The sequence below is a fragment of the Giraffa tippelskirchi genome, chromosome 9 (genome assembly GCF_054371585.1).
Source record: "Giraffa tippelskirchi isolate mGirTip1 chromosome 9, T2T-mGirTip1v1.2.pri, whole genome shotgun sequence".
Lineage (NCBI taxonomy): Eukaryota > Metazoa > Chordata > Mammalia > Artiodactyla > Giraffidae > Giraffa > Giraffa tippelskirchi.
The window spans coordinates 128867635-129155992 of record NC_137283.1 but is presented as its reverse complement, the minus strand read 5'-3'; the positions used below and the strand labels follow the sequence as shown (position 1 = coordinate 129155992).

General features: G+C 40.7%; 3 protein-coding genes, 1 long non-coding RNA gene, 1 other non-coding gene and 2 pseudogenes across 57 annotated transcripts in view; 4 read left to right on the top strand and 3 right to left on the bottom strand.

Moving 5' to 3' along the window:
• The first annotated feature begins 62850 nt into the window (after positions 1–62850).
• LOC145522085 (U6 spliceosomal RNA) lies at positions 62851–62955 on the top strand. Its single transcript, XR_014065902.1, has one exon. It is a non-coding gene; the product is annotated as a U6 spliceosomal RNA (small nuclear RNA).
• A 32642-nt stretch (positions 62956–95597) lies between these two features.
• On the top strand, positions 95598–95983 carry LOC145521917 (ribosomal protein eL22-like pseudogene; annotated as a pseudogene).
• Positions 95984–110261: 14278 nt separating this feature from the next.
• On the bottom strand, positions 110262–112441 carry LOC145521031 (heat shock protein HSP 90-beta pseudogene; annotated as a pseudogene).
• Positions 112442–123368: 10927 nt separating this feature from the next.
• Positions 123369–183359, top strand: NT5E (5'-nucleotidase ecto). Of its 2 annotated transcripts, XM_081528700.1 has the most exons (9): positions 123369–123760; positions 148958–149180; positions 152964–153152; positions 170231–170428; positions 171158–171312; positions 175171–175276; positions 176319–176468; positions 177778–177978; positions 181382–183359. In XM_081528700.1, exons 1-9 carry the CDS (start codon positions 123422–123424, stop codon positions 181543–181545), a joined length of 1725 nt encoding a protein of 574 aa, XP_081384826.1. In that variant the 5' UTR covers positions 123369–123421; the 3' UTR covers positions 181546–183359. The 2 variants fall into 2 exon arrangements, with proteins under 2 accessions (XP_081384826.1, XP_081384827.1); XM_081528701.1 differs by lacking the exon at positions 176319–176468.
• Positions 162721–274083, bottom strand: SNX14 (sorting nexin 14). Of its 41 annotated transcripts, none has more exons than XM_081528637.1 (30): positions 273570–273877; positions 252880–253000; positions 251660–251736; positions 251501–251579; positions 247590–247633; positions 245608–245695; positions 240972–241056; positions 236766–236922; positions 235369–235444; positions 234605–234649; positions 234422–234502; positions 234205–234319; positions 228849–229004; positions 228368–228492; positions 227815–227873; positions 223811–223837; positions 221819–221951; positions 219585–219786; positions 216896–216979; positions 215239–215339; positions 213406–213517; positions 200274–200314; positions 200020–200139; positions 197244–197367; positions 196812–196976; positions 195974–196069; positions 193629–193720; positions 191128–191184; positions 188742–188838; positions 165560–165827 (listed from the first exon to the last, which is right to left on the bottom strand). In XM_081528637.1, exons 1-29 carry the CDS (start codon positions 273707–273709, stop codon positions 188761–188763), a joined length of 2880 nt encoding a protein of 959 aa, XP_081384763.1. In that variant the 5' UTR covers positions 273710–273877; the 3' UTR covers positions 165560–165827; positions 188742–188760. The 41 variants fall into 41 exon arrangements, 37 of the variants coding, with proteins under 37 accessions (XP_081384783.1, XP_081384766.1, XP_081384784.1 ...); XM_081528639.1 differs by having other exon boundaries at positions 188799–188838; XM_081528674.1 differs by lacking the exons at positions 165560–165827; positions 188742–188838 and adding exons at positions 190012–190224; positions 273980–274083 and having other exon boundaries at positions 234209–234319; positions 273570–273729.
• Positions 273415–282990, top strand: LOC145521030 (uncharacterized). The gene is made up of 3 exons (XR_014065011.1): positions 273415–274348; positions 278291–278364; positions 282689–282990. It is a non-coding gene; the product is annotated as an uncharacterized LOC145521030 (long non-coding RNA).
• Positions 282991–287819: 4829 nt separating this feature from the next.
• Positions 287820–288358, bottom strand: part of SYNCRIP (synaptotagmin binding cytoplasmic RNA interacting protein) — a 30810-nt gene continuing 30271 nt past the window's right edge. For 9 of the 12 annotated variants that reach the window (XR_014064999.1, XR_014065002.1, XR_014065006.1 and 6 more), the window contains one exon: positions 287820–288017. The gene's annotated coding sequence lies outside the window, so the exon portion shown is untranslated. Of the gene's footprint in view, positions 288033–288358 lie in introns of all 12 variants that reach the window. The other 3 variants (XR_014065003.1, XR_014064998.1, XR_014065010.1) reach the window with 1 other exon arrangement.

Below are 288358 nucleotides of genomic sequence, written 5' to 3'. Positions count from 1 at the left end.
GGACCAGATGCGATGATCTTAGTTTTCTGAACGTTGAGCTTTAAGCCAACTTTTTCACTCTCCTCTTTCACCTTCATCAAGAGGCTCTTTAGTTCTTCTTCACTTTCTGCCATAAGGGTGGTGTCATCTGCACATCTGAGGTTATTGATATTTCTCCCGGCAATCTTGATTCCAGCTTGTGTTTCTTCCAGCCCTGCGTTTCTCATGATGTACTCTGCATATAAGTTAAATAAGCAGGGTGACAATATACAGCCTTGACGTACTCCTTTTCCTATTTGGAACCAGTCTGTTGTTCCATGTCCAGTTCTAACTGTTGCTCCCTGACCTGCATACAGGTTTCTCAAGAGACAGGTCAGATGGTCTGGTATTCCCATCTCTTTCAGAATGTTCCACAGTTTATTGTGATCCACACAGTCAAAGGCTTTGGCATAGTCAATAAGCAGAAATAGATGTTTTTCTGGAACTCTCTTGCTTTTTCGATGATCCAGCGGATATTGGCAATTTAATCTCTGGTTCCTCTGCCTTTTCTAAAACCAGCTTGAACATCTGGAAGTTCACGGTTCATGTATTGCTGAAGCCTGGCTTGGAGAATTTTGAGGATTACTTTACTAGCATGTAGATGAGTGCAATTGTGCGGTAGTTTGAGCATTCTTTGGCATTGCCTTTCTTTGGGATTGGAACGAAGACTGACCTCTTCCAGTCCTGTGGCCACTGCTGAGTTTTCCAGATTTGCTGGCATATCGAGTGCAGCACTTTCACAGCATCACCTTTGAGGATTTGAAATAGCTCAACTGGAATTCCATCACCTCCACTAGCTTTGTTCGTAGTGATGCTTTCTAAGGCATCTAAGTCATTCACTATTCAACAAAAATATCATTGTGTTCAACAAACATTTAGTGAGCACTGACAATCCCCTGGCACTGCATAGACATCAATGATATAATAGTGAACAAAAATAAATCAATAAAACCTGCTTGTTGTCCAGAATGAACATATTACAAACCATAGCAAAGGACACAGAGGAAAGGCATATGCTGTCACAGGGCATATAAAGTCTAGGAGAGTGGACACAGTGTCACTGAGGAAGTGACATTAGAACTGAGACCAGAAGAAAGAAGGGGAGTTACTGAAGGTTGAGGGGGAGCATTCCAGGCAGAGCAATGAGCCTATGAAAAGCAATGAACTGCCAGGCAGAGAGGGTCAAGTCATTGGATGTGAAACTGCCTTGGGTGTCCATGCCTTTATGACAGCGTTTCTATGAAACTGACTCCAAAAAATATTGTAAAAGCCAATAAATCTTTCCCAGCAGTTCACCAAATTCCTGCAGCAAATTGAGCCATTAGATTTTGTCTCCGGAAATGAGAGAATAGTGGCCATGCCTTCTACAAAATGGGCAGTCCTCTGGTCCTAAATTCTACCGGCTGGGAGTTCTGGATCTCACTGTTGTTGTCCCTGTACAAATAACAGACTCCGGATCTCTCTGCTTCCCAGACCCAGGCATTCTTCCTATACTTCATGGTGACTCCACACTACAAAGTCCCAGAATTTCATCCTAATCTTTGACAATGCCTTGGAAAGATTATTTTATTTCGGCTATTTTAACAAGTACTCGTTTACAACTTAATATGTGCCCGGTAGTGGTAAAGAACCTGCCTGCCAATTCAGGAGACATAAAAGACATGGTTTCAATCCCTGGGTCGGTAAGATCCCTTGGAGGAGGGCAAGGCAGCCCACTCCAGCATTCTTGCCTGGAGAATCCCACGGACAGAGGAGCCTGGTGGGCTACAGTCCGTAGGGTCACAAAGAGTCAGACGCGTCTGAAGGGACTGAGCACATGTGCCCAGTGAGTGCTGAGTGCTTCACACATAGTAACTCATTTAATCCTCATGATAATCCTATGAGGCAGTTACTAACATTATTCACACGTTACTAATGGAGAAACTGAGGCACCCAGATGAGAACCTTTTCTGAAGTCACTCAGTCAGTAGGCGGCAGAGACACAATTTGGCTTCTGGAAACCAAGCTCAAAACGATCACTCCAGGCAGCCTCCTCTTGTTAATAGTAAATCTGAAGAATCATTCAACCAACAGCCCTTTTTCACCTAGTTGTAAAGTCTATGTCTCAGAAGGATAGACTCTATCAATTCTACCTCCTAAATCTATCTCAAGTCCTTGTCTCCCTCCTGTTGGCTTTTGCAACAGCCCCGTTCCATTCTTCCTGGTGACCACCACAGCACCCTAGGTGCTTTCTGAGCTCTAGGTCTTCTTCCCTTCTCATTCACACCCCACACCATTCATAGCACTCTAGAAACAAATATTTGTTCTGGGTATAACCTTCGCTAGCCCACCACTGCCTACAGATGGAAGTTAACCCTCACCTCGGGTCCTCCACGAGTTGGTCCCAGCCTACTTCTGCTATCTCATTTCCCAAATCTCCACCCTACTCTCAGCCCCAGCTCACACTTGCTCCTCCAGTATCACTGGCCCACTGCCTTCCCCCAGGGGCTAGCACTTCCATGCTCTCCACGTGCTGGTCCTCCTCCTGGGAAGTCTTCCCATTCTCCTCTTTGAGGCTCAGGTAATAACTCCCTTGCCAGGCCTCCCCTGACACCCTGCAAGCTCCCTCCCCACCCCTCAAAGGGTCTTCCTTTCCTTTGTGATACCTCTAAACCTTGTGCATAAGGTGCTGGTGCCAGGCTGGGAGCTGGAGTGAGGAAAATGGGGCATCTGATGAAGGGCACACTTCAGGACATGTCAAAACACCCAGTAATTGAGATGAATAATGTTTTTATTGTGGGAGAATATACATAACATAAAATTTCCTGTTTTAATCATTTAAAGTGTAGAATTCAGTGGCATTAAGTCTATCTACAGTGTTATGCAACCATCACCACTTTCCATTTCCAGAATTATTCATCTTCCCAGCAGAACCTCTGCACCCATTAAACTCCCCTCTCGTTTCACTCTGCTGCTGCTGCTGCTGCTGCTAAGTCGCTTCAGTCGTGTCCGACTCTGTGTGACCCCATAGACAGCAGCCCACCAGGCTCCCCCGTCCCTGGGATTCTCCAGGCAAGAACACTGGAGTGGGTTGCCATTTCCTCCTCCAATGCATGAGAGTGAAAAGTGAAAGTGAAGTCGCTCAGTCGTCTCTGACTCCTAGCGACCCCATGGACTGCAGCCCCCCAGGCTCCTCCATCCATGGGATTTTCCAGACAAGAGGACTGGAGTGGGCTGCCATTGCTTTCTCTGCCTTTCACTCTAGCCTCTGGTAAAAACTATTCTACTTTCTGTCTCTAGGAATTTGCCTAGGCTGCGTACTGCATATAAGTGGAATCACACAGTATTTTACAACTGGCCTAACAAAATAAAGATAAATAACACTTAAATGCAATGGTTTTTGGGGGGTGGGCTTTGGGGGATTTTTTGGCCGCCCGCCAGAGGGCGTGCAGACTCTTAGCTTCCCCACCAGGGGTTGAACCCAAGCTCCATGCAGCGCAAGTGCTGAGTCTTAAAGAAGTTCCAATGCAATTCTTTTAATAATCAAAGTTAATGCAAACAATTCCAGAGGAATAAAGCATCAAAATTTTAGATAAAAATAGTATCAGTTCAGTTCAGCTCAGTTGCTCAGTCGTGTCTGAGTCTTTGTGACCCCATGAATCGCCGAAATCAGATTGATTATATTCTTTGCAGCCAAAGATGGAGAAGCTCTATACCGTCAGCAAAAACAAGACCGGGAGCAGACTGTGGCTCAGATCATGAACTCTTTATTGCCAAATTCAGACTGAAATTGAAGAAAGTAGGGAAAACCACTAGACCATTCAGGTATGACCTAAATCAAATCCCTTATGATTATACAGTGGAAGTGACAAATAGATTTAAGAGACTAGATCTGATAGACAGAGTGCCTGATGAACTATGGACAGAGGTTCATGACATTGTACAGGAGACAGGGATCAAGATCATCCCCATGGAAAAGAAATGCAGAAAAGCAAAATGGCTGTCTGAGGAGGCCTTACAGATAGCTGGGAAGAGAAGAGAAGCGAAAAACAAAGGAGAAAAGGAAAGATATTCCCATCTGAATGCAGAGTTCCAAAGAATAGCAAGGAGAGATAAGAAAGCCTTCCTCAATGATCAATGCAAAGAAATAGAGGAAAACAACAGAATGGGAAAGACTAGAGATCTCTTCAAGAAAATTAGACATAGCAAGGGAACATTTCATGCAAAGATGGGCTTGATAAAGGACAGAAATGGTATGGACCTAACAGAAGCAGAAGATATTAAGAAGAGGTGGCAAGAATACACAGAAGAACTGTACAAAAAAGATCTTCAAAGACCCAGATAATCATGATGGTGTGATCACTCACCTAGAGCCAGACATCCTCACGACCCAGATAATCACGATGGTGTGATCACTTACCTAGAGCCAGACATCCTGGAATGTGAAGTCAAGTGGGCCTTAGAAAGCATCACTATGAACAAAGCTAGTGGAGGTGATGGAATTCCAGTTGAGCTATTTCAAATCCTCAAAGATGTTGCTGTGAAAGTGCTGCACTCAATATGCCAGCAAATCTGGAAAAATAGGATCAGTATCACTGATTTTTCCTCTTGCTTGAGGATCCAATATGGCTCAGAACTGATCCTGTCTTTACTGAAATTTTTAATATTTTGTTAATCATGGATTTTTTGTATTAATTTTTATTTTTTTAAATTTTGCATTAAAATTTCATTTGTCTGGATTACTGATTTTTTTTTTTTGGCATTCCCCTATATGTTGCACTCAAGGCAAATACCTCACACATCTTACCCTAGATCCAGTTCTGCTGGTGCCAAAATCCATCCTCACACCACCCCAAATAAGCAAACAACCAGGGTAAGAAATAATATGCTTGTCTGCAAACTCAGCTTTAGGACAAGTCCTTCTGTAATCATCATTCCTCAGTGAGACTGCTGCCTGCAAGCCCTTCTTACATTCCAGATCCACACCAGGCACATAGCCCTGGACTGAAAATCAGGCCACACTGTGGTATCTGCCCTCCATCTGCCTTTCTAGTTTGTGAGCTCTTTGAGAGCAGAAATGGAGTCTTTTTCATCTCTGTACCCACAGTACATCATACAGAATTGGATTCATACAAGAAACTTAACAATTACTTGTTGATTGAAAGCCCCTCAGCTCTTTTTCCCATCATTAATAAGTATTTCAAGGTAATGCAATGAGACTTAGACTTTACCTAGTTTAGATACAATAATCCATATACAATTATTAAATATATTATGCATAATATAAATTTTGAGATTATTCCCATAACCCAGTGGTCCCCAACCTTTTGGGCACCAGGGACTGGTTTCATGAAAGACAATTTTTCCATGGACTGGGAGCGTGTGGTGGATGGTTTCAGGATGATCCTTATAAAGAAGCATGCAACCTAGATCTCTTGCATGCATAGTTCACGGTAGGCTTCATGCTCCTAGGAGAATCTAATGCCACCACTGATGTGACAAGAGGTGGAGTTCAGGAGTTAAAGTGACTGATGGGGAGCGGCTGTAAACACAGATGAAGCTTCATTAGCTTGACCCCGCTCACCACCTGCTCTGCGGCCCAGTTGCTAACAGGCCAGTAGCAGTCCATGGCCTGAGGGTTGGGGACTCGAGCCATAACCTATATAGATCCATATTAAAGCATTGGTGTTTTAGAAAGTCCTAACTTTGGCATGGATATTTCAGGGCTACTTGGTCTCCATTTTGTTTTTGAACCTCTAGACTAGGGACCACCTACTCTCATTTCCCCATGCTGCCTTCGCCCACTCAGCATCCCTTTGGGCACCTATGCCACAGAGGAGGGGCAAGCCTTGAGAATTGTCTGTTTCCCCCAGGCACTGATTCCACCTCTGTCTCTGCTTGACCAGAGTCCTGTCTGAATGCTACCCTGGTGCTCTTGGCTGTCTCACTCCTGGCTTACCAAACCGACTGTGCCTTCAGTAGGAATGTCTGCCCCTGTGCAGTTTCCTGGTCTTACTTCCTGTCTTGTGGCCACAGTCCTGACATTGGCTTGAAGTCTCCAACCACAGCCTATGGCCAGAGTCCTTGAGTTTCAGGTCCTGGCATTGTGATTTACAGACTTCTCACATTTGAAATTAGTTTGGACCCCACTGCCTCAATTGAGATTTTACTTCTTATTTGATGCCAAAAGAAAATGTGGTTTCCAAATTCTTAAGTGCTTAGAATTGTTCATCTGGTTTTACATCTAGAGCAAAACCAAACAACCCAACATCCAAAATCTTAGCTCCTGAATTTATCATCCACTTCAGAGTCAAATATCCCCACCCTAACGAAATTCACTTTGCCAATAACTAGAGTTTTGCTTGGATTGATTTCTTTATAGCTGTTGGACCACTTAACTTCATAGGAGGAAAATTTCTTCCTCTTCTTCAGGATGCCCTTTCTCTCTTGCCTCCATAAATAGTCTTCTATCAGTTTGCAGAATTAAAACCGACTGACATAAGAGGTGTGATCAACAAGGTATCCAAGAAGAATGAGATGGACAACAAGTGTCTTGTAGTTGCTGTATCACCTTTCACAATATTTTAAAACAAAGTCTGAGCTGAAACCAGACTGTTCTTTCCTATTTGATGGATGCCAACATTAACTAACAAACACAGACCAAAACTGGAAGAAATAAATGGGAGAGTTCAAGGAAGATGTAACACCAACATCTATGCTGAGAGGATGGGAGAACAGCCAATTCATGACTTTTAGTCAGGAAATAAATGCCCTTAAGCCTGCAGATGACACCACCCTTATGGCAGAAAGTGAAGAAGAACTAAAGAGCCTCTTGACGAAAGTGAAAGAGGAGAGTGAAAAAGTTGGCTTAAAGCTCCACATTCAGAAGACTAAGATCATGGCATCTGGTCCCATCACTTCATGGGAAATAGATGGGGAAACAGTGGAAACAGTGTCAGACTTCATTTTGGGGGGCTCCAAAATCACTGCTGATGGTGATTGCAGCCATGAAATTAAAAGACGCTTACTCCTTGGAAGGAAGGTTATGACCAACCTAGATAGCATATTGAAAAGCAGAGACATTACTCTGCCAACAAAGGTCCATCTAGTCAAGGCTATGGTTTTTCCAGTGGTCATGTATGGATGTGAGAGTTGGACGGTGAAGAAAGCTGAGTGCCGCAGAATTGATGCTTTTGAACTGTGGTGTTGGAGAACACTCTTGAGAGTCCCTTGGACTGCAAGGAGATCCAACCAGTCCATCCTAAAGGAAATCAGTCCTGGTTGTTCATTGGAAGGACTGATGTTGAAGCTGAAACTCCAATACTTTGGCCACCTCATGTGAAGAGTTGACTCATTGGAAAAGACCCTAATGCCGGGAAGGATTGGGGGCAGGAGGAGAAGGGGACGACAGAGGATGAGATGGTTGGATGGCATCACTGACTCAATGGACATGGGTTTGGGTAAACTCCGGGAGTTGGTGATGAACAGGGAGGCCTGGCGTGCTGCGATTCATGGGGTCGCAAAGAGTCAGACACGACTGAAAGACTGAACTGAACTGAACTGAAGCATTCAGAAAAATATAAAGGGAAGAATATTGTGGCTCCTCATGGCATAATTCAGTCATGTGAAGGTAAAAGTATTTCATGGCATCAATCCAGATCTCTTTCTTTATTTAGAGGGTGATTATAATCAATATGCAATGGTAAAGAATCTGCCTGCCAATGCAGGAGACTTAGGAGATGCAGGTTCAATCCCTGGGTCAGGAAGATTCCATGGAGGAGGAAATGGCAACCTGCTCCAGTATACTTGCCTGAAAAATCCCATGGATAGAGGAGCCTGGTGGGCTATAGTCCACGGAGTTGCAAAGTCAGACATGACTGAACATGCACACCACCTTATGATCAATAAAGCTAACTTTCATTTGTGCTTTGTGGAATTAGATTTTTAGTATACCCATCTTAGATAACTTGGCTAAATATGCAATGATAAAATTACTATGATGATATTATGTTTACATATATATACCATATTAGTTTAGTGGGCTTCCCAGGTGGCTCAGTGGTAAAGAACCTGCCTGCCAATGCAAGAGACATGGGTTCAATTCAATGCCTGGGTCAGGAAGATCCCCTGGAAAAGGAAATGGCAGCCCACTCTAATATTCTTGCCTGGGAAATCCCCTGGACAGAGGAGCCTGGTGGGCTACAGTCCATGGGTAGCAAAAGAGTTGGACACGACTTGGTGGCCAAACAATAACAACTGTGTTAGTTTTCTAGGGCTGCTGTAACAAAATGCCACAGACTGGGTAGCTTTAACAAGAGAAAGTTATTGTCTTACAGTTTGGAGGCTACAAGACCAAGAGAAAGGTATTGGCAACGTTGGTTCCTTCTGAAGACTGTAAGGTAGGGACCTGCTCCAGGTCCTTCTTCTTGGCTTGTAGATGACCTTCTCTCTATGTCTCTCAATGTCATTTTCCCTCTATGCTTGTCTGTCTCTGTGTCCAAATTTCCCCTTTTCCTAAGGACACCAGTCATTTTGGATTAGGGCCACTCAAGACCTAGTTTAACTTAATTAAGTCTGTTAAGATATTATCTCCAAATAAGGTCACATTATAAGGCACCATGGTTTGGGATTCCAAGATAACTTTTTTAGGGGAGTGTGGCACAATTCAATACATAACCTATACCATGTTTATATTTTTATACCTTATTTAACTTTAGAACAGATTTAAGATATCCATGTGTGCGTGCTAAGTTGCTTCAGTCATGTCTGACTCTGTGCAACCCTATGGACCGTGGCCCACCAGGCTCCTCTGTCCATGGGATTCTCCAGGCAAGAATACTCGAGTGGGTTGCCATGCCTTCCTCCAGGGAATCTTCCCGACCCAGGGATTGAACCTGTATCTTTTACATCTCCTGCATTGGCAGAGGGTTTCCCACCTGGGAAGCCCAAGACATCCGTATGTATAATTTAACATGAAAAGTAAATTTAGAAAATGTATTGACCGATGTATGCCAGTTTGTCCCACACTCATGGATGTTCCAGAAGAGATGCTTCTCCACAGCACCAGCCTTGTGGAGAACAAAGAAACAGGACTTCCTTAGTTTCTTCTGGGTCACGATTTTCTGATCTTAGGATGAATTTTATGTAATGGAGGGCTATGGAAAAGTTTTATTTTTTTAATATTTATTTTTACTTGTCTACTTACTTGGCTGCTCTAGGTCCTAGTTGCAGCACACGGGATCTTTAGTTGCAGCACGTGTAATCTAGTTCCCTGACCAGGCATCGAACCTGGGCCCCCTGCATTGGGAGCTCGGAGTCTTAACCACTGAACCATCAGGGAAGCCCCATGGAAAAGTTTTAACATAGATATGTTATTCTCAAATTCATTAAGTGCTAGGATTTTTTAAAAATTTTTTCTTCTACTTTTGGCTGTAGATAGAATGATTGTTTCCAAGGCAAACCATTCAATATCACAGTAATCCAAGTCTATGCCCTGACCAGTAACGCCAAAGAAGCTGAAGTTGAACGGTTCTATGAAGACCTACAAGACCTTCTAGAACTAACACCCAAAAAAGATGTCCTTTTCATTTTAGGGGACTGGAATGCAAAAGTAGGAAGTCAAGAAACACCTGGCGTAACAGGCAAATTTGGCCTTGGAGTACAGAATGAAGCAGGGCAAAGGCTAATAGAGTTTTGCCAAGAGAACGCACTGGTAATAGCAAACACCCTCTTCCAACAACACAAGAGAAGACTCTACACGTGGACATCACCAGATGGTCAACACCGAAATCAAATTGATTATATTCTTTGCAGCCAAAGATGGAGAAGCTCTATATAGTCAGCAAAAACAAACCGGAAGCAGACTATGGCTCAGATCATGAACTGCTTATTGCCAAATTCAGACTTAAATTGAAGAAAGTAGGGAAAACCACTAGTCCATTCGGGTATGACCTAGATCAAATCCCTTATGAGTATACAGTAGAAGTAACAAATAGATTTAAGGGACTAGATCTGATAGACAGAGTGCCTGATGAACTATGGACAGAGGTTCGTGACATTGTACAGGAGACAGGGATCAAGACCATCCCCAAGAAAAAGAAATGCAAAAAGGCAAAATGGCTGTCTGAGGAGGCCTTACAGATAGCTGGGAAGAGAAGAGAAGCGAAAAAGAAAGGAGAAAAGGAAAGATATTCCCATCTGAATGCAGAGTTCCAAAGAATAGCAAGGAGAGATAAGAAAGCCTTCCTCAGCGATCAGTGCAAAGAAATAGAGGAAAACAACAGATTGGGAAAGACTAGAGATCTCTTCAAGAAAATTAGACATAGCAAGGGAACATTTCATGCAAAGATAGGCTCAATAAAGGACAGAAATGGTATGGACCTAACAAAAGCAGAAGATATTAAGAAGAGGTGGCAAGAATACACAGAAGAACTGTACAAAAAAGATCTTCACGACCCAGATAATCATGATGGTGTGATCACTCACCTAGAGCCAGACATCCTGGAATGTGAAGTCAAGTGGGCCTTAGAAAGCATCACTATGAACAAAGCTAGTGGAGGTGATGGAATTCCAGTTGAGCTATTTCAAATCCTCAAAGGTGATGCTGTGAAAGTGCTGCACTCGATATGCCAGCAAATTTGGAAAACTCAGCAGTGGCCACAGGACTGGAAAAGGTCAGTGTTTGTTCCAATCCTAAAGAAAGGCGATGCCAAAGAATGCTCAAACTGCCGCACAATTGCACTCATCTCACATGCTAGTAAAGTAATCCTCAAAATTCTCCAAGCCAGGCTTCAGCAATACGTGAACCGTGAACTTCCAGATGTTCAAGCTGGTTTTAGAAAAGGCAGAGGAACCAGAGATCAAATTGCCAACATCTGATGGATCATCAAAAAAGCAAGAGAGTTCCAGAAAAACATCTATTTCTGCCTTATTGACTATGCCAAAGCCTTTGACTGTGTGGATCGCAATAAACTGTGGAACATTCTGAAAGAGATGGGAATACCAGACCATCTGACTTGTCTCTTGAGAAACCTGTATGCAGGTCAGGAAGCAATAGTTAGAACTGGACATGGAACAACAGACTGGTTCTAAATAGGAAAAGGAGTACGTCAAGGCTGTATATTGTCACCCTGCTTATTTAACTTATATGCAGAGTACATCATGAGAAACGCTGGGCTGGAAGAAACACAAGCTGGAATCAAGATTGCCGGGAGAAATATCAATAACCTCAGATATGCGGATGACACCACCCTTATGGCAGAAAGTAAAGAAGAACTAAAGAGCCTCTTGATGAAAGTGAAAAAGGAGAGTGAAAAAGTTGGCTTAAAGCTCAATGTTCAGAAAACTAAGATCATGGCATCTGGTCCCATCACTTCATGGGAAATAGATGGGGAAACAGTGTCAGACTTTATTTTTTTGGGCTCCAGAATCACTGCTGATGGTGACTGCAGCCATGAAATTAAAAGACGCTTACTCCTTGGAAGGAAGGTTATGGCCAACCTAGATAGCATATTTAAAAGCAGAGACGTTACTTTGCCAACTAAAGTCCGTCTAGTCAAGGCTATGGTTTTTCCAGTGGTCATGTATGGATGTGAGAGTTGGATGGTGAAGAAAGCTGAGCGCCAAAGAATTGATGCTTTTGAACTGTGGTGTTGGAGAACACTCTTGAGAGTCCCTTGGGCTGCAAGGAGATCCAATCAATCCATCCTAAAGGAGATCAATACTGGGTGTTCATTGGAAGGACTGATGTTGAAGCTGAAACTCCAATACTTGGGCCACCTCATGTGAAGAGTTGACTCATTGGAAAAGACCCTAAATCTGGGTAGGATTAGGGGCAGGAGGAGAAGGGGATGACAGAGGATGAGATGGTTGGATGGCATCACCGACTCGATGGACATGGGTTTGGGTAGACTCCGGGAGTTGGTGATGGACAGAGAGGCCTGGCGTGCTGCAATTCATGGGGTCGCAAAGAGTCAGACACAACTGAGCGACTGAACTGAACTGAACTTTTGGCTGTGCTGGGTCTTCATTGCCACACATGGTCCTCTCTAGTTGGGGCACACAGGGTAGAGCCCACAGGCTCAGTAGTTGCTGCTTGTGGGCTCAGTTGCCCCACTGCATGTGAAATACTTAGTTCCCTGACTAGGAATCGAACCTGTGTCCCCTGAATTGGAAGGCAGATTCTTAATCACTGGATCACCAGGGAAATCCCAAATTCTAGGATTTAAATATTGGGTCTTGTCATGATTGAAAGAACAATATACCCTACCTTTACCACAGCTGATTCTGATTTCTAATTCCTTCTCATTTCACCCAATCAGAACTGGCTACATCATTTGCAAGGCCCAGTGCAAAATGAAAATATGCGGCCCTTTGTTCAAAACTTAAGAATTTTAAGACAGCAATATCAGAGCTTAAAATTAAATGTGGGACCCTTCTAAGCACACTGGCCCCATCAACCGCATAGCCTGTGTGCCTGTGAAACCGACCCTGGGCGTGTGTATTTGAAGTGATCATACCAGTTACACATTTTACAGTGGTGAAAATATCATTAAATTATGTTGGTAAAAGTTTTAGTAGAGGGTACAGGGCACAGTAGACAGATCTCCCCAGTGATCTATGAAACAAGGAGACTGTACTAGTCAAGGTTCCATGAACACTTTGGGGTGATGGGGGGAGACTATATCTCAGAGGTTCACCCCAGGTCTATCTCTTGTTCATTTCACTGCTGGAGGCAAGTCAGGCAATAGTCCCCTGATGATTTACTCTGAGCATCTCTGGAGCTTCCATCTTCCAACTCTACCATCTTGGAGTTCTTTGCTTCTAGTCACAAGGAGGGGAAAAAGAGTAGAGGAAGCCCTTTGCTCATGTTTCCATTGACCAGAATTCAATCCAATATTCCCAGCCTACCTCATGGAACCTGAGAAATACCATTTTCTTGTATGCTCCCCCAAAAGCAAAGAATTGTGAACATCTAGCTTTGACTTTGAAATGGAAATATGGAAGCAAAATAAATTCATCAATTACATATTAACTAGTGTTGACTAAGGATTGTGCTGCTCTTTTAGAAGACATTAGAGAAAATATTAGTGTACCTTCTGTCCAAAGCCTAATGTTTCATTATGAATATAAGACACACAAACACTAAAAAGATTCATATCAAGGGAAGCTACTATATCAGTATAGCCTGAAGAGTTAGGCAATCTCCTTGCAGGAAATTACTTAAGAGCAAGGATAAATGCAGGCCATTCAAATGCGAACAAGCAAAGACTTTTTTAAATTAATTTTTTATTGAAATATAGTTGATTTACAATCTTGTGTTAATTTCTGCTGTATAGCAAAGTGATTCAGTTATACATATATAAACATTCTTTTATATATATTTTTTCCATTATGGTTTATCACAGGATATTTAATATACTGATATTTTTCTGAGCTATTCAGTAGGACCTTGTTGTTATCCATTCTGTATATACTAGTTTGCATCTGCCAGCACCCCTTCCCCACCCCACTTTGGCAACCACAAGTCAGTTCTCTATGTCTATGAATCTGTTCCTGTTTCATAGAAAGGTTTGTTTGTGTTATATTTTAGATTCCACATATGAAGATATCGTATGGTATCTGTCTTTCTCTTTCTGACTTACTTCACTTAGTATGATCATCTCTAGTTCCATTCATGTTCTGCAAATGGCATTATTTCATTCTTTTTTAGGAATGAGTAGTATCACATTGTATATATATACCACCTATTCTCTATTCATTCATCTGTTGATGGACATCTTTTTTTGTGAATTAAAACATTTTTGTTTATTTTTTTATTCAAAGCTAACTATAGCAAGAGAGTTAGCCACCATCACTTGCATTTGGCAGGGACTCAAAAGCAGGCAGAGAAGCAGGAAAGTTTCACTGTGGAAAAAAAGGAAGGCTTCATGTATGCTCTGGCTAGAGGCTACCAACCTAGGGAAGCTGTAGGTGAGAAAGGTGGACAAGGGACACTGGTTGGTTAGGGGTGTATATTTGACTTTCTCCAGTTGGCCCTAAGTTGGAAGTGAGGGGTGGGGGATGAAGAAAGTGGTCAGTTGTGAGTCAAGTCTTGGCAGTTTGGGCCATTGGTCACAGGGGTTTTGGCTTCCTAGACTGGCTGCAGGAGACAGAGAGCTTACCTCCTACAAGTCTGAGTTGTGGATAGTAAGTTAGTTTCCTGGGATGATTGCTACAGATTGTGGGTCAGAGTTCTATTTTTATACCTGGTCTGGGTATTGTCTGTTTGTATATTCAGTCTCTCAAGGAAATCTCAACCACAGGACTGAGCTATGTGGACCTTGGAGCCCAGGCCCAGTTTGAGAAAGCTTCAAGTGGGTGTTTATCTGGTTCTAGCTTAGCCCCATCAGGAAGTGGCCGTGTGTATCCCAGAAGAAAGTTAGCTTCAAGTTTGCAATTTAATTCTACCCCTGATGAGCTCTGTAACTTTCATAGCTGAGTCTACTGGTCTGGGTCTAGTTCCTTCATCAGTAGAAAGAGAGAAAACACACTTGATAAGGTTTTGAACAACTGAAAAGAAATTACTATTTAAAGTAACTGAAAGGGAAGACTTCCCTAGTAGTCCAGTGGTTAAGACTCTGTGCTCCCAATGCAGGGGGCCTGGTTCCATCCCTGATCAGAGAACTAGACCCCACATGCTACAATGAAGATTGAGGATCCCATGTACTGCTACTAAGACCCTACAGATCCAAATAAATAAATAGATATTTTTTAAGAAATAATAAAGTAACTGAGAGGGTACTGAGCACTTGCAGGATCTCAAGAATCCATGGTTCCTCTCCTTTTCCTGCCTCTTTGTTCATGTGCCACCATGAGGCGGTTCCAGTTCTGAGGACTTTTCTAGGTGGGAAAGGTCTTAGCAGATCTAATCCCATCTCAGGTCCAGCTCTGAGGAGTCTGTGACCCACAGTGACCTTGGGCTATTGAACACAAACTGTTTCCTTCTCCTGGGCTGATCTTCTCTTAAATATGCAACTCTGGATAAAACTCGCCCTCTGCAGGCCAGATAACATGGTGGATCCTGTGCCCAGAGTTTTAGAAACTTGTTTCCAGTCAGTCAGTTTCACTTGAGGAGAGAAAGACTTCATTAAAGGAGGCGGCCAGAGAACCAAGGAAGTCACTCGCTCCCCCAGTGCAAACACCTCAGCCCTCAAACCATTCTCCCTGGATCACCAGCCTTGGACACACACACAGCCAAATTCCCAGGGCCCCCGCCAAGGTCCAAAGTCACACCATGCCCTTTTGTACACTCACCCTTGAGTTCTCAGATTCACAATGAGATTATTACACCATCAGCTCCCTGGCATCCGCTGTTCTGATTCACAAATCTAGTTCCCTAACTTCCTTTGGAGCAGGGAGTCATGGTCCCTCACAAGAGCCTCTCAGAGCACACAAACCCCTATGCTCCCATGTTGCTCCACAGGTTCCTTGCTCCCTGCATTTCTGAGGCAGGAGACACAAGAGAGATCTTCCTCTTCTCTATAATACACTCCTTTCTCTCTTTCACACCCACCAAACACGGCTGGCAGCTCTGATGACCACCATGAGCACTGTGCAAAGAGAGAACCAAAGTGACTCGCTCCCCTGCAACTCAGCAGCCGACAGACCCTGAGACCCACTTCAGCATGTGCCTGTGATTTCTCAGTTGGAACTGGGATAAAGCCTCTTTATACAGTTGTGTAGATTGCACATTGGCATGAGGCTAAATCCACCAAGAAGAACATTAGATGTCTTTGCCTAATCTGCAGAGCTATGACAACTCTGAATGTCAAGTTACATGCATTCTACATTCTAAAGTATTAGAGCCAAAAGAAATCAACCTATTTGAAGGCATTCCAGGATGGTAAGTTGCCATCTCCACCAGTCATGCCAACACATGTCTGCATCAATCTGTATATCATTTCAGAATCCAGTGGCCTCATGTAATGTTGCTAGAAGGCAGGACTTGAAGTCAGCTGGACTGGGTTTGGCCCTTGGATCTTTACCTTCATTTATTCATTCAACAACTATTTATTGAGGACCTCTTCCTTGCCAAGAGTAGGGCAAAGTGTTAGGGACACAACAGCTAATAAAACACACAAAAATCCCAGCCTTCATGGTGTTTACAAACTATTTGAAGTAGACAGACAATAAATAAAATTAACAAGTGAAATATGTTAGAGGGTAGAAATTGTTGTGGGTAAAGTTAAAACGGGAAAGGGGATCAAGTGTCCTGGAGCAGAGGGCATTTGTATATGTGTGGTAGATAAATGGGGGAAGAGCATTCCAGGCAGAAAGAAGAGCAAAAACAAAGGCACAAAGCATGAGAACACTAGGCTTATTTGGGAGACAGCCAGGAGGCCACTGTGGCTGGAGCAGCGTGAGGAAGGGTTACCAAAAGTAGAAGACGCAGTTTAACTATGAGACTGTGAATTGTCTTGCAGCCCTTTTAAATCCTAGTTTCCTCCTCTGTAAAAAGGGACCAGGGATATCATTTCACAGGGAGTGATAAAGTATTGGAATACCTACGGGGGAACTTTGCACACAGTAAGAAACTGTACGGTATTTGTAAACTGAGACAGCCACTCTGCCCCCCTCCCAGCCTGCTGCCATTTCATCCCTCCTTCTCCGTGTCCCTACCCAGCCATAGGTACCACACAAAATGGAAATTTACCATCCCAAATTCTCCCAGAATGAGGTCTGGACATCACCATCCCCATCATATCCTGACTCTGTGGAACATAGAGCTCTCTCACATCCAGTGCTTGGCCAGTTTTAGAGAAGGAAGAAAGGGAAATACCCACCAGACACACTTAGCCACCCACCAGCTACTGCAAGAAGTCACTCATCTCTGCACAGTGCCTGGAATAGGGAAAAGACTCAAAAATGCCCAGTGAATTGGATTCAACTGAAAGAGTTTAAGGTGCAGATGAGAAGACAGAATGATAATAATATTCACAAAACAGAGGCAAAGAACTAGGGAAGGTCTCTACAGACACTGATAATTAGGATGAAATCTGTAGCTAAAACTATAAAATCTGGGTCTATCACAGAAACCCTTATTGCCCTGTCCAGCACATCAAGATACACCTTCATGTCAGATGGCTCCTGTGTGCATCTGCTCCCACACTGAGGATACATCTCTGCTGAGGTTGAGTAGACTTACAAAGGAGTTGGGAAATCACTGGAATGGAGAAAATCCTAGAACATCAAGGCTTCCACTCACATCCTTCTATAGAGCCAATCCGTGTTTATTGTCTCACCCTACAGGAAGGCTGGTTCCAGCATTTGACCCTCAGAGGGGCCAGTTCCCCACTCATGGTGGGGCAGTGGCTGAACCAGACCAGTTGTCAGCTAAGAGGGCTGTGGCAACCGCCAGGGGTGATCCACTCAACAAGGGAAAGGATGAGGCTATATCCACCAAGAAGACATTAGATTTCTTTGCCTAGTCTGCAGAGTTATGACTTCTCTGAATGTCAAGTTATATGCATTCTACATTCTAAAGACTCATCAGACCTCGGGGCGATCAAATTACAAACAGCAGATCCAGATGCAGGATCAGAACAGACGTGAGGAGCCAGGAGCTCACACCTGGCAAAAAGAAGACCAGAGCAAAAGAAGCTGCCCCGGGAAAAAGAAGCCCAAGTCACCTGGAGCATGAAATGAGCGTGGGTCAGTCACTGTGGCTTAAAGGGCAAGAAGCAGATTCCACATCAATTTAGGAAATGGGTATCCTTCTAGTCTTCCTCACTGCCAGTGCAGTGATACCCAGTGAGTCCACTCGAGCTCTCTCCTTTCCCCTAGTCACATTTACCCATGCCTATATTTTCATTTTTATCAAATAATAGAGAACAATACAGAGATTCCTTAAAAAGAAAGAAAAGAAAAAGAAAAAACTAGGAATAAAACTACCATATGACCCAGCAGTCCCACTACTGGCATATACGCTGAAAGTGAAAGTCACTCAGTCATGTTCAACTCTTTGCAATCCCATGGACTATAGAGTCCATGGAATTCTCCAGGCCAGAATACTGGAGTGGGCAGCCTTTCCCTTCTCCAGGGGATCTTCCCAACCCAGGGATCAAACCCAGGTCTCCAGCATTGCAGGCAGATTCTTTACCAGCTGAGCTACAAGGGAGGGAAGGCCATATTATTCTACAGGAAACCAGAATTGAAAAAGACACATGTACCCCAATATTCACTGCAGCACTATTTACAAAAGCTAGGACATGGAAGCAACCTAGATGTTCATCAGCAGACAAATGGACAAGGAAGTTGTTGTACATATATACACAATGGATATTGCTAAGTCACTTCAGTTGTGTCCGACTCTGTGCAACCCCATAGATGGCAGCCCACCAGGCTCCCCCGTCCCTGGGATTCTCCAGGCAAGAATATTGGAGTGGGTTGCCATTTCCTTCTCCAGTGGATATCTCCAATGGATATTACTTTATAGCTGAGTAATATCCATTGGAGATTAGTGGATATTACTAATCTCCAATGGATATTACTCAGCTATAAAAAGGAGCATATCTGAGTTAGTTCTAATGAGGTGGATGAACCTAAAGCCTATTATACAGAGTGAAGTAAGTCAGAAAGAAAAAGACAAATATTGTATATTAACACATATATATGGAATCTAGAAAGATAGTACAGATGATCCTACATGCAGGGCAGCAAAGGAGACACAGACATAAAGAACAGACTTTTGGACAAAGTGGAGGAAGGGGAGTGTGGGATGATTTAAGAAAATAGCATTGAAACATATACATTACCATATGTAAAATGGATGCCAGTAGGAGTGTATGTATGATGCAGGGAACACGAAGCCAGGGCTCTGTGACAACATAGAGGGGTGGGGTGGGGAGGGAGTTAAGAAGGGGGTTCAAGGGGGAGAAGACATATGTATACCTAGGGCTCATTCATGTTGATGTATGGCAAAAACCATCACAATATTGTTAAGTAATTATCCTCTAATTGAAAAATTTAAAAACTAGGAAAAAATAATATTAATTTCCCAAAAAGTCCTTTACACTTGCATGGGACTTTATATTTCACATCTATGTGACATGTACAGCTACACTGTAAGGTCAGCTCAGCAGGCAGCAGTAGTCCCATTATACAGATGTGAAAACAAATCCCAGTCACACAAGTCATCAGTGGAATTCTGACTGGCATCTGGGTCTCCCAGGCACATCTCACTCAACATGGGATTGCAGCTTAGAACTCCTGGACTTCATGCTTAACATGCTAAGAGAATCAAAACAAGGACTTCATTGCTCATGTATCAGCATTTTGCCTGTGCATTTGGTAGATGCTGGGTTATGCTAACAGAAAGCTGACCTCTGACCAGCCCCTGAAGTGCCAATACATCTGTACTGACTGACCAGGGAACAGTTAGTCAGAACGAGTCTCCACATATATGCATCAGCATGTGATATTTGTTTTTCTCTTTCTGATTTCACTCTGTATGACAGACTCTACGTCCATCCACATCTTTACAAATGACCCAATTTGATTCCTTTGAGTGGCTGAGTAATATTCCATAGTAAATACAGATGAACCTATTTCCAAGGCAGGAATAGAGAACAGACATGTGGACACAGCCAGGAAGGAGAGGGTGGGACGAATTGGGAGATTAGGTTTGACATATATACACTACCATGCGTAAAATAGAGAGCTAGTGGGAAGCTGCTGTAAAATACAGGGAGCTCAGTTCAGTGTTCTCTGATGACCTAGATGGGGTGGGATGCTGGGGGAGGTCCAAAAGAAAGGGGATATATGTACACATATAGCTGATTCACTTCACCGTACAGCAGAAACTAACACACCATTGTAAAGTAATTCTAATTTAAAAAGAGAGGAAAAAAAGAACTAGTCGTCACTCACCCTCCATCCTCACCAAACAGACAACAAAGGAAACATTTCATTTTAAAGACAAAGGATCCTATTTTTGTAAGAAATCTTGAGCCAAAAGCTTTCTGGCCTCCTATGAAAGCAGGCTACAAGGATTCCAACCAAAGGATGAAATATTTTCTCCCCAAATACTACCACACAAACTTAGGAAAAGGAAGTCATGCTTTCTTTCACTGAAGAAAGAAACATACAAAAACAGAAATATAAGCATAAGCACTCATGTGCTCCATAAAATCCAGCTGCCACCACCACCAAAACACACTTTCTAATTCAAGTCGTTCTTTGGGTGTTTTCTCTCCATCAACATTGCTTTATTGCTCATTAGACCTGATTCTGCCTCCACTAAGGTTGGGAATTTGGGAGGAAACTGATTTTTCCCAAGGTCTGCCCTCTCCGAAGAGGGGACAAAATCAATCAAACACATCTCTGTGGTTTCATCTGAAACATAGGTTCTTCCACCTGCCTTTTTCCGAGTCTGTTTAAGAAAATCAAAACATTGTCCTTAAATAATGCATGGCCCTGAAAAGGAGGGTGTTTGCTATGACCAGTGCCTTCTCTTGGCAAAACTCTATTAGCCTTTCCCCTGCTTCATTCTGTACCCCAAGGCCAAATTTGCCTGTTACGCCAGGTGTTTTCTGACTTTCTACTTTTGCATTCCAGTCCCCTATAATGAAAAGGACATCTTTTTTGGGTGTTAGTTCTAAAAGGTCTTGTAGGTCTTCATAGAACCGTTCAAGTTCAGCTTCTTCAGCGTTACTGGTCGGGGCATAGACTTGGATTACCGTGATATTGAATGGTTTGCCTTGGAAACGAACAGAGATCATTCTGTCGTTTTTGAGATTGCATCCAAGTACTGCATTTTGGACTCTTTTGTTGACCATAATGGCTACTCTATTTCTTCTAAGGGATTCTTGCCCACAGTAGTAGATATAATGGTCATCTGAGTTAAATTCACCCATTCCAGTCCATCTAGGTTCACTGATTCCTGGAATGTTGACGTTCACTCTTGCCATCTCCTGTTTGACCACTTCCAATTTGCCTTGATTCATGGACCTAACATTCCAGGTTCCTATGCAATATTGCTCTTTACAACATCAGACTTTGCTTCTATCACCAGTCACATCCACAGCTGGGTATTATTTTTGCTTTGGCTCCATCCCATCATGCTTTCTGGAGTTATTTCTCCACTGGTCTCCAGTAGCATATTGGGCACCTACCGACCTGGGGAGTTCATCTTTCAGTGTCCTATCTTTTTGCTTTTTCATACTGTTCATGGGGTTCTCAAGGCAAGAATACTGAAGTGGTTTGCCATGCCCTTCTCCTGTGGACCACAATCTGTCAGACCTCTCCACCATGACCCATCCGTCTTGGGTGGCCCCACACGGCATGGCTTAGTTTCATTGAGATAGACAAGGCTGTGGTCCGTGTGATCAGATTAGCTAGTTTTCTGTGATTATAGAATGGGGAAGACTAGAGATCTCTTCAAGAAAATTAGAGATACCATGCAAAGATGGGCTTGATAAAGGACAGAAATGGTATGGACCTAACAGAAGCAGAAGATATTAAGAAGAGGTGGCAAGAATACACAGAAGAACTGTACAAAAAAGATCTTCATGACCCAGATAACCACGATGGTGTGATCACTCACCTAGAGCCAGACATCCTGGAATGTGAAGTCAAGTGGGCCTTAGAAAGCATCACTATGAACAAAGCTAGTGGAGGTGATGGAATTCCAGTTGAGCTATTTCAAATCCTGAAAGATGATGCTGTGAATGTGCTGCACTCAATATGCCAGCAAATCTGGAAAACTCAGCAGTGGCCACAGGATTGGGAAAGGTCAGTTTTCATTCCAATCCTAAAGAAAGGCAATGCCAAAGAATGCTCGAACTACTGCACAATTGCACTCGTCTCACAGGCTAGTAAACTAATGCTCAAAATTCTCCAAGCCAGGCTTCAGCAATATGTGAACCGTGAACTTCCAGATGTTCAAGCTGGTTTTAGAAAAGGCAGAGGAACCAGAGATCAAATTGCCAACATCCGATGGATCATCGAAAAAGCAAGAGAGTTCCAAAAAAACATCTATTTTTGCTTTATTGACTATGCCAAAGCCTTTGACTGTGTGGATCACAATACACTGTGGAAAATTCTGAAAGAGATAGGAATACCAGACCACCTGACCTGCCTCTTGAGAAACCTGTATGCAGGTCAGGAAGCAACAGTTAGAACTGGAATGGAACAACAAACTGGTTCCAAATAGGAAAAGGAGTACAGTCAAGGCTGTATATTGTCACCCTGCTTATTTAACTTATATGCAGAGTACATCATGAGAAACGCTGGGCTGGAAGAAACAAAGCTGGACTCAAGATTGCCATGGGGAATATCAATAACCTCAGATATGCAGATGACACCACCCTTATGGCAGAAAGTGAAGAAGAACTAAAGAGCCTCTTGATGAAAGTGAAAGAGGAGAGTGAAAAAGTTGGCTTAAAGCTCAACATTCAGAAAACTAAGATCATGGCATCTGGTCCCATCACTTCATGGCAAATAGATGGGGAAACAGTGGAAACAATGTCAGACTTTATTTTTTTGGGCTCCAAAATCACTGCTGATGGTGATTGCAGCCATGAAATTAAAAGACGCTTACTCCTTGGAAGGAAGGTTATGACCAACCTAGATAGCATATTGAAAAGCAGAGACATTACTCTGCCAACAAAGGTCCATCTAGTCAAGGCTATGGTTTTTCCAGTGGTCATGTATGGATGTGAGAGTTGGACGGTGAAGAAAGCTGAGCGCCTCAGAATTGATGCTTTTGAACTGTGGTGTTGGAGAAGACTCTTGAGAGTCCCTTGGACTGCAAGAAGATCCAACCAGTCCATACTAAAGGAGATCAATACTGGGTGTTCATTGGAAGGACTGATGTTGAAGCTGAAACTCCAATACTTTGGCCACCTCATGCGAAGAGTTGACTCATTGGAAAAGACCCTGATACTGAGAAGGATTGGGGACAGGAGGAGAAGGGGCCGACAGAGGATGAGATGGCTAGATGGCATCACCGACTCGATGGACATAAGTTTGGGTAGACTCTGGGAGTTGGTGATGGACAGGGAGGCCTGGCGTGCTGCAGTTCATGGGGTCGCAAAGAGTCAGACACGACTGAGCGACTGAACTGAACTGAAAAGGATGGTTACGGTAGAACCAACAAATTCTTGACTTGAGGAAAGCTGGTAGAGAATGCTGTACATTTCTAAAGATATGATTCTGGACTGCCACAAGCCCCCTCTCTCCAGCAAGTGGTTTTTACAAGCACCTTGAATGTATACATTTAACACAAATTACTTGGTTCTTAATAAAATACTGACACATTTAGATTTCCATGGCACATTTTTGCCTTTATAAAGATTTTAATAACTTTTTCTCTGATACGAGTCCCGAGAACCTCTGGGTAAGTGGAGCTGGCACGGGACCATGACATGCTAGATGTCCAAAGTTAACAGCTATTGGAAATTTTTATTTACTTTCTTCTGTCTGAGTGAACTTAATGCTATTAAAGTTCTGTCTGGCACCAGAAAAGGGTATAAACTTGGCCACTTAAGAAAAGTGATTTGGCCATTTGTGACAACAGCTGCCTGATATTGCATTTGATTTAATTGGAAAAGGATGCAGGAAGTCTGTGGCGCATTAAAGAAACGCAGAGTTTCAAGATCATAGGAATTTTCTCCTCTATTTTCTTCTATAAAATTACCATTATTAAGTAATTTATTGAGTGTCAACAACATACTAGACACTTTTTAAATTATTTGAAATGGACTGATTGAGAAAAAAATAATGCAAACTGTTTAAGAAGGGCTCTCCTCAGACCTTGCAGGGCATGTGTTCAGCTGACAGGGTGACACTGTCATTAACACCATCCCCCATAGCTGTTGAGTCGAAGCCAAGACCCTAAGCAAGCACGTAAGGCTCTGCCTTCACCCTCTAGTCGGACACTGTCTCCATCCTCTGGCTCTGCCTGGCTCCAAACACTTCTCCACCATTTGGTCTTCCAACCACAGCAACTGTCTACTGCTCCCCAAGGCTCAGCTCCCTCTTATTTCCTAGCCTTTGTACCCACTCTTCTCCCTGCTTGGCAAACCCTTCTCAACTGGTCTGCCTAGTGAATTTCTTATCCATTAAAATACAGGCATCAGATCCAGCAATTCCCCTTCTGGATATATACCCAAAAAGAACTGAAAGTGGAAACTCCAAGAGTTATAGGCACACCCATATTCATAGCAGCACTATTCACAACAACCAAAATGTGGACACAGCCCAAGTGTCCATTAGCAGATGCCCACATAAAGAAATGGGGTGTGAATATAAAACAGATTATTATGTAGTCTTAAAAAGGAAGGAAATTCTGATATATGCTACAAAAATGGATAAACCTTGAGGACATTATGCTAAGTGAAATAAGCCAATCACAAAAAAATAAATATTGTATGATTCCATTTTAAGGAATCTAGAGTGGTCAAATCATAGAGGCAGAAAGTGGAGCTGCGGTTGCCAGGGGCTCGGGGAGGAGGGAATGAGAATTTATTGTTTATTGGGTGTGGAGTTTCAGTTTTGTGAGATGAAAGCTCTGTGGATGGATGGTGGGGATGGCATCACAGGAATGATAATGTATTTAGTGGCACTGTACATTTTAAAATAGTTAGGGTGGTAAATTTTATGTGTGTTTTACAATTTTTTAATTTAAAAACTGGAACATTAAAACTAATGTTTAATGTTTAAACCTCAAGTATTAACATCTCTGTGAAAATCTTTCCCACTTACAACACCAACAGAATTTGTCCTTCCTTGCTCTGAGCTCCTACTACACCTAGTACCTAATTAGAACTATTTGTCTCACAAATACCATATGATACCACTTATATATGGAATCTAAAACACAACACAAATGAACTTATCTATGAAACAGAAACAGATTCACAGACAGAGAACAGACTTGTGGTTGCTAAAGGGGAGGGAGGGTGGGAGTTTGGGATCAGCAGATGCAAACTGTTACACATTGGATAGATAAACAACATGGTCCTACTGTATAGCATGGGGAACTATATTCAATATCCTGTGATAAACCATAATGGAAAAGAATATAAAAAAGGATATATGTATAACTGAATCACTTTGCTGTATAGCAGAAATTAACACAATGTTGTAAATCAACTATACTTACATTTTTTAAAATATTAAAAATAAAATAAATTTTTTCATTAAAAAAATAAATAATTTGTCTTAGTGTTGTTCTTCCCTCCCTCCAACTGGGAACTCCTTCAAAGTCAGAACCATGTCTTTTTCATCTTTATATTCTGTGATTGTCACCAGGACAGTTAAATAATCCAAGTATCTCCTTCCCAATAGAATGGCTCTTCTCTATCATGAATTTCTTTGGCCAGTGAGTCAATGCGCATTTGCCACATGCTCTTTCCCCTCTGCCAGAGAGTAGCTACTCTCTCACCATACCCCAGGTAAAGACTAGATGACTCAGAGTGATCCCCAAGGGACACACAGTGAGAGCAAGAAATAAGCCATGTTGTTTAGACCACCAAGATTTTAGAATGCTTTGCCACCACAGCTTGGCTCCACCTATCATGATAGATAAATCCCTAAGGCTCAACATAATCCTTATAACATGGCCATTACCTGAAAAAAAAAAAGTCCTTTAAAGATATGAGTAACTGCATTAATAACTTAATGAATAATAAACTATCCCTACAGGATAAAGTCAAATATAGAGAGTTTAAATGTATTTTAATTCATTTAAACTTAGTTTGTAAATTGAGGTGACCACATTAGCAATCAAGAGAAATAATGTAATAATCTGCAATTCAATCTCCAGCCCTTTATACCATTATTTATTAATTATAACAATAAAAGCTACCATGTATTGAGTTCTGGTAGCTGTTAGAGACTGAATTATGAGTTTTACATGTATTTCATTTAATAATTGCAACAATTTTACAGATTGTAAGACTGAGAACTAAAAAAGTTAACTAACTTTCCCAAGACCACACAGCTAGGAATTAGTAGAGTCAGGACTTAAGATCTATCACTTTTTTCCAAAGCCCAGAAGAGTTCTTCTTGAGGACTTACAGATGAGAAAAACAAGTAAAATCAGCAAGGAGAAAACATCATTCATTCATCTGGCTGGCAAGAATAGAAAAGACTGATACCATCCAATGCTGGCAAGATTGTCAGAAACAGACCTTCTGATACTGTGGATCAGAGTGTGAAATGTGATCATGTTTCTGGAAAGTAAATTGGAAGTATTTATTAAGATACATATATTCTGTTGCCCAAGAATTCCACTTTGGGAAATGTTATGCTACAAAGAATATGCACAGATGTTATGCAAGAACATTTTTAGTGTCAAAAACCTGGAGGGGGAGCTAAGGATCCATTCATAAGGAAATGACTACATAAAGTTCAATAAGTCCTAATCCTTGAACAGAGCACACAAGATCCATAGTCATGTTGCCCAGAGAGATGTCCATGATATATGACTGAGCAAAAGCAAGTGTCACAAAATGTTTATAGCATAATTCATCTCTGTGAAAACAAGCCAAACGAGATCAACAGCAAGAACAACACGTGTGTCTCTACATGGAAGGAAAAGCACCAGCTATTGACTGATTAGTCACCCGGAGGGGATGAGAAAGGAGAGAACAAGGTCATACTTGTCACTTTTTCTTTATTCAGATTGAGCATGTTTAACGTGTGTTTGAGATCAAAACACTAATCTAGACTTTTTTAAGATATGGATGGCATTGATTTTTTAGATCTCAATCTATATAAAAAGGGAGAGTATATGAGGTCGTTCTTTTCTATTTCTTTCCTCCGTACCACGATGCTGGGTGACTAGCCCGGCTCCTCTCCTCACCTTCATGCCCAGTTCCTAGTACGAGACCAGCTAGAGCTCTGATGATGAGATTCACATCCTAGTCTGTACAATTGGACCCACTACCCAGTGCCCAGTCTCCTCCACTTGCCTCAGTCCCTTGAAACTAGGCCCTGGCCCCCTTTAGGTCTTCCAGATGAGGTCCTCAGACCACTGACTTATGCCCCTCATCCCGGAGACAGTGCAACGCTGGTTCCCAACAGGCCAACCTAAGAACAGTCAAAGGCACTGCAGCACTCTGCTGAAACTGCTTGGCTTTTAAAGATGAAGCATTAAGTGCTAGAGAGGGTGTGGGGAAAGGAAACCCTGTGGCACGGATGGTGGGAATGTGAACTGGTGCCGCCACTGTGGAAAACAGGATGGAGGTTCCTCAAAAACTAAAACTAGAAACTACCATGTGATCCCGCAATCCCACCCCTGAGCATATATCTGGAGAAAACACTAATTTAAAAAGATACATGTGCCCCAATGCTCAGAGCAGCAGTATTTAAAATAGCCAGGACATGGAAGCAACCTAAGTGTCCATCAAAAGATGAATGGATAAAGAAGATGTGATACATGTATACAATAGAATACAACTCACCCATATAAAGAGAATGCCATTTGCAGCTACATGGGTGGACATAGAGATTATTATACTAACCAAAGTAAGTCAGAGAAAGACAAATATCACACAATATCACTTATATGTGAAATTTTAAAAATAATCCAAATGAGCATATTTACAAAACAGATTTACAGACATAGAAAACAAACTTATGATTGCCAAAGGGGAAATGGAGCAGGAGGGATAAATTAGCAGTATGGAATTAGCAGATACAGGTTACTATGTGTAGAACAGATAAACAAAAAGGATTTACTATGTAAAGCACAGGAAACTATATTCAATATCTTATAATAACCTATGATGGAAAAGAATCTGAAAAAGAATATATATGTGTATGTATCCCTGGAGAAGGAAACGGCAAGCCCCTCCAGTATTCTTGCCTGGGAAATCCCATGGACAGAGGAGCCTAGCGGGCTATAGTCCATGAGGTTGCAAAAGAGTTGGACATGACTTAGCAACTAAACAATGTATGTGTATATATATATTTTGTATATATATTATATTTAAATATATATATGAATCACTTTGCTGTACACCTGAAACTGACCCAATATTGTAAATTAACAACAATTCAATTTTTAAATTAATTAATTTTTTTAAAAAGATGAAGCATTAAGGATTATTCCAACCTTTCAGTGGCTAGAAGTAAGCCAGGTAACAAATACCTAAGTATCCTCTTAAAAGGCTAATGTTCCTGATTTATAAGAAAGTCAAAAATTCATCCATTAGAACTAGAAGCAATCTGATTAATCACATCATAAAATATAAACAGCACAGGGAGTGAATTTTGTTTGCAAGGTGGGAGTGGGAATGGGTAGTGATGACAGGAATAATTTTAGAGCATAGCATCCTTTCTGGTGTCAGGCAGAGTTAGGGATAGGGTTAAAGCATGTGAAGGAGGAGGATGTTGACCAAACAATGCTTTAGAAAAATTAGGTCTGGTTGGTTCTAGTAATCTATTTGAAAAATGTAGGCTAAGTTCCAAATTTTGTTCAATTTGTTCAGTAGAAGACCTGCACTGAATGTAGTCAAAGAGTTGTAAGCTAAAGAATAATTTGGGAAGAAATACCAAGAAATAACATGCTCTGTGTTAGTTTCGTAGGGCTGCTCCAACAAATTACTACAAACGTGGTGGCTTAAAACGACAAAAAATTCATTCACTCACATATTGGAGGTTAAAAGGCTGAAAGCAAGGTGTCGGGGGGCCACACTCCCTCTGAAGGCTCTTCCAGCTTCTGGTCCCTCCCAGCAATCCGAGGCACTCTTTGGCTTTCAGCTGCTTCACTCCATCCTCTGCCTGTCTCTTCACACAGCCATCATCCCTGTGTCTCTTCTCCATCCAAATCCTCCTCTTCTTTCCTCTATAAAGACGCCAATTATTGGACTTAGGACCCATCCACCCTAAATCCAGGAAGACTTCATCTCAAGTTCATTAACTAATTTCATCTTCCAAGGCCCTATTTCCAAATAAGGACCATTCTGAGGTTATAGATGGACATGAATTTGGGAGAGACACTATTAACTCACTACAGCCTCCAATCATGAAGCCAGTAAACATGAATAGAGAAGTGAGATGAGTCACCTACAGGAGTACCCCACTGAGAATGAGATGCTTCCCACAGTTCATACAGGGAGAGGAGTATCTTCCAAATCTCTGTGAGGAAACCACAACATAAGCTGTATATTATCAACTATTTCTATGATTGAGATGTGTATCTACATAGAAAGATAGGGCTCGTTGATGCCAGAGGAGAGAGAGTCTATAAATCCCATGGTAATTTCTGGTGCTATCTTAGAAAGAGAAGGCTCTGATTACAATGACCATTATTTGTCACCAAGAACAGAATTTCTCAAATTTATTTTTAAGAAAAAATAAATCTATGGCATGTTAGTAGAATTAACTTCCAACACTCACACATTTGCATTTCAGGGGGAGCCAAGCTAAGCTTGTGGTGTTGGAGAAGACTCTTGAGAGTCCCTTGGACTGCAAGAAGATCAAACCAGTCAATCCTAAAGGAAATCAACCCTGAATATTCACTGGAAGGACTGATGCTGAAGCTGAAGCTCCAATACTTTGGCCACCTGATGTGAAGAACTGACTCCTTAGAAAAGACCCTGATGCTGGGAAAGACTGAAGGCAGGAGGAGAAGGGGATGACAGAGGATGAGATGGTTGGATGGTATCACCAATTCGATGGACAGGAATTTGAGCAAGCTCCAGGAGTTGCCTGGTGTACTGCAGTCCATGGGGTCGCAAAGAGTTGGACATGACTGAGCAAGTGAACTGAACTGAACTGAAGAGTCCAAATACTCCCAAACTTCAGAAAGTTACCCCCTAACTTGATACCTTCTAAGAATATGTGATAGCTGGTCTCTTGCTATTAAGCTAAGAATATTTTTAACCTCATACTCATGCAAATTCAAAAGACAGAGAACTACTCTTTCAGTGCTCTGGCCAAATATTTAACGGATTTCCAGGTCACAAAGCCAAGTGGGGATCTGGGGGTGTGTGATGCAGGACAGATTGCTTCAGCCTTTCTGGATCTCAGTCTCCTTACTATTAAGAGTAGGATTGACTGTAATGGATTAGAAAATTTTCTTAAATTATATTTTAAAGTATTTCTATACAGTGAAAATAAAAAATAGTATGACAATTATCATGTACCTAAAAAACCAAACTTCACAAATGTATTGGTAACCCTGTTACCTGGGATCATCAAAAAAGGCCTGGACTGCATATACCCTAAGAATACCATAACTTGTACCCCAATGTTCATTGCAGCACTATTTGCAATAGCTAGGACAAGGAAGCAACCTAGATGTCCATCAACAGATGAATGGATAAAAGAACTGTGGTACATATATACAATGGAATACTACTCAGCCATAAAAAGGAACGCATTTGAGTCAGTGCTAATGAGGTGGATGAATCTAGAGCCTATTATACAGAGTGAAGTAAGTCAAAAAGATAAAAATAAATTTCGTAGATCAAGGCATATATATGGAATCTAGAAAGATGGTACTGATAAACCTATTTGCAGGGCAGCAGTGGAGATGAAGGCATAGAGAACAGACTTATGAGCAGGGGGCAGGCGGGAGGAGATGGTGGGATGAATGGGGAGAGAAGCATGGAAACATACACACTACCATATGTTAAATAGATAACCAGCGGGAATTTGGCATATGACTCAGGGAACACAAACTGGGGCTCTGTGACAACCTAGAAGGGTGGGATGGGGTGGGAGGTGGGAGGGAGGCTTCAGAGGGAAGGGGCTTGTGTATATCTATGGCTGATCCAAGGCAAACCATTCAATATCACAGTAATCCAAGTCTATGCCCCAACCACTAACACTGAAGCTGAAGTTGAACAGTTCTATAAAGACTTACAAGACTGTCTAGAACTAACACCAAAAAAAAGATGTCCTTTTCATCTGGGCTGGAATGCAAAAGTAGGAAGTCAAGGGATACCTAAAGTAACAGGCAAGTGTGGCCTTTACAAAATGAAGCAGGGAAAAGGCTAACAGTTTTGCCAAGAGAATGCACTAGTCAGCAGACACCCTCTTCCAACAGCACAACGCATGCATGCATGCTAAGTCACTTTAGTCATGTCTGACTCTGTGTGACCCCATGGACAGCAGCCCACCAGGCCCGTCCATCCACAGGATTCTCCAGGCAAGAATACTGGAGTGGGTTGCCATTTCGTTCTCCAAAACTCTACATGGTTTAGTCACTAAGTCGTGTCCGACTCTTGTGACCCCATGGACAGTAGCCTGCCAGGCTCCTCTGTCCATGGGGTTCTCCAGGCAAAAATACTGGAGTGGGTTGCCATTTCCTTCTCCCCAACAACACAAGAGACGACTCTACACATGGACATCACCAGATGGTCAATACTGAAATCAGATTGATTATATTCTTTGTAGCCAAAGATTCTATGTAGCCAAAGCTCTATACAGTCAGCAAAAACAAGACCAGGAGCTGACTGTAGCTCAAATCATGAACTCCTTATTGCCAAATTCAGACTTAAATTGAAGCAAGAAAGGAAAACCACTAGACCATTCAGGTATGACCTAAATCAAATCCCTTACGATCATACAGTGGAGTGACAAATAGATTCAAGGGATCTGATAGACAGAGTGCCTGAAGAACTATGGACGTAAGTTCGTAACATTGTACAGGAGACAGTGATCAAAACCATCCCTAAGGGAAAAAATGCAAAAAGGCAAAATGGTTGTCTGAGGAGGCCTTACAAATACCTGAGAAAAGAAGAGAAGCTAAAGGCAAAGAAGAAAAGGAAAAATATACCCATCTGAATGCTGAGCTCCAAAGAATAGCAAGGAGAAATAAGAAAACCTTCCTCAGTGATCAATGCAAAGAAATAGAGGAAAACAATAGAATGGGAAAGACTAGAGATCTTTTCAAGAAAATTAGAGATACCAAGGGAACATTTCAAGCAAAGATGGGCACAATAAAGGACAGAAATGATATCGACCTAACAGAAGCAGAAGATATTAAGAAGAGGTGGCAAGGATACATAGAACTATACAAAAAAGATCTGCATGACTCAGATAACCACAATGGTGTGATCACTCACCTAGAGCCAGACATCCTGGAGTATGAAGTCAAGTGGCCCTTAGGAAGCATCACTATGAACCAAGCTAGTGGAGGTGATGGAATTCCAGTTGAGCTATTTCAAATCCTAAAAGATGATGCTGTGAAAATGCTAAACTCAATATGCCAGCAAATTTGGAAAACGGCAGTGACCACAGGACTGGAAACAGTCAGTTTTCTTTCCAATTCCAAACAAAGACAATGCCAAAGAATGTTCAAACTACTGCACAACTGCACTCATTTCACATGCTAGCAAAGTAGTGCTCAAAATTCTCCAAACTAGGCTTCAACAGTACATGAACTGAGAACTTCCAGATGTTCAAGCTGGATTTAGAAAAGGCAGAGGAGCCAGAGGTCAAATTGCCAACATCCGTTGGATCATTGAAAAAGAAAGAGAGTTCCAGAAAAACATTTGCTTCATTGACTATGCTAAAGCCTTTAACTGTGTGGATCACAACAAACTGTGGAAAATTCTTCAAGAGCTGGGAATACCAAACCACCTTACCTGCCACCTGAGAAACCTGTATGCAGGTCAAGAAGCAACAGTTAGAATCAGTCATGGAACAATGGCCTGGTTCAAAACTGAGAAAGAAGTATGTCAAGGCTATATATTGTCACCCTACTTATTTAACTTATATGCAGAGTACATCACACGAAATGTCAAGCTGGATAAAGCACAAGCTGAAATCAAGATTGCTGGGACAAATATCAATAACCTCAGATATGCAGATGACACCACACTTATGGCAGAAAGCGAGAGGAACAGAGAGCCTCTTGATGAAGGTGAAAGAGGAGAGTGAAAAAGCTGGCTTAAAACTCAACATTCAAAAAATGAAGATCATGGCATCCAGCCCCATCATTTCATGGAAAACAGATGGGGAAACAACAGAAACAGTCACAGACTTTATTTCCTTGGGCTCCAAAATCACTGCAAATGGTGACTGCCGCCATGAAATTAAAGGATGCTTGCTCCTTGGAAGAAAAGCTACGACAAACCTGTTCAGCGTATTAAAAAACAGAGACATTACTTTGCTGACAAAGGTCCATACAGTCAAAGCTATGGTTTTTCCAGTAGTCATGTATCGATGTGAGAGTTGGATCATAAAAAAGGCTGAGTGCTGAAGAATTGATACTTTTGAATTGTGGTGTTGGAGAAGACTCTTGAGAGTCCCTTGGGCTGCAAGGAGATCCAACCAGTCCATCTTAAAGGAAATCAGTCCTGCATATTCATTGGAAGGACTGATGCTGAAGCCAAAGCTCTGATACTCTGGCCACCTATTGTGAAGATCTGACTCCTTAGAAAAGATCCTGATGCTGGGAAAGATTGAAGGCAGGAGGAGAAGGAGATGACAGAGGATGAGATGGTTGGATGGCATCACCAACTCAATGGACATGAGTTTGAGCAAGCTCTGGGAGATAGGGAAGGACAGGGAAGCCTGGCGTGCTGCAGTCCATGGGATCGCAAAGAGTTGGATACTACTGAGCAACTGAACAACAACAATGGCTGATTCACATTGATATATGGCAGAAACCAACACAATATTGTAATCATCCTCCAATTAAAAATAAATAAATTAAGAAAAAAGGGCCCAGACTAATACTGGATTGGCCAAAAGGGCCATTTGGGTTTTTCCATAACATCTTGCAGAAAAATATGAACAAACTTTTAGGCCAATCCAATAAAGGTGGAATGGTGTGACAATAGCCCTGAAGAGCATGGAACTCATGTGCCTGTAGCTGGAAATTATAGATACAGGACTGTAGACGGAGATCTGCTGCTTGGACCTTGTGCTTGCACAAGCATCTGGCCAAGAAGTGACTGACTAAACAAATGTGTTCAAATAGGACTCTGGACTTCGGCTGAGAACACAAAATACTATGTGTCACCTTTTTTAAAAAGAGGTACAAGGTCATTGATGCGGGACTGACTGAGGGCATCCCAAAATATGTTCTGCCATTTAAGTCCATCAACCTCCAAGCTATGAAAGGAAGAGCTAAAGGTCCCTAAGATTGGCAGAGAAGAGCTCTAGTCAGAGAGATGTCAGAGGACTGAGCTTCCCCGGGACTCACACCAAGGGTGGGCTGGTCCAGCTTGCACAGAGAGCTTGCCTGAGCCCTGGAAGTCTAGGGGACACACCAGCAGGTTAAGGCAAGAGTGTGTGCTGCCCCAGTGGCCACCCAGTGGCCAAGCGAGGGGAGGAAACCTTGCTGAGAGCAGCTGACAGCAGGCAGTGTGTTTCTGGCTAGAAGGGACCCGTGAAAGAGAGTGGGACCCCAGCAGAAAGGCCCTGGGCCAGGAGAACTACCAGAAGGATGAGCAGAGGACAGCACCAGACAAAGGTGTGGAGGGAGGTTCCCTGATGGGGAGGATACTCCAAATAGCCCAGATGTGTCCCACATCATGTATACATCTGCTCAACCAGTGGGTATCAACACACACCACAAACTGAGCGAGTCAGATCCAATTTTTCTGTCTTCACCTTTCCTTCCCGCCTCTGCGTTGCATGTGTATGGGCATGTGTGTGTGTAAGAGTGTGTGCATGCATGTGTGTGTGCAGCTCTCCTTGTGCTCAAGGAACAGGAGACAGCAAGAGAGACGCTGAGCATGTAGGTCCAGGCACCAGACATGGCAGGGGGATGCTTGAAGGACATGTCAAAGCTTTTGTTTAAATCAGATTGAGCTTTTTGAGAACTTTTAAAGGTATTAAAATTTTTAATTTTATTATTGGAGTATAGTGGTGGATCTGACTGTAAAGAGTCTGCCTGCAATGCAGGAGACCCGGGTTCGATCCCTGGGTTGAGAAGATTCCCTGGAGAAGGGAATGGCAACCCACTCTGGTATTCTTGCCTGAAGAATCCCATGGACAGAGGGGACTGGCAGGCTATAGTCCATGGGGTCACAGAGTTGGACACAACTGAGAGACTAACAGATCAATAGTTGCTTTATAATGTTGTGTTAATTTCTGTTGTACAACAAAGCAAATCAGCTGTATCTATACATATATCCCCTCCCTCTTGAGCCCCCCTTCTGGTATTCAACTTTTAATGCCTAAAAGTGACAGCAAAAACTCTGGAATTTGCCCAAAGTATTATCCAGGGGTAGGAAAAGGAGATTTACACACACACATGAAAAAAAAGTGGTGTGAAAACATAAAAGCATCCTGTGAGATCTACCTCCACCAATCCCAGCTGCTACTAAATATTTTGTCATATTGTCCTCCAATTCTGTCCTCAGATCTTTCTATTCAATAAATAAAATTTAACAAAGTCCCCTCTTCAGTCCCCAGTGGCTCAGCGGGGAAAGAATTCACCTGCAGGAGACTCAGGAGACGTGGGCTTAGTCAGGAAGATTCCTTGAAAGTGGGTACGGCAACCCACTCCTGTATTCTTGCCTGGAGAATCCCATGGACAGAGGAGCCTTGTGGGCTACCGTGCATAGGGTTGCTCAGAGTTGGACATAACTGAAGAGACTTAGCACATACGCCTCTTCAGAATACCACTTACCTCTCTCCTTCCCCAGGAGCAACCTCCACCCTGAAGTTGACATGTGCTGTTTATGCCTTTTTAAAAAATATTCTCACAGTGTAATTATGTATTTGAAAGCAGTATATGGTATTTGTTGGAGATTTTTGGAATGCTAAGGTCTTCTGTAAACTGTAATTCTATACTATAGTTTAGCTTTTTTATTATAGTAATATAACAAGTGAAGGGACTGTTTAAATTCTGTCTCTTCACTTATGTCTTCTTAACCATGAACGAAATACTGCGGCTCACGACGTGAGAATACAAAGGAGTTCGGCCTGAGCAAGAGGCAACAAGGCCAAGGCTGCACTGGAAAGAAATCACGGTGCAGATACAGAAGGCATCCAGAAGAGGGCGACATCATCTAGTAAAAAGAGTACAGATGTCTGGGGAGGCTTTGGACAACTGGATCATTAGGAGAGGCCTCTGACAGAGATTTTACAGGCTAGAAGGTCAAAATCAGAAAACACAAACTTGATCATGTGGATTTTTGCCCAAGGTCACAAAGCTAGTTAATGTTTACCCTCTCTGACTTCCAGTTCAGCACTCTGGGAGGTCTGTTAGCAGCCCTGCACAGAGTACAGCAGACACAAGAAATCAGATTAGTCTAAATCGGTTCATGGGTGATATTTACACTAATGATCCCTTGGGCCAGTTGTAAGATATCATGTTCAACTGGATGCTTGGCTCATCATGAAGATGACGTTAAGGCTTGAGAAAAGAACCAGAGATGAAGAATTTACACACTGATAAAATTATAGAATTGGGCTGAAGCAGGGGTATTTTTAATCTCCCCTCCCCAAAAGAAACTTTCAGCTCTAATTCTTTACATTTTTTTTAGTGCATGCAGATAATGTTTGTGTGAAATTGCTGGAATGATGTCAAACGTACACTGTGTTGACCACCCAGTGGAGACAGAAGCATTAGACAGATCAGGATGGTTTGTGCTGACACCACAAGTACTGCAGAAGCCAACTCCATAAACCAGGGCTCAGCAAACAGGCCCAGAGTCTATTTGTGCAATGAGTCTTCATGGAACATAGCAACACCCACTTGTTTACACCTCATCTGCGGCTGCTTCTGAGCAGTTGACTCATTCCCACGGAGACACACAGTCGCTTCGATTTGGTCTCTTAACCTGCAAAGCCTAAGATACATATATTGCCAGGTCTTATATTGGAAACATTTGCCAACCCCTCCTATAAAGCAATGCCATCCAGTAAAACTCTCTATGATAATGAAAATGTTCTTTATCTACACTGTCCAGTATGGTAGTCACTGACCACATGTGGCCACTGATTCCCAGAACTTGAGGCTTATAGGAGTTCTGACACCCCTGTGACTGTTACCCGCTCCTTGAACATTCTGCCCAGACTCAAGCTTGGAGAAGCCAGGGTCACATCCTGTAAACCAACACAAATCACTCAGCAACTTCTGCAAGACTTCTTTAGGTTTTCCATCTGACTCCTAAAGTCCCAGAAAATACATTATAAAGCTTTCTAATTCCCAAAGTTTAATTTTCCTGGAAAACAACTGTTGGCTATGGATATTTTCCCGTGAGACTCAACTGTGTTTTAATTTTGAGCTATTAATACAAAAAATATGCCAATGAAAACTGTATCATTTTTGGAAACTGCTTTCCATTTTCAAATCTTATCTGTGTTATTTTAACAACTGTAAGTTTCAAATTCTTTATCTTATCTATAACATAAAATATTTACAGCCATGAAGTCTTAGGTACCATGATTTCTGGAATTCTTGGATTTCTCCCTTTTGAGCTTAGAACTTTGGGCAGAGTCCACATCACAGTGTAAATAGATACTCAAACTCCAAGTCTCAAACTGTCATTGACTGATGAGAGTGGATTCCCATAGGAATCTTCATAGAACTGAGCTCTACCTTTTAAATGGCTGTAGGCAACAGAAAAATGTACCACTGAAATTTGGAAGAGGAGGAGGTTGAACCTTGCTTAAAGTCCTGAAGAATCTGTATAAGAGCCAGAAAAATGATAAGAGACTAGGGAAAACAAAAAAGAGGCAGCGGAACTCTTCCCCAAAGTATTCACTCAGATGAAATGGGCTCTGATGCGGGAAACCAGAACTCCTAGACTGGTCAGATTGATCTTCTCCATCCACATCAGAACCTGACTGGAAGACTATCAAACACAGACTAAAGATATGGCTTGTTTCAGGTAACATGGGTCTTCTATCACTGCAGCTGAGTTTTCAAAGAGATTTCAATATGTACCTTACAAATGAAAACCTGAGCCCAACAGATATTCCAGTTAGTTTCACCACCCTAAAATTCCTGTGCTCTGCCTGTTAATTAGTACCAATCCTTGTCCCTCAAACTCTGATAGCATCAATCTTTTTACTGTCTCTATATTCTGCCTTTTTGAAAACTGCCATATAGTTTGAATCATACCCTATACCCTTTTAATATTGGCTTCTTTCACCTATTAACATCAGTTTCAGGGTCCTCTATGTCTTTTCATGGCCAGATGGCACGTTTCTTTTTAGCACTGAATAATATTCCACTGGTTGGGTGTACCACAGTTTGTTTATTTATTCACCTACTGAGGGACATCTTGATTGCTTCCAAGACTTGGCAATTATGAATAAAGCTGCTATCAGCACTATGTATAAGTGTTTTTTTGTTTCTGTGGCAGGGTTTGTTTTTGTTTTTGTCTGTTCTGGGTCTTCGCTGCTGTGCAGGTTTTTCTCTAGTTGAGGTGCACGACCTTCTCTTTATGGTGGCTTTTCTTACTGCGGAGCACAGGCTCTAGGGTGGTGGGCTCCAGCTATTGTGGCACGTGGGCTCAGTAGTTGCAACTCCCAGGTTTTAGAGCAGCACAGGCTCAATACTTGTGGCACATGGACTTAGTTGCTCCACGTCATGTGGGATTTTCCCGGACCAAGGATTGAAACTGTGTCTCCTGCACTGGCAGGCAGATTCTTACCACTGAGCCACCAGGGAAGTACTGTGTATAAGTTTTTGTATAGACTTAAGTTTTCAACTCATTTGGGTAAATACCAAGGAGTACCACTGTTGGATCATATGCTATGCTCCTGCTTTAATAGATATGGAAAGAGGTCAAAGGAACTTAGACTCCCTACTCCTCTGCTTCTCTTAACAACCACAGTCTTCATGATTCACCTGGAAATCACCGAGGTTCCGCTTGTTTTCTTTTTCTAATCAGCAGGCGCGGAGAGCTTTTGCTTTCATTTGTCTTTCATTTCATCCTGGGTGGTTAAACCTTATTTTCAACTTTTAGTTTAAATTCTCTGAAGGGTTTGCTCTGAGCCTTTGGTAACTGTGTGCTTACTTGATTCACTCACAGCTCCTGAGGGTCACAGCAAGACTCATAGGGTATTTGTATTTTTATCAAGAACAATTATTCAATCTTTCAGATCTTCAGACACATCCCTATTAGTATGAATCATTAAGCTCCTTGTTTGCTAAAAATGTACAATTATTGTAACTAGAAATGTACATTTGAAAGCATACAATTTAACTCTAATAAGACCAAACTGGAGTATAATTTTCTCTTTAAGAAAAAAAATAAGGTTGAAACCATTTTGTAAAAACTTCATGGCACTATTAGTAATTGCTAGAACTCTAAATTTTGTTCACCTCACTTTTACTGCACACATATCCCTTCCCTCCTCCAAGTAAAACCAAGGTGTATCTCAACTAGAAGAAAAGCACATCAGATGCCAAGTGCTATGATCTTTTTTAAGATTTCATTCCCCCTCCTATTATGAATGCATTGCTACCTGCTAACACGATGGCTTGTTTGATTGGACACCTGTATAGAGTCCTTTCCCTCAGGTGAGCACCGTGTCCCTGAGTTATAGACACCAAAAGTCCATTATCCAACCCCTGGATTTTTTTTAATTGAATATAGTTGCTTTACAATGTTTTGTTTATGCTCTATAGCAAAGTGAATCAGGTATAGATATACAGGCATACATGCTCAGTCACTTCAATCATGTCCAACTCTTTGCAATCCTATGGACTGTAGCCCTCCAGGCTCCTCTGTCCATGGGAATTCTCTAGGCAAGAATACTGGAGTGGGTTGCCATGCCCTCCTCCAGGGGATCTTCCTGACCTGGGGATTGAACCAGTGTCTCCTCTATCACAGGCAGATTCTTTATCCACTGAGCCACCATGAAGCCCATAGGTATTCATATACACATTCTTTTTTGGATTTCCTTACTATTTAGGTCACCACAGAGCACTGAGTAGAATTCCCTGTGCTATACAGTACGTTCTCATTAGTTTTATATATATATATATACATATATATCGTTAACATACTCTACGTAGAGAGTTACATATGTGTATGTGTATATATATTGTCTATACCTATATCAGACAAGGCAATGGCACCCCACTCCAGTACTCTTGCCTGGAAAATCCCATGGATGGAGGAGCCTGGTAGGCTGCAGTCCACGGGGTCGCTGAGAGTCGGACATGACTGAGCGACTTCACTTTCACTTTTCCCTTTCATGCACTGGAGAAGGAAATGGCAACCCACTCCAGTGTTCTTGCCTAGAGAATCCCAGGGACGGCAGAGCTTGGTGGGCTGCCGTCTATGGGGTCGCACAGAGTCGGAGACTACTGAAGCGACTTAGCAGCAGCAGCAGCATAGCTATATAGTGTATATGTCAATCCCAATCTACCAGTTCATCACACCCCCACATCCCCTTTTGGTATCCGTAAGTTTGTTCTCTACATCTGTGTCTGTATTTCTGTTTTGAAAGTTCATCTATACCATTATTCTAGATCTCACATGTAAGTGATATTATACGATACTTGTTTTTCTCTTTCAGACTTAACTTCACTCTGATGACAATCTCTAGGTCCATCCACATATCTGCAAATGGCACTATTTTGTTCCTTTTTATGGCTGAGTAATACAAACAATCAACAAGGGATTAATCTTCAAAATATACAACCCCTGGATTTTTTGACTGAAAGCTCATTAATATTCACTTGTTGCTCTTTACAAATAATCTCCATGCAGATTACTTTTAAAACTAGCATCAATGGGTAGAAATAACAAAATTTTGGTTCAGTAAAGGAAGTGCGTGAGTGCATGCTCAGTTGTGAGTGACTCTTTGTGATCCCATGAACTGTAGCCCACCAGGCTCCTCTGTCCATGGGACTTTTCAGGCAATGGTACTGGAGTGGGTTGCCGTTTCCTTTTCCAGGGGATCTCCCCAATCCAGGAATTAAACCCGCATCTCTTGTGTATCCTTCACTGGCAGGTGGGTTCTTTACTGCTGTGCCACCTGGGAAGACCCAATAAACGAAGAAAGTCTCAAAATTCAGAGCTGTTAAAAAATCAAATAGTCGTATTCATACACTATCAACTTGAGGGATATTCTACAAAACTCCTGGTCAGGGCTTTTCAAAAATGTCAATGTCGGGAAAGAAGAAAAAGTAATAAGCAGAGAATTTGTTTGTATTAAATGAAATTACATCAACTGGATTAACTACAGGCTAGATTAAAGGAAATACAATGCAAAATATTTTGTCGAATTTTGATTTGACCAAAAAGAAGCTACAGAGAACATTATTGGAAAAATTGGAGAAACAAGTATAGAAATACAGTTCACGTTAATAACAGAAGTGTATCCACGTTACATTTCCTAGGGGAGAGTACATTGGTTCCCCAAAGTCATAGGAGGGAGGTAGGGTTAAGGCAGAAAGAGAAAAGCAAATATTGTATATTAACACATATATGTGAAATCTAGAAAAATGGTACAGATGAACCTATTTCCAGGGCAGGAACAGAGATGCAAATGTACAGAATGGATGCATAGAAATGGGGTGGAAGGGATGAATTTGGAGATTGGGATTGATATATATATACTACCGTGGGTAAAATAGACAGCTAGTGGGAACCTGCTGTATAGCACAGGGAGCTCAGTGATGATCTAGAGAGGCGGGATGAGGCAGGGAGGTCTAAGAGGGACATACATGTATACAAATAGCTGATTCACTTTGTTGTACAGCAGAAACTAACACAATGTTGTAAAGCAACTATACCCCTCACCTCAAAAAAACTCAGCAGTCTGGCTCCAGAGCATCTTACAATGTTCCCATCATAAAGGTGTTTAAACAAACACTATCAATCACCGAAAGTAAAATTATCAATTCAACTCACCTACCCAGGGAATGCTTTGCTACACGCTTCCCAGTTGTAGTGACCCCATTTTATAAAGAATGTAAAGAAAGGAGTCTGCTTCATAGGCAGGGACAAATATGTATCAAGGATTCATTATGTGCCAGGCATTAACCCATGCACTTCCACACATCATCTCCTTAATCTCTCAGTAGAGAACTAAAAGGAATGGAAAACATATCCTATTAGGCAATATATTAGTGTGCTACAACCTAGAAAAGAAAATGATTGCTCATTGCAAAAGGGAAGGACTTCACAACGCCCAGAGGAGACAAGTCCCCTCACTCCCTGTGCACTCTCTACAATACTCATTCAGCTGTCAACTGCGATTCAGCAGCCTCACAGCTCCACTCCCGGGCTTCACTCTTGGGTTGTCTCAGTGGGCTTGTCATCTGAAGATGATACATCTTCCCTTTTTCCTCAGGCCTGTGGCTTGTCTCCAGACCACCTTACAAGCCTTAGACCACTGGCACTGAGCTCTGACGCTGCCCCCCACCGTCCATAGCACTGAATAGATGCCCTGATCCCAGTAGCTGCTCCACCCACACTTACTGAAAGAAATTGCAGTTCGAGGAAGTGAAAGGAACCGTCAGTGAAGAGGGATTCCCAGGAAAGCGCCTCACACAATTACCTCAGCTCTAATTGCTTAACTGGAGCAATGGTATTAAATAACTTAATTAAGCTATTCAAGTAGACTCCAGGAGGCACTACAGCCTCTTTCCTTGCTGCAAAGCTAAAATAATTTTTCATGAGTTCATTGAAAACATGTTCCTCAACTCAAGAGCTGCTTCGATACAGCTCCGCATCTAAATGCAACTCCTGAATTCTACCAGGGGTGCTCCTAGGCCTGTTGATTCTGCAGCTTAATCTTTCCAAAGGTTTGTGGAGCCTCCCGAGGATATTGTTATGCTTGTCCACGTTTTTATTCTGTGAGCTAGATCTGGACTAGTCCCTCTTCCCCTTGCTCTTACATTTCCTAGAGGGCCTTTAGCTGCAACCAACAATAGGTGGGGCTTCCCAGGTGGCGCTAGTGGTAAATAAGCTGCCTGCCAATGCGGGAGACACAATAGACTGCAGGTTTAATCCCTGGGAAGGGAAGATCCCCTGGAGGAAGGCATGGCAACACATTCCAGTATTCTTGCCTAGAGAATCCCATGGACAGAGGAGCCTGGTGGGCTACAAAGAGTTGGACACAACCGAAGCAACTTAGCATGCATGCAACAATAGGTTAGCCAGTGTGCAATTTCAGGGCGGGAAGCTGAAGACTGTTAGATTTGAATCATGTGTGATTTTCTCAAGCACTACAATTAAACCTATTTATAAAAATATGTTGATAATTCGATGTCACAACATACATACAAAAACACATAATGTCACAACATCTTCCAAGTCATCAAAGACTTAACTGTAATTCCATATGTGGACTTAGATTTACTGACACTGAGTTTTCTTTCTTTATCTTAGCATTTGACTTTTGTAATATTTCTTTTCCTAGGAATTATACGTGGAGGCAGGTAGGACTGTGATAACCTAAAACAGGTTGTTTCATGTCCCTGATCTCATGGAGCTTGGCAATGTTTGAACTGAAATCAAAAGGGGAAGAGGAAGTAACTGGGGGATGGGGTGGATTGGAAGGGACAAGAACAGCATTTCAGGGAATATGAACAATGTAAACTAGGGTCCCGAGGCACTTCCTTCAAGATGTCAGTTGATTAGATGCAGGAATCTCCAGAGTCATTCAAAATACAAAGGAAATAAAACATATATTACAATATCCAAGACATGGAAGCAACCTAAATGTCCATCAGGAGATGAATGGATAAAGAAGCTATACATACATATATATATTCATACACACACACACACATAATAGAATATACTACTCAGCCATAAAAAGGAAAACATTTGAGTCGATTCTAATGAGGTGGATGAACCTAGAGCCTATTATACAGAGTGAAGTAAATCAAAAAGAGGAAAACAAATATCATATATTAATGCATATATATAGAATCTAGAAAGATGGTACTGATGAGTGGAGAAGCAAACATAGAGAACGACTTATGGACATGGGTTGTGGGAGGAAGGAGAGGGTAAGACGAATGGAGAAAGTAGCATGGAAGCGTATATGCTACCATATGTAAAACAGTCAATGGAAATTTGCTGTACGACTCAGAGAACCCAAATTGGGTCTATTTCTGCTTTATTGACTATGCCAAAGCCTTTGACTGTGTGGATCACAATAAACTGTGGAACATTCTGAAAGAGATGGGAATACCAGACCATCTGACCTGTCTCTTGAGAAACCTGTATGCAGATCAGGAAGCAACAGTTAGAACTGGACATGGAACAACAGATTGGTTCCAAATAGGAAAAGGAGTACGTCAAGGCTGTATATTGTCACCCTGCTTATTTAACTTATATGCAGAGTACATCATGAGAAACGCTGGGCTGGAAGAAACACAAGCTGGAATCAAGATTGCCGGGAGAAATATCAATAACCTCAGATATGCGGATGACACCACCCTTATGGCAGAAAGTGAAGAAGAACTAAAGAGCCTCTTGATGAAAGTGAAAGAGGAGAGTGAAAAAGTTGGCTTAAAGCTCAACGTTCAGAAAACTAAGATCATCGCATCTGGTCCCATCACTTCATGGGAAATAGATGGGGAAACAGTGGAAACAGTGTCAGACGTTATTTTTTTGGGCTCCAAAATCACTGCTGATGGTGATTGCAGCCATGAAATTAAAAGAAGCTTACTCCTTGGAAGGAAGGTTATGACAAACCTAGATAGCATATTTAAAAGCAGAGACATTACTTTGCCAACAAAAGTCCGTCTAGTCAAGGCTATGGTTTTTCCAGTGGTCATGTATGGATGTGAGAGTTGGACAGTGAAGAAAGCTGAGCGCCTCAGAATTGATGCTTTTGAACTGTGGTGTTGGAGAAGACTCTTGAGAGTCCCTTGGACTGCAAGGAGATCCAATCAATCCATCCTAAAAGAGATCAGTCCTGGATGTTCATTGGAAGGACTGATGTTGAAGCTGAAACTCCAATACTTTGGCCACCTCATGTGAAGAGTTGACTCACTGGAAAAGACCCTAATGCTGGGTAGGATTGGGGGCAGGAGGAGAAGGGGACGACAGAGGATGAGATGGTTGGATGGCATAACCGACTCGATGGACATGGGTTTGGGTAGACTCCAGGAGTTGGTGATGGACAGAGAGGCCTGGCATGCTGCAATTCATGGGGTCGCAAAGAGTCGGACACGACTGAGTGACTGAACTGAACTGAACTGAACTGAACAACCTAGAGGGGTAGGAAAGAGTGGGAGGTGGGAGGGAGATTGAAGAAGGAGGAAACATATGTACACTTACGGCTAATTCACGTTGAAGTGAAAGTTAAAGTCACTCGGTCGTGTCCAACTCTTTGCAACCCCATGGATTACACAGTCCATGGAATTCTCCAGGCCAGAACAATGGATTGGGTAGCTGTTCCCTTCTCCAAGGGATCTTCCCAACCCAGGGATCGAACCCAGGTCTCCCATATTGTCGGCAGCTTCTTTACCAGCTGAGCCACCAGGGAAGCCCAAGAATACAAGAGTGGGTAGCTTATCCCTTCTCCAGAGAATCTTCCCGACCAAGGAATTGAACTGGGGTCTCCTGCATTGCAGGCAGATTCTTTATCCATTGAGCTACCAGGGAAGCCCAATTCATGTTGGTGCATGGCAGAAATGAAACCAGTAGTGTAAAGTAATTATCCTTCAATTTAAAATAAATTAAAAAATAAAAAAAGAAAGGAATGGTATTGGGTCATTTGTAGAGACATGGATGGACCTAGAGTCTGTTACACAAAGTGAAGTAAGTCAGAAAGAGAAAAACAAATATGGTATATTAACACATACGTGGAATCTAGAAAAATGGTACAAGAGAGGAATAGAAACACAGACATAGAGAATGGACGGGAGGATGGGAGGTGGGGCGGGGGGAGACTGACGCATGTGCACTGCCATATGTAAGACAGATAGCTAGTGGTAACCTGCTGCATAGCGCAGGGAGCTCAGCTTGGTGCTCTGTGGTGACCTAGATGGGTGGAATAGGTGAAGAGAGGGAGGTCCAACAAGGAGGGGATATATATATACATATAGCTGATTCACTTTGTTGTACAGCAGAAATTAACACAACATTGTAAAACAATTGTACCCCAATTAAAAACATACATAATATTACATAATATGTATATTATTGTTTGTTTCATGTTAAAGTCACAGCTGAGCTCAACAGAAAAGGACATCTTCATATGCCAGAAATGAAGAGGGAACACATAATTATTAAAGTATGCAGTTTTTAAAGCCACACAGTCCTTGGAAGAAAGTAGACCTGATATATAGCTTAAGGGATAGCAAGCTCATACCTTTGTGAGAAAGGAATTTAAGCCGCAGGCCTCACATATGTCAAAGAATAGGATGGGCATTCATTCTCTTAGCACTGATTTTCCAAGAATGCTGACAAGCTCAACAACATTACCTGAAATATCTCCTCCAGCATGACCAGGATTGCAGGAAGAAGTGAGCTGACTTTCTCAGGCTCTCAGAGACAGAGATTTCAACAGCCACTCCTACATACAGAGAGATTTCGAATGTTGAATCTACACCAGTACAGAACCAACCACCTTTCCATTACCAGTGCCACAGGGTGATCTGGAGCTCAGCACGTAGCGTCAAAGCTAGTTTGGAAGCAGTAGACTCAGTAGGACTTGAGCAAGAACAATGGTGAACCTTGTTATCAAGAGGACTCTCTAACCCAGGGCACGGGCAGCATTTTCCCTAAAGGTAACTCTTTCAGAAGATGAACTTATAGACATAAATTAACAGATGCATGAGGAAATACAAAGCAAAAAGAATGTCCAAAGACTCCAAAATAGAAGCATTAATAATGAGTATCATTATTGTACATTTACAAAGAGAGAAAAGAAAATGTAAGTATAACTTTTTTAAAGGAACAGAATAAACAAGAACAGGTTGACTTGAAAATGAACCAACTAGAAGCTTCTAAGTGTGAAAGATACAGCAGACAAAATAGAAAGACTCATTAAACTTGTTAAATAATAGACTAGACTCAGAGGAGAAAACAATTCATGAATTGGAATATGGATCTGGGGAAATCACCAAGAAAAGGGTAAATATAGAAAAAGAAGTGAAAGATAAGAAACAGAAGTTAGGAATATGGCAGGTAGAATGAAAAGTTCTAATCTATGTTTAATAGATGCTCTAGAATAAAGGACTAAAAAGACTTGGAAAGAGGAACATTTGAGATAACAGTGGAGAGTTTTCCAGATTTAAAACAAGGTATGAGATGTCGGATAAAAAAATACACAAAACCAAACAAAATAAATAAAAGCAAAGGTTTATTTACTGCCAAACCACCAAGATTAAACAGAAAATCTTGGAAGCTCCCAAAGAGAAAAGATAGGTTGCCTGAAAAGGAGCAACAAGAAGACAGAATGCTTTTCACCAGCAATTATATATGCTTGAGACAATGACTGAATATCTTAAGAATGATAAAGGAAGGGACTTCTCTGGTGGTCTGGTGGTTAGAATCTGTCTTCCAATGCAGAGGACATGGGTTCAATCCTTGGTGGAGGAACTAAGATCCCACACACTGAGGGGCAACTAAACTCATGTGCTGTAACTACTAAGCCCTCATGAAGCTAGAGAAGCCCATACACCACTACCAAGATCCATGTGCCACAGTTAAGACCTGATGCAGCCAAATAAGTAATTAATTTTTTAAAAGATGAAGGAAAATAATTGTCAGTCTATAATTCTATATCTGGCTTAATTATACTCTAGGAATTTAGAGGAAATCAAAGCATTTTTCAAACATACGAAGACAAGGAGATAACTTTCCCGAGACCTCACTGGAAAAGACTACCAAAGGATACACTCCCCAAAAATGGAAATGAGTAGGCTACACAAAGCCAAGGTGGAAGGAAGGAAGGAGGGTAGGAAGGGAGAGAGAGGAGCAGGGAGGAAAAGAAGGGAGTTATAAGTTGTTGGGAAATATCATTTAAAACAAAATCTTCTCCCAACCCAGAAAATCTCTCCACAGAGATAGGAAAGAAAGAAAAAAAATTTTTTAATTATCAAATAATCATTAAACAAGAGTATAATACTCATCACAGGCAAATTGCTAGAGGTTGCAAAGACAGAAGAAAATCTCACTTTTTTGTTTACCTAAGTAGATACAACCCATTATATTCATTTTTCAAGATGAAATTGTTCAGCTTACTTTGCTTTTATGATTAGAAAGGGGGGTTGCCATTTGGAGCCAGAGGACAACTGAAGTTAGACTCATTTTCTCCCGGGTTATTAGCACTGTGTTCCAGAGGCATTTTTATCTTTGAAGGCCTTTCCGTGACTTCAAAACCATATCTTGAAGTGATTAGCTTCTCCTCTTGCTCAAAAAGCAATTCACGCTTAAATGTTCAAATTTGTATGTTCAACTTAGGCGTTCAAAGCATTTTAGATTAGTAGTCAGGAGATTATCTTCTTTGTCTTGACTGTGCTATTAATGAGCTGTGAGAACTCGAGCAAGTCATTTCATCTCTCTGGCCTGAATGCAAAATGAGGGTTCGAGGCTGAATAATTCCCAGTCCCTCAGCTCTCAGTCTGTATGCCTCTGTTTAGGATACAGTTCAAATTGGCTGTGTGTGATGGACTCTTATTCCTGCTCCTGAAGAGCCTTAGAGCAGTTCCATCCTGGAGAACAGAGCTCCTTTCAGTCCAAATGCAAATAATACACATGAGAGTGAGACTCAATGAGCAGCTGCCATCTATTCAGCCCGTGGGTAGTGGCAAAGCATTGAGAAGGCAAAATCATAGACTCTGGTTTGATTCCAGAATAAGACTTTGATGTTTACATAGGAAAAAAAAAAAAATCATTAGTGCACCAAACCCTAAAAGTTAGTGTCTTAAAACAACAATCACTTTATTTGCCCGCAATTCTGTGAGTCTACATTTGGCCTAGATTCAGCTAGAAGTTTCATCTGCTGGTCTTGGCTGAAGTCACTCACTCAGCTACAGTCATCTGAGAGCTCACTTGAGCTGGATTGGTCTAAGACAGTATGAGTCTAATATCTGAAAGTTGGTATTGCTGGCCAGGGGATCTGCATGTCCCCAGCAGGTTGAGCAGAACTTACTCATTTAAAAAAAAAAAAAAAACCTATTTATTTGGCTGAGATGGGTATTAGTTGGGGCACACAGGATCTCCGATCTTTGTTGAGGCATTTAGGATCTTTAGTTGCAGCCCAGGAACTTAGTTGCGGCATGTGGGAGCTAGAGTCCTGACCAGGGATTGAACTCGAGACCCCAGCACTGGGAGCTCAGAGTCTTAGCCACTGGACCACCAAGTCCCTAGAGGACTTCCCTGGGGGCGCAGTGGATAGGAATCCGCCTGCCAGTGCAGGGAATGGGGATTTGATCCCTGGTCCAGGAATATTCCACATGCCATGGTCCAAATAAACCCATGCGCCACAACTACTGAACCCACACAATAGAGTCCACGAGCCACAACCACTCAACCTGAGTGCTGTAACTACCAAAGCCCACTTGTGCCTAGAGCCTGTGCTCCACAACAGAAGCACCACAGTGAGAAGCCCACACATTGCAGCGAAGAGTAGCCCTTCTCACCACAACTAGAGAAAGCCCTCGCACAGCAACCAAGTCCCAGCGCTGCCAAAAATAAAGAAAGAAAGGGGTAAAAAAGGAAGTCCCTAGAGCTTCCTCATTTGACAGCAACATTGCTAGAGGGTAAGAGCTCCTGGTCTGGACCTCTTGAGGCATAGTCTTGATTTTTGAATGTCGCACATTATTCCCCTGCCTTCTATGCCTCAAGCAAGACTCAAAGCCAACCAGATTCAAGGGAGAAGAGAAGTAGACTCCACCAATGGACAGAAGAGGCAGAGGCACATTGCAAGGGGGAGTGAGAGAGTGAGGGAGGGCTTGAGAGGTATTTTGCAAATCCTTTGTAAATAAGTAACCTCATTTATCACAGGCATCTTAATAATGATAATTATGTTTCCCTAAGAGAGATACCACAGGTGAGATTTGATTACCATAGATTCACTCATGGCAAATAATAATAATAATAAGTATTGTTCTCTATTTGCTGTACTATTCTTTTATCTTCATGAGGAAAAAAAATTATCAAAATCAATCAAATTCACCAGATAGGTAAGAACTTCCCTGGTGATCCAATGGTTAAATTCCAAGCTTCCAATGCAGGAGGCATAGATTCAATCCCTGGTTAGGAATTTAAGATCCCATATGCCACACGATTTGGCCAAAAAAAAGGGGGGGGGTGGTGGTTAATGAATGCCTCTTTAGAGCAGGAACATAGCACCTGGAAAAAAGATGACATGAAAAAAATGTGTGTGCCTCCTCGCCCATGCCTAGACTAGGTTTTGTTAGCTCTAGAGATACTAAAATGTTTTTATGTATGTAAAAATGAATGTTTCTTACTGTTCAAACTGTTGCAGCCTCAAGAAGTACATCTGCCAGGATAGTTTGCTCTAGCTACCTTTTCTTTCTGATTAAAAGTTCCTAGTAAGACTTAAACAACCACTTGCTTTGGTTGGGCAGTGGGAGTGGGGTGGGAGGGTAATCTGAATTCAGAAACACTATTCCTTTTTTAGAAGTTTCTTTCAGAAGTTTCATTTTATATCGGCATATAGTTGATTTACAATGTTGTGTTAGTTTCAGGTGTACAACAAAGTGATTCAGTTATACATATATCTATTCCTTTTCAGATTCTTCTCCCATATAGGTTATTACAGAGTACTGAGTAGAGTCCCCTGTGCAATACAGTAGGTCTTTGTTGATTATCTATTTTAGAAACAGTAGTATGTATATGTTAATGGTCCAAAGGTTGTGGGTTGTTGTTAAACTATTGCTTTTGAATGAAATGCCTTTGCCCTTTCTTCTGCTCAGCTCAGTGTTTCCTTCTCTGAACCCCCACCCTATCCCACCAAGTAGCTGGTCATTCATCTTCCAGGCTCTTCATTGCCCTCTGCATGGCTCCATTACACACCCATCACACCTACTGTACTATCAGTCTACATGGTCATCTCTTCCAGGACTTTGAGCTTCCTGAGAACAGATAGATTTTTTATTTATCTGTACAACTCAAGGCCGATAATAAATGTTTGATCAATGATTTAGGAAATGATTGAAAGAAGAAATGAACAGATAAGTTAAAGAGCAACAGGGAACCTTAACTAAACTTCTGAAGCTCCCAGCATGAGCTGACCTCTACTTCTCATCTCAAATCCACAGAACCCATTCCTTTTTGTTTCTGCTTCCTTCATATTTTCTTCCTCTAACACACCTGAAGCAAATTTTTAAATCTATAATCATTTTTTATGTTACCCTCAAGACAACACAGATGACTTGCTATGAAAAGTAAAATCTCTGTTCTTGACTTTGATTTTTTTTTTTTAACCAAGGGATTACATTTCACCTTTAAATGCCTAAATTATCTCCTATGTTGACAAGAGCTTTTGGGTTTACTTCACCAGAAATGGGGCATAATTTCACTGGAATCCAGAAAGCATTCTGGAGAGACTGGTTTTGTGTGTTGCTCAGTCGTGTCCAAGTCTTTGCAACCCTCTGGACTGTAGCCCAGCAGGCTCCTCAGTCCATGGGATTTCCCAGGCAAGAATACTGGAATGAGTTATCATTTCTTGCTCCAGGGGATCTTCTTGACCCAGGGGTCGAACCCGCATTTTCTGTGTCTCCTGCATTGTAGGCATATTCTTTACCACTGAGCTATTGGGGAAGCCGCCAGAGATTGGTTTTAATCAGATACAAAATCACCTCTAGGGAGGACTGTGTTTGTGCGCATGCATGCTAAGTTGCTTCAATCATGTCTGACTCTTTGCAACTCTACGGACAGAGGATTGTGCTTAGTAAACCTTTGAAATTTGCTAATTCATGGTTCTACCACCATGGCTACAGCTGTGCTGGGGACAAAGGAACTGGGGAACTCATGTCAGTCTCTCAAGGTGGCAGCTTCAAGGCACAGAACCTAGGAGGCCGATCCCTAGTTTAGTCATAGACTTACTAGTGAATGTGTCACCATAGCTGGGTAATAAAAGACCCCAGTCAAAACAACCCAAAACACAGTAATTCTCCAGTGATATGATTTTGTTTAATAAAATGGAAGCATTAGGAGATAATGTATTTGTTAATTTAACAAAGAAAGTTTCTAGATTTCTTGAGGGCAGACCTTACTCCACCCTTCTTTATGTCATCATCATCTACCATGACTGGCAGACACAGTGTAAATTAGATACCTAGTTGATACTTGTAGTTAAGATAGGAGTATAAGAGTCAGAAATTATTTGGAATATAAGTCCAATAGATGAAGCTAATTAAATCATAAAACTTGGACTGAAATTTGTTGGGTGCCTTAAGAGCTTCAGTTCAGTTTAGTTCAGTTCAGTTGCTCAGTCGTGTCCAACTCTGCAACCCCATGGACTGCAGCATACCAGGCTTCCCTGTCCATCACCAACTTCCGGAGCTTGCTCAAACTCATGTCCATTGAGTCGGTGATGCCATCCAACCATCTCAACCCCTGTTGTCCCTTTCTCCTCCTGCCTTCAATCCTTCCCAGTATCAGGGTCTTTTCTAATGAGTCAGTTCTTCACATCAGGTGGTCAGAGTATTGGAGTTTCAGCTTCAGCATCAGTCTTTCCAATGATTATTCAGGAATGATTTCCTTTAGGATGGACTGGTTGGATCTCCTTGCCATCCAAGGGACTCTCAAGAGTCTTCTCCAACACCACAGTTCAAAAGCATCAATTGTTCGGCACTCAACTTTCTCTATAGTCCAACTCTCACATCCATACATGACTACTGGAAAAACCATAGCTTTGATAGACGGATCTTTGTTGGCAAGTAATCTCTCTGCTTTTTAATATGCTGTCTAGGTTGGTTATCAATGAATTCACACAAAAATGAAAAGTAGTGAAGAAGACAGAAAAAAAACATGAAACCAAATGATAGAAAACAGCACACTTTGAGAGGAGTCCTCACCAGACTTGATCTTTCTAGCAAATAAACATGCCAGGAATTAGAATAGTGGTAGCGGTTCTCAAACCTGACTAACTGTCTGAATTGTGTGCTCAGTTGCATCTGACTCTTTGAGACCCCATGGACTGTAGCCCACCAGGCTTCTCTGTCCAGGGAATTTTCCAAGCAAGAATACTGGAGCGGGTTGCCATTTCCTACTCCAGGGGATCTTCTTGACCCAGGGATTGCACCCTCGTCTTGTGTCTCCTGCATCGGCATGTGGACTCCACCACTAGAGCCATCTGGGAAGCCCTAATTATCTGGGATTTTTTTTTTTAACGTACAGATTCCCGTTCCTGTTTCAGACCCACTGACTGATCTCTTGGAGACTGTGCAGGCATCTGTATATTTCAATCTCTCCAGGTAATTCTTTTATCAACCACTCCTAGCAGCATTACTTTAGACCAGTGATTTTTTTTTTTTTTAAAGACAAACTTGAAGGTGTACTGTGATGGGCTCAATTGTATTCTCCGAAATTCATATGTTGAAGTCTTAACCCCAGCACTTCACAATGTGACTGTATTTGGAGAAAAGGTCTTTAAAGAGGCAATTAAGTTAAATGAGGTCATTAGATTGGATCCTAATACAGTACAACTGGTGTCCTTATAAGACAAGAGAATTAGGACACAGAGAGGTATAGAGGGAAGACCACCTAAAAACAGGGAGAAGAGAGCCATCTCTGAGCCAAACAAAAAGACCTCAAAAGAAACAACCTTGCTGGCATCTCAATCACAGACTTGTACCTTCCAGAACTGTGAAAAAATAAATTTCTGTTGGTTAAGCTATCTAGTCTATGGTACTTTGTTATGGCAGCCCTGGCAACTAATACATGTACCTTCCACTGCTAATTTGTGAACTGGCAAATCTGAACGGCAAGAAGATACTGTAAAGGGTATCTTGTGTGAGAAAGAGACATTATATTTGAGGTGGATGAACCTATAGCCTGTTATACAGTGTGAAGTAAGTCAACAAGAGAAAAACAAATATTGTATACATGCTAAGTCGCTTCAATCATGTCCCACTCTTTGCCACCCCATGGACTGTAGCCCAGCAGGCTACTCTGTCCATGGGATTCTCCAAGTAAGAATATTGGAGTGGGTTGCCACACCTGTCTGCAGGGGATATTCCCAACACAGGTATGGAAGCTGCATCTTCTGCTGCTCCTACACTGCCGGCGGATTCTTTACCACTGAGCCACTAGGGAAGCCCAGATATTGTATATTAATGCATATATATGGAATCTATAAAAATGGTATTGATGAACCTATTTGCAGGGAGGGAATGGAGACGTAGATGTAGAGAATGGACTTGTGGACACAGTGAGGGAGGGAGAGAGTGGGACAAATGGAGAAAGTAGCATCGACATATATACTCTATCATGTGTAAAGTGGATGGCTGCTGAGAGGTTGCTGTACAACACAGGGAGCCCAGTCTGGAGCTCTGTGATGACCTAGAGGGGTGGGGTGGGGGAGGGGAGGAAGGCTCAAGAGGGAGGGGATATATGTGTAATTATGGCTGATTTGCATTGTTGTTCAATAGAAACCAACACTACATTGTAAAAATTTAAAAATAAAACAAAATTTAAGGAAACAGTAGTCCTACTCAAATAGTGACTAATTGTTAAGCTTTAGTATTGTTTCAGACTTTAGTACAGAGAGAAGTTGCTGTAGGAAAAGGGGAAGAGTGCAGGAGAGAAATGAATTCAAATAGAAAAGAAATAATGAAGAGCTGGTAAATGGGAGAAAGGAGGGACATTCCAGAATATGAAAGCCATAACCCTGAAGGATGCACTCTATTACAACGACAGTATTAGGAAACAGCCACCCCAGGTAGGAAACAATGAAACACGTGCCCACAAACACCTTGAAAGTACATAAAGAAGAACAAAGAGCTTTTCTTGCTCACCACTCAGTACTATTAAGAATTAAGTCATAACCTGCTGCAGTCACTGACCAACAGGGAACCCTGAGAGGAAATTAAGATGTTAACAGGATGTTATGTACTTTGGACAAGCAGCCTCCTTTGATAGTTAGATTAATGCCTCAGGAATAATTTTAATTATTTTTTAATTATTTAATTATAATTATTCTATGCATGGGAAGAGTCTTCCCAAAAGCCCTAAAATCATTACCTTGAGAGGTGTGTCCTGTGTGACTAGCAGTGATTTTTTACCAAGATGAAAGCTTGACTGTATATGTGTGTGTGTGTGTGACTGTACATATTCCCCAGCCAAAAATCACATATATACTGGCTTCTCCCACTCCCTCTTTGGAATAGCTCCTCAGAGTTACAGAGCAGCTGCCTCCCAGACCACAGTTCTCAATAAGGTCCCTGAATAAATTTAAACCCTCGACCCTTGATGTTGTGCATTTTTCTTTCAGTCGACAAAAGGTCATAATGATTTTTGCCTCTGCGTTTTTCCTGATCAGAGGGAAAGTTAATTTCTTTCATTCATTTAGTCAAAGACCATTTAGCCTACCTACTACATGTTAGAAACTCAGGTGTAGTCTGGCTATGTGAAGATGATTCACACAGGAGCCATTACATCTAAGAATGCCAGTCTATTAGGAAAGAGTTCTAGGCCTTCTTCAAGGCCCAATCAGAGGAAGACACGCTGATACTTTCTTTAGGGGATTTTAAATTCTACAGCCATTGATCTCTCTGTAGAGCTCCCATGTTTCCAGGCTGGGAACCCACAGGTAATTCCTGTCCCAGCAATTCAAGGTGCACGTGTATTTTCAATCACTGTGGCCCCAGTGGGTTGTGGTCAAGAACTATATGTCTCTGACATCCTGACTCTAGCACAGGGTCAGGCACAAAGTAGGTACTCAATAAATATTGAATAAATTAATTAATAGCTCAGACAATCAAATCTATCAATAAGAGAAGCCCTCCTAGTGAGTCTAGTACACATTACCCATCCCTTGCACCCCACGATCCTTTCCAGAAGCAATTTGCTTTATCAGACTCCCTAAGAAGAGGTCACATAAGGTATTGTTTGGGAAATATAGTTAAAAAATAAAATTTCCTTCCAACCTAGAAAACCTCGACACCAAGGTAAAAAAGAAAGAAAGCAATCTTATTACTGAATAAAACAAGAGGGGATACCACAGGTAATTCTCTAAAGGGATTGCAAAGACAGAGGAAAGTCTTTGATATAACTCAGTGGATACAATACCCTGCATTTATGTGTTCAGGATAAAATTGGTAATTTTATCATATCTTTATAGCTGGAGGTCAGATTTACCATTTGGAGTCAAAGGGACAGCTGAAATTAGGTCCATCTTCTCCCAGGAAGCTGGATGTAGGGCCTTACCTTCTTTGATGGTTATATTTCAAAGAGATGTGCACTCAGGTCCATAAGGGAACACACCTGAGCTGTAAGCTGGCAAGAGGTTCATCTAGCATTTGAACTTAGTAGCAAGGCAGCTCAGTTCTCCTGGAAGCCTCAGGACTGGCCTACTTACCTGTATACAAGCACCCCGGAGCAGCCCCAGGGACCACAAATGTTCTGTTAACCAGGTTTCCTAGTCATGGCCCTGGACACTAAGGCCAACTCTGAGGATAGAAAGCTGAAACTTCTTTCTGAAAAGCTACTTGATAGCCCATTAAGCACAAATTTTTTAATCTGACTTGCACTAAAAGCCATCATTTATGTTGTCTGATTTTGAGCTAACTGATGAGTCAATTTTTCCAAAACTCAATGTCCTTATCTATAAAATGGAGCTGATCCTTTCCGCAGAGAGCACATAAGAAGAGCTATTAAGTACTTTTGTCACTATATTTTTAATACTTATCTATTTATTTGATTGCACCAGGTCCTAGTTGAGGCACACGAGATCTTTCATTGAAGTGCACAGACTCTCTAGTATTGGTGCACGAGCTTCAGTTGCTCGGGCTTAGTTGCTCCACAGAATGTGGGATCCTAGTTTCTGACCAGGGATCAAACACGTGTCCCTAACATTGCAAGGCAGATTCTTAACCACTGGACCACCACGGAAGATCCCTATTATTACTATTATTGAAGCAAGAGAGTATAGAGGCTTAAAGCACACACTCTGAACCTGCCTGGCTTTCATTCCAGACTCACTTTATTGAAAATCACTGATGGTATTCCTCAGTTGTTTCATAAGTAAAGTATTTAGAAGACTGGAGAGCCCATGTAAGAATGTAATCAATGTTAGCTATTATTTTTTTATTCTCATTAGTGCTCCCAAGACACTAAAGTAAACCTTCCATCTCACTCTTTCCTCTTTCCTCCTTCTATTTCTCTCCTCACCTTCACCTCCCTTTTGCCCATGGGGATAGAGAAAGAGTCTTACAATTATATTCTGCCATGCTTTCAAGTTGTTTCTTTCATTTTTAATTAGATAGAAACCCCTTGAATTGAAATATCTCTAGACAGATTATTATCCAGATTAAAGTCACCTCAAAGCAAATGGACATAATTTGAAAACCTAAAGAAGCACGAAATTTCAAAATTGCACCTTTTTTATTCTTGGCAGTTTCTGAACTAAAAGAGAAAAGCTTAGCTTTTCATGGCTATTTCACACCGATTAATAATTGACAACACTTTTAACAGAGCCAACTATATCCCCAGACAGAGAATGATCACTAATTGTTCTTCAAATATATAACAGCAATCATTCAAGATGAGTGACTGCCACCAAAGATGATGTTCATTATTTATCCCCACTCTAAAGTTCTGGCTTCTTATATGGCCAAATCAAACTTAATAGACAATTTTAATCATGATTACTCAACAAATGAAGGCTTAAGACCTGGGAGTTAACACTATCGGCTCCAGGACACAGCATAAATTTTTTGATGGAGAGACACTTAATTCCCATCTCCACAGACACTATGAAAGATATTAGGGCTTTGATTTATATTTGGTTTCAACTAGAATAAATGGCTTGCATCTGGTCAACTAATAGAGATGTTTAAAAATATTCCTTATCTAATACTCTAGTTTGTCGGTGGACCTGATTAGGGTTATTGTTTAGCTGAACGTTGCCCCCACAGCTGGTCTTCTGGGTTCCTCAGCAAGAAACCCTGAGGCAGGGACTTCCCTGGTGATCCAGTAGCCAAGGCTCCGTGCTCCCAATACAGGGGCCCAGGTTCAATCCCTGGTCAGGGAACTAGGTCCCACATGCTGCAACTAAGAGTTCACAGCTGGCAACTAAAATTCCTGCATGCCACAATGAAGATCAAAGATCCCATGTGCCTCAACTAAGACCCAGCAAAGCCAAATAGATCAATAAAAGTATTTCTTCAGTGCTAAAAAAAAAAGAAGAAGAAGAAGAAGAAAGAAACCATGAGACAATCCTGATTTAGGTAGTTTATTGGGAAGATGATCCCAAGAAACACAAGTGGGGAAAGCAAGGCAGGGCTGGGAGGAATGACAAGGACGTGTGTTTCCACAGTAACAAACTGAAAGATAAAAACCATATGATTATCTCAACAGATGTAGAAAAAGCCTTTGACAAAATTCAACATCCGTTTATGATAAAAACCCTACAGAAAGCAGGCATAAAAGGAACATACCTCAACATAATAAAAGCCATATATGATAAACCCACAGCAAACATTATCCTCAATGGTGAAAAATTGAAAGCATTTCTCCTAAAGTCAGGAACAAGACAAGGGTGCCCCCTCTCACCACTACTATTCAACATAGTTTTGGAAGTTTTAGCCACAGCAATCAAAGAAGAAAAAGAGATAAAAGGAATCCAGACTGGAAAAGAAGTAAAACTCTCACTGTTTGCAGATGACATGATCCTCTACATAGAAAACCCTGAAGACTCCACCAGAAAATTACTACAGCTAATCAATGAATATAGTAAAGTTTCAGGATATAAAATTAACACACAGAAATCCCTTCCATTCCTATACACTAACAATGAGAAAACAGAAAGAGAAATTAGGAACAATTCCATTCACCATTGCAACAAAAAGAATAAAATACTTAGGAATAAATCTACCTAAAGAAACAAAAGACCTATATATAGAAAACAGTGTTTTATAAAACACTGATGAAAGAAATCAAAGATAACACAACTAGATGGAGAAATATACCATGTTTATGGATTGGAAGAATCAATATAGTGAAAATGAGTATACCACCCAAAGTAATCTATAGATTCAATGCAATCCCTATCAAGCTACCAACAGTATTTTTCAGAGAACTAGAACAAATAACTTCACAATTTGTATGGAAATACAAAAAAACCTCAAATGGCCAAAGCAATCTTGAGAAAGAAGAATGGAACTGGAGGAATCAACCTGCCTGACTTCAGACTATACTACAAAGCTACAGTCATTAAGACAGTATGGTACTGGCACAAAGACAGAAACATAGATCAATGGAACAAAATAGAAAGTCCAGAGATAAATCCACGCACCTATGGACACCTTATCTTTCACAAAGGAGGCAAGAATATACAATGGAGAAAAGACAATCTCTTTAACAAGTGATGCTGGGAAAACTGGTCAACCACTTGTAAAAGAATGAAACTAGAACACTTTCTAACACCATACACCAAAAGAAACTCAAAGTGGATTAAAGATCTAAATGTAAGACCAGAAACTATAAAACTCCTAGGGGAAAACATAAGCAAAACACTCTCTGACATAAATCACAGCAGGATCCTCTACGACACACCTCCCAGAATATCAGAAATAAAAGCAAAAATAAGCAAACGGGACCTAAGTAAACTTAAAAGCTTTTACACAACGAAGGAAACTATAAGTAAGGTGAAAAGACAGCCTTCAGAATGGGAGAAAATAATAGCAAATGAAGCAACTGACAAAGAATTAATCTCAAAAATATACAAGCAGCTCCTGCAGCTCAATTCCAGAAAAATAAACAACCCAATCAAAAAATGAGCCAAAGAACTAAACAGACATATCTCCAAAGAAGATATACAGATGGCTAACAAACACATGAAAAGATGCTCAACATCACTCATTATCAGAGAAATGCAAATCAAAACCACAATGAGGTACCATCTCACACCAGTCAGAATGGCTGCTTTCAAAAAGTCTACAAACAATAAATGCTGGAGAGGGTGCAGAGAAAAGGGAACCCTCTTACACTGTTGGTGGGAATGCAAACTAGTACAGCCACTATGGAGAACAGCTTGGAGATTCCTTAAAAAACTGGAAATAGAACTGCCATATGACCCAGCAATCCCATTGCTGGGCATACACATTGAGGAAACCAGAATTGAAAGAGACATGTGTATACCCCAATATTCATCACAGCATTGTTTACAGTAGCCAGGACATGGAAGCAACCTAGATGTCCATCAGCAGACGAACAGATAAGAAAGCTGTGGTACATATACACAATGGAATATTACTCAGCTATCAAAAAGAATACATTTGAATCAGTTCTAATGAGGTAGATGAAACTGGAGCCTACTATACAGAGTAAAGTAAGTCAGAAAGAAAAACACCAATACAGTATATTAATGCATATATATGAAATTTAGAAAGATGGTAATGATGACCCTATATACAAGACAGCAAAAGAAACACAGATGCAAATAACAGACTTTTGGACTCTGTGGGAGAAGGTGACGGTGGGATAATTTGAGAGAATAGCATTGAAACATGTATATTACCATATGTGAAATAGATCGCCAGTCCAAATTTGATGCATGAGACAGGGTGCTCAGGGCTGGTGCACTGGGATGACCCTGAGGAATGGGATGGGGAGGGAGGTGGGAGGGGGGTTCAGGATGGGGAACACATGTACACCCATGGCTGGTTCATGTCCATGTATGGCAAAAACCACTACAAGATTGTAAAGTAATTAGCTTCCAATTAAAATAAATAATTTTTTTTAAAAAAAGGATGTGTGCTTGATGACTGATGACTCCTGAGAGTAGCTAGAGTTCACTCTTGCTGAGGACCCCCTGAGAAGTAGCTTTCAGAAATATCCCACTGAGGGATGACAAAGCTGTAGTATTTATCCACTGACCCTCATCCTTCATTGGTTAAGGACTCACCTACAGACATTCATTTCCAGGCACTCATTTCCAGCAGCCTTGCACATGCACTGTACAAACACTTTTGGCTGCATGTCTTCCTTGCTTTGCTTCTCCCGAAGCAAAGAGACATGAACACTTACGGTGGGAGGCTGCCAGTGTGCACAAGAGCTGTTTGTTGTGGCTGCAGGTGAACTCAGGGCTGGGGTTCAGTAAAAATCTAGCTGGCACTGAATGAATGGAAAAATAAATATTTCATAAACACTGTGTATATCTTAATTTAAAGTCATCCATCTAGAAAAATTACATCAATCTTTTTTATCCCTATTCTATTTAACTCACTTAACATATAATATTCTAAGACCCAATTCTGAAATGTTCTAGAATAGAGATCATGGATATTTTACTTTGCAGTTTTGCTTAGGAGATTGTTGAAGTTCCTGGTTTTGAAGAAGACAAACAGGAATGTGGGAGCTAGCGGCTACCAAGAATCTTTCTCAATCACCTTTCGAATATTCTTTACGAATGTACAGTGACTTTCCAGATCCAAACAGGAAGCCAGCTCTCAGGCTGCAAAAACAACTCTGAACTTCTCAAGTTTTCCAAAAGCCCAATCAAGTGAAACAAGTAATTAACCACTCACACAACCCACATCTTTGACACTCTACCTTGCTCACCATTCCATTCATGCTTCCATCATATTTTCTTCCCTCCTACAAACACCGTGACTTTATGTTTCCACATAGCTGCTGCTCCAGGAGGATCACAGGACTGTACAAACAACTCCAGAATTCTAAATAGCTTCTCTTTATCTCTCACGGCTTCTCCCAAACACTGTGGGCTGGAAAAGTAGAGGCCCGTAATTTTGGTGCCAACATGTAATATTTTTAATCAGGCTCAACAAGTCACACAGGAATTTCTTGGGAGAATGTCAACCTTTACATCTGACATTTTTTCACATTAATAACGGCAAGATTAGCCTAAAATCAACTAATAAATAAATACAAAAGGAGTAATAAAACAGAGTTTCTTATCAATTGTTATCAACTCCAGCCCTCTTGTTTTGTAACAGTTCTAATTTGACACCTTAAATTAAAGCAGATTCTCAGGTCAGGCTCAGAGTCTTCAAAGATATATTAAAATTTGACCAGAGCTTAGCACAAACCCCTGCTCAGAATGAGACCTTAAATAAACAGGAGGAACTCTGGGAAGTCAAGTACACTCTCAAAATGACCTCCAAACCAAACCAAAGATGACCCACTTTATGAGCTTTGCTTCGGGGGCAAAGTAAAAATGTGAAATGTGACCTAAGGATTCAACTTTTAAATTATTCCTGTTTGAACAGTTTCTTTTTTATTGTTTTTTAACTTTATTATGGTGCTAAGAGGAGATCATTTTATTCAGGTAAACTGGGATCTCCTACAAGTCTTAATCACAAATATAAAACTGCTGAAAAATGAATGCCAAACATTCTCAGGACCCATGTTTTATGACTACTTTCAAGGAACAGAATTTTCAGAATCATGTGAAAGCCAGGAAACCTTGAGCAAAGAGTTTACTAACTGCACCTCTTCTTTGGCTACACAAAAAAAAAAAAAAAAAGAGGAGGAAGGAGGACTAAAGAACGTAAAATGGAAAAACAAAAGCAAAAGACCTGTGAACACGCCAGGTGCAGACCGAGGAAGATTTAAGTACAGTTAAAGCAGAAGGGTGGTGCTTGCTTTGGCAGCATATATATGAAAATTGGAACAATACAGAGATCTGACTCATTTGAAAATACCATGATCCTGGAAAAGATTGAAGGCAGGAGGAGAAGGGGACGACAGAGGATGAGATGGTTGGATGGTGTCACCGACTCAATGGACTTGAGTTTGAGTAAACTCTGGGAGTTGGTGATGGACAGGGAGGCCTGGGGTGCTGCAGTCCATGGGGTCGCAAAGAGTCAGACACGACTGAGCGACTGAACTGAACTGAACTGAACAGAGAAGATCAGTATGGCCCCTGCCCAAGGATGACATACAAATTCATGAAACGTTCCATATTTTTAAAACAAACTTATGGTTACCAAGGACAAAGGTGGGGGAGGAGAAAGAATAAAGTATGAGGTTGGGATTAACATATACGCGCTACTATATATAAAGTAGATAACCAACAAGGACCTACTGTATAGCACAGAGAACTATAATCAAAATAGTGTAATAATCTATAAGGAAAAGAATCTGAAATATATATACATACGCACACACACACATATATATATATTCACACACATATGTATGTATAAATGAATCACTGCGCTGTACACCTGAAACTAATACAACATTGTATCAATAAATCAACTATACTTAAATAAAATAAAAATATTTTTAAAAAGCAGAAATGTGGAGCTATCTTCAGCAACCATGAGGACCTTGTGAAGTGCTTAAAAATAGAAGTGGTGGCCATAAACAAGAAATGTGTTCACAGTTGCTATGGGGGGAAAAAACAGCAAATATTCCACTGAATAGACTCAGACACTTTAACAGGCAGATTTCTACCTCATGGGAACTTTTTTATTTCCTCCTGACTGTATCAAACCCAGGATTGCCCATTTAGCAAGCAGTTGTTCAACCACCCATAAGTCTATAAGAGACCACAATAGGTATTTTGGGAGGCAAAGAAGTAGAAGGTTCTGTCCTTCTGCTCTCAAAGTGATTAGAACTGGTGACTGGGTTGATAACATTCAGAAAGAAAAAATTCAGCTTCCCTGGTGACTCAGCAGTAAAGAATCTGCCTGCTGTTTCAGAAGATGTGGGTTTGATCACTGGGTCGGGAAGATCCCCTGGAGAAGGAAATGGCAACCCACTCCAGTATTCTTGCCTGGAGAATCCTATGGACAGATGAACCTAGTGAGTCCAAGAGTGTGACACAACTTAGTGACTAAACCACCACCACCAAGAACAAATGAGCACTTCCAAGCAATCCCAGGCTGCTGGGTTCCAGACTGAATACAGCCTGGAATGGAAGGGAGGTGTCAGTAGCTCACAGAGACTTCTTCCAACCTGGGATAAGACTGGCTGCTCCTTATTTACCACTTACCTTCTCTGAATTTCCATCTCTGTACAATGAGAAACCTAGGATGTCATGAGAGTTTTCTAAAGTTGATAGCCCAGAGTAAGAACTGAGTAAGAACCTGCTTTTATCATTATTAGCAGTAGCAGCAGCATCAATATAATTATTAAGTAATATCTCCTAAAAGAAGAATTTCCCAAAAGGTAGGACAGTGTTTTGCATGTCCCACCCTGGAACTGAAATGCACTTGCCTACAGTTATGAATAGTATTTAAGAAAACTGACTACTTCATGAATTAAATAGTTGTTTATTCCTTGTTGGGCTTCCCTGATGGCTCAGTTGGTAAAGAATCTGCCTGCAATGCAGGAGACCCTGGTTTGATTCCTGGGTCGGGAAGATCCACTGGAGAAGGGATAGGCTACCAACTCCAGTATTCTTGGGCTTCCCTTGGGGCTCAGCTGGTAAAGAATCTGCCTGCAGTGTGGGAGACCTGGGTTCGATCCCTGGGTTGGGAAGATTCCCTGGAGAAGCGAAAGGCTCCCCACTCCAGTATTCTGGCCTGGAGAGTTCCATAGACTATACAGTCCACGGGGTCGCAAAGAGTCGGACACGACTGAGCGACCTTGTTTTTTTGTTTGTTTGTTTGTTTTTTATTACTTGTTTTCAGGCTACAGTCACCATAGATAATGTCCTTTGAGATTCTGAAACCGAGTTCCTAACAAGGTCAACACTACTCAAGGCTGGCAGATGCACAAGCAGATACTTGCAGCCATGCTAATTAGTGTCCACCAGTGGGTGATAGGAAGCAGACTGATGACAAAAGCAATGTGCTCAGATCAAAGTCACCCAAGGAGGGAGGGACTGAATTACAGAGGCCCCACACAGCTCCCAAGACAGGCCCCAAGCTCGATGATTGCAACGCAGACTGATTTTTCATTGCCTGCAGAAACCTTTGGGTGGAAAGCCCATTGCCCATGGGGCTATGCTGCTTGCAGGAGAAAATTTTCTCTAATTCTTTCACCCAGAGAAGGCACCATCCCATAGGCTTTACCAAGAAGGAAAATTGCTTCTACTAGGTCATGAGTGTGAAACTAAGTCCCCATTAAACTGAATTCCCCTGTCGAATTCACAATTAACCTCTCTATCCAAAAGGTTATTCTCTTTCTTGCCCCACCCATGTTACCCCCATGATGGAGGAATATCAAAGAAAAGGAGGGACTGAAACCGAGCAGGACCCTGAGGAGCCCTCCTGAGTACAAAAGCTCCTCTGTGTCCCTTGTTTCTTGTTTATAGAAAAAGGCTTTAGTCTCCTAGACCTTCCCTTAGTTCCGAAGAGCAGATTCAAGCAGTTACTAATTAGCGAAGTGAGGGAATGCAAAAACAAAGGAACTCCAAAGTCAAGAAACAATAGCTCGGTGACAAAACAGAGTCCGAGTTCCTCCTCAAGGGATATATAACAATCTGATACATATCTTTGAGTTCTTTTGCAGGAACTAAGACCCTCAGACAGGAGGAAGATGGTGACTACATGCTGACCACAAGAATGTAGACTCCAGATTGGGTGGAACCAGAAGCGTGATGCTTAAAATGCCCCCAAAACATCACCCTGTTATCTCAACACCAACCAATCAGAAGAAAGTCATGCTCCTGCAGCCCTCACCCCAAATGTTGCCTTTAAAAACCCTACCCTGAAAGTCATCAGAAAGTTCAGATCTTTGGAGCACAAGCTGTCTGTTCTCTTTGTTTGGTACACTAAAAATAACCACAATACTTTCCTTCACCATAACTCAAGTCAGTAGATCGGCCTTGCTGGGCATCAGGTAAGCAGATCCAAGTTCAGTTCAGTAATGAGCATTATTTTTTTAAAAGTAAGAGGAAAGAATTTCAGTGATGTAGATGCTCATAAGTTTGCTAGTAAAGTGTCAGTCATTTAAAGTGACAATACCTTTTAAATATTTAGTGTTTTAAATATGTGAATCAACTTCATCAAAATGTGGTAATAATAATGAACAATAAACTTCTGTGGAAACCTCAACAAAAAAATCTCATTCCTCTGCCATGAGAAGGCAGTTTCTTTTAATTAGCACAGTAACTAGGAACCACTTACGTATGATGAGCAAGAACTCTGCAGTTCAGAGGAGAAGGGTAGGATCCCAGAGGGGCTGGGGGGCCAGGAAGGTGTTACAAAAGGCAGCCAGGGAGGGGGCAGGAAGCAGCTCCTGAGGGAACACTTGTGTCTTAGCTGGAAAGGTCTTGGCAGTGCCTTCCACACAGGGAAATCCTTGGTCTTCACGGAAGCTGAAGAGTCACAGTGCTCAGGGCGACCACCTGAAGGTCCTCATTATAAAAGACCTGCCTTAGCAGAGCATCCATACCCAGAGCTGGCCCCCTTCCCTGATTTATCAGACCTCCATGGGCAGCCTTGGATCAAGGTACAGAAATGTGGCTTTAGCTGTGATTCCTCATGGTCAGGAAATACATGTGTCCAGCTCCAAAAAGAGCCTGCTTGCCTCTCTTCACTGAACAGAAAATCCCTCCTTTCTCAGAGACGCAGGCTGGCCCCACAAGCTGTCCTCATATTCCCATTTGCAGCCTCAAAAACCTCATCTCAAACTCTTTCCCCAAAGAGAAATGCCAGAAACATCCACATTATACTGTAAAGGACAGTTTGCCAAAAAGAATAGTTTTATCCACCCCTCCTTAAGTGGGCTTTCAAATGTTTTTTCTCCCTCTGCTGGGTATGAATGAATCACATCCTCAGGAAATACAACCCGTTGAGTAAATCAGCACACTGAAATATCTTAAGAAATAAAGCTAGTTTAGTTGACTCATTGGATGGAGGCAGCTTTAACCAAACACTTGAAACCCTGAAACAGGCATCTTCCGGTATTGATTCAAGGTGGGTTTTACACTGAAGCTCAAGTATTTGTCCAAGTGAAAGGGCTTGTCAACTTAATATAGAGCCCTTAATCAGTGACTCATTTACCTGAAAAAATGGAAAGAGCCAAAGCAATCTGGGAATCCAGCTTTAAGAGTAGCATGGCTAAAATTCCTTTAAAAAGAACAATAGTAGGGAGCTACCAAGGAGAGGTTGTATGTAGTTCAGACCATCCTTTATCAATGTGGTGGAAAAATTAAAGAAATTTAGAACTCTGCATCCAAAGATATATATATATATATATACATATATATGTATATATACATATATACACGTATATATATATATATACATAAATATATATAATTATTTTATGATCACACAATTTGCCTCTGTGTTTCAGCCTTGATGGAATAATTGGGCATTACTGGGAAGATGAGTCAAACTGGGGACAGTTCAGGAAACTGGGTGAGGCCCGTCTGTCCTATGCAAATAAATAATACTCCCAGACATGGACAAGATTTTTCATTTACCTTCTAAAATTAGAATGCACTCTTAGACCTAAAAATGAGAGTCAGTGGAGTCATAGTGCCATCTGAGAGAGATGACTTAAACCAAGTTACCTTCCCTGTCTTTTGTTTGTCACAGCCAAAAGACACCTGGCTGAGTGAAGGGGGTCGCAGGAACCAGAACACAGGTGAGTGCTCCCTGGCGCCCCCTAACTGGTGGAAGGGAATCACAAGGGTCAGTACTCACTGGGCGCAAAAAACACACCAAATCACAAGAGAAAATTTCATTTCTTTTCTTAGCTAGAACAATACATCCTTCCAAACCACAATCCCTCAAATTTCATTCCCGTCAATATCCTTTCAGTCCAGTTCAAGCTGTGGCTAGGAATTCGAAATAAATAGTGCTGATTTTGAGAGCCACAAAACTTTGCACACAAGATTAATGTCAGTTGTTATTGCCAGGGGAAAAACTACATACATCTTTGGTTCAGAAGGTAAAGAATATGCCTGCAATGTGGGAGACCTGGGTTGGATCCCTGGATCAGGAATATCCCCTGGAGAAGGAAATGGCAACTCACTCCAGTATTCTTGCTTGGAAAATCTAATGGACAGAGGAGCCTGGCAGGCTACAGCCCATGGGATCACACAGAGTTGGTTATGACTGAGCTAGTAACACTTTCAGGGGAAAGGTGGGGCTGAAAGTCAAGTGGTACAAAATGGAAAACTTCCTCTTTCTAAGGGCAGGCAAAGTGAAAGTTGTTCATCATGTCCTACTCTTTGCGACCCCATGGACTGTAGCCTGCCAGGCTCCTCTGTCCACGGAATTGTCCAGGTCGAATAATGGAGTGGGTAGCCATTCTCTTCCAGGGGATCTTCCCAACCCAGGGATCAAACCCAAGTCTCCCGCATTGCAGGTGGATTCTTTACTGTCTGAGCCATCAGGGAAGGGCAGGTAGGTTGGTCTTAATAAGTTAATGGCCGATCAGTTCAGTTCAGTTCAGTCCAGTTCAGTTGCTCAGTCATGTCTGACATTTTGCGACCCCAAGGACTGTAGCACACCAGGCTTCCCTGTCCATCACCAACCCCTGGAGCTTGCTCAGATTCATATCCATTAAGTCGGTGATGCCATCCAACCATCTCATCCTCTGTCATCCCCTTCTCCTCCTGCTTTCAATCTTTCCCAGCATCAGGGTCTTTTCAAATGAGTCAGTTCTTCACATCAGGTGGTCAGAGTATTGGAGTTTCAGCTTCAACATCAGTCCTTCCAATGAATATTCAGGACTGTTTCCTTTAGAATGGACTGGTTGGATATCCTTGCAGTCCAAGGGACTCTCAAGAGTCTTCTCCAACACCACAGTTCAAAAGCATCAATTCTTCGGGGCTCAACTTTCTTTACAGTCCAACTCTCACATCCATACATGACTACGGGAAAAATAATAGCTTTGACTAGACAGTCCTTTGTTGGCAAAGTAATGTCTCTGCCTTTTAATATCCTAAGTTGGTCATAGCTTTTCTTCCAAGGAGCAGGCATCTTTTGATTTCATGGCTGCAGTCACCATCTGCAGTGATTCTGGAGCCCAAGAAAATAAAGTCTGTCTCTGTTTCCACTGTTTCCCCATCTATTTGCCATGAAGTGATGGGACCAGATGCCATGATCTTCATTTTTTGAATGTTGAGTTTTAAGCCAGCTTTTTCACTCTCCTCTTTCACTTTCATCAAGAATCTCTTTAGTTCTTTTTCACTTTCTGCCATAACGGTAGTGTCATCTGCGTATCTGAGGTTATTGATATTTCTCTAGGCAATCTTGATTCCAGCTTGTGTTTCATCCAGCCTGGCATTTCACATGATGTACTCTGCATATAAGTTAAATAAGCAGGTGACAATATGCAGCCTTGACATACTCCTTTCCCAATATGGAAACAGTTCATTGTTTCATGTCCAGTTCTAACTATTGCTGCTTGACCTGCAGACAGATTTCTCAGGAGGCAGGTAAGGTGGTCTGGTATTCCCATCTCTTTAAGAATTTTCCACAGTTTGTTGTGATCCACAGTCAAAGGCTTTGGCATAGTCAATAAAGCAGAAGTAGACGTTTTTCTGGAATTCTCTTGCTTTTTCTGTGATTCAACAGATGTTGGCAATTTGATCTCTGGCTCCTCTGCCCTTTCTAAATCCAGCTTGAATGCCTGGGAGTTCTGAGTTCACATACTGTTGAATCCTTGCTTGGTGAATTTTGAGCATTACTTTGCTAGCATATGAAATGAGTACAGTTGTGCAGTAGTTTGAATATTCTTTGGCATTGCCTTTCTTTGGGATTGGAATGAAAATTGACCTTTCCAGTCCTGTGGTCACTGCTGAATTTTCCAAATTTGCTGGCATACTGAGTGCATCACTTTCACAACACCATCTTTTAGCACTTGAAATAACTCCGCTATTTGAGGAATAGGTGAGTTGATGGAGGAATTCCATCACCTCCACTAGCTTTGTTCATAGTGATGCTTCCTAAGGCCCCCTTGACTTCGCACTCTAGGATGTCTGGCTCTAGATGAGTGATCACACCATCATCGTGGTTATCTGGGTCATTAAGATCTCTTTTGTATAGTTCTTCTGTGTATTCTTGCCACCTCTTCTTAATATGTTATGCTTCTGCTAGGTCCATACTGTTTCTGTCCTTTATTGTGCCTATCTTTGCATGAAATGTTCCCTTGGTATCTCTAATTTTCTTGAAGAGATCTCTAGTCTTTCTAATTCTATTGTTTTCCTCTATTTCTTTGCATTGATTACTTAGGAAGACTTTCTTATCTCTCGTTGCTGTTCTTTGGAACTTTGCATTCAAATGGATGTATCTCTCCTTTTCTTCTTTGCCTTTAGCTTCTCTTCTTTTCTCAGCTATTTCTAAGGCCTCCTCAGACAACCATTTGCCTTTTTGCATTTCTTTGTCTTGGGAATGGTCTTGATCACTGCCTCCTGTACAATGGCACAAACTTCCGTCCACAGTTCTTCAGGCACTCTGTCTGTCAGATCTAATCCCTTGAATCCTGATAAGCCAGTGCAAAGTCCAGGGTGGAAGGTTGCCCCAGTTCCAATTAGGTCAAGTCATCCTTGACTCTGACTTGGAGAAATTCTTGACTCTGGTGGGCCCTGCCCTTTAGTGGTAACTCCCAACATCCCTCTTGTTTTCTGGCCTTTCTCCATTCAAACTGCCTACTGTAATGCTCCTTTATGTACCTGTTCTCTCTTCAGATGCTCAGTGCAGCCACCAGTCTATTTGATCCTTTTGTGTGAGATATGAAAGCATACCTCCCAGCCTGACAGATGGATAGCACCTCAATGGGGCAGGCAGCAGCCCTTATAAAGATGTCCAATATTCCCCTCACCCTCAGAGGGCGCAGGCTCACATTTTTATGCACCCCATAACTGTCTTCATTCTTCTTCCCAACTCTAATGCACAACCCAACATGGAAACCACCTTAAGCCATGTCCCAGATCATCTGGCACTCTGTCACTTCCAAAGAGCCTCAGGTGACAATTTCCTAACCTCATCCTTGCTGGAGTGCTAATTAAAAGTACTTAAGAAGAAAGCCTTAACCAGGGCCCTTCTTTCTCATACTCTGCTTTTGATATTGTCTGTTTATGATTTAAGGTGATATCTGTATATTGTACAAAGTATAAAAGCCTATTTTCTCTTTTGAAAATTACTGAATAAGAATTTTGGACTTTTTTTGCATAAAGGATCATACTTATTATGCCATTACAAACTTTGAAACACTGTAATGTAGCTCCTGTGTGAAAGGGAAGCATCCTGGGAATCTGCAGCCATGAGACCCCCTGGAGCCCCACATGCTCTCTGGCCAAATCTGGTTGGGTTGTATACCTGGCTTCAGTTAAAAATTCAAACCTGAGAGAAACTGAAAGAACAAAATTATTAACACCCCTGGTCTTCTGGGCTTCCCAGGTGGCTCAGCAGTAAAGAATTCACCTGCCAATGTAGGAGACGTGGGTTTCATCCCTGGATAGGGAAAGTCCCTGGGAGAAGGAAATTGCAACCCACCCCAGTGTTCTTGCTGGGAAATCTCATGGACAGAAGGAGCCTGGCAGGCTACAGTCCATGGCATCCCAAAAGAGCTGGACATGACTGAGCAACTGGGCATGCACACGCACACATCTGTTAACAAATTACTGTAGCCGCTTTTAATACATTTTGTCTTTTAATCTTCATACTAAAGCTATAAGTGATTTACCCACCACAACAATAGAGTATTCTGAATTTAACTATTTATATTTACTTTTACCAGTGAGGTTTATATTTTCATATGTTTTCCTGTTACTAATCAATGTCCTCTCATTTCAGCTTAAAGAACTCATTTCTTGCAAGGCCTGTCTGGTGGTGATGAACTCTTTTAGCTTTTATTTGCCTGGAAAACTTATCTCTATTTTAATTCTGAAGGAAAACTTGGTCACATAGAGCATTTTTTGTTGGAAGTTTTTCTTTTCTTTCAGCATTTTGAATATATCATCCCACCCTCTTCTGGCCTGTAAAGTTTCTGCTGAAAATTTTGATGGCAGCCTTCTGAAGTTTCCCTTGTATGTAACAAATTGTCTTTTCTTGCTACTTTTAAGAATCTCTCCTTGTCTTTAACTTTTGACAGCTTAATTATAACATGTCTCCATGTGAGTCTTTTTGGTTCAATCAATTTGGAACTCTCTGATCTTTGGACCTGCATGTCTGTTTCCTCTCCCAAGTTAGGGAAGTTTTCAGTCATTATTTCTTTGAATAGAGTTACTGTCTCTTTCTCTCCCTTCCCTTTCTGAGGTCCCCATAACGCATATATTTATCTGCTTGTTGATACCCCAGAAGTTCCTTAAACTATCATCACTCTTTTTCATTCTTTTTTCTTTTTGTTTCTCTGATTGGATGAATTTCACTGCCCTGTCTTCAAGCTTGCTGATACTTTCTTCTGCTTAATCTAATCTGCTGTTGAACTTTTCTATTGAATTTTTATTTCAATTATTGTATTCTTAGTTCTGTAATTTCTCTTTGGTACTTTTAAAAAATATTTTCCGTCTTCTCCTTGTTGAAATTTTCACTTTGTTCATGTATTTTGAACTCTCTATCAAGTAAATCACTCATCTCTCTTCCATTAAAATCTGTTTCTGGAGACTTATTTTGTTCTTTTGTTTGGGACCTACTTCTCACTTTCTTCATTTTTTTTTAACTTTCAATGTTGGTTTCTGCACATTAGATGAAACAGCTACCTCTTCCAGTTTTGACAGAGTGGTTGTGTGTGGGAGGTAAATCTCATCAATCACTCCTGCCTGAGATCCTGGTTGTCTTTCAAACCTCTGTGATTGTCCAACCCACCTTCTCTGTAGTTAGTAGCTTCCAGTAACTGAAGTCATGCCGAAACCCATTAGTGTCCCAAAGAAGATTATGCTCAACACCTAGACATAGTCTGATTGGAAAATGGACCCTCAGCCTGCAACTGGAAAAGTATGTACTTAAGGTCCTTCCAGGGAGAAATTGGGAAACGGGTGTTTTAACATGCTCCCTCTGTTCTGGTCCCAGACATGTAGCCACAGGGGATTGTTCTTGTGCCCATTAAAACTGCTTATTGTTTGTTAATTGTCTGCTTTCCCCACTAGAGCAGGGATTTTATCTGCCATTTATTTATATATAACACCTAGAACATTTCCAGAGATCTGGTAGTTCAACAAATATTATCTGAATGAAAGCAGGAAGAAAGCCTCCTAACACTCTTTGTAATTGTTAAGGCACATATGCCTCCAGGTTGTAAAGGTCAGGAAATTTTGGGTTACAGCCAAAACTCAAATACGTCCAGGTCACTTTGCTTCTCTGAAATTTCTAATGTTTCTGTGCTTCTAACTGTCAGTGGTGTAAATGCTATAAAATTCAACTTCTTAACATGGTAGGGGGAAATGTCAGTGACCGGGCCCCTGCTTGCAAGCTGCTCTCATCTTGCACCATTCCTGGTGTCATATTTTACCCTCAGAACCACTTAGGAGTTTGCTGCTCCCCCCAAATCATGATGTGCTCACCTCCATACCTCTGCTCACATGTTCCCCTCCACACCCGTCCCTATTCTTTTCATCTCTCTCAGATCTACTTATCCTTTGAGAATTTACTCAGCTCTTATACCTATCAATTCTCTCTCTCACCCCAGGCCTCTTCGGTTTGGGAAAGTGCTCCAGGTCTTGGAACAACGCCTAGGGGAACTTGAATAACTGCGCCAGTTGTAAAGGCAGGAATTCAATTGTGAGAAATCAGGTAGCCTTAATCACTGAAAAGAGGTGGAGTCCCAGGGCAAAGGGTCAAAGAGATTCCAGCAGCAGGGTTGGTTTCATTTTCATGGTTAATATTTATTGAGCACTTACATGACATACTCTTTGCAAAATGTTTTACATATTTCAATTAACTTAATCTTTACAATGAGGCTGTAAAGTAGGGACTACTGTTGTTCTTGTTTTATAGATGAGGAAGTTGAGCCATAGAGAAGTTTTTCAATATCTGGTTTCATAACCTCTCCAAGGTCCCTCAACAAGTAGGTGGTGAAAGCACTGCCTGGCTCCAAGTCCAAGCACTTAGCCAAGCCTCCATAGCTTCCTGTACAATGATTTACAGACATTAAGCTGGTAGTAATTTGGACATGACAACACCTAGATTCATCAGGTCAGCCAAGAGATGAATTTCTCTTTATCCCATAAAACTGAAAATTTCTTTCCTCTGAGATCCAAACTCATTAAACAACTTTTTAATTAATGTTAATACCAAAAGGCACCAGAACTAGTGGGAGGCCTGGATCACAAATATAAATATTCATGTAAAAAGAATTCACACTATTGTAAATAGATAAAGTGACTTTCTGATTTACAGATAATCTCTCTTGTACCTAATCAGATTGACTCTGCTCAAGATAAAGTCTGAGTGTAATGACATTCACTCAGATAGACCATATTCTGGGCCATAAAACATACCTTAACAATATAAAAGAATAAAAATTATATAACATCTGTTCTTAAACCACAACAGAATTAAACCAGAAATTAATAATAGAAAGGTAGCTGGATAATCACCAAATACTTGAAGATTAAATGATATACTTCTAAATAAATCATAGGCCAATAAAGAAATCGCAAGACAATTTTAAAATATTTTGAACAAAATAAAAATGAAAACACAAGTTATCAGAATTTATGGGAGTTTGTGAAAGCAGTGCTTAAAGGAAAATTTATAGCATTGAATGTATTTATTAGAAAAGAAGAAAGATTCAAAATAAGTTACCTAAGCTTACACCTTAAGAAACTAGAAAAAGAAGCAAAACTTAATCCCAAAGTGAATATACATAAATAAATAATTTAAAAAGCAGGAGTGGGGGAGACTTCCTTGCTGGTCCAGAGGTCAAGACTCTGGACTCCCAATACAGGAGACCTGAATTCGATCCCTGGTCAGGGAACTAGATCCCACATGCCACAAATAAAAAGCTCACATGCTACAACTAAAAATCCTGCATGTCACAGCAAAGACAGAAGGTCTCACATGCTGCAACTAAGACCTGGCACAGCCAAATAAATAAAAATAAACGTAAGAAAAAAGAAAGAAACAAGCTAAAGAGTCATGAAAAGATGTGAAGGAAACTTAAATGCATATTACTAAGTAAAGAAGTCAATCTGAAAAGCCGACATACTATTTGATTCTAACTAGATGACATTCTGGAAAAGGCAAAACTAAGGAGACGGTAAAAAGGTTAGTGGTTACCAGCAGTGGGAAGAGGAAAGAAACAATGAAAAGGCAGAGCACAGAGTATTTTTAGGACATTAAAACTACTCTGGATGATTCTATAATGATGGATTCGTGTCATTATACATTTGTCCAAATGCACAGAATATACAACACCAAGAGTGAAGCCCAGTATAAACTATGGACCTTGGGTGAGTACAATGAGTCAATATAGATTCATCAATTGTAAAAAATGCACCACTCTGGTGGGGGAGAGTTATGCACATGTGAGGACAAGGGATATATGGAACTCTTTACACTTTCTGTTCGGTTTTGATGTGAACTAAAATTTGCTCTAAAAAATATTCTATTTAAAAATATCTAGGTTCTGTATGCACTGAGAGATATATAATACATATCTTAGGGTGGGAGATATAATCTACCTGCCTAATATATAGAAATAAGCTCAGAGAATTAGGCAAAATTAGGAGACAGAAATATATGTTCCAAACAAAAGAACTAAGCCAAGTGGAAATACTTAATAGAATTTTAAGGATTTAAATTTGTTAAGGTTTGATTTATGACCCAGGATACAGTCTCTCTTGGAAAATATTCTATGTGCACTTAAAAAGAATGTGTGTTCCACTGCTAGATGGAGTTTTCTATAAAAGTCAGCTAGATTTAGTTGGTTAATGGTGTTGTTCAGCTTTTTAGTCTTATTGACATTTTTTTCTATTTTTTTTTATTACTGAGAGAAAAATGTTTATCTCTCCAACTATAATTTTTATGTACTTTGAAGCTTGCTGTTAGGCACTACACATCAGAAAATTTTATTTTCTTGGTAAATTAGCCTTTTTATCCTTATGCAATATTCCAGGGCTTCCCAGGTGGCTCAGTGGTAAAGAATTCACCTGCCAATGCAGAAGATGCAGGTTTGATCCCTGGATCAGGCGATCCCCTAGAGAAGGAAACACCAACCCACTCCAGTATTCTTGCCTGGGAAATACCACAGACAGAGGAGCCTGGTGGGCTATAATCCAGGGGGTTGCAAAGCATCAGACACAACTTGGTGACTAAACAATAACAGCAAGGTTCCTTTTCATCCCTGAATTTTCTTTCCTCCAAAGTGTGGTTTGGTGTTGATATGTTCATTCCAGCCTCCTTTTTATTTAGTTTTTGCATGGCATATCTTTTCCCATCCTTTAACTTTTAGGCCACCTATAGCATTGTATTTGAAGTATTTTGTTTACATACAGCATATAGTTTAGACATGCTTTTTTAATATATTCTGACAATCTCTGTTTATTAATTGGTATATTGAAAGTATTTATATTGAGTGAAACTAATGATACGTTTGGGTTTGTTTACCATTGTATTACTATTTTCTTTTTGTTCTCTTATTTCTCATTTCTCTGTTTCCCTTCCTTGCCTTTTTATTTTTTTTGGGGGGGGGACATTATTTGAGCACTTTTTATTACTCTATTTTATTGCCATATTGCTATTTATAGCAATAGATATTACTCTTTTTTATCTATTACTCTATTCTACTCTATTATGATTTTTAACAGTATCTCTCTATATAGTTCTTTAGTGAGTGGTAGCTCTAAGGATTACAAAATATATACTTTTTTACAATCTACTTAGACTCAATATTTTGTCACTTTTATTGGAAACTTAAACACCATAAAGTTCCCCTTACTCTGCCCTTCTTTTTGCTATAGGTATTATCATAAATATCACATATACTGAAAACTTCATCGGACCATGTCATACTTTTGCTTTCAACCATAGAATGTATTATAAAAAACCCAAGAGAAGAATAGTCTATTGTATCTATCCGAATAGTCCCCAGTTCTGTTCTTCTTTTTCACTCTTGATGTTCCCTACTTCCTTGTATCATTTCCCTTCCATCTGTAGAATTTAGCAATTCCTTTAAAGCTTCTGAGAATGCCTTTATTTTACTTTCATCCCTGAAAGATATTTTTGCTATACACAAATTCCAGGCTGACAATTCTTTTCTTTCAGCACATAAAAATGTACTACTTCCTTTTGATATCTATGATTTCTGATGAAAGAATCATTGTCATCAAATCACTGTTTCTCAGGGAGGGATAAATAAGGTACTTGGGATGAATATACACACACCACTATTAATATATATATAACAGATAACTAACAAGGAACTACTGTATAGCACAGGGAACTCTACTCAATATTCTGTGATAACCTACATGACAAAAGAATCTAAAAGAGAGTGAATATATGTATATGTATAACTGAATCACTTTGCTGTACACTTGAGACTAACACAACATTATAAATCAGACTCCAATAAAATTAAATTTTTAAAAAAAATCACTGTTTCTCTCTAGATGTTTCAAGAATTTTTCTTTGTCTTTGATGTTCCAGAAATTTAAGAATGATGTGTTTGGCCATAGATTCCTCTGATTTTTGCCTTACCTGGAGTTTACTCCACTTCATAACTTTGTAGGTATGTGTCTTTCTCCAAATGTGTTAAGTTTTCAACCATTATTTCTTCAAACATTTTTTCAGCATCACATTTTCTTGTCTCCTACTGAGAGTCTGATGACACAAATACTAGACCTTTTGCTATTGTTCCATCAGACCTTGACTGAGATTCTGTTCTTTAGTTTTTTCAATCTTTTTTCTCTCTGTTGTTCAGATTAGATAATTTTCAATAATATGATATTAGGTTCACTATTTCTTTCCCCTATCATCATCATTCTGTTACTGAGTCTTTCCAGTGAATTTATAATTTTGGTTATTGTGTTTTTCAGTTCTAAAATTTTTCATTTGGTTCTCTTTTCTATCTTCTATATCTGTTTATATCTTTGTTTCCAAAAGTGGTCATGATTGCTCCTTTGAGCATATTTATAAAATCTGTTTTAAAGACTGTCAAATAATTCCAACATCTGCTGTCGGGAGCCGCCATAGGCATTACTGACAAAATGGAGGCACAGCCCCAACCCCCTCTCCTCATCCCGCAGGCACGGTCCCGGGATGAAGGAGTTAGGCCTTGTGATTCTGACTTGTCCTTTCCTTCCTCCGGTTGAGCTGGCTGGAAAGAATGTTATAATCCATAAAGTTAACTATTCACATTTGTTCAAGGATCTTTACAAAGAATGTTCCAGGATGAGCACCATAGGCTGCAGCTTGAGACCATGGGAAACATTGTTATCTGAAACCCACCTGTAAGGGGAATGTTTATGGCAAAACAAGTTTGCTGAGTTTAGGGGTTAGAAATAATTAAGAATAGTTAGAAGCTAAAAGTTTAAGGTATGTTGTAGTGTTGGCATATTTTACTATAGCTTATAGAAACTAGGAATTTTAGAGATACTATAGCTAAAAGCCTTTTTAGGAGATGATGAGCTTAAGTTACTAGGGGATAGCAGGATTTAAAGAGATAAGAAATAAACTGAGGAATGTGATATACAGCCCAGAGACAAACTTGAGTTACAATGTTATCACAAGGACACTTAAGAGGGAACTCTGAAGGACAACAATGATTTATGGAGACAGTAAATATGGGTGAGGGGAAACTGAAGATGTCATATCTCTGACCTAATGCTTTTGTAAAAGTATAAAAGAAAACCTGATGCTTAAAATAAACATGCAGCCCAGTGCTTTGAGCGAGAGACTGCATCATTTTCTCCGCTGATGCCGTCAATCCTGAGGGAACCCCTGGACCAGCTGGAGCAGGACTCCGGCAATCTGTATTATCTCATCACTGGCATCTGTTCATTTTCCTTTCCAAAACAACTTGAGACTTTCATAGTTCTTCATACTTCAGGTAATTTTAGATTGTATCCTGGACATCCTTAATATTACTTTATATGACTATGGGTCTTATTTAAATCCTATCAGAGAATGTTGATGGTTCTGTTTTAGCAGGCATTTGACCTGCTTAAGTTCAAGCCATAAGTTCCAGCTCACTTTCTGTATGTTGTAGTCACAACAACAATTCAGATTTCAAAGGCTTTATGTGCTATTCAGATATGTCCTGTAAGTGTGTCACCCGGAGATTATTCTGGAACAAGGCAAGAGGTCTGTTAGCTCAGTTCTCATAGTCTTTGGAAGGCTAATTAGGGGCAGATCCACTATGCAGAGGTTGGAGACCAGCCCAGAATTTAATGGGATCCATTTCCTGACCTCTTCCTTCTCCGCTGTCTCCCTAGTACTGTCTGGTTTCTTAAGCTTCCTTTTTTCGGTCCATCATCCAAAAGCCTCTCGCTTCTGTGACTGAGTCACATCTGGTGTTCAAATGACAAGAGGCCAGAGAGAGGTAGGGAGAGGAGGTTTGGAACTGCAGCTCCATCAAATGAAAAATGAGGGTTCCTCTCCCTCAGAATTGTGGCTCCTGTGGTTTTCTACACAGGCTGCTTTGCTGCCACTGCCCCCACCACAAAATTGCCTGGGGTCTGGGGTGAAAGAAATGCAGAAAAAGGAAATGGAAAAGAAAAAGGGTGATACCCTCAATCTCTGAGTTTTAAGAGTTCTTTTTTGCTCCTCAAGCCAGAACTAAAAGAGTTTTCCTGGGACTCTCTCTGTCTGTTCCATAATGCTTACTTCTGAATTTTAATGTTATTAGATCAGGCTGGAGATACCTGAGGAGAAAAATAGAGTAAATGGACTTCTCTGGTGGTACAATGGATAAGAATCTGCCTGCCAATGCAGGGGACACAGGTTCAGTTCCTGGACCAGGAAGACCCCACGTGCCATTGGGCAACTAAGCCAGTGGGCCACAACTACTAAAGCCCACGCACCTAGAACCAGTGCCTTGTAACAGAAGAAGCCACGGTAATGAGAAGCCTGCCTACCGCAACTAGAGAGGAGCCTCTGCTTGCTGCAACTAGGGGAGAAGGCAATGGCAACCAACTCCAGTACTCTTGCCTGGAAAATCCCATGGACAGAGGAGCCTGGTAGGCTGCAGTCCATGGGGTCGCGAAGAGTCGGACACGACTGAGCGACTTCACTTTCACTTTTCACTTTCCTGCATTGGAGATGGAAATGGCAACCCACTCCAGTATTCTTGCCTGGAGAATCCCAGGGACGGGGGAGCCTGGTGGGCTGCCGCCTATGGGGTCGCACAGAGTCAGACACGACTGAAATGACTTAGCAGCAGCAGCAGGAGCTGCAACTAGAGAAAGCCTGTGCACAGCAACGGAAAACACAGTGCATCCAAAAATAAACTAATTAATTAATTAACTTAAAAATATTAATTTTTTTTTAAGGAAAAGGTGGGAGTAGTGACAGATTTCCTCTTCTTGGGCACCAAAACCACTGCAGATGGTGACTGCAGCCATGAAATCAGAAGATGTTTGCTTCTTGGCAGGAAAGCTATGACAAAACTAGACAATGTGTTGAAAAGCAGAGACATTACTCTGCTGACAAAGGTCCACACAGTCAAGGCTATGGTCTTTCCAGCGGTCACGTACGATTGTGAAAACTGGGCCATAAAGGAGGCAGAACACCAAAGAATTGATGCCTTCAAATTGTGATGCTGGAGAAGACTCCTGAAAGTGCCTTGGACAGCAAGGAGATCAAACCAGTCCATCTTAAGAGAGATCAACTCTGACTATTCACTGGAAGGATTGATGCTGAAGCCGAAGTTCCAGTATTTTGGTCATTTGATGAGAATGGATGACTCACTGGAAAAGTTCCTGATGCTGGGAAAGATTGAGGGCAGAAGGAGAAGACGGCTTCAGAGGATGAGATGGCTGGACGGCATCACTGATGCAATGAACATGAACTTTGGCAAACTCCGGGAGCTGGTGAGGGCCAGGGAGGCCTGGCATGCTGCAGTCCATGGGGTCACGAAGAGTCAGACATGACTGGGCAACTGAACAACAACAAAAATATATCAATAGAGATAGATAGATATAGTCATAGAGAGAGGGAGAGAGAGTAAACTCTCAGCTAGTTTGGTGGTACTTCAAATTCTGATATTATTTCCCGATCTGCCTACTACTGCAGAAGGAAGGAACAATAGGGCCATCCTTTGAAGAGACTAACCAGCCACTTACAGGCAAGTTGACTTAATTCAACCCCTTCAACCCTCCAAGGGGCAGCAATGCATGCTGACTAGTAACCTTCCTTTTATAAGTTCCCTGGGAACATAGACTATTCAGTATCCTGAAGCAGATATTCCCCGAGTATCAGTCAGTCAGTCAGTTCAGTCACTCAGTCGTGTCCGACTCTTTGCGACCCCATGAACCACAGCACGCCAGGCCTCCCTGTCCATCACCAACTCCTGGAGTTTACCCAAACTCATGTCCATTGAGTCGGTGATGCCATCCAGCCATCTCATCCTCTGTCGTCCACTTCTCCTCCTGCCTTCAATCTTTCCCAGCATCAGGGTCTTTTCCAATGAGTCAGCTCTTCGCATCAGGTGGCCAAAGTACTGGAGTTTCAGCTTCAACATCAGTCCTTCCAATGAACACCCAGGACTGATTTCCTTTAGGATGGACTGGTTGGATCTCCTTGCAGTCCAAGGGACTCTCAAGAGTCTTCTCCAACACCACAGTTCAAAAGCATCAATTCTTCGGCACTCAGCTTTCTTTGCAGTCCAACTCTCACATCCTTACATGACCACTGGAAAAACCATAGCCTTGACTAGATGGACCTTTGTTGACAAAGTAACAAAGGTCTCTGCTTTTAATATGCTATCTAGGTTGGTCATAACTTTCCTTCCAAGGAGTAAGCGTCTTTTAATTTCATGGCTGCAATCACCATCAGCAGTGATTTTGGAGCCCAAAAAAATAAAGTCTGACACTGTTTCCCCATCTATTTGCCATGACGTGATGGGACCAGATGCCATGATCTTAATTTTCCGAATGTTGAGCTTTAAGCCAACTTTTTCACTCTCCACTTTCACTTTCATCAAGAGGCTCTTTAGTTCTCCTTCACTTTCTGCCATAAGGGTGGTGTCATCTGCATATCTGAGGTTATTGATATTTCTCCCAGCAATCTTGATTCCAGCTTGTGCTTCCTCCAGCCCAGCAGTTTTCATGACGTACTCTGCATATAAGTTAAATAAGCAGGGTGACAATATACAGCCTTGATGTACTCCTTTTCCTATTTAGAACCAGTCTGTTGTTCCATGTCCAGTTCTAACTGTTGCTTCCTGACCTGCATACAGGTTTCTCAAGAGGCAGGTCAGGTGGTCTGGTATTCCCATCTCTTTCAGAATGTTCCACAGTTTATTGTGATCCACACAGTCAAAGGCTTTGGCATAGTCAATAAAGCAGAAATAGATGTTTTTCTGGAACTCTTTTGCTTTTTTGATGATCCAGCAGATGTTGGCAATTTGATCTCTGGTTCCTCTGCCTTTCCTAAATCCAGCTTGAACATCTGGAAGTTCACGGTTCACGTATTGCTGAAGCCTGGCTTGGAGAATTTTGAGCATTACTTTACTAGCGTGTGAGATGAGTGCAACTGTGTGGTAGTTTGGGCATTCTTTGGCATTGCCTTTCTTTGGGATTGGAATGAAAACTGACCTTTTCCAGTCCTGTGGCCACTGCTGAGTTTTCCAAATTTGCTGGCATAGTGAGTGCAGCACTTTCACAGCATCATCTTTTAGGATTTGAAATAGCTCAACTAGAATTCCATCACCTCCACTAGCTTGGTTCATAGTGATGCTTCCTAAGGCCCACTTGACTTCATATTCCAGGATGTCTAGCTCTAGGTGAGTGATCACACCATCGTGATTATCTGGGTTGTGAAGATCTTTTTTGTATAGTTCTTCTGTGTATTCTTGCCACCTCTTCTTAACATCTTCTTCTTCTGTTTGGTCCATACTGTTTATGTCCTTTATCGAGCCCATCTTTGCATGAAATGTTCCCTTGGTATCTCTAATTTTCTTGAAGAGATCTCTAGTCTTTCCTATTCTATTGTTTTCCTCTATTTCTTTGCATTGATCACTGAGGAAGGCTTTCTTATCTCTCCTTGCTATTCTTTGGAACTCTGCATTCAGATGGGAATATCTTTCTTTTCTCCTTTGCTTTTCACTACCCTTCTGTTCACAGCTATTTGTAAGGCCTCCTCAGACCGCCATTTGCTTTTTGCATTTCTTTTTCTTGGGGATGGTCTTGATCCCTGTCTCCTGTACAATGTCACGAACCTCCGTCCTTAGTTCATCAGCCACTCTGTCTATCAGATCTAGTCCTTTAAATCTATTTCTCACTTCCACTGTATAATCATAAGGGATTTGATTTAGGTCATACCTGAATGGTCCCAGAGTATACTATACCAAAAAGGTCCATCCAAGTGGCTCAAGAGCTGAAGTACAACCAGTGCTGTGGTGTGCTGCCCAAATCCCCGCATCAACGCTAAAACACCCATTCCTCCAGCCACTAGGCCTGCTGGGACCTGATGCTGCTCAGTGAGTCAGTCCCTGGGCATTGCCCTGGAAAAGCAAGCCAAAAAAAGCCACTTTCCCCAAGGCCACACACTATCCCTGGAATTAGCTCACATCCAGGGATGGTCAAGGTGAAAAGTATAAAGCCCAGCAATCTTGATGCAAGGAAGGACAACTCTGCAGAGCCCTCTCTGCTTGTGAGAGTTCCCATGGAATTAACTGAATCTTTTATTTAACCCTTTCCTTTTCCCAGTCCTGCTTCCTTCACTCCCCAACAAGCACTGATTGGAGGACACCCTCCAGTAAGCCTCCTGCACACAAACTGTCTCAGAGTTTGCTTCCCGGGGAATCCACCCTAAGACACGTACTAATACTATGTCTAAGCATGATAGTCCCCTGTGACAAGAATTGGTTCAGAAATGGGCACATGACTCAAATCAAGTTAATATGAACTGAAGGGATTTGGTTCTGGGATATTCTGGGCAATTTTCTTACTGCTAGAGAGAACCACAGGAAAAGATGATTGCCCTTCCAAACTAAACCTGAATAGGCAACCTCCAGTTGCTACTGCCAAGTGTATTTTGATCCCTAGGTCATCCAATCCTAGACCAAAGTTTATACCATGATTGACAGATGGTGAGATGGAAAGAGACTGAGGCCCTGATGACATCACTGAGTCACAAAGTCAATGTACCCTGAAGGCCACCCCATTTTTAGATTTCTCATTATATAAGCTGTAACAGGTTTTTTTTTGTTGTTTGGCTGGGGAGTCTGCTTATTTCTGCTGGTGGATGGGTGCTCATTCATTCAGTCATGTCCAACTCTTTGCAACTCTATGGTCTGTAGCCCTCCAGGTTCCTCTGTTCATGGAATTTTCCGGGCAAGAATACTGGAGTGGGTTGCAATTTCCTACTCCAGGGGATCTTCCCGACTCAGGGATGGAACATGGGTCTCTTGCATCTCCTGCATCAGCTGGTGGATTCTTTACCACTGCCCACTTGCTGCCAAAGAATCTCACTGATACACATGTGCATTTTACTGACTCTCTCTTTCTTAACAGCTTCTGCAGGAGGTTTTCATATTCATCAAAAAGAGCTTGAAAAATCCATAACCAAGACAATGGACCAAAAAACTGAACTGGGACTAAGGGCAAGTGGCTGATGATGATTTTCTTTTCCTCCCTCCCTCCCTCCATTCTTCTTTCTTCCTTTCCTCCCTCCCTCCTTTCCTTTCTTTCTATAGGTAACTGAAGATACATTCTTTAAAGAATGAAAAAAGGAGACCTAATTGAACAAATATACTTCATGTAAAAAAAAAAAAAAAATCAATACTTGCAATTTGGTTGAGAAAAGTTACCTTAAATTCTGTTTTTAAGATCAAAGTACAATCTAAGCCATAATCTGCAATTTGGTATATAATTGGAACTTCTGAAAACTTTCTGTAATAGACAGGTGAAGACAGACACCTGGTAATTGCAAAGAGTATTTATACACCTGTGGAGGAGGAAGAGAGAGATCTTTGAAAAATGACTTCAGAAGGAAAAAGCCTATAAAAAAAAGATATAATTCCAAAAGTGATTCAGTTTGCAATTTAAAGACAAACAATCCATTATGAAACCCAAGAAAAAGTTACTTACCCCCAAACACATTGTATCTTGATTCAAACTCTGAAGGTCGAAGGACTATGATTTTGGAAAATGAGAGAGGAGAATTTTAAAGAAGCAAAGGGCTCTGCCATACTAGTCCTGTTTCGAGATTCAAGGATATGACAGTGGAACGCTTGTGCTCTGATTTTAACAATTGTGAGAGTCTCTTGTGTCTGCTTAATTAATAGTGTTCTCTTTTCCCCTGTGTGCCTGCGTGCCTGCTAAGTAGCTCCACTCATATCTGACTCTTTGTGACCCCATAGACTGTAGCCCACCAGGCTCCTCAATCCATGGGATTATCCAGGCAAGAATACTAGAGCAGTTTGCTATTTCCTCCTCCAGGGGATATTCCTAACCCAAGGATCGAACCCACATCTCCTGCACTACAAGAGGATTCTTAACCGCTGAGCAATGGGGGGAAGCCTTCTCTTCTTCCTTAGCCCTTGTCATTTCAAAACTGTTTCCTCGAGTGTCTAAATACAAAATCTAATGACTCTATCATTATGGATAACAGAGAAAGCACAGGGCTGGACTTGGGAGACAGGCTTTAATCCAGGGTCCGTCCACCCGTGAGTTGGGTGTCATCAGTCACATCACTTTCCTCTCTGGGCTTTCATTTCCTCATCTGCAAAATGATCCCTTTGGTCTCCATAATTATAGATTCCTGGGGAAATAAGAGGATCCGCATAAATGCTGGAGTGGCATGTGGCAGTTATAACCCGTTCTTCTGTCCACTTCATTCACCTGACAGTTCACAACTCAAAGTCTTAGCCCAGTCTATAACCTGCAGTATGTCAGTCTGTTACAGGCAAATACCCAAGATAAAAACAACAAATCCTCTTCTTCCAACACTGTATTCAACCTCTACTTTACTTTTGGTGACTTGAGAGCCCACATCATCACTGCAGAGGAAAAATGAATCAAATACCCTTGTTCATTTTCTGTTTCACATTTTAGAAATGATTCCAGTGGTGTCAGTATGTCGAGTATGATCGATTTTGTGGAAACACAGGTTAAGATGGTGACAATTAGGTGCTGAATGAACTTGGAGTCCTTTGAGGGGGCATATTAACAAAGCTGGGTCTTCGAATGTGTAGAAAAATAAACTCAGTTGCCTTAAGTGCTTACCCTAAACATCCAGTAAGGTTCTTGGGCTAAAACATCAAAGACAACCTCATGACTCATAAGACCAGGGCTAGAAGGACTGGCTCAGAAATACAAAGCAACATGAAGCAGTGACAGGAACCCATGGAGTACTCTGCAGGACATCTGGCCTGGACAATTCCAAGATTCAACATGAAAGAACAGAGGGAAATGGCAGCTGTTCTAGACTGATCCCTACTAAAGAAATACAGCAGAAAATGCAAGGTATTAACCTGGACTTAACATTCTGGAAATGATTTAGGAAATTTGATAATGGACTATATATTTGATATTATTGAATTAACCTTTTCTTAGATGTAGAAATAATATTATGATTATTGACCAGGAAAGTGAAAATGTCTTTGTTTATAAGAAATGTATTATTTAGAATCATAAAGGAATGAAATGTCATGATGCTTGTATACTACTTTTGGATGGTTTACAAAAGAAGTGTGTGTACATGTGTGTGAAGACATTAACAGATAGTGAATCTAGAAGACCAGTTGTTGTTTAGTCATTAAGTTGTGTCTGACTCTTTGCACCCCATGGACTGCAGTCTGCTGGGCTCCTCTGTCCATGGGATTTTTCCAGGCAAGAATACTGGATTCTTTACCACTGAGCCACCTGGGAAGACCAGTACAGGAGTGTTAATAATTTTGTTCTTTCATTTTTATTCAGATTTGAATTTTTTAATTGAAGACAGGTATACAACCCAACCAGATTTAGAGAGCATGTAGGGCTCCAGGAAGTCTCACAGCTGCAGACTCCCAAGATGCTTCCCTTTCCCAGGAGCAAGCTTGTTTCCTGGGCTCCTACAAAAATCATACAGACACCTGTTGGGGCCAAATACATAACTTACAGTTGCTAAGAAAAGGTATGGGGGAAAACATTATAAACCCCGCTTGACCGAGGAGAAAACTGAAGCACACCCAAGTCAGCCACCTCACGAGAAGTCTCTGCAGGAGGCACGTTGATATTCTGCCTGGATAGCCTGGAGTCTCTCTGCCCAGTCCTGTGTGCCTTCACTCCCAAAGGCTCTCACCTGCAACCTTCTTCACAGGACTAACCTGGGGCTGCCAGAACCTCTGCATCCAGACTCCAAACTCACAGAGCTGGAAGAGCTAGTGAGTCAATGTCTCTCCGAGTGACCCAGTCCTACCACCGCCTCCTCAGTTTCAGGAGACTAGGAATTCCTCCCATTTCAGCTTTTTTTCCCAGAAAATAAATCCTTGCTTCATTGTTGCCATTGCACTTGCCAAGCTCAACTGCATCTTCCCAAAATCAAACCACTTCCTCTCCACACATCCTAGTACCCCACACACAGGCTTGTCATTTCATCCCACGTTCTCTGGGTGGCCACGGGTGAGCAGGGCTCCCAGATACAGTCCCGTAATTACAGACTTACCCTGTGTTCATGTGAATATCGAGGCCACCAGATGTCTAAACCAGGACAGGCAGAGGCCTTAAGACACCTGGTTCTTCGTTCATTTAGCACTTAGGAATCTCATGGAACATGCTAGGTATGCACTTTCTGAAAGAATCTACAAAGTTTATGATTTTTTTAAATAGAAACCTTGGAAGGGGCCTTGGAGGTCATTCTGGTCCACTTCAAGTGACAGAAGGCTCAAACTTCGGCAAGATAGCTGGGTCTGGATTGTGACTATCTAAGTCATCATAAAGTCCTTCCTTATGAGGAAAGGGTATGGTTGTTAGTGCTTAGACTTTGAAGAATCCATCTTCACTGTTCAGCTATTTCTTGTGCTTCCTTCACAAATCTTGGCTGAATTCCAGGACTAAGATTGACCTGATAACTATGTACTCTCTGTGTTAAGTTCTGCTATTTTCAGGAGGTGATACCCAAAATGTGTACAGAGAGTACGAACTAAGCAGAGTAGATGCAGGCAGGGGTACACTGCCCTAGGGTTCCAGGGGATCCTTCCCAAGCTATGCCAGGTATGAACCTGCCAGTAGCTGGACTGTGTGAAGGCCCCTTGGCAGCAGAGGAGAATTCAGATGGAGTTTGTGACAAAAGTTATTTGTCATCAGGTACAGAAGCATTTCCATATTTGATAGTCACTACAGCCATATCACTGTGCACTGTGCAAACATCAGTGCTGGTTGTGTTTTAACGGCAGGAGAAATAGAAAACAAACACTTTGAAACCATGAAAAAGAGAAGATGAGAATGAATGAATGCAAATATAAAAGACAGCCCTAGACACAGACACCTACACCTCTCTCTTCACACACACACACAATTAGAAAAACAAGTGAACTTCCACATCCATGGCAACAAGAAAGAATTTGTGGTCAATCTCAGTTTGCCCTCAGCTTTAAAACTTCAGTTCCCTCAGGCTGTGTTTCAAGGCCTTCTAGAGAAAGGCTATTGTGGTTCTTTGTACCACTGAGGTTCCTGGCCAGCCAACTAGGCCTTGACCTCTGGAAAATGTGAAACACTATTTATCAAACAGGGAGGAAACTGGTCAAAGCAGGGAAGAGAGCACTAAAGATAATAATATTATCCAAGAGAACACAAAACGGGAGCGAGCTACCCTGAGCAAGACAAGCCAGGAGGGACACAGTGGCCCAGAGAACAGGGTTTTCCCAGCCAGGCTATCTAGAAAATGTTCCCAGTCCTTGAACCCTAGAATCATCCTTGCTCAGCAGAGTCCACGATGACCGACACTGAAGTCTCATCCCTCAGTCAACAGCTGCTGTGGACAAAGCAGCACCAAGACAGCAAAAGGAAAAGGAGTGTTGACTTGAAGGTGATTTAATCATGTTTCTCAATTGGAGTGCATACAAGGTGTTTCACCTTGTCACTCACTCACAAACCATTTAAAAACAAACTTATAGTTACCAGGGGGAATGGAGGGAGGGATAAACTGGGAGATTGGGATTGACATATACACACTACTATACTATATATGAAATAGATGACTAATGAAGACCTACTGTACAGCACAGAGAGCTCTACTCAAAACTCAGTAATGATCTATACGGGAAAAGAATCTAAAAAAGAGGGGAATATACATTCCTGCTGCAGTCCATGGGGTCACAAAGAGTTGGACACAACTGAGCGACAGAACAGCAACAGCAATGTATATGTATAACTGATTCACCTTGCTGTATGCTAGAAACTAATACAACATTGTAAATCCTATACTCCAATAAAAATTCTTTAAAAATAAAATCTACACAGAGTGAGAGATTAGGTTAACTAAACAAAGAATGATCTATCTGGCCTGGAGGTAGAAACTTGTGCAAATTCCAGGTGAGGATTTCCAACCATCCAGTAAACACAGAATGTAAACCCTCACCAGGAGAGCTCAAAAACTGCACATGAGTGAGAAAGTTCACCTCTTTCTCTGTGACTCTCCATCACACCAAACATTCACATGGATCTAAGTTTTATCTACAACAGAATTGTCACCAGAAAGGATTTTCCTGATTTCAGGATGATGCTATTATAACAAGAAAAATGAACTGACCATAAGGTAATTTGCTTTTTCTTGATGACCTCAGAGACAGGAATAATGCCAGGGACAGCTGTCGAATCTGCATTTAGGGTGAACGCGTTAATAGAGTAACCTAAGCAAATTTAACCATGCCACAGGTTGTGTGTATCAGGCATTAGACAACCTGGAAAAGACAAATGTAGGAAAAACAGCCATGAACCTATGAAGAAATGTGGGAGTGCTTGACCTTCTAGTCTTCTCTTCCTTTCAGGAATGTGAAGTAGGGTTTGTACAAAGAGGAAGCCAGGGTCAATAGAAGAAAGGGCAAGGAGAATCAAGACTTTCAAACTTGACTCTCATCTCTAAGATAAAGTTGTGCTGAGACTTACACAGAAAGGCAAAAGCTGATCATTGACTTTTGAGAAATTCTTCACAGCCCCTTCTGGTAATGAGGTAGCTGCACTGGAGCCCACCACAATATTTACCCTTGTTTCTGGGTGGTACTTGTGAAACAGCATAAAAGTTCTGATGTGATACTATGTCCTAACAGGAAGATCCTCAGCAAATACACAGTCATTTTCACTATTTTAATTTAAATAACCAAGAACTCACAACTTTTAGTACAGTTTGTTTGCTGTTTATTTGTTAAGTTGTGTCCAACTCTTCTGCGACCTGATGGACTATATAGACCACCAGGCTCCTCTGTCCATGGAATTCTCCAGGCAAGAATACTAGAGTGCCATTTCCTTCTCTGGGGGGGTCTTCCTGACCCAGGGATCAAACTCATATCTCCTGCATTGGTAGGTGGATTCTTTACTGCTGAGCCACCTGAGAAGCATAGTTTGTTTAGATAAGAGGAAATAGTACAGTCAACTAACTTGGACTTCAAGGAGGATGCTTCCTACGTGGGCTAATATGAAGAAGGTCAAGTAAATTAAAACATGCTAGGAATTTCAAGCTTAGATACTCAATTTGCCATGAAAAATACTACTCAGAGTATTATAGTTTAGTATATAGTATAATATATACTAATAATATAATATATACTGTAATATATACTAATATAGTACATAGTATAATATTATAAAATTATAGTATTATACTATACTATTATACTTACAGATAGTACTTTCAGAAAGATGTAGTTTTTAAATACATTTTGAGTAAAATTCTAAACATAATCAAAATCTGTTCCATAAACTCAATATTCACTTTGGACAATAAAGAACTTTAAAAAGTATAAGTTCAGGGACTTCCCTGGTCGTCTAGTGGTTAAGAATCCACCTTGCAATGCAGAGAATGCACGTTTGATCCCTGGTCAGGGAATTAAGATCTCACATCCGCGGAGCAACTAAGCCCGGGAGCCACAAGTAGAGACTGGGTACATGGCAACCAAGGTCCTACAGGAGGCACCGAAGATCCTACATGACACAACTAAGGCTCAACACAGCCAAATAAATAAATATATTTTTTAAAAAGTATAGGTCCAGAAGGAACTAGTTCGGGTCTTAACAATATTTGTTTTTTTTTAAGAAACAAATAAGACTATTTCAGCTATTGATTCCTGATTATTCTTCAAGTTCCAACTGCCCTGGAAAATCTTTTCCCCTCTGACCATCTGAGACAATGATCTTGCCCTGTACTGAATTTATCCTATGGTACTTATATTCATAGCACAGTGTGCACTATGTGAGGTCACATTTATGTCTTGTTGTTGGTTCAGTTGCTCAGTCGTGTCCGACTCCTTGTGACCCCATGGACTGCAGCACACCAGGCTCTTCTGTCCTCCACTATCCCCTGGAGTTTGCTCAAATTCATGGCCACTGAGTCAGTGATGATATCTAACCATCTCATCCTCTGCCGCCCTTTCTCCTTTTTCCTTCAATCTTTCCCAGCACCAAGGTCTTCTCCAATGAGTAAGCTCTTCACACACTTATGTGTGAATATGCTTATTAAGAGTTTGATCCCTGGGTCGGGCAGATCCCCTGGAGGAGGGCATGGCAACCCACTCCAGTATTCTTGCCTGGAGAATCCCATGGACAGAGGAGCCTGGTGGGCTACAGGCCATAGGGTCATAAAGAGCCATACACCACTGAAGCGACTTAACACGCATGCTGCTGCTGCTGCTGCTAAGTCGCTTCAGTCGTGTCCGACTCTGTGTGACCCCATAGATGGCAGCCCACCAGGCTCTGCCATCCCTGGGATTCTCCAGGCAAGAATACTGGAGTGGGGTGCCATTGCCTTCTCCAACACGCATGCACACATACTTATTAAGCATATGCTTCATTTATTAAGGGCTTCCCTGGTGGCTCAGACAGTAAAGAATCTGTCTGCAATGCAGGAGACCTGGGTTTGATCCCTGGATCAGGAAGATTCCCTGAAGAAGGAAATAGCAACCCACTCTAGTATTCTTGCCTGGACAATTTCATGGACAGAGGAGCCTGGATGGCTAGAATCCATGGGGCAGCAAACAGTCAGACACAACTGAGCAACTAACACTCACTCATTCACTCACTCAATGATTCATTAAGTCTGGGATGGGGTTTGAGATGCTGCATTTCTGACAAGCTCCCTGGCCAAGGTGGTGCTGATGGTCTGGGGACCATACTTTTAAGCAAGACCGTTGACTACATTGGTTAAGAAATTGAAAGAATGTGGGCTGCTCCCAAAAGCATTTAGCTGATTTAATGCTAAAAAGGAACATTCTATAACAGAGGTATAAGGTATAAGTTCATCAAGGACAAATACATATGATCATCTCTGTATCCTCTACTGCCCAGCACCATGCCTGGGGCATGGTAGATGTCTGTCAGGTAACTGACTGATTAGTGCTACTGGGGGCCCCAGATAGAGTCCAGAGAACAATGGGAAGTAGAGAGAAGGGTATAAGGCAAGAAGGGGAATGAGGAAGGGGAAGGGGAGAGAGAAGGAAGAAAGCCAGATGTGGAGGGCCTGATCTAGGATCTGGAACACTGTCACAGGAGTCCTCTCAGTGACCTCAATGACACAGGAGGCCTAATTCAGTCCAAGGCAATCCCCTGGTTCCAGAAAGGTGTGGCTATAAAACAACCTGAGAGGCACCTGTCTAGTTGATAAGAACCTAAAGGAGTTACATTAGTCAAAACCCGCTCTCAGAACATTTCTGATATCTGTGAAACAAGACACTGACAATTTCTCAAACACGTCAGTTGAGTAGACTTTTTCAGGCCAAGATTTATTTGTATGAGAACTCAGCCTCCTCCAGGCTATTGATTAGACCAAGAATCAACATTGGGTGGGGAGGGGAGATAAATGAGAGTTACACCTTTGCTGAAGTGCTGCTGATCTGTACACAATGACACTACCTGATTGGGTAACTGGACAGGCCCTGTACAACTGGGTTGCTGTGCTCCATGCCCTCCTGGCTTGGTTTGAAGTTCTCCCCTGCCAGAGATATCCCTAGAGTTATTGGTTCACAAAAATGAAATGCAATAGCCTAGGAGAGCTAGAACATTTGCCCTGTTTTTATTTTTTTTTTTTATTTTATTTTTTTTATTTTTTTTTTTTTGCCCTGTTTTTAAACGTTAGACAGTTCCTTAAGGAAAGTCCCTGCATCTACATGATGCAGATGTAATTTCTGATGAATTATATCGGAAAGGCCCTAATTCCTGAGATGCCTGGTACTTCTGGCTTGATTTGGACCAAGTCCAAACCCTTTAAGTTCCTCTCTGGCTCTCAAGTTGCTGGTTGTTTCTTGTCCCCTACTTTCTAAGGTTTCCTGGGGTTGCTGGGCTGCAGGGAGAATTAAAAAAAAATGTGCTTCTTGTTTGTTTCTGTTGCTGCTCAGCACTTGGCACTTGGTCTGTCAGTGCTGCCTGGTGGCTTGAGCTCAAGCCCGAACTTCCCGAAAAACATACAAACAAAAACATCATTCTTACACTTGATTTTGCAGACCACTGGGGGTGTGATTATGCTCCCCAGGCCTGCAGAGCCAAAAACCTTAATTCCTAAGCATTCCCAGCAGTGGGAGGAAGGATAAGGAAGTCAGGGCATATAGAAGAAAGGACAATGTCAGAATGCATCCAGGGACCAACCTCAGCAGTAATTACATCCTATTCAGTGCCTTTCAAAACTTACTTCTTGTTAGATTTTGATAACAGATTCAGTTCATCTTAAAAGGGCAACATTAAAAATTCTTAAAATAAATAAAAATGAAAAGGGCAATGTTAATAAATCACAAATTTGGAGTATGTCCATTTTAAATGTTTTATATGAAGTATGAAATGCTCTAGAATTTTAATGTGTACATGGATTACCACTGGGTTTTGTTAAAATGAGCTTGATTCATTAAGTTTGGGATGGGACTTCAGTTCCTTGGCATTTCTGACAAGCTCCCAGGCCAAGTAGGTGTTGATGGTCTTGGGATCTTATTTTTAAGCAAGACTCTACATTATGTTGGTTAAGAAAGTGTGTGGACTTGAAAGAATGTGACCTGCTCCCAAAAGCATGGATCTGATTTAATGCCCCAAAGGAACATCCTATAGCAGAGGTATAAGGTTGTAAGTTCATCAAGGACAAACACGTGCCGTGGTCATCTCTGTATCCTCCACTACTCAGCACCATGCCTGGTGCATGGTAGATGCCTATTGGGTAACCAACTGATTAGTCCCAGATATAGTCCAGAGAAGAATGGAAAGTAAAGAGAAGGGTGTTAGACAAGAAGGAGAAAGAGGACGGAGAGAGGGACAGAAAGGGAATAAATCTGTAAGTGGAGGGCCTAATCTCTTTTATGGAACGCTGTCATAGGAGTCCTCTTAGCGACCTCAATGACACAGGAGGCCTAATTCAGTCCAAGGCAATCCCCTGATTCCAGAAAGGTGTGGTTATAAAACAACCCAAGAGAGACCTATCTAGTTGATAAGAACTGAAAGGAGTTAAAATTAGTCAAAACCTGCTCTCAGAACATTTTCGATGTCTGTGGAACAAGGCACTGATGATTTCTCAAACACATCAGTTGAGTAGATTTTTCATGACAAACTTTATTCATATGAGAATTCAGGCTCTCCTAGGCTATTGATTAGACCAAGAATCAGCATTCTTTTTTTTTTTTTTGGAGATAAATGAGAGTTACGCCTTTGCTGAATGCTGCTGATCTGTACACAATGACACTACTTCATTGGGTAACTGGACAGTCCCTGTAAAACTGGGTTGCTGTGATCCATGCTCTCCTGGCTTTGTTTGAAATTCTCCCTACCAGAGATATCCCTAGAGTTATTGGTTCACAAAAATGAAATGCAATAGCCTAGGAGAGCTAGAACATTTGCCCTGTTTTTAGATGTTAGTTCCTTAAGGGAAGTCCCTGAGGCCTGGCATGATGCAGATATAATATTCTGATTAATTATATCTGAAAGGCCCTAATTCCTGAGATGCCTGGTACTTCTAGTTTGACTTGGACCGAGTCCCAATCCTTTAAACTCCTCTGTGGCTCCCAAGTTGCTGGTTGTTCCTTGCCCCCTACTTTTCAAGGTTTCCTGGGGTTGCTGGGCTGCAGGGAGGATAAAAATGTGCTTCTTGTTTGTTTCTGTTGCTGCTCAGCACCTGGCACTTGGTCTGGAAGTGCTGCCTGGTGGCTTGAGCTCAAGCCCAGACTTCCCAGAAAAACATACAAACAAAAACATCATTCTTACACTTGATTTTCAAATCAGATTTGATCTGATTTAATGACAAAAAGGAACATTCTATAGCAAAGAGTTTAAATAATTTGCCCCTGAAATATTTATTAATACAAAAAATCAATCCTACACTGGCCACAGAGAAGAAGCATATGAATTCCAAAAGTAGAAACAGTACAGATAACATTCTCTGATATCAATGCACTAAAATTATAAATTAAAAGTACAAATACAGTTCTCTGATCATGCAGCAAGCCTTCAAGATAGTGCCAAAGAAGGACAAGAAGCTTAAGAAGTCAACCTGGAAGTTTACTTTGGATCTTACTCATCCAGTAGAAGATGGAATTTTGATTCTAGAAATTTTGAACAGTTTCTACTGGAGAAGGTTAAAGTGAATAGAAAGACTGGAAATCTTGGGAAAGTCATTCACATTGAACACTTCAAGAACAAAATCACAGTTGTTTCTGAGAAACCGTTCTCTAAAAGGTATTTGAAATACTTTTTCAAGAAACAGCTTAAAAAGAACAATCTTTGTGATTGGCTTCATGTGGTTGCATCTGACAAGGAGACTTACGAGCTTTGTTACTTCCAGATTAGTAAAGATGGAGATGAATCTGAGTCTGAGGACTAGATGAAGCCATTCTTTATAGGGCTTCGCTTGCTAATAAAACGAATGAAGCATACAAAAGAAACATCTTGAAATGGACCTTCAGTTTATCAGGGAATAAAAAACATTACTCTGTATGTTAAGCATTCATCTCTTTTATTTAAGTGTATGCTGTTTATACAATGCTGGCTTTCCTTAAACGCTTTTCCCTTTTAAATTTTTATTGGAGTATAGTTAACTTACAATGTTGTGTTAGTTTCAGGTGTATAGCAAAGTGAGTTATACATTCAATCCCTGGGATGGGAAGATCCCCTAGAGGAGGGCATGGCAACCCACTCCAGTATTTTTGCTTGGAAAATCCCCATGGCAGAGGAGCCTGGCAGGGTACAGTCTACGGGGTCACAAAGAGTAGGACATGACTGAGCAACTAAGCACACAGCACGTGCACACACACACACATAGTGCGTATATGTCAGTCTCAGACTCCCAACGTATCCCTCTCCCTCAAACCCCCTGGTAACTGTAAGTTTTCGATATTCATGACTACTTCTGTTTTGTAAATAAGCTTTTATCCCCCCTTTAAATACTTTGTATATAAGTAATATTTAAATAGCTTATAGCTAGTAGAATTTCTTTCAGGATTTCTGTCATGTACTGATTTTACAGATGTCCTCAAGTTAAAGTATATAGTGAAAAAGTGAAGCACAATTTTGGGTATAACTATACAATAAAATAAATTCTAAAAAAAATAAAAGTACAAATACACAAAATTAAGAATTAGAAAGACATGCCTTGGAGCAACTAAGCTTGTGAGATACAACTACTGAGCCCACCCACTACAACTACCGCACTCTGCATGCCCTAGAGCCTGTGCTCAGGACAAAAGAAGCCACCACCATGAGAAGCTCACGCAATAACAAACAGTAACCCCTGCTCAACTGCAACTAGAGAAAGACCACGAACAGCAATGATGATCCACCGCAGCCAAAAAATAAAAGAAAGAAAAAGAAATCTTAGAAAAAAGAAAAGGAACGAGAAAGTACTACATAGCACAAGGACTATGTGTGTGTGTGTGTGTGTGCTTAGTCGCTCAGTCATATCCAACTCTCTGCAACCCTTTGGACTGTAGCCCTCCAGGAACTATATTCAATATCCTGTGATAAACTATAATGGAAAAGAATATGGAAAAAAAATGTAGCCTCTTGATGAAAGTGAAAGAGGAGAATGAAAAAGTTGGCTTAAAGCTCAACATTCAGAAAACTAAGATCATGGCATCCGGTCCCATCACTTCATGGCAAATAGATGGGGAAACAGTGGAAACAGTGGCTGACTTTATTTTTTGGGCTCCAAAATCACTGCAGATGGTGACTGCAGCCATGAAATTAAAAGACGCTTACTCCTTGGAAGGAAAGTTATGACCAACCTAGACAGCATATTAAAAAGCAGAGACATTACTTTGCCAACAAAGATCCATCTAGTCAAGGCTATAGTTTTTCCAGTAGTCACGTATGGATGTGAGTGTTGGACTATAAAGAAAGCTGAGCACCGAAGAATTGATGCTCTTGAACTGTGGTGTTGGAGAAGACTCTTGAGAGTCCCTTGGACTGTAAGGAGATCCAACCAGTCCATCCTAAAGGAGATCAGTCCTGGGTGTTCATTGGAAGGACTGATGTTGAAGCTGAAACTCCAATACTTTGGCCACCTGATGTGAAGAGCTGACTCATTTGAAAAGACCTTGATGCTGGGAAAGATTGAGGGCAGGAGGGGAAGGGGACGACAGAGGATGAGAAGATTGGATGGTATCATTGACTCAATGGACATGGGTTTGGGTAGACTCCGGCAGTTGGTGATGGACTGGCGTGATGCGGTTCATAGGGCCGCAAAGAGTCGGACACGACTGAGTGACTAAACTGAACTGATGTATAATGGAGACATTTTGCTGTATAGCAGTAATTCACAAGACACTGTAAATCAACTAAACTTCAATTAAAAGAGAAAAAAGAATGAAAAAATCAAAATAACTACCAAGAGTAAAGTAATTTAAACTTTTTATTAATAAGTCTGGAAATTTAGAAGAAATTCATAACTTTTGAGAAAGATACTAATTACCAAAAATAACTCAAGAAAAGATGGATATGTATAGACACTTTTAATCCTGGAAAATGTTTTTAAAGTTGCCTAAGACATCCCCGAAGACACAGAGACTAGCGAGTTTTACAGACGAAGTCTTTCCAGTCTTCAAGGAATAAATATTTAAATGTTTGTTAACATTTCCAGGGGAAAAAGTGGAAAACTTTCTAATTATTTGTACAAAACCATGTAACACTGATTCTAAAATATAACAGAAAACTATATCCCAATTTATCTTATAAATATTGATACAAAAATCCTAAATAAAGTATTAGAAAATAAAATCAAACAATATTTTAAAAGACCATAACCCCACAACCAAGTACAGGTCAGTATAGCAATGCAAAATTAGTTCAGTATCAGCAAATTATCATGTTTAAAGGTCAAAGGAGAAATACAATTTCTTTGCCTGAATATATGATGAAAAGACATTTGTAAAATCCAATATCAACTGTTTTTTAATTTTAAAAGTAGGAATCAAAACAAAAACCCAACATTCTGCATGAGACTAACATTCTGGATTTCAGCCTGGGGCCTCATCCTTGGGCAGCTCTCTCAGCCGCAGGAGTAGGGGCTGCTCCTTATATCTGCTATTTCTATGTTCCTTGGAGTTCTGTTCGCTTCTTACTAGCCAATTCCTTCTTACTCCAATCCTCTGTTGTAGTTAACAGCTATTTAATGAAAAATTCCCTGTTCTCCTTACTGCGTGGTTTCTCTCCTTTGACTGATATACTAACCAAAATACCAAATAAGATTCTTGTGAATTGGATACAATTATTCTAAAGTTTTTATGAGGAAATAAACAACTGAGAATAGCTTGAAGGTTTATGGAAAAGGAGAATAATGTGCAGAAATAGATTTGCAATGAAGCTGATAAACTTAAATTTCAGGGTCACACACCTGCATGGTCCACTTTCAAGGCCCTGGGAAGAATCTAGCAATGTATCCATATCGATATGCATGCTAAGTGACTTCAGTCATTTTCGACTCTTTGCAACCCAACAGACTGTAGCTTCCCAGATTCCTCTGTCCATGTGATTCTCCAGGCAAGAATACTGGAGTGGGTCGCTGTGCCCTCCTCCAGGGGACCTTCCCAACCCAGGGATCAAATCCACGTCTCTTACATCTCCTGGACTGGCAGGCAAATTCTTTACCACTAGAGATATCTGGGAAGCCCCTATATGGACATATGTGTTTATAAAAACTTGGAATGTACTGTATCTTAACCAATTTTGGTTAAAATCTCTATTCCTTTTCACTCCAACTTCCTCTATATAACACTTTCTCTTATGATGGATGGTACCAGAAGGGCCATAATGGAAACCAGGTAAGGGGATGCTGACTTGAAGATTCACTTAGCTTAGGTTTAATGGATATATTTACGTGATATTCAGTCATTTTGTATACAGTTAAACTCATTGTTGCCATCTTTGTATAGGAATGGCTGCTAAAAATATTTCTGCTGTCTGTTACGCAAGTTCCCTCAGATTCAGGACGTAAAGGTACAACGTGACTATGACAACATCAACAATCAATTTATTGATTAGGGCCACCATTTTGAAGAAGATACAAGATTAGTCACTGAAATGAAAAAACTTAAAATGCCCTGACCTCTTGCAGGTCCAGAAACTTTCTAGAGGTTGATGGACATTGAGAGCCAAACTTGAAGTTTCCTTACATGACATTACCAATGACAAGCTACGAAGCTGAAAGAAATTTTATTTCAATTATAAAAATTTATAAACTTCAGAACTATGGAGATGCCTCAAAAAGATAAGAATAGAACTATCCCCATTTGATCCAGCTAACCCACTTCTGGACATTTATCCAGAGAATATAGAAACACTAATCCAAAAATATATATTCAGCCCTACATTCATTGCAACATTATTTACAGTAGCCAAGATATGGTAACAACATAAGTACCGATCAATGGATAAATGGTAAGGAAGATGTGGTAATAAATACAATGGAATACAATGGCACCCCACTCCAGTACTCTTGCCTGGAAAATCCCATGGACGGAGGAGCCGGATAGGCTACAGCCCATGGGGTCGCTAAGAGTCGGACACAACTGAGCGACTTCACTTTCACTTTTCACTTTCATGCACTGGAGAAGGAAATGGCAACCCACTCCAGTATTCTTGCCTGGAGAATCTCAGGGATGGCAGAGCCTGGTGGGCTGCCGTCTATGGGGTCGCACAGAGTCGGACACGACTGAAGCGACTTAGCAGTAGCAGTACTACTCAGCCATAAAAAGATGAAATCTTGCCATTTGCAACATATATGGACCTTGAGGTTATCATGCTAACTGAAATAAGTCAGATGGTAAAAGACAAATACTGTATGATTTCATTCATATGTGGAATATAAAAAACTAATAAATAAACAAACAATAAATAAAACAAATAGACAAAAAGAACATATAGTGATTACCAAAATGGGGAGGTGAAGGTAAAATTGAGGTAAAATATATGTTGATGAAACTAAACTTTTGGTGATGAGCATGTTGTAGTGTATATAGAATTAGAAATATAACATTGGAAATGTGAAACCTAAATAATGTAACAATATAAATCAGTGTTACCTCAATAAAATAAATTTTAAATAAATAAGTTAAAAAATTATAAACCTCAATTATAAAAATATTTCAATCATAAAAAATTAATTTCATCTAAACACGATAGAAAAAAACTGATTTTTTTCCTATAGAAAATTATATTATAAAATCATTTGACATGAAGAGATAATCAGAGAGCACTGCCAAAAAAAGTAGGGGAAATATAGAAAGATCAGAGGCAATGAATAGAAATACTACTTTTTCCAGATATTATGATGTTTGCAGCATTTATGATCTTTTAAAACTCTGTAATTTGTGATGATTTTTTTCTCTTTCTATATAAATATTCTTTTTCGTACTGATTTTATTTTCATAACTGTCAGGAGCCACATTAGGCATTACTGACAAAATGGAGGCACGGCCCCAACCCCCTCTCCTCATCCCGCAGTCACGGTCCCTTGATGAAGGAGTTAGGTCTTGTGATTCTGACTTGTCCTTTCCTTCCTTCGGTTGAGTTGGCTGGAAAGTATGTTAAGGTGCTTATTGTTCTTGCATGAGAAAGCACAAAGCCTTCTGCAGTTGCCCAGGAAATAATCCATAAAGTTACATTTGTTCAAGGAACTTTACAAAGAATGTTCCAGAATGAGCACATAGGCTGCAGCTTGAGGCCATGGGAAACACTGTTATCTAAAACCTGCTTGTAAGGGAAATGTTTATGGCAAAAGTAGTTTGCTGAGTTTAGGATTTAGGAATAATTAAGAATAGTTAGAAGCTAAAAGTTTAAGGTATGTTGTAGTGTTGGCATATTTTACTATAGAATATAGAAACTAGGAATTTTAGAGATACTAATAGCTAAAAGCCTTTTTAGGAGATAATGAGTTTAAGTTACTAGGGGATAGCAGGATTTAGAAAGATGAGAAATAAACTGAGGAATGTGGTATGCAGCCCAGAGACAAACTTGAATTACAACGTTATCACAAGGACACTTAAGAGGGAACTCTGAAGGACAACAGTGATTTATGGAGACAGTAAATCTGTGAGGGAAAACTGAAGATGTCATACCTCTGACCTAATGCTTTTGTAAAAGTGTAAAGGAAAACCTGATGCTTAAAATAAACATGCAGTCCAGTACTTTGAGTGAGAGGCTGCATCATTAGCCGACCCCGTTCATCCCTTCAGAGCGATTCCCTGGCTGCTGGAGCTGGACTCCGGCACATAACTTTGTATCCTTTTTGTTAAAACTTCAGGTCACACAAAACCTGTATCAACTTGGTAATGAACTAGTAGTTCTACTACATTTTAGTAGCAATTATAATTGATAATTTTGTCAAGATTTAATAATAAATAAAACATAATCAAGACTAAAGCACATATAGAAATTTCTTCTGATAAAAAGTTGCATTATCTATAAATTGGGGAAAGGTAAAACTATTCAGTGATAGAAATGAGTCACCGGGCAAGTCATTTGGGAAAACAGCAAAAGTGAATCCCTACCTCACTCTTTAGACTAATAAATTCTAGTTGGAACAATTATTAAAAATGAAATTATTAAGACTCTGGAAGAAAATACAAGAAAACTTGACTTATAACATGAAACCCAGAACCAAATGGAAAAACAGATAGACTAGACTATATTAAAATGTAAAAATTTTACATGCCTAAAAACACCAGAAACAGAAGTCAAGGACAAGAATCAACATGTGAAAAAAATATTTTCAATCTGTATTATTTAATAAACAATACTAGATAAAGTACAAAGTCCATTCAGACAACACACACAAAATATCAGTGAATTTATGGAAGATGCCCAATCTCCCTAACAATTAGAAGAAATGCTACATTATTCACAAATGGGAAGACTGAAGAAAAAAAAAGAAATATAAACTAAACCACAATAATAATGAGACACTATTTTCTTATTAAAAAACTGGAAAATATTTTCTGAAATACTCAGCTTTTGATTAAGACAGGGGCGTATAGACAGGTTCTTTCTCACACTGTTGGTAAAAGTAAAAATTGATATAACATGTTGAGGGGTGGCACTTTGAATTAACTAAAAACCAAAATCTTTTCTGACCCAGATGCATAGATAGTAACGTATAGGTTGTTAAGGTTGATAGAAACATTGTCTGTAATACTGAAAAACTGTAAACAATTCAAGGATCTATTAAGAGAAGTAAATAAATTAAGATTTTTTTTGTTTGTTTTGGGGTTTTTTAAGGATATTTGTATAGTATGGAATACTAAATAGCTGTTAGGTTTTTTTAAAAGGTAAAATCTCTATGTATTCATATGGAAAAATGATCAGGGTACATTAAGTCAAAAATGTAACTTGATACCAAGCAAGACACTGTGGAGCTCCTGGGCACAAAACTATTCTGAGTTTCCCAATTCTTTGATTACAGGAGATTCAAGTAGGGAAGGAAGAGTATGGGAGACCAAGGATAAACAGCCAAGAGAAATAATAATGCAGCCTTCAGGCAAGGTCCTGGTTTCCCATCAGTACACAAAACAATATTTCTGAGTTGTTTTGCTGATACTGAAACACACTCCAGGTGGGAGAAGTTAAGGATTAACAATGGTAAGCTGCCAACAACCACGGAGACCCCAAACTGTCTGGAAACTGTAGGTTGATGATGCTGACTCCTACTTACCTCACCACCAACTCATCAGAAGAATGTCCACGAGCTGATCACACCCTCTCTGAACCATCCCTATAAAACTCCTCACTATGGATGTCTGATTGAGGGCAATCTCTATAGTCTAGGAGGCTGGAAAGAAAGAGTAAGAGGAAAAAACTCAGAGGAAGACTCAGAGCTGAAAAATGCTTACAGAGTAAGTAAGAGCCATAGAAGAATTTACAGTACTCCAGTGTTTGGTTTAACATTGACTGCTCCTTTTCCAAGAGCTTTCAACTCAATTTTTTTTTCATTGAAAAATAACTCAAATGGTTAAAAAGAAGTGAACAAGAACTCATTACTCAGAAGATTTCTCCCTTGTTCAGCTTTGGCTATTAGACACCCATTCATCAAAGGAAGTGATAAGTGTATTAACTTTCTCTGTGCAATGGTTACATATTAGTAAAATCAAGGAGAGGCAGTTACATTTAGAATTTTTTAAAACAAATAATACATAATAATTCTCTAAAATCCAAATTGAAGTCATGGAAAGATTATTAAAATCCTTAACTATCAAACCTATGGGGACATTAACACTTCAAACCCCTTTCTTTTTTAAGAGTTAAGGGATTGGATGAAGGATCAGAAAATCATGTGACTTTTTTCAGATAGCTATTCTGATTAAAATTGAACAGTAGACTTGGGGTTGAGGAAAGGCACAGTAAAATGGAAAATTTCTGTTTCTCTCCTGGACAGGTTTCAATATAACTGCTTTTAAAAAATAAATTTTTTAAAAATCAGGAAAAGTACTTCCAAAGGGGCAAAAAAAAAAAAAAAAAACCACCCTCCAAACTCACTTCTTTATAAAAACAGTAAGTACTGGCAAAAAATAGTCAAAATTAACTTTTTCATTATTCTGGACATTAAGCAAAGGCTTGTAACAATACAATTTTTCTTGTTTCCTCAAGAAAAATGACTGAATCTCTGTAGGAAAAGAAAATCATGTGCAATTTTAACTTGCCTGTTCCCATCCCCACAGTAATCTTGAAATGTAACAATCTTGCTATCAGCAGCAACATAGAAATCGCTGAGGGAGGCAGAACAGATCTGACACTCCCCTGAAATCTCCATTCCCAAAGAACTGTCATTCTGTAATTTATCTGGTAGCTCCCTAGAAACTCCCACTCACAGAACTGGTTTTTATTTGACCTAACCCAGCATGTTCTCAGTGGAATAGCCTTTCCCCCCACCTCCAGTCCAAAACCATCTTTGGGTGGCCAAGATGGCGGAGTTGGAAGACACTGAGCTCACCTCCCCGACAGGCACACCAAAATTACGATTATTTCCAGAGTTAACTATTTATGACTGGTTGACTAGACTAGAAGAAAAGCTTTTCCACAACTAAAGATATAAAGAAGGAAGAACAAGACAGGTAGGAAGGACAGAGATGTAGCGTAATCAAGACTCACACACACAGGAGACCTGAGAAGAGGAGGAAAATCACAACTGCAAAGGTTCTCCCCAAGGAACAAGGGGTCCAAGCCCCAAACTAGGCTTCCCAATCCGGGGCTCCCACACAGGGAAGGTGAGCTCCCAGAACATTTGGCTTTGAAGGCCGGGAGAGCCAGAGAACAGAAGGGAATAGCAACTCCACTCTTAAAAGGAGGCACACAAAATTTCACATGCTCCAAGCCGCAGGACAGAAGCTGTATGCAACGGAGTCTGAGTCAGACCCATTTGCTAATCTTGGAGCACCTCCTGGAGAGGCAGGAGACAACTAGGACGCTCCCTCCCAGGGACATAAACACTGGCACTCGCCATTTTGGGGTTCTCGTTCTACCATGAGGACACTGTGCTGGCAAGCGCCATTTTGGACTCCTCCCCATAGCTTGTTAGAACCAGAACCCCGGCCCTCCCACTACTCAGCAGACACCAGTCCTGACGGGCCCCAGGCCAAGCAGCTAACTGAATGGGAACACAGCCCCACCCACCATCAAGAGGGCTACTATAGGACCCTCTTGAGCCTCAAGCTGCCAGGGACTCAGCCTCTCCCACCAGAGTCCCCGGGATCCAGCTCCACTCACCGGTGGGCCAACACTAGCCCCAGGACTCTCCACGCCCACCAGTGGGTGGGCACCAGCCCTGGGCTAACCTGGGCCCTGGTCTAACCCGCCAGCAGACCAACAGCAGCTCCAGACACTTTGGGCCCCTCAGCCAGCCTCCCTGGGATCCAGCCCTAGCCCTACCCACCAGCAGGTTGACACCAGCTCCAGAAAATTCAAGAGCCCACGGTGAACTATGTTGGGACCTGACCCTGCCTACCAGAGATATTATCAAAAAAACCCCACAAATATCAAGTGTTGGTGAGGATGTAGAGAAAGGGAACCCTTGTGCACTGCTGATGGGAATGTAAATTGGCACAGCCACTATGGAAAACAGTACAGTGATTTCTCAAAGAAATGAAAATAGAACTACCATACTACTCAGCAATTTCACTTCCAGGTATTTACTTCCCCATCAAAAAAAAAACCCAAAAACTAAAAACACTAATTTGAAAAGATATATGTGCCCACTGTTCATTCCAGTGTTATTAACAACAGTCATGAAGGGAATTCCCTGGTGGTTCAGTGGTTAGGACTCCATGCTGTCACTGCTGAGGTTCAGTCCCTGGGTAGGGAACTATGATCTTGCAAACCACACAGTGCACCAAAAAAAAAAAAAGAAAAAAAAATAGCCATGATATGGAAGCAACCTAAGTGTCCATCAATAGATAAATGGATAAAGAAGGTGTGATATATGTATACAATGGAATATTATTCAGCCAAAAAAAAGAACTTCATTCTTTTTTTACTCATCTATTTGTGACAACATGGATGGATCTAGGGTATTATGCTAAGCGAAATAAGTCAGACAAAGACAAATACTGTATGATTTCACTTATATGTGGAGTCTCAAAAAACAAAACGAGTGAACAAGCATAATACAGAGAAGTAGTCTTAGATACAGAGAACAAACAGGTGACTGTCAGAAGGGAGAGGGATGGGAAGAGGAGTGATACAGGTAGTGGAGATTAAGAGGTACAAACTTCTATTTATAAAATAAATAAGTCACAGGGATCTAATATACATCATGGGGAAGATAGCCAATAATAATATTGCACTGTTTTGTATAATGATAGATAATAAATAGATTTCTGATCATTTTATGATGCATAAAAAATATCAAATCACTCTTATATACCTGAAACTAATATAATATTATAAATCAATTATACTTAGACTTTAAAAAATCACAAATCCTCACTGGCAGAAAAGAATAAAACCAAACAACAAAACCTCAGAAAAATCCATGGCAATTAACATCCCAGGTGCCTATGATAGCAACAGGAGTTGGGCAAATAAGGGGCTGAACAAAACATTTTAGAAGAAAAATGTGGTGAATAAAAAGTTTTGGGGGGCTTTGAAAAGCTCAACATACTCCTTGGAACCTAGAAAGCTACCTGCATGTACTGGGCTGTGAGTATGTCCAGGGAAGACCTGAGAAGGTCCTAATTTTTCCACCTCTGACTAGCCTTGAGATTCTGCACAAGAAGAGAATGAAGGCTAAGGTAGGGTTGTGAACTGCCTGTGAGAACACTGAAAGTAAGTCCCGAAAGGCACAGAGAACCCCTTGGGGTTCTTACTGGGAACTTACTGGCTGGGAGACTTATTGGATCAAGAAATTTAAGGACATGTACCTCCAATCATTAGCTGTTCACCAGGCTAACTGAGCAAAGACTTCAGTGACTGTACACAGCAAAGAATAGACTCTATAACTAGTCCAGGGAAGTTACTAAAAAAACAAACAGCAACCACAATGACACCCACAATCCCAAACAGTAACAACAACAAACCCTGGTTAGGGGGAAGGGAGGGAGGGGATGGTCTGATTACCAGAGTTTTCACAATATGTTATTTTAAAAGCAGTATTTAACCAACAAGAGAAAAAAAAACAACAACTATGAAATGTGCAAAGAAACAGGAGCATATGGTTCATGCTCAGGGGTTATTTTGAAGCACATCATTGAAGAATTGGCAACCTCTCATTTCCCTTGCACCTGCAGGACATCTCTTTGTAATAGGCATCTCCTTGTTTAATTCACTATGTGCCTGCTGGTGCCATCAAAGAACTTTATTTTTTAGTCTGTTTTAGGAATTCTGATGACTGAATGTTTTCAAAATGACTTTTCTAAGAAAAGAAAGAAAAGAAGAAGAATTGCCAAACACAACTTTTGCCTGAAAAGAAACTCTTTGCTCAGATAAAATTCTGGCCACACTTCATCATACAGCTTGTTCTGCTACTTTCATGAAAAAGGGACCTCTTCAGGTCATTATCAGTCATCACTTGCTACACAGACAGATGCTGATAACAAAGACTCCTCAGGTTACCCTGAAGACATTTTTTAGCATGCCTGCTCAGGCACTTTAGTCATGTCCAACTCTTTGTGAACCCATGGACTGTAGCCCACCCAGCTTCTCTGTCCATGGGACTTTCCAGGCAAGCATACTGGAGTTTGTTGCAATTTCCTCCTTCAGGGGATCTTCTTGACCTAGGGATCAAACCCACATCTCCTACATTGGCAGGTAGATTCTTTATTGTATTGGCAGGTGGATTCTTTATCACTGAACCACCAGGGAAGTCCTTTAGTTATAGAGGCAAGAACATTATTAGAACCAGATCTCTGAATCGCCACATCTTTTACAGGATTTTGTCAGGAAATGGAAACATGAAGGAGATGACTGCACCACCACTCAGAAGAGGAAAATCTTTAAAAGCACTTGAACTATGAGCAGAAGTTCCCCTTTCTCTAAGAGAAAAAGAACCCCATTCTTGTTTGACTTTGGGGGGAAAATATCCTTTTAGTTGCATTACCTGCCAGTTAGTTACACTTCCATGAATAAAATAAATCTTTCCATTAAAATCTCTACAGTCACTATCATGGATACTATTGAAAAATTATATGCTTTCTCGGCTAAGCTGCTGAGATGAAACAAAGAGAGCAGGACTGGCGTCCTTCTAACTTTTTCAAAAAAACATTTTTTTAGAGCAGTTTTAGGTTCACAGCAAAACAGAGCAGAAAGTACAGAGATGTCACATACGCTCTCTGGCTCCACATACACACAGTCTTCTCTGCCTGTCAACACCCTATACCAGAGTGGTACACCAGTTACAATCAATGAGCCTGCCCTGACACACAATTATCACCCAAAGTCCATACTCTGCATTGTTTAACTCTCGGTATTGTATGTCCCATGCATTTTCACAAACGTATAACAAATCCACTATTATAGTATCATGCAGAGTAGTTTCATTGCTCCAAAAATCCTCTGTGCTTCACCTCTTTATCCCTCCCTCTACTCTAACCCGTGGTAACCACTGACCCTCTTCCTGTCTCCAGAATTTTGCCTTTTTCAGAATATCATACAGTTGGAATCATATAGTATCAGACTTTCTGGATTAGTTATCTTTCACTTAGTGATGTGCATTTAAGGTTTTATAACTCATTTCTTTTCAGCACTAAATAACATTTCATTGGTTACGGAATGAAGCTGGTTTCATAGTTCCACATCTTTTCATGTTTCATAGCCCATTTCTTTTTAGTACAGAATAATGTTCCATTGTCTGAATGTATCACAGCTTATCTATTCACCTACTGAAGGACATCTTGGTTGCTTCTAAGTTTTGGCAATTCTGAATAAAGCTATTATAAACATCCATGTACAGGTTTTTGTGTGGACATAAATTTTCAACTCATTGGGGTAAATTATCAAGTAAAGAGATTGCTGGATTATATAGTAAGAGTATGGTTTTTCCAGTGGTCATGTATGGATGTGAGAGTTGGACTATAAAGAAAGCTGAGCGCCGAAAAACTGATGCTTTTGAATTGTGGTGTTGGAGAATACTCTTGAGAGTCCCTTGGACTGCAAGGAGATCCAACCAGTCCATCCTAAAGGAGATCAGCCCTGCGTGTTCATTGGAAGGACTGATGTTGAAGCTGAAACTCCAATACTTTGGCCACCTGATGCAAAGCGCTGACTCATTTGAAAAGACCCTGATGCTGGGAATGATTGAGGGCAGGAGGAGAAGGGGACGACAGAGGATGAGATGGCTGGATGGCATCACCGACTCGATGGACATGGGTTTGGGTGGAGTCAGTGATGGACAGGGAGGCCTGGCGTGCTGCGGTTCATGGGGTTGCAAAGAGTCAGACACGACTGAGCGACTGAACTGAACTGAACTGATGTTTATTTTCTGTAAGAAATAATCATACTTTCTTCCAAAGTGACTATACCATTTTGCATTCCCACCAGCAACAAATGAGAGTTCCTGTTGCTACTCATCCTTGCCAGCATTTGCTCTTGCAGCATTCTAGATTTTGGCCATTTCTAAGAGGCATGTCAGAGAAGGCAATGGCACCCCACTCCAGTACTCTTGCCTGGAAAAATCCCATGGACGGAGGAGCCTGGTAGACTATAGTCCATGGGGTCGCTAAGAGTCGGACACGACTGAGCAACTTCACTTTCACTTTTCCCTTTCATGCACTGGAGAAGGAAATGGCAACCCACTCCAGTATTCTTGCCTGGAGAATCCTAGGGATGGTGGAGCCTGCTGGGCTGCCGTCTATAGGGTCGCACAGAGTTGGACACGACTGAAGCGACTTAGCAGCAGTAGCAGCAAGAGGCATGTAGTGGTATCTCACTGTTTTGTTTTGTTTTTCCCAATACTTTAATTTCAGAACAAAAAAAAAAAACAACACACAATATTCAAACCCCATGTCAAACGTGGATAGGGACAGGGCTTGCTTGATGCCCTTGTATCCTGCCTTAGACAGAAGGACAGAAATAAAACCACTAGACACCAGGAGAGGGAACCACATGGGCCAGGGCCATGAGGGCTGCTGCTGGGGGAGCCATGGGGACACTATACAGAGGGAGCAGGCTGCAGGTAAAAACTCCTAATCTACTTCTTTCATGCGAGAGGCATCCTCGTCACCCTCAAGGTGGGGAATCTCATCAGGAAGAGCAGCACTGGGCTTCTCTGCCGTCACCTCGTCTTCATCAGTGCCCAGGCCAAGCTTTATCATGTGGTAGATATGGTTGGAGTGGGTCTGGTGATCCTCAAGTGAGAAGCCAGAGGAGAGCGGTGCAGTTTCAAACAGCAGCACCACCAGGTCCTTGACAGCCTTGCCTTTATGTCTGCCTCTTGTCTTCTGCTACAGGGTCTCCATGATGGGGTGGTCAGGACTGATCTCCAGGTGCTTTTTGGCCATCATGTAGTCCATGGTCGAGTTGTCCCAAAGTGCCTGAGCTTTCATGATGCACTTCATGTTGGCCGTCCAGCTGTAGGTGCTTGTCACAGTGCAGCGGGGGAAGACACGAGCCTGTTGGAGACTGTCACCTTCTCCACCTTCTTACCCAAGATCTCTTTCATGAGTTTGCAGAGGTTCTCAAACTTGGCCTTGCTCTCCTCCATCTTCTTCTCCTCCTTGTGCTCAGGCATTTCCAGGCCCTCCTTGGTCATGGAGACCAGACTCTTCCCATCAAACCCCTTGAGCTTCTGCACACAGTGCTCATCAATGGGCTCCATCACGTACACCACCTCAAAGCCCTGCTTCCGCACGCGCTCCACAAAAGCAGAGTTGGCAACCTGCTCTTTGCTCTCACTGGTGATGTACAGATGGACTTCTTGGTCTCCTTCATGTGAGACACGTATTCTGAGAGAGAAATCATCTCGTCTCCAGACTGGGAGGGGTGGTAGCGCAGCAGCTCAGAAAGGCATCGCTGGTGAGTGGAGTCCTCATGGATTCCAAGCTTCAGGTTTTTAGAAAATGCCTCATAGAATTCCTTATATTTCTCTTTGTCTTCTGCCAGCTCAGAAAAGAGTTCAAGACACTTCTTCACAATGTTCTTATGAATAACCTTCAAAATTTTGCTCTGCTGGAGCATTTCTTGGGAGATGTTCAGGTGAAGGTCTTCAGAGTCAACCACCGCACGGATGAAGTTGAGATATTCCAGAATCAACTCATCACAGCTGTCCATGATGGACACACGGCGGACATACAATTTGATGTTGTTCTTTTTCTTTTTGTTCTCAAAGAGGTCAAAAGGAGCCCTACGAGGGATGAATAGCAGTGCTCCGAATTCCAATTGACCTTCTACAGAGAAGTGCTTCACTGCCAAGTGATCTTCCCAGTAATTGGTAAGACTCTTGTAGAACTTACCATATTCCTCCTGGGTGATGTCATCAGAGTTTTTGCTCCAAATGGGCTTGGTCTGGTTCAATTCTTCCTGATTAATGTACTTCTCCTTTATCTTCTTTGTCTTCTTTTGCTTATCTTTGCCACTATCATCCTCCTCATCTGAACCCACATCTTCAATCTTAGGCTTCTCTTCATCATATTTATCTTCCTCTTCTTTCTCATCTTTCTCTTCTTCAGCCTCATCATCACTGATTTCCTTCTCACATTCTTTCTCCAGTTAGAGTTTGATGGGATAGCCTATGAACTGTGAGTGCTTCTTCACCACTTCTTTGACCTACCTCTCTTCCAAGTACCCTTTCTGGTCTTCCTTCAGGTGGAGAATCACTTTGGTACTCCGGCCAATAGGCTCACCATGGTCAGCATGGACAGTGAAGGAACCCCCAGCAGAAGACTCCCAGGCACACTGTTCCTCATGGTTATGCTTTGTGATCACAACCATTTTCTCTGCCACTAGGTAGGCAGGGTAGAAGCCCACACCAAATTGCCCAATCATGGAGATGTCTGCACCAGCCTGAAGAGCCTCCATAGATGCTTTAGTGCCAGACTTGGCTGTGGTTCCCAAATTATTTACGAGATCAGCTTTGGCCATGCCAATGCCCATGTCTACCAGAGTTAGAGTTACTCCTGGGGGTTCGGGATGATGTCAATTTTCAGCTCTTTACCACTGTCCAATTTGGAAGGGTCTGTCAGGCTCTCATAGCAAATCTTGTCCAAGGCATCAGAAGCACTACTGATCAACTCCGGAAGAAAAATTTCCTTGTTGGAATAGAAGGTATTAATAATAAGAAACGTGAGTTGGGCCATTTCTGCCTCAAAGGCAAATGGCTCCACCTCCTCCTCTCCATGGTGCACTTCCTCAGGCATCTTCAAGGATAAGAATCCAGGTACCAGAGAACACTGAGCGGACAATGGCTGCCTCAGGCTCACTTGCCGCAAGAAGGCTGTGCAGGGGTGACTCAAGAGCCTCACTGTTGTCTTAATTTGCATTTCCCTAATGACATAGGATGTGGAGCATCTTTTCATATGCTTATTTGCTGTCTGTATATATTCCTTGATAAGATCTTTTTCCCATTTTTAATTGGAATAGTTTCTTTACTTATGGTTGAGTTTTAAGAGTTCTTGGTATATTTTGGATAAGTTCTTTAACAGGCATGTCTTTTATAAATATTTTCTCCCAGTCTGTAGTGTCTACTTACTGTCTTGAGAGTTTTCACAGAGCAGAGGTTTTTAACTTGAATGAAGTTCAGCTTATCAATTATTTCTTGCATGAGTCATATCTTTGGTGTTGTATCTAATAAAAAGGCATCACCATACCCAGAGTCATCTGGATTTTCATGTGTTATCTCCTTGGAGTTTTATAGTTTTTTTGTTCTATAGTTAGATTTATGAGTAATTTTGAGTTCATTCTTGTGATGGAAGTAAACTGTTTCTTTTTCTTTTTTCTTTTCTTTTTTTTTTTGCATGTGGATATCCAGTTATCCCAGTAGCAGTTGTTGAAAAGACTAATTTTTCTCCATGGTATCTTCTTTGGTTTTTTGTCAAGGGTCAGCTTACTGACCGGTTTACATTTCTGTGGATCGCTTCTGGGCTCTCTATTCTGTTCCATTGATCTGTGTATCTACTCTTTCATAATACTACACTGTTTTGAGGGCTGTAGCTTTGCGGTACGTTTCTAGGTTGAGTAGTGTCAGTCCTCTCTTATAAATTTAAAATATAATACTTATTCTAAAGTGTGTAGTGTATACATCCAAATGATTCTCCCAATTAGTATTATTTTAACCAATGACCATCAAAGTTTTTAATTTTCCTATGGAGAGATCAAGATGGTACAACTACTTCATAATTCCACTAATTGGCCAGAAAGAGGCTAAGTGGTGGAATTACAGGCTTTTGAGGTTTTATTTAAGAGATTTCTGGATGAAATTCAGTATCAGCATTCTTATTTTAATTACAGATAAACATGGTATAGAACTGCAAATTCTCAGAACTCACTGAATATCTGTTACTGTAAAATTATGAGTTCAAATTTCCCCAAGTCAACTTAAAATATTATAATATATAACCAAAGCATATGAAAGGAGTATACAAAAACAAAAAATTAACTATTTCCTAAAAGACACCATTTTTTCCCATTATATACATTTTAATTGCAACTGAAATCCCATGTTTTATTACATTTGCATAAGATTTAGCATTTTTGGTTTTAATGTAAAATCCAAATATTTGCCATGCCCCAAATTTCCAATTTTGAACTCTGTAATAACTGCATATATCATTATAGAATGAAACACAAAATTATATTCTTTAAAAATCAAGGTAAATCCACAGATTTTCTAGTTTCATTGCAATGCTTTTTTAAAAGATCTTTTGAAATGTAAAGGGCATTCAGTACAAAACCCCCAAATTTGGAAACAACATTTCTGTCAGAAAAAGAAACATTATTTTAAAATGACCACATTGACAAAGAAAAACAACTCCCTGTCCTTTTTTAGAATCTAGATTTTTTGCCTTTGGAAGATTGTAAGCCCTTGGTCTCAAGCCCAAACTTCTTATCAACTCCTTGGTTTCTTCTTATTGACCCCAATATAAATTTCCTTCTTGAGTTTTAAACTCTGCCAGGAGTTGGCGGGGGTGGGGAGGATCATTGCTTTAAACTGAATTAAAACCAGTTTAATTCACCGAACTGATATAATTTCATTCACAGACCTTCTGGCTAAAATTCACCAAGTACATGAAATCAAAATGGCCCCATCCATGGGCTTCTTCCCAGAGCAGTTCCTTGTGACCAGGGCAACACCTGGAGCAACACAGATGGGAGGTAGCAGGACCAGGGAGCGCACTCCAGTGTAAGGCCTTCTGAGGGGTAACTTTCACAGTCTCCTATGCTGCCAAGGATCCTGGGGCTTTGCTTCATCTCTTAGCTGTTTGCAGTTGAGAAAGCCTGCATTCTACCAGATGAAGAGTTAAGGACAGGAAGAATATGCCCTCTTCTGCAGTTTAAAAAAATAAAATTCCTTCGTGTCTTCTGCCAGATGGCAAGGTTCTCCTGGCTTGTGACCCAGGGGCAAATCTAAACCCCTTTCATGGGCCCTTAAGGCCAGTAAGACATGGCTTCCGCCTCACCCACACCACCCTCCGAGGCATCACATATATGCTCCATTCACATGTCACATAGTTTTGTGATTGCTTTGTTTTGCCTTCACATATTAGTTTCCCAGGGTCACTGTAACAACATATCGCCAACTGAGTGGCTTAAGCAACAGAAATGTACTGGCAAACTTGCCTGGAGGCTACAATGAGATCAAGGTGTCAGCAGGGTTGGTTCTCTCTGAGGGCCATGATGGAAGATTTTGTTTCATACCTCTCTTGTAGCTTCCGATCGTTTTCAGGCAATCTTTGGCATACTTTGGCTTGTGGAAGCATCACTTTGCTCTTTGCCTTCAAGTTTATGTGGTGTTCTCCCTGTGTGTGTCTTTATGAAAAACAAAATTTAACTGAGTAGACATTAAAGATCTTATTGTCTCTGTACAAAGATTCATGATTCAAGATTCAAGCAGCATCAACAATCTAGCAGATGGAAAGTTTCCCTGAACAGTTATACAAGGCAAGAGATTTTATAGGCAGACTAGAGCGAGAATAAAGAAGTTGTACTAGGCAAAAAAGCAGATTGTTTATTGCAAGATGACTTTCCTTAGAGGGGATGGCAAGGGTCTGCCAGGCAGATTACCTGACTAATGTTGGTCAGGCGATTCTTGATTGACTAGGGTAAGATTCCACTTCTGGGAGAGCTGAAACTGTAATTAAAGTCTTAGTTTGTTGATTTGGGGCTGGGCATAAATGACTCCATTTAGGGCCTGTTGTCTTTTCAACATCTTCACATAATCTCCCTTCTACGCACATCTGACTCTGTGTCCAAATTTCCCTTTATAAGCACACCAGTCATACCACACCACGTGTGTGTGTGCATGTGGGCAATTGCTCAGTAATGTCCGACTCTGTAACCCCATGGACTGTAGCCCACTGGGCTTCTCGGTGCATGGGATTTCCCAGGCAAGAATACTGGAGTGGATTGCCGTTCCCTTCTCCAGGGGAGCTTCCCTACCCTGGGATCAAACCTGGATCTCCTGCATTTCAGAGAGATTCTTTACCATCTGAGCCACCAGGGAAGCCCTTATTGCCTAGTAAGGTCACATTCTGAGGTCTTGGGGGTAAGAGTTGGTGGGACACAATTCAACCTGGAACACTTTGGTAACACTGAAACGGTCAGAGCTTTAAGGACAGGTCTGTCCTGTCACCCATTTTAGCCCCAGAGCCCCATTAATACCTGTCACAGTGTGTCAAATATTCAGTAAGTATTTGCTGAATGGGCTTCCCTGGTGGCTCAGACAGTAAAGAATCTGCCTGCAATGCGGGAGACCTGGGTTCGACCCCTGAGATGGGAAGATCACCTGGAGAAAGGAATGGCAATCCACTCCAGTATTCTTGCCTGGGAAATCCCATGGGTGGAGGAGCCTGGTAGACTACAGTCCATGGGCTCGCAAAGAGTCAGACACGACTGAGCTACTTCACTCACTCATTCACTCAGAACTACTGTGCACAACCCAGCAATTCTACTTCCAGACATAAGCCCAAAAGGGTTGAAAGCAGAGACTTGAACAGGTATTTATACAGCACATTCATAACAGCATTATTCATAGTAGCCAGAGATGGAAACAACTTCTCACTACATATCTTCTTCTATCTGAATTATTTGACCAGAAGCTAGCACTTTTTTCTCTTCCAATTTTTCCTCCTCCTGCCGCTCCTCTTTCCCCAAGTAAAGGAGGATTTAAAAATTCGGAAGTGATTATAGCTGCCTTAAAGAGAAAATTACTCCAAGGAGAAGAGAACCATCCTCAGTGCTTACATATACAACCAGGACTCGAGCAGAACTTTGAGCCTTGGTTGAGGAATGTCCCAATTTAAGTCAGGATCCATTGGAATTTGCTAATAAATTCAAGTTAACCATCTGCTCCTATGAGCTCAGGTTTTCAGATGTATATCAGTTAATACAGCTGTTAGTTTCTGAAAGCAAAGCAAGGGCATGAATAAAGAAAAAAGGATGGAAACACCTCTTAGTGAACTTTGAATCATGTACTCCAGAGGCTCACACTGAATACAAGGGATTAGCTCAATAACTACTTGAACTTAATCCAGAGCTTTTTCCAAAAACTGTAGACTGGAAAGAGATTCAACAGTGTAAGCAAAGATCAAATGAATCAATTCTGGACTATTATGAAAGGTTTTGGGGAAAAAAAAGAAAAAATTTAAGCAATATTCTGGCTTGACACCTGAGTCATTCTCTAACCACCAATATGATCCTTTGCTTAATTCTGTCTTTTCAGAAGGCTTAGATGAGGATTTGGCAACTTAGTCAAAAGACAATCTGGGATGGTAAGTTACACATAAACGCTCTTGTTATACTGGCTGACCAACTTTTCAAAACCATTAAAAGAAAAAAAGGAGCAATCTATGAAAATTATGAACCTTCAATTGCGCCAATTAAGTACACAATGCCTGTTGAAGGTTAAGCGACCCCCAACTGGTTTAATTCCCAACCAGTAGAGAAGCTAGCTTGAAAGAAAATAGTAATAAGTCCTGAGGAAATAAGTCCTATTTGAAGAACCTGATTTTTGCTCCCTGATCCTTGAGACCAGAGCTCTCAGGATCGCTTATCTACACCATCTCTAATTTCTGAAACTGAAGGGGGACAAAAAGGGTATGAAGCCTTTAAAAAATTTTTTTAATTCCAACTGCTATTTATAAACTAGTGAGTTTCATATTGTGATATATGACTCATGACTAGACTTAGAAAATGAAGTTAGAACTCGCATTGTGTCTGTCTGAATACATGTATGTCTTAAGAGTCGTCAATATAATAATCAGTATAATACTTTCATTGTGCCTAGGTTTAATATAAGCTAACTAAGATCTTATATGCGTTGCAAATTTGTCAGCAAGGAAAATAACTCAATGTGAAGAAACTTTTAAGGAAAGAAAATGTAATAAGATAAGAATTGTAAAGAGATAATGTAAAGATATACAAAAAAATGTAATGAGATAATGGAATAAGAGGAAGTTTATTGAATAGCTAGGTCACTCCTAAACAAAATAAGGTACTGAAACATTTAATACTAAACACAGGCTCCCTCTTATAGAAAACCTAAAGATATTTTGGACTACTAATGAATACGTTTGGTGTCATCCTGAGAGGTTCTCTATAAGAAAGCAAATATTTTTAGAAATTTTTTCTAAATTATCTAAGTTATTATCACTGGTATTTATGTTCATCAATCTACAGAATACTAATATAAATGACAGTTGATGGTTGCTTAAGGAAAGTAGGATGCGTATTCTCAGTAAAGACGGCCTGTAAATGGAATTGAATTTTATTAAGAAAAAAGGAAGTAGGTCTGGTTTACAGATGACTGTTTCTGGATGGGCAAATTAAGTGATGGCTACAGAAAGCGAGGAAGGTTTGCGGAAAGTAGACCACAAGAAAAGCATTTCATGCATGGTACAAGTTTTCTTAAGATGCTGAACTGCCTTTGGTAACAGATTTTAAGATGTACCTCTTAAGTGATCTGTTCTGTAACTGGCCTTTGGAATCTTTGTTACTTTAGCTAAGTGAATAACTGTTGTTTCACAGTGACATATGATCCTATCGGACTGAGTGTTCTAAACTCTTTTCATATTTATTGACAAAATTTTCTAAATCAAAATTTAATGAAGTCCTTTGACCTCTAGTTAACTTTGGGATGCTTCAAAGGGCCCCTGAAACATCCCAAAGAGAGATATTAAACTAACTAGGTTTTTTGGTACATTAAATTACATGGGAAGTATTGTCAATAGGTAATAAATCTTCTGAGGTTATGTTGTTGTTCAGTCGCCCAGTTGTGTCTGACTCTTTGCGACCCCATGGACTGCAGCACGCCAGGCCTCTCTGTCCCGCATCATCTCCCAAAGTTTGCCCACATTCATGTTCATTGTATCAGTGATGCCATCCACCCATCTCATCCTCTGACACCCTCTTCTCCATCTGCCCTCAATCTTTCCCAGCATCAGGGACTTTTCCAATGAGTCAGCTGTTCCCATCAGATGACCAAAATACTGGAGTTTCAACTTCAGCATCAATCCTTCCAACTAGTATTCAGGGTTGAATTCCCTTAAGATTGACTGGTTTGATCTCCTTGCTGACCAAGGGACTGTCAGGAGTCATCTCCAGCACCACAGTTCACAGGCATCAATTCTTCAGCACTCTGCCTTCTTTAAGGTCCAGCTCTCACAACTGTATGTGACCACTTAGGTTATATTGTACAGTAAATATTACTAATATAGATATCCTAGAAATTATATGGAGTTTCTAAAATTCTGAAATGGAGTAAAATGTTATCAGTCATAATTCTAGTTATTGTCTACAAGTGTTATATGTCACAGCAGTGATCAAGTTACTTTGTCAATTGAATTGTCATTAGATTTTAAACATGTCTTCTTAGGTCTTTTGTCATTGTGGTTTCACTGATGCCTTTGCAAAAGTGCTTCCTTTTTAAGATTAACAGAAAGAACCTTCTGAAGTTTCTAACCTTCAGGACCAGAATGCTGAACTGAGTAAGAAATGAAAGAATCCTAATGGGAAAAAACCTGATGGCTTGATAAAGCTATTAACAAAAAGAGTTAGTTACAGAAGACAGTGAACAGATGAACATCATTACAATTTTTATGGTTTCCATCTGAAAAATTGTTGGGTTGAATCTGTGTTTTCCAGGTATAAGGAAAACCTTCTCCTCCAACTACTCCTGGCTTACAATAATTTGGTAAATTATATATTTGTAAGCAGAATTGAAACATTTATCCTTTTTCTCTATGTGCTCCTCAGAGATTAGAAACCCTTAGGTTCCCAGCAGCTTTATCACTTAAATTAGGAGGGCTACCTCACTAACAGGTCAGAAATTTCAAGGTATATTGAGTACCTTGTAAAGGTAGGAATTCACCTAGATCTCTTAAGTCCTTGGCATAACTCTCTCAGCCCTGAAAGGTGTTTTTTTTAAGTTCAGTCTGCGACTCCTTCCAAAAGTTTCAGCAAAGCAAAAAGCCTATATGATAAATTATAGTTATATCAATTATCAGGCCATAATTTTTTGAGACTAGACTTATTTTGCAACAATTTATGTCATCCCCAATCGCTCATCAGATAAAGAATGCACCTGCAATGCAGGAGACACCAGAGATGCAGGTTCAATACTGGGTTGGAAAGATCCCCTGGAGGAGGGAGGAAATGGCAACCCATTCCGGTATTCTTGCCGGAAAACTCCCATGGACAGAGAAGCCTGGCAGGCTACAGTCCATGGGGATGCAAGAGAGTCAGATACAACTGAGTGACTAAGCACACATAGGTGACAACTGGCTTCCCAGTTGGCTCAGTGGTAAAGAATCCACCTGCCCATGCAGGAGACATGGGTTCTATCTATGGGTTAGGAAGACTCCCTAGAGAAGGAAATGGCAACACACTCCAGTTTTGTTTTGTTTTTAATGTTTTAGTTATGGGTATCTTAAAAACTTAAGTACAGAAGGTTTACTTTGTGAGTCAAGTATTTTTTCCTTATTTGGATCTGGGCTGTAAGTCATCTTCTTATAGGAGTTCACTGGACCACAGCTGTATATGTAGATATACATATCCAATGTGATTTCCTCAAAGAAGGCAGCCAGCCAGCCTCATTGTGGATCTTTCCATCATCAAAGAGTACGTCTCTTGCTCAATGGTGTGCAGCTAAAGAGATTGTTTGGGAGAAATGAGACCTTGCTGGTGTTGGAGGATCTCCTGTGGAGGCGTGGGTCAGTAGTGGCTCACCATGGGAATGGGGGCACTGGCAGCAACAATCCTGGAAGATGTCCCTTCGCCACTCCATATTCTTGCCTGGGAAATCCTCTGGACAGAGGATCCTGGCGGGCTATAGTCCATAGGGTCGCAAAAGAGTCGGACATGACTTAGCGACTAAACAGCAACAATGTGGATATATTTGGTAGAAATTAGGGTAATTTTAGAGAGAAAGAGATTATGTTTCAAAAAATGTTAAATTCCAGTTTTGTTAATGGAGGTCTGCACTTACTGATTCATTTCCCAGAGAGTTCCTTGTTGTTACACTATATTATGGTAAAGGTAATTGGATTACTAAAAGGACACTCTAAGTTTTGTTTCTGAAGCTTATCTCAGTAATCTTTGAATGAAAATCAGATGCCCCACAGGACCTGCAAACAGGGGATCATGTATATTGGAAAAGATACAATATAAAGGATTGTTTCCAAACTGGATGGAAGGACTTTTTATCAGATGCTCTTAACTAGCTCATGCACAGTGAATCCAAGGGAAATTGACTCTTGGATTAATTCCCACTTCTAAAGGCCCCTACATCATACTGGTCTATAGAGAAGAATGCTGACCTCAAACCCACCTTAAAACAAAGCTCAAACAGAGGAAACTACACCCACACCAAGAGAAGAAGAAGACATCAGAAGTGACAGCTTACCCAAGATGCTGGACCTGATCGTATGATTATTTATAACATTTTCTTGACTTCTTAGACCTCTGCCTATAAATCAAATGTTTTTCTACCATGGACACGATTCTATGCTAATTTTAAAAATCAATCCAATTGTTTGGGTTTGCAGCCAGTTATCTGTGTCTAATACTTCTAGACTACTTTGATGGATTTCTCCATTCTAAGGCTCTAATTGGCCCTAAGGAACTTTATTTTAGAAGAAAGGAAGTTCAGTCCTGTTCAGGCTACTCTTCATATGACTAGAATTCTCTCACCTGGCCAGTTAGTAATACCTGCTCTGATTCTGGCCATAAATATGAATTTTCCTCTAAAGTTAATCAAGCTCAGTCAGAGCAACAAGCAAAAATTCAGCCAAGGAATCAAGGAATAAAAGCTCCCACAATTATGGGATGGATTTATGTGATTAACACCAGGCTATCAGCATTTAAGTTTTAAGGCCTTCCTTTATCTTAAGAACAATTAAATTATACTATGGATAACCAGCCTAGTAACACTAGGAAATTGGGCTGGGAGCCTATGGACTATGCTGATATATAATTTCCCTGAAAAAATGAAGATTGGTGCAGAATAAACTAAGTTTAGTTTAAACTTAATGGAAGTTCTCAGCTTAATTCTTACTTATAACTTTAATAATACTGCTAGCTATGTTATTGTACTTTGCCTGTTTTACAAGATTGTTGTTTCTTGCATTACCAAATGTGTGACAGAAACTTCAATGAAAATAATGATGACTAGGCGATTTAAAGCAGTTGATCAAATCTATAGTTCTGTATGCAGTCAATTGGAGAAGGAAATGGCAACCCACTCCAGTATTCTTGCCTGGAGAATTCCACAGACAGAGGAGCCTGGCAGGCTACAGTCCATGGGGTCTCAAACAGCTGGACACAACTGACCAACTAACACTATGTGATCAATGATTGTAATAGTGTAACTCTAGATATGAGAAGATACGACAAGAGGGAATTTTTCCTGGACCATAACAGATTCAGAGAGGTAGGTGGTCCAGAGCCCTTTGGTTACTGTTGATAGACCTAGTCCAGTAACAGCACACTGAGTGGCCCATCAGCAAAATCTTTGCCAGATCTACGAATGAGCCTTCGGAGCACTGTGGGACCAAACGGTCAGGAAATGCCTTCCAAAGTACAGTCGGATTTATGATCATGAGAGGGCCCTGTCAACGACAAACTGGCACTTGCCGTCTACCTCTACAAGGATTAAATCATGTACTGCTGCAGCTGCTAACCTTCAACATCCCCTGAAAGGAGTTCAGGGTGGAGAGCAGAAATGTGACACTCCGTGCTGGTGGAGGGGGGGATGTTGGGGTTGGGGGGGATGGGGAGACGGGGACTGGAAGGACAGGTCTTCAGATAGATATTTTCAGGAGCTGATTTTATGAGCTCAATTCTTGCATTTCCTCACATCTAGAAAAGCACTGAAGTCCTTCATAGTGACGACTATTTCCTGTGACTAGTTAAAGCTTCCTGAGACTAGCAGAAATTTTCTGGAAAAAATAGGGACTTGATTGCATGTACTCTCCCTTCACCAAAATCACATATATATTCTCCTTCCTCCCTACCTCTTTGGAGCAGTTTCTCAGAGCTATTTGAGGTGCTATTTCCCAGGCTACAGTCCTTGTTTTGCCCCCAAATAAAACTTAACAGCCAGCTCTCAGGCTGTGCATTTTTTTTAAGTCGGCACTCCCACAGCCCCCAAAGCACAGCGCTGCCCTGGCTCCCTCCTCTCACCTCTTTTCCTTTCCACCTCCTCTCTCTTCCCTCTTTCCTTTCTTTCAAGTGAGAACTGGTAACCACAAACCCACAAAAACAACGCATCCTTCTTTAGAAAAAATTTAAAGAGGCGAGATCAGCGAAGACCTGGAAGCAGAGTGGACCCTCCAAATCCTCCCGCGCACCCCGCAAAGAGCAGCCCATCACCGACAGTGGGACCACCAGCGCCCAGGCTCCCTGATCGGGCCGGGACCGCGACCGGTGCTCTCTCCCCGCGGGGAACAACCTCCTCACTGTTCCCGCCCGGAGCTAGTGCCAGCCGCCAGCCGCGCCCGAGCCGCCCCGCTGGCCAGGGTCGGATGGGGTGACCGCGGGGGTGTGCGCCTGGCCGTGTGGGGCCGGCCTCGGGAGAGCCCGCCCCGGCCCCGCCCGCCCGCCCGCGCAAGCCTCCTTCGGCTCGCCGCCGCCCTCCTCCGACCGCCCGTCTGGCTCGCACTCACCGGCGCTCGCGCCCTCGCGTCCAGCCGCAGCCATGGATCCCCGAGCCGCACGCGCCCCGGCGCTGAGACTCCTCGCGCTGGGCGCGCTGCTGTGGCCCGCGGCGCGCGCCTGGGAGCTCACCATCCTGCACACCAACGACGTGCACAGCCGCCTGGAGCAGACGAGCGAGGACTCGAGCAAGTGTGTCAACGCCAGCCGCTGCGTGGGCGGCATGGCACGGCTCGCCACCAAGGTGAACCAGATCCGCCGCGCCGAGCCCCACGTGCTGCTGCTCGACGCCGGCGACCAGTACCAGGGCACCATCTGGTTCACCGTGTACAAGGGCACCGAGGTGGCGCACTTCATGAACGCCCTGAGCTATAATGCCATGGTAAGACCGCGAGCCCGGCAGGCTGGGGAGCCCTCGGGGTGGAGTGCCGGAGCGAGAGAGAAGCCCGGCTGAAGGAGCCGCCGATGGCGAGGCCGTGGGTGGCGAGCCTAGGACCCGGGCGCAGAGCGATGTGGAGAGAAAGCGAGACTCCCGTCAGTCTTCCAGGTGGATGCAGACATAGACGCCCCTTGGCTGATTCGTCTTAAATGGACTGATGTTGTACCTCCACCAAGAGATTGGGTATTTAGAGGAGAGGGACTCGGACTTGCCAATGAGGAGGTTCAGCTGGGATGTGTAGGACCCTAGTTACCCTGTGCCCCGCACCAAGGTAGACCCGTCACATCTCTCTCATTTACTGCTTGGTCTTTCAAAGAAATGCTTTATTTCCAGTTAATTGGAAGGGAAACAGACTCAGGGTCAAAGAGGCTAAGTGCATTATCCAGGTCACCTGCTCCAAAAGAGAGAGTGAGACAGGATAATAATAGATCCCAGATCCCTTTGACCCCAGAGCTTAAGCATAATTAAGCTCACAGCCTTGGGAAGAATCCCAGCTGGACACCTTCTGTGTGCAGCTGACTTTCTCTGTGCCTTAGTTCCTGCCTCTAGAGAACAGGATAATAATCCTGTCTGCTTTCAGAGGGTTGTCGCACACATAGTTGTGTTTAGTTGCTAAGCTGTGTCCAACTCTTTTGCGGCCCCATGGATTGTCGTCTGCCAAGCTCCTCTGTCCATGGGATTTCCCAGGCAAGAATGCTGGAGTGGGTTGCCATTTCCTTCTCTGGGGCATCTTGCCCACCCAGGGATCAAACTCGCATCTCCTACATTGGCAGGTGGATTCTTTACCACTGAGCCACTAGGGAAGCCCACTTCAGAGGGTTGGCTGGCACATGGTATGGCCTCTTTAAATGTTAGTTTTTATTATTACCAGACACTGTTGTAGAGGTTTAAAAACAGAAATAAAGAAACTTCCCTAGGGAAGCCAAATTGCTGAAAGCACTGTGTTTCAAAGAATTTCAGTAAAACCAGTTTGGCAGCAGAGATATAGGAAGAGAGTCCCACTTAAGAGATGCTACTGCTAAGTCACCTCAGTCGTGTCCGACTCTGTGCGACCCCATAGGTGGCAGCCCAGCAGGCTCCACTGTCCCTGGGATTCTCCAGGCAAGAACACTGGAGTGGGTTGCCATGTCCTTCTGCTATGAAAGTGAAAAGTGAAAGTGAAGTCGCTCAGTCGTGTCCAACTCTTAGCGACCCCATGGACTGCAGCCTACTAGGCTCCTCCATCCATGGGATTTTCCAGGCAAGAGTACTGGAGTGGGAGAGGCTGTTAAAACATATGTGAGAGTTGAAGTGCCAGTTCCCCGGTGCTCTGTTAAAGGTGATGCCTTATTTTGTTGGACTGAATTCTAGAAAAGGAGCAGAGAGGAGTGGCACAGTAATAAATAGTTATGACTTTTCTAAGTCAGACCAACGTCCGAGTTTAGCCCTGTGTAAAATCCTGGAGTGAAGGGATTCTGTGTGGAGAAACTGGGGGAAGAAATCCTAGGAGTTTTACAAGAGGAACAGAGCAAGGGGTCCAGGGAGATGTGGTGTGTGGATATGGGAGGCGGGGAGAGGTGTGGTCCTGCCTGGGATACAGCGGGCTAACGGTACACTTTGTATCAGAGGAATACAGAGGTGGGCAAAGCACAATGCTGTATTTTCCCCCTGGAAACTTGGAGAGAGGAGGACAGGAAAGATATAGGGGGGTAGACTATTTTGGTTTTCCAGGAAAGCTCATTGTAGAGAGATGAAAGAAGGACAGAGAGGTCCTCTCTATCTGATCGTTGGTTTTAAGGTTATCAGGAACACTCAGATCTGCGGCAATTCAAAGGCTATGAGCCCAATAGGCTTTGTGTTTATCTGAGCCCCAGCGTTTATCTGGGGGACTCGCCAGCATCTGGACTGTGCCAAAGATTCGAGGGTCTCAAGAATTCTGTGTGTGGCCTCTTAGTGTTCTTATCTCAGCAGCTAGACCTGCCTGATGCTTTGTCCTAGGTAATGACAGAATAAATATTTATAAAATTGAATTGTTACTAGCCCACAATTGCCATTTCCTCTCAGAAAAAAATAAACCTTACGTGAGTTTGTTTTGATTTCATCTACAAACCACAACTTTCTAAACTTTTCTTTACGTGACGCTCTTTTTTCCACAGTTGTGTAGACTCCTTTTGGTGGAAAAAAAAGTGGATAATTCCCAGTTTTCCCAAGTGATACTGTTTTCCTCTTTCAGATGAATTAAGCTCACAATGTTAATCAAGTGTTTATAATAAGATGCTGGGTGAAGCTGAAGCAATCTGCTACAAGTTACAGCCCATCACCACCAGGAATGTTTAGAATACTTATTGTTGGATGGATTTACTTTCTTTTAAATTTCACTCAAAACAGTTGGACCTGGGCCTGGGGAAAACTAGGCAACTTATGTAATGTTGGCAGGTGGTGAAAGGGGAGGAAAGCCAAAGGTAAGGCTGGTGGCCAGGTTCTTGATAGCATCTCATCAGATTCACTCCATGCGGGTTTGACAAACATGATTTGACCTGCATAAAATCTTAGTTCTTGTGATGCTTTAGTAGGGGATAAAGCTCTGCCACATTCACTGTGTTTTGGTTTTCCAGTGGCTTTTCACTGTCATTTTGCTTACACACCTTTCAGGGAGTTTATTGCTGTTCTGCTGTTAAAATCCACCCCCAGCCCACTGACCTGCTGCCACCTCTTGACTCTCATGAAGCTGGAGATGTAGATCAGGGTGGAAAACAGTTGTGAAAGGATATCCCCAGTTCTCTAGAAACTGGACCTGGTTAGAGGAGCCACATCTAAGGATGCATGGGTTTGGAGGGCAAAGAGGAAGTGACTAGAATTTAACTTAACCCCAGGAGTTCCCTCAACCTCTGGACCTGCGAGCCCCAGTGAGAACAGCTGGAGGGGTTCTTTTTTTTCTTATTGGTAGCTAGTTGCTTTACAGTGTTATAGTGGTCTCTGCCATATATCAACCTGAATTAGTCATAACTGTGTGTGTGTGTATAAATAAATAAATAAATATATATATATATATATATATATATATATATATATATATCCCCTCCCTCTTGAGCCTCCCTCCCCTGACCCATTCCACCCCCCAGGTCGTCACAGAACACCAGGCTGGTCTCCCTATGTTACATAGCAGTTTCCACTAGTTATCCATTTTACACATGGTAGTGTATATATGTCAATGCTACTACTCAATTTGTCCTACTCTCTCCTTCCTCCGCTGTGTTCACCAGACCATTCTCTATGCCTGTGTCTCTAGTCTTCTCTGTAAATAAGTTCATCAGTACTGTTTTTGTAGATTCCATATATCTGCATTAGTGTACAATGTTTGCTTTTTTCTTTCTGACTGACTGCACTCTGTATAACAGGTTCTAGGTTCATCCACCTCACTATAACTGACTCAATTTCATTCTTTTTTATGGCTGAGTAATATTCCATTGTGTATATGTACCACAACTTCTTCAGCCATTCATCTGTTGATGAATATCTAGATTGCTTCCATGTCCTGATTATTGTAAACAGTGCTGCAGTGAACATTGGGGTACCTGTATCTTTCAGAATTGTGGTTTTCTCAGGGCATGTGACCAGCAGTGGGATTGCTGGATCATATGGTAGTTTTATTCTTAATTTGTTAAGGAATCTCCATACTGTTTTCCACAGTGGCTGTACCAACTTACATTCCACCAGCCGTGCTGGGGGGTTCTGATAGTGCTGGAGCCAAAGACAAGCTTAGAGACCTCTGGACCCAGCTGCCAAGCAGAAAACTCTAGAGGGAGGACGTCAAAAGCTGCTAGTTAGTGTCGCTGTGCTGGTGGAGGCACAGGAAGACAGCTCTGATGTACTCACCATGTGAGTTGGGCGGGTTGCTTTCTCTGAGCTTCCTGTTCCCAACTGCAAGACTGGCGAGATCAACAACCACCCCGCCTCTCTGTGTAAGACTTTTGCAAGTGATCCATGAGATGGCAAATGTAAAACTCCCTAGCTCCCTGCTGGCTCTGAGTAAATACTCAGTAAAGGTTAGTTCCATGTGTCCTGCCAAAAAAAAGAGAAAGGTGTGAGTAAGGGAGGTTGGGGTTTTAAGCTCTCAGTTTATCTGATTCTGACTGCCTGGCACAGCCTACCACCCTCCTCTGCCCGCTCCACCAACTTTTCTACGTCCCATTTCTGAACTATTCTTTTTTTTTTTGCATTTTTTTGTTTTTATAGAAAAAAATATTTTTAAATGCCAATCATGTAACATTTTCCATCACGGAAGTGGTTTATATTTGCAAGACCCACTAGAGGTTGGATTATTTTTTGAGGGGGTTGAGCTATTCTTCATGTTTACTCATTGAGCAGACTTATGTGAACCCCCAAAAGCACAGAAGCAAAGGGATTCATCTCCAGGGATGGGATTCTCACCACCAAGGTGGGCTGTGGGAAAGGGCAGCCTCCTTTGGGCCCTGTTGTAAGGCCCTGGCCGCTGAGCCCACTTTCTGTCTGACAGCCAGCAGCCTCAACCTGAGCAAATCACTTCCTGATGCCAGAGCCAGCAGCCTGAGTGGGGACCATGGCCCCTGACTTTACCTCACCCAAGCCCAGTAGATCCCCTTTTGTCCACATGCCCCACCTTCCATTTCCCACGTAGGCAGCCTTCCTCACATGTTGATGTTTGCGTTTGATTTCTATGTGCACTTGTAGAACCTTTGTTATTGTTTTAGTTGTGTATACTTTTCAGTTATGCAACTCATTCTGTTACTCAGCTCATTGTTTCTTTTGTCCTGAACTGGTCCTGCTTAGGGTTTGTCGGTGTCACTCCGTGTCTACCGTGTACACGCACTGTGCCTCGTGCTCCATGAAGACCTCCCCACATTTCAGCTTTTGCTCCCCTTTGATGGGTTTGGACATGGTACACATCATGCTGCAGTTCCACAAATGTGCTGCCCCAAATAGCCTCCTGCAGGTCCCACCTGTGAGACTTCCTTTAGGATCCATACCCATGGGCAGAATTGCTGGGCAAAAGGATGTGTACACTTACTCAAGAACTGACCACTAGATGGTTTTCCTGGGTCCTTCTATTCACCCCACCCGCTCCCAGGCAGATATGACCCCCCCCCCCGCCACATCCTTACCCCTACTTTGCATCATTCTCCCGCTTTCCAAGAGGTGTAAAATGACATCTCACTATCTGAGCTTGTGTTTTTCTAATAATTAGTAAAATTAATATGTTTGTTAACTTTATGGGTTTCCTCTGCCCTAACTGCATGTTCACATGCTTTGCTCTTTCTTTATAAATTAGGTTTGCTCTAGTTTTCTTACTTTTCAAGAGTTCTAAGTATTGATCCATAATCAATTTTATTTTTTCTAATTTTTTTTTGGCCTTGCCATGCAGCATGTGGGATCTTAGTTCCCTGACCAGGGACTGAACCTGTGCCCTGTGCGATGGAAGCACACTGGACCACAAAGGAAGTCCCTGCAGTCAGTTTTAGACATTGTTGTTTCCTCCTCCAGGGGATCTTCCCAACCCAGGGACTGAACCTAGGTCTCCTGCATTGCAGGTGGCTTCTTTGCTGTTTTTAGATCTATTAATTTTGTCCATAGCATTGTCAACTTGTTTTATTAGGTGGGAATTTTTAGGACATCAGACCCAGGCCTGGGAGATAGCATCTCAAGTGACCCTGAGAGAACTGCCTCAAGGAGGTGAGGGGAGGAGCCTGGTTATACAGTTTTGCAACAGATGGTAGATAATCTGAACATCAAAAGAGTTATGTCAGTTAAAGAAAACTAGATATCCCAAGTTAAGGATTGTAGTGCTTTTCTATGTATGGAAAGTTGCAAGAGTCTGGCTCACTGAAATCATTCCTTTGATGTGTAACTCTGATATCAGGAGCCAGTATCCTATGTTTTCATATCCTGATCTTCCTCAGGGCTCACCCTAGGGAGTGGCTGCAGTCTAGTGGCTGCTAGATAGCAGGTATTCATCTCCTTCTCGAATTCCCTCAGGGCCCACATTGAGGGCTGCCATCTATGATGACTGTGACATCCTCGTTTACTGATATAGCAGAAAATACTCCATTTTTTAGTGTCTTTTCATTGAACAGAAATCCTCCACTTGGTATAATCAAATTAATTTTTGTTTTTTTGTCTTATGGTTTGTGCTCTTGAAATTTTACATAAGATTTTGGTAATTTGAAGCTTGTCACCCCCAGCACTCATCACTGGAATTCAGACATGAGTACTGTTCTCTCTGCCTTTGAGGGATGGTGAATCTATAACTGGGAGTATGCCATTCAGCTCTTTGAGCCATCAATTCCTCATCTGTAAAGTCTGAGGGTCCTCATAGCTCTAAACCAATGGCATCCTGAGAAATATTTTGATTCCATTTCAATTCAATGGAGGGACAGGAAGATGAGGCAAAGGTGCAGAGGCAGGAATCTGTAAGATGGACCAGCCTGGACCAGAGGGAGGTGGCTGGTATCGGGAGAGATGAGATCGCATGCAACTTACAGGCCACCCTGAAAAGTGTGGGCTCTGCTCTATTGTCATGGGAAGCCACTGGAGGTGTCTGAGTGGAGGAATTGTGGTTAATAGAAAATAAATATTTTGGCTTTGTCTGCAATTCCTGGCATATAGCTCCCCAAACTCTTGGGGATACGTGATCAGTGTCTTCCATATGTCAATGAGATGACTGAAGGCTGGAGACTCCTAGGCAGCTTCAGAATGAGAGATGGTGGCCAGAAAGACCCCAGGATTAGAGAGTAGAAACTATTAGCCTCTGGGGACAGGCAGGGACCCAGAGACTGAGCTAATCACCAGCAGTCAGGGATTTGATCAACTATGTCAATGTGATGAAACCATCATAAAAAGTCCTAAATGACGAACACACTGAAGTGTTGGCAAGGTGGTGTGCCCAGAGAGAGCAGGGAAGCCCTGTGCACCCTTCTGCTTGCACACCTTGCCCCATGCATGTCTTCCACTTGGCTGTTCCTGAGTTGCAGCCTTTATAGTACACCAGTAACCATAAAAGCAAAGTACTTTCCTGAGTTCTGTGAGTTTTTCTAGCAAATTATCAAAACTGTGGAGGGTCTTGTGAGAATCCCTGATTTACAGCTGATGTGTTACAAGTACAAGTGACCCAAGACTTGCAGCTGGCATCTGAAGTGGGGGCAGGCTTGTGGCTCTGAGCCCAGGATCTGTGATCTGATATTCACTCCTGGTAGACAGTGTGTGCGTGCTAAGTCGCTTCAGTTGTGTCCTACTCTTTGCAACCCCATGACTGTAGCCCTCGGGCCTCCTCTGTCCATGGGATTCTCCAGACAAGAATACTGGGAGTGGGTTTTACTGGAGGGGATCTTCCCAACCCAGGGATCGAACCCATGTCTCTTGAGTCTCCTGCATTGGCAAGCGGTTTCTTTACCACTAACACCACCTAGGAAGCCCCAGGTAGATAGTGTCAGCAGGGAATTGAATTGTTGGACACCCAGTTGGTAACCTCAGAGACCTGGACAAAAAGCTGATATGAGAAAACACTTCTCAGCCACAGAGGGAAATCACAGTTTTGGAAGAATGAATAGAAACGGATGGGAGGGCAAAGATACCAGAGAAGAGGAAGGGAGAAGGGGCTGGACAGTATAGTCTAGTCAAGAGATGATGAGCACAGACTGTAACTGGGTAAAGGGCTTGTATGCCTGCAGTGCAGAAAGCTGAAGTCTTAACAGCAGACATTTGCAGCAAAGTAAGTGTTTATTGCAGGGCACCGAGCAAGGGAGTAAGAGAGAGCCTCAGATCCACTCCCACTTGGTCTTTGAGTTGAGGGTGTTTTTAAAGTCAAAGAACAAAGAAACTGGGATTAATCATCATTTTGTGACGTTTCTTAGTCACAGTTTCAGAAGTCAGTAAGTCTCTGGTTTAGGATTCTCAGGCCAGGTGGTCCGCAACTTGGGGGCCTATTAGAAGAACAACCTGAAATTATATGTTAATGATGAAATCTACAACAGCAGTTCCTCCAACTCTGGTTGATTACTGTTCTGTTAGCCCATGGTTGAGGTCAGAGGGGACAAGAAGGGAATAAAGTTTTGAATAGAGAGATTAATCATTAACTTGGAAGGGAACTCGTTTTTAGGGGCACTCCAGGTCAGAACTATGGTGATGGGGAAAGAAAGGCTAAATCCACCGGGGCCATTTTCAGTAGGCAGGCAGCATGGCACAGGGCTAGGAGGGTGAATTTGGGGTAACTATCTGGGATCCGGTCCCCTCCCTGCCACTTAAAATCTGTGGAGTGTGAGCAGGTTCTTGAATCTCCCGGAGGTTTTCTTTCCACAGGTGTAAGGTAGGTGTGATCATGGTCTTCTCCCCATAGGTTGTTGTAGGGTTTAAAGGAGATGACAGGGACTTCCCTGGTGGTGCAGTGGCTAAAACTCCACTTTCCCAATGTAGGAGACCCGGGTTTGATCCTTGGTCAGGGAACTAGATCCCATATGCCACAACTAAAGATCCTGCATGCTTCAACAAAGACTCAGCACAGCCAAATAAATAAATAAATATTTTTTAAAAGAATTTTAAAGGAGATGATAATGTGTGTAAAGTTCTTTGCACAGTGCCAGCTACCATCAGGGGTCAGTAAGTGCTGGCTGTGCTCACCTTCTGTTGGCAGAGGTGGCTCAGAAGAGCTTATAATCAAAAGATGACTAAGAGGATTCAAGCCCGGGACACAGGGCGAGTCAGTGGTGTTTGACACTGCATCTCAAGAGTGCAGAGGTGTAGTAAGATTACCCCCTGACAGCTGAAGCCTCCTATTTCCAGGCTTTTCCTGACTTAGTGGACATGCTTGTGCCCATGGGGTTGTGGCAGACAGAAGCAGTCAAAAGAGATCTGGACAGGACCTCAGGACACCCAGGTTTTACTTCTTGACTTTTCCAGCTCCTAGCTATGTGAGTTTGGGCAATGGATTCCTCATCTATAAAACAAGGGATTTGGAGGGGGTGGTCTGCCCATGTCGTTTCTCAGTGCCTCAGGCCCTGCCCAGCTGTATGTCTTGCTTCTAATCTGCCAACACAGCTCTTGGTCCCAGGACTTAATAGTATGCATGGGTCTAAGTTGGCCTGACAACTCTTTATTTCTCCTCCACAGTTCCTTTCATAGAAGCTATTTCCTTGTGGAGGGATGGCTTAGGTCTTCCCCCAGGTACTTTCAGGTGGCTACTGCTTTCAGACAAAGAGGTTCCCAGGATTTTAGATGGAGGGTTATCTGTTTTGTAATAGAAAATGATGGCCAAAATGGGAGGGTGATGAGTCCAGTTTCAAGCCTGTTTTCTGTGAGCTTTACTTACTCTTTCAGTCCACAGATATTCACTAGGGGCTTCCCTGGTGGCTCAGATGGTAAAGAATCCACCTGCAATGCAGGAGACCTGGGTTCAATCCCTGGGTTGGGAAGATCCCCTGGGGAAGGGAACGGTACCCACTCCAGTATTCTGGCCTGGAGAATTCCATGGACAGAGGAGCCTGGCAGGGCCTACAGCCTATAGGGTCACAAGGAGTAGGACACAACTGACTAACTTTCCCTTAATGGGCTTCCTTTGCAGCTCAGTTGGTAAAGAATCTGCCTGCAATGCAGGGGACCTGGGTTCGATTCCTGGGTTGAGAAGATCCCCTGGAGAAGGAAATGGCAACCCTCTCCAGTATTCTTGCCTGGAGAATCCCATGGACAGAGGAGCCTGGCAGGCTACAGTCCATGGGATCACAAGAGTCAGACATAACTTGGCAACTAAACAGCAAAGCCTGTGCCAGACTCTGTGCTGAGTACTTTGGACAGTAAACAAGACCTGCCAGAGTGAAACTTACCATTCAGTGAAGGGATCGTGCCCATCTGAGCCCTTCTTAACCACACAGAGAGGCTGGCTATGCAGGGAGGTGAGCAGGGAGAAGCAAAGCAAAGCAAAAATGACTGAAATTCTAACACCTGTGCACAAGGATTCTCCAACTACAGATCCCATCTACAGAAGACAATGCTCAGGTATCACATATGTCCAAATTGACAGTGGGTGTGTTTCCCCTCCTCCCAGAAAAGCAATCCCTAAGCAAAGAGAAGTCACCTTATATTCAACTGCTTAAAGAGTCTCTCATATCAAGGAAACTGAATTACTTTATCATTAATAACAAAGTCACCTGGTATTCAAGTGCTTAAAAGTCTCTCATATCAAGGAAACAGAGTTACTTTATCTTCAATAACAAAGCAGCGTGTTCTGGGAAGACAGACTAGTAGTGCTGGTTTGGAAAGCTTGAAAGAGATACCTGATGGCAGTGTTTTGTTGTTTTGTTATGTTTAAGCATATAAAGTTGGTGGTTATTCCTAGAGCTCAGACCTTGAAAGTTGTGCATGTCTGTGGATTGTGGATCCTCAGGTCTCAGTGATATGTGTGAACAGCCCCAACCCCCTCCTGTGGCTGTAGTCCCCAACCTCTGCTTCCTCTGTTCCAGTCTGAATTCCACATCAGTGCTGGTCTGGGTGAGACCAGCCTCAGGCACATAGGAGAGGAAGCAGCAGCAGCTTCTGAGCTCATCTTGTCCTAGCATCTGTGTTTTCTTAACGGAAGATGGGGGAAGAGCCCGACAAGTTACACAACAGGTTGGCAGCTTTCCCTGCTTCACTCACAAAAACCTCTGGGTGCTGTGTAAACTCCCTGCCTGTCTGTTCTTCAACTATATAACCAGAACTTGCAAATCCTCTTGAAACTTCTTTTCCTTCACCTAAACAGTTGGCTTTATGGTTTAGTCACTAAGTCGTGTCCGACTCTTGCGACCCCGTGGGCTGTAGTCTGCCAGGCTCCTCTGTCCACTGAGGTTCTCCAGGCAAGAATACTGGAGTGGGTCACCATTCCTTTCTCAAGTTGGCTCTATATAGAATCCAAAATTTAGCTGGAGCCTCCAAGCTCCTCAGAGATGTACTGGGTTAGCCGAAGAGTTTGTTTGGTTTTTAAATAAAAATAAAAGACACTTTTCATTTTCACAAAGAACTTTATTGAACAGTGTAGTCATCGTTTTCTTCTACTACCTTCTGCCATTTTTCAGGCAACTTCATAATTCCGTCTTCCCAAAACGTCTTATAGCTCAACGTTCAGAAAACGAAGATCATGGCATCTGGTCCCATCACTTCATGGGAAATAGATGGGGAAACAGTGCAAACAGTGTCAGACTTTATTTTTTTGGGCTCCAGAATCACTGCTGATGGTGACTGCAGCCATGAAATTAAAAGACGCTTACTCCTTGGAAGGAAGGTTATGGCCAACCTAGATAGCATATTTAAAAGCAGAGACATTACTTTGCCAACAAAAGTCCGTCTAGTCAAAGCTATGGTTTTTCCAGTGGTCATGTACGGATGTGAGAGTTGGACGGTGAAGAAAGCTGAGCGCTGAAGAATTGATGCTCTTGAACTGTGGTGTTGGAGAAGACTCTTGAGAGTCCCTTGGACTGCAAGGAGATCCAATCAATCCATCCTAAAAGAGATCAATCCTGAGTGTTCATTGGAAGGTCTGATGTTGAAGCTGAAACTCCAATACTTTGGCCACCTCATGCGAAGGATTGATTCATTGGAAAAGACCCTAATGCTGGGTAGGATTGGCGGGAGGAGAAGGGGACGACAGAGGATGAGATGGTTGGATGGCATCACCGACTCGATGGACGTGGGTTTGGGTAGACTCCGGGAGTTGGTGATGGACAGAGAGGCCTGGCATGCTGCAATTCATGGGGTCGCAAAGAGTTGGACACGACTGAGCGACTGAACTGAACTGAAAACGTTTTATCTTTTTGAGTGAAGAACTGTTCTAGCTACCATTTACAGTCTTCCAGAAAATTGAAATTTTTCCACTAAGAGAATTTTGTAAAGACCAGAATAAATGGAAATCTGTAAATGTAATGTCTGGTGGATACCGTGGAGGAATCAGAACTTTGCAGCCAAGCTGTAACAGTTTTCGCCTGGTCATCAGAGAAACATGTGGTCTTGCATTATCCTGATGGAAGATTATGCATTTTCTGTTGACTAATTCTGGATGCTTTTCCTCGAGTGCTACCTTCAGTTGGTCTAATTGGGAGCAGTACTAGTTGGAATTAATCATTTGGTTTTCTGAAAGGTTTTCTCCTAATAGAAGACTCTCTTCCAATCCCGCCATATACACAATATCACCTTCTTTAAAAGAAGACTGATTGACCTTTGATGTGGTTGGTGGCGGTTCATTTCAATTGCCCCACAATCTCTTCCATTCCACGTTATTGTGCAGTAACCACTTTTCATTGCACATCACAATTTGTTTTTAAAATGGACCATCTTACATTTCAGTAGAGAATGGCATGAGGAAATATGATCAAGGAAATTTTTTCACTTATGTGGAACGTGAACATCAAAGCAATTAACATAAGCAAGCTGGTACAAATGATTTTCAATGATTGATTTGGATATTTGAATATGTCGGGTATCTCCTGCGTGGTATAATGGTGACTGTTCTCAATGTCTCAATTTACTTGCTATCAACTTCAACTGGTCTACCTGACCATGGAACATCGTCCAGTGAGAAATCTCCAGATCAGAACTTCACAAACCACTTTTGACACATTCAATCAGTCACAGTATCTTCTCCATACACTGAATAAGTCTTTTTTTGCATTTCAATTCCACTTTCACCTTTTGTGAAATAACAAAGCATAATATGCCAAAGATGTTATCCTCGATATTAAAATGGCTACACAAAAATTCATTTAGATAAGTTCTTTAAAAATGCACACTGATATGACAGCTGTCACAATACAAACAAAATTGTTTTGAATGAAGTTAAAAACATCTAAGCACTGCTTGAGCCATCTTGCAGGGGAAACGAATAAGCCTTTTGACCAGCCCAGTAGTGAAACCTGCCTGGAACCCAGTTAGCTGAGCAGGTATTTCTAAAGGTAATGTTGATGTGGGTATTTTGCATGTACAGAGAATTTATATGGCAGATATAAAATGCTGTCTGTTCAGTACTCGTTTGTTCATTCATTCAGCAGACACTGAGTTGTGAGTGAACTGGGTTGAGCTCCGGAATCTTTTCTGCCATTCAGTCAGACGCCATATTCATCTGCCAGGGACTAAGACTGGGGATGTGAAGCACAACCCAACACCAGAAGCGGCCACGATGCCTACCTTGTAATCCTCCCTGCTTATGGTTGTTGCTGAGTCTCCCTGAGTGATTGGCAACAAAGCCCTGTTGAGTGACAGACCAGGGTTTCCCCTAATGCTTAAACTATAGGGTGTCCTGCAGCCTTCTTCATGGGATGAGCTGGAGCCTAAGTGACTAACTGAATTCACGTGTTGCAGATTTCTGACATATGGCTCTTTGATGTTGTTACAATCGATTTCTGCAGATTAAAACCGAAATTCTTTTCTTCTGCATCATGCATCCTGTGCTGCTCTTAATTCTTCTTTCCGTTGTTTTTCTTCTACTTGGATTTCAGCCTCTTTTCTTATTTGGAAATTTCTTATTTGGTATTTCTGACTGCCTCAGCTCTCATGTCTCCATCCCTACATTTGTTACTACAGCTGATGTCATTGGTCTGTGAGCTTTCCCTGACGAGTGCCTCGAAGGTGAAGCTCACACTTGGAGCCCCGTCCATCCTTAACTGTCAGGGCAAGCCTGCATCTCTGTCAGGCTCTCTCACACACATCTCCGCCTGTGGTTCTCACTTGCTTTATGAATGCATGGATGGATGTGTTTATTTCACGCTCTCTTCCTGTCTGCCCACCCCTTCCTGAGGACAAGGACCAGGGCTGTGTTACTCAGCACTGTGGAAACGTGGAAGAAACCAGTGGGTTGTTTAATGATACTCATCCCTTCCAGATGCTTGTTATTTTTTTTAACATACTCTTTTCCAGTGTGGTTTATCATAGGATCTTTTTTAAAAAACTGTTTGCAGAAGTCAGAGACCTTACTGTATTTTTTTTATGATTTTATTTATTTATTTTTGGCTATTCTGTGTCTTCGTTGGTGTTCAGACTTTTCTCTAGTTGCAGCAATTGGGGACAACTCTCTAGCTGTGGTGTGCAGCTTTCTCATTGTGGTGGCTTCTCTTGTTGCAGAGTATGGGCTTTAGGGTGCACGGATTTCAGTAGTTGTGGCTCCCTTGCTCTAGAACACAGGTTCAGTAGTTGTGGCCTACAGGCTTAGTCACTCCATGGCATGTGGGATCTTCACAGACCAGGGATGGAACCTGTGTCTCCTGCATTGGCAGGCAGATTCTTTACCACTGAGCCTCCAGGGAAGGCCCTGTCATAGGATCTTGAACATAGTTCTCTGTGCCATACAGGAGGACCTTGCTGTTTATCCATCCCATATACAATAACTTATTTTTTTATTAGTTTTATTGAAATATAGCTGATTTCGGGCATCCCTGGTGGCTCAGATGGTAAAAATCTGCCTACAATGCGGGAGACCTGTGTTCAATCCCTGGGTTGGGAAGATCCCCTGGAGGAGGGCATGGCAACCCACTCCAGTATTCTTGCCTGGAGAATCCCCATGGACAGAGGAGCCTGGTGGGCTATAGTCCATGGGGTCGCAAAGAGTCAGACACGACTGAGCAAATAAGCACACAGATGATTTACAATGTTTTTAATTACTGCTGTACAGCAAAATGATTCAGTTATACATAAATATACATTTGTGTATATACACATTCATTTTTTTTTTAATATCCTTTCCATTATGGTTTACAGGTGCTTGTATTAGCGGCAGTTTGGTAGAATAGTTAAGGTTCCAGATGCTAAAGCCTTGCTTTGTTCCAGTCTCAGCTATGCCTCTTGCTAGTTGTGGAAGCCCCATGCCTCAGGTTTCCCATCTCTGTAAAGGACAAGTAATTAGTACTTACCTCATAGCATTGTAGGAATTGAATAAGTTAATGTATGAACAGAGCTTAGCCATGTAGCATGAAAGTCTTAACTATTAGTATTTTGTCATGGTTTTTTTTCTCTCTTTCTTGAAATTCCTTTATGTCAAATTCACTGGTAATTTTCACAGTCCTTTGTGGACCAAGCTGGGGCTGTGAAATGCCCCCTTTGTAATTCAGATACCGTATAGGCGGTTGGTCTCCTTGGCAGATTCCCAATAGAAAGAGATTTCAAAAAATTCCTTTTTCTTGCTAACTGCCTTCATGAAATCTATATAATGTTCATATGTGCACACACAAGATACTGAACAGTTAAAACTTTAAAAAAAATCTATTCACAAGCAAATGTCAGTAAGATATTAATAGAAATATAAATGAAAACACAGGAAATGGAAAAGAGAGTCAAACCGGGCGGTGAGTTGTGATGCAGTCAGCTAAGCTTCCAAGCATATTGTCTGGTTCACCTTCTTCCAAGCAATTTGGTTTCTCTTGTTTTACAACTTCCCTGGTGGCTCACACGGTAAAGAATCTGCCTGCAATGCAGGAGACCCAGATTCAGTTCTTGGGTCGGGAAGATCCTCTGGAGAAGGGAATGGCAACCCACTCTAGTATTCTTGCCTGGAGAAGCCCATGGACAAAGGAGCCTGGTGGGTCACAAAGAGTCATCACTGAGAGACTAACACTACTGCTGCTGCTTAACTACTGTTTATCAAGTGTGTTTTTATGTCCTGTTCTTGAACAGCTTCAGTGGCTCACCTACCAAATCAGAGATGAAAATGGAACCTATTTGAAAGGAGCAGGTGGGGTGGGTGGTTTTATTATTCCTTCAGTAAACACCTGCTGAGCCACTGGTGCCAGGCACTCATCTGGCATCACCAAGAACCGTGGGAAAATTGACACCGCTCTTGCCTCCGGAAGAAAGAGGAGAAAGGCATGTGAACAGACAGCCACAGCGGGGCGTGATGGTTGTGACAGGAGGGCGGTCTGCGGTGGTGGCGCCACTGAAGGCTTCTCACACACACTTGAGCTGCGTCTGAGGTAGTTCTTACATGCAGATGGCTTTGTGTTCCTGGAACCGAAGGTGCCTGGTCAGGCAGGAAAAAAAAAATGAGGCAACTCAGGGAGATCAGAGAGGGGCTGGTTTAGCATCTCAGCAGGATGGATTTCAGTGGGAAGGGGGGAGTCTTGCAGAGACACCCAGCAGGGCTGGAAGCAATGGGGTGGGTGTTTGAGGACGTGCATTCTGATGCCCGCCCGGGCAGTGGGCGGGAGGTCTGAAGCCAGAGACTGGCTCAGAGGTTCTCAGAATGTCTAGGTAAGAAGCAATGAGACAGAGTGGGGCAGTGGAAGTGCCTGGAGGAGGGGACTCCTGGAGGGGATGGTGCAGCAGCAGAAACAAAGGGGTTTCCTGGCTGGGTCGCCGGGAGGAGGTCTGTCCTGGTGCTGCACTGGGGATTGCTGTTTCCTAGCACCTGGAACCACATGCAGCCTCACAAGTGTCTCCTTCATGGGTATTGAGGGCACGTGTTCTGCTGGCTGAATGGTGGGGAGTGCCTGGCCAGCAGACTGTGCAGAGCAGGGATCTGTGGGGAGAGTATGAGGGGGCAGTGAGCACCAGATCTCTCCCAGGCAATTCCACGCAACATCTCCTGCAACAGGAGCCCAGGTCTCTGCCCCACCGACGACCCAGTTTCAGTGTCTGTAACCCCCTCACCTGGGTTCAAGCTGGGCTGGCCTGAAATTGGAGTCGGTGATGTCATTTCAAACTTGGGGAAAAAATCGAAGTTTTCTGGTAACACTTGAAATAAAAATACTGCTGTGGGTTGACGCAAACCAACCAAGGATGTAGCATCAGACACTAGTTAGAGCTGGGGCACCGTGACTGCCGCCGCACAGCTTGCTTTATTCAGGGAGGCCTGGCATGTTCTTAGCCTGTGAGACTCTCTCTGGGTTTTGCTGCTCGCTTGCCTTTTGTGGCTCTGTGTTCTGCGAAAATTATCACTCTGTGGCTGCTGTGTCCACTCATCAGAGGCTTTCAGAACAGAACTCTTTATCAGTCTGGTGCCAGAGCCCAGAGGCACTGTGTCTGAACCTTTTTCCCACCGCAGCCCACACAGACAGGCCAACACCAGCACAGGTTACAGAGAAGCTGCTGGGAACACCACCCAGGGACTGAGGACCAGTAACCCCAGCCTTGGGCATTCAGTCTCAGTCTCTTTTTTCCCTCCTCCTCACCAATCATTTATTTAGTTGTTTATTCATCCAGTAGATATTTACCGAGCATTTCCCCCGTGGTAGCTACATTTATGTTTTATTTATTTATTTGGCTGTGCCAGGTCTATTTGGCAGATGGGATCAAGTTCCCTGACCAAGAGTCGAACCTGGGCCCTCTGCATTGGGAGCATGGAGTCTTAACCACTGGACTACTAGAGAAGTCCTTTTTAAATAGATTATGGGACTTGATTAATGCATATTATTTTTTTTAATTTACTTTATTTGAAGTATAGTTGATTTACAATGTTGAATTAATTTCTACTGTACAGCAAAGTGATTCATTCAAAGTGTACAGTCTTTTTCCTATTCTTTTCCATAATGGTTTACCACAGGATATGGAATATAGATCCCTGTGCTATACAGTAGGAACTTGTTGTTTATCCATTCTATATATAATAGTTTGCATCTGCTAACCCAAACTCCCAATCCATCCTTCCCCCACCCTCCTTTCACCTTGGCAAACACAACTCTCTTTGTCCATGAGTCTGTTTCATAGTTCATCCGTGTCATATTTTAGATTACACATATAAGTGATACAGTACAATATTTGCCTTTCTCTGTCTGACTTACTTCCCTTAGTATGATAATCCCTAGGTCCATCCACTTTGATGCAGATGCCATCATTTCATTCTCTTTATGTCTGAGTAATATTCCGTTGTATATATGTACCGCATCTTCTTTATCCACCAATTAATGCAGACTTCAATAACAGAGAAATGGCTCTGATCAATCCCTTGTAACTGAAGAATTCAGAAAATGGGAGATTTCTCCATAAAGACTAAATATTCTGGCATAATAAGCATTAGTCACTCAGTCGTGTCTGACTCTCTGTGACCCCATGGACTGCAGCCCACCAGGCTCCTCTGTCCATGGGATTCTCCAAGCAAGAATACTGGAGTGGGTTGCCATTTCCTTCTCCAATTCTGGCATAATGGGAGACCTTTATAGAAGGCCAGTGGATGGCCACTGACCTCTGTGTCCCCTCCTGAGGACCGTGAAGAAAGAGCAGGAAGGCTCGGGTTTGGGGCCTCTTCCCTGTGTCAGCCCCCAGTGCCAGCCACTCCAACGCCAAGGGCTTTGTTTCTCACCCTGAGGAGTGTTCTTATTTGTTCTTGTTCATTCATTTACTCAACACCACTGAGAGCATGTGTTTAGGCATGAAGGGAGTAAATGAAGAAATAGCCGCTTCTCTTACGAAAAGCTTTGAGAAAGAAAAACAACTGGATGTGGGCATGAGACCTCACAGGACAACGTGGTCAGGCACGCCTTGTCAGCTGACAGCTGGATTCAGTTGCAGGTTCCATCTGCACTCTTTGTGGAACAAACATGTAAATAGAGAGAAACGTCAGGAAGGATGTGAAATTATTTGCTCTAGCACACATTCCTCCCCGAAGTTTTATTTTACTGTTGTTGGAAGTCAATAGATTCCACGCTTGTCATTATTATCTTCGTGCAGGCATGGAGAACAATTTCATCTCAAGTGTCAATCCCTAGATAATTGACAGTAACTCCCTCCAGGGCCAGAAAAAGAAGAGTTTTGAGATTGAGTTCAAACTCAGTGGGGAAGACTGACTCCATCAGTTACTCAGCATCTGCCCCAGATAGAAGAAGGCATGGGGGACTGTGGCATTATGACCTCATGTATTTGTTTTCATTGGGTGGATACTAGGTATTTTCCATTGACTTCAGTATCTAAAAGATGATAATTGACTGTTTCTTGACTTCCTACTTTTGCATTCCAGTCCCCTAGAATGAAAAGGACATTTTTTTGGGTGTTAGTTCTAAAAGGCCTTCTAGGTCTTCATAGAACCATTCAACTTCAGCTTCCTCAGTGTTACTGGTTGGGGCATAGACTTGGATTACCGTGATATTGAATGGTTTGCCTTGGAAATGAACAGAGATCATTCTGTCGTTTTTGAGATTGCATCCAAGTACTGCATTTCGGACTCTCTTGTTGACTATGATGGCTACTCCATTTCTTCTAAGGGATTCTTGCCCACAGTAGTAGATATAATGGTCATCTGAGTTAAATTCACCCATTCCAGTCCATTTTAGTTCACTGATTCCTAAAATGTCGATGTTCACTCTTGCCATCTCCTGTTTGACCACTTCCAATTTGTGTTGATTCATGGACCTAACGTTCCCGGTTCCTATGCAATATTGCTCTTTACAGCATCGGACCTTGCTTCTATCACCAGTCACATCCACAACTGGGTGTTGTTTTTGCTTTGGCTCCATCTCTTCATTCTTTCTGGGGTTATTTCTCCACTGGTCTCCAGTAGCATATTGGGCACCTACCGACCTGGGGAGTTCCTCTTTCAGTGTCCTATCTTTTTGCCTTTTCATACTGTTCATGGGGTTCTCAAGGCAAGAATACTGAAGTGGTTTGCCATTCCCTTCTCCAGTGGACCACATTTTGTCAGAACTCTCCACCATGACCCATCCGTCTTGGGTGGTCCCACATGGCATGGCTTAGTTTCATTGAGATAGACAAGGCTGTGGTCCATGTGATTAGTTGGTTAGTTTTCTGTGTTTGTCGTTTCAGTCTCTCTGCCCTCTGATGCCCTCTCTCAGTGCCTACCGTCTTACTGTGGTTTCTCTTACCTTGGACATGGGGTATCTCTTCACATCTGCTCCAGCAAAGCGCAGCCACTGCTCCTTACCTTAAACGTGGGGTATCTCCTAACAGCCCCAAGAAGTCAAAAAACACCTGGAGTAACAGGCAAATTTGGCCTTGGAGTACAAAACGAAGCAAGGCAAGGTTAATAGAGTTTTGCCAAGAGAACAAACTGGTCATAGCAAACACCCTCTTCCAACAACACAAGGGAAGACTCTACACATGGACATCACTAGATGGCCAAAATCAAAATCAGATTGATTATATTCTTTGCAGCCAAAGATGGAGAAGCTCTATACAGTCAGCAAAAACAAGACCAGAAGCTGGCTGTGGCTCAGATCGTGAACTCCTTATTGCCAAGTTCAGACTTAAATTGAAGAAAGTAGGGAAAACCACTAGACCATTCATGTATGACCTAAATCAAATCCCTTATGATTATACAGTGGAAGTGAGAAATAGATTTAAGGGACTAGATCTGATAGACAGAGTGCCTGAAGAACTACGGACGGAGGTTTGTGACACTGTATAGGAGACAGGGATCAAGATCATCCCCAAGAAAAAGAAATGCAAAAAAGCAAAATGGCTGTCTGAGGAGGTGCTACAAATGGCTGTGAAAAGATGAGACACCAAAAGTAAGGGAGTAAAGGAAAGATATACCCATCTGAATGCAGAGTTCCAAAGAATAGCAAGGAGAGATAAGAAAGCCTTCCTCAGTGATCAATGCAAAGAAATAGAGGAAAACAATACAATGGGAAAGACTAGTGATCTCTTCAAGAAAATTAGAGATACCAAGGGAACATTTCATGCAAAGATGGGCTTGATAAAGGACAGAAATGGTATGGACCTAACAGAAGCAGAAGATATTAAGAAGAGGTGGCAAGAATACACAGAAGAACAATACAAAAAAGATCTTCATGAGCCAGATAATCACAATGGTGGGATCACTCACCTAGAGCCAGACATCCTGGAATGTGAAGTCAAGTGGGCCTTAGAAAGCATCACTACGAACAAAGCTAGTGGAGATGATGGAATTACAGTTGAGCTATTTCAAATCCTTAAAGATGATGCTGTGAAAGTGCTGCACTCGATATGCCAGCAAATTTGGAAAACTCAGCAGTGGCCACAGGACTGGAAAAGGTCAGTTTTCATCCCAATCCCAAAGAAAGGCAATGCCAAAGAATGCTCAAACTACCGCACAATTGCACTCATCTCACACGCTAGTAAAGTAATGCTCAAAATTCTCCAAGCCAGGCTTCAGCAATACATGAACCGTGAACTTCCAGATGTTCCAGCTGGATTTAGGAAAGGCAGAGGAACCAGAGATCAAATTGCCAACATCCGCTGGATCATCAAAAAAGCAAAAGAGTTCCAGAAAAACATCTATTTCTGCTTTATTGACTATGCCAAAGCCTTTGACTGTGTGGATCACAATTAACTGTGGAACATTCTGAAAGAGATGGGAATACCAGACCATCTGACCTGCCTCTTGAGAAACCTGTATGCAGGTCAGGAAGCAACAGTTAGAACTGGACATGGAACAACAGACTGGTTCCAAATAGGAAAAGGAGTACGTCAAGGCTGTATATTGTCACCCTACTTATTTAACTTACATGCAGAGTACATCATGAGAAACGCTGGGCTGGAAGAAACACAAGCTGGAATCAAGATTGCTGGGAGAAATAGCAATAACCTCAGATATGCAGATGACACCACCCTTATGGCAGAAAGTGAAGAAGAACTAAAGAGCCTCTTGATGAAAGTGAAAGAGGCGAGTGAAAAAGTTGGCTTAAAGCTCAACATTCGGAAAACTAAGATCATGGCATCTGGTCCCATCACTTCATGGGAAATAGATGGGGAAACAGTGCAAACAGTGTCAGACTTTATTTTTTTGGGCTCCAAAATCACTGCTGATGGTGATTGCAGCCATGAAATTAAAAGACGCTTGCTCCTTGGAAGGAAGGTTATGGCCAGCCTAGATAGCATATTTAAAATCAGAGACATTACTTGCCAACAAAAGTCCATCTAGTCAAGGCTATGGTTTTTCCAGTGGTCATGTATGGATGTGAGAGTTGGATGGTGAAGAAAGCTGAGCACCACAGAATTGATGATTTTGAACTGTGGTGTTGGAGAAGACTCTTGAGAGTCCCTTGGACTGCAAGGAAATCCAATCAATCCATCCTAAAGGAGATCAGTCCTGGGTGTTCATTGGAAGGACTGATGTTGAAGCTGAAACTCCAATACTTTGGCCACCTCATGGAAAGAGTTGACTCATTGGAAAAAACCCTGATGCTGGGAAGGATTGGGGGCAGGAGGAGAAGGGGACGACAAAAGATGAGATGGTTTGATGACATCACTGAGTCGATGGACATGGGTTTGGGTAAACTCCAGGAGTTGGTGATGGACAGGGAGGCCTGGCGTGCTGCAATTCATGGGGTCGCAAAGAGTCGTACATGACTAAGCGACTGAACTGAACTGAACTGAACACAAGGATAGTAATAATACCAACATCACAACACTAAACCAGATTTTCTACACAAAATCACCTTGCATGATGCTGGTGTGCGGCGTGTACTTAGTAAATAGTGACTCGCTCTCATTACAACTTTTGTTTTATTCATTCATTCCTCTCCCAGAGGAAGCTTCAGTTTAGAAATGTGTTCAGGTCACTGGTCATGAATGATAGAGCCAGGCCTTCCTGCTGCCTGGAGGTGGGTGTCTGAGGGAAGCTGGAGGAGAAGGCAAGACCAGACCTCAAAGAGCTCAGGACATTGAACTTTATCACAGAGGAAGTTCAGGTAGAGCCTCTCAGGGCCCTTAAGGTCAGGACCAACAAGTTCAGATTTGCATTTGAGAAAGATGATTCTGGCAGCAAGGTGCAGGTTTAGAGATGGCAGTGGTAGCATCTGAAGGCCCAGCTAGGGGGCAGGGTTCGGGGTGGGGGCGCCAGGACCACATGCAGGTGGGGCAATGGGGTAGGCTGAACTGGAGCTTTTAAATAAACGGGGAGATGCTGGTGGGAGGTGAGGAGAGGGAGGGAGTGAGTGGGAGGGATTTGGCTGCTCCAGGGTTTCTGGCTGCAACTGACTGGGGAGATGGCAGCACCTTGGACCGAGATGGGGATCCCAGAGGCAGGAGCTTGAGCCGAGTAAGCCTGGGGTGCCTGTGAGACTCTGGGGGGGCAATGTCCACATGGCAGCCAGACGTAGAGATGCAGAGTCAGGAGTCAAGTTGGGGTTGCAGATGTTCAGTTGGGTGTTGAAAGTGTGGGTGGCAGCGACAGCATTCAGGCAACCCTTGCACACCTCCAAGCACACTCTCCCCCACCAGGCAGGGAGGTGGAAAGGCAGCCAAGGTCACCACTTTCAGGGCTTTACACTCAAGTCCAAGGAGGAGACACCAAGCAAGACAAATAAAGGAAAACTGTAAGTTCAGCTGTTGCTGAGTGCTAGCAGTATAATGGTAAGGTGCAAGGCGGCTGACGCATTGACAGTCTTTCATGAAGAGCTATGGAAACATTCATTAAAAAAAAAATCTGTACAGTTAAGCAAGATTATTATGAGTTATTGTAACCGCATAAGGCAGACTTATTTCACCATAGGAAGAAACCGCGATGTTCTAAGAATAGAAGAGAAAAAGACAATTACACAAGACTGGGAGAACCTTTAAGTAAGTCAGCCTTTAAGAGGGAAGGCACTTAGGTAAGAGGAAGAAGTAAAAATGAGCCGATATTCAGAGATGGGATAAAAGGCAAGTTCAGAAATTCTGAGTTTAATCAGGGAGACAGGCACATGAGAACATGAAGACACTGTGCTGCTTTCTTCATGGAAACACGTGCAGATGAGGACATGATGCCCATGGCCCTGTGAGTGTGGGTACTGGTGAGGATCACCTGCCAGGCAGGTGAGGGGCTCCAGCACTGAGGGGGGTGAAGGCTTGAGGTGAAGATCCCAGTGGCTCAGGGGCACTCCTTGTGGGGAGGACCCCACGGATGTGCAGAACAAGCTGCTACAGAGTGGAATGGGCAGGAAGGAGGAGGATGGGGACAGTCAGAGAACACGGGGGTGGGGGTGTTCATTTAGATGGAGGGATCACCAGTCAGCCCTTCCAGGCCTGTTCCCAGATGACCCTCAAACTGAAGCAAAATCAAGTGTGGTATATAGAAAGTTTGAGCCTCACTGAGTTAAGTACTAAGATAGCGAATCAGCCTTGGCAGCCAGAGCCCATGGGTGGGTGGCTGCAGTAGGTGGGTTTTTTCCAGGAGATCCATAGAGGAGTGGAAGGCTTTGGGGGAGGTGGCCAGCCTGTCCTCTTTGTCAGCATCACCCTGGGGAAAGATACCAGACATCAGGGTGATAACTCTGGCTCAGCAGCTGTTCCCTGAGCAGTGAGGAAAGGGAGCTAGGGAATAAGTTGGGAGTAGAGTGGCTTGTGTTAAAGCATGCCAGCTCCTCCCAGAGCCCTGGCTCAGAGCCTGTCCAGAGCCCCAAAGGCCTGCGGTGGTTTCATCCTACTCTTCCTTGGATGTGAAGCTGCTGAGAGTGAAACTTAGGGTGACCCACGACTGACGGGAAGCAGAAACCAATGCTTTGCTATCAAAGTGCAATCTCCTGCTTGCCCTTGGGGATCCTCGCCTTCCCAGAAGAATAGAGGACCACAGAGTCCTAGGGAAGAAATAGTTATGGGAACATAAGGGTATCATGACCCAGGAGATGGGAGCTGCTTTGGGGAGGGGATGCCTCGAGTATCTGTTCATCACATGTCGCCAGCCCCTTTTGCTAAAGTGCTGTTGATTTTAACAGTTGTCCCCGGCATGTAGGAAAGGAATGATTGGTTTGGTGGACTGAAATGTGGGCTTATGAGAGAAAACCGTGTGAAGGGGCTGGACAGAGCCTGGCAAATGCAGATTCTCAACCTGCCCCAGGCCTGGAGGTGGAGGACACTGACCTGTCTGCAGGTGCCTTCCATGCCCATTGACGTCACCTCAGCAGGTGATGCGGGGCCTAGGGTTCTGAAATCTGCCTGATGGTCTGATTGCCCCTGGGCCTGACCCCGGGGCCCCAGAGTAAAATCTCTGAGCCTGAGGAGGACATCAGTCATACAGTCAGCTTCCTAGAGCTTCGCCAGTTTTCGGAACCCTGTGCTAAGGTCTTTTTTTTTTTTTTTTTTTTTGGCTGTGCCATATGCTTTGTGGGATCTTAGTTCCCTGACCAGGAATTGAACTCATGTCCTCCACAGTGAAAGCATGAAGTCCAAACCAGTGAACCACCAGGGAATTCCCCAAGGTAATATTCTTTGAAGTATGTTTTTACTGGCAATTTCAGAGTACCTAATTCTTTTTCTCTTTTCCCTTTCCACCAGGCACTGGGAAATCATGAATTTGATAATGGTGTGGAAGGCCTGATTGATCCACTACTCAAAGAGGCCAAATTTCCAATTCTGAGCGCAAACATTAAAGCCAAGGGGCCTCTAGCATCTAAAATTTCAGGACTTTATTTACCATATAAAATTCTTTCTGTTGGTGATGAAGTTGTGGGGATTGTTGGATACACTTCAAAGGAAACCCCTTTCCTCTCAAATCCAGGTATTTTCTTCTTTTACAGCACTCATTGCTTGAAAATAGATGGCACTAAATCAGAGTGTGGCATTATTTTTCTGGACGGTTGGTTAAAGTAGGAACAATGTGTGGTGTTGGACATGTGTGGATGACATTGAAAAACCAATCTAGTGGTTTCCAGTTGCCCTAAGTAACTTCTTAAAGACACTTGCTCTCCTGCTCAATGAATTGTTGACATCAACAGTATCATGGCTTAATTCAGCACATTCAGAATTTGGATGAGAGGACCATTTATATCCAGTGCTGATGCCAGAAAGAGTCATCTACTGGAAAATGAGAGTCACATAACTCACGCCCTTCTTTTTGTGGAACCAGGGAGTGCAGAGCCAGGGTTTTACCTCATCTTCCTTTTTTCTAGTATGATTATTAGATGTCTAGTTAGCTCCCTTTTTCATTATCTCTTGTTTTAATGGCTTTGTTGTATCTGGCTTTCTGGGAAATCTATCTATCTATCTATCTATATATATATATTCTTGAATGGTCTTGTGTGTGTGTGTGTGTGTGTGTGTGTGTATCATACAACAGATATATATGTATATCTGCTATATCCATATACACACACACACATATATATGTATAACCCTAAGACCATTCAGAAAACATTTTTGAGCCACTTTTACAGGAATGGTTTGGCAGTGAAAGCAAAAAGATGTTTTTCCTAAATTGCAAGTGAGTCACTCAGTCATGTCAGATTCTTTGCAGACCCACGGACTGTAGTCCACCAGTCTCCTCTGTCCGTGGGATTCTCCAGGCAAGAATACTGGAGTGGTTGTCACTTTCTTCTCCAGGGGATCTTCCCCATCCAGGGATCAAACCCACATCTCTTTGTGTCTCCTGCATTGGCAGGATCCCCTGGAGAAAGAAATGGCAACCCAGTCTAGTATTCTTGCCTGGAGAATCCCATGGACAGAGGAGCCTGGCGGGCTACAGTCCATGGTGTCGGAAAGAGTTGGACATAACTGGGCGATTAAGCACATAGCACAAAACAGATATAATATTGTAACAAATTCAATAAAGACTTTAAAAATTGTTTTTTAAAATAGTCACCAATAAAAAGATAGAAGAAGAGGGGGATGGTGGAGAGACAGGGGGCTCCAGAACACAGACCAGCCTTGCTGGGACTCTGACAGCGCCTTACCAGGTTACAACAGACATGAGAGCTGAAAGGACCACGCTCTTTGCAGCATCTCCCAGGAGAGAGAGGCTGCATCGTGTAGGGACCAGTGCAGGAGCTGGGTGGGAGTGCAGCGGTGTCTCAGGGGACACTTGCTTCTCCCAAGACCACAGACTCAGCAGCCTGGCTCCTCCTGTAGATCTCTGGCCCCAGATATCCAGCCTTAGCCCTCCAGTCCTGGTGGCCTGGGTACCCACGGGCATAATTTGTATTTCTAGCACATTTCATTTTTTTTTTTTTTTTTAGATAATGAAATTCCTCTCATTCCCTGGTGGCTCAGATGGTAAAGAATCCACCTGCAATGCAGGAGATGCAGGTTCAGTCCCTGGGTTGGGAAGATCCCTGGAGGATGGCTCGGCATCCCACTCCAGTATTCTTGCCTGGAGAATCCCATGGACAGAAGAGCCTGATGGGCTACAGTCCATGGGGTTGCAAAGAGTTGGACATGACTAAGCGACTAACACTTGCACTTTTCTCCTCATATTATCCTGAAATAAATCCCATGCTTTCTGTATGTGGGATGACCAATCATGTGAGGTTTCTGATGTGTTAGGAGAATACATTTCTTTGTCCTCAGAGGCCTTTCTCTCAACTTTTGGTTCTTTCCTGCCCACCACACTAAAGCAGAGGATGCTACCATAAGTCTCAGCAAACATCCATTCAGTTACTCATTCATTCATTCCCTCTGGGAGCCTACCTCTGTGCCTGGCAGTGTTCTTGGCATCAGAGATACTGACCCCCCAAAGCCCTGCCCACTGGAGCTTCCCATTTAGTGGGAAAAGAAATGGATGAGGAAAATATTTGGTGCACCAGAAGGTGGTAAATGCCAGAGAGAGAAATTAAGCAGAAGTGTGGCATGGGGAGGGTGCACCTCATTGTTTTAAGGGGAAATCAGTGAGAGGATCACAATGTTGACACGGCACTGAGGGTGACCTGGGAGCCTTGAGCTTCTTAGGGTGACTGGCAAGAATAATCAGATTATTCTTGATGGCGTCATGGCAGACAGTGATGGCCAAGCTGTTACAACTCTTGATTTTTAAATGTTGCCTGTGAGCTACTGGCAGCACTGCAGATCCCATCCACATCTGTGAACCACTTGTTTTTAGGCTGTCGGTCTGGGGTATCCCCAGCTTTACCATCAACCTTGCTGCTTATTTTCCATGCTCTTTGGCACAGATCAGCTTAACTGATGCGAGGGACTCCAGAGTTCCCTCCTGGAACACAGAGACCCCCAAACACCACGGCATCAGAAGTTATATGTTTAAGCGTCTCATAGCTCCTTAGATGAATACTTTTCAAACTGGAGATAACAGACTCCTGGGTTTTGAAAAGTTGTTAGGAGACTGATTCATCTTTTGGCATTTTTGTTTTAGGGATGGTTCCAGCATAAGGGAAGCTGGGTCCTCTGGAAGGTCTGGAGTCACAGCTGGCTGGCTGTGACTTCAGGGCAGCGTGTCTGTGTTTGTAGTCCTGTCTGTGCCAGTCAGAGCTGTAAGCCCTCCAGCCATGCTGCAGTTTGACTGCAGGACAGGGACAAAGGGAGAGCCTGGTGGGCTTACCACACCGGGTAGCATGAGCCTGCAGCACACAGTGCCCAGCTGTGCAGTCACACCCACGCTCACGCTCGCCAGCTGCACTAGCAGGCAAGCTTCAGCTCCCACTGTGTAGGGGTGAGCCTCCTGGGAGGGATGCAAGGTTCCCAGGGCCAGGAATCCTCGGATGAGAACTCAATCTAATCAGTGCTCAGCGATGCTCTAACACTGACCTTATCCAGTGGACAAGAAAGTGTTGTCAATGGCGTCATAAGACACATTCAAGGACTAGTCGCTGACAAGAGTTTAGAGTTTGAAGACTGATTGTGCCGAACTTGCAAACAAAGCCACAGAATAGCTAATCTTTTTTTTTTTTTTAAGTTTTATTGAGATATGATTGACCTCCAGCACTAAGGTATATAGCATAATGACTTGGTATGTATACAGTCCAACATGTTTATGTGCTCAGGTGTGCTTTGAGTTGACCTGATGGAAGTCTCAATAAATATACAAATAGATTAAAGAAATAGATTACAAATCTGAACCTTGCTCACAGTTTGAGATTGAACTCGAGCAACATAGTATCATCTGCAGCCTTAAGCCAACAGGCAACATTGTGTGCCTGTGTCTTAGACTCTCAGTCCTGTCTGACTCTTTGTGACCCCATAGACTGTAGCCAGCCAGGCTCCTCTGTCCCTGGAATTTTCCAGGCAAGAATACTAGAGTGGGTTGCCATTTCCTTCTCCAGGGGATCTTCCCAACCCAGGGACTGAACCCAGATCTCTTGCATTGCAGGTGGATTCTTTATCATCTGAGTCACCAGGGAAGCCCCAATGCAACATTAAGGGAATGTAACCGAGAATATTGATGTGAATTGTTATTGGCTTTGTAGAGATATTACACTGAATTTATAAATAAGTTTTGGTCTTAATAATTTAAGAACTTTGGGCAGTAAGGTGTTTTTACTTGATATGCTTATATAATAAGCAATATGATTTTTAAAAAAGCTATTGTTAATAAGTGTCCATTTTATTTTTTCCTTAGGAACAAATTTAGTGTTTGAAGATGAAATCACTGCATTGCAACCTGAAGTAGATAAGTTAAAAACTCTAAATGTGAACAAAATTATTGCACTGGGACACTCTGGCTTTGAAGTGGATAAGCTCATCGCTCAGAAAGTGAAGGGTGTGGACGTGGTGGTGGGAGGACATTCCAACACGTTTCTTTACACAGGTAATGGTCCCAGGAGGGTTAGATAATATATGTTGATATAAAGTATAATATGTATTAATACATGTAATAATGTATATAAGTGATACACACTGAGTGGTAATGTGTAAATCTTACTCAAAGAGACTTTTAAAAAAATTTTGTATCGACATACAGTTGACTTACCACATTGGGTGGGAATGGCTGCAGGCAGGCTGCAGACAAAGTATGAGTATGATGAAGACGGTGAGGATGCTGACAGAGACGCCAGCTTTCTTAGTGCAGGTGACTTTGCCATCAAGCATCTGAGAGCCACTTAAGTAATTCAAGACAGGGGAGTTGGCCAGACTGAGGATGCCAACACCAAGAAAACCCCCACTGGAGCAGGTCACTGGGCAACACTGGGTGGAGGTTAAGACTCTGATGTGGATGGTCTGGACTGCTAACAAGGGGTGGGCTCCTGCTGGCCTGACCTCCCTCATCGGTAGGATGACGATCAGTTATAAAGCATTGCTGTGGCTTCATATGTGTGTGAGTGGATGGTGGTGAAGTGCCTCAGAACAGGGCCTGGAGCTCTAGGGTCTCACTTCGGTCATGTCCCAGCTCTGGAATATGATACCCTCCTGGGTCTTTTCTTAGCTTCCCTCTGAGGCAGCATCAGCGCCTCGGGACACACAGGAAGAACTAGGTATATGCATCCCACCCCTGCATCTGGTAGAGCAGTGGCTTCAAAGTCATTTGACTGTGATCCATAGTAAGAAGGGTGTTGTTCACGAGGACCCAATGCATGCTCACACACACACACATACACACACTGAATGAAATATTTCCCAAAGCACTTGGGGTGCACCCTGATATTTTCTGTTCTGTTTCACTTTTTTTTTTTTTTTTAATTCATTGGCTGTGCTGGGTCTTCATTGCTGTGAGAGGGCTTTCTCTAGTTGTGGCGGCAAGCAGGGGCTACTCTCTAATTGCAGCGCTCAGGCTTCTCACTGCATGGCTTCTCTTGTTGTGAAGCTCAGGCTCTCGGGTGTGTGGGTTCAGTTATTTCCACATGAGGGTTTAGTTGCCTCGGGGCATGTGGGATCTTCCTGGACCAGGGATTGAACCCGTATCCCCTGCACTGGCAGGAGAGTTCTTAACCACTGGAACTCCAGGGAAAACATCTACTTTTTCACTTTTTAAGTGCCAGTTACCACCCACTTAATTAATTTCTTCATATTATAGCTAGGCTCTATTTTGAATAGCTGGGTTTTCAATGAGCTATGGCCAAAATAGGCAAGAAGAACTAAAGGAATCCAAAGCCGCCTCTCAGATGTTGAAGGCATTGCCATGCTCCCTCTGACTTGCCTTAGACCCTCTGAAGGCCCAGCCGCCATCTGCAGCCTTGGTACACGGCCATCAGTCAGTGAGCCCTGCTGGGCCTGAAAAGGTTGAGTGGCTGTGCCCCGCCTCCCATTAGTTCTGCAGCCTGTTGTTTTGTTCCTGTCACTTTGGTTCCAGCCAATGAGATCCTGCAAAAGAGAATGTGTCTTCTACTAAGGAGATGATAAATGATGAATGACCGGATGAAAGAAAGATTTGGGGATAAAAATTACACTATTTATCCACAAACTTTGAAGTAGGTAATTACAGTCTTGAGAAAAAACTACCTGTAGAGTTAGTATTTTATCTCACATTTCACGATTGCTTACCAAAATTAAATTGTTCTCATGAAAATGTTCAATTTGGACACTCATCATTGTGAGGAATGAACTTAACAGTTAAAGGGAATTCTAGGACACAACAGGAGATGAGATATGTTTGCTTCTTTACATAAATTTTCCCAATCTTAAAAAGCAAACAGAAAACAAAACAACAAAGAAACACAGCCCTTCACTAAATTGCCTTGAGAATTAGCATAAAGTTGGGAATTCCCTAGTGATCCAGTGGTTAGAGCTCGTCACTTTCACTACTAAGGGCCTGGGTTCAATTCCTGGTCCAGGAACTAAGGTCCAACAAGCCAAAAAAAACCACATAAGAATTAGCATAAAGTTAAATATGCTTGATTAATCAAATTAGGGTTAAAATAATGCATCATTTCCTGGAGAAGGAAATGGCAACCCACTCCAGTATTCTTGCCTGGAGAATCCCATGGCCAGAGGAGCCTGGCAGGCTACAGTCCATGGGGTCACAAGGAGTTGGACATGACTTAGCGACTAAACAACAACAACAACAATGCATCATTTGTGATTTTAAATCTCCTGAGAACCATCTCAGCACACACAAGACCCAACATACACATACACACTCATCTGAAAGAATTTCACAAAGCGTCTAGATTGTACCTGATATTTTATGTTCTGCTGTTTAATTCTTTTAAATGCTATAACCACTTACTAAAGAGGTTTGTCTTATCCATACTTTTAAAAACTCAGCTTTAAATGAGGCCAAAATGACCCAAACAGTGCACAAACAGTTTCCCTCCGAATACTGAACACCAGGTTCTTTGGATGACAGCCACCATGCGCATGCAGGCCAGACCACCCTGGTATTGCCTCACCATTCTTATGTCAGGGTGAAGACGAGAGAACTTTCTTGACCAGGCTTGCAAAATGTCAGGGCTACAAGGACGAAGGCTACAATGCAGACATCTTCTCTAAAGGAATTAAACCCTAAAGTTATGAGCTGGTCTGTGCAGTTGCCTTTGGAGAAAAAAGAAGCAAAATGCGTTCAGACTGAGAGATGTGGCAGGTATGACAGAGGACTCTCCTCCGTGTGTGACCCTTGAAAGCAGACAGGCTCCCAAGATGCTGTCTCTCTGTTTGCCTCCCACTATTTTAACTGTAGTTTGGATCATGCAAGTCTGTCTGGTTAGCTGTGGCTTTGGTGAGTGTAAGCATGCGTTTCTCCATCAGCAGAGTTAAAGAGTTACAAGTTTTAAGTCTGCAATCCCTTCTGTTCAGAGTTTCCTGATCCTATCAACTTGTGACTGTCACCTCTTTTTCAGCAATTTTACTTCTGGAGCTGTAGGCTGATGAGACCTAGTCCTCATCTTGAATTGCTCATCCCCACAACCCCACGCCCTCCTCCCTGTAAGGCGCTCTCACCTTATTCTTCAGCAAGCTGCCTGCAGCCTCACTGAAACCTCAGTCTGGTGAACCCTCCACCCCTCCCAGCCCAGCAGGCGTCACTTCTCCTCCTTAGCCTGGGAACACCCATTGCAGACTCACCACCAGGTCTCTAGCTGATTCAAGGAAGACAGGTGCCCAGGACTGTTGAGTGAATGCCAACAGATGTGGCACCTTTAAAAGTAACATTTCTTTGGAATTCCCTTGTAGTCCAGTGGTTAGGACTCTGCAGGGGTCCCAGGTTCAATCCCTGGTTGGGGAACTAAGATTCTACATGCCACATAGCACAGTCCCCACCCCCACCCCCACACACAATTTCAAGAGCAAGATCTCTTTATTTGAACAGTTTTTTTTTTCATTGAGTACCTAATTTGTGTTGCTTCTGGATTTCATCACAACTTTCTTAAATATGAAATCTGAGTCTTGTCATTGACTTAAGAGAACATAAGTGATTTTAATGCATACACTATTTTGTTCTCAAATAAAAGAAGTTCACAGTTTTAAGTATAAACAAAACCATGAAGGCTAGTGTTTGTTCTTCCTACTGCAGCCAGCAGCCGGGTATGCACTGTGCAGGGGTGGACCCATCCCTGCTTCATTAGAATTAAGTGAAAGAGGGCAAGAGATTTGGTTGTGCTTTGCCATCATTGTTCATCTCGCCATTGATTTTCACTCTTATAGTTTAGATAATCTTGCCTTTTAGAACAAAAAAGGAGTCTTATTACTTACTACACCCACAGGATAGGGAAACACTTTCCAACAAAGAACCACTTCCTTTGGGCATCCATAGGACTGAGGATGTGTGGGTTTGAGTGAACTGGGAGAACCAGCCACAGGGCAGAGGTGTGGCTGGTAGCTTCAGAGATGATGGCCACCAGGCACAGGGACTCACTCCTTCCAGGGGTCACTACTCAGGACCCCTCAGTCAACTTCCAATCTCAGCACCAACATCCTTCACGGAACAAAACCAGAGCCTTCTGGCTAATGATTTTTGCAGCCATATAACACTGATAGGTTTTAGTAGCATCTCATGGAAGTGCTTTCCAAGGCGAAGTGGGACGAGCCAAGCCCCAAAAGTGAAAAGAACAGCTATTAATATCGAAGAGGATCACGTCATTGGCAGACTGAGTTGTAGGAAAGCTGATGGCCAACTACATATTGTGAAATCGAAAGTCTACTCCTATCACAGAGTCAAATCTCTTCCCAAGAGAGAAGAATCTTTTATATTCCTGTTGTTCTGATTTTCGCCCTTGATAGTCTTGGAGATGGATTTCAATTCTCTGATCTCTCTGGCAAGCATCATAGGGTTGTGGAGAGGGCTTTTGCACTCTGATGGATCCAGTCTCCCTCCTGGGGTTGGTCACTGCTGGCTGGCTAACCTTGCATGCATGCGTGTCTGACTCTTTGTGACCCTATGAACCATAGCCTGCTAGGCTCTTCTGTGCATGGGATTCTCCAGGCAAGAATACTGGAGTGGGCTGCCATGCCTTCCTCCAGGGGATCTTCCCAACCTAGGGATCGAACCCACATCTCTTAAGTCTCCTGCATTGGCAGGCAGGTTCTTTACCACTGGTTCCTCCTGGAAAGTCCTGTCCAAACTTGGACATGTTTTAACCACTCTAGGCTTCAGCTTTTTATTTTAAAAAATGGTTGCAATGATTTGACTACCTCAGAGAATGTTGTAGGGATTAAATAAGATCATATAGTAACAGAACTGGGCCCCAGAGCATAGTGGGTCCAAGAAAAAAAAGTCAATTCTCTAATATTCTGTAACATAGGAAAATGTATACAATTTCATTTTAAATGAAAAAGAGGAAGATACAAAAAATTTTTTATAACTATGCAGAATTTTCTTACTCAGATTGTAGTAACTTGACATTCGTGTATATGTGCCAAGTCGCTTCAGTTCTGTCCAACTCTTTTGCGACCCCATGGACTGTAGTCCTCCAGATTCTCTGTCCATGGGATCTTCTAGGCAAGAATACTGGAGTGGGTTGCCATGCCCTCCTCCAAGGGATCTTCCTGGCCCAGGGATTGAACCGGCATCTCTTATGTCTCCTGCATTGGCAGGCAGGTTCTTTACCACTAGCACCACCTGGGAAGCCCCTTGACATTCATAACTCCAAACAAATTGATAAGGTCACTCCTCCCTTTAATAAATGGAAAGACTCTTTATCCTACAAAACTTAGGGAACACTGGAGCTCTTCTTACCCCCTTCCCCCAAAATCTGATCATTCCTTGGGGAACCTGTATTTTTCCTGATCCCCTTGGTCCTAATTCTTTCTTGTGTCTCGTCTGTTCTTGCCTCTTTCAAACCATTCTTCTTATGTGTGGAGCACAAACCCAAATATGGAAAACTGACCTTTCTTCTTGATCCCTGCGAATTTCATCCACACAAGGCAGCTTCCCTTCAAGTCTGCCAGGCACTGCAGGGGACTCGCCACTGTGCAGCCTGGAATAACCCTGCCTTCCAAGTTTCCAGCACCTCAGGGCATGTCTCGCTGGCTGACTTTCTTCCCCAGCCCACCCTCCTCCCCATCCTCACCTACCTCCCATTCCATGTTCTCCTGTTGTTCCTCCTGTCCTCACACCCTTTATCCAAGGCTACCTCCTGAAACTCACATGTCTCCCACTATTTTTATGCAAAAAAATAAGCTCTCTGCATATACCCCTGCCCCGCCCCATCCCCATCTTTGTCAGGGACCCTCCTTCCAGGCAGGTCTGCCTCATCTCCCCATGGGGAAGAGGAGAGGGACAGGGACCCAAGTCATCATTAGGGGAGCCTGTTGGATCCTCATTCTCTCTTGGGCATTCACTAGACAGAAAATAGTTTCTCCCTAGAATGGATTCTGCCACCCATTTCCCCCTCTTTGCTATCCATAGACATATATATTTTAAATTGAAGGACAGTGGATTTGCAATGTTGTACTAATTTCTGCTGTACAGCAAAGTGATTCAGTTATACATATATACACATTCTTTTTCATATTCTTTTCTGTTATGATTGATCACAAGATGGTGAATATAGCTCCCTGTGCTCTACAGTCGCACCTTGTTCATCCATCCTGTATGAGAGTTTGCATCTGCTAATCCCACACGCTCAATCCATCCCTCTCCACCCCCACCCCATTGGCAACCACAAGTGTATTCTCTCCATACATATATTTTTTTTAATTCACAGAAATCATATTGGTTATTGCCACGGGATGGGAGTGAGACTGCAAATAATTTTTTTCTTCTCCATTTGCCAAATAGTGTCATGCTAATTTCACTTTGATCTAAAAAGAATTTTTTAACCTCTCTAAGCTTTTAGGGGAGCCTGTTGGACCCTCATCGTCTCACGGGCATTCACTAGACAGAAAATGGTTTCTCCCTAGAATGGATTCTGCCACCCATTTCCCAAGTCAGCAGACTTCCCTGGTGGCTCAGACGGCAAAGCATCTGCCTGAAATGCGGGAGACCCGGGTTCAATCCCTGGGTCGGGAAGATCTCCTGGAGAAGGCAATGGAAACCCACTCCAGTACTCTTGCCTGAAAAATCCCATGGACGGAGAAGCCTGGTAGACTACAGTCCATGGGGTTGCAAACAGTCGGACACAACTGAGCAACTTCACTTTCACTTTCTTTCAAGCTTTGTAAACTGAACTATTAATCCTAAAGTTTGTTAAAAGAAAATTTTCTACAATGTACTGATCAGTAGGCTTTTATTCAGCAATTCATGGATGGAGCAACATCCCATCTGGCAGAGAGAAAAAGGGGCTTGGAAGGGCTGTAGGAGGCCAGAGAGTCTTAAAGACCAAAGGGATCAGTAACAAGGAGGTTGTTGTTGTTGTTCAGTCGCCCAGTCATGTCTGACTCTTTGCGACCCCCTGGACTGCAGCACACCATGCCTCCCTGTCCCTTACCATCTCCCCAAAGTTTGTCCAAATTTATGTCCCTTGCATCAGTGATGCCATCCAGCCATCTCATCCTCTGATGCCCTCTTCTCCATCTGCCCTTAATTTTTCCCAGCATCAGGGACTTTTCTCTCAGGCTAGAAACTCGTGGGATTGTCGGTTTTGACGGCTCATGTGTAAGGACATTTCCTAATGCTCTGGCATGCCATGAAAGCAGAACTTTGGCTTCCTCACTAGAAGTCCTCTGGGTTCTAAAATAAGCTCAGTTTTTAAATTAATTTGTATTGGAGTATAGTTGTTTTACAATTGTTGTGTTGTTTCTGCTGTACAGCAAAGTGAATCAGCCACACAAATACATCTGTCCCCTCCCTTTTGGATTTCCTTCCCATCCGGGTCAACACAGCGCATTAACTAGAGTTCCCTCTGCTGTATAGCAGGTTTTCATTAGTTACCTATTTTACACATAGTATCGATAGTGGAGATAAGTTCATATGAATTGTGCATCCCATGCTCCACTGCTCACCAGTGTGGCTGAAGCTCATGCTTTGTGGAAATCAGCTGCTCAGACCCTCACTGAATAGAAACACCTAGCATTTCCCAGGGTACACAACCACTCTGGAATGCCCTCTGCAACTAAATGCTGGTTTTCTCTAAAAAAAAAAAGAGAGGCCTGTTAGGATGCAAATCATTCTCTCTCTGTTTGTCCCATTCCTTTGGACTCTGCATTTCTTGTCGGGTTTTTTTTTTCATATTTTTAATTGGTGGAAAATTGTTTTACGATCATATGTTGGTTTCTGCCATACAACAATGCAAATCAGTCATAATTTTATATATCCCTTCCCTCTTGAGCTTCCCACCCCTCTGCATCATCACAGAATGGCCAGGCTGGGCTCCGTGTGTTATTTAGCAACTTCCCACCAACTATTTTATACATGATAGTGTATATATGTCAATGCTACTTTCTCAATTCGTCCCACCTTTACCTTCCTCCATTGTGTCCACAAGTTTGTTCTCTACTAGGTTCATCAGTATCATTTTTCTAGATTCCATCCCAGTTCCCAGTTCAGTCGCTCAGTCATGTCCGACTCTTTGTGACCCCATGGACTGCAGCACGCCAGGCTTCCCTGTCCATCACCAACTCCTGGACCCTCCTCAAACTCGTGTCCATCGAGTCAGTGATGCCATCTAACCATCTCATCCTCTGTCGTCCCTTTCTCCTCCTGCCTTCAGTCTTTCCCAGCATCAGGGTCTTTTCCAATGAGTCAGTTCTTCACATCAGATGGTCAGAGTATTGGAGTTTCAGCTTCAACATCAGTCCTTCCAATGAATATTCAGGACTGATTTCCTTTAGGATGGACTGGTTGGATCTCCTTGCAGCCCAAGTGACTCTCAGGAGTCTTCTCCAACACCACAATTCAAAAGCATTAATTCTTCGGTGCTCAGCTTTCATTATGGTCCAACTCTCACATCTATCCATGACTTCTGGAAAAACCGTAGCTTTGACTAGATGGACCTTTTTTGGCAAAGTAACGTCTCTGTTTTTTAATATTCAGTCTAGGTTCGTCATAGCTTTTCTTCCAAGGAGCAAGTGTCTTTTAATTTCATGGCTGCAGTCACCATCTGCAGTGATTTTGAAACCCCAAAAAATAAAGTCTGTCACTATTTCCATTGTTTCTCCATCTATTTGCCATGAAGTGATGGGAACGAATGCCATGATCTTAGTGTTCTGAATGTTGAGTTTTAAGCCAACATTGGAGAATATTGAACATTGGAGAATTGAGAATTTTGAGCATTACTTTGCATGCTAGCATGTGAGATGAGTACAATTGCACGGTACTTTGAACAGTCTTTGGCATGGCCTTTCTTTGGGATTGGAATGAAAACTGACCTTTTCCAGTCCTGTGGCCACTGCTGAGTTTTCCAAATTTGCTGTCATAGTGAGTGCAGCACGTTCACAGCATCATCTTTTAGGATTTGAAATAGCTCAACTGGAATTCTATCACCTCCACTAGCTTTGTTCATAGTGATGCTTCCTAAGGCTCACTTGACTTCTCATTCCAGGATGTCTGGCTCTAGGTGAGTGATCACACCATCGTGGTTATCTGGGTCATGAAGATCTTTTTTGTATAGTTCTTCTGTGTACCTCTGTGGAATCTTCTACATTCCATATATATGTGTTAATATATGGTGCTTGTTTTTTTTACTTACTTTACTCTGTGTAAGAGACTCTAGGTTCATCCACCTCACTACAACTGACTCAAATTCATTCGTTTTTATAGCTGAGTAATATTCCATTGTATAAATGTACCACAGCTTCTCTATCCATTCATCTGTCGATGGACATCTAGGTTGCTTCCATGTCCTGGCTATTGTATATAGTGTTGCAATGAACACTGGGGTACATGTGTCTTTTAGAATTGTGATTTTCTCAGGGCATATGCCCAGTGGTGGGATTGCTGGGTCTGGACTCTGTGTTTTAACAGGCTGCAGTGATAGAACCAGAGGACAGCTGTGTTGTTAGGATTTTGTTTTTAATTTTTATATAAAACACTGTTCTATACAGAAAAAAAAAAAAGAATTCTGGTATCTGAATAGCACAGATAAATCTATTTGCAAAGCAGAAATAGAAACACAGACATTAAGAACAAACACATGGACCCCAAGGAGGGCAAAGGGGGTTGGGATAAACTGGGAGATTGGGACTGACATACACACACTGTTATGTATAAAATAGATAACTAATGAGAACCTGCTTGGCACAGGGAACGCCACTCAGGGCTCTGTGGTGACTTAAATGAAAAGGAAATCCAAAAAAAGAGGGCATGTATGTATACATGTGGCTGATTCACTTTGCCATACAGCAGAAACTAACACAACATTGCAAAGCAACTATGAAAGAAAGTCACTCAGTCGTCTCCGACTCTTTGCAACCCCGTGAACTGTACAGTCCATGGAATCCTCCAGGCCAGAATACTGGAGTGGGTAGCCTATCCCTTCTCCAGCGGATCTTCCCAACCCAGGAATCAAACTGGGGTCTCCTGCATTGCAGGTGGATCCTTTACCAACTGAGCTATCAGGGAAGCAACTATACTCCAGTCAAATTTTTTTAAAAAAAGAATGCTGGTATCTGGACGGATACTCAGCCATGACTTAATCTTCTGTGAAGAGAAGAGGGTGGCGGACAGTAGGAGTGTCACTCTGTCCCCTGCTCTATCACAATGAGTGGCCTTTGCCTCACAAAGTGAAGCAAAGCCCTCAGGCCTGGCCCCAAAGGGCAATGGAGTCCAACACATCAGGACTTGTTGGAGCTTGGAGATTATTGAGTAAGTGAGTGAGTGTAGGAGCCCGTTCCCACCCTGCCAAGCTCCTGTAATTGCCCCAGCCAGTTAGGACCAGGTACAGGCACACAGCTTGGCTTGGATTTCCAGGGGGTTTGTGCCCACTCTGGGTACCACTCAGAGATGCATCATCTCTTTAGACCTCCAGGTGGTCACTGAATGTCTAAGAGCAAGAATGTGGGCAGTAAATCGAAGCATGTGCAACACAGGGGGACACGGTCCAGATATGGAGACTGTTGGAGGCCCCTTGAGTCCCCAGAGGAGATGTGACAGCCGGTGTGTCAGGGTTGGGTACAGAGGTGGCTGAGGAGCTGGTGACTCACCTCTCTGGTTGCAGAATGCTTCTTGACAGCAGCTGGCCTGACTGCCTGATCACAGAGTGCTTCTTGGCCCACCTACTTCATGGCTTGCAATACCAGGAGATCTCCAGCATGCAGAAGATACTCATAGCTTAAAAAAAATTAAACCCTGTTGGTTTCAACCACTGATCAAATCTCTTACTTTACAAATACAGGAAATACATTTAGGTCCCAGGAACTAAGAGTCTCTCCCAAGGTCACCAGATTGAAAGGGAGCTGCACCCAAACCTGTTCTCTCAACAAACAGCTCATTCTGCTTTACAAGCCCCACCCAGCTTGTTGAAGAAAGTAGATAGAGAGGAGTTGGGAACTGGGGCTTGACTCCCCTTGACATATGGATTCCTCCACAGGAAGGGCATACACATCTTGTCTGATCTGAAAAAGAGCTGGCTAAACTACTCAAGCATAATCATTCAACATTTATCAACCACCTGCTATGTGCTGGGCCAACCCCTGTGCCCTTATGGAACTTACTATCTTAAAAGGGATACTGACGCTGATCAGATTTTTTTTAAAGTATGCAAAGAAATCAATCATATGTAATTACAAAGCATGCTGTGAAGAAAGAAGTCCACGATGCTGGGAGGGCAGGTGTAGGAGGACCTGACCACATCTGGGGAATTGTCAGAGAGTGTTCTGAGGAACTGACATTTAGGCTAAGATCAGAAAAATGTCTAGAAGGTAACTTGGTAACTAATTATCACTAACCTTTATTGAGCATTTGTCTGAGTCAGGCTTCATATGCTTCATTAACTTCTTAAATCCTCCCAGTAGCCCTCCAAGTCAGGCATTGTTACGTTCTCCATTTTATAGGTGAATAAACTCAAGCAAAAAAATGGAAATAATTCACCCGTGGGCCTCTGGTTCTGAGTCTTACTCTATGTTTGTGACTGTGGAGGTGGGTGTGGTGTGAGAATGGAAGAAGCTAAGATTGCTGATGTGTAGGGCAGAAAGTCTGCATGAAGCTAATCTCTAGTGGCCTCAGCCTGCAGGAGCTTGAAGTGGGGCTTTGGCTCCTGGCCAGAGATCCAGTCAGGTTGCAGCTATGAGAGCACCAAATCCTAGCCACTAGACTAGTGGTCAGTGACAAGAACCTGGCTCTTCAGCTTTGCAGAAAATTCCCACAAAGAAGGAAAGTAGTGAAACAAATAAAGCACTAATGAAAAGGAAAAAAGAGTACTGTACTTATGGATAGACATATGGATAGACTCAGAGAGTCACTCCCTCGTGGTAGCTTGAATTACTTATATGGGGAATTTCTTCTGGGTTTCTGTTGATTTGCCTGGTTCAGAGTTCATATTTGGTGTATCTCAAGATCCCCCCATATGTGTACATGCATCTCTTAGCCAAGATTGATTCTACCAAAGAAGCCTATGGGTAGTTAGTATCACTTAGCATCACTCCCCTTCTGACCTCCAAGGAGTCTTCCTACACATATGTAGTCAGGGAGGTCTTCTGACTTCAAGAATGAGAAATAATGTGGTCTTTTTTCTTCTATTTGGGCAGGGCTTAGCCTCTTTTGATTGTCCTGCTATTTTCATCTTGGAGTTATCTGCCCTGGGGGTGATAGGGGGTGGGCATCTACCTCCTGCCTCAAAGCAGGGCCACATCATGTAGGTCTGATAGGTTGTGATGTTCATGACAAAAATTACAATGTTGCTACAAACCAAATTTGGGTTCTGCTTGCCCCACCATGCAGAAAAGCCTATCTACTAACATCAGGTTGTAGTGAGAGAAAGTACAGCATTTATTTGCCAAGTGCCAAGCAAGGAGGATGGATAACTTGTGCTCAAAAGACCTAAACTCTCCAATGGCTTTCGGGGGACAATTTTTAAAGGCAGTTTTGGGGATAAGAGTTACAGCTGGTGGACCTTCTTCTGATTGGTGGTGGTGAGGTAACAGGGTGATATTTCAGAAATCTTAATCATCAGTCTTCTGATTCTAATCGGTCTGGAATCTGCATGCATGTGGTCAGCACAGAGTCACCATTCTCCACCTGGATGAGGGTGAGGGGAACAACTCAAACCTATGTGTCAGATTGTTATGTATATCCCTTGCAGAGAAACTAGGTTTCCGTTTTTTTCTCCCCCCCACTGAATTATTATTTTTAAGCTATCGTTACTTTTCTTGCTTGACTATTTTCCCTTTGTTTCTTCACTCTCTCACTTCCCTAATTAGTAACTGCTTGAGTCTTTGGAACCCAGGGAAAGTCTAGGAGACTAAAGCCTTTTTCTACAAACAAGAAATAGGGAACATGGAGGGACTTTTGTACCTGGGAAGGCCCTGCAGGGTCCTGCTCAGTTTTGCTGTTCTCCCTAAGGCCAGTGATAGATGGCATCATCCCCTCAATGGACATAAGTTTGAGCAAACTCCAGGAGATAGTGAACGACAGGGAAGCCTGGTGTGCTGCAGTCAATGGGGTGGCAAAGAGTCGGACATGACTGAGTAGCTGAACAACAACAACTAAGGCCATAGGAAATATTTCAAACCAGGGAGTACACGATCATATTTATGTTTAGAAAGATCACTCAGGCTGTTGTGGGGAAACTGGATCAGAAAGAGGAAAAGAAGAGATAGATATATAGACACCAGTTAGGAGGCTGCACAGTGGCCCAGGGACAAGATAATGGTGACCAAGGTGTGACTCCTGAGATGCTGAGGAGTAAACAGATGAAAGCAAGCGCTTCCCAGTCATTTAAAAGAGAGACTTGAGTCCCTCAGAAGCATTAATGTTAAATATACAAATCACCAAGTACTTTAATCCAGTCCTTTTATAGGAATATTGGAAGCTCTTGGGGCTTCCCCGATAGCTCAGAATTGGTAAAGAATCCACCTGCAGTGCAGGAGACCCTGGTTCAATTCTTGGGTCGGGAGATCCGCTGGAGAAGGGATAGGCTACCCACTCCAGTATTCCTGGGCTTCCCTTGTGGCTCAGCTGGTAAAGGATCTGCCTGCAATGTGGGAGACCTGGGTTCGATCCCTGGGTTGGGAAAATTCCCTGGAGAAGGGAAAGACTATCCACTCCAGTATTTTGGCCTGGAGAATTCTATGGACTGTATAATCCATGGGGCCACAAAGAGGTGAACATGACTGAGCGACTTCCACTTTCACTTTGGAAGTTCTTAGACCAGTCCCATTATACATTAAAATCATCATATGGGCCGCCTCAAGCATTCTACAATTCGTTCAGCCAGGACTTCCCCAGAGGCCCAGTGATAAGACTTCACTTGGTAATGTAGGGAGTGCAGGTTCGATCCCTGGTCGGGGAGCTAAGAGTCCACATGCCTTGTGGCCAAAAAACCAAAACATAAAACAGAAGCAGTATCGTAACAAATTCAATAAAGATTTTGAAAATAAGCAATTCATTCAGCCAAGTGAAAACTATGTTGAAGGCCTGCTCCCTGGCACCTCTGTGACCACATGATCCATCCTCTGGGCCACCAGACAGGCACTTGTCAAGGCCAGCACTGGGAACCCCCACATCCTGAGGGGCTGCTCCCTCCCTGTGCTGGGAAAGGCCCAGTTACCAGGTGAAAATGTCAGCCCACACCTCCCACCTCTTCAGGCTTCCTCCCAAGGTTGTTTGCCAAATGGCTGAAAAAGAGTTCTGGAAAACCATTTCTCTCCCACCAAGAGGACAAGCTGGGATCTAAAGACACGTGTGACCCTGTGTGTGGAGGGAATATTTGGCGCCTGAGCATCTCTGGCTGAATAGAGAGCTGTGGAAACTGTGAATGGTTTCCCTGGATTGCATTTCTCTGCCAGCGGTTTTCCGGGGTTGACGAGTGGATGGGAAGCAGAGTTGTGGAGAAGGCTGAGCTGAGCCAAACTAGACTGGTTGTTGCCTCAGCGCGTGGGAAGCGTCCTACTTGTTCCTAATTAGGTCCATCTGAGATGAAGATGACACATCATTTGTTCTAACAAAAGGCACATCAAGGCCTTTCAGAACTGGAGAAGGTCCCTGTCCTACATGAGCTGGGGGTTGGTGGCTCCTATTTCTAAAGAGCAAGCTGATCTGATAAGACATCTGACCGAATAGTTAGATTCCAAATTTTTACATTCTGTTTAAATTCAGATATATTTATGGAAGGGAGAAAAATAGAGGCTAAAACAGTCAGGCTTGCCCTTCTTGGGTTTCCAGGAATCGGCTAGATTCCTTTCTGAAACAGACTTAGTGCCTTTTCCTCCTGGATGGGGTGTTCTGTGCCACCTCGTGGACATAATGGAAACTGCACCTTGCCAAGGTTCTCCGAGCTCAGAGGAGGAACCCTCCCCAGCTGAGGGGGTGGGAGAGGGCTGCTACACCCCCTTCCTCTGAAGTAAAAAGCAGGCTCCAAGCTTGTCCAAAAAAGGACCACCACAGAACCGACTGAGGATGGTGTGAGCATTAACCTTCCTTGCTATTCTGCAATGCCTCCAACCATCTACGACAGTCCTAGCCACCATCTGTCATGATCCGTGCAAATGGAGATGGGACATGGCCTGCTCTGGATCTCAAGTCAGGTGCTTTTGTAAAAATAAAGTTCCAAGGCTTTTTTCTTTTTCCAGGGGAAGCAAGAAAATGGAAAATTAATACTGGCAACAGCTAGTTCCTGCTTGTGGAATGTTGGTATTTGCAGCATGTCTGCTCTGGGATTACTGAGGACAAGAGCAAAAGCAGGACTGGGTTTTTCATAACATTCACCTCAGCTTGTCTTCAGTGAAGAGTGAAGCCCAGACACAGCTTGGAGCACAAAGGCGCAGCCCCTGGGCTTGCACTTGCTTTGGGCAGTAGCCTTTGGAAACCAACTCTTACAGGCTTCTGAAAACAGCACATCGTCAGCTGTGTTGGGAGGTGGAGAGAACAGAAGCTCCAGTGCCTCATAACCCTGTTTGCAACCCGCCCTCCTTCACAGACCAGCTGCGTAACCTTGGACACAAGGCCTGTGACACCCTGTACACAGGGTGTACAGTCTGTACAGTGGGGGCAATAATAGGAGCTGCCTCGTGGGGTGCCTGGAGGGTTAAACTAGATCTAGCCCAGGACTGGCTCCTGGCTGACTCTCATAACTGGTCCAGTGAGCAGCTAACACGAGCTGAAGTTGCCCGGGCCCTCTGTGAACATCTAATAGGAAGCACTGGTGGTGGGTGTGTGGAGGGAGGTGACAGAAACAGTGGCAGGTCAAGGGTATCTGTTTCATTGTCTGACTCAAGACAGCCCAAATGAGGTCCTGGTCTCTGTGGAGGTGAGATAGAAGTGCAGGGTGCCCACAGGAGGTTGCGGCTACAGAATTGAAACATGCCAGGTGAGGTGATCAGAGACCAGGGCTCAGGGTCCCACTGTCCGGGCTCCCACCCACACACGGGCCCGTGTCTAGGAGGCAATGCTGGGGCGGGTCTCAGCGTCTGGCTGATGAGTGGCTTTCGGGTTCTCCCAGGGCTCCCCTTGGAGATAGAATTCAGCAGAACTTAGCAGGTCTGTGGTCTGGCTGGGGCGGGTGGTGTGTGCACTGGTCAGCTGCTGGCATGAGTGTGGCCGTTCCACAGGGCACCAAGGGGACACAGAACTCAGCAACAAAACCTAGGGACGGCCCTTTGTCATTTCTTTTTTTGTTTAATTATAGTTGATTTACCATGTTAATTTCTTGTCATCTCCATTAAAGAGTCTAAGCTCTGAATGTGTGTCTAGAGTTTCCAAAGGTTGCCATCCTCTCATAAGGGAAAGAAATACACATTTAATGAGTTTCTACTGTGTCCCAGGCCTTACGCAAGGGAGATCAGACGTTTCATCCTTGCAACAGCCCCAGGAATTGTTATTTTGCCCATTGTACAGGTGGGGAAGGGCTTCCCTGACGGCTCAGCGGATAAAGAGTCTGCCTGCAATGTAGGAGACACGGGAGATGTAGGTTTGATCTGGAGTGAGCAGTGAGTACACTCCAGTATTCTTGCCTAGAGAATTCCATGGACAAAGGAGCCTGGCGGGCGACAGTCCATAGGGTCACAAAGAGTCAGGCAAGACTGAGCAACTTAACAACCGACAGGTGGGAAAACTGAAGCTCAGGGAAGTGAAGTAACTTGGCTACTCCACCTGGTCGGTGAGAGTGGACCCAGGTCAGGATGGAGACAGGAGAGTTTAGCAGTGTCGTATCTTTGTGTGCCCCCAGCACCGGGCATGGTGCCCTGGACTTAGGAAGAGCTTAGCAAATGTCTGCTGGGCTGAGAATGGGAGGATTCATGTGCCAAAAGGGTATTCGGAAACCGGGGCAGATGCCCGAGCCAGGCTCTGAAAGACCAGCTGTGTAGAGCAGCAGCTGGGGAATCATCGGTTCAGAATTTGCAGTCACCTGGCGGGCAGGCTGTGGGCCCACAGCCAGCTGTGAACAAGGCCTGACTTGACCAGCTCTGGATCTTTCATTGCAGGCAATCCACCTTCCAAAGAGGTGCCAGCAGGGCAGTACCCATTCATAGTCACTTCTGATGATGGACGGAAGGTTCCTGTGGTCCAGGCCTATGCTTTTGGCAAATACCTAGGCTATTTGAAGGTTGAGTTTGATGAAAAAGGAAATGTTGTCACTTCACACGGAAACCCCATTCTTCTCAACAGCAGCATCCCAGAAGGTATGTGAAATTCAGGGCAGTGATCCACCAATCCCAAGATTAGATGGCTGGATTGTGTTTTATTTGTTTTGTTAACATTTCAGGACAATGTTTTTGAAGAACGGAGTTTTTTCCTTGAGTTTACCCTACCGTCTTCTTGGATAATGAGATTTAAAACACACCCAAACTTCAGAAGTCCCCATGGGCTTTTCCAAGCCCTCTCAGCACCAGACACTGTGTCACTGCTTGAAGAGATTGTTTCAGCTCTACCCTGGCACAGGAGAGCCACTCTCAGCTCATGTCCCAGAGGAGAGCTGGGGAAGACCCGGGTTCAGATAGGGAAGGACTGGTGATCAGGGGCCCTGGAGAGTCAGAGCTTCCGACAGCCAGAGGAAGGGGCCGGGACCCCATAGCAGGACCTCTCATCCCTTTACCTGCGCAAGTTAAGCATAATCATTGCCCCCATCTGCACCACGGATGCTATCCCCGGTGGGCCTGCAGGTAGTCAGATGTGATGAGTTGATTTTGGTTCACTTGGCATTTTAAGATCCAAGCAGGGCCTTATTTCCAGGAAACAGAACAGACGTTCCTAAGGAAATTTCCCGGTCAAAAACCAAAATGTACACAAATATGGTGAAGAATTGTAGACTCACACCAAGTCAGCTGAATGATGTTTGAGTCTTTCTCTCACATTTAAGCCAGTGTTGAGATCTGCTTTAACTGAAGGCTGATTTGTTTGTTTTCTTCTAGATCCAACCATAAAAGCAGACATTAACAAATGGCGGGTAAAATTAGATAACTATTCAACCCAGGAATTGGGGAAAACAATTGTCTATCTGGATGGCACCACTCAGTCGTGCCGCTTTCGAGAATGCAACATGGGCAACCTGATTTGTGATGCTATGGTGAGTGGTTCTCAGGAGAGCAGGGCCCACGCCTAGGGAGGGTGGAGGAGAGAGGAAAGGAGGGAGGGAGGATGTGAGGACAGACAACCTGATAGCTACAGAACTGAAGACTTTTAAAGATTAATGCCCAAATAGATCACTAATGAGAAGGAGATCCAAAAAGGGGGAACATAGGTATAACATATAGCTGATTCACTCTGCTATACAGCAGAAACTAACAAAACATTGTAAGCAACTGTACTCCAATAAAAATGTTTTTTAAAAATTAATGCCCGGATAAAAGCTTGGTGTGGATTCACACTGAGTACCTTGGGAAGGTGCCTGAACCATACCAGTGGACCACCGCTGTTTTGCAGAAAGTTTTCACTTTTATCTCAGGTTCAAGAGGTTTGTTAACAAAATAAGCCACTCATTATATACAAATAAATAATACAAACATTTATTAGAGAATTATCTAGCTTACTTTCAATATACTAACATTAAAAGAAAAGAGAAATAGGAACAGCAGAGGATACATCACCAAATTGGGTTTTGACTAAAAAACAGACAAACAGTGCTGGGAAGTCCCGTGACAGAGCACATCTGGAGTTCCAATTGGGAAAAGGTCCAAGGCAACGTGTCTGCCCTGTGGATGAGACTTCAAAGGCTGCCGTTTGGGGTTCCCGCTCACAGTCCCCAGGCCGCAAACCATCATCATCAGTCTGCGAGCAAAACTGCAGCTCTGGTATTATGTTAATCTTTTTCATGTAGATTACATAGGTCTTGGAAAAGACCCTGATGCTGGGAAAGACTGAAAGCAGGAGGATAAGGGAGCTACAGACAATGAGATGGTTGGATGATATCATCGACTCAGTGGACATGAGTTTGAGCAAACTCCAAGAAATAGCAAAGGATGGGGAAGCCAGGCATGCTGCAGTCCATGGGGTTGCAAAGAGTCAGACACGACTGAGCGACTGAGCCTCTGAACAACAGCAACCTCCCAGTCTATTGGTCCTGGTTGGCCAGACGGCTCAGCAAATTCAAAGATCCGCCCTCTATCTATCTATGGTGCCTCTCAGCCAACCCTCACAGCAGGGATGGCTGACACAGCAGAAGTCAAGGCTGTGTCCAGGCAGGTTAGAAGCAAGATCAGAGGCCTGCCTGCTTTGTCTCTGAAGCCTAAACAAGACTATTATTTAACCTCTTTATTGCTGGACATGAGTGAAGCCTTTATTTCGAGGTGCTCATCTTAAGTCTGAATTTTGGATATGGCTTTCCTTTTGTAAGATGACCTGACTCCACAAACTCTGCTTCTCTGAAGATGTAGACATAGTAGATAAAACATTTTTGCTTGGGCCTAACAAGGCCAGACTGCGTTTCCCTGATCTGTCTCCTCTTGGCCCTGACAACTTGTGGGAACAGCTTTCACAAGCAGAGAACAATGACATGTAGTTATCATGCGGACAGTAAGTCCCATGGTGAGTGAGATCTCACACCCAAAGCACCCCTCTGTCCACCTGTCTGCGGGCAGCCCCCCAGAGGCCATGCCGAGCTGAGGTCTCAGGGTCAAACTCACCATGCCCAGGGGAACCCAGGGGACCATTTCTTTGTGCTTAGCTCCGTGCCTGGTACCTAGAATGAAGTCACAGTCAATGAAAGTCTGCCAAGTATTGATTCATGTTGTCGTATGGCAGAAACCAACACAATATTGTAAAGCAATTATCCTTCAATTGGAATAGGGTGTTTGCTATTACCAGTGCGTTCTCGTGGCAAAATTCTATTAGCCTTTGCCCTGCTTCATTCTGTACTCCAAGGCCAAACTTGCCTGTTATGCCAGGTGTTTCTTGACTTCCTACTTTTGCATTACAGTCCCCTATAATGAAAAGGACATCTTTTTTGGGTGTTAGTTCTAGAAGGTCTTGTAGGTCTTCATAGAACTGTTCAACTTCAGCTTCTTCGGCATTACTGGTCGGGGCATAGACTTGGATTACCGTGATATTGAATGGCTTGCCTTGGAAACGAACAGAGATCATTCTGTCGTTTTTGAGATTGCATCCAAGTACTGCATTTTGGACTCTTTTGTGGACCATGATGGCTACTCCATTTCTTCTAAGGGATTCTTGCCCACAGTAGTAGATATAATGGTCATCTGAGTTAAATTCACCCATTCCAGTCCATCTTAGTTCGCTGATTCCTAGAATGTCAACGTTCACTCTTGCCATCTCCTGTTTGACCACTTCCAGTTTGCCTTGATTCATGGACCTAACATTCCAGGTTCCTATGCAATATTGCTCTTTACAGCATCGGACTTTGCGTCTATCACCAGTCACATCCACAGTTGGGTATCGTTTTTGCTTTGGCTCCATCCCATCATTCTTTCTGGAGTTATTTCTCCTCTGATCTCCATTAGCATATTGGGCACCTACTGACTTGGGGAGTTCATCTTTCAGTGTCCTATCCTTTTGCCTTTTCATACTGTTCATGGGGTTCTCAAGGCAAGAATTCTGAAGTGGTTTGCCATGCCCTTCTCCAGTGGACCACAATCTGTCAGACCTCTCCACCATGACCCATCCGTCTTGGGTGGCCCCACACGGCATGGCTTAGTTTCACTGAGATAGACAAGGCTGTGAGAGTTGGACGGTGAAGAAAGCTGAGCGCCGCAGAATTGATGCTTTTGAACTGTGGTGTTGGAGAAGACTCTTGAGAGTCCCTTGGACTGCAAGGAGATCCAATCAATCCATCCTAAAAGAGATCAATCCTGGGTGTTCATTGGAAGGTCTGATGTTGAAGCTGAAACTCCAATACTTTGGCCACCTCATGTGAAGGGTTGACTCATTGGAAAAGACCCTAATGCTGGGTAGGATTGGGGGCGGGAGAAGAAGGGGACGACAGAGGATGAGATGGTTAGATGGCATCACCGATTCGATGAACATGGGTTTGGGCAGACTCCGGGAGTTGGTGATGGACAGAGAGGCCTGGCGTGCTGCAATTCATGGGGTCACAAAGAGTCAGACATGACTGAGTGACTGAACTGAACTATCCTTCAATTAAAAATATTTTTTTTTAAAAAAAAAGCCTGCCAAGTAAATGACAACACTCACACTTCCCAAGGCGGGACCAGCGCTGGCTCCTAAGCACCATGCAATCCATGCGAGACAAGTAGCTGTAGAGATGCCAGAGTGTGACTGTGTGGAGGCAGGTGTGCAAGCAAACACCCGAGGCTCTAGCAGTGCTCACCGCACATGAAGAGGAGTCCCTCCTCCCCCCGTGTCAGGAACACTGTCCTCCTGGCCGCGACCCCGTGTCTCCCTTACCTCCTCCACCATCCTATTTTTTCAAATGAGAATGTATTCATTTTATTTCTTGTCACTAAACACACATTATGTAAAAGAAAAGACTGGAACAACATCTTAGGGACTGTCTCTGTGTCTCCAAAATTGCCAGGTTGGGAACTGGCTGGGGACCTAGACCAGAATGCCAGGATTCTTGGTGGCCCGAGGTCTAGAGCTGAAAGGGTTCTGGGCTCTGCCCTCAGGAGCAAGTGTGGGGCCTGCCCTGGGGGAGCAGCCCTGTGAGCCACTCTGCACAGGAGCCCCCGGCCTTTGCTGGGGGCAGTGGTGGGGCTTTGCTCACGGCCCCTGCTCTGGGGATGCAGGGTCTTAGGAGAGGGTCTCCGAGCTGCTGGCTGCTCAGAGGCTGACCTGGGACTGGTCACAGTATCTTATTATTGTTTCTCAGACCATAAAGCTAGTTTCGGCAAGTGACCCTTGAGAGAGCTCTGGCCACACAGGGGCAGAAGAAAAGCAGCTTCATTTCTGGGAACAAACACTCAGAAAGAAGGCCCAGAATAACAAGTGTAAATTCCTGCTGCTGTTGCAGATTAACAACAACCTGAGACACCCGGATGAGATGTCCTGGAACCACGTGTCCATGTGCATTTTAAATGGAGGTGGCATCCGGTCGCCCATTGACGAGCGGAACAATGGTATGCTCCTGGGCCCTGGCCTCAGCTGTCTGACCAGCTCCCCGAACCCAGCCACGGGCGGCCTCAGCTCCTCTGTGCTGCCAGCCACAACCCACAGTGCCAGGCCCCTCAGCTTGGGTTAGCTGCCACTCAAGTCAGTGCCCCACCCAAAGGGCACACGTGCACTTGTATTCTCAGATGCACGTGCACACAGAGGGAGCAGTTAGCCTTAGTGGAACCAAGCTTTACCTAAACTTCTGACTTGGGACTTGCCTGGTGGTCCAGTGGTTAAGACTCCACACTTCCAATGCAAGGGGCATGGGTTCGATCCCTGGTCGGGGAACTACGATCCCACATGCTGCGCGGTGCAGCCAAACATTAAAAAAAAAAACAAACTTCTGACTCACATGAATTGTTGACTGATTTATGCAAAATAGTGACAGCTTCCACCTGGGTATCTGGAAAGAGGAGGATAAAACTGCCAATCTCAAGCCCTGGACAAAACAGCTGGACAACTTCCTTTAGTGCATTTACAGATATCTTGAATTATAGCACATGGTAAAACCAGCCAGACAGATATTGAAGACACTCCCATCATCTTCCCTGCGTACGTGCGTGCTAAGTCGCTTCAGTCGAGTCCGACTCTGTGCGACCCTATGGACTTGTAGCCCACCAGGCTCCTCTGTCCATGGGATTCTCCAGGCCAGAATACTGGAGTGGGTTGTCATCGCCTCATCCAGGGGATCTTCCCAACCCAGGGATCGAACCTGGGCCTCTCATGTCTCCTGCATTGAAAGGCGGGTTCTTTACCACTGACCCACCAGGGAAGCCCTAATCATCTATCTTCCCTGATATACTGTCAGAACAGTCTCAGTGGGGGAGGGCATGTCCAGGGGCCTCCTGATCCCCGTCTTCCCAAGCATCAGGAACACTCAGACTCAGCTGTGCTGTCCTCATAGCCTCCTCGTGGCCCTGTCTCCTTTACCTCCTCTGCGGGTCCTGACAGACACTGGGCTTGTTTGCAAGCCGTTTTCCCTCTGGCCTCATCTGTGACTACCCTCAGGCACGATCACCTGGGAGAACCTGGCTGCTGTGTTGCCCTTTGGAGGCACTTTTGACCTGGTCCAGTTAAAAGGCTCCACCCTAAAGAAGGCCTTCGAGCACAGCGTGTACCGCTACGGCCAGGCCACGGGCGAGTTTCTGCAGGTGGGAGGTAAGTCACCTTCCAAGGTGAGGGGAGGCTTCCTGCTGGTTGGCTTAGCTCCCGCCCTCACCAGGACCTCCTGGCCAGGCTTGTTTGGGCTTCACACACTCAACACCAATGCACAGTCTTTCAGTGGCTGTGGACTCCCAGACCACCGAGAATAGGTCAGGGTTAAAGCCCCAAGGCCCTGAAAATGAGCAATATTTGCCAAGTCTGATTTGGACATCAGACCATCTTCTCTGCAGGAGCTGGCCCTCTGGGTCTAAGCAGGTCAGCTGCCTTGAGGTCTAGTTTCTATTAACACCTTAGTTGCTTAAACATTCAATATTCTTTGTTAAAAAAAAAACAAAACCTTTTTTGTGCTACTGCCTGGTAATTGCCTGGAAGCATGCAGAAGTTCAAGGGAATGCAATGTCCAATCACTATTAATAAAGATAATTTCTGCGAAGGGCAGCCAGGACAAGACATTGGAATCTGGTTCTAGTTCCACTGGGACCTGGGGCAAGTCTTCAGCCTCTCAGAGAACAGTGAGAAAATGTGCCTGCTTATCTTATGGATTGCCGTGGAAGGAAAATAAATGCTTCCCAAATTGTTAAGGACTTCTAAAGTGCTTTTGTCAATCACTGATTTCACAGTCCAATGAGTTAAATTTAAAATTAATGAATAATCTTACTTGACTCTGACACCACAGTCTGACCTCACTGTTTGTACTATAGATGGTAGACCCCACTTGAGGGGTCTGATTGCTTTTCAAGTCTTCCCCCTCCTGGGAAGTCCCAGAGCACCCCACTGCTGGGACTGAGGGGCTGCAGAGGGTGGGGTCCCACCCGCTGCCCATAGGGTTGCCCAGATATTCTGCATTTTCCAGGAGAGAGAGGAGGGAACAGAGAGAGGCAGGGTAGTTGTATGTTTTGCAGAAGTCACCCAGGCCAAATTATTAACTATTTATTGGTCAGCAAAATGGTAAACATCCTGTACCTCTCATCTGTTCCTCATTTTCCAAAGCTACTGAACCAAGACGCTGGACTGATTAATTCATGATTTTAAAAAGGTTTCTCCCTGCAGAGTCCCCGATTGCCCACCCTGGGCTAGAGCCAGTTTCCCTCCCAGGGGTTCTCAGGCCTCCCAGACTCAAAGATAAACTCAACCAGATACGGTAGCTGCAACGTCACTTCAGCTCTCTTGCTGAAATCTCGCTCAAACTAAATGAAAACTAAGCTGCAGCCCCCTAACTCCAGATTTGGGCCAAAATCTTTCTTAGAAAACAAAAATTTTCCTTTGGATCCAGTGAAAACCTACAGCCTCATTTCTTTTCTAGGAATTCACGTGGTGTACGATATTTCCCGAAACCCTGGGGACAGGGTGGTCAAGTTAGAGGTTCTTTGCACCCAGTGTCGTGTGCCCAGTTATGAGCCTCTCGGAATGGATAAGGTGTACAAGGTGATCCTCCCGAACTTCCTTGCCAGTGGTGGAGATGGATTCCGGATGATAAAAGATGAAGTGATAAAACATGACTCTGGTAAGCACAAGTGTCTCTTCCCCTCCCTAACCCAAAGGTACTCGAGAACAGAACAGATCCCAAGAGGGGAGCAGCACACGATGACACCAGGAGGGCAAAGCCAGAAACCAGATCTGCCCCTACACTGTCAGCTCTCTCCCACTTTGTTAGGAAACAGCCTAGGGTAGTACCATCCTGCCCCTCCCCAGCACTCAACCCATCTATCCACACCCAGGGAAAAAGTATTTTTACATAAAAAGTGTTTTAAAACTTTTAAAGTGCAGCTAAGCAGCTATTTAAATTGTGAAATATAAATGTGTTGCATTTTTAGGTTGGATGTGGGAAACCATATTAAATCATCTCAACTTTTATATTTATTTATTTTGGGGTGCGTTGGGTCTTTGTTACTTTGCTCGGGCTTTTTTTTCTTAGTTGCAGCTAGCAGGGGGGGCTACTCTTTGTTACAGTGCTCATGCTTCTCACTGTGGTGGCTTTTCTTGTTGCAGAGCACAGGCTCTAAAGCACAGGCTCAGTAATTGTGGCACAAGGGGTTAGATGCTCCACCGTTATGTAGAATCTTCCCAGATCAGGAGTTGAACCCATGTCTCCTGCATTGGCAGGGAGTTTCTTATCCACTGCACCACCAGGCAAGTCCCAAAATCACCTCGACTTTCTTGAAGAAGCTTTTGGTGTGAACCGGTCAGGCAGGCATGGATGGGATATGCCCCCCCATTCAGCACAGTGTGTTGGTGGAGCACATTATAGGAACCAACCTGACCCCAGGCGAGGGTCATTATACCCCAACCTCATTTTCAAAAATTCAATTGAGAACCATTTCCTGTGCATGCAGTACACTGCCAGTACCCAACCCCTTCCTGTTCTCCAGGGCAAAACCTAGTGTGTTCACAAGACACACGCACAACTTCTCTGCATCCGTCTCTACGGCCTTATCATGAGCATCCTGCCATGGTAGCTGCATATCCCAGGGAGGGTGGAGGGCAGAGCTAGGGCCAATGAGGCAGCCCTTCCTGGGAGGAAAGGCGCCAGCTACTTCCAACCATTCCGTGATAGGCAATGGAGAGGCAGGCTTAGAAGGTGTCCTCTTGAGTCCTCCATGAAACAAAGTTAATGGCTGTGTATCACTCAAGCCCAGACTAGTGAGTGCTGGAGAGAAAGATCTTGCATGGAAGGCTGAGAAAGCTTTGGCCGTAAGTGTTCTCAGCCCTCATCATACATTAGAATCACTTGGGGAGCATTTTAAAGTAAATACTAACTTGGTCCCGACTTTTAAGAGAGTCTGATTTACTTGGTTGGGGAAAAAGGCTTTGCAGTGATTCTGATGTATACCCAGGGGTGAGAACCACTGCAGAGAAGGGTTCTTTTTAAGTACTATAGTAATACATTGTTTTATTGAGGTATAATTGAAATATAACATTAGTTTCAGGTATAAAACATGATTCCATATTTGTATATATTGCAAAATGATCACCACGTTAAGTCCAATTAATATCACCTTACATAATTACAAAAAAAATTTCTTGTAATGAGGACTTCTAAGATCTATTCTTGTATCAACTTTCAAATATGCAACAGTATTAATAACTATATTCACTATGCTATACATTACAGCCTCAGGACTTAACTTATTTTATAACCGGAAGTTTGTATTAACTTTTGACTCCCTTCACCCATTTGCATCCTCACCCAGTCCCAACTCCCTCCACCTCTAGGAACCATCAGTCTGTTCTCTGTAACTGAGCTTGCTTGGTTGTTGTTGTTGAATTTACGGTATTTGTCTTGTCTGAATTATTTCACTTAGCATAATGTCCTCAAGGGCCATCCATGTAGTTGCAAACGGCAAAAGGTCATTTTTTTTAATAGCTGAAGAGTATTCCATTGTATATATATATACACTCATCTTTATTCATTCATCCGTAATGGTCATTTGTTTCCTTATGCTTCCCTGGTGGCTCAGATGGTAAAGAATCTGCCTGCAATGCCAGAAATTCGGGTTCCATCCCAGGGTTGGGAAGATCCCCTGGAGGAGGAAATGGCAACCCACTCCAGTATTCTTGCCTGGGGAGTTCCATGGACAGAAGGGCCTGGCAGGTCGCAAAGAATTGGACACAACTGAGTGACTAACACACTTCCTTATCTTGGCTATTGTAAATGCTGTAGTGAACACAGAAGTGCACATATCTTTTCAAATTAGTAGTTTCATTTTCTTAGGTAAATACTCAGGAGTGGAACTGTTGGATCATTTGGAAGTTCTATTTTCAATTTCTTGAGGGGCCTCCTACTATTTTTTCATAGCAGCTGCACCCATTTACATTTCTGCACACAATGCACAAGAGTTCTTTTTCTCCACATCCTCATTGACATTTTTTGTCTTTTTGATCATAGTTGTTCTAACAGGTGTGAGGTGGTAGCTCACTGTGGTTTTGATTGCATGTCTCTGATAATTCATGATATTGAGCATCTTTTCATGTGCTTTTTGGTCATCTGCATTTCTTCTTTGGAAAAATATGTCAGATCCTCTGCCCATTTTTTAATCAGATTTTTTGGGGGGGTAGGCTATTGAGTTGTGTGCGTTCTTTATGTATTTTCGATATTAACCTCTTATCAGATATATGATTTGAGGTGGTACTTTTAAAATAAAAGTCTGTCAGGTCACTGTGGGTTTGTCGTAGTTACAGGCAATTAGTATCTGTCAGTTGTCTTCTCTTTTGGAAATGAAGCCTCCATTATTTCACCATCAATTATGTGAAAATGATTCTTGAGCAGGCAAGCCAAAAAACCCCAAAAAAGCCACATTTATTTCTCAACGAATTATCTTAACCCCGTTCCTTAGAGCCCTCACCCCGGAGTGGTTCAGAGGCAATAATGACAACAGCCTTTTCCTTTTCAAATATTTATGTGTTTATTTGGCTGCTTCAGGTTTCAGTTGTGGCAGGTGGACTCTCTACTTGTAGCGCATTGGCTCCAAAGCAGTAGTGCAGGCTCAGTAGTTGTAGTGTGTGGGCTACTAGTTGCTTTGAGGCATGTGGGATATTAGTTCCCCAACCAGGGATCAAACCTATGTCCCCTGCAGTGGAAGGCAGACTCTTAACCACTAGACTGTCAGGGAAGTCCCTAGCCTTCTTACCAAGTCATCTCAGAGTTGAGAGGACTCTATTCCCCTGAATTATCCAATACTAGACAACGGGCACATTTCTCATGTGAAACATGAAAAGCAATCAGATTCTTTGCACTTATGATCACCACTATCCTTGTCTTTTGTGATACTTTAGCCTTGCTTCTGAAAGGAGTATCTTCCTTCTTATAATCACAAAGGACTTTTAGAGAAATATATTGGCTTTCCCCTTCTTACTGTTAATGAATCATTATTTTTCCTGTAGTTAAAATAATGTATGTATTTTTCTAGGTGACCAAGATATCAACGTGGTTTCCACATACATCTCAAAAATGAGAGTAGTTTATCCAGCAATTGAAGGTCGGATCCAGTTTTCTGCAGGAAGTCATCACCGTGGAAGTTTTTCTTTAACGTTGCGTTCAGTTTTGGCAGTGATCATTATTTTATACCAATAGCCAAAAGTTCTCCTTGCCATCAATGGAACTGTATTTTTTTCTCACGTGAGATTCAAGTCGGTTTTTTAGGAACTGGTTTTATGATGGCGCAGACCATCTCTGCAGTCTCCTAGAAGCTGAGCTTAGAAGTTCGTAAGTAAAAACACTGACATCATCACTCAGGATCAGCAACTTAGTGAACACACGGGAAAAGAAATGAAAATGGGCCCTCTGATGAGAAGGCCAGCCATCTTTAGTTTACTATGCAAATTTTAATAAAACTTTGTTAACACCTTTAAACCATACACATCATTTTTCTCCTTTATATCCATTCTAATCCACCAAACAACTTATGTTTACGTAACTTTATCATTTACAAGGGAATTCTAAGCACAGTTTCTTATATGATGCCCGTAACTTTTGTGCGTGGGAAGACAGATGTTGTTTTCTTCCCGTATGAAAGATGAGGAAACTAAAGCTCAGAGCTGACTTAAGGCCATATAGCTAAAAGTGACAGATCCCAGACCTGCACCTAGGCCCTCTGACCTCAGTCCCACACTCTTTCAGTTAAATCCAGTTACTGTTCAGGATGATATTTAATGGTGTCCTTTCTTTTTAACTACCAGCAGCCCCAAACTCACGGAGGACAAGTCTCTGCTTTATTTCTGGTCTCTCTTTTTTCCCTCTTTAGCATATGTTATAGGGAGTTTAATGGACTAAACACAGGGTGGTGTTCTCTCCCTCACCACCATGTACCAAAGGAGTTGGGACACAAAAGGCAGCAGATAATGGGAAAGGCCAGGAGCTCCAAAAGGCCATCTGGGGGTAGGGAGAGGGGAAGGAAAGACTGGGATGCCCAGGAACAACTTCCATTAGAGAAGAGAAACAGCTAAAGCCCATTTACTCTTATTACATAGATATTTGCCAGGGAGTAGCAGCAGAGTGCCTAACACATGGCATTAGCTACTAATAATTTTATGACATTCTATCAGTTCTCCCATTTCTTTCCTCCTTCTTCCTAATGGGAAGGTGTTACAAGAAGAGAACCTTCTTAGAGAAGGTGTTAATTCTAAACCTGCACCTGTGTCTCCCTAGCAAGATGTACTTATTCTAGGCACACACATACACACTTCACCCCTCCCTCACTTACGGAAAATCCAGAGGAGACAAGGTTGATTTTTCAAGTGGTTCACCCAAGTTTAAAGTCAGCTCTGCCTCCACATCTGAACAGTCACTCTCAGTCATTCTCAAGCAGAGACCTGAGGACTCCTGCCTGAGAGTGGGAGCACCCTCTGAGCGGGTGCTCAGGAAATACCCAGACTAATGCCATACATGATTTATGCACAAATACTTGCTTAAAGGGTAGTGGGGACCATGTGAGCCTGTTCATCATTGTATACATGATTCAACAAGAAATGGGAGGCCTTACCTTAAAAAAGAGTGAGCAGACCACAGCTAAAGGACTGAAGAGTGAGAATTTTTGTTTTTTAATGTTTACAAATATTAGGTACTCTTGATACAATGTACTTTTAAATTTCACAACCTCTTTATAAAGACTGCTGCAATAAAATAATGTCCTACGTTCTATGCATATAGAGATTGACCATAAATGAATGCCAATAAGATTGTAAGAGGAAAATGTCAATAGGACTGCATTTGGGCTACATTTTTTATGCTTGGCCAGTAAAATAGGGTAAATCCTATTGAAGCACAAATTTTTAAAGAACATTTTTGTAAGTTTTCTAAATCTGTGTGTCTGTATTGTTCAGCGGTTTAAGAAATGACCTAAAAATACTTTTCAATTGTAGGTTCCAAACAATAAAATTGAAGATACACTCTTTGTCTTTGGTAGTTATTTCTTCTCTCAAGCAAATACTTACAACCCAAGACAATATGACTGAAGGAAAATTCTTTTGACAGTTCATCCCTGGTATCACTGCCCATGATTATAAGCCCCCTGCCATCTGACAGCCCTCCCTATACCCCATCTTACCCCCCTAAAAATAAGAAAAAATACATTCAATTTTTAGGTAGGAAAGAACAGTAGATAAAGGTATTTAAGACTAATGTGACTTCCCTGGTGGTCCAGTGGTTAGGACTCCATGCTTCCACTGCGGTGGGCACAGGTTCCCCCTGGTCAGGGGACTAAGATCCTACATGCCACATGGCATGGCCAAAAAAAAAAAAAAAACCCGAAATTTTATGGTTTTTATGTACAGAATCTGTTTTGATGCCAATAATGGTTTCTGAAAAATAAAGATGTTCAAGTTATACAGTATAGGGGATTTTAATTAATTTATCTGAACTGGCCGTGCATCTAAGAATCTTCCTCAGTTAATAATGATGATACAGCAGACCAGCTATTATACCTTGAGCAGACACGTTAAATCCATTTGGTGGCAGAGCTTCACTGAGCAGTTTACAACAGAGTAAGTTCCCTCAGGGGGCTTCCCTGGTGGCTCAGCGGTTAAGAATTCACCTGCCAATTCAGGGGATATGGATTTGATCTCTGGGTCCAGGAAGATTCCACATGCGGCAGAGCAACTAAGCCTGTGCACCACAACTACTGAGCCTGAGTGCTGAAATTACTGAAGCCCACGCACTCTGGAGTCCATGCTCCACAACAAGAGAAGCCACCACAGTGAGAAGCCTGTGCACCACAACTAGAAAGTGGCCCCGGCTTGCCGCAACTAGAGAGAGCCTGCACACAGCAACGAAGACCCTGCACAGCCAAAAATAATTAATTAATTTTTAAAAATAACTTGGCAAGTCCCTTCCTATTTGTGAGAGTTGCCAGGACTTGCTTACATCTCCAGGTTGCTGCATTTGCTTTAGTGTGAGTGAGTTAAATCACTCAGTTGTGTCTGACTCTTTGTGACCCCATGGACTGTAGCCCGCCAGGCTCCTCTGTCCATAGCATTCTCCATGCCAGACTACTGGAGTGGGTAGCAGTAGCTGTTCCCTTCTCAAGGAGATCTTCCCAACCCAGGGATCGAACCCAGGTCTCCCACATTGCTGGCAGATTCTTTACCGTCTGAGTCACCAGGGAAGCCCAAGAATACTGGAGTGAGTAGCTTATCAATTCTCTAGGGGATCTTCCTGACCCAGGAATCAAACCGGGGTCTCTGGCACTGCAGGTGGATTCTTTACCAGCTGAGCAACCAGGGAAGCCCCTCTAGGCTGCTCCACAATTTCTTCAGGTAACCTCATCACCACCTTGCATTATCCCAAAATACGGATACAGTACTGCCTTCACTCCCAAGAGCAGCTAGCATAATGCTGAAGTGTTAAATAAAGCTTTAGTGATTAGGCATAAATGGAAGGTGTTACAATGCAAAAGGAAACTTACAACTCAATGTGAGATAGCAATGCTCCTAAAAAGCATCAACCAGGGCTTCCCTGGTGGCTCAATGGTAAAGAATCCGCCTGCCAATGCAAGAGATACAGGTTTGATCCCTGCTCTGGGATGATCCTGAATGCTGCAGAGCAACTAAAGCTGTTGCTTAGAACCTGGGAGCTGCAACTACTGAGCCAGCACAGTCATCAATAAATGAAAAAAAAAAAAAAAAAAGATCAACCAAACCCATCACTTGGAGTCCTTTTTGGGTTCCTTTCCAGCTCTCTTAGTGTCAAGCACTGGAGGGCCCCAGGGGGACAGTCCTTGGACTGCTTCTGTCTTCTCTCTACACTTAATCTCTCTGTGCTCTCATTCAGTTTTACATCGTAATGCTGGCGACTCTCAAATTTATACCCCTGACTAGAGCTCTCCCACGGACTCCAGGTGCACAAATACAATGGCATACTTGGCATCTCTAGTTGAGATGACTAATAGGCATCGTAAACTTGACATGCCCAAAAGCAGATTCTTGATCCCCTCTCAACACTGGTGCCAGGCACAATTCCCTTCAACTCATTTAATGGACCCTTCATCATTCCTATAGCTCAAACTGAACCTTGGAATATCCTTGGCTGCTGTTTTTCTCTCAAACTCACAATCTGTCTATCAGTAAATTGTTTCCTAACTAAAAAAACTAAAAAGAGACTTCAACTTGTCAAAAACTTCACAAGTACTGCCCTGATTCAAATCACTATTTTGTCACCTGAACTTCACCAGCCTCCTAAATGAGCCGTTTGTCTTTACTGTTTTAAATTTTTATTTATTCATTTATTCGCTACACAGCGTTCTTGTTGCTACATGAGGGCTCTTTCTCTATTTGCAGGGAGTGGGGGCTACTCTTTGTTGCGGTATGTGGAGCCATCGTGGTGGCTTCTCTTGTTGAGGAGCACAGGCTCTAGATCATGGGCTCAGTGGTTGTGGCACACAGGCTTAGCTGCCCAGAGGCATGTGGAATCTTCCCAGACCAAGGATTGAACCTGTCTCCCCTGCAATGGCAGGCAGATTATCAACCACTAGGGAAGTCCTCTGTCTCTACTTTCACTCCACTTTAGTCTCTTCTCAACACTCTCAACACAGTAACCAAAGTGATTCTGTCACAATATTAGAAAGATGATGTTGCTCACGTGCTCAAAATCTTTCCATCACAGACCAAGTAGAAGTGAATTATCACAATGGCTTCCAAGGACCATTGCAATCTTGTTTCCCATCACTTCTCTGACGTTATCTACCTTCACGCACTGTGATTGGGACCGATTTCTTTCAAAATGGACACACTTCCACTCAAACCTTTGCACTTGCTATTTCTCTACTTGGAATATAGGCTCTCAAATATCTGCATGGCTTAATCTCTCACCTTCAGGTCTTTTTCTTCAACGTCCATGATCACATTAAACTGCAACCCTTATCATTCTATTTTCTTTTTCAGTTTAATTTTTTTTCTGAGCAGTTGTTACTTTCTAACATACTATATACTATTTTCTTATTTACATTGTTTATACTGTCTCTGTTCCCTGGGCTACATGTAAGCTTATAAATGCACAAACATATCCTTGGCATGTGAAACTGCCTGGCATATAGTGAGTGCTCAATACACACGTGTATAATAAATTGAATACATCATGAATAATTCCATCTCCGCTACTCTCTCTCACCCTCTGGACTCAGTCCAAAAGCCACACAGTCCTTTTTCTTCAGTATCAGCTCCTCCAGAAGATAATTTCTCTATCTAACCACCCTTTTCATCATGCAGAGCAGTTTCCCTCTTTTTTACTATAACCCCTCTGCAACCAAAAGGCCAATTAAGTCTTCCCTGAAAAGGATAGCTGCCATTTTCTAAAGAATAAGTTTTATAGCCTCCTCCCCTGCTCCCTGGGCTTCCCAGGTAGCGCTGGTGGTCAAGAACCCACCTGCCAATGCAGGAGACGTAAGAGACACAGGTTCGATCCCATGGACAGAGGAGCCTGGCGGTAAGGGGTAGCAAAGAGTTGGACATGACTGTAGTGACTAAGCACGCACACACGCAACCCCTGCTCCTTAATTTGAAGGTGATTACAATTTTTCTAATAGCATCCCTTTTCCCTCTCCACTTTTGTTCTTCTACATCGGGGATCAGCAAACTATAGCCTAAAGACCAAATCCTGCTTGCCACTGCTTCACATAAATAAGGTTTTATTGCAATACAGCCACATCCAATACCTGGAATAATACTTTAGTATAATTTGATAGAAAAAAATCATCAACATCAAATTAAAAAAAAAATAGTGAAATAAAAAACCATTTGCAATAGACTTAAAAATCTTCCAGGGTCCTTAGGCCGCAGGTTAAGAATTTCTTCTCATGTACCTAGCAACATTGAAGACACTAACATATACATAAAAGGGAACAGTCTTTGAAATGAAAGTGGAGTGGACTAGCAAGATCTGTTTGGTTACTCATTCATTCAGTCGGTAATTTTTATTCTAATGTTGACTATATCTGAAGTTACAACTTATGTATATATCATTACAAAGCACACTGGCAAATTAGATTTCTGTTTATATTTTTATTGTAAAATCTAACTGTTTTTAGCAAGTCAATAAATAATTTTAAAAACATTTATTTATTTGGCTGTGTCGGGTCTCAGTTGCAGCACATGGGATCCTTGTTGCAGTACTTGACTAGTTGTGGCCAACGGGCTCATTAGCTGTGGTGCAGGGCATGGGGGGAGTATTTAGTTTTCCCAGGGCATGTGGGAGTTTAGTTTCCCCACCAGGGATCAAACCCGAGTTCCCTGCATTGGAAGGCAGATTCTTAACCGCTGGACCACCAGGGAAGTCCCAATAAATGATAATTTAAGTGTTTCAACCATTTCTCAGAATCTTCTGATATCTATAGCTTAATGATTATAATACAGACATAATGTCCTTTATAAACTTCAGTGTCTTCTCGTCTATTTAATTTATCCCCGCAACCAGAGTTATTTCTCTAAACACATTTCAAAATGTGAAACTCATGCAGTATAAGACAAACATAAAGATGGATAGAAAGGAAAGTACAAAGTAAAATATCTGAAATGCACCAGGGGACCATTAAAGGAATCTAGAGTAATCACTTTTGGAAATAAAGGCTCCTTTCATGGGGCAACACTAACAAGAGTACAAGACTAGCTGCTGCTAAGTCACTTCAGTCGTGTCCGACTCTGTGCGACCCCATAGACGGCAGCCCACCAGGCTCCCCCGTCCCTGGGATTCTCCAGGCAAGAACACTGGAGTGGGTTGCCATTCCCTTCTCCAACGCGTGAAAGTGAAAAGTGAAAGTGCAGTCGCTCAGTTGTGTCCCACCCTTAGCGATCCCATGGACTGCAGCCCACCAGGCTCCTCTGTCCATAGGATTTTCCAGGCTAGAGACGGACCTGTTTGAATTCCAACTTCACTGCTCTCTCTAGCTTCAATACAAATAACAAAAGAGGAATAACACCATCTCACAGTTACTGGATGGTGAAATGTGATATAAAATGCCTGGCCAATGGGGAATGCATCCAGTTCCTTTCTCTTTTATTATGCAAATGATGTTGTATTTATAGATTTTTATACATCACATTTTCTTTAAATAGAACTCACCCACTGCTATGGATTTAAATGTGTCCTTCTAATATTCACACGTTAAAACCCTAAACCCCAATATGACTATATTTGGAGATGAGGCCTTTAGGAGGTAATTAAGATTAAATGAGGTCATGGGCTTAACCCAAGAGCATTGGCGGCCTTATAAGAAGAAAAGAAGGAGAGAATGATCTCTTTCTTTCTTCCCACATGCCCACACACAGAGTTCATGTACTCACAGGGAAAAAAGGCAGTCATCTATAGACCAAAGGAAGAGGTCCCAGAATTAAATGTACCTTGTGGGCACCTTGATCTTGGACTTATCAGCCTCCAGAACTGTGAGAAATAAAATTCTGTTAAGTCACCTCATTTATGGTATTTTATCAGAGTAAGCCCAGGTTGTTTGATCACTCATAAGAATTTTTTCTCATCTAAATAAACAAAATACCACAATTTATAGGAAAGTAGGTAAGAATGGCATAAAAGGGCTGTAAATATTTTATTTTTCCAGCCAAAATGCTATGGATTTAAATGTGAGGAGTTAGCTTGATTAATTTCCCACCTGCCCCTGAGAAGTAAGTAAAATGTTGAAGGCTTGGTTAAAAGCACTGATGCACAGAAACTCATACATAGTTTAGAATTTTTAAGCAATTAAACAGATAATAGAACTACTGGCAAAACCTTTTAAAAATTTTATAATATCTAAAGAACATTTTTCAAAACTGGGGAAAAAAATAACTGAACAGTATCATTCAATTGGTTTCACTTTCCAAATTATATTTAGAGTTCCCACATTATCAGCGTTCGATACATGGTTGAAACTCAATAAATATATTCTGAATGCACACTACAGCCAATAACCAAACACAAAATGCCCGATCTTGAAAGACAAATATGATTCAGGGAGAAAAACACAGCATGAAAAGAAAGTATAAGCAGAACTCTAAATGTTGAACCTTTTAAAATAATTACTTAACTTTCCCCAAAGAATACAGTTAATTCATACCTTTCTTTTGGAGAGGCAACATAAACCAAAAATCCACTTGACTAAACTGTTTATATAAGCTTTTGGATTATAGTTACAGATGTTCAGTGAAATGCAGTTGCAACCACACAATCACAAATATATGTAAGTACTCAGTTTTCACACACAAAAGGGCTACATATAACCTGTCAATCATCTAGGAAGAGTAAGAAGTCCCTTGTTTGTTATGAAAAACTCATAAAGTATGTCTTCTTTACAGACACACAGTTAACTACACAGAAAAATGAAAGGGGGGGTGGAACAAATCTGCTAAAATTTATTAACTCCAAATAAGACAGCAAATCAGATCTCTACACTAAAAATAATTCTCTTCAAAGTGATACAATACTTTCAAAGTTATCAGTCTAATCGATTTGCCCCAAGAAGATTATGAATTATCTCTTTTAAAAACAGCAATAACAAGTGACATAGATCTAAGAAAATTTGGATAAGAGATGTAAAATGAAAGGATGAGACCCAATCACTTTTCATCATTATTAAATCTGTTAGTCTTTATTAAAACAACAAAATCAAAACTTCAGACACTGCATTACATGATATATACAAGAATATACAAAAGTAAAAGAAAAAACAGTACATATATACTACGCTAGCACAGCAAACACTTCAACTGGTTATTCTACCCCGAACCCGAATGTTTATATCCAGGATGTCACAGTTGTAACTTCCTTTTGTACCTGAAGTAAAAATAAATCTATTTAATAGAAGAGGAAAAACAAAAAAGAATTCATTTGTGAACTGCCTAACAGTTCCAGTGTATTAAAATTCTAACCTAAAACATACATATGTGTTAAAACCCGCAAGAAATTAGCTGGCATATCCCACAGATAATATTTACGTTTTAGAGAGGAGAAAAACAGCATGCGACAGACCTCATAAAGTCTCAGACAGCTGGACTTTCCTAGTACTGATTCCTATGTAAACTGAACACAGAATGTCCGTAATTGCCACCCTGTTTTAATATACATTGAATACTGCTAAACTTGAAAACTTGTATTCAATAGGTAAATAGTCCAAATCTAGTTTCCTCTATAAAACTAACATTTCACTGCTGTATCACAACCCTGAATAGTTATTTCATCTAATCAAAGGGATTAGTCAAAAAAATAAAAAAGGTAAAAAAGCAACGCTCAAAACTCAAAATCTGTAGGATTCAAGGTAATAATAATATCACTATCCTCCAACTCCTATTTGTTTTGTGTTCTTGGGTTCATATAAGCTCAACTGCTTCAAAAACGTCACACAGCATTCAGTGTGCAGATGACAGCCCGCAGAGCTTGGCCCATCCTAGAGACAGGATGTACACTCACACCTTCCTCTGGCGAGGCTCTACAGGGTATAACATCCTATCTGACTGGAATCAGGAAGGGGGGAAGTCAAGGCAAGGGCTAATCAGTTCATACATCCCCAAATCCACTCTATGTTTAAGCATGTTGAGTGAAGAAAATACAAAGAGCTATTTGTTAAGGTAGTTCATTTTTAAAACAATCAGTGTCACAAGGATTTCCTTAATTTTTATGTCCCTAATTAAATGTCAGTACACCATTAAAAACATTAAAAAAGTGCTGCTTTTCAGTTACCTTATTGAGCTCTGGAAACAGTTCTTGTATCACAATGTCCAATAAAACGTAAGTCAGCTAAAATGCACAAAAAAGATTTTAAGGCATTAGACAAAAAAAAAAAACCAACAAAAGTAGTTTCAACAAGATCCATAATGTTCTATTTTTAGGATGAGTTTTAGATAGATATGTTTTCACATGTTTACATGTTATTATTATGCCTCATAATTTGTTTTATGTTAAATATTTTGTATATAACAACAATTTTAAAGCCTGATACAAAATTTTAACTGTGTTAAGGTCTCAGAATATGTGAGACTAAAGGCAAAGGAGAAAAGGAAAGATAGACCCATTTGAATGCAGAGTTCCAAAGAATAGCAGGGAGAGATAAGAAAGCCTTCCTCAGAGATCAATGCAAAGAAATAGAGGAAAACAATAGAATGGGAAAGACTAGAGATCTCTTCAAGAAAATTAGAGATATCAAGGGCACATTTCATGCAAAGATGGGCTCAATGAAGGACAGAAATGGTATGGACCTAACAGGAGCAGAAGATATTAAGAAGAGGTGGCAAGAATACACAGAAGAACTGTACAAAAAAGATCTTCACGACCCAGATAATCACGATGCTGTAATCACTCACCTAGAGCCAGACATCCTGGAATGTGAAGTCAAACGGGCCTTAGGAAGCATCATTATGAACAAAGCTAGTGGAGGGCATGGAATTCCAGTTGAGCTATTTCAAATCCCAAAAGCTGATGCTGTGAAAGTGCTGCACTTAATATTTCATCAAATTTGGAAAACTCAGCAGTGGTCACAGGACTGGAAAAGGTCAGTTTTCATTCCAATCCCAAAGAAAGGCAATGCCAAAGAATGCTCAAACTACCACACAATTGCACTTATCTCACACACTAGCAAAGTAATGCTCAAAATTCTCCAAGCCAGGCTTCAACAGTATGTGAACGGTGAACTTCCAGATGTTCAAGCTGGATTTAGAAAAGGCAGATGAACCAGAGATCAAATTGCCAACATCCGCTGGATCATCGAAAAAGCAAAAACGTTCCAGAAAAACATCTACTTCTGCTTTATTGATGATGCCAAAGCCTTTGACTGAGTGGATCACCACAAACTGTGGAAAATTCTGAGAGATGGGAATACCAGACCACCTGACCTGTCTCTTGAGAAATCTGTATGCAGGTCAAGAAGCAACAGTTAGAACTGGACATGGAAAATCAGACTGGTTCCAAATAGGGAAAGGAGTATGTCAAGGCTGTATACTGTCACCCTGCTTATTTAACTTATATGCAGAGTACATCATGAGAAACACTGGGCTGGAAGAAGCATAAGCTGGAATCAAGATTGCCGGGAGAAATGTCAATAACCTCAGATATGCAGATGATACCACCCTTATGGCAGAAAGTGAAGAAGATCTAAAGAGCCTCTTGATGAAAGTGAAAGAGGAGAGTGAGAAAGTCAGCTTAAAGCTCAACATTCAGAAAACTAAGATCATGGTATCTGGTCCCATCACTTCATGGGAAATAGATGGGGAAACAGTGGAAACAGGGACAGACTATTTTTGGGGGCTCCAAAATCACTGCAGATGGTGACTGCAGCCATGAAATTAAAAGATGCTTTCTCCTTTGAGAAAAGTCATGACCAACCTAGAGAGCAAATTAAAAAGCAGAGACATTACTTTGCCAACAAAGGTCCATCTAGTCAAAGCTATGGTTTTTCCAGTAGCCATGTATGATGTAGAGTTGGACTATAAAGAAAGCTAAGTGCCGAAGAATTGATGCTTTTGAAGTGTGGTGTTGGAGAAGACTCTTGAGAGTCCCTCGGACAGCAAGGAGACCCAACTAGTCCATCCTAAAGGAAATCAGTCCTGAATGTTGATTGGAAGGACTGATGTTGAAGCTGAAACTCCAGTACTGTGGCCACCTGATGTGAAGAGCTGACTCATTTGTAAAGACCCTGATGCTGGGAAAGATTGAGGGCAGGAGAAGAAGAGGACGACAGAGGATGAGATGGTTGGATGGCATCACCAACTCAATGGACCTGAGTTTGGGTAAACTCCGGAAGTTGGTGATAGACAGGGAGGCCTGGCACGCTGCAGTCCATAGGGTCACAAGGAGTCAGACACAACTGAGAGACTGAACTGAACTGATAAGTAGTAAAATGTTAATTGCAGTTATTCTATATAACCTGAATGAATGATGGAATTCTTGATATTTAAATTTTTACTTTATTTCATGAATTTTTGCTTCCCTGGTAGCGCTAGTGGTAAAGAATCTGCTTGGTATATTCCAAATTTCCTATAATGAATATTTATTTTCAATCATGTTATTAAAAAAAAAATGTAATGAGCAAAAAGAGTTAACAGAAGACACTTTTATTCCATCCACATGTTTGAATTACGTTGCCTTCACTTAGCATAGTATCACTTCACAGTTAATATACCAGACACGCTCCTGTGTCATTCACTAAACCAAGCCGACACAAGCCAATCTGCTTCAATGAATTTTACCTGCTTGTTGAGAACTGGCTGCTGTAAACCATCAAAAAGAAGTCGGATGCTTTCATACTTGGCTTCTTCACCAATACACTTGACTATCAAATCTAAACAAGAAAGCCACATGTGAAACAATTTTATATTATAAAGTGACTCATCATTTACTGGATCATAAGGCAAAAATCTCCACCCTCTCCCCCAGGTATTATGTAAAAACTGTAAGTCAGCATTTCCTAAATCAGTGCTTCAGTAAGAAGCTCTTGGAAAAAAGGGCTCTGTGGTCAAGTTGAGAAATGCAGTATTACGAGTCCTGAATTTACAGATTCACAACATACAAAGCATAGCTGTAAGCTCTCAGGAATGTTACAGTAAAGAAATCTGCTTATACTATTAAAGGATAAAAGACAGTTGGGAAACAATACATATTCTATTATCCCATTCAAATAAAATAAAATAAAGCACTAGGTACACACACTTGTGCATACATATACAGAAATACAAAGAAACTGTCTGTGAGGATTAACACCAGTGGGAACATACCGCTACTTCTGCACAGTGGGGGGAGGATCACTTCTACTTTTCACTCTCCATATTTTCATGTTTGAATATCTTAATATTTTTTTAAATTTAATTAAATTTAATTTTATGGTGAACAGAGACTCTCTTCAATGAATATGACAAATTTATTTCTGTACTTTTTGCAAAATTACTATTAACTATCTTACAGAACAATCTTTTGGGAAACTGTTTAAACACAAGTTTGCTCCCAAAAGTTCTAATTCATGTTTGACTACACAGCTGTCATGTATCACTCCTGGTGCCACAGTCAGTCCTTATTAAAATCTGTGCTGAATGGTTTCCTCCAAGCAGGAAAAGAAACTTATTCTTAAGTAAACAAGGTGCTGAAATATTTGTCCTTTCCCCTCCAATCATAACGAAACGCTTAATGCTGTTCAAGGAAAATCTTCATTTTATGTTTGCTTTTACAGGGTACATCTAACCCTGAGAGGCAAAATTCAATTTATAGTAAGTTCAGTAGATCCTTGATATTTTTCAAGAGAGATGGCCCATAATGCATCTTTGTGAATCCCCTAATTCACCAATACTATACAGAATTTCCCAATTAATATGCATGAAGCATCATGGACCAAAATAGACGATCCTTTCAGATTCTTCAAGAATCACTGAGGAAATGAGTAGAGGACAACAGAAAAGCATGCTACGCTTCCTCACTAGCTAAATCACCCCTTTCCAAATGGAAGTCTTGAAGCAGATGTGACTCAAATTCATTGCTGAGCAAAATTACAATTATTATATTCACTGGCTTTCCATGTTTCTAAATATTAAAACTAAGACAGTTAAAACCATGAATGCTATATTACAATATAGAAGGTCACTGTATCATATTACAAAAGAAGGAAGAACTGACTTCATCATATACCTACAGAAGATTCACTCAAAAATAGCTGTGGTTCACATTTACATTCAGATCGGGGACAGAACTTGTCTTCGAAATTAAGCATTCTGAGACTCATTTTTCAATGATGAGAATTCTCTAAGACATCTTCAATTTTTACTCTCTATTTTCTTGCTGGGCATTACCCACTCACACCTGACTCCTGTATCTCATCTTATATCATCACTCCTCCAATTCCAAAACCTGGATATTTAATTGTTTACAAGACACTGCCTCCTGAATAAATATATAGATAGGCTTGTCACATTCAAAATGTCCTAAATTAAGTATCATCTGCTTTGACCCCTTGATGTTTTTTCCTTATATTCTCATCTCAGTAAGAGGTTACTAACCATTCACTCAAGCCTACCTCCTTTATGAGGGGGAGTCACCCTCCTTCTTTGAGATACTGCATAACCTAAACAAGCCTCTATTATCACAGGTACGTCTTGTCTGTGTGTCTATCTTCCTGCCAGATTGAGCTACCCAAGTACAATTTTTATATCTCCTGCACGCTCTAAGTGCCTGGCACAAGGAAGGTGTTCAGTAAACTCAGGATGGATAAATGAATTCTGACCTCTAACTCACACACACTAATGTAGCTCTCCTCATGGTGAAGTGAACAGCAGGACTCCAGCTGTCCCACAGACATACCACTATGGTCAGTTTGATTCTAAGTTACTGAAAGAATCCAACTATTGTGTGAGTAGAAACAGCCTTATCTAAAAGTTCTTAGTGCTAACATAAAAACCAAATTCCATTTAATGAATGAGTTACTTTTAACTGGTTCTTATAACTACTTCTAAAATAAAAACTCACAGTAAAAATTAGCCTCAATAATTACTATACATTGTGACCACCAAAGAGTACTAATCTATATTAAACTACTTTTAAAATATTATACCTGGAATGTAGTTCATCATTCCTTCAAAAGTCTGCTTTGCTCGTTTTTGCTTATCTTGAAGAGAGCGAGGTTCAGTGTTTTCACAAAATACAGCATCTAAAAAGAGACAAAAAAATATTTGCTGGGTTCAAGAGAAAGGAGACATATGTACACATATGGCTGATTCATGTTGATATATGGCAGAAACCAACACATGTAAAGCAATTATCCTCCAATTAAAAATAAAAAATTAGGGCTCCCCTGGTAGCTCAGTAATAAAGAATCTGCCTGCCAATGTAGGGGACAGTTCAGTCCCTGGTTCGGGAAGATCCCATATGCTGAGGGACAACTAAGCCTGAGAGTCACAGCTACTGAGCCTGTGCTCTAGAGCCTGTGCTCCACAACAAGAGAAACCACTGCAATGAGAAGCCAGCTCAGCACACCCAGAAAGCAGCCCACACTCGCTGCAACTAGAGAAAGCCCGAGTGCAGCAACGAAGACCCAACACAGCCATAAATGCACAGCCATAAATGCTCAGTTGTGCTCGGCTCTTTGAGACCCTATGGACTGTGTAGTTGACCCCACCGGAGTGGGTTGCCGTTTCCATTTATTAAGCAGCCATAAATACATGAATAAAATAAATCTTAAAAAAAAAAAAGAATCTTATAAAAAATTAACAAATTTTTAAAAGAAGAAACATTTGCAGGAATTTTCACCTATTATATAAAAAGTATTTCCTCATGGTAGCAAAACTAATACAAGCAAAGAAAAGCCATGCTTCTCACTCTTTGAGATCTAATTAAAATTAAATAAAAATTGATTATTCAAACATAAAACAAACACACGAGGAAACACAAACCTCTGAGAAGTGTTATAAGTGAAACCAGACGGTGCTCCTGAAAGAGCTGTTCTAGTTTACAATGAAGATAGTAATCAGTATACATTTCCAGGGTGTTTTTAAAGAGGATTCGAGTTCCCATTAAGAGATGATGAAGCCAGTCAGGAACTTGGAAAACCACCTGTCCTGAGAAGGATCACACAGAACATTTCATTAAGGTAAATAGATACCTGAACATTTTCCAATACAAAAAAACACAAATGGTCAATATTTTATTTTTAAACACTAGTAACTTTAATATGTTCAAGACCAATTATACTCTATATATTGAATTCTTAATTTAAAAAGTACCTTCAATTTAAAAAAATTATAATGGAGCAATACGCAAAAGCATTAATTTGCATCACAGAAGAAATATAACATAGGTTTTAACAGTAACCACAGATATCTTACCCACATACATCAGGTAATCATAGACTCCTTCTACAGTCATCATTTCCATAAAATAATTCTGATTTTGCCTTCTTTCTGTATTCTCAGCACGGTTTGCATTATTCTTATACAGATCATTAAAAAGCTAAAGCAAAAGTTAAAATAATAAAAAAACAGTTTATTACACAGGTTAATAATAATTACTAAGGGTAAAGTAATTACAGAGCAAAGGTATTTAAACTTTGTCCAATCAAAACAGAATATTAAAAAAAACATAATATCAGAGTGGTTAAGATCTGCCCCCTAAATGCCACATTTATACCTAAAACTGAATACAATACTTTGGGGGGCCAAAATATTAAATAAAAATCTACCTTCATTTTAGATGCAACAGACAATTCATTATCCATACAAAGAATCCCTTTGATTTTTTACATCAAAAGAAGTAAATGAACATAAAAAGATGCATAAAACCATTAGCACTAGGACTTCCCTGGTGGTCCAGTGGTTAAGAATCTGCCTATCAATCCCTGGGTTGGGTTTGCTCCCTCATCTGGAAAGATTCCACATGCTATGAGGTAATTAAGCCCATGCACCACAACTACTGAGTCCATGCTCTAGAGCCCATGAGCTGCAACTACTGAGCATGCAGGCCACAATGACATGCAGTGCTCGAGAAGCTTGAGCACTCTAGAGCCCACATTCTGCAACGAGAGAGAAGTCACAGTAATGAGAACCCCAAGTACCACAACTAGAGAGTACCCTCCACTCTCCACAACTAGAGAAAGCCCACACAGCAATGAAGACCCAGTACAAGCAAAAATAAACAAATAAAATTATAGAAAAACCAAAAAACAAAAAAACATTAGGAATAGCTGATTTTAATTCCAACATGATTTAAAGATTATAAATCACTGTTTAATTAAAGGATGTTTATAGATAAACGTTAAGGTTTAAGCTAAGTTTATTTGGACAAAATAGTCAAAGCTCAGCAAGACCTGGTGTATGAAAAAGATATGAAGAATTACTCATAGCAAAATACTAAAAGGCAACTAAATCTTAGCCCTACCTACTATCCCAAAAGTATGCAAATAGATTTTTTAAAATCTAATAATAGATTTTTAATAATAATCAAAGAGCAGATACTAAGGAACTAAAAAAAAATGACAGAAAAGGTAAACAAAACAATAAAATGGACAGTCTTTGGTAAGATGGGTCAAAAAAGCAAGAAGAAAAGGAAAGAAGAAGACAATGCCAGGAATAAAAAGGGATACAACCACAGACATCAGAAGAAAATGAAAAGAGGATATTATTGACAACATAAGGCCAAAATTTTTCAAATTTAGATAAGATGGAAAATTTATTAAAAAATACAACCTATCAAAATCTGACTCATGAAATAATACATCTGAAGAATATTATAATCATTAAAGAAATTATATTGGTTAAAAAAAAAAGAAAACTTCCACAAACAAAACTTGAGGCCTAGATGACTATCAACAAGTTATCACTATTTAAATAACTAACACTCTACCAGCAAATAAAGAAAAGTTACCATAACTTTAATACCAAAACCTGACAAGGATACAATGAGAAAGAAAACTATAGGCTAAGTGCACCCACAAACATGGAGGTAACTTTCCTAAACTTCATAAAGGATATCTACAAAAAGAACTACACTATATTATTTAATGGTGAAACACTGCAATCATTCCCTTTGTATAGCAGGTCCTAGTCACAAATGAAACATAACTGCCATCATTTGAATATATAAATCTAAAAGAATTAACAGATATATCGCTAAAATTAACACAAGTCTAGCAAGACTTGTGAATTAAAAATCAATACACAACAATCAACTGTATTTCTGTTTACCAGCAATAACCTTCTAAAATGAAAAAAATTAAAGATACCCTATATAGTAATAAACCAAAGAAATTTTCTTGAGGAAGAGGGTACTATTCTTTGAGCTCACAGAATTCCCCATGCTGGGTACTACTCTGGCACTAAACTGAGCTTCTTGCAGATAGGAAATTTATCTGTTTTTCCTTTTTTCTTTGGCCATGCTGCACCACTGTGGGATCCTAGTTCCCCTGCATTAAAAGCAAGGCTGTTTAATTAAACAGCAAGTGGAAATTTGCTGTATGATGCAGGGAGCTCAAATCAGGTGCTTTGTGATAACCTAGAGAGGTGAGATGGGGTGGAAGGTGGAAGGGAGGTTCAGGATGAAGGGGAACATATGTATACCTATGGCTGATTCATGTTGATATTTGGTAGAAACCAACACAATCCTCCAATTAAAAATTTAAAAAACCAAAAAAAAGCACGAAGTCTTAAGCACTGGACTGCCAGGGAAGTCCTCGAAATTTATCTTTATATTCCCAGTGCCTAGCACCCAATAACAGGCACATAATAAAGTGCTTGTTTAATCAAAGGATGAAATATTTTATAAGTCACTGAAATTATATAATACCATCAAATAAACACAAATACATTATAGAAATTAATTCCTTAATTACTGGAAGTTGGTGATTTACAACCTAAGAAAACCACTTTAAAAAATTCCCCAATAGGGAAATGGTAGGAGCTGACAAATACAGATTCTCAAGAAACATTTACCCATTAAAGCAAAGAACCAAGCAACTACCTACAATACCCTCCTTATCCTTTACAACTGATTTCCATACAAAGACATACAGTCCCATTCATTTCATTAACACAGAATTCTCCCTTTAACGGAAAAGTTGTAAGTAGGACAATTTCAAACTTAATGGCTCTCTGACACAACGCATAGTACCTTCTTATTATTTTCTGAAGTAGGGCTGAGAATGGTCAGTTCTGGTTTACTCGGTTTAGGCTTTGGAGATTCACAAGAATTAATGAAATTCATGATGAAAGGTTCCAAATGCTGACCTTTCTGTGGAAACCATGGTATAAAATAAAAAAATCAAGATTATGATTTTCAATATCATATGACCAATTAAAATTTACTAATATTTAAATATGCTTATAACTATCATTTTATAGAATGCCCATAAATCAGTTATTCACCTCTTTCATTAGTTTCCCAGGAACAGATTTTATAATTTTCCCTGCAATTAAAAATAAAATATTAATTTTAAGAAGGTAAAATATATCTCATAATTGCTTCTATGAATACTTCACTAGGTAATTTTAAATACCAGACAGCCAAGTAAAAGGCAAAATGGACCATTTCACACTCAACAAAACTTTATAATAAACATGGTATTCTTAACTATTTCCAGATACAGCACTTGGGATACTTCAAAATAATCCAGTGGGGTGAGAGGTAGGGGAAGGTGAGAGGGTAACAGGCAGCAAGGCCAGGGATCTCCAAACAGAGGAAATAGGCTGCAAGTGTCAAGACATTTTTTATCTCTCTCTAAAGCAACAGGAGGAAACAAACAAGTGTTAGATTTTTTTCCCCTTCTCTATACAAATTTAAAAAGAGCTTTCTTTTAAAATTCTGTTTTGCCATGACAACACCTGGTTCCACCTGAACTTAACTCTTCTCAAACCTTGAGCTAACCAATGCATTTTTCTTATGGAAATGTTTGTCTTGGAAGGGGAACATATGTACACCCATGGTGGATTCATGTCAATGTATGGCAAAACAAATACAATATTGTAAAGTTAAAAAATAGATAAACTAATTTAAATAAAAATAAATAAATAAATAAAGGAAATGTTTGTCTTAAGCTATGTTAATGAATTATGTATTTATCCTAGACTCTGTCTTCAAGTGGGCTCCCCTAAGACTCAGAACCCACTTGACAAACCAGTAAGTTTTACTCATGCAAATGTTCTCTTAAGCTATGTTAATGGACTGTATTGGCTTGGAAATAGGCCTTTTCTCAAGATTCATGTCAATCATTTTATGGCCCAGGACAACTCACCTTGTGCCAATGTTATCTCAAAATGCATGTTATGGGTAAGGGGCCTGGTGCCATTCTCTGAGTTTTGAGACATTTCCTTTCTCTAATTAGCAGACTGCTTTGTAAGCTACAGTCCATGGGGTCGCAAAGAGTCAGACACGACTGAACAACTTCACTTCACTTCACTTCAGTAGCTTATATCATCTGGCTAAAGACTAGCAGGGGGCACTCTTTCTGCCCCCTTCTGATGTCTATGTCAGAATCTTTATCTCTTTCATACTTTATTACATGAAAGCTCTGAGCGATCAAGCCTCATCACTGGTTCTAAACTTAATTATCTCTTCCAGAGACCAAGAATCCCAGCATCTTTCATGGCTCAGTGACAACCTTTCATCTTGAGGGCTCATCCAGGATTCTTCAAGACAAGGTAAGGACGCTACATTGGTAGTCAGGAAGCGCCTAGCCTTGCTAGGAGTCGAAAGTTCGGAAGCTAGATGGAGCTCTAGCTCCAAGAGCATCTCTCAGGTTAAAGGCTACTCAGATAGGAAGCACAGTGGGCTTCTTCCTTTGGTAAGGCTAGCTCTTAGTGGACCAGATGAGGCTCTCCTGTGGCTTTTGTCCCAACTCCTTAGATACTGTTTCTGTGGAATCTGTGGGAATGAACTGGAAGGACTGGCCCTGGTAACTCAAGGACAAAAATCACTTTTTCCTCACTGGCCAGCCCTTCACCATCTCTTTCGCTATCGCTTATACTGGTGCAGTGACGCTTGGAAGGAACACCTTGGTTTTGTTTGTACCGGTCTTATTGTGGTCAGGAATATACTCAGGATCGTGCACAGGCACTCAGGAGACAAATGTTTCCCCCAGTGGTCTTAACTTGTGAGCCCTTCCAGAAGGTTACTCTGATTGCACCCCAGGTGGCATCAGAGGCAAGCAAGGTTTTAATGGTGAGGAACTGGACACTAGTCTGGGATGCCATCAGGTCTACTTCTGATGCATCTCCACCCTGCCTCAATAGGAGAACCAGGAGGGACAACTATGGTGCCTGTGTCAATAAGGGACAGACTAAATCCAACCAGGGACGGAAAGCTTCAGTGTAAAGTCTGTCTATACCCCCATCTAGAGCAGGGAGGGACGCCTCCAGTAGAAAGATGGCGCTGGTCGCTTTTTTCCTCTTACAGATGGGAGCTAACAATTCCAGCCTCACTCCTTTGAACTGTATCCTGAAAAACTGGGATAGATTTGATCCCCAGAGCTTAAAGAAGACACGCCTAATCTTCTGATGTGAAACTGCATGGCCATGGTATTCACTGGAGGATGGCGAATGGTGGCCGGTTGGAGGGTCTCTTAATTATGATACTGTTTTACAATCAGACTGGTTCTGAAGGAGGAAACACAGAACAGGCTCCATCTTGAAAGCAGGACTCCATTTGGGGCCAGACTGTGGATTTTGAGCTATATGCTCAGTATCTATGGAAACGCCATACCAACTGGAAAACCAGACCCCCACCATGGAAGAGCCCCAAGGCTCATACCTAGACTCTCCATTGCCTAAAAGAATATCCTAGTTATCTGTGTAACTGAATCATAAATTCTATTAGGCTTATTGGGATATGACCACAGGCCTATTGATAATTGTCCACTGTTAACTACCTAGGCTTAAGGCATATGAATCACGGGTTTAAGGCACACAAATCATGGGTTAACTTTGATTGTATCTTTCTTTTCCTTTGTTCAGACTAGTTTCAGAGAATCTGGGGAGGTGGGTTTGAGCACGTACACTTAGGGTATATAAGATTTTCACAAAAACTGGTCCGGGTCCTTGGCTAAGAGGAGGCTCTGCCTTGGGCCCGTCAGTGTAATAAACTGCACTCCACTATCTGCATTGTCCTTCTGAGTGAGTTTGTTTCCCGGAATGAGTGGCTGCAATAGTTCTGTAGAAAACAAGGGAAATGGGTAGAAGTAGCATATGTGTTACCCTTTTTCTCTCTGTGAGACATTCCAGACTTATGTCCTAAGGGTATAGATTTGGATATGAAACCTTCAGCTCCCTCCTGTCCTCCTACTTTGCCCCCATACCCAGGGCTCCAAACTGACCAAACCGAAAGTCAGGGAACCCCCACCCAGAAGGGTTGCCTTGGTCTTGGCAGAAGCTGAAACTGAAATTCAAGTTGCCTCGGTCTCAGTAAAAACCCAAACTGAGATTCAAACTGCCCAAGTAGAGATCCAAACAACCCCTGTCTCAGTACAAACTTAGAATACTCTGATTTCAACAGAAATTCAGACAGTCGAAGCAAGAGAAGCTCAGAGAGCAAAAACTAAGGGTGAAATACAGGATGAGATGGAGGACACGAGACAAAAGAGGTTAAAAAAAAAACAGGTTCCTCCAATCTATCCTGGGATCATTTGCTCAGAGAAGCCAGAGAGGCCAAGGAACAGCCACACAAGCTGTTGCCTCTTCATGAAGCACCTACCAGGAGAAATAATCAACCTATAAGAGTTAATAAGCCCTTATCAAGAAATACAAAGAGTTAAGGAGGATCTGGGAGATTATTTAGAGGACCCAGAAAAATATATTAGAGCTTTTAAGGGTGTTACTCTGCTTTATGACCTTACTTGGAAGGATGTGATGTATATCCTGGGACAAACACTAACTCCCGACTCAAAACCTTGAGTTTTGGGGAAAGCAGTTGCGTGTGGAGATGAATGGCTTGGTAATGAATCAGTAGGGAAGAGGGAGGATGAGATAGCCGCCCTCCCCACTAGGAATCAGGCAGTCTTAACTATAGAACCAGGTTGGGACTGTAACATGGCTAAAAGAAGATGGGATGAGAGTCATTTTGTCACATGTATTCTTGAAGGACTCAGGCAAGCATGTGCTAAGACTTTAAACTATGTCAAACTGGCAAACGCAGAACAGGAAGAGAAGAAAGCTCCTGGTAAATTCCTAGATAGACTGAGGGAAGCCCTTCGCAGATGCACTGAGATTGATCCCAAAAGTGAAGAGGGAAAAATGATCTTAAAAGATAGATTTCTCACTTGGTCGGCTCCAGATATCCACTGTAAGCTATTATAACAGGCATATGGACCAAATCAGTCTTTAGATAATCTGTTGCAATTGCCTCGGACAGTCTATTATGGCAGGGAATATGAGGAAAAGAAAGGCAGAGAAAGACAAAGGAACCAGTGTAAGCCCTTGTAAGGGCTGTCAGAACCATTCTTAAACAGCCTGAGAAAAATGCCCAGAGGGACCCAGGTGAAAAGGGATAGGTTTGCTATTACTGTGGAAAGGAGGGGCACCTCAAGTGGGACTGCCCCTCAGGCATCTAAGCCGCCCCTGGCTCCATGTCCAGTCTGCAAGGGACCACACTGGAGGAGAGACTGCCCCCAGAAGCATAGGTTTCAGGGGTCGGACTCTCAAGACAATCAGGACTGAAGGTGCCCAGGGGTCCCCACACAAGCTCCTGTCCTAATTATACCTGAGGAACTCTGGGTATTAATAACTGTGGGGGGGCCAATCTGTCGATTTCCTTTTAGACACTGGGGCAACTTACTCTGGGCTTACTGAAGTCCTGGCCCACTTTCTCCCCAGTCTGCTTCCGTAATGGGACTGTCTGGGTAAGTCGAACGTTATTATTTCAGTCATCCTCTAAGCTACAACTGGGACCCTGTGCTATTTTTCACATGAGTTTCTGGTTGTGCCAGAGTCTCCCTCACCCCTTTTGGGGAGTGATATACTGAGCAAGGTCCATGCCTCTGTTTTCATGAATATGGAGCCCTCCCTTTCTCTCCCATTAATTAAACAAAATGTAAATCCTAGAGTATGGGCTGAAGGAAAACAGGTGGGTCGAGCACAAAATGCTATTACTGCATTTGTAAAGGTCAAAGACCTGCATTTATTTCCACATAAAAAGCAATATCCACTGGAACGTGAGGATAAGGAAGGGTTAAAACCCATCATTGAAAATTTAAAGGAGCAGGGGCTATTAATTGCCTGTAACAGTCCATGCAACACTCTTATTTTGGGTATAAAGAAATCGAATGATAAATGGAGACTAGTTCAAGATTTACGAATAATACATGAGGCTGTAGTTCCTTTACACCTCGTGGTGTCTAATCCTTATACTCTATTGTCTGAAATTCCTGAACAAGCAAAATATTTTTCAGTCATTGATTTGAAGTTTGCTTTCTGAGTTAAACCTATATTAAATCATCCTCTACCTATGACCCAGATATTCACGACCCAGAAAATCACGATGGTGTAATCATTCACCTAGAGCCAGACATCTGGAATGTGAAGTCAAGTGGGCCTTACGAAGTCTCACTATGAATAAAGCTAGTGGAGGGGATGGAATTCCAGTTGAGCTATTTCAAATCCTAAAAGCTGATGCTGTGAAAGTTCTGCACTCACTACGTCAGCAAATTTGGAAAACTCAGCAGTGGCCACAGGACTGGAAAAGGTCAGTTTTCATTCCAATCCCAAAGAAAGGCAATGCCAAAGAATGCTCAAACTACCACACAATTGCACTTACCTCACATACTAGTAGAGTAATGCTCAAAATTCTCCATGTATTGCCAGGCTTCAGCAACACATGAACTGTGAAATTCCAGATGTTCAAGCTGGTTTTAGAAAAGGCAGAGGAACCAGAGATCAAATTGCCAACATCCGCTGGATCATCAAAAAAGCAAGAGAGTTCCAGAAAAACACCTACTTCTGCTTTATTGACTATGCCAAAGCCTTTGACTGTGTGGATCACAATAAACTGTGGAAAATTCTGAAAGAGATGGTAATACCAGACCGCCTGACCTGCCTCTTGAGAAATCTGTGTGCACGTCAGGAAGCAACAGTTAGAATTGGACATGGAACAACAGACTGGTTCCAAATAGGGAAAGGAGTATGTCAAGGCTGTATACTGTCACCCTGCTTATTTAACTTATATGTAGAGCACATCATGAGGAATGCTGGGCTGGATGAAGCACAAGCTGGAATCAAGACTGCTGGGAGAAATATCAATAACCTCAGACATGCAGATGACACCGCCCTTATGGCAGAAAGTGAAGAAAAGCTAAAGACCTTCTTGATGAAAGTGAAAGAGGAGAGTGAGAAAGTTGGCTTAGAGCTCAACATTCAGAAATCTAAGATCATGGCATCCAGTCCCATCACTTCATGGCAAATAGATAGGGAAACAGTGGAAACACTGACAGACTTTACTTTTTTGGGCTCCAAAATCACTGCAGATGGTGACTGCAGCCATGAAATTAAACGATGCTTACTCTTTGGAAGGAAAGTTATGACCAACCCAGACAGCAAATTAAAAAGCAGAGACATTACTTTGCCAACAAAGGTCCGTCTAGTCAAGGCTATGGTTTTTCCAGTAGCCATGTATGGATGTAGAGTTGGACTATAAAGAAAGATGAGCGCCGAAGAATTGATGCTTTTGAACTGTGGTGTTGGAGAAGACTCTTAAGAGTCCCTTGGACTGCAAGGAGATCCAACCAGTCCATCCTAAAGGAGATCAGTCCTGGGTGTTCATTGGAAGGACTGATGCTGAAGCTGAGGCCCCAGTACTTTGGCCACCTGATGCGAAGAGCTGACTCATTTGAAAAGACCTTGATGCTGGGAAAGACTGAGGGCAGGAGGAGAAGGGGACGACAGAGGATGAGATGGTTGGATGGCATCACCAACTCAATGGACCTGAGTTTGGGTAAACTCCGGGAGTTGGTGATGGACAGGGAGGCCTAGTGTGCTACAGTTCATGGGGTCGCAAAGAGCTGGACACGACTGAGCGACTGAACTGAACTGAACTGAACTGAACTACCTATGACTTTAAGACAACTGAGAGGATTTTTAGGAATCACAGGCTACTGCTGCATTTGAATTCTGGGTTATGGGGAACTTGTCCAGCCTTTATATAAACTTATAACTGAAACTCAGCAGGCCCAAACTGACAGACTGTTCTGGTCTCCAGATACTCAAAGGCTTTTACAGCTCTTCAGACCGCTCTCCTGCAAGCTCCTGCTCTGAGCTTGCCCACAGGGTCAGAATTTAATTTGTTTGTCACTGAAAGAAAAGCTATGGCCTTGGGAGTTTTGACACAACCCCAAAGGCCTCATCAGCAGCCTATAGGAGTGTATTCTTAAACTCTAAGGTTAATACTTGGATGACAGACAGTAGGCTTCTTAAATATCAGTCATTATTTTTAGAAGGACCAATAACTAAGCTTAAAGTTTGTGTAAATTTAAGTCCTGCCACTTTCCTTCCTGAAAAGGTAAATGAAACACCTGATCACGATTGTTCCCAATTTCTAACTTGAAAAAATGCAGCTCGGGAAGATCTAATGGATACCCCATTAGACAATCCTGACATGGAAATATTTAGATGGCAGTTCTTTTGTTTGGGATGGGCAGCATAACGCAGGTTACACCATGGTGATGGCTGAACAGGTTTTAGAAGTGAAATCTCTCCCCCAGGGAATGAGTGCTCAGCTAGGGGAGCTTATGGCTCTGACCCAATTCTAGAGTTAAGCAAAGGGCAGCAAGTAAATATCTACATTGATTCTAAGTATGCTTATTTGACTTTACATGCTTATGCTGCAATATGGAAAGAAGACAATTTAAAATGGCAACAGGAGAACCTATTAAGCATTTCAGAGAGATTGAGAGACTTTTAACTGCTATATATTGTCCTAAAGAAGCAGCTGTTATGCATTGCAAAGGACGCAGCAGGGAAGGGAGTAAAGTAGCCCAGGGTAATCAGCTGACTGTCAAGCCAAAACGGCAGCGCTTAACGAAACCCCTTCACTGCAGACACCTTTGATCCGGACAGGCCCTGTGGAACAGGAAAAACCACAAGATACTGAGGAAGAATTAGAAAGATGTGAGAAAAGAGGAGGTAACATTACTGATAAAGGATGATTACGGTCCAAGAATGGATGATTAATAATTTCTGAAAATGTTCAGTGGAAAAGTCTTCCTAAAGCCTTGGCATTAACTAATTATGTAACTCAGCTCTCAGCTTTTCAACAGGTATTAACGGAACTCCGGAAGTGACTCCTGACCCAGCCTCTGAGTTAAGCAAGCCTCTATTTGAGCCAGGAACTGAGGTCCTGATAAAAACATTGGGATCTGCAGGCCGATCCCTTGAGCCTCTCTGGGAAGGCCCTTACCAGGTTATTCTTTGTTCTCTCACAGCTATCAAAGTGCCAGGAATCAATTCATGGGTACATTACACTCAAGTTAAGAGGTGGCACCGTGAACAGAACTAAGTGATGTCATTTTATATCTTTACTTTCTATGCTCTGACTTTGTACATTTCAGATGGGCCTGATAATCTATGTGAGCCTGCTTCTGCAGACTCCAAAAATCCTGAGTCTGCCATTTGATCCTCAAGACAATGCCTTCCTGTCCTGGGCTCACTCCTACTCTTCATTCCACAATCGGTCTAACTGCTGGGTCTGCGGAGCACTCCCCTCTTCATCAGTGGAAGGCTTCCCGTGGTGGGTATCTCCGCTTCAAGGAAAGGACTTTCTCCGAGTAAGTGAATACCTTCAACAACAACAATCATATGTGATGCCTCTTCTTAATCTGATGACATCTAACAATCCTAAAATGGACTGGTGCAACACTTTGTACTTTAACTATGGACACAATGTGCCTTTTAATTTTGATTATACGTTGTCTTGGTTTAATGACTATTTTGCTACACATAAGAAGGCAAATGGGTCTAGATCTGCAGCTTTTTACCTGATGTTTATAAAATATGGGATGAGGTTATATGGCCAACTCCTGAAAAGGGATGTCTAACATCTAGCGCTCTTATATGCTGGGAACAAACAGAGTCACACCCAGAAGTTAGCCAACAACTTAATTATAATGATTGGAAACAACTGGGATTTTTGCCTCAGGAAATATGCAATGTAATCATTCCCGTGTTTTCCAAGCCCAGTTCAGGTCCTCCCTTTGCCTGGCCAGGCACTGATTGGGACTGGATATCTCAGTCATGCTGGCTTGCTCCAAACGGGACCTACTGGATATGTGGCTCTTACCTATGGGCATGGCTTCCCCCTGGCTGGATAGGGAGATGCATCCTAGGTCTAGCTTTTACTCACGGCTTTGTAGTCTCAGAGCTTCCAGAGAAGCTTGCTAGTTTACCACACCTCGGAACTTGCTGGGCAAGGTCTGCTCTCCCTGTATGATTATTTGGCTGCAGTATTTGTTCCTCCTCTGGGAACTACAGACGTTATGCTACGAGTGGATGCCCTGACTAACTTTACTCAACAGGCTTTACAAGATTCTCAAAAAGCTATTTCAGCTCTTAATGCTGAACAAATACAAATTAGAAAGGTGGTTTAACAAAACAGATTGGCCTTAGACATTCTAACAGCTGCACAAGGAGGAACTTGTGCCATTATTCATACCCAGTGCTGTACATATATACCTGATATTAGCACTAATGTTACTCACTTTACTAAACACATGAACAAGATGATTCGGGCTATGGATACTCCTGAAAACTCAATTGCCTCACTTTGGGAGATGTTAACTAGTTCCCCATGGTGGAAAACTATCTAACTGCAATAATTCTGATTGTTCTGGGTTTCTTTTCTGTTTGCTTCCTGCATCTGTAACTGTGTAGCTGGATTTGTTTCTGTCGCACGAAGGCTTTTAAATTACAAATGGTTGCTCAAACTCCTGCCACTGTGGCAGCTTCCTCCAACTACTGCTTGGGGCCTCTGGATCAGAGACCCTCAATATGAAGGTTAGGAGAATATGTTGCCTCACTAATTTAGGGATGACGCCCCTTATCAGCTCAGAAGCAGTTACAGAATGAGAACAACGCTCCTTTCCCTAGGCAACATAATTCTCCTAAAGAAAAGGGAGGAATGAGAAGGTAACAGGCAGGAAGGCCAGGGATCTCCTAACAGAGGAAATAGGCTGCAAGTGTCAGACATTTTTTCTCTCTCTAAAGCAGCAGGAGGAAACAAACAAGTGTTAGATTTTTTTCCCCTTCTCTATACAAATTTAAAAAGAGCTTTCTTTTAAAGTTCTGTTTTGCCATGACAACACCTGGTTCCACTTGAACTTAACTCTTCTCAAACCTTGAGCTAACCAATGCATTTTTCTTATGGAAATGTTTGTCTTAAACTATGTTAATAAACTATGTATCTACCCTAGACTCTGTCTTCAAGTGGGCTCCCCTAAGGACTCAGAACCCACTGGACAAACCAGTATGTTTTACTCATGCAAATGTTCTCTTAAGCTATGTTAATGAGACTGTACTTGCTTAGAAACCTACCTTTCTTCAAGATTCATGTCAATCATTTTATGGCCCAGGACAACTCACCTAGTGCCAATGTTATCTCAAAATGCATGTTGTGGGTAAGGGGCCTGGTGCCACTCTCTGAGTTTTGAGACATTTCCTTTCTCTAATTAGCAGACTGGTAGTAGCTATATAACATCCAGCTAAAGACTAGCAGGGGGGCACTCTTTCTGCCCCCTTCTGATGTCTATGTCAGAGGCTTTCTCTATCTCTTTTATACTTTAATAAAACTTTTTTTCACACAATCTCTGAGCAATCAAGCCTCATCACTGGCCCCAGACTGAATTCTTCTCCTCTGGAGGCCAAGAATCCCGGCATCTTTCACGGCTCAGCGACAACCTTTCAAAGGAATGGAACAAGCCAAGTGTAGTAACTTTTGAAGGGGTGAAGAGTTCATCATACAAATTTCTCTAATTTTGTGTATATATGTCATTGTCCACAAGAAATATTTTCAAAAGATATTAAGAAATGGTGAATATATAAAGATATCTAATTTTTGCAAAGACATTAAGCAATGTGAATATATAAATGTATCTAACTTTTGCATTTAGTCAAAAGGAAAAAAATTTCTAAAAACTGCTACAACATTTAAATTGGCTATTTGAATAGTCTGTGTTCTTGATTTTAGATTATGATAGATATTCTAATCCAGTTTGCCAGGAATATTGCCTTGATCTTATCTCCAGGTTCCTTTATTATAAAATATCAAACCTGTGATTTTTCTCAAGCATTTACAAATGGCTGTCAAAATCCATCAAAATTGTTTAATATAACTTAAATTTCTTTCAGTACAGTTTGGGAAAAAAGTAGACTCTAATGGCAATAACAAAAGGCATAGTAATGAAAACTAAAACAGAGACTGTTTTATAATATGCAAACCTCCAACCCTCTTGCCAGGCTATTTCTGCTTTGGTACCCCCAAAATTACACTCTCGCCTCAGAATTTCCAAAGTTCTTTAAACTACGGTATTTCATCCTGTGCTTCTCTCTTCTATACGCTCTTCCTTAGCCAAAATTTTTACTCAATCTGATTTCAAACAACATACAAATCTCTATTCCATGCTTCTCTGCTGCCTCTACTACTTTATAAAACTTCAACTGGATTCTATAAACTCAGTAAGTTTAGAACTACGCTGTGCTGTGCTTAGTCGCTCAGCTGTGTCCGACTCTCAGACCCCATGGACTGTAGCCTGCCCGGCTGCTCTGTCCATGGGGATTCTCCAAGCAAGAATACTGGAGTAGGTTGCCATGCCCTCCTCCAGGGGATCTTCCCAGCCCAGGGATCGAACCCAGGTCTCCCCAATTGCTGATGGATTCCTTACTGTCCGAGCCACCAGGGAAGCCCAAGTTTAGAACTACTCTAAATTTATTCCATATCTCAGCAATAAACAGTGTGTATCCAGTTATATAAACAGAAATCTGGCTCATATTTGATCATTTCTTCTCCTTCAGTCAAACTGAGTCAGTAAACAGGTCTACCCAATTCTATCTCTTAAACATTACATATGGCTTCCCTGGTGGCTCAGTGGTAAAGAATCCACCTGCCAGTGCAGGAGAGGCGGGTTCAATTTCTGGGTTGGGAAGGTCCCCTGAAAAAGGAAACGGCAACCCACTTCAGTATTCTTGCCTGGAGAATTTCATGGACAGAGGAGCCTAGTGGACTACAGTCCATGGGGCAGTAAAAGAGTCAGACACAACATAGGGATTAAACAACAACCATTATATATAACCAAATACAAAATATTCTTGCATCTTCCCTCAATAAGACACACACTAAATATTCTGCCTGAATTATATATACTAATTTGGAGAGGTCTAGATGAAAGCCAAATGCTCACTTGTAATATTTAATTTATTCATTAGGTGTTATATGTGTGTGTGTGTTATATAACACACACACACACACACACACACACACACACACACACACACACACACACACACACACACACACACACACACACACACACACACACACACACACACACACACACACACACACACACACACACACACCCTTAAAATGGGGCTTCTCCAATGGCTCAGTAGGTAAAAGATCTGCCTGCAATGCAGGAGACACAGGAAATGCGGATTTTATCCCTCCATCAGGAAGATACCCTGGAGGAGAAAATGGCAATCCACTCCAGTATTCTTGCCTGAAAAATCCCATGAACAGAGGAGCCTAGCGGGCTATAGTCCAAAGGGTTGCAAGGAGAGTCGGACATGACTAAATGACAAGGCATTGCACATACTTAAAAATGACACTATACAAAAAATATTTAGAAATATTGCTTTTCTTCCATTATGATCTTTAACACTTTTATCCAAACTTTTCCAGCTTATTTTATTGCTTAGTCTGAATTAAACTTTATAAAGGAATCATGCTGTATACATTGTTTTGTGTCTTTACTTCTACCCACACCATTCCAAGCAGCTACATGCTATAAGTATTCATCCCTCTAAGGATTCATTTTGTGAAGCTACTATAATTTATCTGCCTACTCTAATGCTGATAAACATTTGTATTATTTCCAGTTTTGGCCAACCCAATACCATAAACAATGCTGCTAAGGACATTCTTAAATATAAATACAAGATTCTCTAGAGTATGTATCTCAGAGAGGAACTGCTAGAGCACTCAATTTTACACCGAACTGGTTTTCCAAGTGGTTTTCCTTTTTCTTTTAACTGACTTTATGATATTTACAATTATTTTTCATTGATATACAATAGTATATTACTTTCAAATGTACAACACAATGATTCAGTATTTTTATAGACTATACTCCATTTAAAAAAAGTTCCAAGTGGTTTTCTAATTTATATTCCCATTAACAGTGTATAAGAAGTCCTTCAGAGCTTGATACATAGCTGTACTATATAAATTACTTTTCTAAGTTAACCTGAAAATGCTGCTTCTTGTCTTTTCAGTTTATCATCTTCTATATGATTCTTTAAATTGACTTACCAAGATTTACATCTGGTAGTATCTTATCAAGAAACTGTGTTTCCCCACCATTGGGAGAAAGAAAATCTGCCAGAAGTTGACTATTACTCAATTCTGGATGTTGCAGAAGTTTCTTGATGAACAAAAACAGAAAAAAGGGGGGGGGGGAGGGAAACAGTTTCAAAAATCTAGAAGAGTCACGAAAACTACATTAAAATGATTTTTTTAACCAAGAACAATTTTAAATCTTCAAAAGCTGTTTTATATTCAGAATAATAACAAGACACATATAGAAAGATTATCACATAGCAGGTAAGACCCCTATAGTCAGACATGAAAGGGTTTGAATTCTGCTCTTCCTTTTGCTAGGCAGGTGTCCCTAGAGAAGTTCCTATATTGCCTAAGAGTCAGTTTCCTCATGTAGAATGAAGATAACACTACTTACTTCTAGTATTGTTAGATAAAGCATTTAGCTCAGTACCTGACACACAGGAAGGAAGATTAAACATTAGCTAATATTATTTCTCAGTTTCTCAACTATGACACAAGTATTAGAATATCATGCATGTTTCTTGACAATTAAAGGAAGTTGATATAAAAGGTTTTGCAAAGAACTAAATGTGGAAATGTGAAATAACTTGGACTCTGTTGTCTGATCTTCTTGCAACACTATTTTCTTACAAGATAAAACTAATGTTTTAAAGCCAAATTTAACCCAGTCTTACCTAATATTCAGTTCTGTAACTATGAAACAGTTACAAAACTCTATGAGCAGAAATCTATATAAATGAAATACCAGTACTGCAACATTTAACTCCATATTACTGGAAAGTATTTCTTCTACAAGAGGTTCTCTAGTTCTTAGAAAGAATTAGTCGGTTCAAACAACAGGCTAATGATATCAACAAAGAAATAGGTTAACACTAGCACATGCTGTGTTCAAATATCCTTACAGTAGTTACCGTATATTTCATATTTTAATTTTCCCACCACCAAAAAATTAAATAAAAAATACTTTTTGTAGTATTCATTGGTTCAAATACAGAAAATAAAATGTAAATACCCCTTTACAAAAAGTACTTATTATGGTTACTAAAAGGCACCCAAATTTAACTTAATTAACAATTAAAATTACAAAACTGCATGTCCAAATAAAGGAGGTTTTTTTAAATAAAACAAAATCATCCATTCTTTGGTCTTAATCACTTGATTAAAGAAAAATGGTCTTTAATTTTAGCCAAGTCTCAAGCAAGTAACTTTAAAACAGATGGTACCAATAATGGAAATATCAATTACATTGTTTATACAACACAATGTACACACAGAAAAATGGAATTCAATTCCAAGTGGTGAATGGTAGAGAGTTAGAAGATTATAAGTAACTGGAAAAACATCTACAATTGCAACAACAAAAAAGTTGAGAAATAAAATAGGAGGGGAAAATTCCAGAGTTCAGAAAGTGCTAAGCACAAAAATCAAACAAAAACTAAGAAAAAAATAACAAAAACAACCCAATATTCTTAGAATGCATTTAATCTTTTACATAAAACTTTTTCTTTCTTCCTCTCTCTCACTCTTTTTCTCTCTCTCACTCTTTCTCTCACTCTTTAACTTCCCACACCACAAGTTTTAAAATAAGCCCAATACAAGACTTATTTCCTCTAAGAAAATAACTGGTATTTCACTGGTTACCCATCTTTTTTAAAAAAGCACACCCTTGACAATAATTCATTTCTACATGGGAAAAAAAATTTTTAATAAAAGAATTCTAGAAATCCACATTGACAGGTATTTGTGAGGCAAAGCAAAAAACAGACAAACTAGAGGATGTTTTAAGTTAAGTTGGTGCCATACCTGCAGATATTCCTGAAACTCTTCTCTCTTAGACTTTAAGAACTCATAATTTTTAGGGCCAATGATCCTCTTAGAAGGAAGCTGGGCATCAGGAAATGTGCCTGAAATTAATATATATGAAAGTTATTACTACACCCTGCTATTATTTTAAAAACCTTATTTATAGTTTACCATGGCAAGTTCAGATTTGCAATGCTGCCTTGGAGAGATGTGGCATTATCCCTTAAATAATTCTGACAAATTCAGAGACCTGATTTCAAAAGTCAGAAGACAAGACCAAAGAACTTGAGTTTATTAATATCCACAATATCACCACCTGTTGTTGACACAGATTTACTTAGCCATCTATACTAGCAAAAAAGCTTCCAAAAATTATCATGAGATTATTTTTAAATTGATGGGATTTTATTAGACAAAATCCTACTAAAAAAAATATCCACTGTCTCATGGGGGAAAATGCAGCATTTTGCCAATGCTATATAAACTTAAAAACAAAATTTAAAAACCATGGACACGTTTTCTCAGATAGGGCCAACTTTGGACATTTTAGTACCAAAAAGGAAAAATATTGTAGGGAAACAATCAACTTTGGTTGATCTAGGATTTTAAATTACGGAGATAAACGATCTTTTTTCAACTCTAAATCTAAAGGAAAAGTCTCAGAGAAAGACCAAGACAAGGATGGTATTGTACCAGACTGGCAAAGGCAAAGAGAAAATCATTTAAGGACAAGTACAAACTCAAAATCTAGGGAAAAAGTATGGAGCGGGACCCTTTATTTTTTAATCTTTCTATAATCTCCTTATTGTGGGTTTTATTCTTGCAGTAGGGTACAGTTTTCAGAACAAACCTGAATTTGGATCAGGGTACAATCCATAGAACTTTTCTAAAATAAAAAGATTCCAAATACACAATTCAAACACACCAATTTACATATAAAACAACTGGAAATATTTCATGACTATAAGCCTAATATTAACTCCAATAAGTGGAGAGATAAGAGAGACTGAGAGATTTCCCTGGTAGTCCAGTGGCTAAGACTCTATGACCCTAATGCAGGAGGCCTAGTTTCGATCCCTGGTCAAGGAACAATATCCCACATGCCACGACTAAGACTAGGAGCAGTCAAATAAAATTATAAATATTTAAAAACAACAACAAAACAGAGACAAACTGAGAAGAGGAAGAACTGAAAAGAAAGAGTGTTCTACTTTTCCGACTGAGCTATATGTTTTTAAAACATACAACTACAAGGTTTTGGTTTTGTTTTTCCCATATCTAAATCAAAGAGTGAAACCAAAATACTTGTCATGTTGCAGAGCAAACACATTTACCACAGAGGAATATGGCAAAAGAACAGATGGCAGCTCTAAAATGCCTGCTTTAAATTCTCTACCACTGTCTTAAATTTTAGTATCACTGTTACTTGAAAAGCAATAAATTTTCATTGTAAAAACTTAAATTAAAAATATAAATATGCAGAAATCAGATAAAAACAGTACACTCCTACTATCACTAGTAGTGTACACAAGTGTCACTGTTACATTTCCTTAGTACAATTACTTAAAATTAGAAAGTAATTTTAGAAAGCTGGTTCAGTGGCTTTCAGGAAAGCTAATGCTGAAATGTAATGCTTTATACAAAAAGGACAACATACCATGAAATTCTGTTAGTTTTGATTCAAGTACATAGAATTCAAGATATCTTCTATAGACAGACCAATGTTCAGGCTCATGCCCAACTGTAAAATGAATGAAAACACACTGAGAAATAAGTAATTTTACAAACTACTATTAAAAGAATGTACTATTTGTAGCAGTAAGTATACAAAGCTAGAAATTATCCCAGTCTTAATGATTTATTATTTCTTGGGAATTCCCTGGGGGTCCAGTGGTTAGGACTCCATGCTTCATTTGCAGAGAGCATGGGTTCAATCCCTGGTCAATGAACTAAGATCCTGCATGCCATGCCAGGCCAGACAGAATAATAATAATAATTTATTATTTCTTGGCTTCACATTATGTATTTTATCCTATATTTTAAGAAACTTAGAAGAGCTTGATAAATTTCAGCTATTTATGAGGTTATCACAATAATATATACCTTTTTTCCTACAACAGTATCAGAGAATTTATGAACTTCAAAAAAGCATGCAATTATGCTTAATTTTTAAATGTCACAAAAATTATGTATTTAATAAAAATTTATAATCAATTTTGGAGCTCTCAAACACCAACTGTCAAGAACTAATACAGTACAGAACAGCACTATCCAATAGAACTTTCTGCATTTCTGAAAATGTTCTATATTATCTGTACTAACATCATAGCTATTAGTCACATATTGCTATTGACCACTTGAAATGTGGCTAGTGTAAAAGAAACTGAATTTTTAATATTAATTTAACTGCCACATGTGACTCATGGTTCAAAAATTGGACAGCACAAAATAACAGTTTAAAGAATGAGTAGGGTCACGCTGCCTATTTCAATCCCAATTCCCCCATTTACTGACTATATAAATTTGAACACTTAACCTCACTATCCTTCCCTGGTGGCTCAGTTGGTAAAGAATCCAGCTACAGTGCAAGACACCCAGGTTTGATCCCAGATCCAGGAAGATTCCCTGGAGAAGGAAATGACAACCCACTCCTGTATTCTTGCCTGGGAAATACCATGGACAGAGGAGCCTGGCGGGCTACAGTCCATGGGGTTGCAAAAGAGTCAGATACAACTAAGAGACTAAACAACACTGTGCTTTAGTTGGCTTATAATAAAAAGAATTGTACTATTACATTAAATAATCCACCTACAGAGCTTTTTGTAAGGTGCACAGCACAGAGCAAGCACCCCAAAAATGTTAATGGCAATTATGAGCAACTCATGTCATTCTAGCATAAACCTGGAAATGCAATGTACTGAGTTAACTAAACCCACAATAACTCAAAAATATATTCGGAAAAACCAACCTGATACATTACAACCTATCAAGCAAATACTGTTTTTCTTCTTGAATACTCATCTTAGAAGATCTATATTGTATTCAGTTTTGATTTTTAAAATCCCGAAATTGCTATTCTGCTATACATCCTGCTCACAGTGTTCTCCTTGGGCTTCCCTGGTGGCTCAGACAGTAAAGAAACTGCCTGCAATGCAGAAGACCTGGGTTCGATCCCTAGGTCAGGACGATCCCCTGGTGAAGGAAAAGGCTATCCACTCCAGTATTCTTGCCTGGAGAATTCCATGGACAGAGGAGCCTGGCAGGCTACAGTCCATGGGCTGCAAAGAGTCGGACACAAACAAGCGACTATCACTTGCACTTTTCACTTATACATATAAAATCAATACAGCATTTAAATGATACACCTTTTTTATCCTTCATAGGGCATGGCTTCCCAAGAGCACATTACATTTTCAGTAAAAGTCTGCAGCAGAGCTGACAAAAATTATCTTAGAATACAAGTTTTAAGATAACTTCATTTCAATTTTATGTTCAATTAACCCAAATTTAAAAAAATAAAGCAAAAAGAAAAAAAGACAGCTGTGCAAAAGGCAAAAACAAAAGTAAATTCCCAAAATATTTTAAAGTATATCACTTTCAAAAGGAGAAAAAGGTTACTACATGCTTACATAAATTTATTTATATTGGAGGGGAGCTCCAAGATGGCAGTACAGGAAGATGCTAGATTCAGAACCTCCAACAGATGACATACCAAGTCTACAGCTACATAGGGATCATTTCCCTCTGAAAAAGATCTAAAAACTAGAAGAAGTGCCTCTCCACAACAAAGAATAAAAGCACCATACTGAAACAAGTAAGAAGGGCAGAGACACAATCTTAGCAAAAACCCTATCCTCAACTTTTAAAAAAATAAACAAGGGGAATTATTAGCACTGACCTACCTTCATACTATCCAAGTAACTGGAAATAGTAATCACTTCTCCACTCCTCTCTCAAACCCATTTCCTAACAGTACCATGAAGTTTTTTCCTTCTTTCCTCACAGACTGTTCCCTCTTCCTGAGATCAACTTTATAGCTTTCTGCTCTCATTCCAAAAATGTGCTCACTTTTGATGTGTTTTTACTTATACAGACTGTCTCCTCTCTGGGATAAAGCCCAGGGTGGTGACTATTTATCCCACTATGGAGGCTGTTTATCCCTGTCTCTGCTGCAAGCCACAGCTGAAATCAACAGAAGAAAAAAGACAGCAAAACATAAAGAACACTCATAAGTTGTGTTTGATCATATTTTTATCAACTACTATACACCACAACAATGAAGGAGAAATGCTGTCTTAATTAATTGGTTTAATATATAGTGCTATATGCATTAATAATAATAATACCTGCTCTTCTATCATTTCTTTCAACATCAATACAAAACACTGGTATTCTCTCCTTTTTCTCCTTCCTTTCAGAGGAAGTATCTTCAAAAAAGTCTACATATGGAATGCTAATTTTCCATGCAGCAAGGTTTCGAGGAGTATTAGGTGTGTTCACAGCTTCCACTGGAGAATCATCTTCCATTACAACGATACCTTCTTCAATCTGAAAGAAAAATCATCAGAAAAAAATTTAATATTTCCAGGACCTTTACACCTACAGCATATGAGATACAACTATAAAGCAGTGTGTCCCTATAAAGCCTATAATTTGTAATAGTTTTAAAATTAAGTGATAGCAAATTTTCTACTGAAAATGTAAAGATAAGAAACTAAAGCTAGCAAGTTACTAGAATCGACTTCATGTTTTGTTACATCAGATATATATGAAAATTCAATAGAAAACAGATACATCAGCAGTTACTAGAAAATATATTAAAAACACACAAATATAGAAAAATATTTAACTTTGGTAATAACAAGTAGAAAATTATTGCACTGATATCTTTCATTTATAAATGCTTAATTTTTGATAATTGCCACTGATGGAAATTGCACAGACAAACTGGAAATATATTGTACCTGGATACACCAGGTACAACCCTTTCGTAAAGCATTTTGGCAATACATATTTATAAAAAGCCATAAAACAGTTCTGATCAAGTAATCCCATTTCTGGGAACTTATGAAAGTATTTATTCTAAATAATTTTTTTAAACAGTGAAAAAGGCACAAGTAAAAATATATTCACTGCAGCATTAAGTAATATAAAATTGGAAAAAGGTCTGAAGGCAACCTATTTCTATAGAATTGTTTTCTGCATCTCCTGGCTTCAAAAATTTTAATCATATAAATGTTTAAAATAAATATTCTTCAAAACACTTTCGAAGAACTACTATTTTTAAAAGAAAGCAGTGTTACACATGTTCTAGAAATACACATGCAGAAAGAAAGGGAAAAAAATGAACTTCATTAAATTGGAAGAGAAACTGTGAATTGACACATAATAATATCTGGTCACCTAGACATCTCTGATTCATGTTAAAGGGGGCAAATTTTACAGACAAAACACAGTCATCTTGAACACACTTTTTAAAGGAAATGAATCTTGTAGCACTTACGAGAATACTGAATAGTCTAGTCAGAGTAAACCAGTAGTGAGAGGTATTTCTTTCCAGAATTCTAGCTCCCTACCTTCTCCCTGGGTTGTACTCTCTTCCCACACCTCTCTTCTAAATAAATTATTTTCCTCCCCCACGAAGTCCCCTGGCAATGATCCCCCTTTCTGTTTTGTCCTAAAATGGTTTCCTGTCATCCCTAAGAAGACTGTTAGTGATCTTAGGAAGACTTCTTATTGCTCTGTTAAAATCAAAAGTGTTCTAGGCCTAAAAAATGGAACTATAAAAATAATAAGTGTTGGTTTTTGCCTTTTTGGGACAAGGCTACAAGGCTACCTCCTTATAAACTATGGTGTTGAAAAAAAAAAATCATGATTTCAAACACAATGTGGCATATATTTTAACATATAATCTAATAAGAGCAACAAAGGAGGGAGTGTTCAATTCTGCTTGAGGACCCAGGTAAGGTTTATGGGAAGCAGCTGGATTCTGAAAGATGCATATGAATTTTCCAGGTAAATAAAGGGGAGAGGGGAGGCATCTCAAGCAAGGCATCACATGAAAAGATACAGAGAAATAGCATGGAGGGTATAATGTGCTAAAAAATCATCTGGAATCTTGTTAAAATGTAAACTATGACTCAGTAGGTCTAGGATGAAGCCTGAGATTCTGCTGCACTGATAACAACCTCTCAGGTAATGCTGATCATGTTGATCCACAGATCACAGTCTGAGTATCAAGGGGTTAAACAGGACATCATAACACAACTCCAAATGCATGGCTAATATGGTTAGGAAGAGATAAGATCAGGATGTGACGTAAAAGCATGATCAAAATATGATAAACTGTTTGACTATTAGAAGCATTATCACCATAACAGAAACCATTCTGGCCTTAGTAAGCAGTAACTTAATGCTCAGAAATTTTTAAATTAGATTAGCACCATGGATGGAAAACACAAATGAAATCTGAAGAAGTAAGATTAAAAAAGAGGGAAAATAACAAGTAAGCACATCCAACTTTTATGCTATTTTTAAGTCTGAAGTTATACATATATCAAATTGAAAAATTCTTACTTACAAAGTCGTCTTCACCTTCAGCTAAACCATAGTTAGGCAACATAGCTCCCTCCATTGTAGTGCTCTTGAAGACTCCTTTAATTTTGCTGCCTATGCGGCTGATTCCAAATGATTCTCCTCTCTTCTGTGTGCTCCTAAATATTAAACAAAATGTATCAAGAATATAGCAAATTATTACATTATCACAACAGTCTAGTTTACTGTAAACAATAATAAAAATAGTTGCAAAAAGGGTAAACTGAAGGTATGGCTAAACATAACTTTTTGGAGTTCTCAGTCATAGATTAAGTCTCAATATCTTCATGATCAAAAGTGACAGTATATTTAAAGTTTAAATTTGAGGGGATGAATAAATGGGACAATATTTATTAACAAACATTTGAAATTTACCTACTCTTTTACCTTAGAATAGTAACTGAACTACAAAGTATAAAAGATGAGAGCCCTCTAGTGGTACATATTTCTAACTGCCATTCCGTTTTTGAAATAACAGGTTAAAAAATATGGTACGACCAATGTTCAAAGTAAGACTATACCATTCAAACTGTACCCACCCAGGTGGTGCAGTGGTAAAAGAATCCATCTGCTAATGTACTTCTGAAATAATTCAGTGTAACAGAAACACAAAAAGACTAGGAAACTTTCTCAGTACTTCATTTTTAGATGGAATAAAAAAATTCTGAAAACGGCTGAAAATTTTTAAGCAAACTTCAACTTTATAGTCACATAAATGATACTCAAAAGAAGAATGAAGCATAAAATGTACCTTACATTACTTCAAAGTAATAACAAGACAAGAAATAAAATGCCAAGGGAAAGGCTAGCAATGAACATAAAAGATAAAAGCAAATGTAGCCTAAGGAAGGCTTACATATTAAATATGATCTGTCTTACATTTTATATAATAGTTTTGCAATTTTTTTCAAAAGTGAATTTCTAAAAGCAGAAATAGCTGAAAAGCAAAAACAAAAATATACCAAAAAGCAGCAAAAATTTCCTCCATTACAGCCTACTGATTGTGTTTCAACAAATAAAAACATAACTTTTATCCAATTTAAAAGTCATGCTCACTATGTAATACTGCCCTTATAACAGACCTCCAAATAAAAAATGACTGTTTTAAAATTCAAGAAAGTTGGTTTTGAATGGCTTAACTTAATGAATAGCTATTATTCGTATGAGAAAATGTACTTATAAAAATAATGCAACAATTGTAGAAATACAAGTAAATTAATCAAGTTTCAAATGCACTAAGTATATGAGTGATATGTACATTTTATACACGTTCAAGGAGTGAAGAAGTGAACAAACTTGTTTAAAACTGGAAAAACTCTAATAATAAGTAGTAGTAGTTGTAAAAAAGGATACTTAGGCTAGAATATTATTTTAAACAAGCATACAATTAGTGCTTTTTAAAAATCCAAAATTGTAAACACAACTTTCTCTGAAAGAAATGTTGTCAAAAACAAATATGAAAATATTGATAAAATATTAAAATCTCCAGGACCTAGATAGATTTTGCCAGTCTTTAGAACCTAAATGGATTATAAAACTATTTGGACTTTTTGAACTATATTTTTTAAATATCTCACTTGTGATGAAGCCCAGAAATACTGAAAAAATTGTACTACTTGGTTTAAAAAAAAAGTTCTTTAATCACAAGTAAGTCTAAATGTAATTTAGCAGATCAATACCATTAAAAAAATGAGTCAACAGCTTTAAAAACTGAATACTGGCTTTTTAATTTTATTTTTATACGGACATTTTTATTTTATAATGATATATATCATGTTATTTCCAAAATGAGACACCTAGAATCAAAGTAGAGGTTAATTTTAAGAGATATCCCAAATAGCTGATATAAAAGCAGTAGTTGCATAGTGTTTCTTTTTTTTTTTCCTTTTTAGTTTTACTTAGGTTGTTCTGGGTGTATGTTTTGGAATTAAACAAATAAGTTATACAGAAAAGAATCACATGCTGTCTCAAGACTTACCGAAAATCATCCAAACTTAGGCTACCTCTGCAATAACAGATATGTGAAATTATATAAGGAAAAGAGAAAGAGAAAGCCCAGACATTAAACAAGTTTCACTTTAGAACAATAAAACAAAATTTAAAAGCTTTAAAAGTTACACTGATGGATAACATTCATCTTAACAAAGGAAAGGAATTCTTAGGAATAACATGATAAAGGAAAGAGAAATAAAACACAATGGCTCTTTTGGGGGAGTAGAGTCTGAATTCTAGATCATTAAAAAAATTCTTAAAAACTCAGTATGTCATGAAATAATTCTGTATTTTTTGCCCTCATTTAAGCAAACTATTTGGAGAAGGCAATGGCACCCCACTCCAGTACTCTTGCCTGGAAAATCCCATGGACGGAAGAGCCTGGTGGGCTACAGTCCATGGGGTCGCTAAGAGTCGGACACGACTGAGCGACTTCACTTTCACGCGTTGGAGAAGGGAATGGCAACCCAATCCAGTGTTCTTGCCTGGAGAATCCCAGGGACGGAGGAGCCTGGTGGGCTGCAGTCTATGGGGTCGCACAGGGTCGGACACGACTGAAGCGACTTAGCAGCAACAGCAGCAGCAGGCAAACTATTTGTTTGATACAGTGGAAAATATTCAGAGACTAAGCCACCAAAAACTTGGCATAAAAAACAAACGTGTATTTTCTAACATGGAATTCATGTCTATGGGTGCAAGCTCAACACATTTTTAGTTTGAATATTTTTTAAAAACATGTCTTAAGCTAAGAAGCAAAGTTAATAAAAGATTCAGCCTTAAATATTTTTTAAGTTATGCTTTAACTATAGAATGAAACAGATTAACATTAACATGCATTAAAATTTTGCTTTTAAAATGCAAATATAATAATAATGTGAAAATGCCTAAACATTCAGGAAAATTTAACAAGATACACACCAATGCCTTGTTAATCTCACAATTAATATATGTTAGTTCTTGGTCACCTGCTTTTAATGTAGACATAAAATGTATGAATAAATATTTTACAGATTTTCAGTCATCTAACAGCCAATTAACAATGCTACTCTAAATTTTCAGTGAAAGAATGTTAAGAAAGTCTTTTACTTAATTCTACACAGGTAAATGAATCATTGAGCATCACTGGAGCCGAGTCCTGACAAGATGGATAAAGTCAGAGTCAGGTCAGTATAAAGAAAAACATACTTTCTAAGGCCATAACCATTACCCAGAATGAAAACAACCCACATTTTCTTCCTATTAAGTTTATATGCTAAGTCAGCAAAATTAGAGCCTCAGTATGTTGAAGACAACTAGGTGTTCTCAAAGTGGCAAAGGAAGCTTTCCATCTCTGAGGTTATGACCCTGACTTACATTTAGCTACTCAGCAAGCTTAGAAGATCAAAGAACCACTTCCTCTTAAGGACTCCAATAGAGGAGTTTCACTATCAATGTGAGACTCCAAACATCCTAAGCCCATAAATAAAAATAAATAAATAAAATTTTAAAAAGTCGCTCAGTCATGTCCAACTTTTTGTGACCCCATGGACTGCAGCCCACCAGGCTTCTCTGTCCATGGGATTTCCCAAGCAAGAATACTGGAGTTGGTTGTCATTTCCTTCTCCAGGGGATCTTCCCCACCCAGGGAAAGACCCACGTCTCCTCCATTGGTAGGTGGCTTCTCTACCACTGAGCCACATGGGGAAGCCCTATGTGGATTGGGTAAAGAATGCTATTTTAAATAGCATGCACAGAATTTTTGTTATATAAATTAACAATTGCACAGTTGCAATATATAAATTCAAAAAAAAAAAAAGTAAAGGAGTAATATTCACTGCTGATGGTGATTGCAGCCATGAAATTAAAAGACGCTTACTCCTTGGAAGGAAGGTTATGACCAACCTAGATAGCATATTTAAAAACAGAGACATTACTTTGCCAACAAAGGTCCATCTAGTCAAGGCTATGGTTTTTCCAGTGGTCATGTATGGATGTGAGAGTTGGACTGTGAAGAAAGCTGAGCGCCGAAGAATTGATGCTTTTGAACTGTGGTGTTGGAGAAGACTCTTTAGAGTCCCTTGGACTGCAAGGAGATCCAACCAGTCCATCCTAAAGGAGATCAGTCCTGGGTGTTCATTGGAAGGACTGATGTTGAAGCTGAAACTCCAATACTTTGGTCACCTCATGCGAAGAGTTGACTCATTGGAAAAGACCCTGATGCTGGGAAGGATTGGGGGCAGGAGAAGGGGACGACAGAGGATGAGATGGTTGGATGGCATCACCGACTCAATGGACATGGGTTTGGGTAGACTCCAGGAGTTGGTGATGGACAGAGAGGCCTGGCGTGCTGCAATTCATGGGGTCGCAAAGAGTCGGACACGACTGAGCGACTGAATTGAACTGAACTGAACTGAATGTCATATAGCTCAAATCATATAGTACATAGCCCTTCCAGATTGGCTTGTCTCAGCAATATGCAGTCCAGATTCCTCCATGTCTTTTCATAGCTTGATAGTCGGACACGACTGAGCGACTGAACTAAACTGAACTGGGAGATAGTAAATGAGAGGAGCCTGGCGTGCTGCAGTCCATGGGGTCACAAAGAGTCAGACACGACTTAGTGACTGAACAACAACAACAACAATATTTTAACAAAGAATCATAAAGGTTATGTCCCACATTTCAGAAAGCTATGTCCCACCTTTCAGGTGGTAGCTAGTGGTAAAGAATCCAACTGCCAGGAGACACAAGAGACAGAAGTTCCATCCCTGGGTTGGCAAGATCCCCTGGAGAAGGAAACGGCAACCCACTCCAGTATTCCTGCCTGGGAAATCCCATGGACAGAGGAGCTTGGTGTGCTACAGTCCATGGGGTCGCAGAGAGTCAGACATGACTGAGCACTGGGGCACCTTTCAGAAAAATTATTACATGTATACTACATATATTGGCACATTATGTAAAAATTAATATTTAACATTCAAAAAAATTCAAATCTATATATTTCTACAACCCTTAGTTTTGTCAAAATATGTAATACAGTCTCCCTACATCTCAGGTTTTCACATTTTTCCTTATACTATTTTTAAAACTACTCCATTTTCTGACCTATCTACTTCTCTCTTTGCATCACATCTCCAATTTATTTATGTTTATTATTAGATTCTTGATCAAACAAACTGGGCTTCCCTGGTGGCTCAGATGGTAAAGAATCTGCTTGCAATGCAGGAGCCTGGGTTCAACACCTGGATCAGGAAGATTTCCTGGAGAAGGGAATGGCTACGCTCTCCAGTATTCTTGCCTGGAAAATTCCATGGACAAAGGAGACTGGTGGGCTACAGTCCATGGGGTTGCAAAGAATTTGACATGAGAGCATACACATACACAAACTGGAAGATGTTGAGAGCAATGTGAATATCAATTCTATAGATTTATATATTTGATATCTGTGTCAATTTTGTACATATACAATGTAAGGAACAAATCAAGATTATTAATTATCCAATTTATAAATGGATAAAGCACCTCTCTTACACTGCCTTTATTAGGTCATTTAATTGCACATTTACATTTCCAGAAAGCCAAGAAGGGAAAGAGAGAAAAACCCTTCCACTTTTGTAACCAGTGGGTACTCTAATAAACATCACTCTCTGGGAAAAAAAAAACTACTCTCTAAAATGGAGTTATCTGTGGATTTCAATTATGCATGCAGTCCACAGCTTCCAATAAAGCAGGTAATCCAGCACTAATATGTGTTAATTATGAGATTAACAAAGCAATGGTATGCATCTTGTTAAATTTTTCTAAAAGAATGTCTAGCATTTTTACATTACTATATGTAATATGGCTCTACAATTCCTTAGTAAAATATCTTATTGACTTATACAGCAATGAAACCACATATTCAAAGAAAGATAGCTAATAAAGATAATGATGCTATCACAGAATGATTAGCATCGAAAAGAACCAAAAAAAAAAAAAGCAACAACCATATATACAATTGAATATACCTACCTGTTGAATTTTGAATTGCGTGTTGGTGATTCTGCACCTCTTAAAAGTTGTCTAAAATACTTAAAAAATAATTATGATTTATTAAACCAGTACTTGATATTGAAATATGCTATTTTACCTTACTACTTTCGAGTTAAAAAAAAAATATTACTTAAATCAAGTAAATACAATCACAGTCAAATAGAGTAAGGATTAAGATATTGCAAATGGAGGTATTCAAGCCTTCTGATTTCTACAAGTAGGTAAATAATATACATACAAGAATGGGATTTCCCCATCACCACTACAAAGACACTCAGATATGTGGAAAATCAGATAGACCAATTAGGCAGCAATCTACTAGTCACATACACAAACGTGGTTTTGATATTAAGAAATAATTTTATTATCAGTTTCTAATCTCCATTAAATTATGTAGTGCAAAACAGCATTCATTTTCTTAATTAACTATATTTTATTTTTGTTTATTATTTGAATTACTCATGTAATGATATCAAAGCAACTAATAAGTTTTAAAGAAAAATCTTCACACAACATTAATATTCTGACTTACCTCATCACTGTGGCAAAACATAGGAGTAAACACATTTTCCAAGAGAGAAAGTACATGTTCATATGCTTCAAAAAGACATCTCATAGTTTGAAGTTTCACAACATCTATATATGGGCCTTCAGCAACTGTTAAAAAAATTATATTGCACACATTATTTATGGAAAGCATAAATATATATTAGTTTAAAATTCATTACAGTGAAAGAGCAAACAAACAACACTAAAACTGTTTTGGAGAAAATCCACTATAAGGTGTAGATCACACCAGAATGAAGAATTAGACCAACCTAGCCAGTTCTGGCAAGTATTACTTATGTGAATTGTGAATAAGTTTCTTCATCAGAGCTTTCATCTTGTTAGTAAAATGGGATAATGCCTGCCTGTGTATCTCACACAGCTGTTGCAGTAAGCAGGGAATAATACATCAGAAAACTCTGAAAAGAGTAAAAGAACTACAGAATTCATCCTCATCTTTTACTTACTTTTTTGAATCTCTTCTACAATGAAGGGATCAAATCGAATTTTGTCAATACTTTCATCTAAACAATATGTTTTATAAATCTTTTGCAACTCTTCATGAAGAGATAGCATTTCATCATTTGATAACTCTGGTCGTAAAATTCTGTCATTGAATTCCTCTAGCAAATTCGGAAAGAAAAAAAAAAGATTTTCATAGAATAAAACTATTCAGTGAAAACTATGCTCTTAACTGTAATGAATATCAAAAGTGGCAATTATGAGTAATGTATTCATCATTTTAAGTTTTTAAAAAAGATTTAATTGGGAGCAATAACAACTACTAAGATGAAAGAGAAGCTGAACAATCAAATATAATATATACCAACATAAAATGTGTAAATATTTGCCTAGCAACATAAATTTTCTAAAACTTAGAATAATAAACATATTTGTAAAATTCTCTTTAAGGAACATATTGGATTAATTTCTTATACCAAGGGTCTTTAATATTCTGAAACCTGATTCACTAAATAACAGTGAAAACTAAGGCTCTTTTTACTCCCAGTCAGTGTTTTTAAACCATATTTCTTTCCATCATGGAAGCTGTAAACTAATGACAGAGTTCAGAGTCTGAACAAATCAATTTTTTCTAAAGAGAGGACAGCATTAAAAAATCCAAAATACTGTCTTTTTTATTACAAGAGGTAACATGAGCTTAGCCTTAATTCTTAATTATCCAAACTGAAACACAAAGAGAAAAGGAGTTTTTCTTTAAAAAAGAGTAAGAAAAAACTAGAACAGAACATGAGAGATCTTTGGAATGATAGCAAATTCATAAAATTGGAGTCTCAAAAAGAAAGGAGAGAAAAAAAAATCAGGCACAGTACTTGAAAAGATAACAGCCAAGCATCTTCTAAAACGATGAAAAACACCAACCTACATTTCTGAGAGTGCTAGGAAAATCCAAGCAGAATAAACTTTTTAAAAACTACACATTACAGTTAAATTGCTGAAACCCCAAAAACAAAAAGAAAATTGCAAAATCAGGGAGAAAAGGGATATATATGGGGAACAAACATAAGAATGGAAGCTAGTTTTTCCTTAGAAACAATGGTGCTGTTCAAAAGACAGTGAAAGAATGACATAAAATCCTGAAAGAAAAAAACCATAACCTGAAATTTTTTATTTGGTGAAAATATCTTTTTAAAATGAATACAAAATAACACCTTTTCAGACAGACAAAAGCTAAGAGAATTTACCTCCAGCAAAATGGTGCTATAAGAAATGTAACAGAAAAACATTATTTCAGCAGAAGGAAAATGACACAGAAACTGGCTCTGCAGAAAAAAATAAAGACCACCAGAAAAGTAAACATGCCAATAACTATCAGAGCCAAAATATGTGTGCGTGTGTGTGTGTTAAGACTGTTGCTTAAGGAAGAAAAAGCAATGTACTGTGGAGTTTCATAGCCTACACAGAATTAAACTATACAGTAACAGTCACATCAGACAGGAAGGGAACAAACTGAGGTATACTGAGGTTCTTACACTGTTCCTGAAACAGTAAAATATATGTTTAAATGAAAACTGTGATAAATGAAGGATGCACAGGGTAATCATCATGATCACTGAGCAACCACTAAAAAAACCCAGAAAATGTCAACAGAGGCAATAAAATACAGAAAAATGCTTAAGTAATTTAAAGAAAGGCAGGAAAACATTAAAAAAAAAATACATGGAACAAATACAAAACACCAAGACCAAAGACCTAACAATAAATATGCAATAATTATATTAAGTGTAAATGTACTATACACCCCAATTAGAAAACAAAGATTATCAAACTCATTTTTTTTAAAGCAATATTCAGCTATATGGTATTTAAAATAAATGTTAAATTCTTTAATTATATAGAAAAAGGTAATACAATGCAAACTCAAGCGTAAACATAGTATAACTATATATTAATATCAAACAAAGTAGACTTCAAGACAGAGAATTACCAGAGATAAAGAAGAGCATTTTATAGTGATAAAAGGATACATTCATTAACAATGTTAAATGTCTGTGCACCTAATAATAAAGCTTGAAATAGATGGAAAAAATTAATAACTAAAGGGAGAAATAGCAAATCCATTCAGAAACCTGAAAGAATATATAATATTTGAACACAAGCCATCAATTTAATCTAAGTGATATTTACAGGACACCACCCAACACAGCAAAATAGATGTTCCTCTCACATGCACATGGAATATTCATACAGATCATATGGATGGGCCATAAAACAAGTTTCAATCAATTTCAAAGGACTGAAAGCACACGGAATATGTTGTCTTATCAGGACAGTATTAAATCAGAAATCAATCACAATAAGATATCTCAAAAATCCCCAAATTTTGGAAATTTAGCAAAACACTTCAAAATAACCCAAGGGTCAAAGGATAAACCACAGGAGAATTTTAAAATATTTCAAACTAAATGACTATAAAAAGCACAGCATATCAAAAATCTTAGAATTCGGTTATAGCAACTCAGAGAGAAATTTATAGTTTTAAGTGCTTATTAAGAAAGAAGAAATGTGTACAAATTAATCATCAGTGCTTTCACCTTAAGAAACCATAAGTACAAACTAATCACAAGGTAAGAAGAAAGGAAATAATAAATATGAAAGCTAAAACTTAGCAATCAAAAATATTTCAAAACTTTATAAACCACTAGAAAGTACAAATTACCAATAAAGAGGGGTATTACTATAGCTCCATAATAAAAGAAAATTAGGAATAACTTGGTGATTAAATAGGTTGCTGAGATGCACTAGAAGCATTTTAAAAATCCACTGTTCATTCATGATAAAAATTCTCAGCGAACAATAAACAGAAGGAAATATTCTCTATCTAATAAAGGAGATCTACCAAAAAACCCCAAACTAATATTATACACAATGGTGTAACACTAAATGATTTCCCCCTAAAGCAAGGATGTAAGCTCTCACCACTTAGATTTAGCATCACACTGACGGTCCTAGCCATTACAATAGGAGCAAGAAAAAGAAATAAGATGTAAACATCACAAAGGAAAAAGTAAAACTGTGTATTCACAGATGACATGATTGCATATGCAGAAAATCCTAAGGAAATCTACAAAAAAGCTACTAAAACTAATAAGTAAACTTAGTAATGTCACAGGATACAAAGTCACTATGCAATAAATCAATTCTATTTCTGTATATAAGCAACAAACAATTTAACAAGTTATTTTAAATACCACATTCAAATAAATCTAAAAATAAAGACCCACAGTGATAACTATGAAACATTTTTATGGAGAGAAATTAAGAATGAAATGAATGAAAAAATACGCCCTATTCATGCATTGGAAACCTAAATACTGTTGAGATGTCATTACTCCCCAAGTTGAGCTACAGATTCAATGCCACCCCAATTAAAACATTGAAGCAGGTTGTGTGTGTGGAGGAAGGGTTAGGATTGTCAGTCTGATTGTAAATTTTATATAGAAATGCAAAGAACTTAAAATAGCTAAGGAGAGCCTTTAAAAAGAACTAACTGGGAAGCCTTAAACCACCTGATTTCAAGACTTTCTACATAGTCAAAGTAATCAAGACTGTGGTATCGGCCAAAAAAGTAGACATATGGATCAATGGAAAAGAATATAATCCAGAAACAGACCCACGTATGGTCAAATGCTTTGTCAAAGATGCCCAAGTAATTCAAGATGGGAATGAAATGTCTCTTCAAAAAATGGATACTGGAAAAACTGTATATCCATACAGGGGAAAAATGAACCTCCACCCCTACCTAATACCAACCTAAAAATTATTTCTAGATAGATCACAAATCTTTATATAAAATATAATAACTATAACACACCTAGAGAAAAACAGGTAAATATCACCTTGACTTAAGATAGGTGAAAGCTTAAAAAAGTCTTTCGGAAGTCTCAGAAAGCACTAAGCATAAAATTAAAAATTGATACACTGAATTTCATCAAAATGTAAAAGTTCTGCTCATCAAGAGACACTATTCAGAAAATAAAAAGACAAGCCATTGTTTGAAAGAAAAGCTTCATAATACTTATATCTGACAAAAAGACTCATGTCTAGAATATTTAAAGAACTACTGAAATGTCTGACGAAAGGAAAAACAATTCAGTAAAAAACAGGCAAAAGACAGCAATTCCACGAAGATATTCAAATGGTCAATAAGCACATGATAAAGTATTCAACTCTGTTAATCATTAGAGAAGTGCAGATTAAAAGCACAACAAAATTCTAACATATACCAACTAAAATGTCTAAAAAAAGATAAACACCACCAAATTTTTATAAAGCTGAGGCACAACCAGAATTGTCTTACACTGCTGGTGGAGTAAAATAGTACATACAACCATCTGGAAAACAATTTGGCAGCTTCTTATAAAATTAAACATATATCTACCTTGTGACACAGCAATTCTACTTCTAGTTATTAAATATATGCTCAACAGAAAGCCCTGTACAAGAATGTGCACAGCAGCTTTATTCATAATAGCCCCAAAGTGGAAGCAGTCCAGATACCCATCTACAAGGAGAATGAATAAAGAAAGTGTGGTACCCTCATACAAAAGAACACTACTTCGCAATAAAAAAGAACAAACTACTCATCTACACAATAACATGAATCAATCGTAAAAAGCATCATCCTGAATCAATGAAGTCAGGCCCAAAAAGTACATACTATGAGCTTCCATCTATATGGAAACAGTACAGGAAAAACTAACCTGTGGTGAGAGAAATGAGATTAGTGACTGCTTTGGCAGGAGTGGAAGCAGGAAAGGATCAGTTGGGAAGGGCTCTCAGGGAACCTTCTAGGGTGATGGAAATGTTCCTGATCTCAGTAAAGGTGTAGGTTATATGGAGTGCAGATTTGTTAGAGCAATTAAATTGTATATTTAAATTCTATTTGTTTCACTGTATAAATTACACCTCAATTTTTTTTCATTAAATATTTTTAAAACTTAGGTGCATTAAAAAAACTAATCTTTTCAGAGTCCATATAGTGCCTCAAAATCCAATAGCACAAGATGTTATAGAACTTCTAGTCAAAATAGAACATTTTTATATTTGATTACTTAATCAAAACAATTCTTAACAAAAACTGTGACAAAATGCTAATGACCAGGTCTTTAACACAATTTCATTACTCTAAATTTTTAGTAGTTTTTTTTCTGCTAAGAGGATTTGGTTGAAGTCAGTTATAGATTATGTTCCAGTGTGGAAAGGAGTAGACACTGGCAACTACAACATCAGATCTGATCTAAATAGTCAAATATACGACAAAGTTTAACAATGACTTTAGTAAAGTACACAGGTAAGCCTCACCCACAGTCAGACAAATTTGCAACACGTGCACTGCTCCTTCTTGTTTCAGAAAGTTCATAAACCGAAACAAGAGATCTTGCTGCTCTCTGATTTGCTTCAATTCTAACTTCAGCACCTTGATACAACATGGGAGGAAGAATAAGTTAGAGCTACACAAATAAATACGTGATAAAATTGTTTGTATCAAAAGTAATAAGTTATTGCTGAAAATACTTACAGATGGTTTTTTATTTCTAGGTTCTGCAAATTTCTGCAAGAATGGAACTAAAGGGGAAGGCGGTTCAGTCGCTTTTTCAGGCTTTGAAGAGAGAATTAATTCAGTCAAGTGTCATTTGATTTTACAGATATGTATCAAACTACAATGTAATCTGAAATATTTTCTAACATGTTCAATACTCACTGGACTGTCATCTATGAAGATGATAAGCAAATGATTCACAGTATCCTAATGGAAAATAATAAACATAGATCAAAATAATTTCATTAGTGTATTCTGCCCTGAATTCGGAAAAGCTTCTATCAGATTATTAAAGTTTCTGGAAAAATGACAAAACAGAGCAGTAGCAAAGCATCTGTACTTATGTAACACAGAAGAACTTTTGAAAAAATCTACAATCTCAACTTTTGTGGAAACGGAAAAAGAAAAGTTATTCTGACTTTGGCATTCAAAATGCTTAAAATTATCCCTATTTCTTCAAAATCTTACTGGATCGAAAGTAAAAGCAACTCAACTATCCATCAATAGCTGAATGAACAAAATGTGACATATACCTATAATGAAATACTACTCGGTCTTGAGAAGAAAGGGAATTCTGATATACGCTACAACATGAATGAACCTTGACGATATTATACTATGTAAAACAAGCCAAATGCTGCATCATTCCACTAATCTAAAGTAACCAGAGTAGTCAAGTTCACGGAGACAGAAAACAGTCAGGAAGCAGAGTTGCCAGGCACTAGGAGGAATGGAGAATTACTGTTTCTATGGGTACAGAGTTTTGATTTTGTAAGACAAAAAGAGTTCTGGAGACAAGCAATGGTGATGGTTGTTCAACAATGTGAATGTACTTAATACCACTGAACTGGACATGTAATTTAAGATGGTAAATTTTACTTATATGCATCTTATCACAATTACAGAAAAATTTTTTTACATCTTACTGGATCGGCTAGGAAATCCAAAGAAGGGAGGAACACCGAACCAGAGAGAATCTCTCTTAAAAGTAAGGTCAGCGATCTGGAAAAAAGAACAATATTGCACATATTTAGTGATTTACATCAGCTCTCACGTGGGAATCTTGTTAATATGGCTATGATTCAGGAGGTCTGGGGTCTGCCCTGAGAGTCCGCCATCTCTAACAAGCCATGAACTAATGCTCACACACTACTGGTTCACAGACCACACCTGGATTTCTTAACTGGTTAAAAGGAATACTACTAAGAGGGAAAAAGCATTTCCTCGGCAGGAGGAACTTGAGTGAGCATTAGAAAAACTCTACCTCAGAATATTAAAATGTTACATATAACAAATAAATATGTAAAACTAATTTTAATAGTATAATTACTGTGTAATTATACTATTTAAATTAATAAAACTATTTTTAAAAATAAATATTTTATTTAAAATATTTTAAATTTAAAATAAAGTAATATTTAAATTGTACCACTAAGAATAAGCCATGGTTGGATGTACTGCACAGCACAGGGAAATATAGCTATTATTTTGTAATAACTCTAAATAGAGTACTTCCCTAGTGGCTCAGACGGTAAAGCGTCTGCCTACAATGTGGGAGACCCGGGTTCAATCTCTGGGTCGGGAAGATCTCCTGGAGAAAGCAATGGCAACCCACTCCAGTATTCTTGCCTAGAAAATCCCATGGACGGAGGAGCCTGGTAGGTTACAGTCCATGCAGTCACAAAGAGTTGGACACGACTAAGTGACTTCACTTTCACTTTCTTTCACTAAACAGAGTATAATATACGAAAATACTGAAGCACTATGTTACCTGAAAATAGTACTATAAATTAACTATAATTCAATTAAAGTAAATAAATAAAATAAGCCATGGTCCTTATCTCTAAGGATCATAAGGATAAGAGCAACAAAGGAACTTTATGGAATAATCTAAACATGCTCTTGCAGGAACAAAGGAGGCTGGATGGACTAAATGACCTTTAACTATACTTTCCAAACTTAGCTGTATAATTTGTCCAAAGTGTTTCTGCCAATGAGTCCCAATATGCATGTCTTTTCAAAGAAACACCAAGGATGTAACAAAGTATAATGATATCAAGTAAGAAACTTAATTTTTATGTTTATCTTTGATTTCCCAAGATCAGTTTCTAGGAAAAAACTGTTAGCAATACAATATATCATGAATGTTCAGTGCCTAAAATGGCATTTTAAGACCTGATAAATCATATTTCTTAAATGGAAAATTATTCACATCATAGGATAACCTTAAGTTTTAGTGTATTCTTATTATGATCAAAAATAGCAATATACACACGGTGTGGTACATAAATACTGCTACAACATTTTCCAGTCTTATTTATACCTGCAGTCTGTTGCTTTAGGAGGTAAAATATAAGGAAAAAGTAGTTCGGTAAGTTTCCTTAAATAATGTAATTCATCTCTTCGACTCCTCAAAGCCACATGAAGCTCTGGACCATATTCTTCTAAAGCAGCTTGCTGTAAAAACTCTGTATTTTCTACTATAAATACAGATAAGAAATAAACATTGGAAGAAGTTAATAGCATTAAATAACTTCAGCCACTTCCACTAACAAACAGAAAATAATTTAACACAGTCATTCCTTTCTTAACCTTCCTTTCTAATATGTATTCTACTAGGAAACTTTTCCACAGAAAGAATGTAAAGAAGGTAATTTTCCTCTTTGCTGGAAGGTTTTAATTTATTCAAAATAATTGATAAAAAAGCCCTTTCACCCTTGGTAGACAAAATTTTAAACCCAAGTCATTACAAATTATATTAAAAGTAAAATTTTTAAGTGGAAAAAAAAACTAAATAAAACGTCTTCCAGCATACACAAAGCTTTGTTATCAAACATTACATCTTATTCATCCTCTGCAAATATTAAAAAATCCTTCTTAAAGCTCTTTATTATCCTTTCTTTCACATCAAAATCAATCAAGTAACCCTTTAAACTAATTATAATATAGAAATGGGCTTTCTTGGTTAAGTTCTGCATCTTCTGCCCATAGTATAGGACAGAAAAGGTACAGAACTGTATACAGTGGAAGTCCATGAAGTTAGATTACTTACTAAACGTTAACTGATGATAAAAGTTACACTAACAAAAGGTTTTCTTAAAGGCCAAGCACTAAACTAATACTTCAAAACTTAAAAATAATAGTATTGCCAATCCTTTTTTACAGACCTCAAAAGAGCAGGAGAAAAAGAAGTCATGTTTTCCCCTATCTGCACTCTGGGCCAAGTTTTAAAATCATGAAGTTTGTGAAGGGAATCTTAACTCTAATTCAATGGCATTTATTTTTTACTATTTACTTCTATTTTTACTGAGAGAATCCAAGCACATTTACCAAAAAAAAAAAAAACAAACAAACCCCAAAAGCCAATACATACATTCCAAAGGTGTGAGAACTAAGAAGGTAAATGAAGGTTACCTGCACCATAGGTACAAAAGCAGGACTGACAAAGATGGATGTGGTTTTCATACAAATGCATTTTATTTTATAATTATACAATTGTTTACCAAGCATTCTGCCCCAAGTATTCGGGGTACAGGTCTTTTAAAAATTTATATCATAAACAGGAATTTAAAATAAGAAGACTAAGCTATGCTAAACTCCAGTTCTACTTACTAACTGATGATCTTAAATAATATAATCCCTTTGAGCCTCAATTTCCCCCTCAGTAAACAGTCATTAAACAGGTAACACTGAAAAGCTTCCATGTAAAATGCACAAGTAATTAAAATATTTGATGCGAGTAAACATTTACACATAATATATAAATTGAATCACTAAACTGGATTCTACTCAGATGTGAGAGATTTTTGTAGTCTTAGCTAATGAAAAAATTTAAAAATCAGGCAGAAGATAAAAACATATGGAGGAAGAAAACCTTAATACAAGTGAAAGCAAAATATAGATGCTGAAAAACAGGGTATGAATTAAACCCCACTAATCACCAGTATACCTCCTGCCTAATCAATGGACAGTTTTCAGACCACGAAAGGAAAAGTTCTCAGAATCCATGACAAAAAGATGTCTTTAGGATGAAAGACTGATATAATAAGGCCCTTAAACTACTACTGAATTTAAATTTAAACCAAGGCTTCTAATGTATGTATTTTCAATGTGTCTAAGGATGACAGAAGTACTTACATAGAAAACCTCTTTGCAATTCCTACTCTCAAGAGGCAGATAAGGAGAGAATACCAAGAGAGTAAAAATGAATATGGATAAAGAGGTTAACCTTTAATCATTTCCTGAGTATACAAAATTGTGTAGCCAAAAATATTTAGAAAACAAATGCATGCATGAAAGAGAAGAAAAATCAAAACCCTGAAACTCTTCTTACAAGTCTAATTCATTGTTATAACATTTAGAACACCAGAACCTTTGGACAAATTGGAATCCTCCTAATACTTGGGTCTTTTAATTTTATGGACTTCATTAATTACTAATACAATGTCATTAATGAATCCAATGTAGCATTTTATGGTGATTTTGTAATTAAGGACCATTTTTTAACATGAATAGTGGTAGCAAACTAGCAACCCTTCTCTTGCAAAGACTCAAGGATCAATTTGAGCACTCTCAGAAACAAAACAACTTGGGAGATTTTATTAAACTGATCGATTCAACTAAAAGTAAAAAGATGAGTCCATTTATTCATATCCTGAGTTCAAAGTGTTTGTCTTTATAACAAAATTAAGACCATATTAAAAAAAATTTTCCCACACAAAAACTTGGACATAAGTGACCAAGATGTCCTTGAAAAAGTGAATGGATAACTAGCACATTTAGACATCAGAATGTAATTGAGCACTAAAAAGAAATGAGCTATCCAGCCACAGAAGACATGGAGAACCCCTAAATGTATAATTCTAAATGAAAGAAAGCAGTCTGGAAAGGCTACAGTATGATTCCAACTTTATGACATTTGGAAAAGGGAAAACTGTAGAAAGAGTAAAAAGATCAGTGGTAGTCAGGGGTTCCTGAGGGAAAGAGAGAGGGACAAACAGGTGAAACACAAGGGATTTGGGGGCAGTGAAACACTCAGTATGATACCGTGATGATAAATACATGGCATTAAGCATTTGTCAAAATCCACAGAATGTACAAGAAGAAGAGTAAAACCCTAATGAAAACTACAGACTTTATTAATAATGTATCAATACTGGCATATTAACTGTAACAAATGTACCAACTAAGGCAAGGCGTTAACAATCGGGAAGGGGGGAGATATATGGGAATCTCTAAAATATCAGCTCAATTTTTCTATAAACTTAAAACTACTCTAAAAACTAAAATTTACGAATTAAAAAACACATGTTCCATATTTTTTTCTGACAGTAAAGTAGCCTTAACAGAATGGCTACAATCTTCTGCTGTGATTTTGCCACTGACAGGACAACAATTTTAAAAGTTAATTTTTTTTGTTTAACATTTAAATTATACGTAGTTAAACTTTTCTACTTTTTAACTACGTTGAAAGTAAAACTTCTTAATTGTTATATAAGGCAAAAACACAAGAGTTAAATATGTAATCTGAACTGGTTCTGGTACCTGAGGAATGATTCATACCAAATGACAAATAAACTAATAATTTAACTTCCACTCTACCTAGAACACAATTTCCTCAAATATACTGTGATTATATGAATTGATGTTATGAGAAGGGAAAATTGGTTCCATGCTCAAATGAGTCTAGGATGTTCCGGGTATACAAAGTTAAAGCTATATCTTTGCTGCAAGACTACTGAGAGGCTTTGGACTGCTAATACTTACTGGTAATTTCCAGAAGAGGAATACCATACATGGTAATTACCAGTCTCACAAAGAACTAAATATAGAGCATATAAGTAATTTTGCTTAAAAAGTATATTTCAGCTTGATCTAAGAGTAAGAAAAGCCCCAAAGGAAGATTTCATTTGTTCAGTCAGCAAACATTTGATGAATATATATTATGTATACATCATGACAGTACAAAGCCCAGGACATATGCGAGAAACTGAAAACAGGTCATCCTGGCTAAAGTCTAACACATACTGAAGGACAAGAGTAGATCAAACAACTTAACTACATAGAAAAGGATTTAAATATAAAACAGTTTTGACTCTATAGCAGTTACTAATTTTTTTTTTTAAAGTAGGGAGGTAACAGGATTGTGGTTTTGTGAAATTAACATAGTAACAGTATACAGGATAGGCTAGGTCAAAACTGTTGACATCATTAAGGAAAAAGGAGAGAAGACAGGTGAGAGATACCACAGAGGAAGTAACGAAGGCAAAGGATCCATTCAAAAAAAAAAAAGACAAGGTTCATCAATAATATACCTAACAATTAATGACTGTACTTTAATTTTCATAGATTCTTGAATTCACACAATCACTTACATTATTAATAAATTACTGAAAAGGATTTCAGTTGAAACAAAAACTCTCACAGCATTTATGAATATATCACTTAATTTATTAGTACTCAGATATTTAGGGTGAAAGTTGGCATATAAAAAAAATCACTCAAACTTCATAGCAGGAAATTGTATTACCTTTCTGACTTGCTTTAACAATCACTTCTATATGCTTCATTGCTGCTTTTAATAGTTTCTTGGTGATAACAGATGGAATATCCACCTAGAAAAATACAATATTAAAATAAAAACTTTTAAAATAATTTATCTCTAAGTTACAATGGCAGGAACACTATATTTAAGACATTGGAACATAAAATCTTAAAAATTAGTTGTATTGAATGAAGTAAGTCAGAAAGAGAAAAACAAGTATTGTGTATTAACGCATATATATGGAATCTAGAAAGATAGTACTGATGAACCTATTTGCAGGGCAGCAATGGAGACACACCTGCAGCTCTGGTGGCTCAGCTGGTAAAGAATCCGCCTGCAATGTGGGAGACCTGGGTTCAATGCCTGGGTTGGGAAGATCCCCTGGAGCAGGAAACGGCTAAAGGAAACGGCAACCCACTCCAGTGTTCTTGCCTGGAGAATCCCAGGGACGAGGGAGCCTTGTGGGCTGCCATCTATGGGGTCACACAGAGTCAGACACAACTGAAGCGACTTAGCAGCAGTAGCAGCAGCAGCAATGGAGACACAGACATGGAGAAAGACTTACGGGCATGGGGTTTGGGGAAGAAAGGAGAGGGTGGGGCAGATGGAGCGAGTAACATGGAAACATACACACTGCTGCTGCTGCTAAGTCGCTTCACTCGTGTCCGACTCTGTGTGACCCCATAGATGGCAGTCCACCAGGCTCCTCCGTCCCTGGGATTCTCCAGGCAAGAATACTGGAGTGGGTTGCCATTTCCTTCTCCAATGCATGCATGCATGCTAAGTCACTTCAGTCATGTCCGATTCTATGCGACCCTATGGACAGCAGCCCACTAGGCTCCTCTGTCCACAGGATTCTCTAGGCAAGAATACTGGAGTGGGTTGCCATTTCCTTCTCCGAACATATACACTACCACATATAAAATAGACAGCCAATGGGAATTTGCTATATGACTCAGGAAACTCAAAACAGGGCTCTGCAACAACCTAGAGGGGTGGGATATGGATGGGAGTATCAAGAGGGAGGGGACATATGTATACCTAGGGCTGACTCATGATGATGTTTGGCAGAAACCAACACAATATTGTAAAGCAATTATCCTTCAATAAAAAATAAATAAATTTTAAAAAATTAGTTGTATTATTAGGAATCTTTCAAAAATATAATTTAAAAGCACTTTATATTGTTAGACCATATTGATTATAACTTCAGTTTTACTACCACAATAATGAAAATATACCTTAACAGCCATACCTCACACACTAAATTTTTCTCATGAAATTAGTGTCTTTATTCTTGACTTATTTGTTTAATATATTTGTTCTAAATGTATTCAAGAAAAAAAATGTCAAGCAGCTTATCATTCCTTTGAGGTTATAAATTTGTGTTAACTAAGGCTGCTTGAAAATACACTTTTCATTCACATTACAAGACAAATCTTGGTTTCAAGATATATGGCAGCATTCTATTTTGGAATAATACTAAGCTCATTTTTCCCCACAGATAATTTTCAACTTAAAGATTGGAAACTGTAGTGACTAGGGTAGGTTAGTAAGAGAGAATTAGAAGCGTACATGAATACACATAAAAGAGACAGAAAATAAAAGAACTAAAAAAAAAAAAAAAAAAAAAAGCCCTGTGAATTAAGTAAATCACCAAAAAGCATGTTTATTAGACTTCAACAGGCTTATCTTCCATCACAAAGCTCAACACATTACATTCTCCCTTTATCAAAGGCATGAGATAATTGCATCCCAACAGTGTTATTTTGTGTTAACTTTTCAATTCTTTTTAACCTCTTCATGAAGGAAGAGGGAAAACATCACAGCCTGATAAATCTATTAAGTGTAATGAGTCATGAGCCCCCAATATTAGTGATTTACTAGTAAAACCCAGAGCAGTTTATAGGTATCTTTCAGCTGTGAATATCAAACATGTTCAAAAAGGGGCTATGTTTCTGCTAGCAATATGCCTTTTTGCAAAATAACATTACTCTTCATTTACCCCTGCCCTCTTGGTACTTAGTGATTATAAATTAGTTCCATATTTGTCAAATAAACAAGATGTCTTTGTTTTCAAATATTTTGTAAAATCTCGTCTTCCGAGAACACATATGAAAATTTTCACTTGCAAGTTCCATTTTAGAGACTTCAGGTCAAAGTCAAAATGAATAAAACAATGAGTTTGTCACTAAACTTTGATTTTAAAAAAAACACTGTGGACCTTAAATGATTGTCTTCATTATCCCCCAACCCCCAAATTACATTATTGAGGCAATGTTGCCAAGGATAGAACACTGTACTAAGAATAACATCACCCAGGCCTAATCCTCTGCCCATCAATTACCTCTGACACTCTGACAAAAAGTATTACTAACTTTCTACAAAATGAGTATGATAAAGACCCACTTATCTCCCAGGACAGTATGCAAATAAAATGAAAAGAAAAAATATATAGCATAACAATCCAGAAAGTAGAAAAAATATTTGGAAATCATATATCTGATGAAGGAAATATATCCAGAATAGATAATAAACACTTACATCTCAGTAATTAAAAGACAAATAACTCAGTTTAAAACATGGGCAAAAAATTTGAATATACATTTCTCCACCCAAAAAAGATATACAAATGGCCAATAAGCATCTAAGAAGATGCTCAACATCATCAGCCATGAAGTGATGTGAAAGTTGCTCAGTCATGTCTGACTCAATGCGATCCCATGGACTAGGCAGTCCATTGAATTCTCCAGGCTAGAATACTGGAGTGGGTAACCTTTCCCTTCTCCAGGGGATCTTCCCAACCCAGGGATCGAATCCAGGTCTCCCACATTGCAGGCAGATTCTTTACCAGCTGAGCCACAAAGGAAGCCCAAGAATACTGGAGTGGGTAGCCTATCTCTTCTCCAGGGGATCTTCCCAACCCAGGAATTGAACTGGAGTCTCCTGCATTGCAGGCAGATTCTTTACCAATTGAGCTATCAGGGAAGCCCCATCAGCCACAGGTAAAGGCAAACCAATGCCACAATGAGATACAACTTCACGTCCATTAGCATGTTTAGAATCAAAAAGCGAAATAATTATCAGTTATGGCAAGGATGTGGAGAAATCAAGACACTCATACACTGCTGGTGGGAATGGAAAATGATGCAGTCACCTAGGAAAACAGTCTTTGACAGTTCCTCAAAAAAATGGTTTAAACATAAACCATTTGACCCAGTAATTACATTTGTAGGTAAAATTAAGAGAAAGGAAAACAAATATTCCATACACATTCTCCCCACAAAAAAACGTACACAAACCCTATGGTGGTATTATTCACAATAGCCAAAAGGTAGAAACAATCCAAATGTCCACCGACTGACAGATGGATAAACAAAATGTGGCATATCCATACAAGGGAATGTTATTCAGACATAAAAAAGAATAAGTACTGATACAGGTACAACAGGACAACATGAACAGACCTCAAAAATATTATGCAAAGTGAAAACAAACAATCACAAACATTATGCTAAATGAAAGCAAGTAATAACAAAAACTATAGAAAGGATTTCATAGTTAACATGTACTATATTCAATCAACCAACAATCTTGTCATTGGACATCAGTTTTCCTTTTCACTCTTCCTTATTATAAGGTATACTGCAATGAATCTTTGAATATACATGTTTCCACTCTATTTCTTTAAAATATACTAAAAAAAAAAATGGAAGTATATTTGAGAGTACAGACATTTTTAAGTCTTTCAATAAAGATTACCAAACCCCCTTTCAGGGTAAGAGTTATATCAATTTGAACGTTTATTTGCTTTGCCTGTTTCTCTACAATCACCATTGCTAAACACTATCATTCTTTATTCTTTCCCAACCTGATAGGCAAAAGAATGGTATCTCATCAAAAGACATCATATTTTCAAATATTAACTGGCACTTGTATATTTTTCTTTTGTGAACTACTTATTCATAATTTTTTGTATATGTTTGCTACAGTGGTTGATGGTATTGCTCATTTCTCAAATAGGTATAGAAACATTTAACAACAATTTATTTACTACTGGCAGAGATACAGATCACAAATTTATTATCAATATGTTCAACATACAGAATTGACAAGGCAGTAGACAAGTATTTGTGTCTATAGCCAACACAGTTAAGTATACATATATATATGTATATATATATATATATACACACACACACACACAAAATCTTAAACAAAATATGGCTTGAAATTTTTTTAAAACATCATAATCATTACCATGTAGTCAGTAAATTCATCTAACAAGAACATGACTTTTTTTCTACAGTTGTCTTTTTATCTCTATTTGCTAAAAACCAAGCTATCCAAACATTAAAGAAAGCGAAATTGATCAATTAATCAATAGTAATCCATTTATCTCTTAATCTAAAAAAATTAAAGGTGAAGAACAAAACAAATACATATAGTATGTGTGCTAAGTTGCTTCAGTCATGTCAATTCTTTGCCACCCCATGGACTGTAAGCCCATCAGGTTCCTCTGTCCATGGGATTCTCCAGGCAAGAATACTGGAGTGGGTTGCCATTTCCTTCTCCAACATATAGTATAGAAATTCCCAAATTTCTCATTATAAATATATACCTTGTGAATCCTTCGAATTAAGACAGATGCAAAAAACCGTAATATTATTCTCAGTTCATCAACAAAGGACTCATCATCTGTTACATCCCTTCAATTGAAAAGAAAAGCAAGCATTTAGAAGTTCAAAGAAATACACAGCTTCCCTTTCTAGAAACCAAGAGAAGTCTAGAACTGACACTTTTTCCATTTACTTATGCTATTTTTTAACAAACAATGCATTATATTATGGAACAAAAGAACAAGGAAGAAAATAAAAATCTCCCATAATTCTAGTACCAAGACATAATTATTGTTAACTAAATTATTGTATAGATTTCCCTGCAGACATTCATGTGTACGTAGTCACATGTTTAAAATTTTTAAGATGATTTTCTAAATATCATCAAAGAAATATCTAAAAAACACAATATTTTTGAAAAGAAATAGAATTACATACAGAAGTTTGGATTAAATATTTATAGATTAACAATATAAACTAATTCTAAAAGTAAGGGAAAAAAGTGTGTGTTCTATTTGAAAAAGAAAATAAACTGAAACTCAAAATGTTTTTAAACAGAAATTTTGACAACCTTTTCCTGAGTTTTCCTGTAGCCTTGAGGTCCCTAGAAGAATTAGGACACTTTCCTAATCAAAGGTAAGAAAGAAAGGTATGTATAATCGTAATTTTCTGAACTAGAAGATGATGCTGTTAAGTCCCTTAGTAGAATAAAGAAGATAATTTTGTATCAATCATGGTTCCCACTATTAACTCCAAGGAAGGGACTATCACAGCATCAATAGCTATACAGGATACACACTAAGAAATACAGCCAGATTTTATGTCTGAAAAGTTATAATGTGGGGTGGGGTAGGGATGCGGTGGCAGTGGGGGAGTTTCACAACAAGGTTCATTTTATAAAAGGCCTCACAATCAATTTACTTAAATGACAAATGCCCCATGTTTAAGACAGATGCCAATGTAAAAGCTGTATATAAGGCATACAGGCAAAAATAACATATTGAATGAGTATTAAATTTGTTTTAATTCACTATAGATCAACTCAACTACTAGCATTTTTTTTTCCCCCAGCCACATTACTCAGCTTGTGGAATTAGTTCCCTGACCAGGGACTGAACCCAGGCCCATGGCGTGAAAGCACTGAGTCCTAGCCACTGGAAACCAGGGAAGTCACCTATCAGCATTTTTAAATTAGGAAATTCAAAATATACTGAATCATTCTAACATTAGGGGAGATATAATTAAATACTGTAAGTCATATAGGTGTAAGTGTTCAAATGTATAACTAAGTACACGATGCTTATGTAAGGGAGTATGTGTTTTATTAAATGATTTCTGATTGTCCAATCAGACTTTTTTTCCCCCCCAGATCTAGAGCACTTTCCATATTCCACTGAGCATAGGGGATTTGTACATCCGCATCAGATACCAAAAACAAAGCTACTTTGGAACAAAACATTAATTTTCCAGGAAATCTACTGAAATTAACTATCAGTTTAATGAAATACCTGAATAAAAATTTTTTCTCTAAATGTACAACTAGTTCAAGTGTACAAAGTACATACAAAACAGCAAATCACTAAAATTAGGAGTCATAAGAAACTGTACAAGTTACTGTTCTTTCAAAAAGTAGCCTAGGGTTTTTTCCTCTTTGCTATCACTAAACTGTTAATTGATTACCTATATCAATGGTTCTTAAGAGACCACTGTGCCTCCCTGGTAAATTTGGCAATCTCTGAAGACATTTTTGGTGATCACAACCAAGGGGAACAAGGAGTGCCACCAGCATTCACTGGGAAAAAATCAGGGGTGCATTAAATACCCTATAACACACAGTATAGGTCCCCATAACAAAGAATTATGTGGCCAAAAACATCAATAGTGCCAACACTGAGAAATCACAACCTATACTAAAAATGTATCATTAGTACACTTAATGGGATTCACTATACTACAGAAAAAAGGTCTTATAGAAAGAACTTACCTGTACCAGGGGTAGACAAAGTTTTCCAACACTAATTCAAGAACCTGCATAAAAATTATTTTTTAAGAAAAATCAAGTTAATTCATTCTGGGAAAATAAACTGTAGTACTAAGAAATATATAATAAAAACTAAGCTTAGTATCCCAAATATTGACATCTAGTATCATATTTTTACATGACAAAATGTCTATGTCGACATCACATAGCTGTGATGATGAAAAGGGACATATGGGAAAACACTCTGAAAACCATAAAACTCCATTAAAAAGAAAAATTACTATCAGAATGATACACACATTTTAAAATATTTCCATAGTTTAAAAAAAAATTTAAATCTAAATTGTTCCTGACTCTGAAGATTCACTGAACCAAAAAAATTCTATGGAAAGAAGGAAAATAATAGGCTGGTCTTTTGCATTCCTAATGCCCTCTGTAAGTCAGAATTCCCAGGATAAAATGAAAAAATAAATATGTAAGACTTAGCGGACTTCCCTGGTTCTGGTGGTCCAGTGGTTAAAAGATTCCACGTGCCCAATGCAGGGGGCACAAGTTCGATCTCTGGTCGGGGAACTAAGGTGTCAGTGATTATCTTTCAAGGGAGGATAGAGTTTATCTTTCAAGGGAGGAGCATGAGCAGGAATTCTGGGTGCTAATGATGTTTTTGTTTCTTGATCTGAGTGCTGGTATATGAATATGCTCAGTTTTGTGAAAACTTTAAGTTATATCTAAAAAAGTTACAAAACAAAAGAAATCCTTGGTGTTAAACCTTCAATTTCTTGAGCCTGGGTGGAACAGTATAATTTTTAAAAGGACTTGCAGCAGTGGGCATTAACTTTAAAAAGCGCTAGGGAGGCAATGAAACAACATATCTAATCTGACCATATACCTTCTCTGGCCCAGTAATGAAGACTGTGGACTCTCTACATACTCAGGCAACAAGACTTGGATTTTTTATTACAAAAACTAAGCATCAGTGATATCAGCTGGAAAAATAAGATACACAGAGACAGCGTTAGGACACAGAGAGGAGACTAGAAAGCTTACCATTAAACATTTCATCTTACATTATTCCCCAAATCCAACCAGAAGTCCTACTGATTTTACATCCCAGGTAGCTCTTTTCTACATCTTCTCACCCCTATATATATGGCCTCTAAATCAGTCTCCCTCCTTCCAAGTTAGCTCCCTTCCATCCTCCATAAAATTGCCAAAGTGATCTAAAATATGTATTTGACCACATCACTCACCTGCATGAAACCATCAATATAACAAACCACACATCAAAGTAAGGAAGGTGGAGCTGCACTGATTCTGAAAAGGCAAAAGAAAGCTGCATGCCAGCAGCTGTGACCTTCTACTTCCTTTTCACCTCCCACTACATCCTGTAGAGAACTGATGCTTTTGAACTGTGGTGTTGGAGAAGACTCTTGAGAGTCCCTTGGACAGCAAGGAGATCCAACTAGTCCATCCTAAAGGAAATCAGTACTGAACATTCATTGGAAGGACTGATGCTGAAGCTGATGCTCAATTACTTTGGCCACCTGATGGGAAGAACTGACTCACTGGAAAAGACTCTGATGCTGGGAAAGATTGAAGGCAGGAAGAGAAGGGGACAACAGAGGATGAGATGGTTGGATGATATCACCGACTTGACGGACACAGGTTTGAGCAAGCTCCAAGAGTTGGTGATGGACAGGGAAGCCTGGCGTGCTGCAGTCCATGCAGTCACAAAGAGTCAGACACGACTGAGCGACTGAACTGAACTGAACATCCTGTGAGTCACATCTGAAAACTCTAGTTACACAATTTGGAATTCACGGACATCTATGATCAATTAAACTTCTTCACATGGCCTTTTAAGTCTTTTGATGATCTGATTTCCAAAGGGCCATATGAAAATTGGTTACAAACTAAAGCAGTCCTGCATTTTAGACTGAGTTCTACTACCAGCCAGTTATGATACTTGAGAGAATTATTAAAATGCTCTAAACCCTAGGTTTGGTAAAACCATCAAAAATAGCACCTACTTCAAAGGTTATATGAATAATACAAGTACAGTGATTAGCACGATATCTACTATATAGTAAGTACTGAAAGTGTTAACCGCTCAGTAGTGTCAGACTCTTTGACGACTCCATGGACTGTAGCCTGCCAGGGTCCCCTGTCCATGGAATTCTTCAGGCAAGAATACTGGAGTGGGTTGCCATTCCCTCCTCCAGGGGATCTTCCCGACTCAGGGATCGAACCTGGGTCTCCTGCACTGCAGGCAGATTCTTTACCGTCTGAGCCACCGGGGGAACCTATACAGTAAGTGATCGATAAACACCAGCTACTAGAGTATGGTCTCTTCGTTGCCCACATTCTCCTTCACATTTCACCCTCCAGCTTACCGAACTGTACACCCGGTTTCAAAGCCTCTCTTTCCTTCCAAAAACTCTTTCCACACCCTGGAACACCCTTTCCCTTTCACTATCAGGCTTGCAAACATCTAGTTATACTTCCTGACTGCCCTTCTCTACAGTTATGCACTTCCTCCTCTGAAATAATGACATACCTTGTACGTTTCTTCCATAACTGACTGCATTACATTATACTGTGCATGTCTGTTTATATGCCTTCCTCCTCTCCTAGACCAAAGCTCCCAGAAGAGCTTCTTTTTATTCCTAGGACGTAGTCTAGTTCCTGCCTATACCAAGACCTCAGAAAATGGTTTTTAAATATTAGAGCTAATATTTACTCAACACCAATATGTGCCAGGCACTAGGCAAAAAAATTACAAAAGTTCTTTCAGTTTTTACAAAGAAATAAAGTGTCAAACTACTACAATTACTATTCCCCTAGAAGTCTTGTCTTCAAAAGACCTCAAATCAGCACTCTCAAATAGAAATATGTCAGCCACATATATAATTTCAAATTTTATAGTAACTACATTTTAAAAAAAATAAAAACAGGTGAAGTTAATTTTATGATCTTATTTAACCCAATATACCCAAAATATTATCATTTTAACATATAATCAATGTAAAATATATAATAGGATATTTTACATTTCTTTTTCCTTAAGAAGTTCTCAAAACCCAGTACATATTTTACGTATACAGCACATCTCCATTAGGACTAATATATTTCAAGTATTTATTAACAGCCACATGTAGCTAGTTGCTACCATATTGGAAAGCACAGTCTTAAATCCAGGAATCTGGAGGATGAAAAAGAGCTTAGAGAAGAAAAGGAAAAAGGAAAATGCCAATAATTAAGCATTTATGCAGCATACTTTTTAGCCAGGGAAGAGTTCAAAGTGGGAAAAATGACAATTAGGCAGGATTCAGATGTCTAATGCTACTCTTCAACTAATCAGCATTTAGTTTAATTCAGTACGTATCAATCAGATACCAACAATACATCTGGCCCCTGCACTTGGTGTTGGGGACAAATGAGATCCATTCCCTGCCTTCAAGAACTTGACAGCTTTCTCAGATGGATGGAGAAAACAAGTCTCTCAAAGAAATAACTAAAACATGGTATGTTACCAAAAAGATACATATAAAATGTGACTCCCACAAAGATAAGAGATCACACTTCCTATTCCTTCATTATGCAGAAACAGTGAAATGTATCCTGTTCTCTGCTCTATTCTGGTTATTTCTACTGCCATATTATAAAAAATGACTATTTCTTAAAGAGATAAACAGTAACTAGGTAAAACTACTTTCTTTGGCTAAAATGTCCATTTTTATTAGATATGCAATCAAAAAACACTTATGGCTTACAATTCAAGTTGTGTAACAATCAACTATCTAACCAAGAATCGATTAGGTGGCATTTATTAAAATGCTCCATGATTCCATTTCCCGTAAGTATTTAACATTTTCTGCTTGGGTTTACATGGCAATATTAATTAAATCAGTTACCTCCGAGAGAGACGCATCAACCTTAGAAGAAATTTTCAGGTCTAGCCATGGCTGGTAGTTCTCAAGTAGCAAGGAAGGCCTAAAGAAAATCATACAGTTAAACTGCTTGAAACCAAGACTTAATGGAAAGGATCAACAAATTAAAAGCATTTAACTTACCTATGTCGCTTACATTTCACTTTACCACAAACAGCACAGCTACGACCTTGAGGAAACAATTCCTGAAGTCCTAATTGCTAAAAAAGGGAAGTGGGGAGATTTGTCTTTACATTACACATCATATTTACTAAAGAGAATCAACTTTTCAAAAACTTGTTAATCAGTGTATGAATTCAGAGGACATGATTTTTTTTTTACTGTCTGCTTTAACACTGAAACTATTCTTTACAATACATAATTCTTGCTATATCAAACTGCCAATAGGAGAAAAATACCAAATGAAATGCTTTATAATAACTAAGCCAAATTCCCAAGCTTAAAATTAAAGTTAACTGCTATGCTCACTTATTTAAAAAAAAATTCAATCTATGTTTGAAAATGATAATCTGCAGCAAAAGCATAAGAAAGAACTATTTTCTATTTCTCCAAAACCTTTAATCAATGAAGGAGAACATACGCGATAACTAGTACATTTCCTGACCAAACACGGGGCACCACTTACAGCTGTATTTCCTCTGAGCAGAAATATCGACCAACCTAAGATGAGGGACTGCATCTACTTGAAGAATTATCAAGGAAGACTTCAAGATATCCCTCTCAATCCTGATCTACACTCTTGGGACTTTACCTACCAGAGACAGACTCAATACAGTACCACCTTCATCGAAGTTCAGATATACAAAACAAACTATTTTGGTTAAGCAAACTGCCTGATTATTTGTTTCGATGAAGCAAATAGACATCCATGGAACAATGAGTTCCCAAGTTGCATCTGTGCCTCAGAATCACCTGGAAAGCTTTCAACAAGTACTAATTACAAGGTCCTAGCCTAGAACTATTCAATCAAAATCCGGGGGGGGGGGAGAGCCCAGCAACCTGTATTTTTGTAAAGATTCCTTAGATGATTCTACTGTACAAGCAACTTTGGGAACCTCTAATTTACTGCCCTCATAGTTAATATGAAGTTAGAGGACACTAAAATTGTAGACCCAATTTTCTAAGAATTTTCTCTTTCTAGCTCCTCCTAGGAGAACTATACCCTTTAAAAATATACACATATGCAAATTTCACTTTGAAAATGTTCTGATGTCTTCCATTATTAAATTATAGCAGATAGATTTTTTAGAAATCACTGCTTTAACATGCTTTCAAGAATAATATTGAACAGAATAGAATCATATATACTGACTCTCTTAAAGATAAGAACACATATATTTTACCTTAGGTTTGTATTTTATCATGAAGAATATATTTGGTAACAGAGAATCAGGTCCCAATGAGCAGTAAAATGTGACAACTCCAGCAACAAACGACCAGAAGATCATTAAAACATGAAGATACCTTAGAAATAAATGAAGACAATTATTAGAACCAAAAACACATATAAAACTAATTTGTCCCTTCATTGATTTAATGAGTATTTAATTAAGCATCTACAGTATCAGGCTGATGCAATTCCTCCAGTCATGTTTTCTGTAATATACTTATTAACTATAAAATATTAGAATGTTTGCTATCAAAAGTATATTTCATTTAAAGTATAAAGAAGTATAAATCCTCAATATTTCATAACTTGGCACCTAGGCTGTCATGTTCAACTAGCCAATACTACATTTTCCCAGAATATCTTCTAATGATAGTGTAGTATTCATATCCCACCAAAATTCTGATTATTTTGCATTAAATCAAAACAAAAATTGTACTGAGTGCCCATTTAGTGCTACACAGTACTAGGTTCTGGGGATATAGTAAGGAACAGTACTGTGTCTATTTGCATAGGAAACACTATCCTGTAGGTGTAGCAGGTAAGGAAATGAATACAACACAGTGTGATGATGTGTTCTATATTGTGACAGAGAAAGTACGCATGATATGAGAGCACCTAAGGCAGAATACACAAACCAAATTTAAAAAGAAAAGCTTTTTGCAGAGAAAACTGTGTCTCTAGAAAAACTTAAAAGACTGACTAGGAGAAAACCGACAGAAGAGGACAGGGTACAGGAATGAGGGGAATTCAAACTTGAGAGAACAACATGAGCTAAGTAAGATCTGTGCATAGTTCCAAGGAAGAAGTGGCCTTGAGATGAACCTAAAAAAAACAAGCCATAGCCATATGATCTAGTGTCATATAATAAGTCACGTTACAGTGTCGCAATACAGTCTATACAGTCTGTCCTCACATGGCACAGTTTTCAGTTATCATGATTTTGTGAAGCACCAGCCCCTCAACAACGTAGCCCCTCAACAACTCTAAATACTACATTATAACTGTTAACCATGAGTAAGGACACAGAGTTCAAACTTTGGTGCCAGCTCTTCCGTTCACAAATCACTACGTAGTAAGAGAATGAAGCCGAGCCACAGAGAGAAGGGGGAAAATCAGGGAGATGCAAAAAGTATTTCCAAGTTTCTGAGGCCCAGCTACTCGCCAGTTCTTTCTGCACTTACATAAGCATCCAATGATTCCCCTCTCTGCCAAACCTAGAGTGAGATGAGTTTCTTTCATCTACCATCAACAGTCCCGAGTAATACCCAGGAGACAATGAACAGCTTTAGAAGATTTTAAGAATTTTTAAGAGCTTTAAAAAGGAAAGCAGTATATCAGATTGTATAATCAGAAAAACACTTTGGCAACAATATGCGGCATGGTCTAAACTGGAAACAAGCAACCTAATTAGAAAGCTGCTGAAGCAGTAAATCTCGGAGAATCTACAGATGGCCTGTACTAGAGAAGAGACTTACAGATAAAAAGAAGCTGATTGTTTTGAGACATCTAGGAAGAATTAAGAGGACTAAGTCGGGGAATTCCCTGGTGGTCCAGTGGTTAGGATTCCACACTTCTGCTACAGGGAGCAGGGGTTTGATTCCTGGTTGGGGAAATCAGATCCTGCAAGCCAAAGGGCTCGACCGAAACACACCTGGTTGGTTTTTTTTTTTGCCACTCTGCACAGCTTAAGGGATTTTAGTTCTCCAACCAGGGATCAAATCCAGGGCCTCCACAATGAGAGCTCAGAGTCCTAGTCACTGGACCACCAGGGAATTCCCTCAAAAAATGAAGTAAAAAAGAGGACTAAGTAGTTGATTAGATATAAGGAGAAGAGGGAAGTAAAAAATCAGTTCCTTTTGGACATGCTGAATTTCAGGTTTCTCAAGACGCACCAAGCAGAAATGAGTTGGACACGACTGAGTGACTTTCACTTTCACTTTCAAGATGCACCAAGCAGTCAAGTTCCATAACCAGCCAGGTTTTGGGCAGTTTAAATCTCTGCAGAGAATATGGGCCAAGGATAAAGGTTTGGGAGTTACCAGCATAAAGATCACTGAAGTCGTGGGAATGAATGTCATGACCAGAGACAAACTGAAAAATGAAGAGAACATGACATATTTAAGAAATCGGCAGAAGAGGAGAAATCTATAAAGGAATCTAGGAATTAGAAGAGTTGAGAAGAAAAACAGGGGTCAAATCACAAAGGCTGACAAGATTTAAAAAAAAGAATAAATGAAGAAAACATTTCAACAAGAATGAAGTAGTTAAACATGATCAAATATTTGTAAAATAAGAGAGACTGATAAGTGTCCCCTGGTTTCAGCAACAAGAGAGATACTGATCAACTAGGCAAAAACAATTTTCAGTTCAGTTCAGTTCACTCGCTCAGTTCAGTACAGTTCAGTCGCTCAGTCATGTCCCACTCTTTGCGACCCCATGAATTGCAGCACGCCAGGCCTCTCTGTCCATCACCAACTCCCGGAGTCTACCCAAACCCATGTCCATCGAGTCAGTGATGCCATCCAACCATCTCATCCTCTGTCATACCCTTCTCCTCCTCCCCCCAATCCTTCCCAGCATCAGGGTCTTTTCCAATGAGTCAACTCTTCGCATGAGGTGTCCAAAGTATTGGAGTTTCAGCTTCAGCATCAGTCCTTCCAATGAACACCCAGGATTGATCTCCTTTAGGATGGACTGGTTGGATCTCCTTGCAGTCCAAGGGACTCTAAAGAGTCTTCTCCAACACCACAGTTCAAAAGCATCAATTCTTCGGCACTCAGCTTTCTTCACAGTCCAACTCTCACATCCATACATGACCACTGGAAAAACCACAGCCTTGACTAGATGGACCTTTGTTGGCAAAGTAAGGTCTCTGCTTTGTAATATGCTGTCTAGGTTGGTCATAACTTTCCTTTCAAGGAGTAAGTGTCTTTTAATTTCATGGCTGCAATCACCATCTGCAGTGATTTTGGAGCCCCCAAAAATAAAGTCTGACACTGTTTCCACTGGTTCCCCATCTAATTGCCATGAAGTGATGGGACCAGATGCCATGACCTTAGTTTTCTGAATGTTGAGCTTTAAGCCAACTTTTTCACTCTCCTCTTTCACTTTCATCAAGAGGCTTTTTAGGTCTTCTTCACTTGCTGCCATAACGGTGGTGTCATCTGCATATCTGAGGTTATTGGTATTTCTCCCGGCAATCTTGATTCCAGCTTGTGCTTCCTCCAGCCTAGCGTTTCTCATGATGTACTCTGCATATAAGTTAAATAAGCAGGGTGACACTATACAGTCTTGATGTACTCCTTTTCCTATTTGGAACCTGTCTGCTGTTCCATGTCCAGTTCTAACTGTTGCTTCCTGACCTGCATACAGGTTTCTCAAGAGGCAGGTCATGTGGTCTGGTATGCCCATCTCTTTCAGAATTTTCCACAGTTTATTTGATCCACACAGTCAAAGGCTTTAGCATAGTCAATAAACCAGAAATAGATGTTTTTCTGTAACTCTCTTGCTTTTTTGATGATCCAGCGGATGTTGGCAATTTGATCTCTGGTTCCTCTGCCTTTTCTAAATCCAGCTTGAACATCTGGAAGTTCACGGTTCACGTATTGCTGAAGCCTGGCTTGGAGAATTTTGAGCATTACTTTATTAGTGTGTGAGATGAGTGCAATTGTGTGGTAGTTTGACCATTCTTTGGCATTGCCTTTCTTTGGGATTGGGATTTTAGTAGGATGCAATGGATTGAAGACTGGTGGGGAAGTGGAATCAGGAAATGTGGATAATTCTCTTTTCAGAGGAAAGAAGAACAATAAATAAATAAAAGAGCTAAGGTGTCAACTGGAGAGAGACAATGAGGAAAGGTGTTTGGTAAAATCTGATCACATTTAAACGTTAATAGGAGAGACAGAGAAAAAAGAAAAAGAGGTAGAAGAGAAAAGATAAGAGAGAATTATTTTCCCCTAGAGAATATAGGAGTAGTTGGGATTCAGAGCCAAAACAGAAAAAATAATTATAAAAGGAAGTGATATGTCCTCTTCAAAACCAGAGAAAAAGAAAGGATTGATAAGAATGGAGTTAAATCTATAGATTTGGTAAAAGGAATTCAAAGCCATATGATGGCCTTTAAGTGAAACAGGTGATGCTTGAGAGGAAAAGGCAAAGGTGGCATGAACAGGAGTTCTAGAAGGCTGGGGAAGTTCTGAAGCAGCAGCTGGAGAGAAGTAAAGAGAAGGGTATCCTCAGGAACTGCTGGGCAGTACTGAGGCTGAAGAGTTAAGGCAGTACTGAGGCTGAAGAGTTAAGTTTACAGGTATGAGATCTTCTCTAGCAGCAGTCAGTAACCAGGATATAAACACTTAATAAAACAAACCAGCATCACTGATCCAAGATTTGGATTTTGTTCAGTGAGTGACATGTAAGCAAACAAGAGTCCAGGATGCTAGCAATAGACTGGCTAAAGTGATGGGCCATGGAATCTAAGCTGCTGCTACTGCTGCTAAGTCGCTTCAGTCATGTCCGACTCTGTGCGTCCCCATAGACGGCAGCCCAGCAGGCTCCCCTGTCCCTGGGATTCTCCGGGCAAGAATACCGGAGAGGGTTGCCATTTCCTTCTCCAATGCATGAAAGTGAAAAGTGAAAGTGAAGTCGCTCAGTCATATCCGACTCCTCGCGACCCCATGGACTGTAGCCCACCAAGCTCCTCCGCCCATGGGATGTTCCAGGCAAGAGTACTGGAGTGGGTTGCCATTGCCTTCTCCGGGAATCTAAGCTAGACTTACTCTAAATCACACAGGAAAGTAAGTGATAAAAGAAGAGGGACAATGGATAGGAAGAAAGCAGAGAAAAGCAGGTACAGTGTGACTGATGGAATAAGAGACGTAGCCACTGGTCAGCAAGTGGGAGGTTTAATTTTTAAGATTCCACAATAACACAGGCCATCAAAAGGTGATCCAAGTGGGAGACTATAGAAGAGTCACCTCAAGATAAACTACAGTATTTGATGGGTTACTTGCACAAACACTACCCAGAATGACAAGATTTAAAATGGAAAGAGTCTATAAAGTAGAAGCTTATAGTGCAAGAGACTGATATCAGTAAGAAAAGACAGATGGCAGAAGTTCCAAAGGAGTGAGAGATTTCTACTTCCTCAACAGAATAACTGGTACCAGACTTATCTTCCCACCATAAACAACTGGAAAACTGGACACACCATACACAGCAACTGTGGATAACAAGCAATACAGGAACAGAATCTTGAAGAGAAGGGAAGTGGATGAACCTAGAGCCTGTTATACAGAGTGAAGTTAGAAAGAGAAAGACAAGTATTGTACTTCAACACATGTATATGGAATCCAGAAAGATGGTACTAATGAAACTATTTGCAGGGCAGGAACAGAGATGCAGACACAGAGGACAGACTTGTGGACACAGCGGGGCAAGGAGAGGGTGGTGCAAATTGAGAAAGTATCGCTGAAACATGTACATTACCATATGTAAAACAGACAGCTAGTTGGAAGTTGCTTTGTAACACTGGGAGCTCAAACACAGTAAGTACTCTGACAACCTAGATAGAGGGGTAGGTAGGAGGGAAGTTCAAGAGGGAAGGGACATATGTATACTTGTGGCTGATTCTGTTCTTGTATGGCAGAAACCAACACAACATTGAAAAGCAATTATCCTCCAATTAAAATTTTTAAAACAGAGAAGGGAAACACACAAGTGAGTGCCACATCCATCCCGGTTCTTTGATTGGGGACAACTGCTCAAGTGCACCATGAAACAGAACAGGCTACAGAAGATATTGTGAAGATCTGGGATTTCAAAATTGAAGAATAAAGCACCAAGTAGTAAGAAACGGTGAAGATGATGATTAAAGGTGCTCTATTACAGACAGTGAACAGTAAGTGCAAAAGCTGTGAGACAAAGGCTTCACCACTCAACTAGATGAAACTGTCTGGTCTCTAGGCCCCCAGGGCAATTCTGCACTCGACAAACATCCACTACACACCTATCACTAAGAGTCCTCACACAAACACGGTTACTGTTAACTCAAAGAACTGCTACAGATTAACCTGCCTGCAGAAGGAAACACAAACCCTCTAAACCTCTACAGTCACTGCCAACCTGGCCCCAACTCACTTTTCTGCTCTTATACTTCCCATGCCTTTATACAAAGTTTTATACAAAGCTTCACTCCAACCAATAAATAGCACACTTGACATCAAGCTTTTAAAAAACCGTAACTCTGGAAACTAACTCAATGGGTTATAGAGGTATTCACAGAGGAAATTATGAAATCCATGTCCATAGCCACTTAAAGAAAATCATTCTGAGCCAGAAAGATATGACTCAGAATTCACAATTTTTAGAATCCTTCAACACTTACATAGTACATATTTCATAAACAACATAAATTATATAGCATAATACGTCATCTTATAATAACGTAAATAATATAAGATCTGATATATATTCCATAATCAGATATTAACATTTCCACAGAAAAATGTATAAACCATAAATAAGTCAGAAATAAATACTATAGACAAGTCTCATCTCTGTCCAGGTCAGGTTTTGTTACCAAATGTAACTGGTGTATCAAACTTAGAGGACAAGTTATTTCTTCAGAACTTTTTGATCTCTGAATTATGGATTAGGAATTGTAGACCTGTGCTTAGACTGCATGCAATATGCACATCACTATAAGACAAGCAATAACTGAAAGGCATTATTTAAGAAGGAAAGCTTTAGCGTTAAATTAGCATTAAAATTAATCCTGCGGTTCTCAACCAAGGGTGATCTCACCCACTGCGCAGGGGAATTTGGCAATATATGGAGACATTTTTCACTATCACAACTGTGGGGAGATAAAAGAGAGGTATTTTTTATGGTACGGTATTTACATCAAGTGACTCGAGGCCAAGGCTCTGCTAAATATCTTACAATGTACAGGGCAGCCCCCCACAACAAAGAATTATCTGACCCAAATTATCTATAGTGTTAAGGTTATCCTGCATTCATCAGAGTCAAATACTGAAAACCAACAAGCTAAGCATTCAGAAGACTGGGGGAGGAAATACAAATCCAAACACATAAAAAGGAAGGGCATACTAAAGAACAGAAATCAATCAAGTAAGACAACAATGACAAAAGAGATTATAAATAGGTTCCTTGGAAAAATTAATAAAATAATTAAAACCTCTAGTTGGATACTACTTGAGGTTACTAGGGCACCAGTAATTACTCTAAAAACTGATAATTAAGAGAAAAAAGTATAAGCACTTATTCTACTTTTCCAGCTTGAGCTGTACTTCGTTGTAACTAAACAAACCTTAACAGAGGATAAATTAAAGCAATTCCAGAAACACAAAAACACAAGAATTTAAAAAAAAAGATACAGAAGGAATGAAACAATAACAAATCACCATGTTGCATCCTATAATGATTCAGGGAGTAAATAAATGGTGAAACCAAAGAGAAAATGTGTTGGGCAGCTGTCACCACTTGAATCTACAAAAAGTGAGGCAACTCGACCTAATGTGGAGTTATCTTCTGAGGTGATGTATTAGAATGTACACACCATCACTGAAGTACACCTGCACCCCCCTAAAAAAAATATAAATCTAACAGAGTCTATAACTCTAACTTCCTGTCTACAAGAAATACAGAGGTGCAGATGACTATCAGCAAAATCCACAGTGTGAACAAATAACCCAGTTTCTTCAACAAGTCAATGGAGTGTGAACAAATAACCCAGTTTCTTCAACAAGTCAATGGCAAAGGGAAAAAAAAGAGCGGGTGAGGAGGAATGTTCTAGATTAGGGTTGACAAAGGCTTATGGTATAGCCCTCAAGCTAAGATTTTTACATTTAAAAAAGAATATGGGACAGAGACCTGGTATAGCCCACAAAGCCTAAAATATTTACTGACACTTTACAGCAAGTTTGCCAACTCTTGTTCTAGATTGTATTTACAAAAGCTTCAAAGATGCAGCAACTACATAAAATGAGTGGACCTAGTTGCGATTCTGATTAGAACAAATGCATTATAAATTTTTATATAATTAAGAAAATTTGAGTATGAGCTGATTATTACATTTAAAAATTACTGTTAATTTTGTAAGGTTATGGTATAGAATAATTATTTTAAAAGGAGGAAGGTCAGATTTTTTAAAATACTAATGGTTGTTGAAGATGAGTGATGAGTGATGAGAGGTTCTTTGTACTCTCTTTTTTCTATGTATGCTTGGAAATTCTCAAAAGCAAAAGTTAAAAAAGACAAAGTTTTAGCAAAACAGATCCGGGAAGAAAAGAAAAAGAGAGGATACAAATATAACTGTTGACTTTTTAAAAATGCACAACATGAGAGTTGTAAGTTTTATTTGGGGCAAAATGAGGACTGCAGTGTGGGAGACAGCACTTTGAAATAGCTCTAAAAACTACTCCAAAGAAGGAAGGGGGGAAGCTCAGTATATATCAGATTTTGGTGAAGGGGGAATACATGCAATCAAGCACATATTCTTCCAAAAGGTTTCTGCTAGTCTCATGAACCTTTCGCAAGTCACAAGGAACAGTCATCACTATGAAGGATTTTAGTGTTTTTCCAGATATTAGGAGATACAAGAATCAGGCTAGTAAAATCAGCTCCTGAAAATATCTATCTGAAGACCTCTGCTGCCAGTCCCACCACACTACCCCCAGCAGAGGGTACCTCATTTCTGCTCTCCACCCTGAACTCCTTTCAGGGGGTGTTGAACATCAGCAGCTGAAGCAGCACATGATTTAATACTTGCAGAGATAGATGGCAAGTGCCCATAGCAAGAGCCAACTTGTAGTTGACAAAACACAGAATGAAAAAGAAGCAATCACAGCTATAACCGAAATGAAGAATAAGACTAAAAACAACTATATGTTCATAAATTGGATAAACAATACGACAGATTTTTAGAAAAAAACAAAATGCTAAGAATTAGAAAGTTAAGAACTAGATAACCTGAACAGACCAACTATTTATTAGAGGAATTAAAATATAATCAGAAACCTGGCTTAAAAAAAAAAACGGCCCCTCGCCCAAATGATTTCACCAAACTTTCATAAAATAGATAATCCTTACTTTATACAGACTGCTTTCAGGGAGAAAAACATGAGAAAAAGCTGCCAATTTAAAAGGACTAATATAATTTTAATCCCCCAATCTGATAAAGATAATATAAGCAAATCCTTTGGTCTATTTTATTCATGAATATAGAAATGAAGTACTCAGTAAAATACTAGTCAACTAAAACTAGCAGTATATCATAAAATAAAGAATAACGCACCATAAGAAAGGCATATTTTTCTAAATAGTTCAATATCTTTTAATCGTCATGAACTAAAGGAGAAAAAAAATCAAAACAATGATGCCTTTTAACCTAATTACTAGTTTACAGGGAACCTAGAGGGACATTCAAAAACACTGCAGGGAAGCAATCAGCAAAAGCCAGATTGTGGAAAACTCTACAACAAATGGCCAGTTTCCCCAACAAATAAATTACAAGGTTAAAAAAAGGGAGGAAATTTTCAGATTAAAAGATCATACTTGAGTATTATTTGAATAACTCTAAAAGACTGTTTATAAATAAGATTCATTATGGTTGGCGTAATGGATAGACTCATGACAAACCATATAAAAATACAGTGAAATGTTAATGATAATTGATCATTTACTATAAATTTCAACACTGCTATATATTTAAAACTTTTCATCATAAAATGTTGGAGGATAAAGTTCTAACAGATTCAGGGAAATCTGAACAATGAATAGATATTTTAAGGATGCTAATAGCTTTTTTTATTGTGAAATGGTATTGTGGGGGTTTCCCTGGTGGTCCTGTAGTTAAGACCTTGCCTTCCAGCACAGTGGGTGTGGGATCAATCCCTGTTTGGGGAAATGAGATCCCACATGCCTCCTGGCCAAAAAGTCAAAACATCAAACAGAAGCAATATTGTAACAAATTAAATAAAGACTTTAAAAATGGTCCATGTTAAAAAAAAAAAAAAAAAACCTTTAAAAAAAGAATGAAATGATATCCTGGTTATGTAGAAAAACAAAAGCTCTTGGGAGGTCACTGGTAGCCTAGTGGTTAGGATTCTGGGGCACTGCAGGGGTCCGGTTCAATCCCTGGCCTAAAAACTAAGATCCTGCAAGCTGCATGGCACAGCCAAGGAAAAAAAAAGCTCTTATCAGTTTAAGATACCTACTGAAATGTTTGCTACCTACTGACTGAGTGACTAACACATTAAATAAGAAGCTTTTGGGGCTTCCCTGGTGGCTAAGGCAGTAAAGAATCTGCCTGCAACGCAGGAAACAGGGGTTTGATCCCTGGGTCAGGAAGATCCCCTGGAGGAGGAAATGGCAACCCACTCAAATGTGCTTGACTGGAGAATTCCATGGACAGAGGAGCCTGGCAGGTTACAGTCCACTGGGTGGCAAAGGGTTGGACACAACTGAGCGACTAACACTCACACTGAAATGTCTGGCCTTCCCAGGTGGCTCAGTGAGTAAAGGACCTGCCTGCAATGCAGGAGATGCAGCAGTCTCGGGCCCAATCCCAGGGTCTGGAAGAATCCCTGGAGAAAGGCATGGCAACCCAATTCAGTATTCTTGCCTGGAGAATCCCATGGACAGAAAGGAGCCTGGAGGTCTACAGTCCATAGGGTAGCAAAGAGTTGGACACGACTGAAACAACCGAGCAAGTATGCACTGAAACACTTAATGTTTATAGATACAGTATCTCACGTGGCATTTCCTTCAAAATAATTAGGGACAGGAGTGATACTTGGCTTTGAACTGATCATTTTTGAAGCCAGGCAACAGATATTTACAGGTTTCATTGTACTACTCTATTTTTATTTTGTATGTGATTGAAGTTTTCTATAATAAAGTTTTTAAATGAAAAAAAGAAAAAAAATCTATTAAAAAGACCATAAGAACAGATTTGAATAATTGCAGAAAGATATGTTCATGGGTGAAATCATTAAATATAGTTAAGTCATCAATTCTACCCAGATTAATTTACAAATTAAATAAAACTGTGCAAATTCTTTGCACTCTTCACATCAAAAGCAGGAATCTAATTTCCTTCCCCTTGAATAGAGGCTGGCCTTAATAACTCACTCCTAATCAAAAGAATGCAGCAGAAATGAAGCTACTTAACTGCCTAACTTTCAAGGTTAGGTCTTAAAAAAGATACAGCTTCCAGTGGAATCTCTTCCTCACGATACTCACCCTTGTCACCCAACACCATGTGGGGAAAAAAAGTCACACATGAAACCATACATAGATGTTCTGACCAACAGCCCAACTGTATATAAAAAACATACTACAAAACTATAATACTGTCATTTTTTTAAAAATTTGGTACTGTTGTAGAAAGAGAAAAATAGACAAGAGAAACAGAACACAGAGTGAAAGACCCATTAAGTTTGGAATCAAAAACATTGTAGTGTCTGTGTTCTAATCCTGGATATGATAAAATGCAAATTACTTAATCTCTCTGATTCTTGTTTGGTCCTCTATAAAACAGGGGTAATAATAATAATACCTAACTCACAGGGTTGTTATAATAATTAAACAAGTTCATTAAAGTACTTTAGAAGAGCCTGTCTTAATACTGTTAAAGTGTACGTAAGCCAATCATGGTAACTTAAAAAGCAATAAAGAAAATAATAATAAAATACATTAACAAGTGGCTCCATATATAGAAAAGGCTACAATTTATAAAATAAAATTGTAAATTGCAGGGAAGGTGACTAGAATGTTAACAACAGTAGTCATCTTTGAATGGTAAATCTATGAGTGATTCTGAACACCTTTCAATTTTCTGACTTCTTTACAGTTTAGGGCTTCCCTCATAGCTCAGTTGGTAAAGAATCTGCCTGTAATGCAGGAGACCCCGGTTCAATTCCTGGGTCAGGAAGATCCCCTGGAGGATAGGCTACCCACTCCAGTATTCCTGGGCTTCCCTTGTGGCTCAGCTGGTAAAGAATCCACCTGCAAGGAGGGAGATCTGGGTTGGGAAGATCCCCTGGAGAAGGAAAGGCAACCCACTCCAGTATTCTGGCCTGGAGAATTCCATGGACTGTATAGTTCATGGGGTTGCAAAGAGTCAGACACAACTGAGCGACTTTCACTTACAGTTTATATGCATCAATATTATTTAGAAAGCTATTAATAAGTCTTTTTCTTAATAATGACTTTTAATGTAATTTTTAAAAGCTTGGGCTTCTAAATCAGAATGATCAACATTAGAATCCCATCCTGCTACTTACTATCTATAAGAAAATTACTGAACAACTCTTAGCTTCAGTTTGCTCATTTGTAAAATGGGGCTATAATCAAGGCCCTACAAATTAAAACTACAATGACCTCCCACTGTACACTAAGTAAAATGGCTAAATTAAACCTATAAACAATATTAGACAAAACTATAAAACATTTTTGGAGAGAGTATAAATTGGTATAATAACCTTGGAAAACTGGCAGTATCTACTTAAGTTAAACAAATGTATTTGCTACAACTAAGCATGTTCATTTACGGGCATATACATCCAAGAGAAATAAGTACACATGCCTATTAAAAGAAATATTCACAGCAGCATTATTCATAATAGCCAAAGGTTATAAACAACACAAATGCCTTTCAACAGAATGGATAAAGTGTGGTATAGTCTCAGTGGAATACAACATAATAACAAAAAGAATAACTACCAATATATGCAATAATATGCATAAATTTCAAAAGGAGAGTTGAGAAAAAGAAACCAGATAAGAGAAGACAATATGATTCCATTTATAAAAAATTCAAAAAACAACAAAACTGATACATGACAACTGAGAATGTTATTGACAATGGAGCCTAGTAGGGTGCTAAAAATGTTTTATATCTTGATAAGTGGTGGTTACATGGGGAATTATATTTTATAATTCACAGAACTATACAATTACATATGTGTTATGTACTCTTCTATAAGTTGTATCTTAAAAAAAAAAATCACTGAGGTTAGTAATAGTACCTACTTCACAATGTTGTGAGGATAAATAAGACAAAAATAACTGTTTTTGTGCTGAGCAGCATTTCAAACATGTTCCATGTATTAAAACCCAGTTATGGACTTCCCTACTGGAACACCACACTTATGGCAGAAAGCAAAGAACTAAAGAGCCTCTTGATGAAAGTGAAAGAGGAGAGTGAAAAAGTTGGCTTAAAGCTCAACGTTCAGAAAACTAAGATCATGGCATCCAGTCCCATCACTTCATGGCAAATAGATGGGGAAACAGTGGAAACAGTGACAGACTTTATTTTTTTGGGCTCCAAAATCACTGCAGATGGTGACTGCAGCCGTGAAATTAAAAGACGGTTGCTCCTTGGAAGGAAAGTTATGACCAACCTACACAGAACATTAAAAAGCAGAGACATTACTTTGCCAACAAAGGTCCGTCTAGTCAAAGCTATGGTTTTTCCAGTAGTCATATATGGATGTGAGAGTTGGACTATAAAGAAAGCTGAGCGCCGAAGAATTAATGCGTTTGAAATGTGCGTTGGAGAAGACTCTTGAGAGTCCCTTGGACTGCAAGGAGATCCAACCAGTCCATCCTAAAGGAAATCAGTCCTGAATATTCATTGGAAGGACTGATGCTGAGGCTGAAACTCCAATACTTTGGCCACCTGATGGGAAGAACTGACTCACTGGAAAAGACTCTGATGCTGGGAAAGACTGAAGGTGGGAGGAGAAGGGGACCACAGAGGATGAGATGGTTGGATGGCATCTCCAACTCGATGGACATGAGTTTGGGTAGGTTCTGCGAGTTGGTGATGGACAGGGAAGCCTGTTGTGCTGCAGTCCATAGGGTCGCAAAAGAGTCGGACACAACTAAGCAACTGAATTGAACTGAACTGGTGGTATAGTGGGTAGGAATGCACCTACCAATACAGGGACACGGGTTTGATCCCTGGTCGGGGAGACCCCACATGCCACAGGGCAACTAAACCCATGTGCCACAACTACTGAGTGTGCGCTCCAGAGCCTGTGGGCTGCAACTGCTGAAGCCGATGTGCCTAGAGCCTGTGCTATTGAACAAGAGAAACCACCGCAATGAAAAGTCCACACACCACAACAAGATAGTAGCCCCTGCTCACCACAACCACAGAAAGCCTGCGTGCAGCAAGAAAGACCCAGCACAACAACAAAAACACTTAAATCATCACAGTAATCACAAAGTGTAGGCTCCAGTATTATGCACGTTATACAGATTAGGGGACTGACTCAAATAAAAATTAGATTACTTATTCAAAGTCATATAACTAGTTAAAGAAGGAATCAGAATAAAATTCTTAACAGTCAAGCTTCAGATTCAAAACTGCAACCTCATCAATGTTGCTGCTGCTGCTGCTAAGTCGCTTCAGTTGTGTCCGACTCTGTGCGACCCCACAGACAGCAGCCCACGAGGCTCCGCCATCCCTGGGATTCTCCAGGCAAGAACACTGGAGTGGGTTGCCATTTCCTTCCCCAATGCATAAAAGTGAAAAGCGGAAGTGAAGTCACTCAGTCGTGTCCAACTCTTCACGACCCCATGGACTGCAGCCTACCAGGCTCTTTCGTCCATGGGATTTTCCTGGCAAGAGTACTGGAGTGGGTTGCCATTGCTTTCTCCAAACCACATCAATAAATTGCCTCAATAATAATGAAAACTCTTAACACAATAACTAGACCAAACAAAGTACTCACAAAGAGTTACCTATTAATACTATTGCTATTACCATTATTATTAGAATTAACTTAAAATAGTCCTTATAATACTCAAATATTCAATACTATGATTAGCAAATCTATATAACTGTATATCCTAATTATATGCTCCTAATATAGTAAAACAATACTATAAAGATGATATTATAAATAATTTGAAATACATAAAGTATATTACTCTACTCTTCCCACAGATCAGTTACAATGGTCCAAAGGTTATATCCATTTATCTTTCCACAGATAAAATTCATAATTTTATTCATATTGAAAGAAAATTTTATATGCTAAATAACATCTTGAGAGATTTTTAGGAGTTAAAATTTCAAGACAATAAGAGAAAAGTTAATTTCAAAAAGAGTTCTAGTATAAGTTTAACCACATACTAACCAGGGGAGTTTTTGTTTGGTTGGTTTTCTGGGGAGGTGTGGGGTTGTTTGTTTGTTGCTTTTGTTTTCTTTTTTGGCCATGCCATGAGGCTTGCCAGATCTTTTTTTTTTTTTAACTTTTTATTTTACATTGGAGTACAGTTGATTAACAATGTTGTGACAGTGTACAGCACAGTGATTCAGTTATACATATCCATATAACCATTCTCTTTCAAATTCTTTTCTCATTTAGATTCTTACATAATACTGAGCAGAGTTCCCTGTGCTACACAGTAGGTCTTTGTTGGTTATCCATTTTAAGTATAGCAGTGGATCTTAATTCCCTGACCAGAGATCAAACCCAGGCCTCCAGCAGTGGAAGTCCCGAGTCTAAGCACTGGACAACCAGGGAATTTCCAACCAGGGGAGATTTTAAACTGTGAATTTCTTATAAAGTTATTTCTAAAAATTAACTGGTGAAATGCTGTCGGGAGCAGCGATAGGCATTACTGACACAATGCAGGCACGGCCCCAACCCCCTCTCCTCATCCCGCAGGCACGGTCCCGGGATGAAGGAGTTAGGTCTTGTGATTCTGACTTGTCCTTTCCTTCCTCTGGTTGAGTTGGCTGGAAAGAATGTTATAATCCATAAACTTAACTACTGACATTTGTTCAAGGATCTTTACAAAGAATGTTCCAGGATGAGCACATAGGCTGCAGCTTGAGACCATGGGAAACATTGTTATCTGAAACCTGCCTGTAAGGGGAATGTTTATGGCAAAAGAAGTTTGCTGAGTTTAGGGATTAGTAATAATTAAGAACAGTTAGAAGCTAAAAGTTTAAGGTATGTTGTAGTGTTGGCATATTTTACTACAGCTTATGGAAACTAGGTATTTTAGAGATACTAACAGCTAAAAGCCTTTTTAGGAGATAATGAGCTTAAGTTACTAGGGGATAACAGGATTTAAAGAGATAAGAAATAAACTGAGGAATGTGATATACAGCCCAGAGACAAACTTGACTTACAATGTCATCACAAGGACACTTAAGAGGGAACGCTGTGAATTTAACTCAGATGACCATTTTATCTACTACTGTGGGCAAGAATCCCTTAGAAGAGATGGAGTAGTCATCATGGTCAACAAACGAGTCCAAAATACAGTACTTGGATGCAATCTCAAAAACGACAGATTGATCTCTGTTCGTTTCCAAGGCAAATCATTCAATATCACGGTAATCCAAGTCTATGCCCCGACCAGTAACACCGAAGAAGCTGAAGTTGAACGGTTCCATGAAGACCTACAAGACCTTCTAGAACTAACACCCAAAAAAGATGTCCTTTTCATTATAGGGGACTGGAATGCAAAAGTAGGAAGTTAAGAAACACCTGGCGTAACAGGCAAGTTTGGCCTTGGAGTACAGAATGAAGCAGGGCAAAGGCTAATAGAGTTTTGCCACAAGAACGCACTGGTAATAGCAAACACCCTATTCCAACAACACAAAAGAAGACTCTACACATGGACATCACCAGATGGTCAACACCAAAATCAGATTGATTATATTCTTTGCAGCCAAAGATGGAGAAGCTCTATACAGTCAGCAAAAACAAAACCAGGAGCAGACTGTGGCTCAGATCATGAACTGCTTATTGCCAAATTCAGACTTAAATTGAAGAAAGTAGGGAAAACCACTAGTCCATTCAGGTATGACCTAGATCAAATCCCTTATGAGTATACAGTGGAAGTGACTAATAGATTTAAGGGACTAGACCTGATAGACAGAGTGCCTGATGAACTATGGACAGAGGTTCGTGACATTGTACAGGAGACAGGGATCAAGAAAATCCCCATGGAAAAGAAATGCAAAAAAGCAAAATGGCTGCCTGAGGAGGCCTTACAGGTAGCTGGGAAGAGAAGAGAAGCGAAAAGCAAAGGAGAAAAGGGAAGATATTCCCATCTGAATGCAGAGTTCCAAAGAATAGCAAGGAGAGAGAAGAAAGTCTTCCTCAGTGATCAGTGCAAAGAAATAGAGGAAAACAACAGATTGGGAAAGACTAGAGATCTCTTCAAGAAAATTAGAGATACCAAAGGAACATTTCATGCAAAGATAGGCTCGATAAACGACAGAAATGGTATGGACCTAACAGAAGCATAAGATATTAAGAAGAGATGGCAAGAATACACAGAAGAACTGTACAAAAAAGATCTTCACGACCCAGATAATCACGATGGTGTGATCACTCACCTAGAGCCAGACATCCTGGAATGTGAAGTCAAGTGGGCGTTAGAAAGCATCACTACGAACAAAGCTAGTGGAGGTGACGGAATTCCAGTTGAGCTATTTCAAATCCTCAAAGGTGATGCTGTGAAAGTGCTGCACTCGATATGCCAGCAAATTTGGAAAACTCAGCAGTGGCCACAGGACTGGAAAAGGTCAGTTTTCGTTCCAATCCCAAAGAAAGGCAATGCCAAAGAATGCTCAAATTACCACACAATTGCACTCGTCTCACATGCTAGCAAAGGAATGCTCAAAATTCTCCAAGCCAGGCTTCAGCAATACGTGAACCGTGAACTTCCAGATGTTCAAGCTGGTTTTAGCAAAGGCAGAGGAACCAGAGATCAAATTGCCAATATCCGCTGGATCATCGAAAAAGCAAGAGAGTTTCAGAAAAACATTTATTTCTGCTTTATTGACTATGCTAAAGCCTTTGACTGTGTGGATCACAATAAACTGTGGAAAATTCTGAAAGAGATGGGAATACCAGACCATCTGACCTGTCTCTTGAGAAACCTGTATGCAGGTCAGGAAGCAACAGTGAGAACTGGACATAGAACAACAGACTGGTTCCAAATAGGAAAAGGAGTACGTCAAGGCTGTATATTGTCACCCTGCTTATTTAACTTATATGCAGAGTACATCATGAGAAACGCTGGGCTGGAAGAAACACAAGTTGGAATCAAGATTGCTGGGAGAAATATCAATAACCTCAGATATGCGGATGACACCACCCTTATGGCAGAAAGTGAAGAAGAACTAAAGAGCCTCTTGATGAAGGTGAAAGAGGAGAGTGAAAAAGATGGCTTAAAGCTCAACGTTCAGAAAACTAAGATCATGGCATCTGGTCCCATCACTTCATGGGAAATAGATGGGGAAACAGTGGAAACAGTGTCAGACTTTATTTTTTTGGGCTCCAGAATCACTGCTGATGGTGACTGCAGCCATGAAATTAAAAGATGCTTACTCCTTGGAAGGAAGGTTATGGCCAACCTAGATAGCATATTTAAAAGCAGAGACATTACTTTGCCAACAAAAGTCAGTCTAGTCAAGGCTATGGTTTTTCCAGTGGTCATGTATGGTTGTGAGAGTTGGACGGTGAAGATAGCTGAGCGCTGAATAATTGATGCTTTTGAACTGTGGTGTTGGAGAAGACTCTTGAGAGTCCCTTGGACTGCAAGGAGATCCAATCAATCCTTCCTTAAGGAGATCAATCCTGGGTGTTCATTGGAAGGACTGATGTTGAAGCTCAAACTCCAATACTTTGGCCACCTCATGCGAAGGGTTGACTCATTGGAAAAGACCCTAATGCTGGGTAGGATTGGGGGCGGGAGGAGAAGGGGACGACAGAGGATGAATGAGATGGTTGGATGGCATCACCGACTCAATGGACATGGGTTTGGGTAGACTCCGGGAGTTGGTGATGGACAGAGAGGCCTGGCGTGCTGCAATTCATGGGGTCGCAAAGAGTCGGACACGAGTGAGCGACTGAACTGAACTAAATATGGGTGAGGGGAAACTGAAAATGTCATACCTCTGACCTAATGCTTTTGTAAAAGTATAAAAGAAAACCTGATGCTTAAAATAAACATGCAGCCCAGTGCTTTGAGCGAGAGACTTCATTTTCTCTGCCGACGCTGTCCATCCTGAGGGAACCCCTGGACCAGCTGGAGCAGGACTCGGGCAAAATGCCTGTATAAAAATCATGTTTTTGAAAATATGTACTAAGAATATCTTCTCATTTTTCTAGCTCCACAGCTACACCCCCAATGGTGCCATGTATACAAAAACAATCTCATTCATAAATCCAACCACTCAGAGATAACAGGTGTTACTTCCTTCTTTCTTTGCATAATACAAATAGAGTACAGAGTTCAGATGTTATAAAGACACTGATGCTATCCTATGACTCCTTAATAATGCAGATGCTGGATGCTATGATTAAGTTGAAAACCTCAGAAATCTAGTTCAACCTGTTCCTACATAGTTGTCCTACCTGGAACACCTAAACTGACCTGGCTCCCAAATAAGATAGGTAAAGATGCCTAGACAAAACAATCATATAAAGTTGGCATATCTTTCATACTACACCTGTTAATCTGGCTTGAAATACTTTTCAGATGATAAAGTAAGTAATTAATAGCTTCCACTCTCTTAAGGATTCCACGTCCTCCATACTCTTAAAATCATTTTACCATCACAAAGTACGTTTTCCAATAACATTAATCGCAGTTTAAATCTAGTATTATATAACCCAGAATCAACTAACTAGAAAGCAAAGCGACAAGGGAAGAAATCCAACTTCAACACAACCCCAGGAAGCGATTATCTTTGAACAAAATCAATTTACCAGGTTTCACATGAAAGCTTCCCCAATCCTATGCTTGGGGACCAATATCTCCAAATAAAGAGTAACAATGGTTGCACGCTTAGACCATGAGAGAAAACACGCAGGTGTCATCGATGACAACTGCCTCACATGTCTTTCCACCAAAAGCAAATCTGGAATTATTCTGAAATAATTTCGCCTCTACCACCTATTTCATCGCTACCGCTTCTAGGAACAACAGAATGAAGGACATCGACCAGTTTAGTTCAGAGGCAGAACCTTCCGCTTTCAAAATGTCAACGAAATTAACCAATTTTACCTTTCAGTCTTCCCTTTAGAAATATTCTAGGGATGACAGTTACTATTTTGCTTTCTGACTTCGAGTCAACAAATCTTTGCGGTGTTGTAACCACCACCACTCGGTTGTAGGAGAAAGCCTAGGCGCTTCATACAGGGTGGGCGTGTGCGCGCGGGGCGGGGAGAAGCGAGGGGAAGTCAGTCAAAAACAGACCGCGACCGGACCTTGCAACCGTCCTCCGTCAGCTGACCCGACCGCCCTGAAAGATTTTTTTTCCTCCGAAAAGCACAGACGACGGAAGCCCAGGTTTTAAGAAATGGGTGAAAACAAGGGAAGACTCGCGGCCGGGTCGTTGACGAGCGAGGGCTTAGGACCCAGGACACCCGAGCCCACCCGCCCGCACTTCCGGGCCCGGCGCCCCGCCCTGCTCCCCCGGGCCGCTCTCCCAGAGGCCCCCGCAGCCCGCCCCACGTCCCGCAGCTACGCAGCCCGACGGTCTCTGCGCAGCGATGTAACACGGCCTGAGCCCGCAGCTTCGCGGCGCGGGGGGGGAGGGGAGGTGAGTTGCCCGCCGCCCCTGCGCCGCCGCCTTACCTGTTGAGGAGCAGGGAGGCGGCGCTGAGGCAGAGCAGCAGGAAGCAGAACAGCGGGTACTGGCGACAGATCTCGCGTCCCACGTCCAGTCGCAGACGCTGCTTCAGCTTCTCCCCCATCGTCCGCACCCAGGGCGCCATATTCGTCGGCGTGGCTGAAGCTGTACTAAAGACTGAGGCCGAGGTCTAGGCGACCCCCATCTATCGCCTGCGTCTCCACCCCGCGGGGCCGGATCGCGGACCCTGACCGCCGGCTACCGGCGGACAGTCAGCCGGCTGCAGCCGCCCAAAGCCCCGCCCACGAGCCCCGCCGCGCGTGCGCGGCCACGCCCCCGTCGGCCTGCGGAGACAGCCGCAAGACGTGTCCGACGTCACCCGGCGGCGCAAGGCCCATCTGATCGCACCGCTTACCCTTCTGGTCCGGGCCCACGCGCCGGCCTCCAGTGGAGAGTCCCGTTCCCCGGCGGCCGACCCTTTGCAGAAATCGGGGGGAAGCTGCAGCACCCAGTAACCGCCTGTATGGCAGAGAAGAAACAGAAGGTTGTGCCCGAGCACAGGAGAAACTGCAGCCCCCTGCAGCCACCGGGCCCTGCCTGCGATACTCCCCGAGCTCGGGGCCGCTGGGGACTGTAGTCTCTGGGACGCGCGCCCCCAGCGCTCTGCACGCCTCCTCTGCATAGTCTCCGCTCTGCGTGGGGACAGGTCCAAGATTTGCGCGACGCCCCAAGGGGAGGAGGGGGGTACACCTCTCAGCCCTTATTTTGCACGGGCCGCGCGCGGGTGAGTAAGACAACCCTGGAACATGGAAGAGTCAAACCCACCGGGTCACCACGTCTGCGAGGAAGCATCTTTTACGTGCTCACGGGCGAGGTAGACATCAGTGTGCACAGCAGCCCCGCGGGCCTAACCAAAGCGTGTGTTGGGGTGATACAGCTTGGCAGGTTAAATCCCTCAATAGAGTCTCTCGGGGCTTTCGCTTTACCAAGTCATCACATTTCTCAATTTTAATTTCCTTTTTCTCTGCTACTGACAGATGCAGGAAGACAGTATCGTAATAATATTTAATTAGGCGGTGCGCAGTTTACCCTTCACACATTGAACTCCTTGATATAGGTACTCTGGTTTCTCCAATTTTACGGCTAGATTACTGACATTACTAAGGCAGAAAGTAAATTGCTCAGAATTATACAGCTAGCGAAACCAGGCTTGCAACTATTATAACTCCAGAGCCGGTTTTCCTGCTGCCTTTTTTTCTTTCTTCGGAGTGTGAGCCTTCAAAGTGCAGAGACAGAATGTTCAGAAATTTTTTTTAAAAATATAAAAAGGTGTATGGACAGCTTAATATGTTCCCATGTTATTCCGAATGCATGGATCATCTTTATGCATTATTTTGCTTCCAACGTAGCATCTATTAGTGCTATTTCACTGATATTACTAACCTTGATCACAAATTACACACATTTCTAATCCTTTTAGAATCAACATCAATAAAATTGCTGAATCAGAGTAAGAACATGGTACAAACTGTCAAAATCCTACCTAGAATGGTTTACCAGTTCCACAATGGGATATAAAAGTATCAATTTCACTGATCCTCATCTTTTGGTATTATTTAAGCTCACATCATATACACTGTAAGACTACTCTGTAACATCATTGGAAAGCTTAGTGCTTTTTAAAAATATTTTGAGGTATGTAATTAAATTTCATTTTCAGCCTTTTTTTTTTTTTTTGGTGTCAACTACCTATAACCCCTCTTGTTTTTATTACCAAATTTTAAACTTTTTATTTTGTATTGGGGTATAACTAATTTTAACTAATTAACACTGTTGTGGTAGTGAACAGGGAAGGGACTCAGCCATAATATACATGTATCCATTCTCCTACAAACCCTTTCCCATCCAGGCTGGCACCTAACATTGAGCCGAGTTCCATGTGCTATACAATAGGTTCCTTATTGGTTATCCATTTTAAATATAGCAGTGTGTCATGATCTTTCAAAAGTCCCTAACTATCCTTCCCCCACCACAACCATAAATTCACATAACCTCTCATTTATATGAACATTCTAGGGCTAAACTGAAGTATAAATAAAAGGTGTATGTTGAATTAATCTACATGTATCAAGTGCCTACTGTGGACTTGAGTACTTTATACTTGTGTAAGTTACTTCATTAAACTTTTCAGGAATTATATTGCCATTTTTTTCTGTTTAAAAAATTTGCTTCTATATTTGTAAGCTCATCTGAAATTCCTGTTCAATTTTTCACAGAGAGCCACTACATTTTAATAATAAAATATTTTGTTCTTTCAAATTAGACATCTTAACATCCAACTCCTTTCCCATATGGTTTTCTTTGCAGGAGCAATTAGAATATAAGCTGATTAGACAATAGACAAAATTTAAATTTTCATATTGCTCTTATGCTCAGAAAAGGAAAGAGTAAAAACAAATTCCTGCTATAAGAAAACTATAAAAATCCATACTCTAAAAGAAGAAAAAAATTCCTATGGATCAAACTTAATGAAATAAGATTTTTACTCCATTAAATGTTTTTTCTTTACATTATGGCCTAGTATCCATGTCTGCTTCCCTGGTGGCTCAGCTGGTAAAGAATCCATCCCCAGTGTGGAAGACGTGGGTTCAATCCCTGGAGAAGGGAACGGTACCCACTTAAGCATTCTGGCCTGGAGAATCCCATGGACTGTATAGTCCATGAGCAACTTTGCCTTCATTTCATCCATGTCGGCAGTCATACACAGAGCTTAAGATTTTTTTCCTAACTCTTTATTAAAAGATATGAACTTCCTGGGAACTTCCTAGGTGGTCCAGTGGGTAAGACTCTGCACTCCCAATGCAGGGGGCTAGGGTTCGATCCCTGGAGGAGGCTAGATCCTACATGCTACAACTAAGATCCCACATGTTGGGACCCCAGAAGAAGCCAAATACTAAAAAAAAAAAAGATATGAACTTCCTAGTGAGGATATGGGATATCTATAATCAATCCTGGTTTGGAAATCAGCTTCACCTTCTACTAGCAGTTTCATTGAGCACAGTTAACTTGGTGTATCTCAAACCCAACATCCTCAACTCTAAGTTACATTCCTCAGAAGTCTTAAGAGATTTAATTGGGTAGGAAGTGGCTATTAAATGTCCTTCTACAATGCTTAATACAAAAACTGTTTTATGGATTTATTAATCTAACAAAAAAGCCAAACCAATTAGCTTTATTTGGACTGTAACAACCTAAAATGACAATGACATAAAATCAAAGCTGTGAGATAGCTTGGAAACTGAAGTCCAAAAGTTTGTTGCCTGCCCTCGAGTTCTAGACCTGCACTGTGCAGTACTGTAGCCACTACCCATTATCTTGCTATTGAACACTTGAAATGTGGCTAGTTTGAAGAGATGTGCTGTAAGTGCAAAATAGACATCAGATTTTGAAGGCTTAATATGAAAACGAGTATAAACCTTCTCAACTTTCAAAAGTTGATTACATGTTAAATGGTATTTTGGAAATGATGGGCTAAAAATTAACCTATGTTTCTTACTTTTGTAATATAGCAAGTAGAAAATTGCAAATGTGGCTTGTGCTATATTTCTACTAGACAGTGCTACTCCAGACTAATGTTAGTTGTGGAGAGCCAGGACAATTAAAGGCATAAACTTTTTATAAATGCCAGTTATCACATATGCTAGTGGTACATTCTCAAACTATAAATAGTAAATGGTTAATAATGCATTCATCTAAAGGGCTCATAAACATCAAACTACAATATCTCCATTTTAATGTTTATTAATTACCAAATAAATGTAAGGCACTGTACTAAATGTGGTGGCAGATAAAATGATTTAGATGCTTTCTTGCTGACCTCCCAACGCTTACAATCTAGTGAAGGAGACATGTCACATAAGAAAAATAATGTATCATACAGAGCATATTTATATATAAAGGCTGTAATAGCTTTTTTTTTAATGACAGGTGCTGGGAAAGGGAAATTTTCAAATGATTGATAATCAATAAAGTCCTCAAGGAAGATAATAATTTGCGCATACAAGGATTTATCTCTTTGCTTTCACTTAATTTTCAGAAGTGGTGCAGCACAAGGCAAAGTATTTAAAATGCTTCAGAAATTTGAAAAGATGGCGTTGACTACTTGAATCCCTTGTGACTAGGCCTACTTAACTCTGATGACCCTGAATATACACCAGATTTTAACTGTAGAGGGCCATTATTTGTGTGGCATCTGAGTGTGTAAGGGAAAGGATAAAGCAATACTTACCCCTTGGAGCCATTTCAGCCTCTCCCTCTCACAGCTGCCTCCTGTAATTTGGAGTATGTTCTCCTATCACAGGATTGGCATTTCCAACCCCAGTTCCCCGCCCCTGCCCCCCCCACCAAATCTCAAAGGATCAACGTTCTTGTTTTACCTTTTGTGGCATTTTTAATGTTACTTTTAGTCTTAATTTTACATAATAGCCTCATTTCCCTACAACCTATCCCTATGTATCAACCTCTGGACACGATAATACCTGTAAAAGGATTAATCTGCCTTCTATACCTCATGAAATGTTCCCTTCCTTGGTTTTCAAAAGAAAGAACTCATTACAATGGAGAATATGCAATTGAAGGAATAGCATTAAGGGACTTTTCGATGGGAGTTCAAGATGTCAAAATGCAGCTACTTTTGTATTTAACCAACCCCCACTTTTTCATGCAGTCATGAAGATATCCAACGGTAAGATATGAAGAACTACTACTTTACAGAACCAGTGGATCAAAGAAATACTCTAGGTAAAAGCTATCTAAGCTTGAAATTCTGAGCTGTCTCATGTTTCTTAGCACCAAAAATTAAACACTTCATGTTTGTCATCTTATTTCTAAGATATGCTGGAATAACCATCCTCTCAAACCTCACTTTGATGTTAATAGGTCATAACTTCAGAAAATATAAATTAACTGGTTAGAAAATGACAATATATTCACCAGCCTGTTGATAGGGTTTTCCAGGTGGCATTAGTGGTAAAGAATCCACCTGTCAATGCAGCAGATGGAAGAGACATGAGTTTGATCCCTGGGTTGGGAAGATGCCCTGGAGTAGGAAAGAGCAGCCCACTCTAGTATTCTTGCCCAGAAAATTCCATGCAAAGAGGAGTCTGACAGGCTACAGTCCATGGAATCACAAAGAGTCAGTCATGGCTGAGGACACACGCACGCCTGTTGGTAAATATTAAAGATTGGAAAAGGCCCTTATAATCTAATACTGCTGTTCTTCATATAAGATGGTCAATGTTTTCTTGTCTAACTGAAGTTTTTTAAAAGTTAGTTTTCCTTTAAATAAGTAACACTCCACCTTATTTCTTATGTTGACTAGACAATGGCTTTCATAAAAAGAAAAATGCTAACTATATTCAGATATTTAAATATAGCTTTCAACTGACTTCAGTAACTTGAAAATATTTTGGAAAGCCTTTGTAATCATTCCTCTTATCTCTCAGTAGCTGTTTTCTAAAATATCAAAACTAAAGCATTTTGACATGGTACATATAAACCACCATGCAACTAGGGTTGGTTCAGAATTGTGAAGATTCAATTCCAATTCTAGTAAGTGAAGTCGCTCAGTCGTGTCCAACTCTTTGCGACACCATGGACACCAGGCTCCTCCGTCTATGGGATTTTCTAGGCAAGAGTACTGGAGTGGGTTGCCATTTCCTTCTCCAGGAAATTCTAGTAAGGTTGCTAACAAATAATTACAATAAATTTTTATATTCCTCTCATATAGATAAAAACTATATTGTATTTGGTAAACTGATTCCAATAAAAACATTAACAACAACAAAAAAAACCTCCATACAGTATCTAAATAGAAATCTTGAACAGTTAAGTAATTTTGGAAGTTTTTATTGAAACTATTTGAAAATTGTCCTATATATTGAATTACCACTTAAATTTAGTTTGTTTTTAGCGCAGAACACATTTCAAAACAGTCTGAATTCTGAGCATTATCAAAGTCATATGGCCTATATGCTTCGATTTTGTGAAAACAGTTCAAGATATGTATTTATTCAATATAATCGAATTATCCAGATGTTCAGTGAGCACTTCTCTTCTGTTTCAAAAAACACCAAGCCATATAACTTAAAAAAAAAAAAAAAAAAAACAGCTCACTTTCAGTTCTGTATTTCCGAAGACTAAGAAAGCTTCTCCAAGAATGCCCACAGAAACACTGATGGCAAGACTGGAGCAATTTTTGTAAAGCCTTGGAGAAGGCAATGGCACCCCACTCCAGTACTCTTGCCTGAAAAATCCCATGGATGGAGGAGCCTGGTAGGCTACAGTCCATGGGGTCACTAAGAGTCGGACACGACTGAGCGACTTCACTTTCACTTTTCCCTTTCATGCACTGGAGAAGGAAATGGCAGCCCACTCCAGTATTCTTGCCTGGAGAATCCCAGGGACGGCGGAGCCTGGTGGGCTGCCGTCTATGGGGTCGCACGGAGTCGGACACGACTGAGGCAACTTAGCAGCAGCAGCAGAGTTAAGAAACAACAAACAACACCTACCTAAATAGACCTTTACATGTACTGGATTTTCAAATGTTGATAATAGCTCACGTATTATCCCTAAATTAGTTTAAGCCTATTTATTCAATCTGCCAAGTTTCATAGCCTTTTACCACTAGCAGCACAAGCGCTTAGCTTGCTCAGTCATGTCTGACTCTGCAACGCCATGGACTGTAGCCTGCCAGACTCCTCTCTCCATGGGATGGATTCTCCAGGCAAGAATACTGGAGTGGGTTGTTATTCCCTTCTCCAGGGGATCTTCCCCACCCAAGGATCGAACCCTAGTCTCCTGCATTGCATGCAGATTCTTTACTGAGTCACCAGGGAAGCCCCGTAAAGCAGCCTATGAAACAGTAAATAGTAAAAATTTTGGTAACAGCAGAGGATGGGAAATGGTAATGAACACGTAACACTTTTGATAGAAAATGAATTTGAAGGATAGTGGTAACAGTAAATATAACTTTAATGTTTCTGAAGATTCTTCTTGCAATTATGAAGCACAGAAATACCATATTCGCAAATATTGTCAGATAGTTCAACACAGTTTTGCTCCTAAAGTTACCTTCAAGCAGAGGTTGATAAATTTGGGGTTTTGACTTATACATAAATAGCTGTTACAAACATGTAGCACGAGCAATAAAGGAAGAAAAATCAGCTAGTGGCCTTGTATTAGCTCCAGAAAGCCAAGATTTTTGTTGTTCTAACTGTACATGTTCCTCGGGGATACTTTGTGATCATTTTAATTCACCTGCAGCAAGGAGACTTCACTGTTTTTGCTTAAGAGGATTTTTGAGCACTTGGCTTAGAAGGGTACGGTGGGGACACCCATTAGTAAGATACCAGAAATGTGAAGTGCACCAAAGAAAGACAATGCTAGCAGTTTGTTTACAAGGCAATACCAACGGAAAGTTAAGACTAGAAGGATAAGCTCAGGCCAAATTATAAAATTTTACTTTACATATATGGCTTGCAGTTTACTTCTACTAGACAGTGCTATTGTAGAGATATGGAGAGTGATTATAATGTGCCACTTATAAATCTGGAACCGCTTAAAGTATTTGTAAATACAAAGTTCAGACATGAACTTCTCAAAGGGTATGGGAGGACTTGGATAGAGAAGATTTTTAGGCTTATTCAGTAACATGTCATCAAATGTAACCGTGTAATAAGTTAACAGTATATAACCACTGACAGCAAAGCACTCTAACGTGTAGAGCAAAGACCTGAAAAGGCAAACCTGCGTATAACACAGATTAATCAAGTCCTGACATTAAAGCAGAGCAGGAGTCCACACAGATGTGACATGAAGTTGGAAATAATAGTTGAGATCAAAGGAACAAGTATAGAAGAAAAAAGGGCAATAGAACAGATAAGAACAAGATAGTCACAGAGAGAACCAGCAAAGCACCAAGGAAACTTTCCAAGGAGAGTGATTCAGGGTGTCAGAAAAGTGAAAGTTTTGGGGGGACTTGCCCGGAGGTCCAATGGTTAAGACTCTGTGTTTCCAGTGCAGGGGTTGAGGGTGTGATCCTGGTCATGAAGCTAAGACCCCACATGCCACACAGGGAGGCCAAATTTTTTTTTTTTTAACCCTTTTTAGTCGTGCAGGGCTGCTTTTGGGACCTTAATTCCCTGACTAGGGATCGAACCCAAGCAGTGAAATTGCCAAGTCCTAAATCACTGGACCATTAATTCTTTAAAGCTTGTAAAAAATACAATTTTCATTATCGGGCTACTGGTATCCTGTGAACAGTTCCTGAAAACAGAGGAGAGAGGAAAATCAACTTAAAAGGGTTATCATTCCCAAACCACCAAACTCCCTAGGAAAAGGCGCAATAAAATGCTTCATTCTGACAATAAAATATTAATACATGATGTTAAAGACAGTTTACTGGGGATGGGCAGGAAGAGGAGATTGCTGATGCTTACAAGAACATTTACACTCTATAATTTCTAGAAAATACATAAATCAGTATCAGTATCAAATTTGGGAGGCTGGTTTTGCAGTTACACTCTCTTCCTGATCAGGTTAACAGCCTTACACCATACTGCTCATTTTGACTGATATGTTACACAGGTTGACTCTTAACTAATAAAATGTTAAGAGTAATTTAGGGTATTTGGGGATAATTTGAATAATGCTCTGTGAACTATATAGGGCTTGATAGTTTTCCTCCTCAGAACATACAGCTTTAAATTTTTTTTAAAAAAAGAAAGATTTGTCTTACCCTCTCTCAGGTAACAACTAAGTATCATAAAAATGTGCCAGGAAATGTTCATAACATATAAGGTATTACTGGCCAAATGATCAGTAATGTACGTTTCCTGTATTTTGTAAAACTAAGCCTTCACAAAAAATGTGTAAATGAAGCAAAAAATCCTCTAGGCAGAGTATTTTTTTTTTAAACACAAGATGTATCTCATAGAAGAATGTAAGCTCACAAAATACTGGGTTAGCCAAAAAGTTCGTCTGAGTTTCTCTGTAAGATCTTGGGGGAAAACTCAAACTTCTTGGCCAACTCAACATCACAATTGAACAGCATCTCTTTTTACAGATGAGAGCTTCCCTGGTGGCTCAGACGGTAAAGCATCTGCCTACAATGCGGGAGACCAGGGTTCTATCCCTGGATCAGGAAGATCTTCTGAAGAAGGAAATGGCAACCCACTCCAGTATTCTTGCCTGGAAAATCCCATGGATGGAGTTATCTGGTAGGCTACAGTCCATGGGATTGCAAAGAGTCAGACACGACTGAGCAACTTCACTTCACTTTTTACAGAAAACTCAGAACCAAAGAGGTTTTATTTATGTGTGCTCACAGTTCCTTTCATTAAATATCTCAATGATTTAAGAAAAAAATACTGTTTTTCACCTAGAACTCTTGGGGAAATAAGAGGGAGTATCTATGAAGTCATTGAAATTGAAATTGTTGAGACATTCAGTCTTTTAACAACCTATACTTCTCTAAGTTTATATACAAGTGAATATAACACAGGCTACATCAGTCTTAGTGGAATGTGAAAGCCACTATAAATGAAAGAGATTAGTGGGTCTTATCTCCATCACTTCTAAAGAGTCTAGGTACACTAGCTGAAAACTTAGCCAAGATTTTTGGTATCCAAAACCCTGAAAGTCAGTTTCTCCAGTGATACCAACTAAGCAATACTTAATATAATAAAGCCTATTAAAAATGGTTTTAAGGGGGAGTTCCCTGGCAGTCCACTGTTTAGGATTTGCTTTCACTGTCGTGGCCTGTGTTCAATCCCTGGTTGAGAAACTTAGATCCTCCAAGTAACATACTGCAGCCAAAAAAAAAGTTTTAATACTTGGAAGAGGGCCTTAAGAATAGGCAAAGGATCTAAAATGTTTTAATTGCCTTAAGTGGAAAAATTTGTTTAAGGATTTAGACCCTCTAATCAGCAGACAGCATATGACAAAAATGTAAAAAAATATATTCTACAAGTAGGTTAACACGGACTCTCACCAAACCCCAGAAAATCAAATTTGGAAAACATAGGTTTGAGAGAGCCCTGCCAAAATACAGAATGTAGTCTCATTAACTGGTAAAAGAACATACAGGAAGGTATGCTGTATTAAATGTAAATGGATGGAGGAAAAAAAAAGGAAATGGGAGTTCCCTAATGGTTAGGATTCAGCTCTTTCACTGCCTTGACCTGAGTTCAATCCCTGGTCAGGAAACCGAATCCACAGGCCAAGCTCAAAAAAAAAAAAAAAAGGTTAAAACTAAACAATGCTGAATGGGTGCTTCTTCCATGTTCAGAAATTGTATGCTTAAATAAAACCTATTGTACTATTCCCCCGAAAAAGGTCTTGCAAAATAATCTGCTTTGCCTAGTCAATAATGCCACTAAATTTGCAACCTTAGTCACAAAATGTCTTCTATATACCCATTAGCATACTAGGTGCCATTCTCTTTTCAAGTAAGATTTATTCAAACTTTTCCTAGACAACTTAAAAGAGCTGTGATATAAACAAAATTGACAGGCCATTAGCCAGACTCATCAAGAAACAAAGGGAGTCTGCTCCCCCCATACAGTAAATTATGAGTAACAGATTAATGTCTTCCTCCAGTCGCCAGCCCTTGAAACAGCTTCATAGTCACTCACTCAAAATGTTTTTGGGGAGGACTTCCCTGATGATCCAGTGGTTAAGAATCTGCCAGTCAATGCAGGGGACATGGGTTCAATTCCTGGTCTAGGAAGATTCCACCTCTCATGGGGGAACTAAGCCTGTGTGCCACAGCTACTGCGCCCACGCTCTAGAGCCCATGCTCCAGAACAAGAGAAGCCACTGCTATGAGAAGCCTGCGTACCGCAACTAGAGAGCAGCCCCAGTGCATCAACAAAGACTCAGCACAGCCAAATATAACAAATAAACAAAACGAGGTTTTAAAAATAAAAAATAAAATAAAAGAGCTGTGATATAGAGATTAAAGTGGTTTCTTCTAATAAATCCAAGATAGTGTACACCATGCTGTTGTATTTTACTACTTACTTCTATTTTTAAACTGATTATTAATTTACACAAATACAAAAGATGAACTGACACTGTTCATTTTGCAATCAGAGGACTATAAGAAAAGCAGCCAATTTTCATGGGAAAGATGAGTGACAAAGAGAAGGCAAACCTCAGGCTCGCAAGAGTGGAAAGGGAAGAAATTTATGTGCCTGAGGGTTGCAGGTATGTTTTCAGGGTCTACCCCACTCCTCAAAGCAAATAACTTGCCTAGAAGGAATCTGTGTCCCTACAATTGAGCACTCTTTTCTGGCATTGGGGAGGTAAACTTGCTTGCTTGCCAGCTCCCAAGGAAATGAAAAAAGGCCTGTTAGCCTTTGTGTTCTCACACACACAGAACTTACAGTAACCTGTCTCAGTGGGCAGGCCCAGAACACCAGGTCACTTTTATCAATCTTTCTTCCATATTATAAATACAAAAAATACAGTCACCAAACATTTGAGAAAAATCAAAAGCACAGAAAAGTGAAGTATTTCAACGCATTCTATTACAAACTGGTTATCTTTCCAAAAATCTACAGATTTCACGAGTGAGCAAGACAGTCCACATATAAATAAGAGGAGCCTGCTCTACTGCTGAAATGTAGTCAATAAATGCTCTGGGGAGGAAAAGTTAGTGACAAACAAGTATAGTTAACAGGAATTGGGAGATTTGGGAGATGAGTAAGTAGTGTGTGCTATTTCACCATACAGTGAAGAATAGATACTAAAACAGATGTAAGTAGTAGCCTAAGTGTAGTCTGAGTAATGACAGTCATCAATTGAACTAGTTCAGGAGAAAAAACAAAAAAAAGAGGACTAGAGTAAGCCAAATGTCTCACAAGGGTAAAAAAAAAAAAAAAAACCCTGCTTAAACTTAGTAATATGAGGTTAAGAACTAAAGACAGGAGTCATTCATCTGTTAACTGATTAGGGTGTGAGCAGAGTAGACTTTCACATTCTGCACTGTATCTTGTTTTCCAGGTACAGGTTTTGAAATTTTTCTTTGAAGTACTATCAAGTTAAAATATCAACTAAGCACATTTTAGCATAAATACCAACTTTAATCCATCACTACTCAAACAAGTAGGTATATATAGTGAGAAAATGCCTTAAATTCAGAGCCTCTCTTCTCCAAGGGATTTAATTTTGAACCAGCAACCAACTGTAAGGTTATTATGAAGACTTTTCATACAGATGCAACCACTGGTTTATTATAAAAATTTTTTAAAGTATGGATTACTCCTAGTAACAACTGTTTTCATTATGTTAATGTATTATGTTAACATAATGTACATTATGTTAATGTAGCTTTCAAACTTTTCTCAAGTATCACTACTACTTTCCAAAGTACTCTACATAAGAACTTAATACAAACTTTATGGACTCAAAACCAACTAGACTTGTAAGCAGAACAAGAACTCAATCTTGAAGTACCCCTTCCTCATAAAGGTAAGTATAGATGGGACTTGGTAGGCCAATACTTTTTGTTCAGCAGTTTGGAATTAAACTGAATACCAGCATAAAGAAAAATTGTTGGGCTGGGCTGTCTTGATAAATAGATATAAATCCCACAGCCAACTGCTCCCTTCAAGACCTTTTTAAGGTCAAATAGACAATTTAAAATATGGATCTTCAGGATCTTAATTTGCCTTAAAAATTAGTATTCCAAGTTAATTTTTAAAAGCTTCCCATGTTATAAGTGGCTCAAATTTTTCAATTCCTTTTTCAAGTTAACAAGCCACAATTAAGCCAAATCCAGCCTAATAAAATGAAAATTCATTTCCAAACTAAAAAATACTTTGAAAAGTATTTTTAAATGCCTGTCTAGCACCATTCAGGTTTCCCTGCCCTGGAAGAACTTCTGTTCTAGGAGGCAAAGGAACCCCATACACTGAAGAACTAACTAATTAAACAAGTACTAGCAATAATTTTATTTAAAAATAGACTGATCAAAAGACACTGAGAAGCAGAAAGGATAAGCCACAGAGAATCCACTGCTGTGCGCTTAACTGCTGATGCTGTCTGTCCTAACGCTAAATGGATCGTCAGGAAACCAGATCAACGAAGATTTAAAAGTGTAACTTTAGAATAAAAGTTTTCCACGTGTTTTAATTCTATTTACAAATGAATCAGAAGTTAGGCAGGGTTCCTAAAAGAAATTACACCTGTCAATGTTGAAGGAATCCTAGGAATTCAACTTCTGCAAATTCATGTGAATTTTTACTATTTCAAGAAGTTTTACCAAAACTACACTGTATATTACATGTGCCTGTGGCTGCAGAGAATTGAAAAGTGTACTCCATTAATTTTTGGATGACCTTTGACATATTGTTCATTTATTTACCTCGAAGCTCATTCCAAATATTAAATATACAAAGAAACGGTATATATGGTTTTCTAATTTCTCCTGATGTGTCAAATAGAGCAATTTTAGAGGCCTAACTCCTGACTCCTCCCAATTAAAGCAACATGAATACCATTCATAGTATTTTTAACTATAGTTGAAAAGTTTTTAAACTATTCTCTTGAAAACGAAGTCATTAGAGATTTGTTAAACTCATGACTTTAACAATTCTGTGTTCAAATGATGCAGTACTGGCATTTTCTAATCCCCATTAGAAAAAAAATCAGAACCCAAGTTGAAATGCAAAATTGTTATACAAATGGCACGACTAATCAAATCTCATCTCATTTGAAATTATACAATAGAGCCACATCAGATGTTAAGAACTCCTCTGTCATGTTATGTGTCTACAGCTGAAAGATTGGATTTTGTAATGTGCAACTTTTCTACACATTTGTTACTATACTGTGAACACAACCCTAATCATGTTTTCTTAATCTGTGGTAATGGCTGGTCCACATCAAAACCTTTGTCCTTTGCCTTGTAGCAGCAGTAACTGTTTGTAGTTCGTAAGTAACTTTAAATGTCAATTTCCTTAGGTATCCCCAAAATAAGTTAGTATTTGGTATCACAGAATCCTTTCAGAACTAAAGTCAAGAAATGACCATTCAAGAACATTACAGATAGCAACTTCAGATTAGAACTTGTTTTAAACCACTTTACAAAGAAAATCAGATATTCACTGAAGCTTATGGTAAATTATTCTGAAATAACCTTATCTTGATTCTATTTGCTTATGTTAAAAAAACATTTTAGGAAACTACACTTGAAGACACTAATTTCCAAAATGGTTTATTGGAAATTCTCCCCCATCCAAAAAGTCTGTCAGCAGTCTTGATTATCAACAAGAAAAAAAGTACTAGTTTGGCATCTGCACAGGGAGTCAAATAGGCAATGTAAATGGTTTTCAAAATCCTCTAGTAGTGTTTAGGAATTTTTCAGGTATAAAACTTCCATGACTGTTCTGAAATGACAAAAACTTTTTTCAATCATCAGTATAAACTTTAGTAATCGTAACACAAACTATTAAACTCTGTACCTAAAAGGATCTTCATGAAGTAACCAAAGCTATCACCCTCCCTCCAAGAAATCCTAGGGCTGAGCCCAAATCTCCTGAATGCATTTACAAGTTCCCCATTCTTTGATAATGACTTGCCAATTTTGCTTAATGAAACACATTTTAGGCTGAATTCACCTACCTAACCTCATTTGCGCAGTCACCTAAATGTACATTAAAGCAAAATAGTTTGTTCACTCCCCTCTCCTGTATTACTTACTACCTCAATTACTCATTTCCAAACCTTC

Coding starts and splice junctions, on each gene's coding strand:
- NT5E (XM_081528700.1), top strand. CDS start 123,422: ATGGATCCCCGAGCCGCACGCGCCCCGGCGCTGAGACTCCTCGCGCTG. Junction 153,153..170,230: donor CAACACGTTTCTTTACACAG/GTAATGGTCCCA, acceptor CTTTCATTGCAG/GCAATCCACCTTCCAAAGAG. Junction 177,979..181,381: donor AGTGATAAAACATGACTCTG/GTAAGCACAAGT, acceptor GTATTTTTCTAG/GTGACCAAGATATCAACGTG.
- SNX14 (XM_081528637.1), bottom strand. CDS start 273,709: ATGGCGCCCTGGGTGCGGACGATGGGGGAGAAGCTGAAGCAGCGTCTG. Junction 236,923..240,971: donor TGTTAAAGCAAGTCAGAAAG/GTAATACAATTT, acceptor CTGTATTTATAG/TAGAAAATACAGAGTTTTTA. Junction 196,977..197,243: donor TGATTACCTGATGTATGTGG/GTAAGATATCTG, acceptor GATCCTTCTCAG/GACAGGTGGTTTTCCAAGTT.